The following is a 288,358-nucleotide window of genomic DNA, read 5'->3' as shown; positions in this document are numbered from 1 at the left end:
GCTCCCCAGAGCCTGCTAAGGGAGGCGTCTCTGCTGACCGTGAATTTAGCTGTTTCGGAGTTCTGACCCTCCAGAACTCCATGACAGTGCATTTGTTTGTGCTTAAACCACTACAGTTATGGAAACTTGCACGAAGTTTGTCGATTTCAAATGGGGTTGCTATTGTGGAACCCTGATCAAAGAAGTTGGGGAGACTGCGAGAGGAAGGCTCTTGGGCTCAAGACACCACATAATAAAACTTGTCATGAAGAGACTCTGCCAGAACCACAGCCTGGCACAGAGGGCACTGTAATTGGTTGGCCTGTGAAAAATGCTTCAGCAACGACATCTTGCAACTAACTCCTATCCAGGTTTGGGCCAGTAATTGATCCTTGTAGCCAGGGATAACTGATTCGAAGCAACTTAGGTAATCCTGCTCACTGTTGTCTCCCAATGCCTCTCCTTCTGGCAGGTGTGTGGTGCAGCTTAGATGACATTGCATCCCTTACTGGAGTGCATGGATTCAAGCAGGCCCCATCAAGTCCCAGCTCTGTGCTAATGTGCACTGAGAGGCAGCAGTGATGGCTCAGGTACTTAGCTGCTGCCACCCACGTGAGAGACCCAGATGGATAGAATTTCAGGTTCCTAGCTACAGTGTAGCCCAGCCACAGCTCTTATAACTATTTGGGGAATGAACCAAATGGTTCTTTGTCTTCCTCTCTCTGTCTTCCTCTCTCTCTCTCTCTCACTCTCTCTCTCTCCCTTTGCCTTCCAAAATGAAATAAAGAGAGAAAACTGTAAAAACTTCCACTCATCTGAACCTGCTTCAGTAAACTTGTATTTATGTGCTGGGATATTGTACTGTATGCCATAAAAGGCACAAAGACTATAAAACCCAAAAGCAGAGTTTGTTCAGCTGACAAACCATGCCAATCCCTGACATCGTGGTGGGAGGTGACAACAGGTGTTTATTTTGCAGCAAACAGAGCAAGGAGTACAGGCAACTGTCATTCGCTGTCTGGATTCCTCAAGGATTAAGGGTTGAGTGGTGTGAGATCTGGTTGTTACATGGTGCTCAGGACCTTCATTTGATGGGTCACTGCCAGGTTCCTGGCATGTTCTTCTGAAGAAGTTGTGATGACAAAGTGGGCTCCAGTCCTCTGCAAGTTGCAGGGAGGTGGATATTATTTTGCTTGCTCAAAGCCTGGGCTCTTGTGAAGCATTTCCAAATCTACCCTGGTTTTAGGAGGAAGGATCCTGTATATAAGAAGGATCACCCAAGGAGGGAGACTGAAACAGCTCTGATATAATACTGTTTCACAACACTGGAGTTGTGGCATGGTGGGTAAAGCTGCTATCTGCAACATCAGCCTCCCATAATGGTGATGGTTTGAGTCCCAGCTCTCCATTTCTCATTCAGTTTACTGCCAATGACCTAGGAAAAGCAGGTGAGGATGGGACAAGTATTTGGGCCCCTGCCATCCATATTAGAGACCTGGATGAAGCTACTGACTCCCGGCTTCAGCTTGGTCCCGTGCTGGTTGATGTGACTACTTGTAGAGTGAACCAGTGGAGGGAATATCTCTCTTTCTGTAACTCTGATTTCAAGTAAAAAAAAAAAAAAATAGACTTTCACAGGTATTGCAAGTGAGAAGTTAAACAATAGGAATAATTGGAAAGTTATCAAACACTTCCCTTCTCCCGTTTCTCTTCTTTGACTTCCATTGAACTAACTTTCTTCACTCAGTCCTGATGCTTGGTCCCTTGGAATGTAGACCTTATGGATCCTTGACTTGCTTTCAAATCCAGGATCTATGATCTACATCAAAAGAGTTCCGAACTAATTACTATCTGACCAAAATTTATTTTTTATGTCAAATTTCTAAGCAAGAGCCTCATTAGGCAATCTCTCCTGCCTTCGTGATCTGAAGAATACTCTGATTAGTGGAGAGAGGCGGTTGGTAGTGGGGGTGGGATTCTGCTCTCTGCTCAGATTGAAATAAAACTCTACCACTCGGTAGCCATGTAATCTGAGTTAGTTCCTTAGCTTCTATGCGTTCCTTATTTATGCTTCTATAAAATGAGGATAATCCTGAGCCTTAATGCCTGTGGTTATTGGGAAGATGAAATAAAAGAATCTTTACCAAGGATTATCAGAAGGGTAGATAAAAAAGCCTAAACAGTGATTAACTGTTGGGGATTTGTTCTGTTTTTCATTTTTTTGTATTATAGCAAAAATATATACTATGCCATTTATTATATTAACAATGTTTAAATGGACAGTTTAGAGACATTAAATATATATACATCCTTGTTCACCATCTAGCTCTAGAGCTTTTCCAACATCCCAACTTTTATGATCAGTGTGTAGGCCCTTTGGAAGGGTGTGATGGGAACATTTCCCAAAGTGAGAAAAATGGTGAGTGGGCAGGCACAAGCAGCCATGGAAAATATGACACTTCAGTTTTTCAAACATGACAAACCTCTTTCATACACCAATGCCATCCTCCCAAAGAAACACTTCTTCATGTTGGCAGAGGTTGTGGTCTTTATAGGAGTTCAGGAAATCTAGTTGTCTTAATATCTCCCATCTTAGTTTAGAATCAGGCCTCCAGAACTTGCTTTTTCAGCAAGTTTTTGCTGTTGTTGTTTTGCTTTGTTATATTTTTATTTTGAATTTTTGAATTTTGTGGTGCAATTTCAAATGGATTGGGATTCCCCCCAAACACTCACCTCCCCCAACAGATTTCCCCCATGTTGCTACTATAGTCCTTCATAAGGAGTCATAATTCCATCAGTCTCTTATTTAAGTGTGCCCCGACCTTGCTGGTACAAACAGTCCGGCATCCCATTGTCTACACATCTGTAACAGTTTCATTGGGAGTTCATTTTTTGTTTGGAAGCAGGGATGCATGTTGCATTGTATCCCCACATCTGGATATGGTAGACCCCAGTACTCCATCACCTATACATTTCCATAAATGAGAAGCCGTGAAATAAGGTCAACCACTAGTATGAATTAGAACAACAGCCACAACAACAACAATAACACATTATAGCACCATGGAAAAAACGCGCCACTGAGTAACCAACACATGGGTGCAAAAAGGAAACACAAAAGTCTTGGGAAAAATGATGCCACCATGTAATTCATGAGCCAGCGATGAATTCAACAAGAGAAAAGAAAGTATTTGGAATAAATGAAACTGAAATCAAAAACATCAAAACACATGAGATGCAGCCAAAAAAAGACAGTATGGATTGGGTTATTGAAGTTACACTTTCCATGATGGTTTCCTTATATAAGAGAGAACATATGGTATTTGTTAGTTTATGATTGACTCATTTCACTGAGCACAATGGTCTCAGGTTGGGACCATTTAGATGTAAATGGTACAATTTCATTCTTCTTAATAGCTGAATAATATTCCATGGAGTAGATGTACACAGTTTCTTTAACTACTCTTCTTTTGATGCACATCTAGATTGTTTCCATGTCTTTGCTATTGTAGATTGTGCTGTTGCAAATATAGAATTACAGATCCCCTTCTCATATGCAGATCTCATTTCTTTTTTTTTTAATTTATTCATTTTATTACAGCCAGATATACACAGAGAGGAGAGACAGAGAGGAAGATCTTCCGTCCGATGACTCACTCCCCAAGTGAGCTGCAACAGACCGATGCGCGCCGATCCGAAGCCAGGAACCAGGAACCTCTTCCGGGTCTCCCACGCTGGTGCAGTGTCCCAATGCATTGGGCCGTCCTCAACTGCTTTCCCAGGCCACAAGCAGGGAGCTGGATGGGAAGTGGAGCTGCCGGGATTAGAACCGGTGCCCATATGGGATCCCTGGACTTTCAAGGCAAGGACTTTAGCCGCTAGGCCATGCCGCCGGGCCCCAGATCTCATTTCTATTGGGTATATATATTGGGTATAGGAGCAGGATAGCTGGGTCCTCAGCCCAAGTTTTTACCTTTTCTATGACATTTCAAAGATGGCATTACTCACCCAAAATCAACTTTATTTTAGTACAAAAGTTGCTTGGAAACATTTAATAAGATATTTCTGGACCCAGCACAGTAGCATAGTGGCTGAAGTCCTCATCTTGCATGCAGCGGGATCCTGTTTGGGCTCCTCTTCATGTCACAGCGGAATTCTGTATGGGCACCTCTTCATGTCACAGCGGGATCCTGTATGGGCACCTCTTCATGCCCTGTTTCCCTTCCAGCTCCCTGCTTGTGACCTGGGAAAGCAGTAGAGGATGGCCAAAAGCCATGAGGCTCTGCACCCACGTGGAAGACCAGGAAGAAGCTCCTGACTCCTAACTTCAGATCAGCTCAGCTCCAGCCATTGTGGCCACTTGGGGGAGTGAATCAGCAGATGGAAAATCTTTCTCTTTGTCTCTTTCTCTCTGTACATCTACCTTTCCAATTAAAAGAAAAAGATATTTCTACTTCCAAAAAGATTCACTTTTATTTACTTGAAAGGAAAAGTAATAGAGAGTTGGTGATAGAGGGAAAGAGAGAGGTTGGCTGCAGTGACCGGAGCTTGGTCCAAGCCAAAGCTAGGAGCATGGAATTCTGTCCATGTAGATGCAGAATGCCAAGTGCTTGGGCATCTTTTGCTGCTTCCACGGGCATGTTAGCAAGGAGGTGCGTCAGAAGTGTAATATCCAGGACTGGGAACTGAGTGCTCATAAGGGATGCTGACACTGTAAGCAGTAGCTTTTGTAAGAAAAATGAATAGAACTTCTGCTTGAGAAACTAATGTATATTGCTTTTAATCATATAAAATAGAACATAACTGAAAGTTAAATGGGAGATGCACTCAGCTTTGAGGAATGGAAAGCACCTGCAGTCTTCCTGACATGTACAAGGTGCTTCATGCATGGAAAGGCCAAGCAAGAACCATTGTTGCAAAAGGCAGCAGAGGACTAGCTCCCATAACATTGCTTTTGATAATACCACTAAAGCTGTCATTCTAATCAAGAACATGGTCACTGTCTTTTAAAACAAAGGTGTTTACAAGTAGACTGATGCAAATTCAACCTACAGAATAGCAGGTGGAGGGTAGAGCATCAGAAAATATTTCCAACCATGACAGTTTGCATTTGTCGCTGAACACAGACATTAAGTCTTGGGAAAAAAAAGTCCAAATGCATATTGGGTCTTTGGTTTAACACTTCTGGGGACACCCCCATGGAAACATAAACTTCTGGGGGGAAATTGGAAATCAAGCAGATGGTAGTGGTTTTGAGGATTCTCTTTCTCAATCTCTCTCTTTTTAAATTATTTTATTTGAAAGTCAGAATCACAGAGAGAGGGAGATATTTTCCATCCACTGGGGACTGCCCAAATGGCTGCAACAGCCAGGGCTGGGCCAAGCCAAAGCCAGGAGCCAGGAACTACATGCAGTCTCCCGTGGAGGTGGCAGGAACACAAGCATTTGTGCCATCATCTGCTGCCTCGCAGAGGTACTAGCAAGAAGCTGGAATAGAAGCACAGAGTAGCTGAGAGTCCAGTGTGGGACACAGGTATTGAACTGATGAGCCATGATGCCCCCTGCCTTACGCATACTCTTAGAGATCAGCAATCCCAGGAATCAGTAAAATGGGTTGCCAGAGGTTCCCTCACAACCAGTACAAACCTGACAGCTTCTGTATATGTTGCCTTCAAATGTTGGCTGATGCCTTCTGAATAACATGAAGGACAGGCTCTTGGTGAATTCTAATGTGGAACTATAAAGGGAATGGATTCTGGGAAATCTAGTTCTCAACATCACGAAAATCAAAATAGCCTGGGCCAAAGATCCAAGTCTGGATTCTATTATCACCAGATTTTCTTCCTAATAAAACTCATTTATCCAAATAAGAGGCAGAAACAATGATAAATGATATATTTGACCTATTCACGAATTGCTAACTACTCATTGGCAAGAAAGAATAAGTAAACTTTGACTGCCTCCCTCCACATAAGGTTTACCTGTAAGAAAGATAAGCCAAGCATTCTATCCATTTGTTTATTTATTTACCTGAAAGGCAGTTACAAAAATGAGAGATCTTTAATCTTCTGGTTGACTTCTCACATGGGCTCAATAGCAGACTGGGCCAAGCTGAAGCCAGGAGCCAAGAACCCCATCTGGTCTCTCACATGTATGACAGGGGCCCAGGTACTTGGGCTGTCTTATGCTGCCTTTTGTGTCACATTAGCAGGGAGCTGGATTAGAAGCAGAGCAGCCAGGACTCTGATGTGAAATGCCTTGTTAGAGGAAACAGCTTACTCCACTGTGTCACAGTGCCCACCCTTCATCCACTTGTTTATGTGTTCTATTTCAGATTAAGAGTAGGAGGCTTCTCAAATTGGAATGTGTGGGTAGGTTGCGTCTTAGAATTATAGTCCTGCAAGAAGTCTGCTGTCTGATTCAGTTAATTTATTCTTATCCCCAAGTTTAGGAAATGTCACAGTAATTAAGCTTTATTGTACAATGTGAAGATTCTGTAAATGTCAGAAAAGAGGGCTAGATCAATGACCTCCTAACTTTTGCCTTAAAAAAGTTTTAAAATATTTTCTGGGAATGAGTGGCATGACTAAGGGCATTCTTTTTAAAGATGAGAAGGAAGGAAAGGTAACACTAGAAACGAAAGGAGTAAATTTCTGCTGGTATTTCATGATTTGCACAGTGAAACATTTTGTCTGGTTGGCATGGTTACTTACTTATTTACTTACTTGGAAAAACACTTTCACCAAGTGTCAGAAGTCTTCATTTTCCAAACACACACACACACACACACACACACACACACACACACACACACGAAGAAAGCTATCCCACAATACCTTTCTTTTTAGCTGTCATCCCATTACGTTAATGGCTGTATTTTGGATTCCACACCCACCTTCCATTTGGCAATCAGAGTCATTTGCTTGTCACTTATCCTAAAAGAAAGTCCCTTTGGCTGTCTGGAGACCTCCATGTGGTGAGCTTTTATTCCCCATGACTTGGTCATTCTTTTTGTATAAAATATATGCAGTTTCTTTGTGCCCTTTCTTATCTCTTGGACATTCAGCCTGATCCACCCCATACATGGGCTCCAGATCTTACCCTGTGTCTGCCATTCTGTTTCTGTGGTTCTACAAGGCTGGATACCTTCTCTTCTTTGTGATGCTCTAATATGTTCTATTCAGTCAGTCCCCGTGTCTGCACCCATGTTGTACAGGCCTTTCCTTTGGCTCATGTGGAATGCATTTTCCTTCCATTCATTACATCCATTCACATTTCACAGCCAACAAAATCCAGTGTATCCTGTAATATTTTCCTGACAATTTCTTCATTAACTGAATTTGTCTAGCTTGTAAGTTACTATCATTTATTAGTCACATTTTTAGTGCCAGACTCATTATCTCTACTCCCATGTACAAGTTCACCAGGCAGTTATTAGCATCTTTATTTTATAAAACAGGAATGAAATTCAAAGAGGTTAGATCACTTGGCCAAGGTCATATATTCCAAATTGCTAAACTGAGGGCTCAATGGCATGAGATACTTTTTTTTATTAGAAAGATTTATTTATTTTTATTGCAAAATCAGATATACAGAGAGGAGGAGAGACAGAAAGGAAGATCTTCCATCTGATGATTCACTCCCCAAGTGGCCACAATGGCTGGAGCTGAGCCAATCCAGAGCCAGGAGCCAGGAGCCTCTTCCGGGTCTCCAACGCGGGTGCAGGGTCCCAAAGCTTTGCGCCATCCTCAACTGCTTGCCCAGACCACAGGCAGGGAGCTGGATGGGAAGTGGGGCAGCCAGGATTAGAACCAGCGTCCATATGGGATCCCGGGGCTTGCAAGGCGAGGACTTTAACCACTACGTTATCGTGCCGGGCCCTGCATGAGATACTGATTCTAAAACTCTTACTCTGTCTACCTATATTGCCTCTTGAATATAGAGTGCCTGAAAGTATTCTTTCTAATCATTTAAAGTGATTTAGTTTTTGCTCCTCATTTTTAAAAATTTGTTGTTTATTATTTCAAATACTTGGAATGCAGAATAGAGACAGAGAGAGACAGAAATCTTCCATCCACTGATTAATTCCCCAAATGTCCACAACAGACAGGGCTGGCCCAGTCGAACCTAGGAGCCTGGAAGTCCATTGGAGTCTCCTGTGTGGGTGACACGCCCAAGCACTTAACCCATCATCTGCTACTTCCCAGGATGCATTAACAGGAAGCTGGATCAGAAGTAGAGTACCAGGACTTGATTTAGGATACAGGCATCCTAAGTGGTAGCTTAACCAGCTATACCACAATGCCGACCCTCATCAATTACTTCTTGAAATAAACAGTTACATTCGGGCCCGGCGGTGTGGCCTAGTGGCTGAAGTCCTCGCCTTGAACGCCCCGGGATCCCATATGGGCTGCCGGTTCTAATCCCGGCAGCTCCACTTCCCATCCAGCCCCCTGCTTGTGGCCTGGGAAAGCAGTCAAGGACGGCCCAATGCTTTGGGACCCTGCACCCGCGTGGGAGACCCGGAAGAGGTTCCAGGTTCCCAGCTTCGGATCGGCGCACACCGGCCGTTGTGGCTCATTTGGGGAGTGAACCAGTGGATGGAAGATCTTCCTCTCTGTCTCTCCTCCTCTCTGTATATCTGACTTTGTACATCCTCTATGGAAATCAGTATGGAGAACATTCAAACAACTCAAAATCAACATACCGTATGATCCAGCAATAGCACTCCTAGGAATATATCCAGAACACTTGTTTTATGAAAAACCAACATGCACTCCTATGTTCATAGCAGCACAATCAGTAATTGCAAAAACATGGAAGCAACCAAAATGCCCATCAGCAGAGGATTGGATAAGAAAGCTATGGTTCATCTACTCCATGGAATACTACTCAGCTATTAAAAAAAATAAAATGCAGTTTTTGTGGCCAAATGGGCCAAACTGGAAACCATAATGCTAAGGGAAATGAGCCAATCCCAAAAGGTTAAATACCACATGTTTGCCTTAATTTAAGATGATATAATGTTATGTTTAACATGTTATGTATGTTATATGTTGTGTATAAACTAGAATTGAAATGTCAATGAGATGGTCACAGAAGGTGGTTAAGAACTCGCATTTACTTTTAACATATTGGTTACTCATTACTATGTCAATTAATTCCATAATGATGTAAATTTTTGCTGATGGTATGTTGGAGCTTTTAATTGATCGGGATGATACTCTGCTGGCTCTGTCTTCAGACCAGAGAGGGTATACCTAAGAAGCCGTTGAACTTGACTGGACAATAAGATGCTGGACTCTATGTTTGGTATATGCTTGCAATGGGGGAATCTCAACTGAACTTGAACTGTGGTTATGCAACAAGGTGGAGGAATCCACCATGGTGGGAGGGTTTGGGGAGGGTTGGGGAGAATCCAAGTACCTATGAAACTGTGTCACATAATACAATGTAATTAATGAATTAAAAATAATAAATAAATTTTAAAAAGAAAAAAATTAATAAATAAACAGTTACATTCGCTGTTAGTTTCAGAAATTAAAGTAATGATGACTTAAAATTCTTTCTCTCAATCAGAAGGGTTCCAGAGAAGGGCTGGACAGGATTGATAATGCAGTTTTGAAGACAGCATTCAGTCCTATCCTTTTTCAACAGTTCCCCCTGCCTTTGCCAGGGTGTGGGCCAAACCCTCATCTTTACCAGATGGTTGCTGGAAATCCACTCATGGTATTTGTGTTCCCAGGAGGAAATGAAAAGTTAGATCACTCAGCTTACGTTCTAAACATCTCTTCTAGAAATTTCCCTCTAAAACCCATTTCTAGCTCATTGGCCATCCCTTTTGCAAGTAAGGCTGGGAAATGTTTAATGAGTATGCTGCATCATCCAGCAATGAATGTTGAACAATGGTGTCTGTCACAGAGACCCCCACTCTCATGTTTTGATAGTACCTAATTGGTGCTCCTTAACACTGTCAGGCAGTATAATATAAAGAAACGGAGACTAGAAAAGGGTAATTTAGAAAGCTGATAAATAAATGGAAGAGATGGCAGTCACATGATAACTTACAAGTATTCCACAAGAAAATAAATATCCACTGATTTGCTGCCACTCAGGAAAATTATAAAATTAACATCAGAATTGAGAAAGTTTAGGCCCACGTTATGTATAGTAGGTAGTGCCAGTATCCCATATGGGCACTAGTTTTTGTCCTGGCTACCCCACTTCCAATCCAGCTCCCTGCTAGTGGCCTGGGAAAGAACAGCAGAAGGTGATACAAGTCGGTGGGTCCTTGTCACCCGTGGTGCAGATGAGGTTGCTGGCTTCAGATCAGCCCAGCCCCAGCAGTTGCAGCCATCTTAGGAGTCAATCAGCAGGTGGAAGAGCTCTCTCTCTCTTCTTCTCTCTCTCTTTTTCTCTCTGTAACTCTGACTGCCAAAATAAATTTTTAAAAATTGGAAGGAAAAAAAAAAGACTGAGGACACAGGGTCAGATTATTTGAGTTTATTTTGTGCAGATTCACTGTGTTTCCTTTAGTCCTTATTCTTTGCACACGTTTCATTTCCACTTATAAAACTGACATCACAAAACGTTCCGTTCTGCAAAAGGATTCATTGTAAACAACTGCTTTGAACAGAATGACCAGTACTCAGGCAATGTCCGACGAGCACTTAGAGAAAAGGAGTAGATTGCATTTTCAATAGAAATTAGTGATACACATCCCTGGAACTCTCCTGAGGTTTTAATTTTGACTTGCAAAAATAATTGAATTGCCTGAAAGAAGAATATATGGTAATTACCTGAATTGTTTACCCAGCCCCCAGACTAACATCAAAAAAGGACTTTGTTTGAGATGAAAAGCTCATTTCTATCGTCTTAAATGTTGGTGCAGTTTCAAATTCTGTGTGTTCTTTACCCAGAATCGCTGGTTCTTTACAGTTTAGCCTGCTGACTTTATCTCTTTCTTTAGGTGTGTGTGCATAATATTTTTTTTTCTGAAATTTTTAAGCATATCTTTCAGGCAGCCCCATGGAAGGAAAGTGCTGGATACTTCTGAGCACCTGCTAAGAAAAGGACAGTCTCTTACGTAACTGTAACAAAAGATCAAAACAAGAAATCTACTTTTGAGTCCAATACATGATCTATGTGCAAAGTGTCTGATTGTCCCTAAAATATTCCTTGGAGTTGTTTTCCCAGTCCAGCATGCAGTCTCAGGCATTACAGTTAGTCGTTATATCTCATTCATCTTCTTTAGTCTTGGAACAGCTCCCAGGCTTTGACTCTAGCTAATAGCATTTGTTTTGTTGTTTTGTTATTAAAGGATACGCGTCAGTTCTTTTGTGCAGTGTCCTTGAATTTTTTTTTTTTTTTTGGCTGCCTTAGTCTGGTTTCTGCTGCCATCACAGAATTCCACAGAGTGGTAAATTATAAACAATAGAAGTTTATTTGGCTCATGAATCCGGAGACTGGGCAGTCCAAGATTGACAGCCACATCTGGCAAGGGCCTTCTTGTTAGCATAATGTGATAGAGGGCATCCAGTGGTGAGAGAGACAGAGGAAAAGGAGACAAAACACCTGCCTCTTGTTACCAACCCAACCTGCAGTAATGGCCTTCATCGACTCTCAGGAGTGGTATACTGCAGTCAGAGGCTCTACATGCTTAGTCATCCTCCCTTCTCTTCTCTTTTCCTAAGTGTCAGATTCACAAAGACTTTCTCTGGCCTCTCCAGCTCCCTCTTCATTTTGCCTCTCACGCTCGTGGCCCTCCAATAAACTAACTGCTCATACTGCTCACCCAGCCTGGTGCATACCTCTGCTTCCCAAAGGACCTGGCCTATCAGCTGGGCAAAAATCCAGGTGAGGAAATTGGCTTTGCCTGTATTGCCTGAGTAGATCAGATACAGTCGTGGAGATGGATAGAGGACCATCCACGCTGGTATCAAGGGATCATCAAAGTTGGTGGAGGATCTCTCTTAGCTTTCCCTAAGACATCTCAAACAGCATTCAATAGAAGGGATATCTATTCATTAAAAACACAATTTCAGAGATGATTCTTCTAGGTACTCATTTCTGGCAGATTGCTGTCGCTCAACATTTCCATATATATAAATTCTGGAGCTCCTAATGGAGCAGTTCCAAACCCTAAATCAAAATCTGAAGATTGAAGGGTCCGTTGCTTGGTAACCAGACTAGGATCTGGAGGGATGACATGTGTTGGGAGAAGGGGAGACTTGGCACTCATTTCCACTCCTGCAAGTCAAACCATGGGAATCTATGGACTGCAGTGATATTTTCGGGACCCCTAACTGAGCCGAGCATGTGTTTTCCTCTATAGGCTATGTTCCAAGGCCCCTGCCTATGTCTGTCTGGTTCACCAAGCTCCAATGACAACCCAGTCAGAAACTGTTCAGAGAGTTAAGAGAACTGTGTTTTCATTACAGAATTGAACTTACAATTTGGGACTCAATAAGGCTGTTGCTCCAAAGATTTTCTGGGGAATTCTCCAAAATCCCATCTGGAAAGGAAACACTGGCCAGGAAGGAAATAGCTTTCAGGGTGAATGGGGGGTGGAATCACACGCAAGGCAGGTGTAAACATTATGGCCCAGGATTTTAGAATGAGTGTCTTCCATGTGCCAGGCCTGTTCTTGTGCTTACATTTCTAGTGCCAGTGTACAATGCTGTAATTGTGCTTTAAGTAATTCTGGTTTTAGGGGCTTTAAAATGTGGTTTTAGAGGTTAAGTGATTTTTCCAAGGTCATGGTACTAGCTAGTAGCCAAGAAAATATTCAGACCGAATCTAATTTTTTTTTTCACAGTTTTGACTAACTGTTCCCTTGCCTTTATCAATATGTTTGTATCAGTGATAATGTTTTGCCAAGTGGCTCTACTTCCTTACCTAAATGCTTCCTTACCTCATGCCAACTTTAGAGACTCTATGGTTGGGAAGCACTATAGTGGATATTTGGTAGTTTCTGCCTTCCCAGCATGCATTTCTCTTTGTTTCTCTCTTTCTCGCTCTCTCTCTCTTTGTTAAATATTTTTATTACAAAGTCAAATATACAGAGAGGAAGAGAGACAGAGAGGAAGATCTTCCGTCCAATGATTCACTCCCCAAGTGAGCGCAACGGCCGATGCTGTGCCGATCCGAAGCCAGGAACCAGGAACCTCTTCCAGGTCTCCCACGCAGGTGCAGGGTCCCAAAGCATTGGGCCATCATCGACCTCTTTCCCAGGCCACAAGCAGGGATGGGAAGTGGGGCTGCCGGGATTAGAACCGGCGACCACCCATATGGGTTCCTGGTGCATTCAAGGCGAGGACTTTAGCTGCTAGACCATGCCGCCGGGCCCTCTCTTTCTCTTTCTCTTTCTCTCTCTTTAAATAAGTACATTTTAATTTCCTTCTGGAAAATTCTTTCCTTCCTCATTTATGCTCCATATCTTTCAAAAGCTCTAACCCTGGTTTCAGGAATGAGGCCTACAAAACCCCCTAAATCAATTTACTCATTCCTCTGGCCACTGCGATTGGAATTGCTATATATTGAATCAGGAGCCAGTACGTCTTTTCCAAACAATGCTGAGAGAAAAGCACATGCCCTTTTCCTGGGCCTTTGGCCAAGAGGTTAAGATGGTGGTTAATGCTCCCACATTCTATATTGAAGTGGCTGGGTTAGTTTTCTAGCTCCAAATCCTGATTCTTGCTTCCTCTCAGTGTGAACACTAGGAAGCAGCAGATGATGGCTGAAGTAATTTGCTTCCTGCCATGCACATGGAAGCTCTGGATTGAGTTATTACCTCCTGTTTCTGGCGTGGCCCAGTATCAGGCATGGCTGGCATGGAAAGAACCATTACATGGGAGCTGTCTCTACCTCTTTGGCTCTTAAATAAAAAAAATACAAATTTAAAAAATAAAATCAAATTAAGTCCCAACAACGAAAAGACCAGTTATGAATTAAACATGAACACAGGGCCTGATGCGGTGGCCTAGCAGTTGAAGTCCTCGCCTTGAATGCGCCAGGATCCCTTATGGGCACCGGTTCTAAGCCCCGGCAGCTCCACTTCCCATCCAGCTCCCTACTTGTGGCCTGGGAAAGCAGTCAAGGTTGGCCCAAAGCCTTGGGACCCTGCATCTGCATGGGAGACCTGGAGGAAGTTCCTGGCTTCAGATTGGAGCAGCACCGGCCCGTTGCGGCCACTTGGGGAGTGAATCATTGGATGGAAGATCTTCCTTTCTGTCTTTCCTCCTCTCTGTATATCTGACTTTGTGATAAATATTTTTTTAAAAAAAGAAAGAACACATATTCAAGTAGACATTTCTTCCAAAAATGTGTACAAATGGGGTCCAGCACAATAATCTCGTGGCTAAGTCCTCACCTTGCACATGCTGAGATCCCATATGGGCACCAGTTCATGTCATGGCTGCTCCACTTCCATCCAGCTCCCTGCTTGTGGCCCAGGAGGATGCTAGAGGATGACCTGCAGCCTTGGGACCCTGCACTCACATGGGAGACCTGGAAGAAACCCTTAGATCCTGACTCCAGATTGGCTCAATTCCGGCCATCGAGGCCACTTGGGGAGTGAGCCATTATATGGAGAGTCTTTGTCTCTCTTTCTCTCTATATATCTGCCTTTCCAATAAAAATATATACATCTTTTTTTTTTTAAAGATTTATTCATTTTTTTTTTATTACAGCCAGATATACACAGAGGAGGAGAGACAGAGAGGAAGATCTTCCGTCCGATGACTCACTCCCCAAGTGAGCCGCAACGGCCAGTGCGCGCCGATCCGAAGCCAGGAACCTGGAACCTCTTCCGGGTCTCCCACACGGGTGCAGTGTCCCAATGCATTGGGCAGTCCTCGACTGCTTTCCCAGGCCACAAGCAGGGAGCTGGATGGGAAGTGGAGCTGCCGGGATTAGAACCGGCGCCCGTATGGGATCCCGGGGCTTTCAAGGCGAGGACTTTAGCCGCTAGGCCACGCCACCGGGTCCTATACATCTTTTTTTAAAGAGTGTGTACAAATGACCAATAAGCTCTTGAAAAAATTCTCAATATTTTTTGAAAAATGATTTGTTATTTATTTGAAAGGCAAAGGGAGAGACATACACACAAACACACACAGAGAGATGTTCCATCTGCTGGTTCACTCCCCAAATGACCCTGACGACCAGGACTAGGCTAGACTGAAGCCAAGAACAAGGAATTTCATCCAGGTCTCCCTCGTGAATGGCAGGGGCTCAAGTTCTTGGGTCATCATCTGATGTTCTTCCAGGTGCATTAGCAGGGAACTTGATTAAAAGTAAGTATCAGTGCTCACTTCGGCAGCACATATACTAAAAAAAGAAAGTATCTGGGGCTCAGTGTGGTAGCCTAGTGGCTAAAATCCTCGCCTTGAAGGCTTAAGGATCCTATATGAGCGCCAGTTCTAATCCCGGCAGCCTGACTACCCACTCAGCTTCCTGCTTGTGGCCTGGGAAGGCAGTCAAGGACAGCTCAAAGTCTTGGAACCCTGCACTCATATGGCAGACTTGGAAGAGGCTCCTGGCTCCTGGCTTCAGATTGGCTCAGCTCTGACTGTTGTGGCCACTTGGGAGTGAATCATTGGATGGAAGATCTTCCTCTCAAAAGATGGTTACATTATTAATCATGAAGGAGATGCAAATCAAAACCACAGTGAGGTATAACTTCCCATCCTGTGGGATGGTTGTAATCAAAAGTATGAACAGTAACAGATATTGGCAAGAATCTTGATAAATTAGAACCTTTGTACCTTGCTGGTTGAGCTGCAAAATTGCACAGTTCTTTTGTAAAATGGTCTGGCAATTTCTCAAACAATTATGTATATACTTACCCAGTGGGCAGTGATTCTATTATTAGATATATACTCAAAAAGAAATTCAAATATGTGTGCATCTATTGTATAAGAATACTCACCGTGGTCCTATTACTAATAGCTAAAAGTGAAAAACAACTCAAATGATTATTTATAAAACAGTTCAATACATTGTGATATATTCACCCAGCCATAAAGGAATGAGCTACTGATAAGTAAAAAAATGCGGATAAATCAAGAACTACATACAGTGAAAGAAATACACTAAATAATATATACATATGCTAAACATATAAATAAGATATAAATGCACTAAATAATATTTATATGTACCTAACAATATATAAACAATTCCAAAAATTCATGAAAAATACATATGAAAAAATAATGCATGAATTTCCATTTTTGAGTCAAAATAAAGATCATTTATTTCATTTCCGTAAGCTTTATATATAGTATGACTCCATTTGTATGAACTCCAGAAATAGACAAGCACAAATGTGGTGATAAGACTTAGGAAAATGGCTGTCTCAGTGAGAAGAAAGGACAAGAGAAGCAAAGAAATTTCTAGAACTTCAAATGAAAGTTACTTGGGTGAATCTAATTGTCAAAACTTATTGGACTGAATCTTCAGATTAGCATGTTTAAAAAATAACAATTGGGGCCTGGCACAGTGGCCTAGCGGTTAAAGTCCTTGCCTTGAACACGCTGGCATCCCATATGGGCACTGGTTCTAATCCTGGCAGCCCCACTTCCCATCCAGCTCCCTGCCTGTGGCCTGGGAAAGCAGTTGAGGAGAGCCCAAAGTCTTGGGACCCTGCATCTGCGTGGGAGACCCAGAAGAGCTCCTGGCTCCTGGCTTTGGATTGGCGCAGCACCAGCCATTGTGGTCACTTGGAGAGTGAATCATTGGACAGAAGATCTTTCAATCTGTCTCTCCTTCTGTCTGTATATCTGACTTTGTGATAAATATAAATGAATCTTTAAAAAAATAATGATTGGTGTTTTGTGTGTTGATTGCTTTCTCATTTCTGACGAGGGTAAAAAAGCACTTACTGAATATGTGATCTAATAGAGTTGAAAAGCACTCCTAGGCAAAACTCTCCTTCTCCACCAACCTAAGAAGGACCGAATTTCTCCCTGATTAGTTTTTCCTTTGAAATATAATTTTCAAAGCCCTAAATAAAATGTTATATTTAATTTCCCCATTGACTATTTCAGGACAGCACTAATACATGAGGGTGATTTTCCTACTTAGGAAAGTGAACAAGAGAGTAAGGCTCCATACACATAAAAATAAAATAGGTTTATAGACCACTGGTTCTCAATCTCCACTCCTGTCTTACATTCCACTGAATTTAAGAAAGTGAGAAACTGGCACTGTGGCAAAGGCAAATTAAGTCTCCACCAGTGACACCAGCATACTGTATGTACCGCTGCTCCACTTCCAAGTCTGCTCCCTGCTAATGGCCTGGAAAAAGCAGTGAAAAATGGCCACCTGTTTGGGGCTCTGCCACCCACACAGGAGACACAGATAAAGTTACTGACCTTGGTCTGGCCCAGTACTGGCCATTGAGTTTATCTGGGTAGTGAACCAGAGGGTAGAAAATCTCTCTCTCTTTCTCCCCCTGTGTCTCAGTAACCCTGACTTTCAAAATAAATCAATTAATCTTTTTAAAAAATTGAAGAGAGCAAGTGACTTCTATTTCAAGACCTAGTAATAAAATAGATAATGAAGACAAATCATGATTGACACATTCAAAGTGGCTTCGAAGGCTGAGGAGTTAGCAAGTAAATTTCCTCTTTGGCTAACTCTTCCTCATGTCTTCGTTCTTCACCTTACCCAACTTCCAGCATGATGTTTTATCATCACTTACAGATTGTTTTAATGAGCCTCATAAAAACTATGAAAATTCTAAAATGCAGATCTACCTACAGACTTCCCTAGCATGATTCCTGACATTCCTGTGGGCACACTGGGATATCCATTTTGATGATGCTTTATGGATTAGAAAGAGCCCTTAATTATCTCACTATATGAACTTCTCTGTGATCAAAAATGAAAGCAATAGGAGCTCCTTTGGGAAAAGGGAAAGGAAACATTTGAAAAGAAAAATTATACTATTTTCTAATGCCAAAGAAATTCATTAGTGAACACATTAAAATGCACTTGAGTAGTCATCATGCTAAATTGTTTTGGAAAAGGCCTTGCTCTGGAAAATCACAAGAAAAAACATCTAGCCCTAGAGCTTGGCGCAGTGAGACAGCGAGATGACAAATGTCTTAGTATTCCCTACAGTGCCTTAATATTTGGAGGGCATCTGCTACTAAGTGTTTCTCCCTCCCCAGAGTCACCTTTATCACAGCCTAACATTGTGTTATTGCAATTCTGGGTATCCACCTGTTACGGTGATAAGACACAGATCTATTATTCCTATATGTGGGTTACAAATTAATACAAAATATCAGGAGGCTGAGATTCCAGTCCAACTTCTTGTATTAAATATACAGTCTTAGGCAAATATCTCACATTTGTTTGGCTTCAATAGCATCTTCTAAAGAATTGCAAGTATAAAAAGCATGGCTCTAGTGAAAAGGAAGCTAAGCTCCCTGTAGCTAGTAGGGGTTACTCAGGTTGCAGAGCCAATATGTAGATAAGGAGTGACAGATAGCCTTATTAGCAGTAACCTAATTACTGCTACATGATATCTCGGGGTTTAGACCTGCCAGCAGGCCCCGAGGTCACCGAAGGTGAGACAGACAAGCTGGTGAGGAACATCCGCTTTATTACTCACAAGTTACAGGTTTTAAAGCGTAAGGAAGGGGAGGACAGGAGGGAGCCTTGCAGCAGACCCCACGCCCACCAAAGATGCTGTAATTGGCTGTAAGACATGTCTATCTCCCTAGATCTTCTGGTCATTTCAGAGGTCATGTTCCAGGGGTACTTCCCTTGACCTTCTAGCCACGTTGGAGGTCACACTCCACGTATAGGCCTGAAGGCTGTGCCTCAAGCCATGGAGAAGGTTAGGCTTAAGCCACGCCCGCGAGGCAGTAGGGCAGGCCTGCGTGATGGCCCACAATGATAGAGAGGGGACAAGTGGGGCTGGGTTTAGAACTCAGAGATTCAGTAACCAACCTTTTGGTCTGGTGATTCCGTCCATGAAAAAACACAAACGCCTTGACCTGTTGACCAGCTAACAGAAGCAGGGTTTGTACCACCTATATTTCCTGTTGCTTAGTCATCGCTCCCGCTCCCCATTTTTAGTTTAAAACACATTTTAGATTTGGGTGGGTATATATTGAAGTCCCTGTCCTTCCAGATGTACTGGCCATGCTGCTTGGCTCCCTGGGAGACTGACCGAAGCACACTGCAGCAGTAGGTCCTCTGGCCTTCAGGCTTCCCGTCCATCTCTGGTCTGTCTGTGCTCCCTCTGCTGAACCCAGCTGAATGCCAGAAGGCCAGAGGACCCACTGCTGCAGTGACTGTACGCCGGGCTGGCTTCTTCCTCCCAGTGGAGAACATTACCTTGGTCAGGCAGGACCCTCCACTTGGCTCTGTCTTCTATTCCTTCCTCACCTCTTGAAGCCTCTGCGTGGAAATAGTCCTCCTCCCACCCTCCATTATGATTCTTAAGACATTTTATTACTGCTTTTCATTTCTTTACTCCTGCCTACCCACACTTTTTCATGTAATCCCTCAATCAAGCTCTTTTTTTCTTCTTTTTCTGGTGAAACCCTGACTAATACAGATCGGTTTCTCACAGGAACCACAGGGGTTAACTGAAAGATCAAAAGATTGTTTTTAAATGCATATGTAGTTTCTTTGAAGAACAGGACTTTGTTGAAGTTCAAAGGAAGCATATGCAGTACAAATAAAAGAGTACATAAATATGTGTCTGTGGTTTAATAAGTCTGAAATGAACGGTGCATGATAGGCACTGTACCCAGATAGACAGCAGTACAGGTTTTTCTGACGTGCAAACTCCCCACTTCTCTTCCTCACGCGTCCTTCCCCCAGTCACCTTTATTCCAACTTTTATGGCAATCATTTTGCTGCTTATCTGCTTTTTAGAAACTAACATGTACTTTATCTATTGTGCAAGTGTCTTTCATGTCACCCATTGTAGAGCTGGCATGAATGGAATCATATGCACGGATAATATTTTGTGCCTGGATTCTTTTGCTCAATATTACATTAGATTCATCCCTATTGTCTCAGTGTCTTTTGTTCACCTTTGTAAAGATTTATTTTATTGCTATTTGAAAGGTGGAGAGTTGCAGACAGGAGGCAGAGAGTTCTTCCATCCGCTGGTACAATCCCCTAATGACTGCAATGGCTGGAGCTCAGCTAATCCGAAGCCAAGAGACAAAGCTTCTTCTGGGTATCCCATGTGGGCACAGGGGCCCAAGGACTTGAGTCATCCTCCACAGTTTTCCTAGGCCATAAGCAGGGAACTGAATCAAAAGTGGAACTACCTGAAGAAGAACCTGTGCCCATATGGGAGGCTGGAACCATAGACGGAGGCTTACACTGATGTGCCACTATGCCAACCCTTATCTTGTTCATTTTCACTTCCATGTACTGTATTCAGCCCTTTACACAGCCCATGTACACAGTATTCAGCCCTTCATTTGTTTGTGCTACTGTGGGAGATATTTGAACTGTTTCCATTTTTAGTGTGTTCAGAGTAATACTGTTAAGAAAATCATTGAAATTGCCTCTACAGTAATGTTGCTCAAACTCTTTGGTCTCAAGACCCTTTTATATTGTCACAAATTATTTAGGAAGGAGCCGACATTGTGGCTTAGTGGGTTATCACTGTCTGCAATGCCATTATCCAGTTGGGATACCAGTTCACGTGCCTGCTGCTCCACTTCCCATCTAGCTCCCTGCTAATAACCTGGGGAAAGTGATGAAGGATGGCCCAAGAGCTTAGGCCCTGCCACCAATGTGGGAGACACAGAAGAAGCACCTGATTCTTGGCTTCTGCCTGGCTTAGTCATGGCCATTGTGTCCATTTGGGGAGTGAACCAGCGGATAAAATATTTCTCTCTATCTATCTTTTAAATACAAAATTTTAAAAAGTCAAGATGCCTCTTGGAACACCCACATCTCATATCATTTTCCGTGTTTTTTTTTTGAAAGATTTATTCGTTTTTATTGGAAAATTAGATATACAGAGAGGAGGAAAGACAGAGAGGAAGATCTTCCGTCCGATGATTCACTCCCCAAGTGAGTGCAACGGCCGGTGCTGTGCCCGATCTGAAGCCAGGAGCCAGGAACCTCCTCCAGGTCTCCCACATGGGTGTAGGGTCCCAAGGCTTTGGGCCATCCTCGACTGCTTTCCCAGGCCACAAACAGGGAGCTGGATGGGAAGTGGAGCTGTGGGGCTTAGAACCGGCGCCCATATGGGATCCCAGACGCATTCAAGGTGAGGACTTTAGCTGCTAGGCCAAGCCGCCGGGCCCCATTTTCCGTGTTTGTATGTAGCTGGTTTTCATTCATTATCTGGATAACAGTAAGAAACCGAAAGAGAGAGAGAAAGAGAGCACGCACACTGAGGAGTTTCTTATTTTCTTGTGTTTGTTGAGGAGTCAAACCAGCAGTCCTTGTTGCTTGTGCAGGCAACCTGCCACCAGCCAGAAGACTCAGGTGTGGGCTGCGGGACAGCCAGCCTCACCCTCCTGCAGCTCATCACCCTCCTACAGCTCTCTCAGCTCCCGTAGTCTTAAATGCAGCTGTCAGGTGGCCAGTCCAAGATTATTGAGCCCAGCCTTTTTATAAGTTAGGGCCCAAGCATGCTGCCAAGGCTCGTTACTGATGACTGAGGCTCAGGGCTCAGACTGTCTTCACAGGAGCAGAGGTCCAGCCTCTCCTCAGCCAGCAGCCCACATTCCAGTGCCTGGGTTAGAGGGCAGTTCTGCTCCTGATTCGAGCTTCCTGGGGAGGATGGCAGGTAATGAAAGGCCCAAGGAGTTGAGTCCTTGCTACCCATTGATAAAGAACTGGGTCAGATTTCCAACTCCTGGCTTTTGCCTGGCCCAGCCTCGCCTGACGTTGGTATTTGGGAAGTGACCATCTGACAGAAGCTGTCTTGTTTTCTCTTTTGTCCTTGTCTCTCTCTGTCTTTTTACCTTTCAAATAAAAGAATAGGTAAACTTTTTTAAAGTTATTGCAAAATCTATAGAACATTTGCTTATATGAATGGTATCTGTCAATATTACTACATTAGAAATTAAAACTGTAAAACTTTTAGATATGAGGGAAATGTACAGGCTAAAACATACTATCTGTGATGCTTCAATCCCTTATGAGCACCAATTTGTAACTTGTTATTTTTAAATAATTTTTTTAAGATTTATTTTTTTGTTGGAAAGGTAGATATACAGAGAGAAAAAGATACAAAGAGAAAAATCTTCTGTCTTTTGGTTCACTTCCCAGGTAGCCACAATGGCCAGAGCTAAGCTGATCTGAAGCCAGGAGCTTCTTCGGGGTGTCCTAAATGGATGCAGGGTCCCAAGGTTTTTGGGCCGTCCTCGACTGCTTTCCCAGGCCATAAGCAGGGAGCTGGATGGGAAGTGGGACTGCCAGGATTAGAACCGGCGCCCATATGGGATCCTGGCGCGTTCAAGGCGAGGACTTTAGCCGCTAGACCACGCTGTCGGGCCCCTGTATTGGGTAATTCTTAAGTAATATGAAAAGCAGAACCATACTACTTTGAAGAACTTCTGTTTATGAACTGATATCTAAAAGAGTAAAGGTTCAAACCACAGAGCATTAGGTAGTTGCAATGTAACCAGAAAAGACCTTGAATCTAAAACATATGAAAATACATATAAAACAATATGAAAAGTTCAGATAACCCAACAGAAAAAAACGGACAGAATATGTGAATAAGCGCTTCACAAAGCAGGGACTCTGGAAAGTCAGTACATGCATGAAGACCTGCCCCCCTCAGGGAGAGTGCAAGAGAACCACAGCGAGGCACCCATGGTGTAATGTGGGCTGATCGGAACTCTTAGGCTTTGATGGGAACACGAATTAGTGTAGCTCCTTTGAAAGAGAGTGTGGGCCTATCTGATGGAGACAAATGACACATCTCTATGACACAGCAGCTTCTCTCTTAGGCTTGTATATTAGAGCATGGGTCCTGAATGGTCCCCAGGGAAAACTGAACATCCCTGATCTTTCTGGGAGTCAGTGAGAGCAAAATCTTTTTGTAATAATGTGCTGTTTGTCTTTTTTTTCTCTTATTGCACTAATGGAGCAAAAAAAAAAAAAAGTCAAATGCTAGGAGCTTAGCATAAATCAGGACAGTGGAATAAACCTGGATTGGTGGTCACTGTCCTCTTTAACAATGCTATTCACCATCAAAATTCCTGCCCTTTTAATGAAGCAATGAAAATTATTTTTGTTTAATCTTGACCTTCAGTACAATTTTTTCCTCCAAAAGAGTTGAGAAGTAATACTAATAAATGGAAGTTTTGATTTTGTTGAATATTTATTTATCTGGAGACGATGCACTGGCTTTTCAATCCTCCACCTGCGGTGCCAGCATCCCGTGTGGGCACTTGTTAGTGTCCCAGCTGCTCCACTTCTGAGCCAGCTCTCTGCTTGTGGCCTGGGAAAGCAACAGAAAATGGCTCAAGTCCATGGGCCCCTGCACCATGTGAGAGATCCAGAAGAAGCTTTTGGATCCTGGCTTCAGATCAGCTCAACTCTGGCCACCGCAGCCATTTGGGGAATAAACCAGCGGAGGAAAGAGCAAGTGCAGCAGCCTGGACCAGGGAGACCCATGGCTGCAGCTCTGCCCACACGAAAAGCCTTCAGTGGCCCGCCTCCCAGCCCCAAGACCCAGCAAGTAGGGAATCAGTCTGCTCACCCTCCCCCCTCGCAGTTTTAACATTGTGAAATAAGGAAGTGTGTTAGCATGTTGTTTGGTATAGTTAATACAGAAGTAACATGTACCAGGCCCAGAATGTCTGCCAGCTGTTGGCTGCTTTTCTCCCAGCAGTTTAACACTTGTCTAGGTACAAAACAACCTAGGTAGTTGCCTAAACTGGAGTATGATATAAATTTTACATTTTAATAATTTCTGAATAAACTGAGCTTGTTAAAAAAAAAAAAAAAGTGATTATCTGGGGCAAGTGTTGTGGAGTAGCACATTAAGCTGCTGCCAGCAAAGCCTGTATTCTGTATGAGCACTGATTCAAGTTCAAGCTACTCCATTTCCAATCCGGCTCCCTAATAATGTTTCTGGGAAAACCTTGGAAGATGGCTCAAAGTGTTTGGGTCTCTGGACCCACTTGGGGGACCTGGCTGCAGTTCCTGTCTCATAACTGCAACCTGGCCCAATCCCAACCATTGTAGTCATTCGGGGAGTGAACCAGTGGTTGCAAGATCCGTTTCTCTCGTTGTCTCTCTCTGTAACTCTGCCTTCCAAAAAAATCAAATAAATAAATAAACAAATCTCTTTTTTTAAAAGAAGTGATTATCTTAGTAATTGTTTATTATGGTAAATATTTTGCTTCCCACTTGTTTATTTGAGAGACAGAAAGTCAGAGACATTTCACTGGTTCACCCCCAGATGCTAACAATGGCTTGGAGCTGAGGTCAGGAGCCAAGAACTTGACTCAGATCTTCCGTGAGGATGGCAGGAAGCCAACTCCTTGAGTCATGACCTACTGTCTCCCAGGACCCGCATGAGTAAGAAGCAGGAGCCAGGAGCCAGCGCAGCGGTCCAGCTAAGTGCTCTGATGACTGAACCCCCAACCCAGATGCCCACCCTTCAAGGATTTTTATGTTTTCACTTCAATCGCATTAGAGTCCTGATGTTATGCTTCTATCACCACTATCTGACTTTTTCATCCCCAAACTTTTTTTCTTAATGATTTATTTATTTTTATTTGGAAGACAGATTTTACAGAGAGAAGGAGAGCTCAGAGAGGGAGGTATTCCGTCTGCTGGGTCACTCCCCAGTGGCTGCAGCCAGGGCTGAGCTGATATTAAGCCAGGAGCGTCTTCCGGGTCTCTCAGGTGGGTGCAGGATCCCAAGGCTGTAGGCTGTCCTCCACTGCTTTCCCAATCACAAGCAGGAAGCTGGATCAGAAGTAGAGGAGCCTGAACACAAATCAGCACCCATATGGGATCCCTGGCTTTGCCAATTCTAGGTATTTCATGCAAGAAGAACCATACAATATTTGTCTTTTTCTGTCTGACTAAATATATGGCTCATATTCCATTATACATATATACCACATTTTATTTATTTATTTATTTATTTTAAAGATTTATTTATTTTTATTGCGAAGTCACATATACAGAGAGAGGAGGAGAGACAGAGAGGAAGATCTTCCATCTGATGATTCACTCCGCAAGTGAGCCGCAACGGTCGGTGCTGTGCAGATTTGAAGCCAGGAACCAGGTCTCCCACGCGGGTGCAGGGTCCCAAGGCTTTGGACCATTCTCGACTGCTTTCCCAGGCTACAAGCAGGGAGCAGGATGGGAAGTGGAGCTGCCGGGATTAGAACTGGTGCCCATATGGGATCCCGGGGCATTCAAGGCGAGGACTTTAGCCACTAGGCCATGCCTCCGGGCCCCATTTTATTTTTTTTTAAGATCTATTTATTTTTATTGGAAAGGCAGATTCACAGAGAGTAAGATCTGTTCCCTGGTTCACTCCTCAAGTGACTGCAATGGCCAGAGCTGAGCCAATCCAAAGTCAGGAGCCAGGAGATTCTTCCAGGTCTCCTACATGGGTGCAGGGTCCCAAGGCTTTGGGCCATCTTATACAGCTTTTCCAGCCCATAAGCAGAGAGCTGGATAGGAAGTGGAGCATCCAGAAAGTGCCCATATGGGATCCCGGCATATTCAAGGGAAGGATATAACCACTTGACCATTGCACCGAGCCCATATATCACCTTTTGTTTCCCACTCATCTTTTTTTTTTTTTTTAAGATTTATTTTATTTTTATTACAAAGTCAGATATACTGAGAGGAGGAGAGATAGAGAGGAAGTGGAGCCGCCGGGATTAGAACCAGCAGCCATATGGGATCAAGGCGAGGACCTTAGCCACTAGGCCACGCTGCCGAGCCCCCCCACTCATCTTTCTTTGCATTCTGTTCTTTCTTGTACCTCCAAGCTTCCATCTGGGATCATGTTCTTTGTTCCAAAATGACAACCTTCTGAATTACCTTTAATGGGAGTTTGGAAAGTATTAAATTATTTGTGTGTCTGTTTCCAAAATATCGGATTGGGGGCAGGTATTTGGCACCTCAGTTAAGGTGCTGCTTGGGATATCTTCATTCTATGATGGAATGATTGGGTTGGAGTTATGGTTTTATTCCTGATTCTCAGTTCTACTAACTTGTTTTCCCGGCACATTATTCTGGATGTAGATCAGAAGTGAAACAGCTTATACCTGAACTGGTGCCCATGTGGGTTGTCAGTGTTACGTGTGACAGCTTAATCCGTTGTGCTACAGTGTTAGCCTCATCCTTAATCTTGAAAGATACTTTCACTTGAAAGAGAATAATGTGTTAAATTCTCTCTTTTTTTTTTTTTTTCAGTTCTTTTGTGTTTATTCTCCTGGTTTACTGGGGGCTGGATGAGGTGACAGCTCCTTGCTGTCAAGTTACATCAGCACCTGGGCATGATGTTGCCCTAGGAACCCTGATATGGGAAGGAGTGTTCTTGGGGGTTAGTTGAGTGATTCCCAATACTACTGCTAAGTCAGTGATTAGCCAAGCTGTTATTCCTTTGATGGAGATGGCCACCTGTGCCCTACCCTTCATATCTTTTCCTTTGATGTTTTTTAGTTCAAGGTGAATCTGGTATGAATGTATTTCTTCTTTCCCTCTCTTCTTCCTTTATCTCTCTCCCTCCACTTCCTTACCTCTTTTTCCCTCTTCCAGCCTTCCACCTGCTTGGGATTTGCTTGCCTTCTAGAGTACGTGAATCACTACCATTCATAGGCTCTGGAATATGACCTCTTTCCTCTCTTTCTAGAACTAACTAAATGTATGCTAGATTTTCCCACTCTATCTCCCATGATTTTTTTAAAAATTTATTTATCTTTATCACAAAGTCAGATATACAGAGAGGAGAGACAGAGTGGAAGATCTCCCGTCCAATGGTTCACTCCCCAAGTGACCACAACGACCGGTATATGCCAATCCGAAGCCAGGAGCCAGGAACCTCCTCCAGGTCTCCCACGCAGGTGCAGGGTTCCAAGGCTTTGGGCCATCCTTGACTGCTTTCCCAGGCCACAAGCAGGGAGCTGGATGGGAAGTGGAGCTGCCGGGATTAGAACTGACACCCATATAGGATCCTGGCGCTTTCAAGGCAAGGACTTTAGCCGCTAGGCCACCACACCAGGCCCTATCTCCCATGATTTTTTATCTCTCCTTTATATATACATTTATTGGATTTCTGTGATGCATTTATTAATTCCTGTGACTTTGTCTTCCTGTTGGCTAATTCTCTGTGTGTGTGTGTGTCTAATATGCTGTTCAGCTACTAGTTCTTGTTTTGTTTTCAGTTTAAGTCATTGTAACTTCCAGTTTTAGAAGCTTTATTGGAGAGTTCTTAAAATTTTCTTGGTCACTTTTGAACATTTCTAATGTCCTGAAAATGTTTTCAAATTTACCTTTTATTTCTTTAAAAATGGTGGTCATGCTTATTTCATAAACTGCATCTGGTAACCCCAGTGTCTGTCCCTTTGACTATTTCTGCCATCATTTCTTTTAACTGCTGTGCATAGTGTTTATTCCTTTACACATGCTTATTTCTTATTTGTGCTGCTCATTGAACTTGAAAATTATTTGTATATGGGCCCGGCGGCATGGCCTAGTGGCTAAAGTCCTCACCTTGAATGTGCCAGTATCCCATATGGACCCTGGTTCTAATCCTGGCAGCCCCACTTCCCATCCAGCTCCCTGCTTGTGGCTGGGAAGGCAGTCAAGGATGGCCCAAAGCCTTGGGATTCTGCACCCGCGTGGGAGATCTGGAGGAGGTTCCTGGCTCCTGGCTTGGGACTGGCTCAGCACCGGCTGTTGTGCTCACATGGGGAGTGAATCATCGGACGGAAGATCTTCCTGTCTGTCTCTCCTCCTCTCTATATATCTGACTTTCCAATAAAAACAAAAAAAAAAAATAAGGGCGCGGCGGCATGGCCTAACAGCTAAAGTATTTGCCTTGAACGCACCAGGATCCCATATGAATGCCGGTTCTAATCCCTGCAGCTCCACTTCCCATCCAGCTCCCTGCTTGTGGCCTGGGAAAGCAGTCGAGGACGGCCCAAAGATTTGGGACCCTGTACTCACATGGGAGACCCGGGGGAGGTCCAGGTTCCTGGCTTCGGAACGGCACAGCACCGGCCATTGCGCTCACTTGGGGAATGAATCATCGGACGAAAGATCTTCCTTTCTGTCTCTCCTCCCTGTATATCTGACTTTGTAACAAAAATAAATAAATCTTTAAAAAATGCTAATAAAATAAAATAAAATAAATCTTTAAAAAAAAGAAAATTATTTGTATAATCACATCAAGGCCCAGTTTAAAGGTGAGTTCTCAAAATGAAATTAAATTTGCTCCCTCATCGTTGCACTAGTTTTAATTAAGTTCAGCACTATCTCTGGTGGAGAATGTAAAGCTCTGGGACTGAGAGGAAATGCGAGACTGGAAACTGAAGAAGGAAGCTCCATGGAAGAGTTGGAGGCGGCATTTGGCATGGTATTTAGGTCACCACTTGAGATACCGGTTTGAGTTTTGGGTACTCACCTTCCAATTTTGTTTTTTCACTAGTGTCCATCCTGGGAAGGCAGTAGATGATGGCTCAGTGACCTGAGTTTCTACCATTCATGTGGGAGACAAAGACAAAGTTCCTGGCTCCTGACTTTGGCCTAGCCCAGCCCTGTCTTTTGCAGCTATTTGAGGAACGTACCAGCAGAGGGAAGATTTCTCTATCTCTCCGTCTCTCTCTAATTCTGCTTTTCCAATAAATAAATAAGCCTTTTTTAAAAAAAAAAAATCAGAATAAGCAAGCTCTTGAGGGAGTTGGGAGTTGGAACCTGTGTTACAACATTCCTTTTGTGTTCTGTAAGATTTGGTTTCTGAAACATTCTCCTGGGCCTTCCCTTCTATCAGAAAGGTTTTGACAGCCCTTAAACCTTGTCACTGGAAACGGGAACCAGTTATGCTGAAAGGTGGTCAGTGTCCTAAGAGAGGCAAAATGGAGTGGATGAGACTGAAGCTGATGGAACCATGGTTTGCTGTCACAGTGGCTTCAATAGCTTTGCACCACCAAGTGGGTGCAACTGCAGTGAAGCCAGAAAATGGTTACAGATTTTCAAAAATGAAATTGCTTCCTCATTGGACTTTCCCGAAATCCCCTATGCTTAGAAATGAGCGGAAATGCAGACTCTGAATTCCCAGCTACATTAAATTTTCTTCTATAAGTATTTTTTTTTTAATTTAACGACAGAGTAACAAAGACAGGGAGAGACAGAGAAAGATCTCTGTCCACTGACTTACTCCTCCAAATAGCTGCAACAGCCACAGTTGGGTCATGTCAAAACTAGAAGCCAAGGACCTTTCACATGAATGGCTGGAATCCAAGTACTTGAGCCATCATCATCTGTTATTTCCCAGATATTATTAGTAGGGAACAGGATTGAAAGCAGAGAAGCCAGGATTCATACCTACACTCCAACATGGAATGAGGGAGTCCCAAGCAGTAACTTATTCCGCTGCACCACAATGCTAGCTCTTGGATTTTCTTTTATACATCATTCTCTAGGCTAGATTGGCTAGAGAAAGGCTAGACTGTCAGGTGCCCTCAAGTCTAAAGTAGCTTCACGATTCAATATAGCTTGATTTTTGTTTCCTGCTAATCCCTCAGTGTAGTTTGATACTTTCAATGCAATTCATGTTTAACAATTTTGGTACTCTTTATCTTCAGTGAAGCATTCTGCATGTCAATTTCTGTAGTTAAGCGGTGGGATGAGCCCCTCCCTGGACTTATTCTTGGACTAGGGTCCATCAAGGCCTACAGGCGCTCCCTCTGATTTTCTGCCAGCATCAGGTGCTCAGGTCTGCAGCTGGGGTCTTCTGGATAGCCGTTTTCCTTTTCCTAACTAGGACCTTGTGATATGACTCAGATCTACTGCGGCTTTCATTGGCGCTATAGATTTCTCTGAATCTTTGGCACATCCTCATCCAGTGCTCCAGTCTCCAGTTTTGCTCTGGATCATTTTAACCACCCCAGAACATATATGTTCTCGCTCCCATAGGAAATGCAGGGACATCTGAGTCCCTTTCATACCAGGATGGAGAGAATAGATGTCCAAAATGGCTTCTTCCCTCCCACTCTACCTTTTTTTTTTTTTTGTAAGATTTATTTGTTTTTATTGCAAAGGCAGATATACAGAGAGGAGGAGTGACAGAGAGGAAGATCTTCTGTCCGATGATTCACTCCCCAAGTGACCACAATGACCAGTGCTGTGCCAATCCAGAGCCAGGAGCCAGGAACTTCTTTCCGGGTCTCCCACACAAGTGCAGGGTCCCAAGGTTTTGGGCCATCCTTGAGTCCTTGACTGTTTCCCAGGCCACAAGCAGGGTGCTGGATGGGGCTGCCAGGGTTAGAACCAGCGTTCTTATTGGATCCTGGCTCGTTCGAGGGGAGGACTTTAGCTGTTAGGCCACGGTGATGGGTCCCACCCTACCTTTTTAATTTTTTTTTTTTTTAACCTGATTGTTATGTTTTGCTCCCAGGCGCTTTCAGACCCACCCTGTTGTGCTGCTGACTCACCTTAAGCAGTGATTTCCCTTGGGAAGCTTCAATGGAAAGTAAAAGAAAAGTCCCTTTGGTCTTAGCCTTGCTCTTAACCATTGTTTTTGTTTTTATCTTAAGGACATTCATATTTATTTATTATTTATTGAATGCCTACCTGGTAGGAAAGCATACCCTTCATCTCATATTAAAATTTAGTTATTGTGTGTCTGGGCTTAGACGCAAGCTGCTGCTAGGACCTGGACTATTACAAGAAATATGGAAGCACAAAGTAAGAATAACCTTAAGAAATGAATATATCGGGGGTCAGTGCCATGGCAGGTTAAGCCTCCCCCCGACAGTGTTGTATCAGTACTGGCTTGAGTCCTGGCTACTCCCTTCTTATCCAGCTCCCTGATAATGCTTGGGGAAACAGGAAAGATGGCTCAAGACCTTGGATCCCTGCACCCACATGGGCGACCCGGAAGAAGTTCCTGGCTCCCAGCTCCAGCCATTGAAACAGCAAAATGATAGAAGATCCATCCCTTTCCTCTGTCTCTCCTCTTTTCATATAAAAATAAATCTTTCAATAAAAATAAGCCAGGACAGTTTCAAATAAAAATAAATAAATTTTAAAAAAAGAAGTTTCTTGAGCCAATTTCTTTCAGGTATTACGTTTTCATGATGCCCAACCAGATGTCTCCCTTCCTTTCTTTCAGAACAGGGGAGCAATACAAGTAGAAAAATGAAACCATATACAACTTAATCTCTAAGCACACACAAGGACCCCAGGTCTCAGCAGTGCTTTGAGATATTGCTAAATATTTGGGATATCAATCAAAATAGACATCATCTTACAAACAGGCTGATTCTCAGTGGCCACTCTATACTGAGGTTTCCCCAACATTGCACAGCGGGACTTACCTCTTCCTCTAACAGACAAGTTTGAGGTTCCCTGAACCATCCCAACACACCTTTTCTCTCTGAAACTGATTCCTGGGATCAAGAAAAGTGGCTTCTACCTGACTCTCCTAACCCCAATGCTAGTACACTCCCCTAATGTCTCCTGGGACAGGAAAATGTTCAAACACCCCACTTGCCCGCATGCTCGCTGCTTCCATCCAGGGACAGCAAGCTCCATGGTATAGTCATCACAGCTGTCTCTCTACCCTGTAGAAGCTGGTGTACCATGTTGAGTTGGATCAGTCAGTGATAGCAAAAGAAATGTGAAAAATCTTTTTTCTCACGTTTTTCTGACTTTTTAAATAACTGTTTTGACCCCCCCCCCAAAAAAAAATCCTGTTTTGGTTATCAGAAACAAATTTTAACTCTCTTTTACTTTTGAAGTTTTATTTACTTATTTCTTTATTTATTTATTTGAAAGGCAGAGTGAAAAAAGAGGAAAGAGAAGGATATGCGCAGACACACACACAAAGAGAGTTTTTATAACTGATTCACTCCTCAGGTACCTGCAACAGTAGGGGCAGGCCAGGCCAAAGCCAGGAGTGAGCCGCTTCATCCAGGCCTCCCATGTGGATGGCAGAGACCGAAGCACTTAGCCCTCATCTGCTGCCTCCCAGGATGTATATCAGCAGGTGGGTTCACACACTGAGACACAAGACCCCCCAACACCTGCCACCTTATTTTTAATTTGTATTTGTTTGAGAGGCAGGGAGAGAGAGAACTCCCGTGTACTGCTCTACTCTTTTACTGAATGCCTGCAACAGTTATGTTTGGAACTGGGCTGGACCAGGATGAAAGCCAGGACACCAGAACTTAACCCAAGTTTCTTATGAGAGTGACACAAATCCATTTCCCAGGGCCCCTTGCCTCCCAGGGTCTGCATTGTCAGGCAGCTGAAATCAGCAGCTTGGAACCGAGCCAAGATGCTCTAAATAGCTAATCTAAACACCTGCTCCCTACTCTTAAAACTTTTTATTTATTTTTATTGGAAAGGCAGATATACAGAGAGAAGCAGTACAGAGAGAAAAATTTTCTGTCTGCTGGTTCACTCCCCAAGTGACCGCAATGGCCAGAGCTGAGCCAATCCAAAGCCAGGAGCCAGGAGCTTCTTCTGGGTCTCCCATGTGCGTGTGGGGTCCCAAGGCTTTGGGCCATCTTCAGCTGCCTTCCCAGGCCACAAGAAGGGAATTGGATGGGAAGTGGAGCAGCTGGAACACAAACCAGCGCCCATATGGGATCCTGTCGTGTGCAAGGTACTTAGCCACTATGCTATTGTCAGCCCCCTCCCAACTCTTTAAAATTCCTACTGTCACTCTTCTAATCCTGTCCTCACACACTGCCCTTAAGCAAGTGTATGCCTTGGTCAACTAAGGGAAAGATCATCAGAATGAAAATGCAAAAGAGGAAAGCATGGGGCTGTTATTGTGGCATTGTAGCAAATAAAGCTTCGTGCATTGGTGGCATCCCATATGGGGTGCCGATTCATGCTGATCCAATTCTCCACTTATGGCCTGGGAAAAGCAGCAGAGGATGGTCCAAGTGCTTGAGCCCCGGCTGCCCAACTGAGAGACTTGACTGTAACTCCTGGCTGCTAGCATCGGCCTGACCAAGACCACGTGATTATCTGGGGAGTGAACCAGCAGATGGAAGATCTCTCTTCACCTATCTGTCTGTATCTCTGTATCTCTCTCAATTCTGACTTTTAAATCTTTTAAATTTGAAAAGGCACAGTAAGGGCCCCGGGCAATAGTGTAATTATTAAGGTCTTCACCTTGAACGCGTTGGGATCCCATATGGGCGCCGGTTCTAATCCCGGCAGCTCCACTTCTCATCCAGCACCCTGCTTATGGCCTGGGAAAGCAGTGGAGGACGGCCCAAAGTCTTGGTACCCTGCACTTGTGTGGGAGACCCGGAAAGAAGTTCCTGGCTCCTGGCTCTGGATTGGCACAGCATCGGTCGTTGTGGTCACTTGGGGAGTGAATCATCGCACAGAATATCTTCCTCTCTGTCTCTCCTCCTCTCTGTGTATCTGACTTTCCAATAAAATAAATAAATATTAAAAAAAAAAGAAAAGGCACATTAAGATATTCTATAAAATCCAAGTTGTAGATAGATATGTTTATACATATGTTATTTATTAATTGGAATTATTAATATGAATTATCTATTGTTATGAAACAAATTACCACCCCCAAATTTAGTATCTTAAGACAATGGCATGTCCTCATTTCAGCTTCTAGAATCATGAATTTAGAAGCAGCTCAGCTGCATGATTCTGGCTCAGGGAGGGCAGGGTATCCTCCAGAGGGCACCTGAACCGCAGCCTCTGGAAGACTCACTGAGGCTCATTCAGCTGGCTCCAACACGAGGCCGTAGTTCTTTGTTGGCAGGTGACTAGAGGCCTCAGTTTCTCAACACAGGCCTCTCCTGGTGACATCGTAGCCATTTCCCCAGGAGTATGTAATCAGAAGCCAGAGGAGTGGGGAAGAGAGAGAGAGAGAACAAGGAGCCGTATTACCTTCCATGTGCTAGTCCCAGTGCCAATACTGCCACCTGTGCTATGTTGCGTTCTTTTTTTTTTTAAGATTTATTTATTTTGTTACAGTCAGATATACAGAGAGGAGGACAGACAGAGAGGAAGATCTTCCGTCCAATGATTCACTCCCCAAGTGAGCCGCAACGGGCCGATGCGCGCCAATCCGAAGCCGGGAACCTGGAACCTCTTCTGGGTCTCCCACGCGGGTGCAGGGTCCCAATGCTTTGGGCCGTCCTCGACTGCTTTCCCAGGCCACAAGCAGGGAGCTGGATGGGAAGCAGGGCCACCGGGATTAGAACCAGTGCCCATATGGGCTCCTGGCAAGCTCAAGGAGAACCTTTAACCCCTACACTATTGTGCCAGGCCCAGGAACATGTTTTTGTGTACATGTGATTTAGCAAATGTAATTAACAGCTAGGATTCAACTTGGTTTGTCTATGTCTCAGTGAGATGGGGAAAAGAGTATTCACTCACAGGATTCTTTGAAGATTAAGCAAGTCAGCACACGAAAAGGGCTTTAGAAGTACCTGAAGCATACACAGATGCTAGTGACCAAACTGCAAGCTACTTTGGAAAAGATGGGTATTATTATTATTTTAATTTCTGAGATTATTCTAATTATTTTTGCTGTCTTCCTGAAAATGGGATTGCCTTTCTTTGTAATTTGACTTTTAATGATATATTTGTGCTTTTCTTCTCTTTTTACACCAATAACATGGCAGGAAATGTGACTGTTCTCCATCTCTGCTCTCACCCACACATCCCACTTCCTTCCACAGAGGAAACGACTTGAACAGTTTCATGAATGTTCTTTCAGAAATGTTTCAGACTTTTAGAAAGCTACATATGTTAAAAAAATGAATACTAATGGGATCATCATCTACATATCATTTAGCTACATCTTTTTTTCTGTTAGTTAATGGGATTTTTCATGCCAATGATTATAGCTTTTGTTGTAAGGGTTACTTATTACTTGAAGAGTTACTTATTATTTACTAGTGTTTGAAAGGCAGAGTGAGAGAGAGAAAGGCAGACACACACACATACATGCAGAAAAAAAGAGAGAGACAGAATCTTCTATTCATTGGTTCACTGTGCAAATGGCCACAACAGCTGGGGCCTGGAACTCTATCTGGGTCTTCCACGTGGTTAGGAATAGATTAGGCGCTTGGACGGTTTTCTCTTGCTTTCCCAGGCACATTGGCAGGGAGCTGGATGGGAAGCAGGGTACCCGGGATTTTGATATGGAAACTGGCCTAGACTGCTCCATCACAATGCCAACCCCCTAGTTATAGCTTTAATTTCATTCTTTTCATGACTGTATTAAATTCTGTAGGATGGATATATGGGTGCTTTAACCTTTCTTTTATCAATGAAAATTCAGGTTGTTTACACCTTTTTATTACATATCGTTGTATAATACACTTATTTAAACAGCCTTCCTTACCCTCACAGATTCTTGAATGTAACATTTTTGGTTAAGACTTGTTACTGTCATTGAATTTGCACAGCTTTATAAAAAAAAGTTTATAGAACACCTAAACCTTTTCACTTGTATCCCAGAATTTTCCCAAAGTCACTTCAACTATTTCTGTGATTTAGCCTCAGAGAACTTTTGCATCAACTCTGCATTTAGCTAAATACTCAGTGAACACAACAGTGCAGCAGAACATTTCCGCCTAGGGCGTGGTCAAGACTTTTTCTCCCCTGGAGAATGGCTTCCCTACTCCTCCCTTTGCAGTGGGCAGCTAATCGGTGGTTTTTGACTGATCTTGACACAATTTTTAGGAGCAGGAGTTGTCACCAAACCTAAGATGTGCCCATCAGTCTCTCCCATGGAATCTTAGAAATAGGATTAGAATCTCAAAGATGGACTTCCAATGAAACTGTTAACTATACCTTGACAATAGGATGCTGGACTCTCTGCTGTTGTCCATGCCTGCAATGATGGACATATGACTGTTTATGAAGAACTATACTAGAGTAACAATACTGGGGAACTCAGTGGAAGGGGAGGGAACTTGGGGTAGGAGTAGTGGAAATCCCAAGGCCCATGGAACTGTATCATAAAATGATAATGATAATGATAATGATAATAATAATAATAAAGAATATTGGAGAGAAAAAAATATAGGATCTCAGGATCAAAGGACAGTCTTTCTCCAGGTAGCCAGGCCTGGTTCCCCATGGGAGTGATGAGAGTGGTAACATGCTTCATGAGGTTTGAAAGTACAGTCAAAGCTGACTGCTGGAGACTCAGAAATAAGACAGACATGGGCCTGGCGGAGTGGCCTACCGGCTAAAGTCCTCGCCTTGAAAGCCCCGGGATCCCTTATGGGCGCCGGTTCTAATCCCGGCAGCTCCACTTCCATCCAGCTCCCTGCTTGTGGCCTGGGAAAGCAGTTGAGGACAGCCCAATGCATTGGGACCCTGCACCTACGTGTGAGACCTGGAAGAGGTTCCTGGTTCCCGGCTTCGGATCGGCGCGCACCGGCCGTTGCGGCTCACTTGGGCAGTGACTCATCTGACAGAAGATCTTCCTCTCTGTCTCTCCTCCTCTCTGTATATCTGACTTTGTAATAAACTGAATAAATCTTCAAAAAAAAAAAAAAAAAAAGAAAGAAATAAGACAGATCCTGGGGAGGAGACATGTTCCCCTAGTATATTGCCTGATCTTCCTTCCTGGCACCCAATTACAATGCTGTCTTGGAGTGTGTCAGATTCTGGGCTTGCTTTTGAGGGCTCCTCCTGTTTATTTTCATGAAACTGGTCCCTCCGCTTATGGTCTGGAAAAGTAGCAGAGGATGACCCAAGTCATACAGGTTCAGCTAACATAATGAGTAAGTGGTATTGAAACAGAAAAATATAAGCTCCCAATTTGGGAAAAGAAAATGGGAAGTGGGATAGTGCATCTACCTACACTAGTCAAAAAGCCTGAAATGATTTATCCATTAGATAACCAAATATGATTTGATTATGCCAAATTAATCTCCATCTAAATAAACATTCTTATCTATAGTTTACTTGTACTTGTGTCAAAAAATAAAATCTCTCTTACCAGAGAGCCTATATTCGGCATTTAGCTGCTGATTACAGCACTGACATCCCATATCTAGGTGTTGGTTCTGGTCCCTGCTCCTTCACTTCCAATCTAGATCCTTCATAATGTCGGGAAAAATTAGTGAAAGATGGCCCAAGTACTTGGACCCCTGGTACCTGCATGGGGCACCGAGAGTGAGTTCCTGAATCCTGGATCCAATAGATAGAAGATTTTTCACTTTCTCTCTCTCTCTCTCTCTCTCTCTCTCTCTCTCTCTCCCTCTCTTTTTTTCTCTCGTCTGCTTCCCCCTATCCCCGGCCATCATTGAGTCTTTGAAATAAATAAATAAATAAATCTTTAAACACAAAATTTTTAAAAGATTTATTTATTTTTGTTATAAAGGTAGATTTACAGAGAGAGGGAGAGACAGAGAGAAAGATCTTTCATCCATTCGTTCCTTCCTCAAGTGGCTAAAACTGCCAGAACCGAGCCAATCCGAAGCCAGGAGCTTCTTCTGGGTCTCCCACATGCGGGTGTAGGGTCCCAAGATTTTGGGCCATCCTCTACTGCTTTCCCAGGCCACAGGCAGGGAGCTGGATGGGAAGTGGGGCAGCCAGACTGGTAAGTGGAGGCCAGATTTGATCCTATACTCCAGCACGGGTTGTGGGTGTCACATGTCATGGCTTAACCCACTGCACCACAAAGCCCATCTCTAGATTGTTGTTCTGAAAATATGACTTGACCAAATGCTTTTTTTTCTCAAGCAGCAAAACAAGACAAGCAGGGGCCAACAACTCATATTCTTAAAGTTCAGTTTCACAAGCTCAGTGTAACTGTAAGCCAGAAATCTCAACATGGCAACATCCAACAGTAAACGGTATGGGCTAGTTGGGTAAGGATACTGTTCTTGCCAAGATAAGAGGTGGGCAAAGTCAACCTGGGTCAAGGACCCACCGGTGTGTGGGAGATCTGCCGCCAGGAGGTGACCTGATAGAGGAGCTTGGGAAACTCCTTTGTCAAGATGCAGTCCCTGCAGGTAAGTGCAAAACCAAGGCAAGGAGCAGCCCAAACTAGGCCAGGTTATAGTACCCACCAGCATCCTGTGGGTCAGGTCTGTGGGTGGGACAGGCCCGGCCAGTTCATAACAGCCACTGGCATATCCAAGAACCAGGTGCAGGAGGAGCCAGGTTGGGCCACAACACCAGCCAGTTCACTCTGAGGCCGGGATGGAAGGCTGGCTGGGCAAGGCTGCAGCACCTACCAGTAAGAGCTGGAACCTGGAGTTGGACCAAGCCAGGTTGAAGCACTCACTGGTGCATGCTGAGGTGAGATTAGCCATGCCAGTCTGGGGGTGATGGGTTCCAGATCTGTGAGCCCTGGGAGCAGAGGGGTCCAGTAGGGCCCAGGTCATCTGACCCAGAACCTTCACCCACCTGCAAGGTGGGTGCTGGTTCCATGAGCCCCAAGGGTGGGGGATCCAGCAGTGTCCAGGTGATCTGGCCTGGGCCTGTGAGTTCACCTATGAGAAGTAGTCCTCCTCAGTATAAAGGACAGAGTGGTAGATGGCAGGCCATGGTGCACACAGAGGATATGTAGCCCTTTGGGGCTTGCAGAGGACATCTGCAAGCAGAGAATGGAGAACAGAACATGTGGACAACTACCCCAGCCAAAGGATGACAGCAAATATCTCGGTGAATGGAGACTATAAGGTTGACTGTGTCAGCCAATGGATATTGGAAGGAATTCCTCATCCATTCATCAGAGACATAGACAGGATTTTTAGAACTATCACTTTTACGTGGGCAGAACCCTCCAAGTGTGTACCACATTGAGACCCTGGGTTGATACTGGGTGGCCATTCCTCAGTCCTGTGTACTTGGCTGGGTGGGAAGCTGGGTATGGCTTCTCCCCTTATCTCTCCTCCTCCTCTCAGAAATGGGGAGAAAGAATAGAAAGTTTGGAAACAATGATCACACTCACTTTTCCCTAACCCTGGATCCTTCCCACTTACAACTACGTAAACATCGTATAAAACAAAACAAAACAAGAAAGAAAGAAATCTCAGCATGGGACAGATAGAGGAGATGGTGCTTGATCCTGAGAACAGTGTGGAATATTAGGATGCCAAAACTAACAAGTTCTATTTAGTCACCTTGAAAAACATTCTAAAAAGTTGGATCCAGTAGGGAAAAGGGAGGAAAGACAGCAGAAGCTCCGTTTCAGAACATATCTGATGTATACTGCAGTTTGGTTGGCTGATCTGCTCATCACTGGAAGCCTCAGCAGCTCTTAGCATGGGTGTTTGTGCTTGGACTGGATTATTGTAACTGCATTATAATCATCATTGTGGAGTCCAGGGATGACAACCCACAAAAGGATCACATGTTACTGCTGATTACCACTTGCAGTTTTGATTCCTTTGGTCTTGACATCGACGTTGTTTGTCGATCTGGTTCTTAAATTAAACTTTTGGTGTAGCTGATCAGCCTCAACATTTCTTTTTTTTTTTTTTTAAAGATTTATTCATTTTATTACAGCAGATATACACAGAGGAGGAGAGACAGAGAGGAAGATCTTCCGTCTGATGATTCACTCCCCAAGTGAGCCGCAACGGGACGATGCGCGCCGATCTGAAGCTGGGAACCTGGAACCTCTTCCGGGTCTCCCACATAGGTGCAGGGTCCCAATGCATTGGGCCGTCCTCAACTGCTTTCCCAGGCCACAAGCAGGGAGCTGGATGGGAAGTGGAGCTGCCGGGATTAGAACCGGTGCCCATATGGGATCCCGGGGCTTTCAAGGCAAGGACTTTAGCCGGTAGGCCACGCCGCCGGGCCCACAGCCTCAACATTTCAAAGGCAGCAAGCTGTCCAGCCATCTGCAGGACTGCCACTGGGACCCTTGGCCTTCTCACGGGGACAGCTTGTCACTATCCCCAGCCTGAGTGAAAGAGCTGGCAAGTCCAAGTGCACCTGACTTAAAAGAACAAAGGTGTTGTGGTGCAGTGGGTTAAGCTGCAGCTTGCAACTCCGGCATCTCATGTGAAAGTGCCAGTTGAGTTCCCTGCTTAGACGCCTGGAAGGTAGTAGAAGACAACCCAAGTGCTTCAGCCCTTACCACCCATGTGGGAAAACCAGATGCAGTTCTGGGCTCCTGCCTTCCGCCTGGCCCAACTCTAGCTGTTGTGGCTATTTGGGGAGTGGACCAGCAGATGGAAGGGCTCTCCCTGTCTCTATCGCTTGCCTTTCAAATAAATAATCTTAGGAGTGGGGGTGGGGTGGGAGAAGAAGTACTAAAATATTAATTTAGAGCAGTAAAAGCAAACATCCCTTGCAAATATCTTGTTCTGGCATTGTCAAATTCGGTCTGTTTCAGGGGCCTGGGGTTTTGTTCGAGGTGCACAAGGAGAGAGAGTAGGGTTTTGCATGGATTACTGCAGAAGGCTTTTTATGTTCATAAAGAAAAGAAAGCCACCTCATAATTATGAATATTTGTAGCTGAAACAAGAGGCAGATCCTGTCACTGCCTTCTGCGTTAAGCAGTTAGTTAGTTTTGGGCAACTCCATTAACTTCCTGTTTTCCTCATCCGCAAAACGAAAGCACTAATTTATAGACAGCCTTTGAGATCCCGCCTGCAAATATTCCTTCTTCGATATTTATTCAGCACCTTCTAGCCTAACTAGTGCTGATCGCAGACTGTGTCTGGAAAGTTGTTCAGCACCACTGCCCTTCCTCCTGGAAAAGCAGCGGAGCCAGGCACTGCCGCAGCCTGAAAGTGCACAGGGTAGACGGGAAAGGTGTCTGCCGCCCGGGGGCTGCGGGATCTGGGGCTCGCCTTTCCCGGCAAGAAGCGGTCTAGGTTTTAAGAGACGCCCGAGTCACCCGAAGGAAGACGCGGAAAGGGCGCGTGGGGTCAGGGCAGGGCGCCCGACGCTCTTGTGCAGGCTGGGGAAACCTGGGAGACTTCTGCTGGGCTCCAGCCGAGTCACGCGGCCCTTACACGGTAGGGATTGTGCAATGGCCAGGCGGGCAGGAGAAGCGGGGGCCGCGGCCACGGCGCCAAATTCTGGGGCGTTTGGTGTTGTTTTCCTCCCCACCCCCTCGTCCTTAGGTTACCTTACGCTGTGCAAGGCGTGAGACCGTGACCCGACCACGAGGTTCCCACTGATCCCAAAGCCATTGCCAAAACCCAACGCCGGGCCGACTCCCGGGACCGAGAAGCGCAAGTGTGGGTCTGTGCCCTGGCTGGAGCGGAACCTCCTGCTCCCGCGGTGCTCCCTCGCGGCTAGCGAGGGGGAAGCTGTGCGCCTCTGCAGGATGATCCCGGGGGCTGCCCTTGGCTCCGTATGGTTTTCGGCCCGCGGCGCTTTCGGGGCGGGGCGGGGCTGCGGGCTTTACAGGTGTCTGCATTGGAGACGCCGCTCTTTTGCGCTGGGCAGTTTTTCACGGAAGGCCGGCCAGGGCCGGGGAAGGAGCGGGAGCAGGAAGCTTGAGGTGTCTGGGCACACCCGGCTGCTGATGCGGAGGTGACCGGGTGGCCCCCATGGTGTTTCATGCCCAAGAGGCGGAAAAGCTGCTGTCCGCTTAGCTCGGAAGTCAGGCAACGAGGGAGCTGCCTACCCCGGCCCCTTGCCTCCAAGTGCAGTGGAGGGCAGCGCTGCCATTCGCACGCAGGTGCCTGGAAACCCGTGTTCACCGCGCTTCGCTGGGAGCAGCCGCTTCCCTGCTTCCCCTCTCCACCAGTGAGCAGAGACCTGGTGCTGCAGACGCGCTGCCATCCAGAGCCCCTCCGCCCGTTGGCCGCGGGGTCTTCTGCTTCTGGCCAGCACTCACTCAAATGATTACCAGAGTGTGCTATGATAAAATTAAACTATGTCTTTCCATAAGTATCGCGAGGAGGAAAAAAAGTGGTAGACTTCGTCTCGATTTTTTAACCCTATATCGGCGTCAGGGACCCCTATCATAAGGGGTCGTCATAGGACTATAAAGAAGCGAGTATTTACAAGGGTGCCAGCACCTTGGGAACACTCCCCACCATGCTGGCGCTCCCGGGGACCCCTGGACACTCGCCGCTCTTTGGCACCGGGTAAGAGACCTGCTTAGCCGCCGTTCCGGATCCACAACCTCTCCGGCAGATTGAGGAATCTCCTCCGCCCGTGGCCATCTCTTGGGAGACAGCCCCGTCTCTGGGTGCCAGTAAAGAGCTCTCCCCACATCACCCCCTTCGCCTTCCGGAAGCTTCAGATCAGCTCTGAGGCCTGAACGTGACTTCCTCAGAGCCCTGATGGCGGTGGCGTGGGCGGGGACCTCCGGGAAGGCGAGCCGAGGAAGTCGAGTCACTGCGCTGGCTGCCTGCGGGTGGGCGTGCGTGCGGGAAGAGGGGGACCCCGGGCCAGCTCTGCGGGGGGCTTCCCTGCTGCCTGGAGCCCAGCCCCTTTCGGTAACTCGGAGAACAGCAGCAGCCCAGTAAAAGATGAACTTCTATGAGCAGTTGGGGCTGTGGCATGTCCCAGAAAGTGTGGCTTGGGCTAAGAAGGCATAGCTAAGCATTGGGATCCCTTCCTGGGTGGTACGCTTCCCGTCTCTGCCAAATATCTGCCAGGGGACGGGGGCGGCAGGGTGGGAGTTTATCCCTAAAAGTGGAATAGGACAGTGAAAGTTCTCTTAAGTCGTGACATTTTGAGAATTAATTTTTTTCTTCCTTCCTTTTGTCCACTTCCCTTTTCTTGCTTTCTCTCTCCCTTCTTCCCTCCCTCCCTCATTTCTTCTCTTCTGAAGAGGGAGACCTTCCACAATACCCCAAGTGTCCACCACAACAGCCCTGGCTGGGTTAAACCAAACCCAGGAGCCTAGCATCTAAACCTGTGACAGGGAGCTAAGGGCCAGGGCCAGCACCTGCTACCTGGGGCTGCATTAACAAGAAGTTGTTGGAAACCACACTGAACTTGAATTCCGACGTAGATATGCAATGTGGCCCCCCAAGCTGTTGTCCCATCAGCTCCATCTGTTAACAATCACTGCTCATTTAGAACAACTCCTCCCCTCCATTTCGTGAACTGAGGCTAAGCTATCTGGTCAGCTCTTTCCTCTGGTCACCCTGGAGTTTTGAGAGTCTCTCCTAAGTGATCTCCTAGCAGATCTGGAGCTCCAAGGAGAAGTGGGAGAATGGAAGAACTGGCTTCTTTAGAAAAGAAACCTTTTAAAAATCACTAATAATTACTCTTTGTAGAAAAGTCAGAGTTCTTTACAATCAGAAGGGGAAAAATGGAATCCCACTAAATAGAAAGTCAAATCAGAGCATTCAAGGATTTCATAAAAAATGCATAATATGACAAAACTACGAATGATTTTTGAATTGCTTTACACTGAAATGAACTCAACTTTTACTGACATTTCCATGAGCTTTAAAAAATATTTATTTTTTATTTTCTTATTTTTTTAAATTACTTTTTATTGGCAAAACAAATCAGATTTACAGAGAGAAGGAAAGACCGAGAGAAAGCTTTTCTATTTGCCAGAGCTGAGCTGATCCAAAGCCAGGAACCCACCAGCCGTGTGAAAGATATGGATCAAATTCCAGCTGTTAGTGTCGGCCCAGCCTCGGCTGTTGTAGTCATTCAGACAGTGGAGTTCTCTCTCTCTCTCTCTCATCAAATACAATCAAAATAAATTAAACAGAAAACAAAGTACAATTTTTCCACCCGTTGTCAAGGTAGGGATGGGCAGGCTTCCTTGTTGACCATTCCTAAGTAGCAAGTTTCTTTCCTGCCCGTCATTATAATGGAATGGAATCTTGTTGAATTTCCAGCTTTTTTTTTTAAAGATTTATTCATTTTTGTTGGAAAGCCGGATATACAGAGAGGAGGAGAGACAGAGAGGAAGATCTTCCATCCAATGTTTCACTCCCCAAGTAAGCCGCAAAGGCCAGTGCTGCGCCGATCTGAAGCCAGGAACCAGGAACCAGGAACCTGCACGCAGGTGCAGGGTCCCAATGCATTGGGTCAACCTTGACTGCTTTCCCAGGCCACAAGCAGGGAGCTGGATGGGAAGTGGAGCTGCTGGGATTAGAACCGGCGCCCATATGGGCTCCTGGTGCATTCAAGGCGAGGACTTTAGCCGGTAGGCCATGCTGCCGGGCCCAAATTTCCAGCTTTATAACATTTTCCCATGTTGGGTGCATTTTAGCCTGAGCTGATTTCCAAAACCTTAGTGTTTTGAGATTTTTCATTTCTCAAGGCTAGCTTAATTTTCATGTGAAATTACTATTAAAAAAGATTTATTTATTTTATTTGAAATAGTTAAACAGGGGGAGGGGAAAATAGAAAAAGATCTTCCATTTGCTGGATGATTTGCCCAGATGGCCCCACAGTGGACAAGCCTGGGCCAGGAGGAAACCAGAAACATGGGTCTCCCATGTGGGAGGTAAGGGGTCAAAGACTTGTCCCTCTTCCACTGTCTCTCGCAGGAACGTAAGCAGGAAGCTAGATCAGAAGTGGGGCAACCTGAACATGAACCAGTGCCCATGTGGCAAGGCAGTGTCATAGGCTGTATCTTGTCCCTCTATGCTACAATGTCAGCCCCAAAATAACTGATTTTGAGATTTGGGGAAACAATTTGTAAATATTTTAGTGAACTGGAAGGAAAAACATTCACCAAGGTTCGTGTTTGATCTTCAAATACAGTTACAATTTTCTTTTTTAAAGGTTTATTTATCTGAAAAGCAGTGGCAGAGAAAAATGGAGAGATAAAGAGATCTTCCATATGCTTGGTCCACTTTCCAATGGCCACAATAGCTGCAGCTGGACCAGACCAAAGCCAGAAGCTAGGAGCTCCATCCAGGTCTCCTGCATGGGTGACAGTGGTCGTGGTACTTGACCATCATCTGCTGCCTCCCACGTTGCATGTTAGCAAGAAGTTGCATCAGAGAGAGGAGCTGGCAGCCATCCAACACTAGATGTGGATGTGGGCAATTGAATCATTGGCTCAACCCACTATGCCACAAAGCTTGTCCCAGTTTGCAATTTCTGCTCTTGACAAACTCAGCAATCAACTCACTGATCAATCTGTGCATGCTGTGTTAGCGTCAATCCACAAGTCATTCCGTGTATGTAGAATGCTAGAACGCATTTGTGAGATGCAACAACCACACACGTGCAGAGAAAAAGTCCAATTTTAAGTTTCTGTTACTGTTTCTCCACAAGAAGTGTCAGTTTATGTGTCTCAGTTTTATTTTTGCTGTTATTGTTGTTATTCAGAAAGTCAGCTCACTGTATCTACAATACAAAGAAATAGAGAGCTTAGTTCCTGATCACAAAAATTTGCATGCTATGCAAGATAAGATGGACTGACGATTCAAGAGATGTGAGAAGAGGAGCAGGAAGTCAGAACTTCCGTCTGTGTCTGCGTTAGTGGAACCTGCAGCAAGGTGGACATGATGGCATGAGAAGGCAAGACAAAGATATCACATAGTTACAAGATGATGTGGCAGACGTTGATAATTGAATGAGTATGGGGTAGAAATAAGGAACAACCTGGAAGCATGTGTTTAGCCTGGTGGTAAAGACACCTGCATAATGGGGTGGGCAGTGCAACATAGCTAGTTAAGCCGAAGCTTGGGATACCCACAAGCTTTATTGGAATGCCAAGTCCTGGTTACACCGTGCTTTCAGTCCAGCTTCCTGCTGATGTACCTGGGAGGCAGCAGATGATGCTCCAGACTTAGATTTCTGTCTCTCCACATGGGCATCCCCAAAAGAGTAAACCAGTGTATGGAAATATCTCTTTCTGTCTGTGTCGCTTTACCTTTCAAATCTAATTAATTAATTTTTTTAAAGGGACTCATGTATCCTTATTGAAAGTGCACAGATTTGATGCCCAACTCCACCTTCTGACCGTAGCCTCCTGCTAATACAGACCTTGGTGATAAGTGATTTTGTTCCTGTTACTTCTGTGGGAGACCTGGATTGCATTCCTGGCTTCAGGAATGATCTTGATCCTGCAGGAGATGTAGACACAGTCCTGCATTCATCTAAAAAGTCAGATTTCTTAGATTCACTTTATAAAACCCTATATACGGTAGTGAATAATTGGGACACTATCCCTGCCTCTTTTGAATATTGGTTTTTCAAGAACTATCGTGAGGTGTTGTTTTCTTTTCTTAAATATTTATTTATTTTCATTTTATTTGAAACGAAGTGAGGTGCCATCATGGACATCATAGTCCCTTGAAGAATGAACGAGCAGATGAGAGCTCTCTGTGTTTGTTCTTTGTCTCTGTCATTGCTCTCTCAAACAACTAAATCTTAACGAAGAAAGGACAAACTATATGTGTAGTTTGTGGATTGGGAAAATTCTAACCAGACATGTTTTGTGACTACCAGTGATTATTTTAAAATAAAGGAAAGGGCCCGGCGGCGTGGCCTAGCGGCTAAAGTCCTTGCCTTGAACTCCCCGGGATCCCATATGGGCGCCGGTTCTAATCCCAGCAGCTCCACTTCCCATCCAGCTCCCTGCTTGTGGCCTGGGAAAGCAGTTGAGGACGGCCCAATGCATTGGGACACTGCACCCGCGTGGGAGACCCGGAAGAGGTTCCTGGTTCCCAGCTTCGGATCGGCGCGCACCGGCCCGTTGCGGCTCACTTGGGGAGTGAATCATCGGACGGAAGATCTTGCTCTCTGTCTCTCCTCTGTATATATCTGGCTGTAATAAAATGAATAAATCTTTAAAAAAAAAATAAATAAATAAAGGAAAATAAAAACCGAGGATCATTTTTCTTCTGATTTGTTCAGTGTGAAAGCTTTTCCAGTCTATAAAAATATACAATCAATGTAATCAATTTTATATATAACAAAAATTTAAGAATTAGGGAAAATATTTTGGCTGATTTATTCATATATAATCTATTGCTCTCTTCTAGTGTCTTCTCACTGAAGGATTGTCTTCTTACTTAAATAAACAACAACCAAAAAAGTGCACAGGTGCTTTGATGTTGGAAAGCTTCATTGAAATTGATTGTCGATATTCTCCTGACCCACTGCTATTAGTTCCATTTAAGGCATTTCACTGGCGTCTGATCATTTGAAGAGGCTATAGGGAAACTGATGACATGAAGTAAGATAGATTATGGATCACATTTAAATCTCATTTCTCCGTGGGCTTAGTAAGCACAACTACCATTATTGCTAATGGGAGTGTGGGGCAAAAGTCTTTGGGTACTTAGGAGTTCTCCACTAAAAACCTATCAATCACTTCAGCTTTGCAGTAAGTTGCAAATAGGCTTTCACTTTTTTTGTACTTAGTTACAATGGGCTGATTGTAAAGAACTACCACACAACAGCTTTGGGTTTTATTTCATCCATTCTTCTTATAGCACCAGAATGATGGGGACACTTTATCAATAGTGTTGATTAAAAACAATCAGAGGAGAATCTGTCTGCTTGTGGACATTTAACACCAAGGTGGTAATACAGGTAGGGTTATGATTTTCTAGCATCTTAGGAATTGCCAATTTCATACATGTTGTGTCACATGTGGATCTCACTGACAACTCTTCCTGAAAGTAGATAGGGCAGATGTATTATCCCAAACCACATAATGATGATTAGAGTTGCATTCAAGTATTTTTATCCAGTGTCACAAAGTTCACATGTGTGTGCTGGGGTCCGTGCAATGGGTGTGGATGACACAAAGGTGTGAAGAGAACAGCTCCCCTGTGTAGCAAGGCCCAGGGGAGTTTACAGCTGTTTGACAGGGCCCAGCAGATTTCTCTCTGATCACCTTGACACCATTTCACCCCCTGGTTGCATGGACACTCAAGCACCCCGCTAAGAATTCTGTAATCTACTGAGGCATTGTTGTTTGCCCCTGTGAGATGGTTTTTGCAACGGATGTGAGCTTGAGAGTTAATGTCACTGATAATGACTTGGTGGGTGGACCTTTGACAATTTACACACAGGAGTACAATTAAGCCCATGCCATTTTTGGACACCTTATTGGGTACTTAACCATTGCCTCAGAATTTGGTCCAGACATGTAGCACTCCTTCTGGGAAGGGACTTGAAAATATCCTAAATATTAATGCAAGTGAAGAGAGTGAGAGCTGAAACTGCTATGGCAGTAAATATAGTTATTGTTATCTCAAAGGCTAGCCTGTCTTTGTAATTTTTTGGAGCATAAAAAATCTAACTGTTTTAGCTGCTTTTATAATTTTTAGCTAGAGGAATTAAGGGTGCTTTTATTAAAGAAAAATGTTTTTGATTATTGTCTCATTGTTTATGGGGTTGTAGAGTCTGTAGTTGTAGGGGGATTTTATATTTGAAATTTCTGTTTTGGATTTTAGGTTTTTTCCCTTGTAACCTATTTTCCCACTAAATGATGGGTAAATTGTAGAAGTAGAAATGTGGTAGGAATGTACTACTGATTAGCAGATAATCGCATGTGCCTTGGCCTTGGAGTCCTGGCTGTTGCTCCATGGCTACTGTTGAAGAATAAATAATGGCTTGCTTTGAAGAATATGAATACAGTATTTTGCAGAATTATCTTTTGGGGCACCTGCTTAGCCTTGAAGTGCAGACGGAGTGACCAAATGTCTGTATATGCCCCCTTAGTCTTGAAGTAAAAATAGAGTAATTAATTGCTTGTGCAGAAGCTTGTGAGGTGTCTGAGTAAATGAAAAGGACAGCTTTTTCTTGGGCTGTTGTGAGAACGCACCAAGTGTCAGTGTCTGTGTCTTTCTTTATCGCCGACTCCATGCACCCTTCCCGAGCTCCGAACTCGGCTGGAGCTGGACTCCGGCATGTGTGAAAAGCAGGATCAGAACCTAACTCTCAGGACCACAAGTTCAACGCTTTGTCCTATGCTCCACACTGCTTTCGCAGCCAGGAGTTTTTCCAGGGATCGTAATGTGAATGGCTTCAGTCAGCACTCCTCTAGAAGCACTCAGAGTTGACTGGATAAAGCTTGTGTGCAGAGAAAATGGCTACAGCTGGAAACATATACTATAAAATGTATGAAAGTGTGCATTACAGAATGGATAGATTAAAAAAAGCATTTTAGGAATCCAGAGAAAAGAGAACTGATCTTGGGTTACTAATTGGGGGTCCTTTGTCAAAAGGCCCGTGGGGTGTTCATGTGTGTTTTTCCTACCGATAAGTTCCTGGAGAACTCACTCTTGAGTGTCTGCTCCTGGTCAGGCGCCGTGCTAGTTGCCTGTCGTACTTTCATTGGTTTAAATCTCATCAGAGAGGTAGGTGTGCTTTGCAATAGTTAAGATGTCACTTGAGATACCCACATGCATATCAAAGTATCTAGATTTGAATCCTTGCTCTGTTTCTGATTCTGGTTTCTTGCTGGTACATATCCCGAAAAGTGGCAGGTACTGCCTCAAGTAATTGGGTCTCTGCCACTCACATGGGAGACCCAGACTTAGACCTGGGCCCAGCTCTGGCTGTTGTTGGCATTTAGAAGATTTAGTACCAAATGAAAGGCATCTTTCTCACTCTTTTAAAAAGATTCATTTATTTGTTGAAAAAGCAGGCTTACAAAGAGACAGGGAGAGACAAATAAAAGATCCACTGGTTTACTTTCCACATGGCTACAAAAGCCAGGACTGGGCCAGATCATACTTCATCTGGGTTTCCTGCATGGATGCTAGGGCCCAAGCAGTTGGACCATTTTGTATTGCTTTCGTAAGTATATCACCAGGGAGCTGGATCAGAAATGGAGCAGCCAGGACTGAAACTGGTGCTCATATGTAATACAGACATCACACAGCTTGCATCTTAATTTTCTCTGCCACAACGCTGGTCTCAATCTCTTTCAACATAGATTTTTTCTCATTTTATAGTAAAATTTCTACTCCAATACTCTATTTTATATGCCAACATTACTTTAAAAATTATTTACTTATAAAAGCTTTTAATTACCATGCAATAATTGTACATTTTATGAGGTACAGTGCAATATTTTCATATATATACAGTGTAAATGCCAACATTGTATGTAAGCAAGTCTTAACTTTCTATATCATAACATTAGCCACTAAATTTCCATTGTTTAAGCTCCATGATGCTTTGTTATATCAACTTCAGACAAACATCCTTTATTTTTTGGTCCATATTTCCCTTTATTTGTTGAACATATTTAAGGCAATTGCTTTAAATGTCTTTGCACAGGGGCAGGCCTTTGGTTAAGTAGTTAAACCACCAACTGGGATTCCTACATCCCAGGTTGAAAATCCTTTTTTTTAATTAATTTATTTTTTGAAATTTATTTATTTTATTTTTTTGTGATACAGTTCCATAGGCTCTGGGGTTTTCCTTCCCCACTCTCCAAACTCCCTATCCCCATTGAATTCCACTATATTATTACAATAGTATAGTCCTTCATAAAGAATCCTAAGTCAATCATTCTGCTATTTAAGTGTATCCTGACATTGTAGGTATGGACAATGTAGGTAATGTCAAGATATATTTAATACTTTCATTGGGAGTCCATCTTTGCTTTGGAAGTGGAGAAGCATACTGCATTGTATCTTCAACCCCGGGTTTGATATTACTGTCTCTATTGCACAATTAATATACATTCCCTTAAATGAAAAGCCATAAAGCAAAATCAGAAACAGAAAGAAAAAGAAAATTTACAACAACATGAAGTTAAATAACATGCTACTGAATGACCAATGTGTCACTGAAGAAATGAAAAAGAGAATCGAAAATCTTCTTGAAGAAAATGATGCTATTGTATGATCCATGAGTCAGTAAAAAAATTAATAAGAAAAGAAAAAAGAAGAATATCTGATTTTAAGAGCTAGTTCCACTCACCATTCCAGTTTTTTGCTAATGCAGTTTCCTGCTGGTATTCCCTAGGGGGCAGCAAATGTGGCTGTTAGTTGACCTCCAGCCACCATGCAGGAGACCTCAGTTCCTGGCCCCTGGCTTCAGTCTGGTCTTGCTCCAGCTCTTGAAAGCATTTGGAGAGTGTATTATGGGTGGGCCATCTCTCTATTACTCTTTCTAGTCTCTGGCACACGTTGGAGTGTCTGGATCTGATTAAAAGTAAATAAGAAAGAAATAGTCTTTGTGTAATAAATTCAATTCCAAGGCTCCTTCAGAGACAGCTTTTAAAAAGACTTTTAAATTTTTTTTGCTTAAGATAACTGTCTCTCCTCCAGTATTTTTTTAAAGACTTTTTTTTAGGGGAGGGGTGGGGAGAATCCCAGTACCTATGAAACTGTGTCACATAATACAATGTACTTAATGAATAAATTAAAAAAATTTTTTTAGTTGAAAGAGAGGAGTTGCACAGAGAAGATGAGTTTCAGAAAGAGAAAGAGAGACAGTGAGAGAGAGGTTGATCTTCCATCTGCTTGCTCACTCTCCAAATGGCTGCAAGGACCAGAGCTAAGTCAATTAAAAGGCAGAAGCCAGAATCTTCTTCTTGATCTCCTAGGTATGTGCAGGGGCTCAAGGACTTTCCCAGGCAGTAAGCAGGAAGTCAGATCAGAAGTGGAGCAGCTGGGACTCAAACCAGTGCTCATATGGGACTTCAGTGCCACGGCCTAGAGCTTAGCCTAATACACCACTGTTGTTTGTCTTATTGTTTTTTTGTTGAACACTAGATTTCTGAATTATGCTATGTGACCACTCTGGAAACTGAGTTCTGTTCCTTCTGTAAAGTCTGCTTGTTTTTTGGAGCCTAGAGGCGTTTCTACTTTTCAAATAAGATAAATAAATCTTTCAAAAAAATTATTTAAGGTCATCAGTAGTCTTGCACTAGTGATTTTTTCCAATTATTTTTACAGAAACTAGTAGCCCAGACTTGGCAAAAACCTGGAGCAGGAAATTCATTTTGGTGTCGCATGTGGATGGCAGGGATCCAAGTGCTCTGGTCATTACCCTTGCCTCCTGGGAATACCAGAAGGAAGCTTCATTAAAAGTGTGAAGGAGCTGGGACTTGAACTTGAACACTTCTCTATGGGATGTGAGCACACCAAGTAGCAGTGTTAAGTTGTTGTGTCACAATGCCTGCCCCCCCAGTGTGGTATTTTTTGGCTTTTTGTTTATTTGGTGAAATTGTACTTGAATTCCAGAAGTTAAAAAAAAATCAAAATGTGTGGTCCAATGGCTCAATATTCCCCTTGGCTAATATTCCCCTTGTAAGTGCCAGGATCCAATATGAGTGTTAATTTGTGCCCCAACTGCTCCACTTCTCATTCAGTTCCCTGTGTATGGCCTGGGAAATCAGTAGAACATGACTGAAAATCCTGGGACCCTGCACTGCATGGGAGAGCTGGGGGAAGCACAAGGCTCCTGGCTCCCGACATTGGATTGGCTCAGCTTTGGTCTTTTCACTCAACTGGGGGAGTGAGCCAGCAATTGAAAGATCTTTCTGTCTGTCTCTCCTTCTCTGAATAATTCTGCGTTTCCAATAAATATAAATAAATCTTTAAAAAATGCTAGGGGCAGCTATTTGGTCTAATGGTATTGTGCCTGTGTCTCACACCGAAGTATCTAGGTTTAATTCTTGGTTCCAGCTTTCAAATCCTGCTTCCAGCTAATGCAGACCCTAGGATGGGGTGGTGGGTGTTCAAGTGATTGGGTTTGTGCCACCCAATCGGAGACCTGTGTTGAGTTCACTGCTCCCATCTTCAGTCTTGACGATGGATCCACTGTATGCATTTGGGTAGCACACCAGAACATGGGAGTGCCTCCCCTCCTGAAACACATTTTTAGAAATTATAAACAAAGCAAACACTCTTCTCAGTCTTCGCAGGCTGGGTCTGTGCTGGGGATCTCCGTTGATATCAATTAGGTTTGTACTGCACTTGGGAATCAGCCCATGGTGCAAGCTTGAGATTTATTCAAGTCTACAGTGAGTTAGTGTCTTGCTTTGGCTTGTATATGGCTTTCTAGATTTACTAGAAATCTAAGTGTTTTGGGTTGCTTTTATGTCACAAAGAAGCTTCCTCTTTGGATCCTCTTGGTGGATTATTGAATGCCTTAAGGGTGATATTTTGCTTGTGCTTGTTCCTCCGTATTGTAATTCTTGATGCTTTTCTAGCCTAAGTTAGTTCAGAATAAAGCAAACAGAGATGAACACTTCATGCATGTCCTTCAGATGGCCCTGGGAAGATTATGACAGACTGACACAAGAATTTGCAAAAACAGTCTGCTTGCTCTGTCTGGAACCAGTAACCATAGTCCCACGCTGGCAGTGTGGGCTGCTGTTTTCAGAATTGTTGCCAGGCCTGCAGTGTGTAGAATAAGGGAAAGTAAACACCACCACAAAACATTCTAACCTGTTTTAAGTTGAGTTTTAAAAAAGTATTTGTTAATTTGTTTGAAAGACAGAGTTGACATTGAGAGAGAGAGAGAGACAAAGATAACGTTTCTTCTTCTGCTTGACCCTTCAGATGGCTGCAATGGCCAGGGCTGGACTAGGCTGAAGCCAGGAGCCTGGAACTCTAAGTTTCCCATTTGGCAGCAGTGCAAGAACTTGGGCCATCTTCTGCTTTTCCAGGTGCATTAGCAGGGAGCTGGATTGGAAGTGGAGCAGCCAGAACTTTGATGGGCATCTTCATGGGATGTGGAGTTGCAGGTGGCAGCCCCTTGATTGACTCTTTAAAACTTTGCTCTGGTGCCTCTGCCTTCTTTTTTCCAGAATTCTAACAAAGTTTATCTGACAACTTCTGCTTGTTCCTTTTATGGCTCTGTGGAGGACAGGAGTTTGAGGCTGCCACTCTGCATTTTGCTGACCTAATTAGGGGTTCTGAATCTTAATCTTAGGCTAGAAGATAGACTTTTTTCCCGATATGTAATTTTAAAAGATTAAACATGTTGCAAAGATTTAGTTCGTTCAGTACATGAGAACTTCAAGCCAGACGATTTGAACTGACCTGGTTATCTTTCCTTTGTTTCCAAAATGTTTGCAATAAGATATTCAGCTGTTGAACCTCCCTAGGTGTGAATTAGGGCAGTTCAGCACCACTTTATGTACCTCTGGTATGCCAGTAATGTTTAACACTAAGCTTTCAAAAGGGGTGGTGCCAAGGAACCGCGATTTTTAGCATTTGTCAATTTCCATCCTGAGAATACACCTGACTTGGCTGATTTTAAGATACTAACACAAAAACTTCTAATGTAGAATCAAGATGACATGTGCACAATGAGCTCTCGTGAGCCAGCAGCAAAGATCCCCAGCACACCTCTTCAAAAAGAGCAAGGTGTATACAAGTAGTAAATCAGCATTATCATCTTCAGTTGCCTTGAACAAGCAGAAGAAAACAAAATAAAAATGGGTTGATCCCTGAAAATTCAATACATATAATCTCCCTCTGTTGCTCTGTGTTCTGAGATGTTTTTTTTTATTCTGGGCATTTTGAAATGTTTCCCCAGGCTGTCTGTCTTCTGTGAAAATCTCATTTCCTGCTCCCTTTCTGTGAGCTTGTGTCATTGTGTAAGTGAACAGGGAGGATAATCCTTCCCCTCAAATTTGCCTACTGTGCTGGCAGCTGACCACACCTAGAAGGACTAGTTCCCAAGGTACTAACCTATTCACCTTGCAGACTGCAGGAAAACTTGGACACATCATGTTGCTGAGGGGGCTACTTAACATTGACTCTGCCAGCCGTTTGTCAGCTAGCCATGTTTTTCCCTTGAAGGCACACATAAATTGTCCAGCCACATTTAACAAGTGAACAATTCTACAAAAGGGTTGTCCTGTACATTTCTGCCCAGAACCAGGCTTAGTCAAATTTGCTCAATGGCCTGTATAACCAGATGATCCCGGCAGCAAGTTACTCTGTTACTTCATGTTCTTTATCCATCCATCCATCCATCTGCCCATCACTTACAAAGCGTCCCTGGGTTGCCACTACAAATGGCAGCCTAATCCCTGCTGTCCCTAAACTTACCTGGGATGGGGCAGAGTAGAGTAGAGATAACTATGCAAATAAAATAGACTACAGTATGATGAGGAAAGTACAAAAGTACATGTGAAATACTGTGGGAAACAGTGGGAATAATCTTGCCTGGCTGGGGCACTCAGGAAGTTTTCAAAGTGCCTGCAGCCAGCCACAGAGCAGGTCTGTGTGCCTGATACGGCATTGGCTCCTCCACAAAAAGGGAGATTGTCTTTCCTTCCTCTTGTAAAAATATGTTATTTATTTATTTAAGGAGGATACAGAGTGTGTGGCGGGGGAGGATTCCATTTATTCACTCTCTAAATTCCTGTAGCAGCCAAGGTTGGGCTGAGGCTGAAACTGGGAGTCTGAATATAATCTAGGTCTCCTACATGGGTGGCAGGGACTCAACTTTTGAGGCAATCACTGCTGCCTCACAAGGTTTGCACTAGTAGGATGCTGGAATTAGTGCTTGGGGCTAGGTACTCTGATGTGGGAGAGTGGATACAGACAGCTTAACCACTGGGCTAAATGCCTACCATTTTCCTTCCTCTTTTATTGTCTTGCCATGCAGAACTTCAAGGCCCTTATCCCTGCTAAGAATAAAATAATAAGCAACATTTTAGGGCTTGCAATATACCAGATATTTACTAAGTTCATTACATTCATTGTTTAATATTATTACCTTCCTTTTAGAGATTAAAAAAACTGATTTAAAGCTACAGTGTTCTCCAAGTTACACAGCTTTAGAATGGGCAGAGCTAAAACCCAGCTCCAATTCACTGCCAAATATGTGGTCTAAGAAACAAGTCATCAAGATGCTATAGTTAAGCATAATACACACAGAGTCCACATACTGTAAATACACTCCTTAACTGAACTGGTTGCAACAAAGTCACAGTGCCTAGTTGGAGGGGCAGTGGCAGTTACCACAGGGAATGCTTCAAAGGATGTTAACGGTGATGCCAATTTGCCTCCCAGGACTATGGCTGCTACTGGCTGCTATTAGGTCATAGTAATCTGCTTTTCTGTGAGTCAGCCAACGCCACTCCCAAGTAATGTAATGCATTAACCCAATTAGAAAATGCTTACCCAACTAAACTGAATGGCAGAGTTTTCAATTTCTGTTTTACACTCTGTAAAAGGAAAGAGGATTTCCACTTAACACTCAAAATCTTTAGTAAATGTAACCAGTCTTTTCAGCCAAATGGGGAGACTATATGTGTGTGTTATTTTATTTAGTGGTGACATAACTATGCAAACTTATGTATATACAAATAAATTACCTGAACCTTAGCAAGTAATTTGTTCAAGCTCATTGAGTTAGTTTGTTTTCTTTCTTCCTTTCTTTCTTTCCTTCTTTCTTTCTTTCTTTCTAAATATTTATTTCTTTTAATTTCAAAATCAGATATATACAGAGGAGGAGAGACAGAGAGGAAGGTCTTCCGTCCAATGATTCACTCCCCAAGTGACCACGATGGCCGGTGCTGAGCCAATCTGAAGCCAGGAGCCAGGAACTTCCTCCAGGTCTCCCACACGGGTACAGGGTCCCAAGGCTCTGGGCCATCCTCGACTGCTTTCCCAGGCCACAAGCAGGGAGCTGGATGGGAAGCAGGACCACCAGATTAGAACTGGTGCACGTATGGGATCCCAGCGCGTACAAGGCGAGGACTTTAGCCACTAGGCCACCGCACCAGGCCCAAGTTTTCTTTCTACTGCTCCTGAACTGAAGCGATCGGGTTGGTTTGTTTAGCATGTATCCTGATAATCCTGGGTAATTCTCCTGTTTATGAATAATGGTAGTTGGCATATCTTTAAAGGGACATTGTTACTCTGGAAGTGTGATGTAGTGAAAGGAACTGGAGCCTTGAAGCTCGGTGTTCCAGTGTGAAAATTCCCAGTTCCTACTCTATAGTGCATGATCTTTGGCAATCACCCAGAACTCACCTCAAAAAAAAAATTATGAGAATTAAAGCAGAAGGTTTGTTCCCAGTGTTTAAATACATGTTGCTTCTTTCTGGTTGCCCTTTGGAGGAGTATGACTAGACAGCTGTAATTCTCTGGAGCCGATTGAAGAGACAGAGAGAGAGAGAGAATACAACACTAACATCTATTGGCTCACTCCCCAAATGTCTGTGATGGGCAGGGCTGGCTCAGGCTGAGGCCAGAAGAATGGAACTCAATCCATGTATCCCATAGGGGAGAGAAGAACCCAAGCACTTGAGTTGTTCCACATTGCCTCCCAGGGTCTGCATTAGCTGGAAGCTAGAGTCATGGGCCATGCCTGAGCATCAAAACCAGGCACTCTGATGCGGAATATGATTGTTTTTTAACCTGATAATCTGAATGTCTGCTCCTTCATTTATCTTCTTTAAAACAAATTCCTGCCATGTGGAATTTCTAGGGAAAGTTAGGATTGATTAAAAATATAGGCACGGCACCCAACCAGCACACGTGAGATCCAGGAAGGGAGGGACAGAGCTGGCAGGGGGATTAAGGGGCTGGTCCCCTCGCCGGACAGCTACTCCCACTGGAGAGCGTGGGCTGGGATGGGGACAGACCAGACTAAGCAAGGCTGCAACACCTGTGCGCCGCATGTGGACTAGATCAGGGAAAAGCCAGGCTGGGCTGATTATTCCTGTGGGTGCAAGCATAAATTAGAGTGGGTGAGGCATGTTTGGGCTTGGCTGCAGCATCAGCTGGCAGAAGCTGGCACTGGGGACTAATTCTGTCAAGTCAAATCACAGAACCACCTAAAGAGTGTATAAACCGGGACTGAGAGAGACCTGGGAGGGAAAAAGTGGGTTCCCCCTTGCTGGGTCACTAGTCCCGCGGGAGGGCATGAAAACTAGGATGGGGGCTGGGGTGGCTAGACAGAGAGGCACTCAACAACATCCGTGAGGGCTGGATGGTTGAGTTGGTTAGATGGAACTAAGCTTTAATACCCAGTGACAAGTACAAGAGCCAAATGGGATGAGGGACAGACTGGTCTACTGCTACACATTCTGGCAAACCAGGGTAGGGGGTGGGCCTGATGGGGGTTATTGTGGGTCGCCCCAACTAGGCTGCAGCTCCCACTAGTTTATGTGAGGGCCGAGTATGTGCTGAGCAGAACCAGACTGGACTGCAACACCCATTGGTTCCAGTGGAAGTCGGGGCTGAAAACAGAACCAACACAGCAATTGAAACCACCAGTTGATCGAGGTGATGGACTGTGCCGTGTCCCCTGCTTGCTAGAACATACAAGAATCTGGTCTGGGAATACCTCAAGGTTTCTTTGGAGATCTCCCCAATCGAACTGCTGGACTCAGAACTCTAACCAAGAAAAGACAGAAGACAGAACAGGTCAATCATTCATCTCAGCTATATGTTGGCAGCGAAATATGGGGCAAATGGTGACTTTATGATGGACCATATCAATCAGTGGACAACCTCATCGAACGAAAATGGCAGCGATTCATAACTGGAGAACTATTAGCACCACTCGAGCACATATCTCAGAGCATGCCCCACATCCGGGACTTGGGGTGGGCGGGAAACCGGGTGGGGCTTCACCCTCAATATCCCCCTTTACCTCAGATACATGATGGAAACAATATGGACATAATAGTATTACCCACTTCCCTATACCCCCTGAACCTTTTTTTTTTTTTAACCGCAATTAACTATGTAAAGATTGTCAACAACAATACAATAAAATAAAAAAAAAAAATCCTTAGAAAAAAAATATAGGCAAATTTGGGCATGGCGCAATAGCGTAGTAGTTAAAGTCTTTGCCTTGAACGCCTGGAATCCCATATGGGTGCCGGTTCTAATCCCGGCAGCCCCACTTCCCATCCAGCTCCCTGCCTGTGGCCTGGGAAAGCAATTGAGGACGGGCTAAAGCTTTGGGACCCTGTACCCATGTGGGAGACCTGGGAGAAGCTCCTGGTTCCTGGCTTTGGATTGGCTCAGCTCTAGCCTTTGCAGCTGCTTGGGGAGTAAATCATCAGACATAAGATCTTGCTCTCTGTCTTTCTTCCTCTCTGTATATCTGACTTTGCAGTCAAAAAGTAAAATAAATCTTTAAAAAATATATATATAGGCAGATCTCAGAGCTTGCATGTGGGAACCCATCACACCAATCAGCGAGGCCCATTATGTGAGGCACTGGCTAAGGTTTCATGACAGTTGTGAGGAAGAATGAGGAAAGCTTGCTGTTGTTCAGTGCAGTGAAAAACCTGGTTGGGGAGACAACACTCCCAGGCAAAAGGAAGAAGAGACAGGAAAAGATGCGTTGCCTAGGAGCGATGCAGACCGGGTTTGGGAGGGAATGAGCGAGCCCGTAGGACAAGCTATGAGACCTTCCTGGGCCCGTTCCTGTACTCTCCTCTGTTCCTCCCACAGCTGTGTGGGCTTCTCTTGCAGTCACGGAGGTGCTTACGTCTAAGTAACAAGGTAGAGAAAATATCACTCTTTTTTTTTTTTTTAAGGTTTATCTATTTTTATTGGATAGGCAGATACACAGGGAGAAGGAGGGAGAGAGAAGGATCTCCTGTCCACTGGTCACTCCCCAAGTGGCTGCAATGGCCAGAACTGAGCTGATCCGAAGTCAGAAACCAGGAACCAGGAGCTTCTTCTGGTTTTCCCGTGTGGGTGCAGGGTCCCAAAGCGTTGGGCCATTCTCTACTGTTTTCCCAGGCCACAGGCAGGGAGCTAGATGGGAAGCGGAGCAATCAGGACATGAACCAGCACCCATATGAGATCCTGGCAGATGCAAAGCAAGGGTTAGCCACTGAGCCTTCATGCCAGGTGCTATTTTTAACTCTTAATAGCTGGCATCAGAATCACTCCTGGGGATAGAAGTAACTAGGTCTGTTGGGATTTTGAGGTATGATAATAGGTTGGCAAGCACTTGAAGTGGAAAGCTGAGACTGAGGAACTGACCTAGCTATTAGAGAGTGGACATCTTGCTGTGCGTACTCTAGAGCAAGTTTGGAATTCTTGGGGGCAAATTACAGCGCAAAGAAGGGAGGACAGGGCAGACAGGGAGCAAGATGGCACAGCTGTGCTTCCTTCCTGCAGTCAGCTGCTTGCATCTTCAGGGACTGTTCCTAAGCCTAGGCAGCCTTGGGCAAATGCATTGGTTGGGAAAAAAATCAGGAAAGGACTATGATCGTTTCAACACTGAGCAAAACAGCCTAACTGAGAAAGTGCAAGTGTCCTTACAGAGGTCACTTTGCTGTTGAAAGGGCTTTTATATTTACATAGGCCAGGTACCTGGTGTGGATTCCTATGCTGGGCTGGAGTTTTGAATCAAGTCTATGTAGCTCTTTGAGGGGCAAAGAGATCTCTGCTGATTCGAGTATTTCTCCAGTTCCTTTTAATTTCTCCTGTTTCCCCACCTTCCAAAACATACCTAGTACAGTACCTGATGTGGAGTAGGCATCCTGTGAACACCTGCATGCTGAATCAACCATAAAAAGAGTTCATATATTTGACTGTTTGCAATCCCAAAACAGGCTCAATCCAATGAGAAATGAAAATATTTTGAAAAATTTGACAATTTTTTCTCATCATTTCCCAAATAGGGTAAAGCAAATGTTTACATACCATTTGTATTGTATTAGGTATTATAAGTGATCTAGACATGGTTTAAAGTACGCAGAAGGATGTGGATAAGTTATTTGCAAATACTATACTGTTTTGTTGGTTTTTTTTAAAGATTTATTTGATTTTTATTAGAAAGTTAGATATATACAGAGGAGGAGAGACAGAGAGGAATATCTCCCGTCCGATGGTTCACTCCCCAAGTGACCGCAACGCCGGTGCTGTGCCGATCCGAAGCCAGGAGCCAGGAGCTTCCTCCAGGTCTCTTACACGGGTGCAAGCTCCCAAGGCTCTGGGCAGTCCTCGACTGCTTTCCCAGGCCACAAGCAGGGAGCTGGATGGGAAATGGAGCAGCCAGGATTAGAACCTGCACCCATATGGGATTCCAGGCGTTCAAGGTGAGGACTTTAGCTGCTAGACCACCGTGCCGGGCCCACTGTTTTGTTTTTTAATATCTATTTATTACTTTGTTAATGGAAAGAACAACAGAGTGAGATAGCACGAGCAAATGAGAGAAACAGAAAAAGTGAGAGGGAGGCAGAGAGAGAGCGAGAGGAGAAAGAGGAGAGAGATGTGCCATACGTTGTCTACACGCCAAATGGCTCAGTCAGCCAGGATGGGTGAGGTTGAAGTCAAGAGCCTGGAAGGCCGTCTGAGTCTCCATGTGGGTGGCAATGTCCCAGGTACTTGGACATCATCTGTTACCTCCCAGGCTGTCCACTGGCAGGAAGCTGGATCAGAAGCAGAGTAGCCAGGACCTGAGTCAGACATTTTGGTGTGGATACTGGCACCCTATGTGGCAGCTTATAACCCGTTGCATCGCAGCTGCTCCAACTACACCGTTTGGAGTATGGAACTTGAGGAATGGCAGATTTGGGCACTTGGTAGGAGATAGGGCTAGGGGCCTAGAATGAATTCCCTGAGATAACGGAGCGATGTGTTTTCTGCAGCTATGGTACTTAAAACTGAGTAAAAGTCAGCACATCTGCATTTCACACATAAAAATAAACTGAATCTTAAAAAACATTCTGGAAAGGCTCTAAAGCCAAATTACATGTTTTGCAGCACAGGGTACCTCCCACTCCACCCTCCCTCCTGCCTGCGTTCACCATCTACTCTCCTCCTTCTTTCCTTCCTTCTTTTTTTTTTTTTTTCTAAATTTTTACAATGACATACTTTCATTCCACTTTGCAATCACAGGCTTAAGATTCTACTAGGTAAAGATTTCAATTCATCGAAAGCAAAAAACAAAGAAAACAACACCCTATTTGTTATTCCTCAAGAGTACAGACAGAGGCTACAGGTAACAATGAAATCTCAAGATGTCAACATCACTCATAGGTTATATGTTTTGTACTCTGTGCATTATTTACCATAGATCAAGGGAAACATGAAATTTGTCTTCTTTGGATTGGTCTTTCACTAAGTTTGATGATTTCTAGCTGCATCCATTTTGCTGAAAAAGACAAGCTTTCCTTCTTTTCAATGGCTGAGTAGTATTCCTGTGTGTGTGTGTGTGTGTGTGTGTGTGTGTGTGTGTGTGTGTGTGTGTATTAATTTCCTTTATCTGGTCCTTCATTGATGGACACTTTCCTTTTTGATTTTCCAATATCCTTCAAGATTCAGCTCAGATCGTGCATTCCCCACAAGGTCTACCTGGCTTTTCAGTGATGCTTCCCATCTCTTAAATGTTACGACGTTTTAGGTTGAGGGCACGAAGAGTGGCCACTCATGTCAAATGCCTTAATAGATTATCTAAAAGATGTCATTGTTTGGTTCACTTTTACTGGTTGTATGTTTTGTATCATTCTCAGAAATGAATACAGTACTTGTCACATACTGATATTGAATAAAGCTTTGTTGACCTGAGTTGAATTGTTGAGTACCGTAGAGCTATGAGAACGCACACTTTTCCAGTTATCACTTAACTAGCACAGTAACAGAAAATCAGAACTTGAGAACAATTCACATAGAATTTGTATTTAACTTTATTTTCTTATTGCTTTGGGCATGGAATTGGGACTTTCCACTTCAATTACCATATACCACATACTTCAGTCAGGCATATGCTTGATTTCTTGGCTAATAACTTTTACATACATTCCAGGAAGTTATAAAAGATACATGAGCACAGAATGTTGATACTGACAACAATCAAAAATGAATGTGATCCTGTGCAGGGAGCAATCTGAGCTTAGAAGGATAACAGAACTGGCCTAAGTTTCTTGACTACTGAAGACTTCGCCCAGAATTCAGGTCTAGTTTCTGATCCAGTGGCCCCTCAGGGCACCAAGTTTAGTTATCAGAATAGCATTTCTCACAAAGTGTTTTAATTTTTAATGCAGTGTGCTAAGCCCCTGGGGTAAAATAAGCCTCATTATTACAGCTAGTAAGCAGTCCAAAGCAATTTGATATTCCTGTAAAACTGAATAGATTTTGAAGTAAAGCATTCTTGGGCTCATTGCCCTCAGAGGGGCCCATCATCTCATTTGCCTTTAAAAAAAAATTCAGTAAATGAGTCCTTCCGTGTAGACCGTCATTATATATCTTAGCTTTATTGATTCCGTTGTATTCCTGTTAATTACGGGAACCACAAAACCCTTCAAGTAGATTCAATCCATAATAAAGAAGATTAGTAACTCTCTGCTCTGTGCGTTGACTCTTTGTAATTACAAACTGATGTTTATTTTTCTGTGCCTTACTATTGCTGGCATCCTGTGAAATACTTACACCAAATATTTTGACTTATTAGTTCAAGCAAAAAGTTCTGAGAGTACTCGTCTTAGTAGTAAGGATTAATCTGCATGATCATCCCATGAAATAGACAGAGACTTAGAAAAGTTGGCTTTTATTTTTTGCTTGAGATTTTAGAAGAGGAAAGCCAGAATTGAATGAGATGATGTTTACATACTGAGCATGATCCCAGGCAAATTGTATGTTGAATAAACACAGGTGAAAGATTCAGTGTGAAGGCCAAATATGTTTGAGAAAATACAAGGAAAGTATTGTGCAGATGGGACATAAGGTACATACTATAGTTCCTGTGTGTCTAATAGAGTTGTGGCTAACATTGGATTCAGCGCTTCTTAATAATGCAATCAAAGGGGAAAATCCAGATGACCAGGTCTGTAAGCAGTAAGTAGTCTTGTTCAAAAAAGTATGGCTCACTCCAAGGGCTCAGGCCTAAGGGCACATTTCAAACTCCAAGATTTCATATCCTGGATGGATCCTGAAGGATCAGGCAAGCTTACTCTGGGTGGCTTTTGGAAACCTGGAAAATGTGATGGCCAATTCTGGGTGAAGTAGAAAGGCCTGAGTTGTCTGGGAACAAAGCAGAAGAAGCATTAGAAGGTTGAGGAAAGGACTATTCTAGAATGGAAATACCATGCAAGACCAGAAGACCCACCAGGGCCTCATGGTCCATGGGATGCCCCAAAACATACCACTGGCCAAAGCCATCAGGAGAGGCAGAGCTTCCTCTGTAGGCCGTGGCTCAGAGAACAAGAGTGAGCCCAGAGCTAGGCTCCAGGCGGCCAGGGGCTCCTTCCGAAGAGCAGAAGCTGAATGCAAGTGCATCCATTTGACTTAAATCTCCCCTGGAGAAATTAAATATCAAATACAATTTTAATATTTACTCCATTATCTGCATGAAATTATAATAGTTGAAGACTATGTAAACATGGCAATGCATGTGTGTTTATTTTTTTAAAAGATTTATTTATTTGAAAAGCAGAGTGATAAAGAGAGACAGAGACAGAGAGATATCTCCCATCCACTGGCTCACATTCCAAATGTCCATAACAGCTGGGACTGTGTCAGGCAGAAGCCAGGAGCCCAGAGCTTCTTCCAGGGTGTGGTAGCCCAAATAGTTGGGCCATCTTCCGCTGTTTTGATAGGTGCATAATCAGGAAGATGGGCTAGAAGCAAAGTACCTGGGACTAAAATCCAGGGTCATATGGGATGCCAGCATTACAAGCAGTGGCTTACTGTGCTATGCCACAATGGCTACCCTTAGATTGAGCTTAAGCAACCGTTTACAAAATTCATGCATACCATGATTATGTCTATACTAAGATATTCATAGAGAAAAATAATTTGTTAAAATACATAGTATGGTGGGCCCGGCGGCATGGCCTAGCGGCTAAAGTCCTCGCCTTGAACGCACTGGGATCCCATATGGGTGCTGGTTCTAATCCCAGCAGCTCCACTTCCATTCCAGCTCCCTGCTTGTGGCCTGGGAAAGCAGTCGAGGATGGCCCAAAGCTTTGGGACCCTGCACCCGCGTGGGAGACCTGGAGGAAGTTCCTGGTTCCTGGCTTTGGATCGGCGCAGCACCGGCCTTTGCGGCTCACTTGGGTAGTGAATCATCGGATGGAAGATCTTCCTCTCTGACTCTCCTCCCTATATATCTGACTTTGTAATAAAAATAAATAAATCTTTAAAAAAAATACATAGTATGGTACCTGTTTATATTGGGAGGGGCAGGAAGATTCAAAAGGTAATGGAAAGAGGAGTAGGGCGTTTAACAGCAGTTGAGATACCATGGCTCTATATCGGAGGACCTGGGTTATTCCACTGCTAGCTTTGCTTCTGAGATTATTTTTTTCTTTTTTTAAGATTGATTTATTTTTTATTGGATGGGAGAGAAAGATCTTCCATCCACTGTTTTACTCCCCAAGCGGTTGCAACTGCTTTGGCTAAGCTGATCAGAAGCAAGGAACCAGGAGCTTCTAGGTCTCCCACATAGGCGCAGGTCCAAGGCTTTGGGTCATCCTCTACTGCTTTTCCAAGCCACAAAGCAGAGAGCTGCATGGGAATTGTAGCATCTGGGACATGAACTAGTTCCCATATGGGATACCAGGGGTATGCAAGAGGAGGTTTTAGCCACTGAGCCATTGTGCCAGGCTCCTAGCTTTGTTTCTGGTTCCTGAGTTCAGCTTCCCACTAATACAGACCCTGAAAGGCAATGATGATGGCTAAAGTGATTGGGTTCATGACACCTGTGTAGGAGACATGGCTTCAGTTTCTGGCTCCTAGTTTTAGCCTGGCACAGGCCTGACCATTATGGGCATTTGGAGAGTGAACCAGTACATGCATGCATGCTGCCTTTCTCTGTTTCTCTCTCTGCTCCCTTTGTGGTCCTTACATAATTAGAAGGAAGCTGTGAAAACGAAGTTACACGTGTGTGTGTGTGTGTGTGTGTGTGTGTGTGTTGGGGGGCATTTGAGTCATTAGGTTGCTGCTTGGATACCGCACACCCCACCTCAGAGCACCTGGTTTTTGTTCTAGGCTTTCCCCCTTCTAATCTGGCTTCCCGCTGATGCTACCCCCAGGGAAAGCAGAGGATGATGGCTCCAGTACTTGGATCTCAGCCACTCCTGTGGGAGGCCCAGATTGGGTTCCCCCGTCCTGACTTAGGCCTGACCCAGCCCTGGCTGCTGTGGGTATTTGGAGAATGAGCCATCAGTGGGAAGATATCTCCTTCTCTTTCTCTTCTGTCTTCTAAATTTAGAAAATGAAAATAAACATGTGCATTACCAAAATCCTACGTATGAATTGTAAGATTTTTTTTCATCCTGAGTAAACTTTAGTCCTAGTTTACCATGATCTTTTAAAAAAATATTTATTTATTTATTTATTAGAAAGGCAGATTTAAAGACAGAAGGAGAGACAGAGAGAAACCTCTTCCGTCCACTGATTCACTCCGCCAGTGGCCGAAATGGCCAGAACTGAGCTGATCCGAAGCCAGAAACCAGGAACCAAGAGCTTCTTCTGGGTCTCCAACGTGAGAGCAGAGTCCCAAGGCTTTGGGCTTTGGATGCTGCTTTCCCAGGCCACAAGCAGGGAGCTGGATGGAAGTGGAACAGCAGGGACACAAACCAGCACCCATATGGGATCCTGGTACTTGTAAGGCAAGGATTTGGCCACTGAGCTATTGTGCTAGGTCCTCTCCCCATAATCTTTTTGAAGTACCTTTGCATTAGCGCTGCAAGTGAGTTTTGTCTCATCGCTATAGTTTCTAACTTTTGAAAATTTTTTAAAATATTTATTTATTTTTATTACAAAGTCAGATATACAGAGAGGAGGAGAGACAGAGAGGAAGATCTTCCGTCCAATGATTCACTACCCAAGCGAGTGCAATGGCCGGTGCGCGCCAATCCTAAGCCAGGAACCAGGAACCTCTTCCAGGTCTCCCACGCGGGTGCAGGGTCCCAAAGCTTTGGGCCGTCCTCAACTGCTTTCCCCAGGCCACAGGCAGGGAGCTGGATGGGAAGTGGAGCTGCTAGGATTAGAACCGCGCCCATATGGGATCCTGGTGCGTTCAAGGCGAGGACTTTAGCTGCTAGGCCACGCCGCCGGGACCTAACTTTTGGAAATTAAACTCATGATTTACACAATGGGATTTTAGTGTAGTGGGCAATACAAGCAAAACTTGTTTGAACACAGCAAGGTTTCCACAACATTCTCCGGTCCATAGTTTCTGGGTGGGGAGCCCAGAGTGGCCCAGTTAGCTGTTAAGTTGCTGCTTGGATTTCAGGTTTGAAATTCCCTCCTCTCTTCTTTGGATACTGCTTCTTGCTAATGTACACCCTGGGAGGTAGCAGACGATAGTCCTAGTGCCTGCGTCCCATCACCCAAGACGGAAACCCAGACTGGGTTCCAGAGCGCCTAGATTCGTCCTGGCCTATTCCTGGAAGTCAGAAACATTTGGGGCCAGTGAAACAAGCAGAAGGTATTTCTCCCTTCCTCTGTCTCCCTTTCAAATAAAACAAAAGAAATAAATACAAATAAAAGATGTGGGGGGACTTAAGTCTTGGAAAGAGTCCATCTGATAGTTCTGCTTCAGGAGACCCGGCGTTTCCAGAAGGCACACTCTAAGGGGATGCGCTGGAGGAGGAGGAGGAGGAGGAGGAAGAGAGGAGGAAGAGGAGGAGGGGGTGCAGGAGAGGCTGAGGGCGCCAGGCCCTGGGCCGGGGCCACCGTCCCGCCCGCCTCCCTCTGCGGCCGCTCCTGACGTCAGGAGCAGGCGGTGCGGAGGCGGTGCCGGCCGCGGGGCGGGGCGGGAGGGCTGCGTCGCGGAGCGCAGGCCGCGGCGCCCGCGGAGTAGCCGGGAGCTGCGGAGCGCGCGGGCCTGCGCCTCAGCCCCTGCTCGTCCTCCAGGCGCCCCTTCCTCAGCGCGGGGCGCGCGCTCGCCGGGGCCCTGCGGGGCTGGCTGCTTAGCGAGCCGGCTCCCCCGGATCCCGACTCCGACCCGCACAGCTGCGCGGAGCCGCTCGGCCCGGGCACACACGGAAGTGGTGAGTGTCACCGAGAAGAGGTGGGGGAGCCTGCGCGGCCGGCCGCGAAGAGCTGGCGAGGGGCGCGGAGCCCCGCACGGGCTCGGCCGCCGTTCTCCGCTCTCCTCGCGCGCCGCGCCGCTGGGCCACCCCGCCGTCCACCCCGGGCGGCTCGGGGAGCCGTGTGGGTGCCGGGGGCGGGGGATTTCCAGCGGAGCCGGGCGGCCAGCAGGTCTCTGGTGAAGACCGGTCAGCCGGCGGAGAGGGCGCTCGAGCTGGCCGCCCCCTCCCCCAGAGCGCACGGCAAGTTTTCATAAACAAGGCTGGAGCGCGCCGTCTGACATCCTGTTTATACCACCCTGAGATCCAGGCGCAGGGTTAGGGCTGAGGTTGCTCGCTCGCTGCGTCCCGAACTTGACCGCCGGTCGCGGCCGTTGGCGAGGACGTCTGTATTTTGGCCACAGGACGGTGGCTGAGAGTGTAAAGCGCCCTTTCCCCTGGTCATCTCGGGGAGGGACGAGCTTGCGGGATTTGGAATCTGGTGTGTGCGTGGGTGGAGAGGGGGGCGTCAGTGAACTCAGGAAACGCCCCCCTCCTCTCAGATTCTGTTATGAACTCAGGCCTCGGGTAGCCAGCGGGAGAAAAGGAGGGGAAGGTTGGACCCTGGACAAGAGACCCCTTCTCCCTCCCAGGGAACCCAGACCTTACTGTATGTAAAAGGGACGGAGTAACCGGAACTCTGGCTGGTTTTTGATTTGTACTTTCTGGGAGCCTACGGGCCAGCGCCTCAGGGACCCAGATGCTTGGCCGGAGGCTCACAAACCCGAGGTCCCAAGGATGTGGGCTTCTTGCCTGAAGGTTTAGGAAAGAACTAGTCCAGAGAGCCTGGGGAGAAGGTGGTGCTTGGCAGGTGCTGGAGTGCACCTTTCTTCACGTTTTCAGTGGCTGCCCGGGCTAGGCTGGGAGCCTTGTTGTGGCGACCACTGCTTAACTCCATATAGTACATGCTGTTAGCGGTTATCCTCCCCTCCCCGCTTTACCCCAACCCCTGCCTAGGCAATAGGCTTTTTTCCTTCTAAAGTGGCAGACATGTACAATGGCATAAAAATCACCTTTTACATTCTAAAGGGAAGAAAGCACGGAAAACCTTGGTAGTTCAGTGATGTGTGGATTGCAGATACAATTAGATGAAATCATGGAGTCTTTGGTTGTTGAGGCCCCCCCACCCCCGAGAAAAGATTTGAGATATGGTTGGGCATATATATGCACTGGAAAAAGATGTTTTCAATCAGCATTTTGTGTTGATTGCTTGCTTGTTCGTCTCATTTTGTGTTTTCGCTGCAATTGCTTTTGGTGATGCTGAGGTTCTCCAACCGTGGGGATTATTTTTATTGAGGGATCAGTGTGTTCTTTTGTACTTTGTGTTGAAGGTTAATGGAGAAACTCTCAGGGCGGCTGGAGCCTTCTGATACAAAATGCTTTGTAATGTGGAGAAAATGTCTCCCATGTATAGATCCGGATCACGTTTCAGTGTGAGCAAATTATGCTATAGTTGGTTGCAGATGGAGTAGGAATAATGGTGACCTCTTAATTCCTCACTTTTGCTGTGTATTATCTCAGTTTCTCTAAAACAGCTCAAACTGTGTTTCATTAGGGTTAGCGTGTGACACTGCGCAGTGTAGCCACTTGAGTTCCCTGTGTTCTACAGTGTACTAGTGTTTACTACAGCCAGGAAATGATGGGTGACATTGCCTGAGTTAGACATTGGTAAGTTCAGGTCTTTCTTGAAATATAGCTACATTTCAGTTGTAATTGAGATGGTCTTAATTTCAGCTTGGCTAATGCTATATACAGACTTTTAATGACCTCTCTGATCATGTAATTTCTTCATTGTACAGAGTGAAGGTATTAAGAAGAGTTAGGTTGCAAAATCGTTTCAAAATTCAGGCACTAAATGCTTAAAAACAAAAAACTCAGTGAAAATAAGGAATCTGGAGGGTGGTGTTGCTTTTATGGGAGTGGAGACTTGGATTAAGTGGCATACAGAACTTAAGCATCTAAGTAATGTTACAAATTCTGCCAGTTTAGATTCTGGGCTTACAAATTCTATTGGTTTCAGCTGCAGGACACCAGCTGCAAATTCTAATCACGCTGTCAAGTTTTCACCTGGTTTCTTCTGAATGCCTTGAAGTAACTCCTAGATGTGGCCAGAAAGCCAAATGAAGTGAGTCTGGAGCACGTGTCTGGGTTTCTACCTGTTTGTAGAATGAGAACACTGAGATCCTACACATAACTGCATTTATACAGCTTATTACCAAAGACCAAGATCTGAACTGTGTGTTTATTATCTCTCAGCTTCCCCTGCTAAGCATTTCCCCTCTCAGTACATGTTCTGTGTGTCTTTATTATGATCTGATAATGCTATGCACATAGAAAATTTATAGTCTGAGATGTACAAAGACATTCTTGTTCGTTTATATATTAGAAAAATTGTTCCGGCAGTATGGGGGATTAGTTAATTGGTGGAGTCTTTCTGAGGAAACGGCATGTGACGGCGCTGTCACCTGGAGATGCTGGATGGACCCTTGCAGATCCTCCCCGGCTGGGTATGAATGACACTGCTGGGCTCTGCAGACGTGCTAGCAGTGTCAGGACATTTTGTTGCAGTTGCAAGGGTGTGGTGCTGTTGGCATCCAGTGGGTAAGGCCAGGGCTGCTGCTCATCAGGCTGCAGTACACAGAGCAGCTCTCGCTGCAAAGCCTCATGGACACAAAGTATCAGTAGTGCTTAGGTGGAGAGTGCTGGCTTCGCAGTTCTGGGTGAGGAACAACCATGGACAGACTCTGTCTGTTCCAATATGAAAGTTTCCACCTTTGCCATCCCACTGAGTTGCTGAGGGGAAATCAGGTAAATATTGCCTGTATAATGGCTGGGAACAGATGTGCCATTATGAAAATGCTTTGAAAGTTAATGCCTCTTATTGAGAGGAAAAGGGTTTGAGGCTTCTGTTCATCATTTTTAGGGGTAAAAGACTTGTTAGTGTACTTTAACTCTGCAGTTTCCTTGAGCATAAAGATTATTTTCTCATAAGAAGAGAGAAAACTCACTGTAGAAAAGTAAGACAATACAGGAAAGCAGTCATTAGAGGGAAAAAATCATCGGTGCCGCACTCCTTCCCATTTCAGGGCAGTACCTTCTCAGCTAACACTGGGAAAAGGGCTCATGATGACAACAGCAAGAGCAGCTGGTGAGCAAGGTGCTGCTCCTGTCAATGCCTCTCCCCCCTCCTTTTTTCTCCTGACAATTAAAGTTCCATTCCATTATAGGAGGCATTAGGGAAATTGGCACCCTGTTTTTCCACATCCTGAGCTAACGTCTGTGCCACATTCTCATTAGGCTTGTTGTTTATTCTCTGCTTCTCATCTCCCCTGTACTCAGCTAGGTGTGCCACTGTTGCTTCCTGTCTCAAAACCCTCCAGTGACATGGGCTTTCAAACAGCTACCGTGCCGAAATGACTTGGGCAGGAAGCGAATTGCTGTGTTTCTTCTTCCTGCCGAAGTGTACCAGCGTTTTTGGCAGATTGAGGCAGCAGGAAAGCATAAAACATGAAGCTCGTTTCCATACCACCTTCACGTCTGAGGCTTTAGGATCTGTGATTCTTTGCAGCTGGCAGTGGGCACACATTCTTTCTTGGTGCTCTGTGGGTAAAATACCCAGTCTCAAGGCGAAAAGTGCTTTAAATGCAAAAGGAAACTTCTAAGTTTGCTGTGATCAGAAGATAGAGCTGGATATTGGGGTATTCATTTGTGTTAAATATTACTTAAGAGTAATATTCACTCATTTTATTTATTCCTTCTGTAAAGACTTGTAGAGTTCTTGCTGTTTCGGAGACTGAATAAGTAGAAAAAAAGCCAAAATAGGCAGACCTCCTGCTCTTATAGAATCTGCAGCAGGTGAGAGGCCCCAGAGAGCTTTGGCAGTTTTGCAGTTATACACAAGCAAATGGGTTTGTCTGTCTTTGTGACTGTGGAATGTTTGTTAGTAACCCTCAGGGTATTCATGTGAAGTCTGAGGAGTAAGAAGTAGGCTGCTCCCCCTTTCCTTTTTAATTAATTATTCATTGATATACAAACATTTCTTCAGTACCTACTGTGTGTCAGCAGTATGCGTGTATATGTGGGCGTTCTATGGGAATAAGCCTGCTGTACACAGATATTGCCCAATGTGGGTGATACTGTGCTGGAGTGCCCCTGGGCAGGCATGTGATACCATTAGGGTACCTGCATCCAGTTTTGGAGTGCTTGGGTTCAAATTCCAGCTCTGCTTTAGATTCTAGTTTCCTGCTGGTGCACACCCTAGGAGGCAGCAAGCAATGCTCTGATGCTTGGGTTTGTGTCATCCATGTGGGAAATCTGGCTTGGGTTCTGATCTCCTGGTTTTGGTCTCGTCCAGCAGTGGCTACTGCAGGCATTTAGGAGAGTGAACTAGTAAATGGAAGGTCCCTCCATCTTTGCCTTTCAAATAAAAAAATTGGGGGGCAGACATTGTGGTACAGCACGTTAAGCTGCTGCTAAGGAAGCCAACACCACGATTGGAGCGCTGCTTTGAGTGCTAGTTGCTCTGCTTTCAGTCCATCTTCCTTCTTATGCATCCTGGGAGTGACAGATGATGGCTCAAGTTTTTGGGTCTCTGCCACCCGCATGGAAGACCCAGATGGAGTTCCAGGTTCTAGGCTTAGGCCTGGGCCAGCCCCAGATGTTGCAGGCAGTTGGAGAATGAGCCAGATAACTTTGCTTGCTCTCTGTCACTCTCCCTTTTGATTAGATATAAGTAAGTTTTTGTTTTTGTTTGTTTTTTGGTTTTTTTCTTTCCCCAAGCACTGCAACCCCAGAAGAGAGCAAAACCCTGCCTGGAAATATTGTTAAATACTTGTGTTTTTTTTTTAAGAAGTCTTGTTTGAATAGGACTTTAAGGAATCAGTGGAAGCAGAGCTAGAGCGTGAAGAGTGTGTGGGTGACAAAACAGGAAGGGGCCACTGTGGCTAGAGCAGAGACCAGATGGGAGGGAGCAGGAGGAGGTGAGGTTGGATTTGCGTGTTGGGACCAGATTGTGAATACGATGGCTTTCACTGCTTGTCTCTGAGCAGTGTGAGGTCAGGGATATGGCCTGTGCTGAAGGGAGGAGTGGAGAGGATGAGAACCCACTAGAATCTCTGAGCCCCAGAAAAACATCATTAGCAAATGAAGAATTGGGAAGCACTGAGAGGTCTGTACAGGTCAGCTGCTTCTGCCTGTTGTGCTGTTCTTCCCATCCAGAAAATGCTCTTTACTTAGCCACCGCGAGGGAACCAGCAGATGCTTGGCTGTAGGAGATGTCAGCAGGGCCACAAATGCTTGCCTTATAGTGGAGCAAAACCAACTTGGATTTGCTTTTAATTTATAAAGCATTCTGTGGCAGTTTGTCTGATTTTTAAATTACTGGAACAAATACAGCAAACCTGCAGGACAGGAGCTGTGAAAGAGAATGAATTCAGGAAGGCAAGCAGTACGAATTTTTTTTTATCTTTGTCCAAAAAAAAAATCTCTTTCTTTTTTTAAAATTAATTGTATTTGTTTTGGTGGTAGTTGGTTAGGGTGATGACGGTCAAGGGCTGCAGGAAGGTGGGTGAGATCAGCACTTCTAGAAGCAAGAAAAGAAACCACTGCCTCCCAAATGCGTCTGCACCCTGGGAAGGAGGACAGCCACCGGACACCACCCAGGTACCCAGTGTGGGGCATGCTATGAGGGTCCTGCTCATGAGGTTTTGGTAGTTCAACAGTTCTTTTCATTAATTTTTTTTGTTGTTTCTATTTTTTTTTTTTTTTTTAGTTCAACAGTTCTGAATTACTGCCAGTCTTGTCACTCTAAGCACGATGAAATCGCTCCAGAATCCATTGGTTGACATAGGCTACCCTAGAATATCCCTTTGCCGGATATTCACTGCCAGTGCTTGGCTGGGATAGTTGATCAGTTTTTTCTGTCTTCTGTCATGGTACCAGGTGTCCTCTGCAGGTGTCATATCCTTTATGTACACATGTGGTCCACTGCTCTATCTCAGCCACTGAGGAGGCCCAGCTCTGACTTATGCACTCCACAGTCAGACTTTGTAACCTACAGCTCTCTCCATGGTTGGGGTTCTGAGTCCAACGATTCAGTTGGGGGAAAATTATTTTTTACTTGATAGAATTACAGAGAGAGAGAAACACCTTCCACCTGCCACTTCACTCCCCAAATGACCGCTACTGCTCAGAGCTGCCACTGGTCCAAAGCTGGAAGTCAGGAGCTTCTTCCAGGTCTCTCGTACGGTACAGGGGCTCAAGGTCTTGGGTCGTCTGCTGATTTCCCAGGCCATGGAGCAGGATCGTTAACTGGAGCAGCCAGGACTTGATCCAGGCGCTCATATGGGGTGCTGCTGCCGCAGGCTGAGAATGCCACCGTGCTGGCCCTGACAGTGTTAAAATTTTTTTTTTTTCGTAGTAATGAATGTGGAATAAAAGGTTTGTGAAAAACAGACCAGTAAGTCAAAAGTGAAACAATCTAGGGCACTTAATGGAGGGACAGATGATTTGGAGCACTCTAAAAAGCTGAAGCTGTCACTGTTAGCAGTAGTATGGTAATGGATCCTGCGTTAGCTGACCAGGCCATTGAGCTGAGGTCAGGTCAGAGAGCCCAGTTGGAATGCAGCGAGAGTTCTCCAGCAGAAGTGAGCCACTTCAGACTGTCCCTGGGACTGGAGAGGTGTAAAGTTAGGGGTTAGGGACCAGAGAAGCAGCAAAGTCATCAGAGAGGTTTTCTGTGGCGTGGAAGGCCAGTGAGGACTGTGCTGAAGTCCTCGGCAGAAGAGTACTTTCAGCATGAGCTGCAGGAGGCGGCTTCTCCCTGTGTGAGAACGACAGGAGAGGAGCGATGGGTATCTGCAGAGAAGACATACACGTGAACCTGCCACGGGATGCTAAGTCAGGTCCATGTTTTGTTATACCTCTTAGAAGAAAAGGAAAGGTGAATGTGTTGCAATTTAGCCACTTCACTTGGATGTGATAGTCTGTGTTTTTGCAGGCTCTGGATTCAAGCTATTTGGTTTGATCCTTGGACTCTGGGCAGTTGTGCCTGTTGGCTGACCCACTCAGTGAATATACAGACAGTACCTGCCACTGAGATTGTTTTGAGAGTTGCATCACTGCATCTGAAGGTTTTAGAAGGTTGCCAGTCACATAATGTGAGCTAAAAATGTGCAGCTGTTTTTTGTTGTTTAATGGTTGGTGAATATACTTTATGTTGAAAGAAGAAAAGCTCATCTTATGGTCAGAATGTTGAAGGTTGTATGAAGTACCCAGTAGAAGCAAAACAAAGGATAGCTGATATGTGCTGTATTAGAAAAGCTTCAAGTTGGGCCTGGCGCTGTGGCCTAGCGGCTAAAGTCCTCGCCTTGAATGCGCTGGGATCCCATATGGGCACCAGTTCTAATCCCGGCAGCTCCACTTCCCATCCAGCTCCCTGCTTGTGACCTGGGAAAGCAGTTGAGGATGGTCCAAAGCCTTGGGACCCTGCGTCCGCGAGGGAGACCTGGAGGAAGTTCCTGGCTGCTGGCTTTGGATTGGAGCAGCACTGGCCATTGCGGTCACTTGGGGAGTAAATAATTGGACAAAAGATCTGTCTCTCCTCCTCTCTGTATATCTGACTTTTTAATAAAAATAAATAAATCTTTAAAAAAAGAAAGGCTTCAAGTAGCAATGAGTAAATTAAATAATTTGGTGTTACAAGAAAGGTGATTTTTCAAATCTAGAAGGGTTTATTATGTAGCCAGCTCCAAAGGTGCTGGATAAATTATGTTTTACTTAAATAAATTAGGCTTTAAGGCAAACAGAGAAACAAAGATGCATTTATTTAACCTTAAATGTCATGTAAGATACACAATTTGGTAGGAATGTATTCGCCTTTCAGGGAAAGTCAGTATAAAGACACTGTGTTGCCTTCGCTGATTCAGTTTGTTTACCAAGTGGAGGGGTACCAGGCTTGGCTCTCTGTAAAATAGTGTCTTTTAAATCAGAGAGTACTCCAGTGAGCACTGCTACTTAAGGATTTGTAGGACTTCAAAGAGCACATACACATGCACATGTTTTCCACTGACTGCTTGTACAGTTTCTATTTCCATATAAATATGGTGCTTTATTGAAGTATAGCATAGTATCCAAAATTACCAAAATTAAAAATTACAATTGGCCCTTCTGCCTAATTATATATATTTATGTGTGTGTGTATGTGTATGTATGTATGTGTGTATATACGTATATATATACTTCCCATTTTTAAGTGTATTTTCTTTTTGATGATACTCATGTTGAATAGGTTCCTTGGGTGTTATTCAAACTTTTTTTAAAGATTTATTTATTTTTATTGGAAAGGCAGATATACAGAGAGGAAGAGAGACAGAGAAGAAGATCTTTTGTCCGATGGTTCACTCCCCAAGTGACCACAATGGCTGGAACTGAGCCAATCAGGAGCCAGGAGCCAGGAGCTCTTCCAGGTCTCCCACGCGGGTGCAGGGTCCCAATGCATTGGGCCGTCCTCGACTGCTTTCCCAGGCCACAAGCAGGGAGCTGGATGGGAAGTGGAGCTGCGGGGCTTAGAACTGGTGCCCATATGGGATCCCGGCGCATTCAAGGCGAGGACTTTAACCACTAGGCCATCACACCAGGCCCTCAGACTCTTAAGCACAGTAGTTGTTGTGTGGTTGGAAATGTGCTCATGATGTCATTTACATCCTATGTGGTCTGATCTCAAAAATTTAGTTGTTTGTTCTTGTTTTCTCATTTAGGAATGAGAAGACAGTGAAACTCTGATTTGGTTTGTGGAAGTCAGTGGGTAGGGAAGTTCACCTCAGCTGGTGAAAGGCTGACTTATGCTAATGCAGAAATCAGATGTAGGTCTTATTTTTGGGAACATGGGCTAACTCAGATTGGCATGAAGATAAAAAGTCGAGATAAGTATAATTTGTAATTAGTAAAGCTCTTAGTTGTTTTTAATTGTGTTTTTAAGGGCTTCAGGATGTTAGCACTGATGATTGTTCATTTACTTAAGTACAATTATATCTGTAGGCTTACTTGCAGAGTTAATTTGTTCAAATGATAGCAAGGCTATAATTTATGGCAATTTTTCAATTAGTAGGATTTGAGAATGGTTTTTATAGTTAGAGAAAACATAGAAAGACTCAAGGAAAAAATAATCTGCTAAATATTTGTTTTTATCAAGGCAAACTTTTAAGACATTTGAAAATTTTTTTATAATAAGAGCCAGGAGCTGGGAACTCAGTGTAGGGTTACCATGTGGGTGGCAAGTACCCAGTTACTTGAGCCTTGCAGGGTACACATTTCTAAGCCGAGAATGGGCAGCAGAGCGAGTGAAGGTTTGACCCTCTGCTGTGGAATGTGGTGCTCTGAAGGTGCGCCTGCACTGCTAAGCCCAACACTGACCCTTCATGGGAAAGTCTTACCATTAAGCTAGTTTGGTGGATCACACAGGTAGGCAGACAGATATGGTTTATGTTAGCAAGAGATGCAATGAAGCTTGCTAAGGATACCTCTAAGCCCATTTTAGGCTTAGTTCATGGATTAAAGATTGGAAAAGGTAGTACATATGAGACCCAATTTAGCTATTTGAATTAATTGTGTTCAGAAAGCTTCGCTGCTGAAGGGCGAGGTCACAAACACTGAGTTGTGTGATCCATGTGGTCTGTGTCACCAGAGGGATCTGCCATCCTAGTGCTGATGTTGACAAGATGTGTAGGCCAGGGAGCCTAGCTGTCTCGTGGGCTGATTTTATGCATGGGCAGTGAACTTTGTATTTCTGCTTGTCACAAGTTGCTACTCTTTCCACCTCAGCCGTTTAAAAAATGTGCCTTGCCTTGCATGCACTGGAAACCCATATATGGGCACCAATTCGTGTCCGGATGTTCCACGTCCAATCCAGCTCCTCTCTGCCTGTGGCCTGGGAAAGCAGTCGAGGACGGCCCAAAGACTTAGAACCCTGCACCAGCGTGGGAGACTTGGAAGAAGCTCCTGGCTCCTGGCTCTGGATTGGTTCAGCACTGGCCATTGCAGCCACTTGGAGAGTAAACCAGCAAACAGAGGATCCTTGTCTCTGTATATCTTGCCTTTCCAATAAAAAGTGATTAAATAAATCTTTTTTTAAAATGTGAAAATGAGTCACCTGTGCAAAAGCGATGACAAACTGGGTCAGGTTTGCTTGCAGGCCAGATGGCTGACCCAAGTGGCCATACTCTGTCCCCAGCTCTCTTTGCTTTCTCTTCATATAACACCCAGTAGTTTGCCAGGCTCTCCCGCTGCTGCCTCCTGTGGTTTCCTGTCTTGGCCTTCTTTCGTCCCACGAATGCAGCCCTGCTTGGTCTGTCTTCACCTGGGTGGCTGGCTGTAGCATCCCTGCCCCCAGCCTTTCTCTGCAGAATAACCTTCCTGCAGCTTGACTCAGTTGTAGAATTTCCCGGATCACAAGCCTTGACAAGTCGCTTTTCTTGTAGAAAGGAATCTAGAGTTAACATTCCTCTGATAGTGAAGGCTGCTTGGGATAACAGCTCAAGCTCTCAGCTGGTTCTCCCTATGTCTCTCTACATTGTGCTAAAAAGGATTATTCATTATTATGTACTCAGATCATGAAACATTTTAGAATGATTCTTTTCATTCTTACTTTTAAAAATATTTATTTTAGCAGTCTATCTGAAAGGCATAAACAGGAGAACACACACACACACACACACACACACACACACACTCATGCGCATGAGTTTCCCCAACCTGCTGGTTCACTCCCCCAGTGTCTATCTACAATGACTGAAGGCCTGCCAGGCTGAAGCCGGGAGCTGGAAACTAGGTCTGGGACTTTGTGGGTGGCAGGAATCCAGCCAAGGTATACATCAGCAGGAAGCTGGAACCGGTAGTGGAAGTGGGAGCTGAAGCTGGCACTTCAGTATGGGCTGTGAGTATTCCAAATGATGTCTTAACTGCTATGCCAAACATGATCTTTTCTTTTTGAAGGCACCATTTTTTATGCTTTATGCTCTCTATTTGTCAAAATTCTGTAGTTTTCAGAGTCTTCAGTTGTGTGTGAGCTGCCCCACCTCCCTGGAGGCGCCCACACACGTAGTCCTTTGGCCGTTGTAATGTTTTCTCTGGTACATCGTACCCTGCTGCGTTTCCCACCTCCTCTGTGAAGTCTCAAGGTGCCTGTGGACAGGACTGTTTCAGTCATTTTAGTGTTCCTTTACTCAGTAGGTACACAGGTGACAATTGAATAAATGCCACATTCTAGGTAGAATTGATTGTTCAAAATGTACAAGAGAGGACTAGTGTTGTGGAACAGTAGGTTAAGCTGCACTTTCCATGCTGGTGTCTCATAGTGGAGTGCTGGTTTCAGTCCTACTGTTCTGCTTCCAGTCAAGCTAATATGTTCCAGAAGGCAGTAGGTGGTGGCCCAGTGATCTGCCAGGATGGACTTCCTGGTTTCTGGCTGTGCCTGGCTCAGGCTGGCCATTGTGGCCGTTTAGGAAATGAACCAGCGGATGGAATACTGCCTGTCTGTGTCACCTCTGTCTGTAACTCTGCCTTTCTAACAAACAAACAAAAAAAAATAATTCTTCAACTTTTTTTTTTTTTTAAAGAAGGGAGGAAGGAGAAATACCCTGGATGAAGCAGACAAAAAGGCCTTGGGGAAGTGTGGCAGTTTAGATTTGGGTTTGGTGGAAAATGAGCAAAAGCATGTGGTCAGTGTCTTGTAGTCCGTAGATGCGTGAGTGCTTGGGATGGTGCTGTCCGTGCGGTGTATAGCGCATTTTCCCCAGGGAAGGAGAGAGCAAAGGCCGGGACAAATGATTTGCTTTTACTGTTCTACTGTTGGGCTGTCGCTTTGCATTTGATATTTAATGTAATCTTTATGCTAACCAGAGTTGGATCTTCGTGGCCTCATTTTCTAGATGAACAAGCATGGCTTATATATAGCAGAGCCGGAATTAAAGTCTGATGCTATTTGCTGTTAAAAACTTTTCTTATTCTTATTTTCTAATGATCTCTAAAAAAAGATTTGTATTTTATCTGAAAGTCAGAGATCATCTTTCATTCTCTAGTTCACTCCCCAGGTGGCTGCAAGTGTCAGAACTGTTGAAACCAGGAACTTCATCTGTATCTCCTACATGGGTGGCAGGGTCCCAAACACTTGCGCTATCTTCAGCTGTTTGCCCCAGGCCATTTGCAGGGACCTGGATTGGAAATGGAGCAGCCAGGACAGGAACTCCACTTATGTGGGATGTCAACCTTGCAGGTAGCAGCTTTATGTACTATGCCACAACACTGGGCACTAGAGACTTTTCTTCTGTTCAGAACTTCTTTCTGCTGTCTTACCACTGTCTCCCTCAAGTTCTTTTTTCTTTTTGTGGTGGCAGGGGGCTGACATTAATTAAAATATGGACCAAGGAAACTTGTTACTATTTTGTTTTCCACACTAAAGTTTCTGAAGCAGTTCTTAGTTAATGGAGAGATGCCTTGATGCACCTATATAGTACTGTTGTTAGACATTTGGTAATAGGCAATGAAGAAGTTCCAGGAGGATTCCAAACATTTTGGAGAGATGAAGGACAAGTCAATCGTACTGATTTAGCTGTCTTAAAGAGAATTTAGTATTTTCTTGGGAAATATTTAGCTTAAAAGTTTCATTGATGTTTTGCCATTTTAAATCAAGTAGGTTGACTACTGCTATGTATGACTTAGTGATTCTAAGAACGTTCCTGTGCTTTCCCGCTCGTGGCTGAATGTGCCAGGTGGGGAGTTATGTAAAACATGCTGGACTTGGACCAGGAGGAGCTGGGTGTGAAGGTAATCTCTGCCACTTATCACCTTGGTGACCCTGGGAAGCAGTTGAGCCTCAGTTTTTCTCACCTGTAAAATGGACTGACTTGTACCTGTCATAAAGAAACTTTTGTGAGGGCTAATTGAGGTAGAGCACATGAAGTAATTTCAAATGGTACCTGGGATCCGGGAGCATCTAATACTGAACATTGCCAGAAACTCTGTTTATATAGTGATTATACCTTTTAAAACAAAGACTCTGATATGAAAAATATTAAAGGAAGAAGGGCACCACAGGATGATCAAAGGATGATATTACCTTAGTAGTTTCTTTGAATATTTCCCTTTTCATCTCTAATTTTACTTGTTTTTTTTTTTTCTTGCTTTTCTTTGCTAGTCTGGCTCAAGTTTGCTTTTTGCTCATCTTCTTAAAAAATTGCTTGCTGTTGTTGCAATTGGTAGTTTTTTTTTTTTTTTTGGTTTCAATTCCATTTGTTTTTGCTGTGATTTTTATAATTTTTTTCCTTCCTGTTCATTTGTTTCTTTTTTAAAAAGTCCTTGAGGTGCATTATCAGATCATTTATTTGAAAATTTTCTTCTTTTTTTGTAAGTACCTGATTTTATAAATGTCCCTTTCAATACTGCTGTTACTACATTTTGTGGGTTTTGATATTTTTGTTTTCATTTTCATTTCTTCAAAGACGTTTTTTTTTCCTTATTCAGTGATACATAAGTCATGCAGTGACATCTTGAAGCAAGTTTTTGGTTTTCTTTTTCATTTCTTCAGCAACACATTGGTCATTCAGTAGCATGTTATTTGACTTCATGTTGTAAATTTTCTGTTTTTCTTCCTTTTTCTGATTTTGTTTTATACCTTTTCATTTAAGGAATTGCATAGTAATTGTGTAATAGAGACTGTCATATCTGGATGTGAAGATACAATGCAGTATACATCTTCTTGTCCAAAGCAAAGATGGACTCCCAATGAAACTGTTATACGTATCTTGACAATAGGATGCTGGACTCTTCCACTGTCCATACCTACAATGTCAGGATACATTTAAACAGCAAAAGGATGGAGTTAGGACTGTTTATGAAGGACTGTACTATTGTAATAATATAGGAGAATTTAGTGGGAGATAGGGGATTTGGGAAGGGATTCCAGATCCTATGGAACTGTATCATGAAATGATAAAATAAATTAATTTTAAAAAGTAAAAGTAAATTTTATTCCATAATGATGTAAATTTTTGCTGATGGTATGTTGGAGCTTTCAATTGACTGGGATGATACTCTGCTGGCTCTGTCTTCAGACCAGAGAGGGTATACCTAAGAAGCCGTTGAACTTGACTGGACAATAAGATGCTGGACTCTGTGTTTGGTATACGCTTGCAATGGGGTAATCTCAACTGAACTTGAGCTGTGGTTATGCAACAAGGTGGAGGAATCCACCATGGTGGGAGGGTTTGGGGAGGGGTGGGAGAACCCAAGTATCTATGTAACTGTGTCACATAATACAGTGTAATTAATGAAGTTAAATAATAAATAATTTAAAAAAAAAGTAAATTTTAAAACGGCAACAAAAATTTGATAGGCAGAGTTGGAGAGAGGGAGAGTTTTTTCCATTTGCTGGTTCACTCCCCAAATGGTCACAACAACGCATGGCTGGGCCAGGCTGAATCTAGGAACCAGAAGCTTGTTCGTAGTCTACAACATGGGTGCCAGAAGCCCAAGCACTCACACTGTCTTCTACTTCTTTCCCAGGCCATTAACAGGGACCTGGATCACAAGTGGAGTAGCCAGGAGTCAAATCCATACTCACATGGGTGCTGGTATTGCAGGCAGTGGCTTAATTTGTTATATTGGCTTGTTGGCCCCATAATTACAGTTTGTAAAGTGGGAACTTTATTAATAGGTATTCTTAAGTTGGTGAACTTCTCTTGTAGGACACCTCCTTGTGCAAATGGTTGTGTGTCCGCTGCAAAAGCATCAGTCTTAAGATTCAGCCTCCCAAATCAGAGCCTGTGGGTATGAATTCTGTAGTTTTTACTTGCTGGGTGACTGTGGGCAGATACAATCTCTGAAATGAACATACTAGCATAGTAGCACATACCTTGTAGAATTGAAAGGAGGAAAGTGTGTGCGCAGGCTGCGGCCTGCTGTAAAGGTTTGCCTCTGTTACTTGCCCTTCCCTCCTCTCCCCCATTTAAGACAGCCCGTAGGTCCTCTGAAAAGTCCCTGGAATTCTCCCTAACTTCTCTGATCAGGAGACGCCTTTGCATTTCATGTTCTTTTGCTCTGGCTTCAGTCCCTCTATAACTACTTCATTTTAATTCAAGCCAGCCTCTTCCCATGTACAGCATATACTCATCAGTTTCTTTCCTTCCTTCCTTTGTTGTTGTTTTATGTGGAAACTGAATATTTTCTAGTAATGACTGACCAACTCAACAATAGTATCCTCTTACATCAAGAATGGTTGAAACTCTGTAGTACCAAAAAAAAAAAAATGCTGAAGGTTTACTCTGGCTGGGGTAGACAGATTAGTAAAGTGAGGCTTACAAAGGTTGAATAACATGTTTAAAGCCCTCCAGCTTTTTAGTGGGGGAACCTGGATTTGATCAAGGCAGGCTACCCGGTCTCCTTGAAACTTCATCAGCTGGAGCTCACTGGACCCTGACTGGACCCTGACGGTATACCCTGCTTTTTCTCCTGCCCGGACTGCTGAGACAGAACACAGAAACACTCGGCGGTTGTTAGGCAGTCATGCTTTCTGCTCTTTTGGCAGGGCATAGTGTTTTAGGTACTTAGTGTGTTAAATTGGTCTTTTGTGCGTTGCCTTAGAAAACTAACCTAACCTGGCCCGGCGGCGTGGCCTAGCAGCTAAAATCCTCGCCTTGAACGCCCCGGGATCCCATATGGGTGCCGGTTCTAATCCCGGTAGCTCCACTTCCCATCCAGCTCCCTGCTTGTGGCCTGGGAAAGCAGTCAAGGTTGACCCAATGCATTGGGACCCTGCATCTGTGTGGGAGACCCGGAAGAGGTTCCTGGTTCCTGGCATCGGATCGGCGCGCACTGGCCGTTGCGGCTCACTTGGGGAGTGAATCATCGGACGGAAGATCTTCCTCTCTGTCTCTCCTTCTCTCTGTATATCTGACTTTGTAATAAAAATAAATCTTTAAAAAAAAAAATAAAACTAACCTAACCTGTTTACGACAGTGTGTGTTGGCTGAAAAAAAAATGCTCCAAGCCTCTTAAGCAACTGGTAATGAATTTTTAAAAAGGCAGAATTGTGGGCCCAGTGTGGTAGCCTAGTGGTTAGAGTCTTCGCCTTGCATACGCCAGGATCCCATATGGGTGCTGGTTCGTGTCCCAGGACCCCGCTTCGCATCCAACTCCCTGCTTGTGGCCTGGGAAAGCAGAAGAGGATGGCCCAAAGCCTTGGGACCCTGTATGCATGTGGGAGACCTGGGAGATGCTCTGAGCTCCTGGCTTCGGATCGAGCTCTGGCAGGCCGTTGCAGCCATTTGGGGAGTGAATCAGCAGATGGAAGATCTTTCTGTTCGTCTGTCCTCTTTGTATATCTGTGTTTTCAAAAAGAAAAAAGGCAGAACCACTCGCTCAAGCTCAAGACCACTCGAGTAGTGTGTGTGTGTGTGTGTGTGTGTGCGCGCACACATGTGCATGCCACCTGCACTGGTGTACTTTAAAAGCTTCTGTGTCACACCTGAAACAGAAAAGCACGCATATTATTCCACTCACTTCCTTGTTTGTCCTCAGTTGTGGTTGACCTTTGTCTCCACATCGTTGACATGTTTAGTACATAGTAGGAATCCTGAGAAGAGAGCTAGTCTTTAAAGAATTAATGGTTTGCATTGAATTTATCTGGACAATAAGATGCTGGACTCTATGCTTGGTATATGCTTGCAAAGAAAGAATCTTGACTGAATTTGAACTGTAATAATACTGCAACAAGGTGGAGGAATCCACCATGGGGGGAGGGTACGGGGAGGGGTTGAGGGAATCCCAGAGCCTATGAAACTGTGTCACATAATGCAATGTAATTAATAATAATAATAAAAGAATTAATGGTTTGGAGCTGGTGTGAGGCTGAACTGGTTAATATTCTACCTTCAAGCACTGGCATCCCGTTATGACCTCTGCCTTGTGTCCTGTCTGCTCCCATCCAGCTCTCCTTGTGGGTTTGGAAAGCATTGGAGGATAGCCCAAAGCCTTGGAACTCTGCACCGGTGTGGGAGACGCAGAAGAGGATCCTGGTTTCTGGCTTCTGATTGGCTCAGTTTTGCTCATTGTGGCCATCTGGGGAGTGAACAGTCAATGGAAAATTGTTTTGTGTGTCTCTCCTGTCTGGAAATCTACCTTTCTAATAAAGATAAATATATCTTAAAATAGAATTAGAGTTTTGTTAATACTTTTCTGTTTGCTTGATATATTTCAGTTAAAAACACCAGTTGCATGAGTATCAAGAAAGGTGGAAAGTGTAATAATTGTTGTAGTGTTACCATCAGGTGAGGAGACTGCCAGTGCTAGTTTGAACAGGAGTTGCGTAAAAGACACCTAATATTGGCCTGGTTGTTGGGAGACAAGAAAAGCAGTCCAGCAAGTTCCATCTTGGGGTGGAGTCTTGTTTACTTTTCTCACGTTGGAACTGATTGCTCTAATGGTTTTTAAGATGTCAGGGAGACAGATCTGCCATGAACTCTGGTATATTTTGTTCTCAGTTTATAAACTTTATCAACATGCTAATCATTAAGGTTCTTTTTTTTCCCCATGTTCAGTATATATATAATCCTTTTTATTTGAAAGGCACAGAGACAGAAAGAGATTAGATCTTCTAACCATTGGTTCAATCCCCAAATGCCTTCAAGATCCAGGTCTGGGCCAGGGTGTGGCAACGAGCATGGGGCTCTCTGTGTGAGTCTCCCATAGGAATAGTAGGGACCCAAGTATTCTAGTAGGGAGGCAAAGCAGAATCATTAAGGTTCTTACAGTTGAAATATAACAATGATTTTTCATGGTATTGGTGATGGTTGGAGTCTTTGTGAGAATCATGACATATATTGTGTTTTTACTATGTATGCATTTTCCTTCAAAGCCTCTGCCTATTTATGATGCTTCAGTATTTTTAGTGCTGGTGTTGGTTATGGGATTGTAGTGGATTTTGATGAACACTTTGTAGATTTAGTAGTATTTTAACTTATTTAGGGGGAGATATTGGTGATGTTTGAATGTGCTATAGCAGTATGTTTTGAATCTGAGAACTGAGGTCGTAGTGTTGTTATCTGGGAATATTATATGGACCTTTGAAACATAACATTTTTGTGTTGCTGGTTACTTTGCTAAGTTACATATGTAGATTTACTCTATCAAAGGATATAAACAATTTTGTGACTTAGTTCTGGAGAATTAAGCAGGAAAGTAGTTCATAAATGACTTTAGACACTGGTAGGAAATGATTACTTTCTTGACTTATCCTAGCAACCTGCTGGCTAGTAATGCCACGTAGTTACTATTGTAACTGCTTACCATTGGCAGTGCCATTTTCTTCAAATGACATGAAAGGAATTGGTTTGCTTTTGTTTTGATGCATTTCCCTCATTGGAAAATGATATTCTGTAAGTGCAAAGGAAGCCATAAATGTAAAATTGTACGGAATGGTTAGTATTTGTTGTATAACTTAGTTGCTATAAAAGAAAACAGCCTCAGGTGGTTTCTAGGCTGATGAAATACCCAGATCAGTGCAGTGTTGTTTTTGCATGAGTAATAGGAGTGGGGTTTTTACTTTTCTTTCAGTCAGGTGTAAAATCACATAAACTGGTGGTTTTCCCTGAAACACTCATGTGTTGCCCTTTGCGTGGCTTTTGTTAAAGGAGAAATGGATGCCACTTTCTTTTTTTGTGCATGGTGGGGAGACTGTGTGCTGTTAGAATCATCATTGGGTAATGCAGATCTGAACTCCTTACTGCTTCCTTGTTGCTCCTTGCTGTCAGAGTCGCTTTCCCAGGCCTCATGCAGGAAGCTGGAAGGGAAGTGGAATAACTGGGAAGGAAATTGGCGCCCGTAGGGAATCCTGGCTATGCAAGGCAAGGATTTAGCCCCTAGGCTGTCACGCCAGGCCCTGATCCTTTTTCTTAAATGTTTTCTTTTGCTAGAATACTTTTCCTTCCTCCGACTCTTAATCATCTCTGAGGTTGAGATTTTTGGTTTATTTGTTTGTTTATTTTCTGAGGGATGTGTCCCCTTTGACCCTGGACAGTATCTGGTCTTCCTTATCATGGCACTGACAGTAATTACCTAATACCTTTGACTGCACTGGAAACTCTAGAGGTTAGGACCAAGTCCTTAGTCCAAATTTAGCCCAGTGTCTACTTTCAAGTCAGTGGTGTATAAAATAGTACCAAAAGCTAATTATAAGAAAATATGGATTTGCCTTATGCAAGATGTGTTTAATTGAGTATTTTGGCAGAAAAAGTCACTCTTAACCACAGTTAGGCTAATTAGACTTTAATGGAGGAAATGAAACATTAAAACCAGCTACTCAGAAGAAGGGTTGAGAGCTTGTAGTTTTAAGAGTAAATTTGGGGCCTGGCGGTATGGCCTCGCTGCTAAAGTCCTCACCTTGAACACACTGAAATCCCATATGGGCGCCAGTTCTAATCCCAGCAGCTCCCCTTCCCATCCAGCTCCCTGCTTGTGACCTGGGAAAGCAGTCAAGGACAGCCCCAAAGACTTGGGATTCTGCACCCACATGGGAGACCTGGAGGAGATTTCTGGCTCCTGGCTTCAGATTGGAGCAGCACTGGCCATTGCGGTCATTTGGGGAGTGAATCATCTGATAGAAGATCTTCCTCTCTGTCTCTCCTCCTCTCTGTATATCTGACTTTGTAATAAAAATAAATAAATCTTTAAAAAAAAGAGTGAATTTGGAGTGGAGGGTAGAGGAAATCCCAGAGCCTATGGAACTGTGTCCTTTAAAAAAAAAAAAAAGATGCTCCCTTATAAGGTTTTCATTGGAGACTGCAAGCAGTAGATTTAGAGAGGTGGAATAGTTTTGAACTTCCAGTCCCAGGTCCTGTGTTTTCCCACTGTGCCATGTGGCCACTGCTGTTGGTGGAGTTTGAGGACTGCACAGCCTGTACGTATTGCGATCCTGTACTGCTTGCACAGCTGAACATCTGTTGGCCTGCTGCCTCTGAGCAAGTGTTGGCTGCAACCACAGGCTTGAGTCAGAGTTTGCAGGCCTTTCCCTTGTTCTAACAGAAAATCTGGTCTGTGAATTCTCACCGTGGGAATGCAGACTGAGCAAGCTGTGCAGTTGGGGTCTTTGATGACTGAGACTGTGTCTCGATGCAGGTGGTCTGTCACTCCTGACTTTGAGGAATAAGAGGTTTTTAGTTCCTCATTTTCCTTTTGACCTTTTTATTTCCTTAAGTCTTTAAAAAGCCACAGGATATGAATCAAAAATAATTGTAACCTTTCAGTTTTGTACAAGAAAGGCACATATTGTATTAGAGCTTCCTTGATGTGTATCAGGCATGGTCTTTACAGTGATGTTAGTTTTGAATTAATTTTAGATTATTCAGTCTATACTAGACAAGTCATGATAGTTTCATAAAGATTACTAGCTTAGGCCTTCTTGCATTTCTTCTTAGAGAAGTTGGAGTGTAAGCAGATTATTGGCCCTTCCTAGGTGATCACTTGAAATGTGCTGTAGTTGCTGAGCTGGAAATTAAATGTTTGTAGTTTGGGAATAATTAAATAAAATTCAAAGACCTACCACCCACAGATAAATGTTTCTGTCAGAGTTTCTCTGTTTATTGTTCAGGCATTGTTTCATGCAGATATGAATCTATAAAGTGAAGGAAATTGTAGAATACCATGCTGTTTTGTCACCTGTTTTGCTAAGTGACTGCTCAGAATCCTCCTTCCTCCCCCTTTTCCCTGGGTGTTAATCACTTTTGATTATGGTGTCACAGTCTTTTATGATGCAGTGCTCAATTGTGTGGTTGAATGAAACTTTATTTACCTAACCCTTTGCTGTGGGACATCTGTATGTAATCTGTTTGTCCTACTATAAATAATCATGTTATAAACATCTTTGTGCCGTCATGTTTTAACATTTTTTTCTGATTGTTTCCTTAGGATACTGTAAGTGGTATTGTTGTCTCAGTGTTTGCCACTTATAAGATTTTTGGAGAATTATCTCTGCTGTGATTTGAAAAGCACATAGCGTACTTGATGAAACACCATCAGTTGGTTTTTCAGAACAGCAGTTTCTGTTGGTTTTCTGGTGACTCTACAGTCCTGGAGACTAAAGGTGGTTAAATAGTCTGCATTTTCTATCTGTTTCAAAGATTGACTTATTTACTTGAAAGGGAGAGAGAGTGAGTTTCTGTCCATTGGTTCAATCCTTCAATGGCTGGGACTGGTCCAAATCCAGGAGCCAGGAGCTACTTCCAGATCTTCCATGTTGGCTCAGGGGCCCAAGCACTTGGTCCATCTTTCACTGCTTTCCTGGGTACATCAGTAGGGAGTTGGATCGCAGTGGGGCAGCTGGGACTCCAACCATTGTTCATATGGAATGCCTGCCCCAAAGGCGGAGGCTTTACCTGCTGTACTGCAGTGCTGGCCCTAGCCCAAGTAGAGATTCTTCAGGTGCTGTAAGTGTCCCAGGATGCTGAGTTCCAAAATCTGCTCTGGAGGTGAGGTGGGAGCCCTGTTGGATGCTGTAGGATAATGCTGTGCAGACAGGCTTTGTCATTTCAGCATTTATAACCTCTTTTGCAGTGAACTTTGGAAACCCTTTCTTCTCATGATTAGAATACTAACTGCTCATCTTTCAGGATGCAGAAGGCCAGAGCTGTTTAAGAAGATATATCTTGCATTGCTGAGTGGTCCTGATGATTTACGTGGATAGTATTCCAAGTGTTTTTTTTTTTTTTTAAGATTTTATTTATATTTATTGGAAAGGCAAATTTTACAGAGAAGGAAAGACAGAAAGATTTTTTCACCCACTGTTTATTCCCGCAGTGGCTGCAGTGTTCAGAGCTGAGCTGATCCTAAGCCAGGAGCCAGGAGCTTCTTCCGGGTCTCCCACATGGCCACAGGGTCCCAAGGCTTTGAGCCATCCTCGATTGCTTCCCCAGGTCATGAGCAGAGGAGATGGATGGGAAGCAGAGCAGCTGGGACACGAACCGGCGCCCACATGCAATGTCAGTGCTTGAAGTAGGAGGACTAAACAGTTGAGCCATTGCACTGGTTCCCAAAGTGTTTTAAAGTTAGTTTAGTGGTCAAATCTGCTTAGCGAAATCAACTTCACTAGTTGATTTTTGCACAGATTTATAATATCAAGCTTATCATTGTACTCCCCAGGGAGCGCAGTTTACTGTTAAGATTTTGCTTTAGGCATTTCAGAAGCTGTAAGCCTTTTGAATTCCAGATAGGAAACTGGTTTGACATTCATGCTAGTGTGACAGCTTTTTTTTTTTTTTTTTTTTAGTTTTTCTTTTAGAGATTTATTTGTTTTTATTTTTTTATTGGAAAGTCAGATTTACAGAGATGGTGAGAAAGATCTTCCATCCACTGGCTCACTTCCCAAGTGGCCACAATAGCCAGAGCTGAGCTGATCCAAAACCAGGAGCCGGGAGCTTCTTCTGGGTCTCCCGCATGGGTGTAGGGTCCCAAGGCTTTGAGCAGTCCTTGACTGCTTTCCCAGGCCACAAGCAGGGAGCTGGATGGGAAGTGGAGCTGCCCACATAGGATCCTGGCGCACACAAGGCAAGGACTTCAGGCACTGTGCTATTGTGCCAGGCCCTGTTTAAGGTTTTGTTTTGTTTTGTTATTTTAAGTTTATTTGTGTATCTGAAAGAGTTAGAGTGGGGAGAGACAATTTCTTTCCTCTGGTCTACTCTCCAGATGGTTTTAACAGTCAGAGCTGAGTGAGGCTGAAGCCAGGAGCTTTCTCCTGTTCTCCCACATCGATTCAGAGGCCAAAGCACTTGAACTATCTTCTGCTGCTTTCCTAGGCATATTACCAGAGAGCTGGATTGGCAGTGGCACAGGTGGGACTTAACTGGCACCCATATAGCATGCCAGCATGGCAGATCGTGGCTCAACTCATTGTGCCACAGTGCTTGCCCTGTGACAGCTTTTCTTTTAAAGAAGGAATTATTTATTTATTTGAATGAGTTACGGAGAGAGGGTGGGGGAGACAGAGATTTTATTTGCTGGTTCACTCCCCACATGACTGCAATGGCTGGAGCTGGACCAGTAATGGACCAGGAGTCGAGAACTTCTAGATCTGCCACATGGGTGCAGGAATCAAAGCACTTAATCAATGTTGTGTTGATTTCCCAGGTGTGATAGGGAGCTGTATCTGAAAAGGAACAGCCAGGGCCTGAACCGGCATCCACATGCTGCAAGTGCGGGCCCCTGCTTTGATTTTTTAACTATTGTAAATAATGCTTGTGTACAAGTACCCCTTTGAGATGCTGCTTTTTCAGTTGTTTTGTAAAGTTGTGCCTTTTAAGAAAACTTTTAATTCAAATAGTTTCAGAACTATTTGTACATTTCCCTAACTGCTGCTCCGGGACTGTCATTTGGCATAGTCATTAAGACACGGCTTGAAATGTCTGATCTCTATAATGGAATGCCTGAGTTCACATCCAGGCTCCATTCCTGCTCACAGCTTCCTGTTAACGCACACCCTGGGAGTAGCAGAAGTGATGGCTTTGGTACTTGGAGCCCTCTCTTCATCTAGGTGACACAGATGGAGTTGCAGGCTTCTGGTTTCTGCCTGGGTTAGTGCATCTATTGCAACATTTAGGGAGTAAGCCAGTAGGTGTAAGACCTGCCAGTGTTTCTGCTTTTCAGATAAGCTAAGGAAATTTTAAAAAATTAGAAAAAGAAATACCTTTTCTGCATCTTAAACTCTGAATCACATACCCTTTGCTAGTCACCTACGTGAAGTACTGGCCCTTGTTTTGACTCTTGTCTCGTGGACTGTTAGTCATTGGGTTCAGTTGATTTTGACTTCTAAACATTGTTTTAGTCTACTGCTTCCCTGAGTATGTTTGTTCTCCAGGTATTTTGTGAATATAGAATTTCACAGCGATACGAATTTGAGAATTGTTGTGGTGTTACTGTTTACAGTTTTTTTCTTGGTGAAGCAAAATGTGTGTTATCATGCTAAATCATGGAAGTTTTGCAGTAAAGGACCTTGTTAAACTTACTTAGCTGTTTTCCAAATATATTCGATCTCAGAGCCGGCTATTTCCTTGCATTTACATATAGCAAGGCTTGAGAAAACAGCTCCATTCTCCTTGCCTTCCCATCCTCACTCCCACTGCTTAGCTTTGGGTTGCAGCCGTTATTTGGACTATAGCACATACCTCTAAAGGCAGAGGGCTTTTAATCCTTTGTTTTCTTTTGTTTTCCTTAGCTGTACGTTTGGTAGCCAGTTGAAGCTTCCTCCTCTGAGAATAACATTTTGAACACAGAGAACTAAATAGGTAGCGTCACAGACCATTCTGGTTCTGACCTTCTGGTTCACCCAGAGGCTCTGCAAAATGGAAACGCCATTTGTGACAACTGGATTCTAAGTGGGGAATAGTGTGGGTGGTAGGGTCAGGACAGTCTAGACAGATTGCCTAACTCCCAGTCTCCTGTCTGTAAACAGGGATCCTGACAGTACCTGTCCCATAGAGTTGGCACTAGGGTTAAGGGAGCCCTTTTATCAGAAGCACTCGCACAGTGAGAGGCGTGTGTGAGCTATTACTTCTTCCCCTTTCCTTCCATGGCAGGATGATTGTCTCTATGAAGTTTGTAGGTTTTGCATGTCTCACTAGTGCTAATGGCGGAAAATGCATCTGATACCATTTCCTGTGATTAACTTTTTGGTGTCCAGTAAGTGGGAAATGTAGATCAGCAACAGAATATTTGCTTCATTTAACAAACATGTATTCTCAAAACCTGGAAAAATCGAATGTTAGAGGAAACACGGTGGAAGGGAGTGTGGCTGCAGATGATTGACTCATAGCATTTTTTTTAAAGATTGACTTATTTATTTGAATGTCAGCGTTACAGGGAGAGACAGAAAGAGATCTTCCATCTGCTTGCAGATACCTTCCCCAAATGGCCGCAATGGCCAGAGCTGGGCCTGGCCAATGCATTGCAGACTGTGGCTTTACCCCACTATGCCACAGGGTTGTCCCTGAAGATTTTTTTGTTCATGTGGTGAGACTTAAATATTTACTTTTCAAGATTTCAGTAGATAAGAGTACGTTCTAATCATAGCCCCTGACTAGGGGCAAGTTACCTATTACTTTGCCAGCAAATACTTACTTGTTTGCAGAAATGAGGCTATCTCTGTGTGCTCAGAATAGCAAGTGAGGTACAGTATGCACTGCACACAGCCTGGAGTGGGTGGTCAGTGGCCTGGGGCCTCACTTCTGTCTTTCTAAGGGTGAGACTTCCCCTGTGATCTGGGCCTCAGCCCAGATGTGCCTTCCTCTGTGAATGGCAATTGTCCCTCTTAGCGTTCTTAGCAAGAATTTTTTTAAAAATTTATTTTAATATTTATTTACTTACTTGAAAGGCACAGAGAAGGAGATACGGTCCATCTGGTGGTTCTCTCTCCAGATGCTCACAGCAGGGCCAGGTGGAAGCTGGTACTGTGAGCTCGGTCTGACCTACCCTGTGAGTGACTGTGATGTAAGACAATGAACGTCCCCTGCTGCCTCCCAGTGCGGCAAACGTTTTCAAACTGCATTTTGTTACTATTATGATAATTTTTATTGATACATTGTTTGGCTTGTGAATTATATTCATGCAGCTTGGGAAGCAAACCAGTATAGCAAAACACATTGAGAAGGCTGCTCCTATCTTTTTCTGTTCTTCTTTTTTTAAAAACAATTATCTATCTGGAAGAAAGAAATCTTCCATTGACTAGTTCACTTCCCAGATGACTGCAATGGCCAGGGTTGGGCCAGACCAAAGTCAGAGGGAGCCAGAACTTTATCTGAGTCTCCCCCGTGGGCAACCATATACTTCATCATCCTCTGTTGCTGTTCCCAGGCCATTGTCAGAATAAAAAATGGAGTAACCAGGACAAGAACCTGTGCCCACATGGGATGATGGCATCACAGGTGCCAGCTTTATTAGCTATGCCACAACACCAGCCCCCATCCGTTTTCTTGTCAACTTCCTTCCCTTCTGCCTCAAGTTTATCCTTTATTATTTTATTGTGTCCAAACACAAGAAATACAAGCTTATGGTCTTGTTTTTTGTACACAAGATGACAGTGTCTGTATACTATTCTGTAAAAAGATTTATTATTTATATTGGAAGGCAGAGTGTGGCTAGGCTAGACTGAAGCCAAAAGCCAGGAGGAACTTGGACCTCTAGTGTGGTTTCCCACATGGCTGACAGTCGTTGAGCCGTCATCTGATGCCTTCCGGCACATTTGTAGGAAGCTGGATCGGAAGTGCATGTGGAGCTTGAACTGACACACTGATGCAGAATGTGAATGTCCAGCAGTGGCTTGTCATGCTGTGCCACAACACCCACCACTGTACTTTGCTTTTTTCGTTTTACATCCTCTTTGCTTTCCTTATCAGAATGTTCCATTCTTCATAGGTATGTGTGTATTTGTGACAGCTTCAGCTGTGTTCCATTGTGTGAATAGACCATGGGTCATGTAAGCAGTCTCCATGCTCAAGCACATTTGGTTTGTGTCCATATTTTTGCTGATACAGTGTTTATTTGTATAACTTTGTACAAGGGAGATTGGATAAATTCCCAGAAGTTGGATTGCTAGCTTAAAAGATAAGTGCATTTGTACTTTTATTAGCATTGTAAATTGCCCTCCATGGGATTTGCGTGCATTGGCAAGTATTTATCATACTGCACTGCAGACACCTTTTACTCTATATCTCCTTTAAGCTGCCGTCTTGTTAAGCTTGGAGTAAAGTGGCAGCTTAATATGTGTACCATAGCATTTGATCCTTTGCTATTTTGTTCGTTTATGTGTAAAGATTCATTTATTTCAAAGAGTTAGAAGAGGAGAGTCAGAGATCTGTCATCTGTCTGCTGGTCCACTCTGCAAGTAACTGTAGTGGCCGGGCTGGGGCAGGTTGATTCTGGGAGCCAGGTCTCTCCCATGTGTGGGACATCTCACTGCTTTGCCAGGCATGTTAGTGGAGTGAGAGCTAGATCAGCTGCAGAGCAGGGGACTTAAACTGCTGCTCCTACACAGGTATCACAGACAGCTGCCTAACCTGTTGCATCCTAATTTCAGCCCCCGATTCCTTTTTCCATTTTTATTCATTTATTTTTAAAAATTTATTCTGTGTTTATTTGAAAGGAAGATTTACACAGAGAGGAGAGACAGAACAGGGCCTCTTCCATATGCTGCTGGTTCACTCCCCAAATGCCTGCAACCATCAGAGCTGAGCCCATCTGAAGCCAGGAGACAGGAATTTCTTCTGGATTCCAACCCCCAACCCCACATGGTTGCAGGAGCCCAAGGGCTTGAGCCATTCTGTTAGGATTTTGCAGGCCATAAGCAGGGAACTGGATCAGAAATGGAGCAGTCAGGACATGACCTAGAGCCCATATAGATTGCCAGTGCTCAGGCAGAAGCTTAGCCTACTATGCCGCAGTGCCATTGTACACCCCCCTTTTTTTTTTTCATTTTTATCACATTTTTGACAATCTTTACATAGCTAAGTAGGGTAAAAAGGTTCAAGGGATATAGGAAAGTGGGTAAGACTATTATTTCCATATTGTTTCCGTCATGTATCTGAGGTAAAGGGAGATATTGAGGGAGAAACCCCACCCAGTTTCTCACCCACCCCAGGTCCCTGATGTGGGGCATGCTCCGAGATTCTTGCTCAAGTGGTTGTGATAGTTCACCAGTTATGATTGCTGCCACTCTCGCCACTCCAAGCATGATGAGGTCGTTGAAGAAGCCACTGATTGACATAGTCCATCTTAGAGTCTCCACTTGCCCAATATTTTGCTGCCAACATATAGCTGAGGTGGTTGATTGACTTATTCTGTCTTCTGTCTTGAGATCTCAAAAGAAACTTTGTGTGAGGTGTTCCCAGTCCAGATTGTTTTATGTACTAGCAAGTACAGGGCCTGGTACAGTCGTCGCCCCGATCAGCTGGTAGCTGCAACCGCTGGGTTGGTTCTGTTTTCAGCCCCGACTTCCACTGGAACCAATGGGTGTTGCAGTCCAGCCTGGTTCTGCCCAGCACATATTCGGCCCTCACATAAACCAGTGGGAACTGCAGCCTAGTCTGAGCGACTCACAATAATCCCCACCTGGCCCGTCCCCTGCCCTGGTTTGCCAGAATGTGTAGCAGTGCAGTCTGTCCCACATCCCATTTGGCTCTTGTACATGTCAGTGGGTATTGACACTTAGTTCCATCTAACCAGCTCAACTATCCAGCCCTCACGGATGTTGTTGGGTGCCTCTCTGTCTAGCCACCCCAGTCCCTGTCCTAGTCCTAGTTTTGGTGCCCTCCTGTGGGAATGGTAACTCAAGAGGGAGGAGTCCACTATTTCCCTCCCAGGCCTCTCTCACTCCTGGATCACGCACTCTTTGGGTGGTTCTGTGGTTTGACTTGACAGAATTAGCCCCCAGTGCCAGCTTCTGCCAGCTGATGCTGTGACTAAGCCCAAACAACCCTCACCCACTCTAATTTTGTTTTGCACCAGTAGGAATAATCAGCCCAGCCTGGCTTTTCCCTGATCTAGTCCACATGAGGTGCACAAGTGTTGTAGCCCTGCTTAGTCTGTTCTGCCCCCATCCCAGGTCACACTCTCCAGTGGGAGTAGCTGTCCAGCAAGGGAACTCCCTTTATTCCCCCTGCCAGCTCCGTCCCCTCCCTTCCTGGTTCTCACGTGTGCTGGTTGGGCACTGCGGTCACATCTTGTACAGGCAACCTCACCTTGGCATCCTGTATTGTGGACTGGTTTTTGTTGCGACCAAACCTGGCTCGACCCACACTCTGTTCTGGTGCTCGGATTTGGCAGTGGATGATGTGAATTGACTCAGCCTGGTCTGCCCCTGACCCATGCCAAATGTATGCCAGTGGGACACTTTCCATGACCTCTTCTGGGCTGTTTCCCTCCATGCTTCTTGCACTTACCTGCAGGGCCTGTGTCCTGCCAGAGGAGTTGCCTAGGCTCCTCCATCAGAAACTCTCCCAATGCCAGATTTCATGCATACCAGGGGATCCATGGGCCAGCTGTACTCAGTTCACCTCCTGTCCTAGCAGGAACAGTGGCTTTTCTTGACTGACCTTCAACCCAATCTGGTTCTTGCTGTCGGATGTATCAGCCCAGCCATGGCTCGTCCATACCCAAGTATAGCTCACACATGACTCAGTAGGGGCTGAGACCTAGCCTAGTCAGTCCCACATCTACCCTGGTCCTCCAGAGCACCAGATGGTGTTGGTGTTTAGCCTGGCTTGGTGCATCCAGTCCCAGTCCAACGCTTGTGCCAAGGGAGACTACAACCGTATCCTAATCAGAATGCAGCCCCCATTCTATCCCACGTGCCCCTTGGTGGGAACCTCAACCCAGCTAGGGTGTCCCCTTAGCTCCCCAACCCAGCCTGTTCCCAGCCATAGATCAGGCGCATGCCAGTGGCTGCTCTGACACAGCTTGATTCAGCCCCTCACCTGTCCCGGCCTCTGCCTTCGACACTGTAGCTTAGCTCCCTGGCTCACGCAGACCAGTAGGTGCAAGAGCCTAGCTCGACTTAACCTGTGCTCCATCATGGTTCCCCCAACCCTTTGTTTTTTTTTTTTTAAAAAAAAAGCTATGGGTTTTACTTTTTGCAGAAATTATTTCTATTGTGAAGATTTTGAATGCAAAGAAAAAGTGAAAATCACTGGCAATCCTGTAGCCACTTATTTTTGTTTTGTGAAAATACTTTCCGTCTTGTGGTTGCAACATAAAAATAATCATAGACTGCGTAATGCTGTGTAACTTTTTGCCTTAGTGCAGAATATTATTACATTTTCAATCTCATCACACATAAATGAATGTGTCTTTTGTTAGGAATTTTATTAGATTTACCATGATTATATGTTCCTCAATGAGCAGTTAGGATTGTTATGTCATTAAAAAAGAAAACGAGTTCTGATGAAGATCCTATGGATAAATTCCCTCTGTTATTTTTTTAGAATAAATTCCTGGAAGTGGAACAGGTACTATTAAAATTAGGCCAATGCACAGCAGCATTTGATGCAAAGAAATGAGTCTATTCCAAAGGAAAAAGTACATATCTCTAGTCTCAAAATTGCTTTTCCCAGTTCGCAAATCAATCGGCTGAGTGTTGAAGTGAGCACAAAGGGGTGGTTCAGGAGGGGTCAGGAACAAGGACAGCAGGGATAGGGCCAGCTGCAGGTTGGCCGCTGTCCAGGAAAGAAGGGTCTGGTTGGTGTCACAGTGGTCTCGTCCATCCTGCCGCCATCAATCCAGTCCCCTGGTCATGCTGAATGGGGTGGGCCAGGTTACTTGGCAATTTCAGCAGTTTTGCCTGCTTTCCCAAGGTCAGTTTCTGGAATTCTCATGTAGACATTATTTATCTATTGAATTGAGCAGATACTCTGATCACACGATCAGCAGTTAGATTTTGTTAATGAAAAATATGAAAAGGAAAGGGAGAGGTCTTCATTACTGTCAGACTGTTGGGCTGAAGGATGTGCACACATTTCTTACCTAAAGAGAATAGTTAGATGTAGCGGGTAGTTGCCACCTGCAGTGCCCATATGGGCACCTTAAAGAAGCGTTTGGCTCAGCTCCAGCCATTGTGGCCATTTCAAGCAGCAAACAAAGCAGGATCTCTCTGCTTTCCCTATCTTTCTAACTCTGCCTTTCAGATAAATAAAATCTTAAAACAAATACACATACAAATGCCCAGAGAAGAGCGATCAGTAAGCTCCCAAATGGAATTTCTAATAGTGTTGTAGTCTGTATTTAAAAGTGTTTCTGTTTTTTTAGATGTGGGTTCAAATTACAGTCAATGCTTGCTCTTTGGGCATCCTGGCGTATATTATTTTGAAATTATCGTTTAATGCTAATTCGAGTCTGTTGTCTATGAGTTACCAGTTATGATCTTGATAGGTTATATTTCCCATCTTCCTCATACCTTCTAGGGTGATGTAAGATTTCTCTGCTCTCCCTCCCCATTTCCAGGTATCATGGGCCTTACAAGCACATTAGGTTTTACAATTCTTTGATGTAGATCATAAGCAGTCTGCCTCATATCATTGGTTACTTCACAATATCTTATTGCATGAGATACAGGCTGTTTGGGGTTGAAATAATATTACTGTTTTTCGGATTGACATCATTTCATAACAGCCACATCGAGCACAACAACAACAACAACAACAGCATCAACAACACATTGCGGCGCCCTGATAAAATAATGTGCCACTGAGTAAGCAACACATGCTTAACTAAAAGGAAACACAGGAGTCTCTTGGGAAAAATGATGCCATCATATACTTCATGAGCACTTGATGAATTCTATTAAAGAAAAGAGATTATTTGGAAGCAAGCAAACTGACATAAAAACATCAAAACATATGAGATACAGCCAAAAGAGCAAACAGACAATCAAAAATAAATAAATAAATAAAAGTTAAAGAAAAACCAGTATAGATTGGACTGTTGGAGTTACACGTTCCATGTTGGCTTCCTTATATGAGAGAGAATATATGGTATTTGTTGTTTTGTGATGGCTTGTTTCACTGAGCATAATGGCTTCTAGTTGGGACCACCTGGTTTTAAATAGAATAATATTCTTCCTAATAGCTGAATAATATGAGACAGCTGAATAATATGAGACAGCTGAATAGCAATCTAAGCCATTTTAAGGTGCATAGAACACGGTTGAATATAAACCAAAATTGAAATGTCTATGAAGAAGTCACAGGTTGTGGTTGAGAATCTGCATTTTCCTATTAACATATTGGTTAATCAATACCATGTCAATTAATGCCATAATGTTGTAAATGGTTGGAAATATTATGTTGGGACTTTTAATTGATTGGAATGATACTCTGCCAGCTCTACCTTCAGACCAGAGATGGTCTCACCAAGAAACCATTGAACTTACCAGGACAATAAGATGCTGGACTTTATGCTTGGTAAATACCTCCAATGAAAGAATGTCAACTGAATTTGAACTATGGAAATGCAACAAGGTGGAGCAATCTACCATGGGGGGAGGGCTTTGGGAGGGGCAGGGGGGAATCCCAGTGCATAAAAAATGTATCACATAATGCAATGTAATTAGTTTTTAAAAAAAAGGAAATGCAATAAAAATATATGTTTAAAAATAAATAAATAAATCTTAAAAAAAAAAAAGAAATTATCAAATTTGGTAGCCTGGTATCATATGGGTGCTGGTTTGTATTCCAGCTGCTGCATTTCCCTTCCAGTTCCCTGGCTGTCGGCCAGAAAGGCAGTGGAGGATGGCCCAAAGCCTTGGGACACTGTGCCCATGTGGGAGGCCTGGAAGCAGCTCCTGGCTTCTGGCTTTGGATCGGCTCAGTTCTGGCCATTGCAGCCACTTGGGGAGTGAACTAGCAGATGGAAGATCTTTCTGTTTTTCCTTCTCTCTGTAAGTCTGACTTTCCAGTAGAAATAAAAAAAAATCTTTTTTTAAAAGATTGATTTTATTTTTATTACAAAGTCAGATATACAGAGAGGAGGAGAGACAGAGAGGAAGATCTTCTGTCCGATGATTCACTCCTCAAGTGACCACAACGGCCCGTGCTGCGCCAATCCGAAGCTGGGAACCAGGAACCTCTTCCAGGTCTCCCACGAAGGTGCAGTGTCCCAAGTCCTTGGGCCATCCTCGACTGCTTTCCCAGGCCACAAGCAGGGAGCTGGATGGGAAGTGGAGCTTCCGGGACTAGAACCGGCGCCCATATGGGATCCCGGGGCACGTTCAAGGCGAAGACTTTAACTGCTAGGCCATGCCACCGGGCCCAAAAAAGTCTTTTTTTTTTTTTTTTAAAGATTTATGTATTTTTATTACAAAGTCAAATATATATAGAGAAGGAGAGATAGAAACATCTTCCATTCGATGATTCACTCCCCAAGTGACCACAATGGCCAGTACTGCACTGATCAGAAGCTGCGAGCCAGGAGCCTCCTCCAGGTCTCCCTTGCGGGTGCAGGGTCCCAAAACATTGGGCCGTCCTCGACTGCTTTCCCAGGCCACAAGCAGGGAGCTGGATGGGAAGTGGAGCTGCTGGGATTAGAACCGGTGCTCATATAGGATCCCGGCATGTGCAAGGCGAGGACTTTAGCCACTCGGTTACTGCATTGGATCCTGATAGTTGTTTTCCTTATTCGCTCAGTGTCTTCTGCTTTTATTGACTTGTGTTACATATGCGTTACTGGTGCCAGCTCTATTTCAGAGTGCAGGTTTAAAGTATATAATGTTTTTAATGTACAATACGGGAATTAGATCTCTGTGACTTTATAATTTACACATCTGTTGTTTGCCCAGGTACTTGTATATATCTCATTTATTCCTTGAACAATCCTTGTGCATTGGAGGCATTATTCCCATTTCAAAGCCAAGTTTGGAGAATAAGTATCTTTTAAACGTATTGACTCCAAACTTTTTAAAGGATTTATTTATTTTTATTGGAAAGGCAGATTTAGAAAGAGAAGGAGATACAGAAAGATCTTCTGTCCACTGATGCACTCCCCAAGTGGTCACATTGACTGTAGGTGAGGCGGCCTGAACACAGGAACCTAGAGTTCTTGTGGGTCTCCCATGTGGGTGCAGAGTCCTAAGGCTTTAGCTTATCCTCTACTGCTTTCCCAGCCACAAGCAGGGAGCTTGAGGGGAAGTGGAGCAGCCAGGACACAAACCAACAACCAGTATGTGATCCCAGGCATGCAAGGTGAGGATTTAAGCTGTTGGGCCAATGCATGGGGTCCATGACTCCAAACTTCTGCAAATTGTCAAGTTGTTATGAATTTAGGTGGATATGTTGGAGTTGGGTTTGAGGGTAGATGTTTGTACTTGTTTCCTTGTCCTGTGTTGGCATTTGCTATTGTTAGGCAGTTGATCAGTATTAGACATGTATGTTGGGCTTGTGTGTGGATGCATTCATGTATGGATCCACCACATGCAGATTGATCTGACATCCGCAGGCCTACTGAAGAGGAGGGTGATAGCAGCCAGAACAGCGAATCAGGGGGCCAAGGGTGCCTTAAGGCTGGATGTGTTACTGACGTTCAGATAGTAGTCTCTAAATGCAAATGAACCAATAGAATCCCTATGAAAAAAGTCATACATTGATTTTCTTTTTAATTAAGTACTTTAATGATTATATGAAATGCTAAATAAATCAGTAATGTTAAATAAGAATGCCAAGAGTGGACAGAGGCCCTTGATTCTGTTTGGTGTGTTCAAAGCTGCACCATTTCCCTCTGCATCACATGCATGTGTGGACATAAGAGTACAGAAAAGGGACCTCAAGAGGAAGCGTCGTCTCTCAGTTTCTTTGCTGTAACCTCTATTTTTAGCTGAGAAATATGAAAGTTATATGGCTTGCTGTCGGAACAAGACTTGACGCATAGTTTCGTTTACTGCTAATACTGCTCTGTGATTTAAAATGGGTCTAGTGTTAAGGGAAATGAATGGGATAAATAGTTCTCGTGTTAAGGGAAATGGGGCAATAAAATCAAGCTGAAACGTGACCGTTAGTGCTGAAAAAATCAGATTCTATGAGTTCCTTGGTCGTCTGTGTTTATTTCATGTATGAACATGTAGTCAAGGGTTCAGACAAGTACAAATGCTTCTGAGTAAACCTTTTTATGACTGGTCGGGTAGTGTCATTGGGCACAAGGGGTCAGTCCATCTGGCGGGCCAGCTCACCAGGCTCAGGTGGCAGTTGTTCAGTGGCAAGCTCTGTTTACATGTGGCAGGTGGGAAGGTAGATTTCCTGAGACTACCTCTCTGAGGCACGTGTTGTCAGGGTTGTTTCCGACAGGGCTAGGGAGCATCCGGGGTGCAGAAGAGGGAGACCAAAGGGCTTTTCCTGCTCATGCTGTGCCCATCCTCATGTATTGTAGCTTTATGATTTGGCCACAGGTGCTTTCTTGCAATTCTCCTGGGTAGACTGGTCTTCTCTGAACAATATTATTGCAAGATACATCTTCCTGGCATGCAGGCTCTGATAAGTAAGTTGTTTCAGTTTTCTCTGCTCCAGTGCCTGGCTCTTGTTTGAAACCTACTTACATGCTTTCAGTTAGTTGAAAAGAGGGGCCAGCGGTGTCTTGTAGAGATGCTATATGGGTATCAGTTTTTATCTCAGCTACTTCTGATCCAGCTTCCTGCTGATGGCATGGAAAAGCAGTGGGAGATGGCCTAACTGGGCCCCTCCCACCCATGTAGAAGACCCAGCTGGAGCTCCTGGCTTCGGCCTGACCCAGGCCCAGCCCTAGTTTTTGAGGCCATCAAGAGAGTGTTTTGTAAATTTCATGATTAAATCTATTTTGACTTTTAGTTACCAGTGTTCCATTAATTGCCCCTAAAATGAAAAAGAAAGCTCTTATTTTGAAATAACTATAGATTGACAGCAAGTTGCAAAGATAGCTTAAAAACATTTTCTTTTGTGACAGACATTTGGCCTAGTGGTTAAGATACTCTTGAGATGTCCAAATCTCGTATCAAGTACCTGGATTTGAGTCCAGCTCTCTCTTGAATCCAGCTTCTTGCTAAAATGTATCCTGTGAAGGAGCAGAGATGATAAATACTTGGGTTCCTGATACCTGCATGAAAGCTCTTTCTGTCTTTAAAATTAAATACATTCATACCTATATAACCTGAAATGTTTAGCTGAAATTTGACATAAGTGATACGTTTTTTTCTCTTTAACACTTAAGGAAAAATAAACAGGATTCAGTGGTGTTTAGTGTTGAGTTGCTGAAACTTATTTTGGAGCCACAGTGACACCAATGGAAAACTAGTGAGGGAAAGTTTCAGTGTATTGGCCAAGACTGACTGCAGCACGAGCTTCGGGCGGCTTTCCTGCGAGTAAGAGGTGTCGTCTGAAGGAGGAGAGTGCTGTGAAGTTCCCTAGTGGCTCTGTCTTGGTCTTTTTAAGCTTCCTGTAAGTATTGATTTTTTTAAATTTTTTTTAAAGATTTATTTTTATTACAAAGTCAGATATACAGAGAGGAGGAGAGACAGAGAGGAAGATCTTCTGTCCGATGATTCACTCCCCAAGTGAGCCGCAACAGGCTGATGCGCGCCAATCCGAAGCTGGGAACCTGGAACCTCTTCCAGGTCTCCCATGTGGGTGCAGTGTCCCAATGCATTGGGCCGTCCTCGACTGCTTTCCCAGGCCACAAGCAGGGAGCTGGATGGGAAGTGGAGCTTCCGGGACTAGAACCGGCACCCATATGGGATCCCGGGGCGTTCAAGGTGAGGACTTTAGCTGCAAGGCCACGCCGCCGGGCCCTAAGCATCGATTTTAACTGTTTATCCATGTAGTCCTGGAGCTACGGTTATTGGAGCTATAATCTGTGGTGGGTGCGAGCCAGCTTGGCAGCTGATCCGCTCTACAGAGAGCCAGGATTGCTCAGCCCTCATGAGATGAAGCTGGAGGTGGGGAGGAGCCCCACTCAGAAACTTAATCCTTTTTTATATAAACAGTTGTTTGAAATATTTTCAATAAAAGACATGCACTGCTTTGAATAATTAGGATGAAGTGCACTGCTGTGGCGGCAGGTGTTCAGCCTTTTAAGGCACCAGTTAAGATTCTCATGTACCACTCCAGAGTGCCTCGTTCGATACCAGCTCCCTTCCTGCTTCCTGCTAATGTAGGCACTGGGAGGCAGCAGTGATGCCTTGGTGCTGTGCTGCTGACACCCATATATAGAACATTTCTCAAAATTAAAAAAAAAAAATTGAGGGCCCAGTGTGGTAGCCTAGCAGCACCTAAAGTTCTTACCTTGAATGTGCCAGGATCCCATAAGGATGCCGGTTCTAATCCTGCTGCCCTGCTTCCTATCTAGCTCCCTGCTTGTGACCTGGGAAAGCAATCGAGGACGGCCCAAATCTTTGGGACCCTGCACCCGCGTGGGAGACCTGGAGGAGGCTCCCGGCTCCTGGGTTTGGATTGGCTCAGCTCCAGCCATTGCAGCTGCTTGGGGAGTGAATCATCAGATGGAAGATCTTCCTTTCTGTCTCTCCTCCTCTCTGTATATCTGTCTTTCCAATAAAAGTAAATAAATCTTTTTAAACAGTTGGTTTGCAGTCTTATTTGTGCCTATTTGCTTTAGCTTATAGGAGCCGTTTTTGCCTACAAAAATGGTCAGATGTAGGCAGTTTCTTATGATTCCATCTAATCTTTTCTGATATCATGTTTGAAGATTCTTATAGATGTGAGCTAGCATGTTTCAACGAAATCATGGCTTTACGTCTTCTTTTATGAGGTGCAGTGCTTACAGTTTTCTCAGTAGACCAGCTTTGTCCTATTAGGAATCCCAGGAGGGAGGTGGGTCCTTTTGTTCTCTCTTTTTAAGGTGACTGTGCTCTTTAAGATGGTGGAGTGAGCACAGCCTGAGGCAGACACAGGAAGATGTGCTGTTCTCCTTACTTGGGTTTAGGCCCATCTTTCCAGTCGTACTTGGGAAAGTCCTGGCTGTTTGGACAGGTGACGGGCAAGTAACCCACTTGGTGGGAAAAAGGACTGAATTTTCCCTGAAGAATTAATTCTTCCAACAGTTAAGTCGTTGTAGAGGTTGAGAAAGAATACTTCCTTAAATGTCTCTGCTGATTCCTGCTTTAATATAGTGCAAAGTACACTGAGAAACATTTTTATTCTTATCTTTTTTTTTTTAAAGATTTGTTTTTATTACAAAGTCAGATATACAGAGAGGAGGAAAGACAGAGAGGAAGATCTTCCGTCCGATGATTCACTCCCCAGGTGAGCCACAACGGGCCGGTGCGCGCCAATCTGATGCCAGGAACCAGGAACCTCTTCCCGGTCTCCCACGTGGGTGCAGGGTCCCAGAGGTTCGGGCCGTCCTCGACTGCTTTCCCAGGCCACAAGCAGGGAGCTGGATGGGAAGTGGAGCTGCCGGGATTAGAACCGGCGCCTATATGAGATTCCGGGGCATCCAAGGCGAGGACTTTAGCTGCTAGGCCACGCCGCCGGGCCCTCTTATCTTTTTTCTTAAGATTTATTTATTTTTATTGGAAAGTCAGATATACAGAGGGGAGAAGAGACAGAGAGGAAGATCTTCCGTCCGATGATTTACTCCCCAAGTGAGCCGCAACAGCCGGTACTGTGCCGATCTGAAGCCGGGAGCCTCTTCCAGGTCTCCCACACAGGTGCAGGGTCCCAAAGATTTGGGCCATCCTCGACTGCTTTCCCAGGTCACAAGCAGGGAGCTAGATGGGAAGTGGAGCTGTTGGGATTAGAACCAGCGCTCATATGGGATTCTGGTGTGTTCAAGGTGAGGACTTTCGCCGCTACGATATAGCGCCGGTCCCTATTCTTAAGTATGAAATACTCACGGAGTCTTTGGTCATGTGGAGTTGAGGGTAAGATGTTGAGACTTGCTGGGGCTAATAATGGAAATAAAGATGGTTTTTGCAGTATAGAAGTGTGATGTTTTGATTTCTGGAGTGCATGCCAACTTTGAAGTCCTGTGGCTCTAATGTAAACTCCTATCTTTCCTTGTGTTGCCTAACTGTTTGATCTTGGTCATAGAAAGCAGATCAGCCCACAAGAAATTATATTTAAAGATTTCTTATTACTTGTTTGCCTACTGAGTATTGGTAGAATATGGCTAGGGGCTAGGAGACAAGACCCCAGGAAAAAGGCCACCCCTTTCTGGTGCACCTGCATTAGGTATTGAGGCACATGGTGGTCTTTTTTATTTTGATATTTTTTTGAGATTTATTTATTCTTATTAGAAAGGCAGATTTACAGAGAGAAGGAGTTAGAGATGAAGATTCTCCATCTGCTAATTTGTTTCCTGAGTGGCTGCAGTGGCTGGAGCTGAGCTGATATGAAGCCAGGAAGCAGGGCCTTCTTCCAGGTCTTCCTCATGGGTACACAGTCCCAAGGCTTTAGACTATCCCTCTCTGCTTTCCCAGGCCATAAGCCGGAAGCTGGATGGGAAATGGAGCAGCTGGGACACGAACTGATGCATCTGTGTTCTCATTCCCATTGCTAAGGGAGGAGTCCCCTTATTCCTGTCTTACGGGGAGTAGGGGTGCCCACCCCAGGGTTAGAGTTGGATTGGTCCTCAATCAACTGCCTGTGGCCTTGGCATCTCTGTGTGGTGCTGCTAGTGGACATCCACTCATCTGTTGAGCCTTGCTGTGTTCTGGACATGGATTGTGAGAAATAGCGATGGAGAACAGCTACAGCCACCCGTGTAGTCTGGTGGGTGATATGTACAACACAAAGAAAGCTTGACTGTAATTCACATGCATAACAAAGTGCTGTGGAGGCACTGGGGGGAGACTGGAGTCAGTAGGACTTCAGTGGGAAGGTGAGGTCTTTGACCTGGACTTTCCAAGGTGGACCAGAAATTTTCAGTTCCTGAAGATGGGAAAGTTTTCAGGAAAACCCCAAGAGGACAGAGGCTTGGGGATGGTCTGGACTGAGGGGCACTCCCCCATGGGTCTGCCCCAGAAATCGCTGGTGCTTTGTTAACCTGGAGCGCTGAGCTCTGCTTCTCTAGTCTGTACACTCGAGATGAGTCACTGTCACTTTTGTTTGCAGTGGTGCCAGGTGTTCCCGATGCAAAAAGGGTCCAGCTCATGGCAGCTGGGTCCTGCCCTTTTCTCTCCGCTTCTCAGAGCACAGGCAGGAGGGTCATTGGTACCTGCAAAAGCAGCTTGCTGTGTTGTGCTCTGTGTCATTTATCACATCACTGTGAGCAAACTTCCCAGGACCAGAACTGCAGGCCATCTGAGAGATTCCTCCTGGGAATCCCATGGCAGTCTTTGCTGATCCCATTTGGTGACCAGGGACAGGGGCTTCTTGGGGTTCTCTCTCCATGAGTTTTCCAGCTTCTGGTGGTAGCCCCATCCTTCCGTGGGTTTTGGTCAGCACCCACCCTTCCTCTTATTGAATGCTCCCACTGGTATCTGGGTTACTTCCTGCCAGCTCATCGGTTCCCAGGATCGTACAAGGTAGGCCCACGGCTGAGAATCTTGTGAGTCCATTTGAGTTGCTCAAGGGTGCCCATATTTATGTAGTAATTGTACATTCTGTAGTACTTGACAAACTTGAAGACCACAGTATGGTTGAATGATTCAAAATTAGTCACTTCAGCACAAAACAAAGTGATGAATCTACAGGCAAACCAAGTTTCTTTGAAAGTACAAACTGTCCCCAGAGCAGCGTGTTTGATGAAGCAAGTAGAGAATATTGGCTTGGGGTAGAAGTTCCCTTCCGTGCCCTGCCCGCACTGTGCCTGCAGAGCTGTGCAGGTCCCTTTAGATGAGGAAGACACAGCGAGTGTGTGTGGGAGCATCAAGAGGAGGGGGAGTGTCACTTTGGGTTTCCATTGGGCGCCGAGTGCATTGTACGGATTGCGGGCCATCAGGGTCCTGGACTTTCAGAAAACACACCCGAGCCTTCTTTTGGAGGCCTGTTGTTAGGCAGTGTTGTGTAATTCTCTCACATTCCTCACTTCCCAGGAGAGGTGTACAAGAGAGGCATGCGTCACTCTTAGGTGGAGATTATTCAGCAGCTGAAAAATGCTGCACTCTTGGATAGTTTTGCTGAGCTTGGTGACATCTCAGTCTGGATGGTGGCCCCTGTAATAAAAAATAGCCTCCCCTCCCCAGTCCAGGAAATGTAGAAATCTGTATGTTTAAGGAAGACAGGTGGGAGCCCTGGGTTCTTTTCCTTCCCGGGAAAGTGAAGTGTTTCACTAGCTGTGGAAAGCTGAGTAAAACTAACTTGTGGGTTTTTTCTGTAAAATAGGCCTAACAGTAGTATTCACCTGTGGAGTGGCTCAGGATTCAGTGAGTGGAATGCTTGGCGTCATAATGCCGGGTACATACGGTAAACACTGGTGTCATGCTGACAGTGTTCTTTGTTTTCAGATTTGCTTGAGTTTCTGTGCTCATTGAAAGGACGTAGCATTCTGTTAGGCTCCATCCACAATGGATTAAGAATTTTTAGTAGGAGACAGAACCTTTGGTTAATGCTAATGCTGTTTTTTTTTTTTTTTTTTTTTAATATTTATTGAGGCCATATTGTGACTCAACAGGCTAATCTTCTATTGGTAAGTGCCAGCATCCTACATGGGCAGCAGTTTGTGTTCTGGCTGCTCTGCTTCCCATCCAGCTCTGTGATTATGGTTTGGGAAAGCAGAGAAGGATGGTCCAAGTCCTTGCTATGCTACACTCTCATGGGAGCCACAGAAGAAGCTCCTGCCTTCACATACGCTCAGTTGTGGCCGTTGGCGCTGTTTGGGGAGTGAACCAGCAGATAGAAGGTCTGTCTTTATGTCTCTCCTTCTCTCTGTGAGTCTGTCTTTGAGATAAAAGTAATGAATCTTAAAAATATATATTTATTTTATTTATCTGAAAGGGTTACACAGATACGCAGAAAAATATCTTCCATTTTTTGGTTTACTCCCCAGATGGTCACAACAGCCAGAGCTCTTAGGGTCACATGACCTTATTTTAGGATTTTTTGTTGTTGTTGTTCTGTTGCCAAATTTTCTCTTATTAGTTTGTTTCAGTTTACTGTTGCCTGATGTTTGGAGAGCAGTGTTGGCCAAGCTCCCCTAGTGGGCTGCCTAGGACCCTGATGATTACTGCAGAGTGAAACTGGTCAGCCTGGTGCCATAAGACTGTGTTTCCTTATTATTGTTACTACTACTAATATAAAGAGAACAGATTTTATACAATCTGTATATACAGGCCAAAAAGACAATCATACTTCCCCTGCTCCCCTGGCCCCCCAATATCCCTCCCTTTTTTCTCCCGTCAACCATATTTGCACAGACGTAATTTTGATCCACTCTGTATCCACAGGCTTTATTTGCCACTAATCATAATATTCAAGAAGTGAAAAGCAAGAACACAGACCACGTATCCCCTGGAGTATAACACAGGCTAGACATAATAAACATATCCCAAAGTACCCATTTCATTCCTTTGCTTTCCTGTGTATTCTCTGTTAGCTGCCACATATCAGACAAAACATGATGTTTGTCTTTTGGAGACTAGCTTGTTTCACTAACCTTAATGGTTTCCAAGTTGTATAATGGCTGCATTTCCTGCTGTGGTGGTTGGCAGACTAGAAGTTTTCACCTCTAAGCTTGAGTAGGAAGGCTTGTGCGATTGACAACAGGGCTGGAAAAATTACTTGCCTGAGGTACACAAAACCTTGCTAGTGACAGAGTGAAAGAAAGGAAGTATTTTTACTTAGGCTTGTGGAGTAAGTGTGTTTACTCCCTCCATGTAGGAGTTGAAGCTGGTGTGAATATTACAACTGGAGGAGGATTTCGAGGAAATTGATATGGGGATTTTTGACATGTTGCAGGCCAAGCAACTCTATTTCAGATCACACCCCACATGGAACCTCCTGTGCTAAAGGGATTAATGTTATGAGTCCGATTTATAAAGTCAAAAGAACAGGGCCTGGCGGCGTGGCCTGGTGGCTAAAGTCCTCACCTTGAATGCGCCAGGATCCCATATGGGTGCTGGTTCTAATCCTGGTAGCTCCACTTCCTATCCACCTCCCTGCTTGTGGCCTGGGAAAGCAGTCGAGGACGGTGCAAAGCCTTGGGACCCTGCACCCATGTGGGAGACCTGGAAGAGGTTCCAGGTTCCTGGCATCGGATTGGCATAGCACCGGCCATTGTGGTCACTTGGGGAGTGAATCATCGGACGGAAGATCTTCCTCTCTGTCTCTCCCCCTATCTGTATATCTGACTTTGCAATAAAAATAAAATAAATCTTAAAAGAAAGAACAATGAAATAATGAGCACTGTGTTTAAAGTTAGGGTCTGAGCTGCAGTGTTGGCTGTCTGCCAGTTTCATTACTCAGTGTACTTGTGAATTTAACTTTGGTTGCAGTGTGGAAAAGTCTGATTCACATGAATAAGTAATTGCATGTAAGAATGGTTTACTAATAACACCTTGCAATTTCCAGATGCTTTTCAGGTGAATAGATCTGGAAGTCTGAAGATGAATAGGAGGACTCGGATCTCAAAGGAGAATTGCACTGTTCAACAAGTGCTGTCATTCTCCATCACAAAGTGCAAGGCAGATTTTAACATGGGCTCACTGTATTACAGTACAACCTGCTATCAATTCGTTTGTTGTTGTATAGCTGGCTTTTTCCCTATGGTAAGAACATGAAGCAGCAGATGTGCTTGAGATCTGCCTGACATTTCATTGAATATGCTGCGAGTGTGCTCTGATAGTATATGTGCTTGAGAACTTTCAAAGGAGCAGACAAGTGCAGGCCTGAATTGAGAGAGAGAGAAAGAGAGAGAGATTGTTTCAGTCAATGGCAGGCATTATTTCCAAGATACTAAAATAATATAAATTTAGGCTTGACGAGCAGTTTTATTTTGAAAGGTGATGTATATGCATTGGTAATTTCAGTTGGTAAAATTTGAATTTGGGGATTTATTATAAATTGTTAAAATATTAGACTGAACTATGAATAAAAGAAAATGGTGGGGAGGGGGCATAATTTTATAATGCTCAGGACCTTTTGGTTCTTCAGAACATAGCATGGAAACCCCGATCAGTAACAAATGCCAGCCTTGTGTCTGTTGAGCTGCAGCCTAGGGTAGGGAGTGATTCTCCTATGGTCACCAAGAAAGTTCCAGACAACGCTGAGTGGAATAGAAGTACTTGGGTCTATTGAGTCTGTAAACTATTTTTTTCTTCTCTGCTAGTGAGCACTTAGGACTTAATGAAGACCCAGGAAGCTGAGAACTTGAGAACTTGTGTGTGTGTGTGTGTGTGTGTGTGTGTGTGTGTGTGTGTGTGTGTGAGAGAGAGAGAGAGAGAGAGAGAGAGAGAGAGAGAGAGAGAGAGAGTGAGAATGCATTCTGTGCCCACTTGTTCCATGGTGAAAGCTGGCTTTGGGAACAGGGCAGATGCGTGACATGTAGGACCCCTAACCTGAGCATAATCTTATGCATAGAATTCTGTTTTGGGAACCTTTTTTCTACCTTTTATGGCTTGGGAACTTCATCTGTTCAGGTCCCCGATTCCAGGCTTCCCTGTTCTGACTCGGTTTCTCATCTGAGTTAAAAGGTACCAGTGAAGTGACTAGCTGCCTCTCCCTGGTTTTGGTATTTCCATCTCTTGCTTTTAGATCTCACAGCGGTTTCAAGAACACTGGAAGATTGGGCAAGGCTTTGTGTTCTGACTAGTCAGTGCCTTCTGTGCTGTTCAGATCACTTGGTGTGTCTGAGGGCCAGTTGCCTAGTGGTCAGCTACCTGCATCGTGTGTTGGAGCACCTGGTTGGATTCCCGGCTCTGGTGCCTGGTTCCAGCTTTCTGGTAATGCAGACCCTGGTAGGCAGTGGCAGCAAGGAGTGACTCAGATGAGTGGGATCCTTTTATCCAAGTGGGAGACTTGTATGAAATTCTTGGTTCCCAGCTTCCGCCTGGTTTAGCTCCTGCCATTGTAACCATTTGGATAGTGAAGCAATGGATGGGAATTCTTGCCTTTCTGTGTCAGATAATTTTGTTTTGATTTGTGAGCAGTCTTGTTAATGCATCAGCTCATTATTCTGGAAAGGTTTGTTGTAGGCTGTTCTTTGAGGTACCTGTGAAGTGGTTGAATTTCAGTACCTGAATTTGGAGTTCTTTTTTTTTTTTTCTTTTAAAGATTTATTTTTTTTATTGCAAAGTCAGTTATACAGAGAGGAGGAGAGACGGAGAGGAAGATCTTCTGTCCACTCCCCAAGTGACCACAATGGCGGGTGCTGCACCGATCCAAAGCCAGGATCCTGGAACCTCTTCCAGGTCTCCTACACAGGTGCAGGGTCCCAAGGCGTTGGGCCATCCTCGACTGCTTTCCCAGGCCACAAGCAGGAAGCTGGAAGTGAAGTGGGGCTGCTGGGATTAGAACCAGCGCCCATATGGGATCCCGGCCCTTTCAAGGCAAGGACTTTAGCTGCTAGGCCATTGAACCAGGCCCTGGAATTCTTTTTTTTTTTTTTTTTCCTCTGTCCAATAAATGCCAACATATCTTCTGTAACAGGAACAATGTGATTTTTTTTTTTTTTTATAATCCATTTTATTGTATTGTTGTTGACAATCTTTACATAGTTAACTATAGTTGAAGGAAAAACAAGAAAGAGAAAAAAAAAAAAGGTTCAGGGGGATAGGGAGGTGGGCAATGCTATTATGTCCATATTGTTTCCATCATGTATCTGAGGTAAAAGGGGATATTGAGGGAGAAGCCCCACCCGGTTTCCCGCCCACCCCAAGTCCCGGATGTGGGGCATGCTCTGAGATATGTGCTCAAGTGGAGTTAATAGTTCTCCAGTTATGAGTCACTGCCAGTTTCGCTCGATGAGGTGGTCCACTGATTGATATGGTCCATCATGAAGTCTCCATTTGTCCCATATTTCGCTGCCAACATGTAGCTGAGATGAATGATTGATCTGCTCTGTCTTCTGTCTTTTCTTGGTTAGAATTCTGAGTCCAGCAGTTCAAGTGGGGAGATCTCCAAAGATACTTTGAGGTATTCCCAGATTAGTTGCTTGTATGTTCTAGCAAGCACAGGGCCCGGCACAGTCCATCACCCTAATCAGCTGGTGGTTGCAATTGCTGGGTTGGTTCTGTTTTCAGTCCCGAGTTGCACTGGAACCAATGGGTGTTGCAGTCCAGTCTGGTTCGGCCCTTACATCAACCAGTGGGAGCTGCAGCCTAGTTGGGGCGACCCACAATAACCCCCACCAGACCGCCCCCTACCCTGGTTTGCCAGTATGTGTAGCAGAAGACCAATCTGTCCCCCATCCCATTTGGCTCTGGTACTTGTCGATGGGTATTGAAGCTTAGTTTTATCTAACCAACTCAACCATCCAGCCCTCACAGATATTGTTGAGTACCTCTCTATCTAGCCATCCCAGCCCCCGTCCTAGTTTTCATGCCCTCCCACGGGAATAGTGACCCAAGAAGGGGGAACCCACTTTTTCCCTCCCAGGTCTCTCTGTCCCGGTTTATGCACTCTTTAGGTGGTCCTGTGATTTGACTCGACAGAATTAGTCCCCAGTGCCAGCTTCTGCCAGCTGATGCTGTGGCCCTGATCTAGTCCACATGCAGCGCACAGGTGTTGTAGCCTTGCTTAGTCGTGTCTGTCTCTATCCCAGCCAACACTCTCCAGTGGGAGTGGTTGTCCAGCGAGGGGACCAGCCCCTTAACCCCCCCGCCAGCTCTGCCCCTCCCTTCCTGGATCTCACGTGTGCTGGATGGGTGCTGCATTCATATCCAGTACAGGCAACCACGCCCTGGCGTTCCAGAATGTGTACTGGTTTTGTCGCAACCAAACCCGGCCCATTCCACACTCTGTTCTGGTGATCGGATTTGCCAGAGGATGACATGAACTGATTCAGCCTGGTCTGCTCCTGACCCATGCCGAATGCATGCCAGTGGGAAACTTTCCATGGCCTATTCTGGGCTGTTTCCAATCATGCTTCTCGCGCTTACCTGCAGGGACTGTGTCCTGCCAGAGGAGTTGCCCAGGCTCCTCCATCAGAACCCCTCCCAATGCCAGATTTTGCGCTTGCCAGGGGGTTCTTGAGCCAACCCTACTCAGTTCACCTCCTGTCCTAGCAGGAACAGTGGCTTTTCCTGGCTGGCTTTCACCCCATTCTGACTCTTGTTGTTGGATGTTTCAGCCCAGCCATGGCTCGTCCATACCCACATACAGCTCACACATGGCTCAGAAGGGGATTGAGACCCAGCCTAGTCAGTCCCACATCTACCCTGTTTCTCCATAACACCAGATGGTGCTGGGATCTGAACCGGCCTGGTGCATCCAATCCCAGCCCACACTAGTGCCTCGGGTGACCGCAACTGTTTCCTAGATAGAACGCAGCCCCCATTCCAGCACATACACCCCTTGGTGGGAACCTCATCCCAGCTGTGGCATCCCAGATTGGGACCGTTCCTAGCCGTAAATCACGTACCTGCATGTGGTTGCTCCGAGGACCATTAGGTGCCAGCCTGCTACACAAGCCGGAGCTTATCTTTTACTTGATAGGTGTTCAAAGCTCAGCATTATTAAGGGATTGGAAGTTCTTCAAAGGAAGAGTTACTGGCATTGGGAATCTTTAGGATTGGCTCAGATCCCAGAAACAGTGGGGTCACTCTAGAGCTATCTCAGCAGCGATTCAGATGTCCAATACCCCAGAGCTCCCCGGCCAGGCGGCCAGCAGGCTCAGCCTGGCGCCAAATGGCGCACTGGCTGCCCGGGCCCAGCCCGCCATGAGCCATGGGCACATGGCGGACTGGGTTCGGGATCCGAGCTAGACGTCCTCTCCCGCAGCCCTCGGCTCGCCTCTGGCAGCCGGAGGTTAAATCCCGCAGGCCCAAGGTTGCGCCCCTCCCCAATCCCGTTCACCCACCACCCAATGAGGGTGGTGGGTGGGTCCCGGACATGCCCAGTCACGGAGGCCTCCCCCCTCGGCGTACTCACCCCAGAAGGAAGCAGGCCTCGCACCCAGGCATGTCCGGGCCCAGCCCGCCATGAGCCATGGGCACATGGCGGACTGGGTTCGGGATCCGAGCTAGACGTCCTCTCCCGCAGCCCTCCATTGTGATGTTGATTACACAGGAGACATCCACATGATGGGGCTGTGTTACAGAGGTGGGAAATGCGCAGGTTTGGGCGTATAAGAAAAGGGCATCTGGCCCTAAACCCCTTCTTAGACCCCAGAAAGGGTAAATCCGCCCTGACTCAGCCTCACAACAGTCTCTTAACAGAACTTCACCAGACTTGCTCTCACTGTTCTCCCCTGAGACAGGTGCCGCCTGCCACCTCCATTTTCCAGAGGCCTGGCCTGAACAGCCACTTGAAGGCGGAGGGGCAAGAGGAAGGTGATAGTGTTTCATCCGTTCCTTGAATGAGCAAAACTGACTGCTCTTACCAGCTCTCCTCTTGAGTTCCCAGGTCAAAGGTCATGGGTACCCTGCCCTTTGCCCACTACCCAGGCGTGAACCATGTGCATCAACAGCCAAGCAGTCCAGGGTAGAGAGTGAAAGGACAGACACAGCAACCCCTGATTTCTAGGGGTGGGAGATGACCAGTCCCAGGGTGGCCCCACCAGCTGTCCAGGGCCCTTTGTCATATGGGGCAGATCACCCATACCTCAGACTCCAGGCTTCCTGCCAGGGAGACCCTTAAGCAAACATCCACAGCTCCTGACCTCAGATGACTAGCTCCTGGCTAGTCATCTCTGACAGTAGGTCTAGGAACTGACTGGACACTCATGGGTTACAGCCCAGGATGGCAAAAGGATGGAGCTCCTCTGAGACTTGATATCACAAATTGCCACTCAGGCCTGCCATAACTGACCAACCCTTGGGCCTAACCTCAAACCTCTTCACAGCAGTCCATCTGCTACACACTGAAGCATGGGACACCCTCCTTGGCTGGGCCCCCAACCACCAGCTTGGAGCACCAGGATAAGGTGGGCTGGGCCGTGGCAGGAACACAGCAGGTGCACACAGCAGGGTAAAGTGCCACAGCCCTTTCCTTCCCTGTGGCACAGAAAGGAATGACAGTCTGAGGACTTGGAAGAACCATGGGCAGGTCCCTGGGGAATGACCCTGAACAGCCTGAGTCAGTGACACCCAGGAGTCCCCAGAGGGGTTGGTAGATCCCAATCCACTCAGCAAACACGAAACAGGTTCAAGGCTGTCAGGTGCAGCAAGCATACTCTGCTATCAATGGCTGCTCTCTCAACTGCCCTGTGGGTCACAGCCCAGCTGTTATGGTAGCCAGAACAAATGCAGGGGCATCTCTTGGGCTCAGAAGCATTGGTCCCATGAGAATAGGAGCTCTATGCCATGGGGGACATGAGAAACCTTTCCCCATAACCCACGGAGGCCAGCAGGGACCATACAGCGACCCTTCCCAGCCTCACAGCCAAGTGCAGCTGCCAGAGTCCCAGCAAGCACACGAGGGTTGGCGGTCCTTGCGAGCGCTGCTCACCCACCTCTGGTACAGCAAGGGTGAGGAGGTCCAAGGGCTATAGCCCCAGGCCCTGGAATTCTTAATTAATTAATGTAACAGTAGGTGAGGTTTGGCCACTGAGTTGGGGCAAAAGCAGCTCCCTGCAGTGTGGCGGTTGTGGGGTTGCCCCAGCCAGGCTGAATCCAATGCTGGGGACTCAGGCCAAAGCCACTGCCACCAGGTGGTGACCAAGTCCTAGGGTTTCTCCAGGCCCAAGAGATCTGCTCCCTCAGGGTAAGTGCACCATGAGGGAAACTTGGAAACTGGATGAAGGCCTTGGCTCCACCTGCTGCTTTCATTTTGCAGAAGGAAGAGTTTGGGCAGTGTTCAGCTGTGGGGTTGGGGCAAAAGCAGCTCCCTGCAGTGTGGCAGCTGTGGGGGTTGCCCCAGCCAGGCCAACCCAGTGCTGGGGACTCAGGCCAAAGTCACTGCTGACAGGTGGTGACTGAGTCCTAGGCTTTGAGTGGCTAGTGTGCCAATTGGGTGCGAGACTCTGTCTGCTGGCCACCAGGTGGCAAGCTATGGGGTTTTTAAGGATATGTAATTGCTGCCTAGGGGCATCCATGAATAAGGCCAGTGTGAGTGTAGGTGAGGGATGAATTCTGGGTAGTTTCCAGCAATGGGGTCATGGAACTTTCTGGTAAGCATGGGGACTGAGACCTGGTGGTTTGGAGGGCAGAGTCCATAAGATCTATTTGGGCCAGACTGATTAACCAGCCCAAATGAGAATCCTGAGATCCGATGTTAGTGTAGAGCATCACTGACTGCCACACACCTGTCCACATGAAAGCTATGGCTGGGGGCCTGTTGACAGAGCTAGGTATCAGTACCTGACTGAGTGGTGGAATAGTGGATGGCTTACACTTGGCAGGGTCAAGATACTAACCAGCACGTGAGAGAACCAGGTCCAGGGGCAGATTCTGTGGGGGAAGTATGGGCCCAACCCTGTAGAAATACAAGTCCCTCAGATTAGCTCGCGAGCTGGGATGGTGATGGGCTAAGCTAGGAGTGACCATGGCACCTGCCATCATTTATGGGTAAAGGAACCAATGGCAATCTGGGCAGGTCAAGGCAGCAGCACCCGAAGGTGCATCCTAAAATAGGATGTGGAGTGGGCTGAGCTTCAACTGGAAGGGGTCGGACTGGGCAGGGCCGAGCAAACCTCCACTCACAAGGAAGAACAGAAATCAGGATGGAGCACATGTCATGCCGAACTAGGCTCTTATACCTACTGCTCTGCATGCCAGGGATACTAGGCCACAGCATCGAAGGCAAAGGCTGAGACAGGTGAGGGGTTAAGCAAGTTGGGTCAGAGCAACCACTGGCATGCATGTAATGTAGGGCTGGGAATAGACTCGGTTGGGGAGCTGTGAGAGTGCACACTTGCTGGGTTAGGGTTCCCATGGGAGAGTGCGGGAGGCCGGAGTGGGGCTGCGTTCTGGTCTGAATATGGCTATAATCTCCCTTGGCACAAGTGTGAACTGGGGCTGGGTACACCTAGCCGGGCTAGATGCCAGCACCATCTGGAGCTCTGGAGAACCTGGGTAGATGTAGGACAGACTAGGTTACGTCTCTGCCCCTAACTGCCATGTGTGAGCAGTGTCTGGGTATGGATAAGCCTTGGCTGGGGCTGTAACATCCAACAGTAAGAATTGGAATGGATTGAAGGCCAGCAAGGAAAGGTCATTGTTCCTACCAGAACAGGAGGTGGACTAAGTAAAGCTGGCCCATGGACCCACCAGTATGTGCAAGATCTGGCACAGGGAGAGCTTCCGATGGAGGAGCTTGGGAAACTCTACTGTTGGGACGCAGTCGCTGCAGGTGAACACAAGAACCATAATAGGAAGCAACCCAGACCAGGCCAGAGAAAGATAGCCACTGGCATACATTTGGCATAGGTGGGGGGCAGACCAGGCTGAACCAGTTCACATCACCCGCTGGTGAATCCGAGCACCAGCATAGAGTGAGGGTATGACCAGGTTCGGTCGCAACACATACCAGTGCACATTAAGGAATGCCAAGGTGAAGTGAGCCGTAACAGATGTGGTTGCAGTGCCCAAACAGCACCTGTGAGAATGGAGGTGGCAAAGCCAACAAGGGGGACGTGGGCTCCCCTGCTGGACACCCACTCCCACTGGAGAGCATGAGTTGTGATGGGAGCTGACCAGACCAGGCAGGGCTACAACACCTGTGGGCCTCATGCGAGCTAGATCAGGGAAAAGCCAGGTTGGACTGACTGTTCTGACTGGTACAAGCAAAAATTAGAGTGGGTGAGGGTTGGTTGGGCTTTGCCGCAGCATCAGATGGCAGAGGCTGGCACTGGGGTCTAAATCTGTCAAGTTAAATGCCAGAACCACCTGGAGAGTGCACAATCCAGAAGTTGGAGTGGCCTGGTAGGAAACAGTGGGCACCTCCCTCATGGTAACCACCCTCACTGGACAGCACGAAAACCAGGACAGGGATGGGGGTGGCTAGACAGAAAGGCACCTGCCAGTATGTGTGTGGGCTGGATAATAGGTTGGTTGGGTTGAACTAGGCTTCAATGCCCATTGACAAGTACCAGAACTAAATGGGATGTGGGACAGACTGAACAAGTCTGCAGTACATACTGGCAAGCATGGGAGTCAGGGTATGGAGCAGGTCTGGTGGGGGTTATGGGGAGTCGCCCCAACTAGGCTGCAGCTCCCACTGGTTTATGTGAGGGCCGAGTATGTGCTGGGCAGAACCAAACTGGACTGCAACACCCATTGGTTCATGTGGAAGACAGCGCTGGAAACAACTGACCCAGCAATTGCAACAACCAGCATGTGCACAAGTTGATTGGAGCGATGGACTATGTTGGACCCTGTACTGGCAAACACACAACAAGAATCAGGTCTGGGATCATCTCAGATGAAGTTTCTTTGGAGATCCCTCCAACTGAACTGCTGATCTCAGAACCCCAAGCATAAAGAGACTATGTCAGCCAGTGGATTCTGAATAGATTTCATTGTGCTTGGAATGGCAAGATTGGCATTGTTGAAATATCAAAACTGCTTGAGCAGGACCCTTGGAGCATGACCGACATCGGGGACCTGGGATGGGTGGGAGGCTGGGTGAGGCTTCTCCCTTTGTTTCTCCTCTGACCCTAGATACAGGGGGAAAAATGATCATGTTTATGTGGAAACAATGGTATTACCCACTTTCCTGTAGCCCTTGACCCTTTGTACCCTAATCAACTATGTAAGATTATAAAACAACAGCAACAACAACAAACCATTACGTGAAAATGGATAAATCCCAAGAGTAGTGAGTGGATCTACCAGGAAATAAAATTAAAAAAAATTTTTTTTAAGATTTATTTGTTTTAAAATGGAATCTCTCTCTCACACACAGGAAGAAAGAGAAAGAGAGAGAAATCTTGTGTCTACTGGTTCATTCCCTAAGTGCCTGCAGGAGCCAGATAGTACATCCAGGTCTTCCACAGAAGTGGCAGAGATTCGAGTACTTGAGTCGTCGTGAGCTGCCTCCCAGGTGCATTGGCCAGAAGCTGAATCAGGCACTCTGATGTGGGATGAGGATGTTGCAGTGTGAACTTAACTCTCTGTGCCACCATGTATGGCCCTCTCAAATAATTTTAAAAAGAAGAGGGGACAAAAGAAGGAAGATAAGACTCTCCTTGGGTCAGTGTTGTGGCACAGTGTGTTAAGCTGTTACTTGTGATGTTGACATCCAGTGTAGTGCTGGTTTGAGTTCTAGCTGTGCTATTTCCATTCCAGCTTCCTACTAATGCATCTAGGAAAGCAGCAGAAGATGGCCCAAGAACCTAGGCCCTTGTATCCATATGGAAGATGTGGATGAAAGTCTTGGCCCATGCCTCCTGCCTGGCCCAGCTGTGGCTGTTATGGTCGTTTGGGCAGTGAACAGTTGGAAGATCTCTCTCTACCTTTTTCTAATTCTGCCTTACAAAGAAACCTCACATACACACACACTGATTTGCCTTATCTGCTGCTGACGAAGTTGCCTTTAAAAAAATTAGAAAACGGTGTCTGGCCTGGCTTCAGCCCTGACCGTGGAGTGTGGCCTGGCCAGTGGGAGGCAGGTAGGATTTCAGCCATCACACTCACCTCAGTTGTGTATTCTTGGCAACCAGACCACACACAAGTCATGGTGCTGCCTGTCTTTGTTTGTTTATTTTTTCAGCCAGAAACAATGATCTTTGCTCCCCTGCTGTTATATGGAAAACGTAACAGATTTGCTCATTGTGGGTGCTTAATGAATGCTTGATTGAGAATTCTTGATTGAGATGCTTGATTGAGTTTCCCCCATAGACAAAAGTGGCGCTCTGTAGGGGACCACCTGTAAAGTTTTGTGTATTAACTTAAGAATTCCAGTGTCATTTCAAAATTTACTGTTTTAGCATCTATTATACTAAAGCAGTGGGAAACAATGTTGGCAACAGCCATGAAAATCACATCAGCAGACACTGGTTTAACTGTCCCAAATGCCAGGCCCTATGCTGAGGGCCTTCACATACATGTACTCTTTCAGTATTGATAAAAATCCTTTCAAGCTAAGCACTATTATCGTTGTTTCACAGATGAGAAAACTGAAGCAAAGAAGGGCTAGCACACTTACCCCAGATTTCCCAACTGAGAGATGGTAGAGCCGAGATGCAAACACAGGAAGTCTGACTCCAGACTGCGCGAATCTGCCCTGCTCCAGTGCCATTAGGGGCTGAGTCGTGCCAGGCCTCAGTTCCTTCATCAGTAAAATGGAACCAATATGTGTATTAAACAAAACAATGTGCATAGAGGAGCTGACGTATCATTTAGTAGATGCTTATGTAGTGGACTTTATGTAGTGGCGATGCTCGTGGGCGTCTTTTGTATGGGGAAACAGAGTGAATAAGGAATTAGTGCTCCAGGGAGGAACCATGCGTGTGAATTCTGATAATGTGATGCTGTTAGTTATTTAAAAAGATTGTAGAGTTCTAGTCCATACGATATTACGATATTACGCGCAGTTAATTCCCACAACCTGGTTCTTTACCATGAGCTGAAACACACCAGACGCAACAAGGTATCTTAGGAGGTTTATTACAACCGGGCATGAACAGGGTGGAGGGGAAGGGGAAGGGAGGGGGGAAGGGAGGCCGGAGGAAGACGGGAGAGCAAAGAAAAGCAAGAGAGAGAACAGAGAGCGAGCTGCATCTGGGGGGGGCTTTTTGTCAGCCAGGTGTAGGGGGTGGGGATTGGGAGGGATTGAGGCCAGGCCCCCAGGGGATTGGCGCCTGCAGGTGAATGCCTAGGGATGATTGGCGAGTGGGCGGAGTTGGGGAGGGGACTGGAAGATTGGGGTGGGATTCTCAGGTGGAATGCCAAGTTACATTTGATTGGTGGACGGCTGGACCGGTGCGAACTTCATGAGCTGTGAGGAAGAAGGAATGGCGCCGTCCAGGGAAGGATATTGGAATAACTCCTTGCAGATGCAAGAAGCAATGGGGTACGGGCTCCAAGAGAAGTGGATACAGAGACTCTGAAATAGGGCAGGGAGGGAGGAACAGCTTGGGGTTGGGAGTGTATTCACAAACAGAGCAGATAGGAGAGGGATTTCTTCCAAGCCATCCTGTGAACCAAGGTCCAGTGCATGTTTGCAGGCAGGAGGGTGGAGCCTGGGGACCTTGGCCGTTCCAAGGAGACAGGCAGAAACCAGAAACAAGGTGGGGCTTGAGCTGCTGTTGAAGTTTACCAGTGATAATGATCTGTCAGTGTAGACTCAACAGGAAACCTGTGGCTCTGGTGTTCACAGCTTGGTTTAAAGACCTCGTTTGGCAGTCTCCCACGTCACTGCATCGCTGTGTGAGCAGAAGATTTTTTGTTATGTTTCGTTTTAGCTTTTGTTTGACATGCTGTCAGAGTTACACGTATGCAACTTTAGCTTATTGTCAGTTGACCCTCTTGGCAAGGGAGCTTACCCTAGAAGCAAAAGTTTTTGCTTGAGTAAAGAGCTCTCCAAAAATGTCCCTGCATACCTACCTGCAAAGAACAAAGGAACCAAGTCACCCCTGGGGGCCTGCCTGTCTCCTGGGCCTCCCCAGAGAAGTGGTCCCATTCCAGGGGGAAGCTTTATTAACCCCATTCCTCTACACAGGTATGATTTACAGGTGCTTGTGGACCAATAACCAGCACAGGTTTGGAGCTGCTCAGATTGAGTCTGTAATCTAGGCGGTTAACAGCTTCAGACCTTGAGCCTTGTGTATGGTCCTCATTTATTTTCCTCTTAAGTAGAGATTAGTACCATATTTTTTTTTAAAGATTTATTCAGTTTATTACAAAGTCAGATATACAGAGAGGAGGAGAGACAGAGAGGAAGATCTTCCGTCCGATGATTCACTCCCTAAGTGAGCCGCAACAGGCCGATGCACGCTGATCCGATGCCGGGAACCAGGAACCTCTTCTGGGTCTCCCACACGGGTACAGGGTCCCAATGCTTTGGGCCGTCCTCAACTGCTTTCCCAGGCCACAAGCAGGGAGCTGGATGGAAGTGGAGCTGCCAGGATTAGAACCGGCGCCCATATGGGACCCCAGGGCGTTCAGGGCGAGGACTTTAGCCGCTAGGCCACGCCGCCGGGCCCGAGATTAGTACCATATTATACCATTGTGTGAAGGTCACATGAGCACCTAGCATTGTGTGCCTGAAGGGAATAGAATGTTCTCAAGTGACTATAGTGGAGTTACTTGGTTGCATGGGATAGTACACTCTGCATACTCACAGGAAGTGTATTTGAACCTACTAATTTCTTCTCCCATGTTTCTGATGTTTGGTATTCTTAGCAGTTGCATAGGATACATCAGAGACATACTGGGATGGATTTTTAAAAATATTTATTTATTTTTATTGCAAAGTCATATATATATAGAGAGAGAGGAAAAGAGATGGAGAGGAAGATCTTCCATCTGCTGATTCACTCCCCAAGTGACGACAACAGCCGGTGCTGCGCCTATCCAAAGCCAGGAGCTCTTCAGGTCTCTCACGTGGATATAGGGTCCCAAGCCTTTGGGCTATCCTTGAATGCTTTCCCAGGCCATAAGCAGGGAGCTGGATGGGAAGTGGGACGGCCGGGATTAGAACCGGTGCTCATATGTGATCCTGATGTGTTCAAGGTGAGGACTTTAGCTGCTAGACTACCACGCCAGACCAGCTGGAATGGATTTTAAAGTCATTTCCAGCATTATTGGGACATGATGCCATGATCTGTATTTTTGGGTTGTTTTGCTTTATTAGTGAAGAATTTATTTTTAAGAGCAGTTTTAGATTCACAGAAAAGTTAAAATGAAAGTGTGGACACCCCCCAAGCCACCTTATTCTTACACTGACAAAAGCTGCTTGTTGACAGCCTCTGCCATCCTCTGGTACACTTCTCACTGGTCTACACTGACGTGTGATTATCCTTCAGTGTCGTTAGTGTTCACCTTTCATGCTGTGCCATCTGTGGACTTGAGCAAACGCGTAGTAACATGCATTCAGCATCCTAAAGGGAGGCGGTATTTTCACGGTCCTAAGACTCCTTGTTGCTCGTCAGCTCCCATCTTCTAGTTTGATTTGTTGTCCTAGTCTTGGGCAATAAATATGGGGCAGGAATAACAGCATCTTATAAAGTGTTTCTGATTATGAGTGAAATGTCAGCAGTTCCATTTCTAGTCCCATAGAGATCATCTTTCTATTGACTGAAAATATTGACTGCTTTTATGCTATGCAGAATGGAGGAGGGATTCTATTTAAAAAGAAAAAAGAATTTTTATTTGAAAGAGGAAAAGAGCCACTTGCTGGTTTACTACCCAAATGCCCGCAGTATCTGCAGTTGGTTGGGACCAGTCAGGCTGGGACTTAATCTACACGTGCCGTGTGGGTAGCAAGGAATCCAGTTCTTGAGCCTGAACACCTTCTCTCGGAATGTGCATTAGCAGAGACCGGAGTCAGGGGCTAGCTGTTTCAATATATTGAGCTGCAGGTGTCTGACCTGCTTAGGACAAATGTCTGCTCCTGGAGGAGTCCTGTTAGAGTAAGTACCACCCACTTCCCCAGACTTATTGAACACTTGCTTAGGAGCCAAGCACAGTTCAAAGGTCAGTGCATGGAATTTAAAGGTAATAGACCTGACGGGGATGTGTGGCTGATGCAGTGGTTTTCTGTGAAGTTTTGATGGTTGTGTCATTGATGATGGTGTGGGTATCTGTGGCTGTTAGAGGACCTGAGCAGGAGCCTTAGGAATTTTATAATCTCTGGGTACACTCCTATGCAGAGAATTTTTCAAAATGCTAAATGACTTTAAAATTTATCTTCAACTATTCTTGTAGGAAAAAGACCTGTTTGTAATTTTCTGAGTCTAGAACCAAGCTATGTTTTTTTTTTTTAAGTTTTATTTTATTTTATTTTATTTTAAAGGCAGAGTTTTAGAGGAGAGAGAAGGGAGTGTATGAAGAGTGAATGAATGAATGAATGAGAATATCTTCCATTTACTTGCTAACTCCCCAGATGGCTGGAATAGCCGGAGCTGGGCCTGGACAAACTAGAAGTTTCTTTTTGGTCTCCCGTGTGGGTGCAGGAGCCGAAACACTTGGGCTGTCTTCCACTGATTTCTTACGTGCATCCGACAGCTGGACCCAAAGTAGTACAGCCAGGACTTGAACCTGTATCCACAGGGGATGCCTGGGTTGCAGGCGGTGGCTTTACATGCAGCAGTCCCAATTTCCATTTTATATAGAGTATTTTTTGCATCATGATATATACAGGATGTTATTAGGAATACAACTACTACATAAATTGATGTACTATACCATATAAAATACTAAACCATTTTCTGTAATTTTGTTTGTGATGTTACTAAAAACTGTTTACCCATGTTGCAGTCCTTGTGTTTATGTTACCAAAAACATGTCAATTCTGTGTGCACTTATAGCTGTTACATTCATGGTTAGCTACTAATGGTGCAATTTTGGGCTGCTTCATTGTATCTTTTGGTATACTCATGACAGAGTTGTGAAATATGTTGAGATACATAATCTTATAAATTTGTGTGCATTCTCCTTTGATTATAGTGAAAATGTTATATAGATGTCCCTAAAAGTGTGCACACAATTAATTTGTATTTTTTAATTTCCATTTCAGGCTGTTAAAGGGCAGGGTATTACCATAAGATGTTTTAAGTGAGGGGGAGGTGTTGAGAACCGTTGCTGTAATGTTTTGGAATCATATCAGTTAGGCATGGCCAAGTTCAGAGAAGTCTGTGTAGAGGGTGTAAGCTTGTTTATTTTCAGTCACAATATGTGTGACCCTGATTCCAAACTCATTTGAATAAAAGTTGTTTTTAGCTGATGATTTTGCAGTTCTAGAAAATGGGCGTTTCTGAATGGTTGTGAAACGATCACCGTGGTTTAGGCACAGCATTCTGAGTGTCTTAACCCAAGGGGGTCTGATTGGTGACATCTTCACCTTAGCGAATCAGTGAGAGTCTGCCCATGCAACCTGAACCAAAGCAGTTAGGGAGAGTATTGGAATGTTTGTTCAACAGATTAAAGCTATCTGTTACTGCTCAAGGATTATTTTTGTAGTTTTTAGTTCTGCAATTCTTTTTTTTTTTTTTAATTTTTTAAAAGATTTTTTTATTGTTATTGGAAAGCCGGATATAAAGAGAGGAGGAGAGACAGAGAGGAAGATCTTCCATCCGATGTTTCACTCCCCAAGTGAGCTGCAACGGGCCTGTATGCGCCGATCCGATGCCGGGACCAGGAACCTCTTCTGGGTCTTCCACGCGGGTGCAGGGTCCCAAAGCATTGGGCCGTCCTCGACTGCTTTCCCAGGCCACAAGCAGGGAACTGGATGGAAAGTAGAGCGACTGGAACATGAACAGGCATCCATATGGGATCCCGGCACTTTGCAAGGGGAAAATGAGCCAATTGAGCCATTCTGCTGGGCCCCAAATTTACATTTGTAATGTCATTAACATATATTATTTATTATATATATAAATTCAAAGTAGATTTTTTTGCACCAAAATAAGCATACCTTAAATTTTTTAAAAAACATTTATTTGAAAGGCAAAGTAACAGGGATAGAGAAATGTTATTCTCTGGCCCACAATAGCTGGGGCTAGAGCAGACCAAAGCTGAGAATCTGGGAACCTGCAGATACACCTGGGTCTCCCACTTGGATGGAAGAGAGCTCCGTACTTGAGCCAGTACCTGCTGTTGTGTGTGTGTTGATGGGTGTGCTTAAAGCAAGAATCCGGTTCAGAAGCAGTTTGGAGGGCTTGAGCCAGTTACTGTTACACGGAATGAAGGCATGCCAAGTGGTGTCTTAACCCACTGAGTTGCAAGTTTTCAGATTCCATAAATATTTCAGTGAAATTAACCAAGTGCATTAAAATAGGTTGTAAATCATGCTCTAGAATTTTTATACACTTATTATCATCTGGAATGAAAGTGCATTGTCCTGTAAGTAAGATGCCAGGACAATGTAGTGTGTGTGTGAGCTCACACACTTGTATACATGCATGCATTCCATTGTCTACATTGAATATTGCACAAAAAATATTCTTTCCAACACTAACAGTATACAAAAAAGTGACTTTCATGATCTGTTGAACAATTATTTTTGTGGAAAAGAACAAAACGCCTAAAACAACAGGTTGCATTACAGTTTTTGACAGTGTGTTCTTGGCTTTGCCTGACATGGCTTGTTTTGACATCATCATTACTCTTGTCATTTATGAATACAGGGCCTAGCACAGAAACTAAGTCTGTAGACTTGCCATAAATTGCTGGACTTTTCTGATTGTATGTCTTTCATTTACAAGAACAATAGACACAGTAATTTTTTGGGTCATATTGTGAGGAAATTTTATGATAAATTTAGGGACCAAAAAAGGAGATTCTTAATAAATGTTTCCTCTTAACTAAAAAAGCAGAATTCAGAGCCACTATTGTCATGTAACAAGAGAAGCTTCCCTCTGTGACCATGGCACTCCGTATAGGTGCTGGCTTTAGACCTGGCAGCTCCACTCTCTGCTCGACTTCCTGCTTATACGCCTGGGAAAGCATTGGAAGATGGCCTTAGTACTTGGGCTCTTTGGCCTGGCCTTAGCTGTTGGTGGCCACTTTAAGTATGAACCAGCAGATGAAAAATTTCTTTCTCTTCTCACCCCCGAATGTGTGTTCTGCCTCTCTGTAGTTGCCACTTAAATAAATAAAAAATGAATCTCGAAGAGAATACCCTGGCATCTTTTGTCAACTTGCTAAAGTTCGTCAGGTGACAGAACAGTGCTCTCCAGGTAGCTACACAGTATACATTCAGTGTTTATAGGACAGCTATCTCCTCAAAAATGGTTTCCTAGCTCTAGAAAATACTACTTTAAGACTTTTTTTTTTTTTACTGGAAAGTCAGATATACACAGAGAGGAGAGATGGAGAAGAAGATTTTCCATCTGCTGATTCACTCCCCAAGTGGCCGCAATGGCCAGAGCTGAGCCAATTCGAAGCCAGGAGCCTCTTGATCTCCCACGTGGGTTCAGGGTCCCAAGGCTTTGGGCCATCCTCGACTTCTTTCCCAAGCCACAAGCAGGGAGCTGGATGGGAAGCAGGGCTGCCAGAACATAAACTGGCGCCCATATGGGATCCTGGTGTATGCAAGGTGAGTACTTTAGCCACTGGGCTCCCACACCAGGTCCCAGAAAATACTTCCATGTTTTATATTACATATCAGTTATGTTGTGTTTTTCTTCAGTTGAGTATTTAGTAAAAGTAACTTGTACAGTAATAAATTTAACTATTTTCAAACACACCATTTACTTTTTAAGTCAATAGCTAGAAGTTTATAATTTTTAAACATGTTAAAAGCAGAGAACCAACGTTATTTAGATTGTCATGAAACACACAGGGAAGTTCTATATAAATTGAAAAGCATATAAACAAATAAAGCAAATAAGCATTCACATTTGTCTAGTTGGAAAAGTAGAGTAAGAAGAAAAGAGATTAGAAAATGATTGCCAAATAAGATTATTTCAAAATTTCAGAATTAATTAATATTATATTTTCTTTTTTTAAAAAAGATTATTTGAAAGTAAGAGTGATAAATATAGAGAAACAGACATCTTCCATTTGCTGGTTCACTCCTCAAATGGCCAGTCAGAGCAGGGCCAGTCCGGAGCCAGGGGCCACCTTCTGGTTCTTGCACACAAGTACAGGGTCCCAAGCACTCGGGGCGTCTGCCACTGTTTTCACAGGCGCATTAGCGGGGAGCTGGATTGGAAGTGAAGTAGCCAGGACTTGCTGCAACGTGCGTATGGGATGCCAGCACTGCAGGTGACTGCTTTACTTGCTGTGCCTCAGCACTAACCTCCTCATGTTTTCTACCCCAGAGTATTGAGACGGAACCCTCCGGATTCAAGGCTTGCAGATTTATCAAGCTTTTGACATGTCATGTATGATTTTATCTGAGATATGGTTAGAAATTTAGTAACCTAGAACATTTGTCAAGCGTGGCTAACCAAAAACTTAATTTGTGCTGAATGTTTTAAGTTGTGAAGGGGGAAGCGGAGAGTTCTAGTATTCTTACTGTCAGCTTTGAAAAATATGTTTGTAAGCTGAGAAGTCTAGGTGAGTGGCATTTAGACTCCTGAAGCTTAACTGGAAATTCCCTGATGGTGACTTCTTGTAAACTTAGCTGAATAAACCAACAGGGAATTCCAGCCCTTGTGTAATGAAAGGTAAGGATATGGACTGGATTTCCATACCTCCAACTATCAAAGTGAGTTGCAGCTGCTAAGGAACTTGTCATGTCTGAAAAAAATGTTGTTTTTATTCAGAGATCTTCTGGATAGGCATTCTTCAAGTAATGAGGTTCTGTGTTTATTTTTTTTTTCTTGAAAACAATGAAATGAGGAACCTGCCACCACTTAGACTGCTGTGGGAATTTTTGTCATTGAGAGAATTGCCGTTAGCCCGTTTCTCGGGAAGGATTAAGAAGGTCAGGATTGTCCTGCAAGGGGCAAGATTGATTTCAGGCCTAGGCTGCTCCAGATTGCCAGGACACTGGGTGGCCTGACCCCAGTCACTTAATCCTCTTTTCTGCTGTGGTACTCCAGTCTTGCTGCAGCTCAGAGCTGATCTTCTGAGGGTAGATTTCATGACTGCCCTTCTTAGTTGGGAATGGAAGCAGTGGCACATTAGGGGTCAAGTCCGAGCAGATAGGCTGTCTGTCATGGCTCCTAGGCCAGCTGCCCTTCTCACCATTAGAATTTTTATGCAAGTTTCCCTCCCCCCCCCTCGTCCGGCTGGGCCTCTTGGTGAGGGACAAGAAGGAAAGGATGATGCTAGACTGGATTTAGGTGTAGGTCTGTTTCTGGGCCTGATTTAAATTTTGACTCACTCGCTTTATCCTATTTAGAAATAACACAGGATTCATGTACTGGTGATATTGGGTATAGGAACAAGTGAGAGGTGGTAGCATTTTCATGCTTTCTGTAGTTGACATTTCCTTGTAAGGAGGGATAATAACTCCAGCAACCCAGACAACAGAGCTGCTAGGAAAGAAATAAAGGTGGTACAGCATTTGTAAAATGGAACTACTGTAAGAATTATAAGAATATTGAGTAAGTTTCACTTTAATCTCTTTTTTCTTATTCCTAGATCACAAGTCAGTTTTGATTTTTGACAGTTTTAACCTGAGTGAAAATCCAGCTCCACTGCTTGCTAGTTGTATAACTGAGTAAGTCACTTCATTCTCTGAACCTTTGTTTCTTTGTCTTTAAAATGCTATAGAAAGATTTCCCCTCAGCATCCTACCAGGCTAGTAGGAATGAATTAATAAGCTCACAGTTGTGGAAGTGCTTTATAACCACCAAAGGGCTTGATAGGCCTGAAGGGCACCTCGTCTGTTTGGGTATAAAAACTCTAGACTGCTGTGCATGGAGAGGTGCGGGAGTCCTAATTTTTGACAATGGTTTGGGATCCTGTATTGCAAAGCCCAGAAATCTTCACTGAAGTGATTTTCCTGCTGTATAGGACTTCTGCTAATTTTTGGATTGTGACCAGAAACAATATGCTGCACTTATTAAAGGGCTTTGGCACTCTGTAACGTGGGATTACTGGCACCAGAAAATGAATGATCCAGGAATGTCTCATTATATTCAAATGTGTGAGTCATGCACGTTTATGGGTTCCTTTTAAACAAATGAAGTCATACAGAAATGGGCATGGCTTCAACTTACAGTATTTTCCTTGGCTTTAGCAGTTTTCAGGTTAAAAGTCATTGGATATATTTAACTGCCTTAAGGCATAACATTTCTAAAAGAGCTTTTGGAAATTAAACTCTGTGTAAGAGCTCCTGAATTTGAAACTCCTTGTCTCTTAATTTCTCTCCCCCTTGGTTATTTGGGGTGGTTTTATGTGTCCCTGTGCACTGCTCTGACACTCAAGACAGTGATTCAGAAAGCAAGAAATGTGGATTGTTAAAACGCCATGGGTCTTAAGGGAACCTCATGGTTACTTATTGTGCCTGCCTTAAATTTTTTTAAAAAAATTTATTTTAATATCAATTGCAGAGGTGAAAGGGTACAGACCTGTGTGGGTCTCTAAATAGGATGGGGAGACTCGGTGTAGGGCGTGAAGGGAGGTGAGATAAATGATTCAGTTTTCCCTGTCCATAGGACGGGAGTTGGGGCAAGTTATTTTTCTTAGGTTTCTGGAGCTTCCAATTCCTGTGGCCTTTAGATTTGTGTATAAGCTCCCTGTTGTCACATCACATCAGTGCCCTGGTATATGGAGATAGTCATTTAATGTTGCCTTTTAGGTCCCAATGTGAGAAAGAATGTTTTGAGGGTGTTGAGTGGTGTTGACTGTTCTGAGAAATTTTTAGCCTCCTTGCACTAGAGGTGAGAAGTTCTTTATAAGGACTGCTGCTTATTCTTGTTTACCTCAGTGTGCCCACAGACCTAGGTACTTGTTGTGGAGCCTGGCCTGGAGTGTTTGTTCAGTTTGTCCTTCCATTTTTAATGAGGTACTTAAAGACTTGTTGGCTTAGATGAACTGGTTGTCTTGTCTTCTGTACTTATCTGGGTATGCTCTACCTTCTTGCATAAGGATCAGCAACTGAGGTGGCCCAGTCCTGCAACATATGCTCCGAGGACAGACCATGTTTATATGACTTTCTCTGAGGTCAGGGGTAGAGTACATTGGTCTAGTTGGAGAACCTCCTAAGAAACCTTACTTGAGAGAGCCCTAGACCTGGCTCTTATGTGTGAAAGGTTTAGCCTGCCCCCCTGCACCAGCCAATGCATGTACTAATGGGTGTAACTGTGTAGTCAGTCCTGACCCAGGTCTGGCTCTCATGTGAACCAGCAGGTGCTGCAGCCTAAGCTAGCCCAGCATGCTCACAGGCCTAGCTCTTGTACCCAGCAGGTGCTGTGGCCTAGTCAGGGTGACCCTGAAGAACACCTGCCTGGTCCAGTTTTTGTGCATGCCAACTGGTGCACAATGCAACCCAATGCAACCCAATTCAACCGAACCCAGCCTAACCTGCTCACAGTCGCTTGCATACACCAGTGGGTGCCATAGCCAAGTCAGAACAACTGCTACAAATGCCTACCATGCCTCCATTCTCACAGGTGCTGGCAGTTGCTGTGGCCTGGCCCACCCTGGCCTGCCCCCATCCCTGCCCCCATCCCTTGCTTTCATGTGTGCTGATTGTGCGCACCTTTTTACTGTGGGGAAAACTGAACATTTTCTTCTCTCCTCAACATAGCAAGGGGGAAAACATACATTAGCAATAAATAATGCTACAATGGCAAATGTCATTACCTATTGTGTGTTGCTGTAGAAGGTTGCTGACATTAGCGATGGAAAGATAAGATAATTTTGATGATGAACTCTTGACTATTAAGTACCTCCTATTGTTTTAGGAGTTTTAAATATATTGACTTGTTTAATCTTTATAGGAGCAGACTTAAAATTGGAGTATATGTTTAAAACATGTGTGTACTTAGAGAAAGAAAGCCATGTGCCTGCCTCTCAGGTTAAGAAAACAGTTCTACTGGCATCCACCAGGAAACCACCAGGTGCTTCTCTGTATTGTGCTACCCCCACCCATCCCCAGAAGTGACAACGAGCCCTACATTTGTGTTAGCCATTCTAATATACACATCCTGAAAGCAATCCCAAAACTATATGGGGAGGTTGCAGGGACCAGGTTGAGGAAATAGGTTGTGGGCAGTGGTTCCTCACAGTTGGAGGTCTCTGCATGGCTACATCAAGTTGTGCTGCAGGAGCCTCGAAGAGGTTTAGTCAGGCGGAGTGGGCTGCTTCACACTTCTGCTTCTCCACTCACCGCAGCTCACATCTAGCTCTCAGGACAATGCAGGTGCTTCTGTGGGGGACATGGTCTGCTGACCAGGAACCTCACTACTGCATGATTAAAAGAAGGTCTGGTTCAGTTAGGATAAGAGTCTGATCCAGACTCTGCCAGCCTATAGGATCTTGTCAATGACAGTCCTAAACATCCATCATGTGTGTGCTCACTCACTCTCAAGATTTACTTATTTATTTGAAAGGCAGAGAGTGAGAGTAGGCTCTTCCTTTTGCTGGTTCACTCCCTAAATGGCCACTGCAGTCAGAGCTGAGTCAGATGAAAAGTGAAGAGCAAGGAATGCCTAACTGGGCTCTGGGGTTGCCATTTCATACCTCTCCTGGGAGCTGGAATGGAAGCAAAACAGCCAGCATTTGTACCAGAGCTCTGCTGTGGGATGCTGGTGTTCTGGGGAGTAGCTTCACCAACTGCACTGCACCTTCAGCTCTGAGAGTATCAGTCTCTTAAATGGCAGTCTCCAAGGGTAGGTCAATCTCAAGCCAGGCCACAGCTTTGCATGCCCCTGGAGATCTACTTTTCCTCTTTACTGAGTCTTCCTTTTCTCTATTGGAGCTTGCTGGAGTCCAGCTCCAGCCGAGTTCGGAGCTCAGGAAGGGTGCGTGGAGTCGGCGATAAAGAAAGACACAGACACTGTCACTTGGTGCGCTCTCACTACAGCTCAAGAAGAAGCTGTCCTTTTTATTTACTCAGACACCTCACAAGATTCTACACAAACAACTAATTGTCCTATTTTTACTTCAAGACTAAGGAGGCATATACAGACATTTGGTCACTCCGTCTGCACTTCAGGGCTAAGCAGGTGCCCCTAAAGATAATTCTGCATAATACTGTATTCATATTCTTCAAAGCAAGCCATTATTCATTCTTCAACAGTAGCCATGAAGAGGCAGTCTGGACTCCAAGGCCAAGGCACATGCAATTACCTGCTAATCAGTAGTACATTCCTACCACATTTCTATTTCTACAATTTACCCATTATTTAATGGGAAAATAGGTTACAAGGGAAAAAACGTAAAATCCAAAACAGAAGTTTCAAATGTTAAATCCCTCTACAACTATAGGCTGTACAACCCCACAAACAACAAAACAATAATTAAAAGCATACTTCCTTAATAAAAACATCCTTAATTCCTCTAGCTAAAAATTATAAAAGCAGCTAAAACAATTACATTTTCTATGTTCCAAAAAAATTGCAAAGACAGACTAGCCTTTGAGATAACAATAGCTATTTATTGCCATAGCAGTTCAGCTCTCACTCTCATTACTTGCCTTAATATTTAGGATATTTATTAAGCCCTTTCCCAGAAGGTGTGCTACATGTCTGGGCCAGATTCTGAGGCAGTGGTTAGCACACAATAAGGTGTCCAGAAATGGTATGGGCTTAACTGTGCTCCTGTGTGTAAATTATCAGAGGTCCACTCACCAAGAGATTATCAGTGACATTAACTCTTAAGCTCACATTGGTTGCGAAAGCCATCTCACAGGGGCAAAAAACAATGCCTAAGTAGATTACAGAATTTTTTTTAAGATTTATTTTTTTATTTTTATTGGAAAGTCAGATATACAGAGAGGAGGAGAGACAGTGAGAAAGATCTTCCGTCCGATGATTCACTCCCCAAGTGAGTGCAACAGCCGATTCACTCCCCAAGTGAGTGCAACAGCTGATCTGAAGCCAGGATCCAGGAACCTCTTCCAGGTCTCCCACATGGATGCAGAGTCCCAAGGCTTTGGGCTGTCCTCGACTGCTTTCCCAGGCCACAAGCAGGGAGCTGGATGGGAAGCGGGGCTGCCGGGATTAGAACTGGTGCCCATATGGGATCCCGGCACGTTCAAGGCGAGGACTTTAGCCGCTAGGCCACTGTGCAGGGTGCAGATTACAGAATTCTTAGTGGGGTGCTTGAGTGTCCATGCAAACAGGGGTGAAACAGCATCAAGGTGCTCAGAGAGAAATCCCCTGGGCCCTGCCAAACAGCTGGAAGCTCCCCTGGGCCCTACCAAACAGCTGGAAGCTCCCCTGGGCCCTGCCAAACAGCTGGAAGCTCCCCTGGACCCTGCCAAACAGCTGGAAGCTCCCCTGGGCCTGCCAAACAGCTGGAAGCTCCCCTGGGCCCTGCCAAACAGCTGGAAGCTCCCCTGGGCCCTGCCAAACAGCTGGAAGCTCCCCTGGGCCCTGCCAAACAGGGGAGCTGTTCTCTTCACACTCTGGTGTCATCCACACCTATTGCACGGACCCCAGCAGAGCCTGTCTTTTATCATTTTAAGAGTGCATAGCAGTCTGATTTTCTGAAATTCGCAGTGTCCAAATGTGTTTTGATACCTCCATAACTTAACAATAATTTGGCTGTTGTAGACTTGCGGACTGGAAATTGTTTCCCTTCACAATTCTGAAGGCCTTGACTGACTGTCTCCCTGCTTCTAAGCCTGAAGAATCCTTAACTCGTGCTCTTTCCATGTGTTCTATTTCTCTTTTGGGAGCCTGTGAGCCCTTCTCTTGATTTTTGGGCTGCTTCCTCCACTGTACCAATGACCATTTCAGCTGGCCACTTGTGACTTCAGTTGTGGGAAATCTTTTTGAAAATATTCGGTTCATTATTTTCATCTCATTTTTTTCCTTTAGGAATCCCTTTTATCAGTTGTTTAAGGAACTCAGATACATAACTGCCTGAATTAATCCTCTTTATTATCTCATTCTTTTCCTAAGCTATTTCTGAAGCCTTAAATTCAGACCTTTTTGTAAAGCATTAAAAATTTAAAGCATAATTTACATACAGTAAAATACAGTAAGGTGTGCCAGTCCATCAATCTTGATGATTGTTTTCATGTGTATACCAGCATCCAAAGCAATATATCATCCTGGAATGTCCCATAGGGCCCTTTTCTAGTTGTCATTCATCTCTATTATGTAATCTTTTTAATATTTGAGAAATTCTGTTCTCCAAAATGCCATTTTAGAAATCATTTTTTCTTGATGGTTAATGTTTTTTCTATTATGTTCTTGAGAACATCAATTTTACAGTTTTTCTCTCTGCTTAACCTTGGCCTACTCTGATTTGTTTTTCTCAGTGTCTCCACCAGAGTTTTTCCCATGCCCATCTGTTTATCTTGGTTGGTTGTTCATTTCCAAACATAGGAGAAAGTTGAGCATGCAGAGTGCTTAGGGACTTTGAAGTGAGCGAAGAAAAGAAGTGACTTGAGTGAGACTTAAGATACTGCATACTGGCAATTCCCAGTGTCAGTATCTTGAATGTGTTTTGGCAGGGTGATCCTATTTTTCAATAAATGGTATTTTAGTCCCTTGCCTGGACTGGCTGCCCGCATTTCTGAAGCAGGTGCAATGTCTTGGCCCTCGGCATTCGGCATCGTCCTTGCATGACTTCCTTGTGTTTTGACTGGCATCTCTAGTCCCGAGACTTTCTGGCTTATTTGTACCAGGAAATAAACCTCAGGAACTGTGTTGCCCTAAGATAAAGTATCCAGTAGCCTCCTGGTATCTGTTTAAGCTTAAAATAGCTAACAAGAAATGAAATTCAGAAGTCAGAGCCTTGGTTATATTGCCCATGTTTTGAGAGTTTCATAGCCATTTGTGAGTGGTGGCTACTGAATTAGATAGCACAGATACAGAGCATTCCCGTGACTGCAGTGTGTTGAGCAGTCATGTCTGGACTTCCTGGTGTGGAGGAATGACCAAGGGAATAATTGTTCTTAGGTTTCTTGTGCTTTCAATTCTTGTGGCCTTTGGATTTGTGTATAAGTTCATTTGGTTTTCAGCCTTTGTCATTGTCTACTTGGGATTCAGTTTTCATTGGTTAAGTCGTTTTTCCATGTTTTGTTTGATTCATTCCCCAAATGCTGGTGATAGCTGGGGGTGGATCAAGATGAAGCCGGAGGCCTAGAACTTAATCCAGGTGTCCCTTATGATTGACAGTGACTCAAGTACTTTAAGCATCATCTACTGCTTCCCAGAATGCACACTGTCTGGAAGCTGCACGTGGAAGCAGAGCCAGAACTAGAATTCCAGCACTACAGTCAGGGATGCAGACACTTCGTATGGCATTGTTACTGTGCCAAATGCCCACCACTAGGCGATTTTTCTACACATGCATTAGTTATAAGCTTCTAAAATTTAATTGTAGTTTTATATTTTTCTAGTGTATTGTGGGTTTGGTCTTAAAAAAGCTTTATTTTTATTAGAATGTATATATATATACTGTTACACATTATATACTAATATATATATTTGTGTGTGAAATGCCATTTTCAGTGGAGTTTCGGGAGGGAATTGAGATACTTGTTACATTTATTAGTATCATAAATACTTTGTAGTCTTATAATGTATAGTTGTAATTATTTTCATTTTACGGTGAAGAGAAGCAGGTCAATAGCTCAAAGGTGCACAGCCAGTAAGTGGGATTTGAACTTGTGTAGGACTTTAAAATCTGTAATCTGATTTTTCTGTGCTCAGAAAAGACCTTACCTCTCACCCACCACTTGTTCCCCGTTGCAATATAGCTGTGTTTTATGTATAATTATAGTTTTGCTTTAAATATATTAACCCAAATGTTTGTCAGCTATCCTTAAAACTATTTGGTAAGTCAGCCTTGAATAGTTTTGTCTACGCAACCTACTTTCTCCTTAGCTGTTTATTTCTTTGTTGCCCTAAGACTTCATGACCTCTGAGCTTTAAATATTCTCTTAAGCAGACCTTAGGCATTTAAAGTCTAACACATTCCAATGTTTAATGTAAGCCTTATTCATACTGTTTATGGTCATTCACCCACACCTGTCCTGTCAGGTTTCACTTTCCTCAAGGCGAGTGAGGAGATAGTTCCTGTTTGTGAGTTCCCAGTACCTGTTCTTTGGTGGAAATTAAGAGATTCACTGAAGTTTGGTTCAACATCATTTCTTTTTTGGACTATTGTGTTTGCTTTCCTAACTGCTGGTCTCTATCTTCAGTTTTGTACTGTTCCAGAATGACCTATGAAAGCTGATCTTTTCCCAAATGTAATATATTTTACTTCCTCTGACTTTCTTTATAATGCCCTGGCTCCTCAGCATGGTCTAGAGGGTTGGCTCTGATTTGTCTCTTCCTCCCTGCTTTAACTCCGTTTCTGGCTGCCCACCCCCATGTGTACTCTACTGCACCACCCTGCACTTCATAGAAGACTCTTTCCACTTGAAATGCTATTGTTTCTGCCTGAAGTGTGCTGTCTGCAGTCCCACTGGGTCGCTCCTGTTTAGTACCTTCTTTTCTGCCAGTATCAGCACCACTACAGGGTATTATTCTCTGTGGAACCTTGCTGGGTGTGGCCTTATGGAATCTTAGAGGATTCTTTCTGCTCAGCCTGTCAAGGCAATTCAGCCCTATTCTTTCATTCCTTCACTTTGGATCTCGTCATTCATATTCTGCAGTTTGCTTTTCTTTAAATATTGTTATCATGCTGTGACTGTCAAATGACTGGCCAGTGCCCCTTATTAGCTTCTGGATGGTAGGAATTTCATCTTCGAATGAGCATTTCCTTGCTTAGAAGATGGCATCTGGTAGGTGCACAGACATTATTTGTTGAATGAAAGTGATCCTAGTGTTGAGTGACTCTGTGGCAGTTGGTTCTCCTTCTGTCATCTTGAGCTTAAGGTTCTATTTGATGCCCATTTTCCTAGCATGAGTATGAATAGGTCTCCACCTTCACACTAAAAAGTCTCCTAGCTTGGACAGTGAATTCTATGTCCACCCTGTTCATCAAGCACACCTAGGTGGGAGCCCATTTTATATGACCAATGGAATTGGCTAGAGCAGAAAATACTTGGTATATGACATTACATTTTAAACATTGAACCCACTTTCTCTCAAGTCAGCCAGTGAAGAAAACTCCCAATTACAGCAGAAGGCACCAGTGGTGCATCTAAAAATTCTGAATGTTCCACTTTCAGAAGGATCACAGCCTGCTTTCAGAAGGGCTTTTAGAAGGAGCACTTTCCATTTTGCACATGAGACCTTTGCTTCCTTGTCTGGATGTTAATGTTAACCTTTCTGTTTCTGTTTAGTAGAAAACACAAGGGTTTTTATTGTTGTTTGTTTGTTTGTTTTTTTACATTGAAGCAGGAATGGAATCCTGGGTCAGAATAGGTTCAGGTTAGTTGGAGAATATATTGAGAACTTGGGAAACAGGCTCATGCCCTTGCCCTATGACTTCCTAACTATGTAACCTGTTTTAAACTTTCTAGAATATAAAATACAAGGTTAATGTGACATCCTATGTGCAGAGTGGTTAGCACAGTTCATGGTATAGTGAGAGCTTAGCAAACATTGGCTTTTATTGCGTTGTGATCATCACCACTGTTGACTTTTGGCATAGGTAAGTTAATTCAAAATATGTTGATGAGGGTGTTGGCATCAAAGATCTGTTCCAAAGCTTTCTGATGGTAAGAGACATGTTCTTAGCCACCTGTCAGTGCTATGATACTGTTGCATTGCAGAGGATAGAAAATAAGAAGAGGCTTATGGGTGGTTAGTGAGATGAGTGTCCCTTGTATCTATGTCAGGAATCTGGGGTTGGAATTAGAAGGGCTGGGCTTCAAAATTAACTGGATTCTACTTCGGAGGTGCTGATTCAGTTAAGTCTAGTGTAAATATTGGAATTCATATATTTTTTAAAAGCTCCCAGGTAATTTTGATGTATAGCTGGGTTTGAGAATTAGTAGATTAGGTGACTATGGTCTGATAGTTCTAGGAAAGAATTCTGTTTATGTGCCACTTAATGGAAGATAGATGATAGCATTGTAATCCATGAGAGTCATAAAAGGGAGATAAATTACTACTAATATATTAAAATGGAGCACTGAATTACATTTAATCAGAGTTTTGGCATTTTGTATTTGATAGCTGGGGTCGTTGCTTTTAATTAGACTATTTGAAATAACAAAGAAATAAAACCAGGAACAATTAAAAAACAATTATAAAACAATTAAAATCAGGAACAATTAAAAAACAGTTATAAATGTGAAATACCCCAAATATAAATACAGAGGATTTTGCACTGAAAACTTAAAACAAGATACATTTTCTCCTGATTTTGAAAACTACTTACTTTTCTTAACTCTTACTGGAAAAGAACACAAACCTACATAAGGCCATCCTTGATATTTGAACATTCCTTAGGTTGTTTACTAGAAACCACTGGGGTAACAGCCAGTGCACTGGATGGAGTCTCAAATATTCCTTTCTGTAAGCTTGAAGTAGTTACTAACTGATCTATAGTATGTGCTTTCTTAACTGTGAAAGTATCATTGACCTTTGTCCATATGTTTGTGTTTGCCTGAGACAAGCACAGCTTACACCTGTTGTTAGGTGTTATTAATAGCACCCTCTTTAACCCTCAGATGTCCTAGTTTGTTTGATAAATTATATGGTCAGCCTGTATGTCTAAAACCTATTCAGAAGATTGCCTGGCTGCATGCCTCTAGTCCTGAGTCTCTCACCAGAACTGTAGCATTTCTTAAACACACTTCAGTAATTTCTTCAATTTTATGTAAATGTCATGTCTCTAACTCCATTGATCTGTGGATAAAAATTGTTTCTTTGTTTCTCTCCTCTGAATAATTAACTTGATTCAGTGCTTTTAGCATTGGATCCTGTAATGCTCATTTCAGTGCAGGAAGAAGACAGAGGAATTGTGGGGAAATGGCTTTGTAAAAGAAAGGAAAGTTTCTTCTCTTTATCTCAGGATATTACTACTTGATTTTTGGAATCCAGACTCCTTTTGATGTTGTTAAGTGTAATGTGAATCTCCAGATAATGAGAAAGATTGCTCCAGGGAGAACAAAATTCAGATGTGTTGCTCTCATAACTATTTTAGAACGAAGGTCAGAATAACTTTCCATCCCTCAAAGCACCTTTTACCCTCTTTTGTTTTAAAAGAAAGATTTCTTTTTATTATTATTTTTATTTGAAAGGCAGAGCTACAGAGAGAAGAGGGGGTAGAGGAGAGAGAGAGAGAAAGAGATAGATATTACTCTGCAGAGGCCTGCCACAGTTGGGTTTATGCCAGACTAAAGCCAGGAGCAGACCTGCTACATGGGTGGCAGGGACACAGGCACTTGGGCCATCCTCTGGTTCTTTTCCCAGGCAACCTGCAGGGAGCTGGATTAGAAGTAGAGTAGCCAGGACTCAAATTGGTGCCTATAAGTGATGTCAGCATTACAGGAAGGGACTTTACCTGCTATACATAATGCTGGCCACGAGAGAGCTCTTTTTCTCCAATTGTTCCCTTTCTGAGTATCTGTAAGAGAGTTTGGTCTGAATCTTCCATGTGGATGGTAAGGATGCAAGTACTGGAGCTTCAGCTGCTGCCTCTGAGGGAGTGCATTAGCAAAAAGGTGGAAACTGGATTGGAGTCAGGACCGCGGTATTGTACAAATGCCATAGGTATTCCAAGTGTTGTCTTAACCAAATGCCTGCCCCTGCCTTAGAACCTTGTGGAACAAGTTAAAGATTAAATACATATGTAATATAAAAATAGTGTTATAATTCCAACAGGATGTATATGGTGAATTTTTCAAGTTTAGGAGGCAAGGTCTTCTTTTTTTAAATTTAATTTTTGACAATCTTTACACAGTTAATTAGGGTAAAAAGGTTCAAGGGCTACAGGAAAGTGGGTAAGACTATTATTTCCATATTGTTTCCGTCATGTATCTGACGTAAAGTGGGATTTTAAGGGAGAAGCCCCACCCAGTTTCCCACCCACTCCAGGTCCCTGATGTGGGGCATGCTCTGAGATACTTGCTTAAGTGGTTTTGATAGTTCACCAGTTATGATTGCTGCCAATCTCGCCACTCCAAGCACGATGAAGTCGCTGAGGAATCCACTGATTGACATAGTCCATCATAGAGTCTCCATTTGCCCAGTATTTTGCTGCCAACATATAGCTGAGGTGGTTGATTGATTTGTTCTTTCTTCTGTCTTGTCTTGGTTAGGGTTCTGAGTCCAACAGTTCGATTGGGGAGATCCCCAAAGAAACTTTGTCTGAGGTGTTCCCAGACCAGGTTCTTGTATGTACTAGCAAGCACAGGTCCTGCCACAGTCTATCGCCCCAATCAGCTGGTGGTTGCAATTGTTGGGTTGGTTCTGTTTTCAGCCCCGACTTCCACTGGAACCAATGGGTGTTGCAGTCCAGCCTGGTTCTGCCCAGCACATACTTGGCCCTCACATAAACCAGTGGGAGCTGCAGCCTAGTCAGAGCGACCCACAATAACCCCCACCAGGCCCGCCCCCTGCCCTGGTTTGCCAGAAAGTGTAGCAGTGCAGACTAGTCCAGTCTGTCCCACATCCCATTCAGCTCTCATACATGTCAGTGGGTATTGACGCTTAATTCCATCTAACCAGCTCAACTATCCAGCCCTCACGGATGTTGTTGAGTGCCTCTCTATCTAGCCACCCCAGCCCCTATCCTGGTTTTCATGCCCTCCAAGGGGGGTGGTAACCCAAGAGGGAGGAGCCCACTATTTCCCTCCCAGGCCACTCCCACTCCCAGATCATGCACTCTCCAGGTGGTTCTGTGGTTAGACTTGGCAGAATTAGCCCCCAGTGCCAACTTCTGCTAGCTGATGCTGTGACTAAGCCCAAACAACCCTCACCCATTCTAATTTTGTTTGCACTAGTAGGAATAATCAGCCCAGCCTGGCTTTTCCCTGATCTAGTCCACCTGAGGCGCACTGGTTTTGTAGCCCTGCTTAGTCTGTTCTGCCCCCATCCCAGCTGACACTCTCCAGTGGAAGTAGCTGTCCAGCAGGGGAGCACCCCCATATTCCCCTTGCTGGATGTGCCCCCTCCCTTCTTGATTCTCATGTGTGCTGATTGGACACTGTGGTCACATCTGGTACAGGTAACCTCACCTTGGCATTCTGTATTGTGGACTGGTTCTTTTTTTTTTTTTTAAGATTTATTATTATTGGAAAGCTGGATATACAGAGAGGAGGAGAGATAGAGAGGAAGATCTTCCATCCAATGTTTCACTCCCCAAGTGAGCCGCAACGGGCCGGTGCATGGCAATCCGATGCCGGGAACCAGGAACCTCTTCTGGGTCTCCCACACGGGTGCAGGGTCCCAAAGCTTTGGGCCGTCCTCAACTGCTTTCCCAGGCCACAAGCAGGGAGCTGGATGGGAAGTGGAGCTGCTGGGATTAGAACCGGCGCCCATATGGGATCCCGGGGCTTTCAAGGCGAGGACTTTAGCTGCTAGGCCACGCCACTGGGCCCCTGTGGACTGGTTCTTGTGACCAAACCTGGCTCGACCCACACTCTGTTCTGGTGCTCGGATTTGGCAGTGGATGATGTGAATTGATGCAGCCTGGTCTGTCCCCGACCCATGCCAAATGTATGCAAGTGGGACACTTTCCATGGCCTGTTCTGGGTTGTTTCCTTTCATGCTGCTTGCGCTTACCTGCAGGGTCTGTGTCCAGCCAGAGGAGTTGCCCAGGCTCCTCCATCAGAACCTCTCCCAATGCCAGATTTTGTGCATACCAGGGGTCCATGGGCCAGCCCTACTCAGTTCATCTCCTGTCCTAGCAGGGACAGTGGCTTTTCCTGACTGGCCTTCAAACCAAACTGGTTCTTGCTGTTGAATGTTTCAGCCCAGCCATGGCTCGTCCATACCCAAGTATAGCTCACACATGTCTCAGTAGGTTTTGAGAAGTTTAGGAGGCAAGATCTTCTGAGGTAAAAAGAACTGTGTGGTCTTAGGGTTAATGTTACCCTGTTGTACCATCCCCCTGAGCGGGTCACCTCCCACAGGAGCAAGGTGAAGTAAGACAAATTAGCTTGCTGTGTTGTCTAGTAAGGCTCTCTGGCAGAAGCTTGGTAACAATGTAATCGCATACTAACTTGAAGATGAGGACTGAAACTTCAAAAACTAGATACAGATAGAGCCTCCATTTTCTCATGGTACTGTTGATCCCTCCCTTTAGCTCTTTGAGATTCCCCTCTTTTTCCTAATTATGCTTTCTTCCCAAGCTCGTTCTCTTCTTCCTTCCATCCTAAAACCTTTGCATTCGGTCATCAACCTGTTCCCCTTCCCCACCTACTCTCCACCCTGCTAAACATTGCTTTACCCCCACTGGTTGTCAGTTGTTTCTGCTTGGAGGTCCTGTCTTCCTCAAGTGTCACAGATGTGCCAGCTTACTTGTCAGAAGCTCCCATGAGAAGCAACTTAGTAAGCTGCCTCCTGGCTCCAGGAAAAGATGTTCACCACAAAGTATCACATTGTAATGTGGAGAAAGACAGAAGAAAACATCACAGTTGATTGCAATACCTGTGTTGCATTCAGGTAGTTTAATGATTGGAAGCAGAAATGAAAACCTGACAGAGCCAGTGTCATGCTAAGCAGCAGCATGGTTGATCAGAACTGTTTTTGTCCTTTGTTTAGTTCATGCATTTATTTAGTCATTCAGTAGCCGCCAGTCTGTCTGTCAGTTTTCAGTAGTGTTTTAGTGGTCTGGGCTTTTACTGATAGAACTGTCTGAGGTTTATGAACCTCCTGTAGGAAAAGGTCACTAATTATGTAACTCCTTTGCATTTCCAAGTACAGTGTACATTGAATGTTTAAAGAAGGCATGTGTGTGTTTTTGCCATGGTATATACATAATGTATTATTTCATAAAGACTAAACATAGTCTTCCCTTTGAGCAAGCTGGGAATGAGATGTAGCAATTTAAATGTCTGATTAGAATTTTTCAAATGGCATCTTGTTAGTAGAAAAGTAGGAACTCAAAGACTCAGCAAGACAGGGGCCATAACCACCTGCTTGTGTTCTGGGGTCTTTAAGATCCTTCCCAAATACAGTAATTGAAGTTAAAACATCATCAGTGCATTTTTCAGCTTTTATAGGCAAACTTACCTAATTGGTACAAATGAGAATGAAGATTTAGCTAAATATGTTAGAAGCTTCAGCAGTAGAATACACAAAAGAAACAGTGTCCTGGGCAAGTGCAGCTCAGCACAGAGACCCCCATCTTCACAGAGACCCCCATCTTCACAGAGACCCCTGTCTTCAGAGACTCTTGTCTTTTTGAGGTGGATTAGATCGGTCCAGACAAGAGCAGCATTGTGAGATCATTGTGATAAGGACCGAACAGTAAGCCTTATCTGTGGACCTCCTAGAAGTTTTGTGTATGTTTTGATGATGTTTACGTAGTTGAAAAGGATGTGTTCCCATGCGGACCACCGATTAGGGTGAAAAGGGTCAAGGAATAGGGGAAAGTGGGTGAGACCATTGTTTCTAATTTTCTGGTTCCTCTATCTTGGGGAAGAGGGGAGAGAAGTGGAAAAGCTGCACGCAGTACCCTAACTGCATCAGTACCTGGGAATGGGGAATAGCCACCTGAGTCATCTCATGATCCCCAATGTGGAGCTTGCTCTGAGTTTTGCTCAAGTAGTTTTGATAGTTCTGAAACGCTGTTGATTTCATTGCTCCAAGGATGAGAAAATCCTTCCAAGGTCCATTGGCTGACATACTCCAACTTTTTAAGAGTCTCCATTCACCCAGATATTTGCTGTCAATGTTTGGCTGAGGTAGTTGTCCAGTTTGTTCTGCCCTCCATCCTCTGCTATGGTGCTAGATGTCGTCTGCAGACCTCAGTGGACTGCTGTATCTTACATGTGCATTTGGGCATGCCATTCACTGCTCAGTCTTAGTTACAGAGAAGACCCAATTCTGATACATGCACTCCGTGGTCAGTCCACATATCCTGTGGTTTTTTCCCCCATGGGTGGAGTTCTGAATCCAGTGATTCTGTTTGGATGGGGGGGATTGTCCCCAAAGACACCTTCTCTGAGATGATTCCAGAATTGACTCTTTTTTTTTTTTTAAAGATTTATTCATTTTATTACAGCCAGATATACACAGAGGAGGAGAGACAGAGAGGAAGATCTTCCGTCTGATGATTCACTCCCCAAGTGAGCCGCAACGGGATGATGCGCGCCGATCTGAAGCTCGGAACCTGGAACCTCTTCCGGGTCTCCCACGCGGGTGCAGTGTCCCAATGCATTGGGCCGTCCTCAACTGCTTTCCCAGGCCACAAGCAGGGAGCTGGATGGGAAGTGGAGCTGCCGGAATTAGAACCGGCGCCCATATGGGATCCCGGGGCTTTCAAGGCGAGGACTTTAGCTGCTAGGCCATGCCGCCGGGCCCCAGAATTGACTCTTCTGTGTGCTTGCCATTATAGGACCTGGCTCTGTCTGTCACCCACATCGGCCTACGCACACAGGGGTGGTTGCAGTTACTGGGTCAGTTCTGTCTGCATCCCCATCTCTTCTGCACGCCAATGAATGCTGCAGCCCAGCTCAACCTTTTTCATCACAGACATGGCTCTCACGTACACTAATGAGAGCTGCAGCCTAGTTGGAGCTCTTCCTAATTACTCCCACCAAGCCTGGTTCCTGTGCATGCCTGTATGTGCAACAGACTGGTTCAGTAAGTCTCACATCCCATTCAGCTCTCATACATATCCATGGGCATTGGAGCCTAGCTCAAGCCAACCAACCCCATTATGCAGCCTACACTCAGGCCAGTGGATGCCACCCCCAGGCCTACCTTCAGCTCTGGTTCTCATACTCACCAGTGGGAGTTGCAACCCATCAGGGAGGTGCCCATAGTTGTCCTACTGAGCTTCCTAGAGGTTTTGTAGTGAAGAATTTGATTAAGACTTGCGATGTGTGTGTTGTTGCTTTACCCTGAGCAGCACTGACTTGTTCTCCCTTTCTGCTTCCCAGTGGTGTTTGGACATAAATGAACTCTTCAGAAGTATGTGGAATGTTTGAATTATGGCAACAATAGCCTATTTTATTCGTCATTGTTCTCTTCATTTACCAGTTCATTTTTCAACCGGTGGTTTACTGCTAAACACTTTACAGCATGTTTCAAGTTCCAGACTGGAAAATTCTGACTTATAAGGATTTAGGCTTAATGGGATTAGTAATGAAAGGCTGTGATTACGTTTTCATCAACAGCATTAGTTTTTGATACAAGCTGAGTCTTCCTAGCTTTTTTGCAGTCCTTATTTCCTGGTAGTAAAGGAGTGTGTGTGCCTCCTAGCGGTGTGAGTCTTTGCTTCTGGAGGTAATGTGGGTACTCTCTCGAGTTCATTTCTCTCAGATTGGAAGATCGCAGTGTGTCTGAGTGCGATCATAATAGTCTCTTTTTTATTCCTAATAACCAGAGCCCCCCCCCTCCCCCGGATCCCTATATTCTTTTAAAGTTGAAGAGGCAGTGTGGACCAGTGAAAACAGCCCTTGCCAAGGTGTCTGAAGATCTCAGATCAGGAGCTGGTGTGGCGCTTTCTTACTCTGTGATTCATATCCCGTGTCTGAGTCAGGCTTTGCATATTCATTTGCCATTTATTGACTGTTGTGTGTCATATTCTGCAGATACAATGGAGAATAAATCTACTGTCATAGTCCCTGCTTTCTTAGTGCTTATGTGACATCAATGATGATGACTGAGAAGGGTGTCATGCTACTGGAGGTGGAGGAAAATTTTGGGATATGGGCATGCTTTGATGCTCAGAGTTAATAGGATTGGTGATGGTTTGGATCTGAAATATATCAAGACTGCCTTCTGGGTTTTACTCAAACAACATGATGAATGCTGAAGGTAAGATGTGTGTGGAGATATTGCTTTTCCATGTAAGTGACGCTTTAGATGCTGCTAAGCTTCCAAGTAGAGATGATTAAGAAGTAGTTGGATAATTTTTAAAAGGAGCTTATTTTTATTGGCAATACAGATTTACAGAGAGGAGAGTTAGAAAAACGTCTCATCTTTTGGTTCACTTCCCAAATGGTGCAGTGGCCAGAGCTGAACCAATCCTAAGCCAGGAACCCCCTCAGTGTCTCTCAGGTAGGTGCAAGATTCCAAGGCTCTGGACAATCCTCTGCTGCTTTATTAGGCCACAAACAGGGAGCTGGACAGGGAGCTGAACAACTGGGACACGAACCGGCAGCCGTATAGGATGCTGGCACTTGCAGGCAGAGGTTTAGCCAATTAAACCATTAGACTGGTCCAGTAGTTGGGCATTTGAGACTGGAGTTAGAAATTCTCAACATGGTTTTTAAACCATGCGATTGGTGTGATTGCTTTGGCGTCTGAGTCCTTGAGCCAGCAATATTTGGTTATGAGGAATAAGAAGGAGACTCAGCCTGTGAGAATGGGATGTTGGAACTTGACCTGTGCATTTCATGTTGTTCAAAGGCTTGTGTAAGAACACACATGAGCACACATTGGATATTATTTAGTGCTTAATTGTATGAATGAGTGGAAGCATACGGAGGATTATTTTTTTTTTCAGAAAGGAAGTCATTTATTGTTGTCTATGTTAGATAACTAAAGGGAGTAATTTTGTTTTTATTTTTTTAACCAGGAACTTCTTTTTTTATCGTATTTTTGACAATCTTTACATAGTTAATTTTGGTAAAAAGGTTCAAGGGCTATAGGCAAGTGGATAAGACTATTATTTCCATATTGTTTCCTTCATGTATCTGACGTAAAGGGGGATATTGAGGGAGAAGCCCCACCCAGTTTCCCACCCACCCCCAAGTCCCGGATGTGGAGCATGCTCTGAGATACTTGCTTAAGTGGTTTTGATAGTTCACCAGTTATGAATTGCTGCCAATCTCGCCGCTCCAAGCACGATGAGGTTGTTGAAGAATCCACTGATTGACATAGTCCATCATAGAATCTCACAGAGGATTATTTAGAGTGGTAATCTTTCCGCTTGATATTTCTTCTGTGAAATTGCTTTATGGGACTGGTTGAGATGTGTGCCAATCTGTATGTAGTTGAGGTTTCCAGTGTGTAAGCTGTGCTTTTCTGGGGGGAATATTTGGGAAATTTTGTATGTGGCCTACCACATATGTTGTGCTTCCAGTGTGATTAATTGTGTGTTTTAGTCCAAATAAATATGAAGTAGAAGGATCCATGCACGTTATTCCTGTTAATGGAGTTATACCCAAAGGGGTTAACCCTGATATTTGAAATCTATAGGGATAGATATTCATACTTTCTTAAAAGCACATATGTGTTCGATTTTAATTGGATACAGTTGACATGGCTTGTTTTTGTGAACAGATGTCTGCTTGAGTTACCATATCTTGCTGCGCTATTTAAACATGCTTTCTTGCTCTCTGCCCGTTCCATTCTCTATCATCACCCTGCGCTGGGATTGGGGGTGAGGGGCGGTTTCCTGAAAAGTAGGCTCTGTTCTGGTAAGACTCTGTGGCTAGCTGCCAGTGTGTCATATAACAAAACCAGTCACATGGTAGAAAGAAAACTTGCAGTGAGATTGAGGGTGAAAGCAGAAAAATTAAGTGGGTCAAAGGGGGAAAATTTAAAAAGGCCACAGCCAGTAAAGGCAGAGGATCATTTGGAAGGAAGTTGGGGAGAGGGCCTCCTTAGATGATATTACACATTCTCTCTCTCTCTTCGTCTCTCTCTCGTACTCTCTCTGTTATTTAATTTATGCCCACCTGCTGATATCAAAATGGCAAGGATTTCTCTTATGCATTTGGATTATTGAGTATTTAGTAAATATAACTTTTCCTCAGTTTACTTTCCAGAGCACCTGTTTCGAGCTAACATGGCAAAAATACCCATTGCTGTTCCTCCATGGGAACATTTGAGTTTGATCTATTATACTTTATGAAATCCTAGATTTTATTCCAAGCTTGTGTTTATACAGTATGTGTGTGTGTGAGAGAGAGAGAGAAAGAGAGAGAAAATGAATATGAATATAAGTGAATGAATATGATTTTGGGAGAGTGTGATATATTAAGTCATGATCTAGGAAAGAAAGCCTTCTGAGATTGATACTATTAGATAAATCTCCAAAATTTGAGAAATCATAGACAGCATAGAGATCATCTTATTTAGACTTTAGCTGTAGTATCTCATTTAAAAAGTCCCTTGGGACAGGTGTTTGGCCTGGCAATTAAGACAATGTCTGAAAACAACAAGTTCCATATTGAAGTACTGGGTTTAATACCACCTCTGGTTTGTGGCTCCAGCTTGCCACAAATGCAAATCCTGGGACAGAGTAGTAATGGCTAATTGGGTTCCTCTGCCAGCATGGGAGATGAGCATTGAGTTCTCAGTTCTCAGTTTGACCGTGACCCAGCCTTATACTTTGTGGGCATTTGGGGAATGAATCAGTAGATATGAGTACTTGTTCTGCTCAGATCTCCCCGCCTCTCTAATCAGTAAAAAAGAAATCCCTTGAGCAATTCTGCAGAAATTGGGAACTCACTACACTTATTAATATGTTAATATTAAAATGTATTTATTTTTCTCTAATTTCTATCCCTGTGAACACCCATTTTTCTTTTTCTGCCTTTTTAAAGGGATATGCATATGCGCATTAGTGCACATAAGCACAGGGTTCCAAAAAACCTGGTTTGGGGATGTTAATTTAGTCCAATTCCGAAGTACAAATTGAACTTGACACTTCTTTTGGTAATGTCCTCCTTTGTTTTATTTATTTATTTATTTATTTATTTATTTATTTATTATTTTTAATTCATTAATTACATTGTATTATGTGACACAGTTTCATAGGTACTGGGATTCTCCCCACCCCTCCCCAAACCCTCCCACCATGGTGGATTCCTCCACCTTGTTGCATAACCACAGTTCAACTTCAGTTGAGATTCCCCCATTGCAAGCATATACCAAACATATGAATGGATTGAATAAGCCATTCTAGGCTGTGACATTTTTTATTCTGATTTATTAATTTAAAAAGCATGTGTCTGTTGTAAAAAACCTTGTCTTGTTTTTTTTCGACTGTGGCACCTGGGCAATTGCGTGGCCCACCATAGTGTTTCAGCGCATCTTATTGAACAAATAATGCCTCATAGATTGGGAACACTGGGCTCGGTGCTGTGGCTCAGTGGCTAAATGCTCACCTTCAAGTGCTTGGATCTCATATGGGCACTGGTTTGTGTCCCAGCTGCTTTGCTTTCCATCCAAGTCCTTTCTTATGTCCTGGGAAGGCGGTCGAGGATGGCCCAAAGTTTTGGAACCCTGCCACCTGTGTGTGAGACCAGGAGATGCTCCTAGCTCCTGACTCTAGGCTCCTGGCTCTGGATCCACTGAGCTCTGGCTGTTGCAGCCACTTGGAGTGTGACTCAGCTTGTAGAGGATCTTTCTCTCTGTCTCCTTCTCTCTGTAAATCTGATCTGCCTTTTTTTTAAAAAATTTATTTTTATTACAAAGTCAGATATATAGAGAGAAGAGACACAAAGGAATATCTTCCGTCCAATGATTCACTCCCCAAGTGACCAAAACGGCCGGTGCTGCACCGATCCGAAGCTGGGAACCAGGAACCTCTTCCAGGTCTCCCACACGGGTGCAGGGTCCCAAAGCTTTGGGCCGTCCTCAACTGCTTTCCCAGGCCACAAGCAGGGGGCTGGATGGGAAGTGGAGCTGCAGGGATTAGAACCGGCGCCCATATGGGATCCCGGGGCGTTCAAGGCGAGAACTTTAGCCGCTAGACCACGCCGCTGGGCCCTGATCTGCCTTTCTAATAAAAACAAAATAAATCTTTTTTAAAAATTGGCAGCACTGTGACATCTATGCCTAAGTCTGTACAGAAGAAGTCTTGGTTTTGCCTTCAAGGAACTTGTGTTCAAGTCAGTGACTTTACCTGTTGCATCAGATGTGCTATAGAGAAATCCCAGATTAGATTTTGATTGATAATCAGTAGGATGTATTGGATGTGATATCTGACCCCAAGTTAAATTTGTAGATTTGAACACAAGGCATAGCAGGAGATACACTTTAGATTTACAATCACAACAACCACAAAAAAGTCTTTTTATCTCTGGCCAAGATTTTATGTTATCAACACAAGGTAAAACTGTTCCCATTTTACAGATAAAGGAACAGAGGCTCAGAGATTTAGAGACCTGTCTGAGTTGACAAGCCCCTTGAGCAAAAAAGCCAGAATTAGGACCTAGAATATGAATCTAAATCTTGAAGGCAGGTAAAGATGCTTTCAATAACAGCAACTCACATGGGCACCAGTTTGCATCCTGGCGGCTGCACTTCCGATTCAGCTCCCTGAGAATGCACCTGGCAAATGAAATAGAGGAGAGCTGAGTTTGGTCCCTGCCACCCAGTGGGAGACCCAAATGAGCAATTTCCTAGACCATAAATATGTGGAGAAATTGGACTCCTGTTCCTTGCTGGTGTTGCTGGTGGATATGGGCACACCTTTATGGAATTACATAATTGAAGATAAGAGAGTTTTTTTTTTTTTTTTTTTTACTAATAAATAGTTGGCACTCGGAGAAGTTTTCAGTGTCACAAGCAGTAGCTTAACCAACTGCACCACAGTCCTGTCCAGAGAATACTTTTAAAACTGTCAGTAAGATTTGATTCACAACTTATCATCGATTCTTCTGTAACAAAACCCAACATCTGAGCCATCCCTATCATGAACTTTGAATTGACCTGACGTGCCATGTTAAACTTCATCATTCCAGGGCTAGGTAACTGTAGGCACTTTGGAAGATCTCAGGGCATGATGTTCCGTTAGGAAGAAGAGAAAGTTCAGACCCGGAGGCGCAGTGGCCTAGCAGCTAAAGCCTTCGCCTTGAACGCACTGGTATCCTATATGGGCACTGGTTCTAATCCCGGCAGCTCCATGTCTCCTCTAGCTCCCTGCTTGTGGCCTGAGAAATTAGTCGAGGACGGCCCAAATCCTTGGAACCCTGCACCCACGTAGGAGACCTGGAGGAGGTTTCTGGCTCCTGGCTTCTGATCGGCGCAGCACCGGCTGTTGCGGTCAATTGGGGAGTGAATCATTGGACAGAAGATCTTCGTTTTTGTCTCTCCTCCTTTATATATATCTGACTTTCCAAAAAAAAAATAAATAGATCTTAAAAAAAAAAAAAAGAGAGAAAGTTCATGGAGGGGCTAGCATTGTGGCATAGCCCATAAATTTGCTACCTGCAACTATGTAGGTGCTAGTTTTTATTCCAGCAGTTTCACTTTCAATCCAGTTCCCTAATAATGGCCTAGGAAACTAGCAGAAGATGATCCAAGAGTTTGGGGGCCCTGTCACTCTTGTGGGAGACAGAGAATGAAGCTCTTGGTTCCTGTCTTCAGCCTGGCCCAGCCCTGGCTAATGTGGCCATTTAGGGAGAAAACCAGTGCAGGGCAGATATATCTCTCTCTCCCTTCCTCCCCCCTCCCTCCCCTGGCCTTCCTCCCTCCCTCCCTTCCTCCTCACTTCTCTGTAATTGACATTCGAGATAAACAAATGTGTGTGTTTTTTTTTTAAAGCTGAACATGTGAACATGGGCTTCTTTATAAGTAGTGTGATGGTGGAGGATATAAAAACAGGCAGTACTGGAAACAATGATTCAAAGGTTCATCTGGGAACACAAAAAACCTCGAATAGCTAGAACCATTCTCAAGAACAGGATGTTAGCAGGGGAAATCACAGTTCCTGACCTCTGGACATACTATAGGGCAGTGGTTATCAAAACAGCCTGGTACTGGCAAAAAGATAGAGAAGACGATCAATGGAGCAGAATAGAAACACCAGATGGGAACCCACACAAATACAGCCAAATAATCTTTGACAAAAAGACAAACGACAATCCAGGCAAATGGGAAGGTCTGTTCAATAAATGCTGTTGGGGGGCTTGGCGGCGTGGCCTAGTGGCTAAGGTTCTCGCCTTGATCCCATATGGCCGCTGGTTCTAGTCCCGGCAGCTCCACTTCCTCTCTGTCTCTCCTCCTCTCAGTATATCTGACTTTGTAATGGAAATAAAATAAATCTTTAAAAAAAAAAATGCTGTTGGGACAACTGGTTAATAGCCTGCAGAAACAAGAAGATAGACCCAATCTCTCACCATACACTAAGATCAGATCTAAATGGATAAAGATCTAAACCTACATCCAGAAACCTTCAAACTTCTGGAAGAAAATGTTGGAAATACTCTTCAAGATCTAGGAGTAGGTCCCGACTTCCTAAAAAGGACACCAAAAGCAATAGCAATCAAGACCAGAATAAACAAATGGGACCTCATCAAACTAAGAAGCTTCTGCAGAGCAAGGGAAACAATCAACAAAGTAAAAAAGCAACCCCACAGAATGGGAGATCTTCGTGCACTACATAGGTGACAGAGGGCTAATCTCCAGAATATACGAAGAACTACAAAACAACCAAAATGCCCAAACAAGCCACTCAAGAAATGGGCACGGGAAATGGGCAGACATTTCACAAAAGAACAATCCCAAATGGCAAATAAACATATGAAAAAATGCTCAAGTTCCCTGGCAATAAGGGAAATCCAAATCAAAACATCAGTGAGGTACCACCTGACGCCAGTAAGAGTGGCCCACATGAAAAAAAGCACCAACAACACTTGTTGGCGAGGTTGCGGAGAAAAGGGAACCCTACTCCACTGTTGGTGGGGCTGCAGGTTGGTACAGCCTCTATGGAAATCAGTATGGAGAACATTCAAACAACTCAAATTCAACATACTGTATGATCCAGCAATAGCACACCTAGGAATATATCCAAAACACCTGTTTTATGAGAAACCAACATGCACTCCTATGTTCATAGCAACACAATCAGTAATTGCAAAAACATGGACGCAACCAAAATGCCCACCAGCAGAGGAATGGATAAGAAAGCTGTGGTTCATCTACTCCATGGAATACTACTCAGCTATTAAAAAAAACAAAATGCAGTTTTTGTGGCCAAATGGGTCAAACTGGAAACCATAATGCTAAGGGAAATGAGCCAATCCCAAAAGGTTAGATACCACATGTTTGCCTTAATTTAAGATGATAATATGTTATGTAAAACATGTTATTTTATGTATGTTATGTTATACGTTGTGTATAAACTAAAATTGAAATGTCAATGAGGTGACCACAGAATGTGGTTAAGAAATCGCATTTGTTTTCAACATATTGGTTACTCAATACTATTTTTTTTTTTAAAGATTTATTCATTTTATTACAGCCAGATATACACAGAGGAGGAGAGATAGAGAGGAAGATCTTCCGTCCGATGATTCACTCCCCAAGCGAGCCGCAACGGGCCGATGTGCGCCGATCCGAAGCTCGGAACCTGGAACCTCTTCCGGGTCTCCCACGCGGGTGCAGTGTCCCAATGCATTGGGCCGTCCTCGACTGCTTTCCCAGGCCACAAGCAGGGAGCTGGATGGGAAGTGGAGCTGCCGGGATTAGAACCGGCGCCCATATGGGATCCCGGCGCTTTCAAGGCGAGGACTTTAGCCACTAGGCCACGTCGCCAGGGGTTACTCAGTACTATATCAATTAATTCCACAAAGAAGTTAATTATTGCGGAGGGTATGTTGGAGCTTTTAAATGATCAGGATGATACTCGGCTGGTTCTGCCCTCGGACCAGACAGGGTCTCCGCAGGAAGCTGAGGAACTTGACTGGACCATAAGATGTTGGACTCTATGTTTAGTTTATGCTTTCAAAGAGGGAATCTCAACTGAACTTGATCTGCGGTTATGCAACAAGGTGGAGTAATCCACCATGGTGGGAGGGTGCGGGGAGGGGTGGGGAGAATCCCAGTACCTATGAAACTATATCACATAATACAATGTAATCAATGAATAAAAAAATAAAAATAAAAAAACAAGCAGTAGTTGCTCACAATTCAATGAGGCATGTTAACTACACACTGAATATTAGAGAGCAGTTTCTTCAGTTGAAACTGGTATATGCCACCTGCAGGGATTAGGCAAGTACTTCTGGAGAAAAGTAGATAGTTTAAGGGATGGCATGTAGAAAAGGAGGGGTTTATGAATTGTCTTTGTGCCTTTCACAGGTGTTTATCTCATACTTGCTGTGCCCCCATGCACTGGTGTTTGGTACCTGTGTCCGTAGATAATTGCCAAAGCCCCTGCCCTCAGTGGTCTCAGGCTGCAGAGGGGAAAAACAGTTCTGCAGGTGCTGCTGTAAGGGAAAGCATAGGATGCCTTGGATACCTTTCTCGGTCGGTGGAGCGGAACGAGTCGGGAAGGTTTGATGGAAGAGATGCTCCTGAGCTGAAGCTGAAGGAGCCATGGGGGACAGCCAAAGGCTTGGAGGACAAAGTTGCATACATTTGGAATCCAGAGTACAAAAGGTGATGAGCTATGAGAGATTGACTACAAGTAGTCTTAGGAGCCAACTTCCCTAAGAAAGTAGGAAATATAGGAGCTTAACAGTTGGTATACCATTTTTTAGATACACATTTACAAAAAATATGACTGGCCTTGTTGAGCAGGCTGTGTGAAAGTAAATAAGAGGGCAGGAATTTCCTGGACATTGTTACATTTAATTGGAAGCAAGTGGATGGAGATGAAGGCGTTGTAATGATTTGGAGCTTGCTTCCCAGTTGGATGTACCAGCATCTGTATGACGCGAAGACCTCTGTACATTGCATCATCATCTCTTCACTCCATTCTCACCTCAGTCAGCCTCTGAAATGTTGTCCTGCTGCTTTTCATGAAATAGATGTTTTGTTTATGGGTCTCTAAAAGTACTTTATGATTTTCTGCCTTCTGCCTTTAACCACACTTTGATGTTCACCTGCATTGTGTCTCACTTCTCTGCCTGTCAGGATTTCTGTGACTTTGGCATCCATTGAAGTCAGTCTGTGCAAGAACAATCATGTTCTTCTCTGAAGCCACAGCATTTTAATATTTCTATTCATGTAGTTAATTGGAAAAAATACTTCTTTTGTCACATCTCTTAAGTGCTTTGTGTTGCTATAACAAATGTTTCAGCAGATAGAGTGGTCTTTCTGTATGCTGACTTCAACAGTGGATGTGGACCCAACTATCCTGAACTCCCTGCTACCTCTAATTCCCTGTGTGATTAGAGGAAAAGAGTAGTGGATCTGTTTGTTGTAGAACATTTGGAAAATATGAAAATGTGTGCAAAGTGAAGTAGCCATTGGTATCACAAACACTTCTCTTTAGAATTACCTGTATGTGTCTACGCACCATAGGTAGGGTTGTCACGTAGATGCTATTTTGTGAACTGTTTTTTTTAATTTTTATTTCAGCACTATGTTGGATGGTTCACTGAGTCAAAGCATATGAAAATTGACATGGAGAGCCAAATTGTTCTCAAGGAAAATTATATCAGAAACTTTGAAGGAACCAAGAGAACCTTTTTACATTTTAAATATCTTTTTATAGTGTTGAACATACATACTATATACTTTGTGAATTATTGATATAACTTTTTTGATAGTTTGAAGGTGGCACTGATTTACACGCCAGCTTAATCCAGACCTGTTAATCACATTTAGAAACAACTGCAACACTGACTTTACTGACTAAACAGGAAAATAAATGGCAGTCGATCTGCTTTTGTGGCCAGTTAGTGAGTGAACCAAATCTCTGTCCCTCACCATCTCCATCTCCCTCTGTGACTCTGCCTTTCTGATACATTTTTAAAGAGAAAATGCAATTTTATTATTTTAATTTAGTGGGATTCTACCCTTTCATCGTAACCATTTGTTCTCTTTATTCATTCTTATTTTTATTTCTTTTTTTTTCCTTTTCCATTTTTTTAAATTTTATTTTTGACAATCTTTACACAGTTAATTAGGGTAAAAAGGTTCAAGGGCTACAGGAAAGTGGGTAAGACTATTATTTTCACATTGTTTCCTTCATGTATCTGAGGTAAAGGGGGATTTTTAAGGGAGAAGCCCCACCTAGTCTCCCACCCACTCGAGGTCCCAGATGTGGGGCATGCTCTGAGATTCTTGTTCAAGTGGTTTTGATAGTTCACCAGTTATGAATTGCTGGCAGTCTCGCCATTCCAAGCACGATGAGGTCGTTGGAGAATCCACTGATTAACATAGTCCATCATAAAATCTCCATTTGCCCCGTTTTTCACTACCAACATATAGCTGAGGTGGTTGATTGACTTGTTCTGTCCTCTGTCTTTTCATGGTTAGAGTTCTGAGTCTGACATTTCAATTGGGGAGATCCCCAAAGAGACTTTGTGTGAGGTGTTCCCAGACCAGATTGTTTTATGTACTAGCAAGTACAGGTCCCGCCACAGTCCATCGCCCTAATCAGCTGGTGGTTGCAATTGTTGGGTTGGTTCTATTTCCAGCGCTGTTTTCCACACAAACCAATGGGTGTTGCAGTCCAGCCTGGTTTTGCCCAGCACACACTTGGCCCTCACATAAACCAGTGGGAGCTGCAGCCTAGTCAGAGCGACCCACAATAACCCCCACCAGGCCCGTCCCCTGCCCTGGTTTGCCAGAAAGTGTAGCAGACTAGTCTAGTCTGTCCCACATTCCATTTGGCTCTTGTACAAGTCAGTGGGTATTGAAGCTTAGTTCCATCTAACCAGCTCAACTATCCAGCTCTCACGGATGTTATTGAGTGCCTCTCTGTCTAGCCACCCCAGCCCCTGTCCTAGTTTTCATGCCCTCCAGTGGGGGTGGTAACCCAAGAGGGAGGAGCCCACTATTTCCTTCCCAGGCCACTCCCACTCCCAGATCATGCACTCTCCAGGTGGTTCTGTGGTTAGACTTGACAGAATTAGCCCCCAGTGCCAACTTCTGCTAGCTGATGCTGTGGCTAAGCCCAAACAACCCTCACCCATTCTAATTTTGTTTGCACCAGTAGGAATAATCAGCCCAGCCTGGCTTTTCCCTGATCTAGTCCACCTGAGGCGCACTGGTTTTGTAGCCCTGCTTAGTCTGTTCTGCCCCCATCCCAGCTGACACTCTCCAGTGGGAGTAGCTGTCCACTAGGGGATCACCCCCATATTCCAATTGCTGGCTCTGTCCCCTCACTTCTTGATTCTCATGTGTGCTGGTTGGGCACTGTGGTCACATCTGGTACAGGTAACCTCACCTTGGCATTCTGTATTGTGGACTGGTTTTTTTGCGACCAAACCTGGCTCGACCCACACTCTGTTCTGGTGCTCGGATTTGGCAGTGGATGATGTGAACTGATGCAGCCTGGTCTGCCCCCGACCCATGCCAGATGTATGCCAGTGGGATACTTCCCATGGCCTGTTCTGGGTTGTTTCCTTTCATGCTGCTTGCGCTTACCTGCAGGTTCTGTGTCCTGCCAGAGGAGCTGCCTAAGCTCCTCCATCAGAAACTCTCCCAATGCCAGATTTTGTGCATACCAGGGGTCCATGGGCCAGCCCTACTCAGTTCACCTGCTGTCCTAGCAGGAACAGTGGCTTCCTGACTGACCTTCAACCCAATCTGGTTCTTACTGTTGTATGTTTCAGCTCAGTCAAGGCTCATCCATACCCACATACAGCTCACAAATGGCTCAGTAGGAGCTGAGACCTAGCCTAGTCAGTCCCACATCTACCCTGGTCCTCCAGAGCACCAGATGGTGTTGGTGTCTAGCCTGGCTTGGTGCATCCAGTCCCAGTCCACACTTGTACTAAGTGAGACTACAACCGTATCCTGATCAGAATGCAGCCTCTATTCCACCCCCGTGCTCCTTGGTGGGAACCTCAACCCAGCTAGGGTATCCTGTTAGCTCCCCAACCGGGCCTGTTCCCAACCGTAGATCACGCGCATGCCAGTGGCTGCTCTGACTCAGCTTGATTCAGCCCCTCACCTGTCCCAGCCCTTGCCTTACATTCTGTGGCTTAGCGTCCCTGGTTCACGCAGACCATCAGGTGCAAGAGCCCAGGTCGCCATGACCTGTGCTCCATCCTGATTTCTAATTTTGTTTGTAGGCTAAGGTTTGCTCAGTCCTTCCTGGTCCACCCCGTCCCATTACCAATCCACACATTAGCCAGCTGTTGGAGCTACTTTGCCCAGCTTGTCTGACCCCCAGGTCTGGACCATGTGTTCACCAGCAGGAGCTATGACCCGCCAGGGGAGTTTCCTAAGTTCCTCCACTTGATCCCCTCCCAGACTCAGTTCTCATACATGCCCTTGTGTTTTAGGCCAGTGCCTGTCTGGCTTTGCATTTGGCCTTGTATGAGCTGGTGAACCTTGCAGCCCAGCCCACCCCACACCCTATTCAGGATGCACATTTGGGTGCTGTCGCCTTGACCAATGCAGACTGTTTTGGGTTCTTTTACCTGTGAGTGATGGCAGGCTCCTTGATCACACCTAGTTTAGTCCATCACCCCTTCAACTCTTGAGCTAACCAGTGGGGCTAGTATTTCCACAGGGTTTGACCCACACATCCCCCACAGAATCTACCCCCCTAGATATGGTTTTCTTTTTTTTTTTTTTTTTAAGATTTATTCATTTTATTACAGTCAGATATACACAGAGGAGGAGAGTCAGAGAGGAAGATCTTCCGTCCGATGAGTCACTCCCCAAGTGAGCCGCAACGGGACGATGTGCGCCGATCCGAAGCCAGGAACCTGGAACCTCTTCCGGGTCTCCCATGCGGGTGCAGTATCCCAATGCATTGGGCCATCCTCAACTGCTTTGCCAGGCCACAAGCAGGGAGCTGGATGGGAAGTGGAGCTGCCGGAATTAGAACCGGCGCCCATATCGGATCCCGGGGCATTCAAGGTGAGGACTTTAGCCGCTAGGCCATGCCACCGGGCCCCTAGATATGGTTTTCTCGTGTGCTACTTAATGTCATGGCCTGCCTAATATGACCCGTTTCCTGATCCATGAAAATGTCAGGTAATAGGATATGATCCTGCTAGACAAGCCCCGGACCTTAGCTTTTGCATGGACTGGTGTTCAGTGATTACAAGTACTACACAGTATTTAAAGGAGTTTGGTATATCAGCCTTATCCATAAAGATCATCTGGTCCCTCTCCTCCAACCTACTAGGTCTCATTACCCTTGCTAACCTTCAAAGGAAAAGTTACTCTGTCATTGGGATTCTTTAGTATTGATTAACATCCCAGAAGTGGGCTTGACATGGAGATACCTTAGCAGCAATTCAAAGCCCAAAACCCCAGAGCAGGTCGCCAGGCAGCCAGCAGGTGGAGCCTGGCGCTGAATGGCATACTGGCCGCTCAGGGACAGGTCACTGAGTGGATGCAGTGGCTGGAATCGGGTCTCCAAGCATGGAGACGATCCCGACCTGCACCCGCCAGCTGCTGGCAGTTTAAATCCCCAGGTTCCAAGCTCACCCCCCTCCCCAATCCCATCCACCGTGCCATGATGGCGGCGGATGGGGCCTGGGCCCGCCTTATTTTTATTTCTTACTACTAAGGATTTTTTTCTATTTATTTATTTTTATTACAAAGTCAAATATACAGAGAGGAGGAGAGATAGAGAGGAAGATCTTCTGTCCAATGATTCACTCCCCAAGTGAGTGCAACTACCGGTGCTGTGCCAATCCAGAGCCAGGAGCCAGGAACATGGGTGCAGGATCCCAAAGCATTGGACTGTCCTTGACTACTTTCCCAGACCACAAGCAGGGAGCTGGATGGGAAGTGGAGCGGCCGGGATTAGAACCAGCACCTTTATGGGCTCCTGTTGCATTCAAGGCAAGGACTTTAGCCGCTAGGCCACACCGCAGGGCCTTATTTCTTACTACTAAGTTTGATCCAAATCCTTGTTAATAAACACAAATTATCTTTTGCAACCACATGGTCTTCATTTGTGTAACCAGAGACATGGTCATTTAAGTAAATGTGAAAATTGAGATGTACTAAAAGTGCTTTATGAAATGGAAAAGCTCTGTGACTTGATTTATTGGTTTGTTAGTCAGTTGGTCATGAACAGTTACACTGATTTTTGGTCTTCTTTTCTTACTTTCTCTCCCTCCTTTCCTCCCTCTCTTCCTTCTTTCCTTCCTTTTTGGCATTCACTTGGAAAAGGCTAAAGAGACACAGGTGTTTTTGTGAGTACTTATTTTGGTGCATTGTGGGAACCATGAGATTTGGCATCTGAGGGTCTGGATTTGTGCAACATTTCTGCTACTAATTACTGTCTGGTCATGTACACAGCCTGAATATAACTATTAGCTGTGTATGCTCCTAGAATGCTCTGGACAGGCACAGCTTTGGCCAGGACCAGAAGTGTTTGGGGAACATCTGGCTGGATGCTCTTAGCCCTGTGGGCAAATGATGCTTTCACGCTAACTGTGAAGCTGAGTGGAGGTAGAAGAGAGTGATTTCTGCGATGTTCCTCTCTGAATTCCTCTCACAGTCCAGTAATATTCCTCGTGGTCCTTTGAAAGAATGGGTGATTCCATGGGAAGGTTTGATATGGCTTTCTGCAATTTCAAAGGTAGATGAATTGCAATCAACAAAATTATTGTGCCGCGTTGAGATCCCTGGAAATTGTAGGAGCCTCGGTTTGCGTGTTTCAGAACTCTGAGTTCTGGATGGTGGGAAACAGGACTGTGCAAATGAGTTTGCTGAGGAGCAGATGGCCCCTGGCCCTGCGCCCTTGCTCTTCATTGCCTTCAATCCAGGGACAGGACATTCCACAGATACTCAGAGGGCTCCTCACAGCAGGGTGCTGACCCCTCTGGTCCCCCTAGTAGATGTCCCGGCCAGGCTCTGAAGCTGGCTGGGAATGTGCTTTCCAGCTCACTGACCTCGTGATTTGAAGAAAATAACCACCCAGAGCCTCATTTGCTTTTAAAAGTAAGGAGTGTAAGGAGTGTGTGTTTGTGTAAGAGAGAGAGATTGGGTGGTATGATAGGTTAAAGATACAGTCTCCCCTCAGAACAGTGGACAGCATATCCAGATGCACATGGAGGATATAGCAGTACACTGAACCTGCAGAGGATACCTTGTACCGTGGCAGAGGATAGAAGACAGAACAAATTGATCAGCTACTCCAGCCAAGCGTTGGCAGTGAATATCTGGGCACATGGAGATGCTAAGGTGGACTGTAGCAGCCAGTTGATTCTGGCGAGGTTGCGTAGTGATTGGAGTGGCAGGATCACCAGCAATTCAGGACTGTTGGACTGTTAAAACCTCTTGAGCAAGACCCTCAGAGCATGCCACACATTGGGGATCCTTGAGTAGTTGGGAAGCTGGGTGTGGCTTCTGCTTTTAGCTCCCCTCTTTCCCCAGATGCAGGAAAGAAGAAAGAGAATGTGGAAACAATGGTCTCACCCACTTTCCTCTAGCCCTTGACCTTTTGCACTCTAATCAACTATTTAAAGATCATCAAAAGTCATGTCCAGATGAGCCCTGAGCAGTAAGCAGCTTTTTGAGGTTGTTCTTGGCTTCACTTACTTTTTAAATATTTATTTATTATTATTGGAAAGGCAGATTTATAGACAGAAGGAGAGAGAGAGAGAGAGCTCTCCCATCTGGTAGTTCACTTCCAAAATGGCTGCATTGGTCAGAGCTGAGCTGATCCATTAAAAATTAATAAATCTTTAAAATATATTTATTCATTTGAAGGTCAGAGTTACTGAAAGAGAAGGAAACAGAAAAGAGCGAGAAAGAGAGCTCTTCTGTCCTCTGGTTCACTCCCCAGATGACTGTAGCAGCCGTGGCTGGACCACGCCAAAACTAGGAGTTTCATATAGGTCTCCTATGTGGGTAACAGGGATCCAGGCACTTGGGAGTGTCTTCCATTGCTTTTCCCGGGCCATTAACATGGAGCTGGATTGGAAGTGGAACAAGTCAGGGCATGAATGGTGCCTACATGGGAAGCTGGTATTGCTGTGATAGCTTCACCGGCTACACCATAATGCTGGCCCCTGTTGGCAGAATGTAAGACACGAATCTTCCATGCATCATGGTTTCTACATTTGATGGATCTCTGTGGTGCCATTCCATGGACCCAGAAGGTAAGCCGTGAAAGAAGAAACTTCCTAGGAGAAGTTCCTTTTGTTGGTCAGAGGATTTTCCAGTGAAATACATCTCAATGTTTTGTATTCCAATAGCGAAGGTGGGCACATTGAAAATGGTGACTGCAAGGCTAATTTTGTTGTCCTTTAACACTGGTGGTGGTTAAAGCTGGTCTAGTACTCAGTAATGGCTGTGAAATTGGTCTTGTGGTTCTTGTTTAGCTTTTTAAAAGCCTATAAATATTAGAAAAATACAGAATAAAATATGCATGGTAAGAATCACTATCATGAAATTTTTATGCCATACACATATATACTAAAAAGTATGTTTTCTTACAGCAGATCATGGTTTAAAAAATAAAGACTGAAAAGTGGTTTTAAAGCGTGGCTGTCCACCTAGATTCCTAAGATGTCAAATTGTAATGCTCGACTCTTCCTTGAGGCTTAACTTAGACAAAACTTGACCAGGTGTTGGGGAGGAGAGTGAGAGTGGTGTGGCCACCCTTGGAGGGACAGCACTGACCTGCTGACCCTGGCCTTCCCTAGTGGAGAGTGGAGACTAAGTGCTTTACTCACACAGATACGACTTTCTGGGAGCTCTACTAATAGTTGAAAGCAGAGCCTTTACTGGTGGGGCTACTTGAAAGCTAAACTGTAGCAATGAATTCTAATGTCTAAACTGTGGAGAAGCCTAGGGGGGCATGTAGGGAAGCAATATTCTCAAGATGTCTTATTTCTATTTTTCTGTCTCAAATTATATCTTGAAATGGTAGCTAAGTTCCTTTGGCCTGTAGACTGGAATGGACATTTGCTATGTGTGAAGTTTTCCAGCATCAAAACTTCTATTTCTAAAGTGAACTGCTATTATTGCTGCAGAAGTTGAAGGAAGTGCAGACCTGTGACTGGGGGTAAGCTGGACTAAGTGTCTTGGATCTTTCCTTGCCAAGATTCTGTAAAGGAAGGGTGGACATAAATAGAGGTAGTTTGAGTTCATACCTGTAAAGGCTGATTGTGATCAGTCAGTAGTGCCAGTAAGGGTACTTTATCAGACTATGCCTGTCCCCTAAGGCAAGCAAGCAGAGATGGCTTCTGTTTGTACCCAGGAACTTTGAGTAGGGGCAGTGCTGGCAGCCCATATCAGAGTGTCACTTCAAGATCCAGAGTGTCACTTCAAGATTCTCTTAATGTTCCTGGGAAGGCACTGGAAGATGGCCCAAATACTTGTGCCCCTTCCACCTATGTGGGAGACCTGGATGGAGTTCCAGGCTTTTCCCACCTTTGGTCTGGCCCAGTTTTGGCTGTTGTGGCCATTTGAGAAATAAACCTCTGCCCCATCTCTCCGCCTTTCAAATAAATCCATCTTTTGAAAAAAGATGTTTCTTCCTTCTTTCCTTCCTTTCTCCCTCCCTCCCTTTCTCTCCCCCCTCCCATTTCCCCTACTCAGCCTCTTACTTTACATTTGAAAGGCAGATTTGCAAAGAGAGGTCAGCTGGTCTGCTCCCCAAATAGCCACAGAACCAGGGCTGACCTGGTCTGTTCCCCAAGTGGCTGCAAGGGCCAGAGCTGAGCCGGGTCTGAAGCCAGAAGCTTCTTCCAAGGATCAGAGCTATCTTGGGCTGCTTTCCCAAGCCACAAGTAGGGAGCTGGGTTGGAAGTGGAGCAACTGGGACATGAACCAGCACCCATGTGGAATGCTGGCGCTCTAGGCACACTGGTCCTGTTAAATCATTAAAAAAAAAAATCCTCCAGTGGTAAAGACTTACACAACACTGCTGGATAGATTCTGCCCAGAGTTACTGCAGAACAATAAGAAAGGAAGAAGGTAACCCCCCCAAGTGAGTTAGTAAACCTTTGCAAAAGGTGAGGCGATTCAGGGTTGTTTCCTGTATATTCCTTTAAATTCTGATTACATTCAGGCTTTGTCAGATAGCACATAATGATGTTTTGGAAATATGAACTGGTGAAAAATTAGCTGTAGGGTGCAGGGTACAATTTTCAACATTGTGGATTAAGGTTTATTTCTGCTTTTTTTTTTTTCGTTTATTTATTTTATTACAAAGTCAGATATACAGAGAGGAGGAGAGACAGAGAGGAAGATCTTCCGTCCCATGATTCACTCCCCAAGTGAGCCATAACGGGCCGATGTGTGCCAGTCCGAAGCCGGGAACCTGGAACCTCCTCCGGGTCTCCCACATGGGTGCAGGGTCCCAAAGCATTGGGCCGTCCTCGTCTGCTTTGCCAGGCCACAAGCAGGGAGCTGGATGGGAAGTGGAGCTGTTGGGATTAGAACCGGCGCCCATATGGGCTCCTGTTGCATTCAAGGCAAGGACTTAAGCCGCTAGGCCATGCCGCCGGGCCCCTATTTCTGCTTTTTAAAAAGAGTCAAGTTTTGTTTATTTTAAATGAAACCTTAAGTATATGAAAAAAGTTGATTTCCTAATGGGCATGAGCTTTTTCATTTAGCATAAGAGAGAAATCTGAAAGCATCTCAAAAACTCTGCCAAGTTGATACTTTGATTCTCATTTTAGAGGAAAAACAAACTTGTGGTAGAGTCACCCAGACAAACTTACCTGTGAGAGCTGGTGTCCAAACCAGGTTAGGGCGCTCCAAGCTCAGGTCTCTGGCTGCTTCTGCTCTGTAAGGAATCTTAGGCATCTAACAGTTTCGTAGAATTTGAGGCCAGAACTTAAGAGACTTGCTGGAACCTGGTGCCTTTCTTGTTGATCTTTACCTTACTGCCTGCAGTAAGCAGCTGGTATAGCCGTCATTCAGACGGTTCATCAGCTGCTCACGCTGTCTGCATTTTTCTTGTGCCGTCTGTCCTGGGCTACATGCTCCTTCCTGCACGCTGTCCTTTTTCCTTACCTCCAGGTCGTTTCTTAGAAAAGCTGCATCCATCTCATCTGTCCTGTTGAGAGCAGGTCCACTCTCCTACTGACTTGCCAGCCTAGCACATTGTCCTCTTGCCTGTCTGCTGGACTCCATCCTGCCATGCCATCATACTGGAGGCTCCCCAGGTCAGTGTTCACCTAGCCAGCTGTAAAGAGACTGTAAGATTTTGGTGGGCTCACATTTGCTCGCATCAGCTTTGAATTGTCCTTAAGCCTGGGGTAAAGATAGTGAGGCCTGGAGGCCAGGAAATGGTTTTGAGCCCCAGTCCTGTCTCCCTCTGGGCAGTTATCCTGGGAATGTTCCAGTCGGAGTCTGTTCATCTGTGAGAGGGGCTGGGTGACAAATACAGTCACGAAAGCCTTTGGAAGCTGTGAAGTGCTGTGTAAATGCAAGGTTGTATGCAGTGACACCTGCGCTTCCTGGAAGGAATGATGCAAGCACACACCTGTGTGGACCAGCCATCCTCCCTGTGTAGGTATCCACTCCTGCCGGCGACCTTTGACCCTGGAGAAGGACATGAATAGTTTCAATCATGTATTCTCTCTAACAAAGGTCTGAATGGATTAGTAGTGATTTGTATAAAAGAAAAAAAAATTTAAAGTAGCAAAGGATCTTTGTGCAGCATGTCTTTTGGGAAGATATTTATTGACTTTAATTAAGCAAAGTGCCTTATTTATTTTCATCAGAAACCTGCTCTTGGTGAAAGCAGGCTCACTGGGGGCAGTGCAGAGCCCCGGACCATTGAATTGGCATTGATTGTTTGATCATCCCTAGAAGTTTATGGTAAATGAAGCAGCATTTACGGTTCTGGGGTATTCCTGGAATTGCTGCTATAGTTGGAAGTGAGTTATTCAGTGTGGCAGGAGTGGCATATAGGAAAGCCATAATTCTGATTTGCTGACAGGAAAAAAACAGCAGATTTTACATTTCTATGATGTCATCCTCATGGCTGAAATCCATGTGCGTATCAGTATCTTAGGAGACTTTGCTCCACACTGTTATCCCTCCGCTCCGCAGGACAGGAGGCCCGGCTGCTTCTGCTCAGTGGGTATGAAGCCATTGACCATGTGGCTGAAAGGACAGTAGACGGTTTGCCGGGGTGAGTCACGACTCGAGTAGGTTCTGGGTCCTTGTCAGGTGGGCCTGTGGCAGATGTCACCAGCGCTTTCTTCCCCACATTGCAGCTGTGAGCCAAAGCAGCACATTAGTCATGGACGGGAATGCTAAGAAGGCTAGGAACATGGGAGATTTAAGATTTATTTATTTGAAGAGCAGAGTTTCAGAGGGAGGGGGACAGGGATTGTCCATCCCCTGGTTACTCCGCAAATAGCTAGTCTGAAGCCAGAACTCCATCTGGGTCTCCTTATGAGTAGCAGAGGCTCAGACCACTTGGGCCATGCTATGTCACTGTCCAGGCATGTTAGCAGAGAGCTGGTTCAGAAGTGGATCAGTTTGCACTTGAACTGTTGCTGTTCTTGTAGGATGCCTATACTACAGATGGCAGCTCAGCCTACTGCACCACAACTCCAGCCCTTTGAAGTGTGTGTGTTTTAAATGATAACTCGTTTATTCTCGGGAGATCAAGTCTCCTAGGTGGATGTTAGGTTACCTAAGGTATTTAAAACTTAGAATTATATCTATGAATTAAATTGGATGTTAAAAACTAATTTACATTAAAATAAAAAAGCAGCATATGCCCATTTACCAAACTCTAAATAAATTTCTCTAAAGTAAATAAATGCTTTTATTTAAAAGCATTTAAAAGCCAGTGAAGGGGCCTGGTGCTGTAGCCTGGTAGCTAAAATCCTTGTCTTGCACGTGCCAGGATCACATATGGATGCTAGCTTTAATCCTGGCAGCCCTGCTTCCCATCCAGCTCCCTGCTTGTGGCCTGGGAAAGCAGTGGAGGACAGCCCAAAGCCTTGGGACCCTGCACCCATGTGGGAGACCCGGAAGAGGCTCCTGGCCTCAGATCAGCTCAGTTCTGGCCATTGTGGCCACTGGAGGAGTGAAATCAGTGGATGGAAGAACTTCTCTCTTTCCCCCTCTCAGTGTGTCTTACTTTCCAATTAAAAAATAAATAAATAAATCTTACTAAAAAATAAAAGCCAGTGAAGACAGTGCTACTGGTGATGGGGTGTGTCTGGAGGTCGTGCGTGTTGGAGCAGTTTTTGCCTGCACTGTGGAGAGCCAGGTTCTTGGAATCAGAAGTCACATGTTTGAACCCTAACAGTTTCAGATTAGCCTAAAACCCCTTGTGCAAGTGCCTGGCTCCATGTATGAAACGTTGACTATGCTCAGTCTGTGTGGGAAAGCCTTCTTGACTGGAATTAGATTCCATTAGACTATAATCTGTTTAACAGAGTTTATGGCCAAAATATGAGTGCTTGTTTACTGCATACTAAACTCAGTCTTAGCGGTGGCTCCTGAGATGAGTGCTATTTTTATGCCTCAACATACATTGAGAATCTTGACATTTGGGATGATGGTTACGTAAGATTGCAGTATCTGGGCAGAGGGCGAGCCAGGATTTAGCCCAGGTGGCAGTGATTCCATGTGGTGCTCACTGCTGGACTGTCAGCCGAGCATAGAGGGGCTGTGAGGTGTGCTCAGGCTTTGGCTCAGGTTCCCTGTTTTTTTTTTTTTTTTTTTTTTAAGATTTATTTATTTTATTACAAAGTCAGATATACAGAGAGGAGGAGAGACAAAGAGGAAGATCTTCCGTCCAATGATTCACTCCCCAAGCAACCGCCAGTGGGCGCCGATCCAGTGCCGGGACCAGGAACCTCCTCCGGGTCTCCCACACGGGTGCAGGGTCCCAAAGCATTGAGCTGTCTGCATCTGCTTTCCCAGGCCACAAGCAGGGAGCTGGATGGGAAGTGGAGCTGCGGGTATTAGAACCGGCGCCCATATGGGATCCCGGGGCTCCACCTCCCATTCAGCTCCCTGCTTGTGGCCTGGAAAAGCAGTGGAAGATGATCCAGAGCCTTGGGACCCTGCAGCCAGGACTCAAACCAGTGTCCATATGGGATCCCACCACATGCAAGGTAGTGATTTATCCACTAGGGTATTGTGCTGGACCCTATCATTTCCATTTTCTGAGTCTTTGAATTCATATCAGTTATGATCTAGACCTAATAAATCATATTCTTAAAAAAGGACATATTGTGATGTCCACTGAACAGTTTTTCTAGCATTGAAGATTTTCCTTTTGTGACTTGTAGTAAGAGACTTAAATTGATGGTCTGGTGCAATTGCTCAATTGACTAATCCCCCACCTGCAAGCACAAGGACCCTGTGTCCCAGCTGCTCCATTTCCCGTCCATTTCCCTGCTTATGGCCTGGGAAGCAGAGGAGAAAGACCCAAAGCCTTAGTACCCTGTGCTCAAGAGGGAGACCTAGAGAAAGCTCCTGGCACCTGGCTTCCCATTGGCTGGGCTCTGACCGTTGTGGCCTTTTGGGGAATGAACTAGCAGATGAAAAATCTTTCTCTCTTTCTTTCTCTGTAAAATTTGCCTTTCAGAAAAAAATTTTTAAAAACTTGATTTTTTAAAATTCAAAGCATTTACAAGCTAATGTTGTTCCTTTTTGCATCTGCTCCAAAAATAATCAGCTAGGACATGTTGCCTGGTTTATTTTGAAAGCACTGTGGCTTGGATGGAGCCATTGTAGAAATGCTATAATACTTAGGAGCCCTTATCCTCTGGAATGAGGACAGTTGTCATTTTGTATGAAGTCCACCAGCAGACCCGGGTCTAACATGCTTAGAATAGTGCCTGGCATCGTTTTAAAGTGCTTTGTGAGTGGTTTTATTTTAAAATATTTATCATTAGAATGTCAGTTTCCTGAGATTAGGGCCTTTTTTTTGTTTTGTTTAGTTTTTTAAAGATTTATTATTATTGGAAAGCCGGATATACACAGAGGAGGAGAGACAGAGAGGAAGATCTTCCATCCGATGTTTCACTCCCCAAGTGAGCCGCAATGGGCCGGTGCTGCGCCAATCCGAAGCCGGGAACCAGGAACCTCTTCCAGGTCTCCCACATGGGTGCAGGGTCCCAAAGCTTTGGGCTGTCCTCCACTGCTTTCCCAGGCCACAAGCAGGGAGCTGGATGGGAAGTGGAGCTGCCAGGATTAGAACCGGCGCCCATATGGGATCCCGGGGCTTTCAAGGCGAGGACTTTAGCCACTAGGCCACGCCGCTGGGCCGAGATTAGGGCCTTTGTTGCTACTGGATCAGCATACGGAAACACGAAGCATCGTAGTCTGTGCATCATTCAGAAATTCTGTTGCTAATCTTGTTTTGCCAGAGAGTATAAGGCTGAGTATCATGAGCCCGTCCCATTTTGTTATCCTGTCCAGCCATGCTAGAGGTTCATTTGGAAACTGGATGCAATGTGGTTTCAGTGTACTGTTTTATGTGGTAGCAAAAAAATGGCAGGAAAACTACTCTCCTGAATGATAAGTTTTCATTGTGTACTAGTTCTAGAAAAAACTTGGTAATTTTAGTCTGACCCTAGAATCTTACACAAGGCCCAGAGAAACCCCATGACTTACAAACTCAAACAACACATGATTTGTGATGGTACATGTTAAAAAGCTTTTTAATTCCATGAAGGCTTATGTTGTGTCCCTTCTGAAAAGGGCCTGGACCTGGTGGGACTCATGGATCCCTTCTTCCCCTCAAAAGCTTTGAGTGTGTATCCCTTCCTTGGCATGGGATACATACATGCTTAGTGCTGCAAAGCAGAGGGTGCTCCAGTCGGTTTTTATTCATCCTTAGCAGCAATGGATGATGCTGGGCTGTTGAGAAACCTTGGGTTGAAAGTCCCACATGCATCTTTAGCAAGTACTGCCTTTGAATTGGCTCATGTTCTTCTGTGCAGGTGTGCAGCAGGAATATTGCAGAAGGCTTCCCTGTTCATGCAATGGGTAGACAAGACTAACTCTTTTCCTCCGTGGGGCCTTAGTATAAGCTGATCCTTTCGCCCAGATTGCTTTCTTATTATTGGCCTCATGCCGAGCCTCCGCAGACATGGTTCTTGAGTCCCAGACTGGAACACATTTCCCCTGTGCTCTCTTGTTTTCCTTCACACCAGTTTGAGTTGGTTTTCTGGGGGGGAGAGGTGGGTAATAACCTCTGTGCATCATGGTTTGACTCTTGTTCTGTAGACTGTAAACTCAATGCTCTTGTTCTTGGTTGTGGCTCCTGAGCCACGGACGGTTGCTCAATAATACTTGGTGGGTGGATGAATCTTCTAAATGCAGTATTTGAAGTTTTGCTTTTTTAAAGAAAAAAGTTTATTAATTTTCATTAACTTGGGAGGCAGAAAGAGAGATACACAGACATAGACTGGGTGACAGACCTTCTGTCTTCCCAGAAATTCCCCACATTTCACAATAGTTAGGGATGGGCCAGGCTTTGAAGCCTGTGGTCTGTGGGTTTTTCACATAGGTGGCACAGAGCCAAGCACTTGAGCAGTTATCTGCTGCCTCCCGACGTTAGTAGGAAGCTGAAAGTGGAGCAGCTGGGACTGGAACCAGCATTCAAGTGGCAGCCTAAGTTATTGTGGCATTATTTTCCACACCTGAAGCTTTGTTTCTGAGTTGGTGCAAGATGTTCATAATTAGCAGACTTCTAATTGCTGTTTTAAGGAAGGCCAGGGTATCAGTTCACATGCTTAACATTGATTATGTTAAAGTCTGAAAAACGGAGATAGGGCTAGTTCTTATATGCTGGTTAAAATTGTTCATATTGAAATAGGCAAACCAAGGTCTTAATATCAAAATTAGTACTTTCTCCATCACCTGGCCTCCCATTGTTGCTTTCTTTAGATTTTAGCCACTGCAGAAAGTCTTCCCGAATGAGCTTTTGTCAGCACCGTCACTGGAGTTAACACAGGTGCCAGGGATGACACTGTGTTTCAGGCAGCTTTTATGTTCTCATCTGTGCTGTGTCTCATCTTGTTGGAAGGTTGGTTCCAGCCTCAGCAGTAACTGGTTTCTGGGTTGTCTCCCCACGCTCCTACGGCTGTGTGATGCCTGGGGCTCTGCTCTTCCTAGAACTGCATTCTGATCAAATGTGTTGAAGGACTGGACAGAAAATTGAAACATAATCAGTGGTAACTTGCAAACCAATTTCAAATGACTAAGATTTGAAGATTTCTCTGCACACCACTCCTAAAACTGTTCTGCACCTTAATTGTCGACAAATGTCTTGTTAGAGTTATAAGCCAGTTTAGACTATCCTAAAATCCACCAAGTTCAGCAAAATTATGCTTCAACACTATAAACGGCTAAATACTAAAATGAAAATAGACACGAGACAGCTGAGTGGTACCCGATAGCCATTTTAAGGGGTATAGCAGCCGGTTCTGTATATAAACTAAAATTGAAATATCAATGAGCTAATCACAGGATGTGGTTAAGAACTTGCATTTTTTTTTAACATATTGGTTACTCAAAACCATGTCAATTCCATAATGTTGTAAATTGTTGTTGATGTTATGTTGGAACTCTTAATTGATTGGGATGATATTCTGCCAGCTCTACCTTCAGACCAGAGATGGTCTCCCCAAGAAACTGTTCAATTTATCTGGACAATAAGATGCTGGATTCTATGCTTGGTATATGTTTGCAAAGAAAGAATCTTGATTGAATTTGAACTGTAATACTGCAATAAGGTGGAAGAATCCACCATGGGGGAAGGGCATGGGTAGGGGTTGGGGGAATCCCAGAGCCTATGAAACTGTCACATAATGCAATGTAATTTAAAAAAAAGAGGGGGGGTGACTGTGAGAGATATTAGGAAAATTGCTTTTTTTGTAAAAAAAAAAAAAAGTAGACCTGTGTCTCGGCCTGGGTTGAGGAGGGGGTAATTCTAAAGGAAAAGTGCATTGCCAGTGGAAGAGCCACCCGTGGGTGTCCTGAGCTCAAGCTCACAGCAGCAAGGGAGAGGTTAGAGGTGCACGGCAGTCTCCACTTCCTCAGGCCCAGCAGAGTGGAGATCAGACCTTCTCAGATGTCTGCTGCCTGGGAGGGCTGTGTTCCCTTGTGGGTTCTCAGCAGACTTTGCTTGCTTTCTTCCTCCCAAATGCTTGCTTTTTTCTGCCACTTTCAGTTTGGCTGCTTCCCTAATGAAAGTGTCCTTATTTTTGGATACAATTAGCCCTGCAGCTGATTTGTTTGTTTGTTTCTTTATTTTTGTCTTTAGCTCAGCTCTAAATGTGGTTTGCAAAATAGAGAAGAACATTCAGTCTGCTGTTTGGGAGACATTGGCCAGCCGGATAAATGCAGGTATGTAGCTTTCCCCATATTTAAAAAAAAAAAAAGGAAAAATAGTTTAAAAGAATGATGAAATTATGATCTTAAACCTATAGGGTTTTCTGTATTGATGCTTTTACTTAAAAAAAAAAAAAAGGCAGTACCCATGGAGCATGCTTCATATTGCGGACTCTGGGATGATATTGGGTGGCCATGCCCCCCACACTCCCGTTACTAATGTGGTTGGGATGCTGGGTGCGGCTGTCCCCATCTCTCTCCCCTTCTGTCCCCCTTCCCCCAGATACAGGAAGAAGAAGAAATTAGAAACAATGATCTGCTCCGCTTTTCTCTCTTCCTCAACCCCTCCCACTTTAATCAGTGGTCCACACGGGCGTGCATCCTTTCCAACCGTGTATACATCATCAAAAAAAATTTAAAATAAAAAAATTTTTTAATCAGCTTCTTATTCATTCCCAGTGATGAATATTAATGATGAATATCAATGGAAAATATGCTGATTAAGAAGAAATCTCAACAGTATAAAAGTATAAGAAGCCTAAAATAAAAGCTAAATTTTTGTTGTCATGTCTCCTGGACGTAAAGTACTACTAATGATTTATTGTATATTGTTCAAGTGCCTTACCAGAAGGACCATAATACACATATTTTTGCTGTTTTTCTCTTTGTTGTAGTACAAGATACTAATCTTTCAGTGTTAACTCACATAGTTTATGTCATCCTTTAAAAACATTAGAAAGATTAGAAACAGAGGTGGTATAAGATGAGACTACTGGCCAGGTCGTGTAGGACTCTGTCACAGAGTTGGAGAAACCTTGTGAAGATTAGCAGGCAGCCATTGGAGGAGTTGATGCCTGTTACCGAGACTTCTTTTGCAATTAAGCAAAGGTTGGCCTACCAAGCAGTAGTCTGGAGCTAGAGAGGGCCATTGATGTTGAAGCAAGGGGAAGAGAGAACCTTCCCTTGTTCCTTGCCCCTTTCTGGCTTTGCCAAAGGCTCCATTACTGAACTGGGCTCTTTGTCCTAGTCACCCTCCCTTTAGAGGGGTACTCACAGGGGCAGCTTAACTTGCAGGCTTGTTGTCTGGGTTCTGAACTGCCCTGAGCAAAACTTTCTATGCTTGTTCTGCTGCCTGCCTGTATAAGGGTGATGGGGAGTTGGATCCATCCCTTCACTTTCACTGCCCTTCCATGTGACTTCCGACCATAGGCAGTAGTCATTTTGTGTGCACTGTCCCGGAGGGAACATGAGGCTAGATAGGACATTTAACATATAGCACTAAGCTTGCTGTTCGGCAAAGTGTAGGCATGTGAGACTGTGGTTTGTACCACTGGTTTATTTAAAAAGTATGATTCCAGTAGAGGTAATATTAGTAACTAACAGTAAACCTGTTAATATCATTGTTTCCATACTGGGCTGTGTTTTTCACCTACAGCATGTGTGGGAAAAGAAATTCAGATTGTGTCTAAAACTATGATTTTTAGGCATGTGTTCTGGCTATCGTTAATTAGCTAGTGCTCATTAATTTCTCACCTTGTTTTCACCTCTTGAAAGCTCTGACATGTCTGGTTTTTCAGGCACAAGAGGACTGGGGACAGGTACTTCCCCAGGAACAGGTGTTTCTGTGTGCTTGCTTGCACAGTGTTATCTTGTTGTTTGAAACTGCAGCACATACAATGACTACATGGTCTCCTCTTCCTTCTGTTACAGTATCTAAATATAAAAGAGGACTGCAATGCCATGGCTTTCTGTGCTAAGATGAGGAGCTCCAGGCGGACCGAGGTGGATCTGGAGGCCCCTGAACCCGGGGTAGAAGTTATCTTCTATCTGTCGGACAGGGAGTCCCTCCGACTGGGCAATGGGGAGTACACTGCGGAGGAGGTGTGCATCAGGGCCGCACAAGAATGCCGTGAGTACTGGCAGCTGCCGGGGAGGTGTTGGTGGCATTCAATCCCACAAGGAGATCCTATTTGGAGCTTTTCCGTATGTAGCTCTCTGCTGAACAGAAAGGGCTGGAGGCTCTGGAAGTTAGGGTTCTACCCTGCTTCTGCCCTTGCTATTTAATTGCATGTGACCTGTGGCCAGCAATTTAAATCCTTAGATTTTTCACTTTTCAATGTTTTAGTGTACAAAGTGGCATATTCCTGCTCGCTTTCTCTCTCTCTCTCTCTCTCTCATGAGCTGGTGGCTCCCAGGGAGTGACATTTGTCTTCTGTGGGGGCTCAGTTCTCTATATCTCCACATGTGTACTGTTGGCATTAGGTAAAATGGTGTGTAAAGACCGTGGCACAGGTTAGGAATTCAGCAACTAACATCTCTTGATATCTTAGTCAGAATTCCACACTCTGAAGTTCTGCCACAGTCACCTGCCCTCCCCAGTGCTATGCTGACTTGAAGTAAGACATTGAGTGTTGCTTTGTGGCTTGGTCAAGTTGCCAGGTTGTGAAAAAGATGACGAAATTAACAACACATTTTTTAAGTGAAGTTTTTTCTTAAAGTTACCGCATTATCCTAACAAGGTGGGAAAACCAAAACAACTAGCAAAAAACACTTAAAAATTTTTTTTTTCATGATACAGTTCCATAGGCTCAGGGATTTCCCCTTCCAGTATCTTCATACTCACAGGTTTATATCTGTCTCTTATAAGTATTTTAAATTGTTTATTTATTTGAAAAGCAGAGTGACAGCAAGAGACAGAAATACCTTTCATCCATTGGTTCACTCCCCGAATGGCGACAACAGATGGGCTGGACCAGGCCAAAGCTAGCAGCCTGGAGTTTCATCCAGGTCTCCCACATGGATGACAGGGTCCCAAACATTTTGACCATCTTCTACTTTCCTTGAGCCACTGGCAGGGAGCTGGATCAGAATGAAGCAACCAAGACAAGAACCAGGGTGCCAGGCTTGCAAGGAGTGGCTTTACTCACCACATCACAGTGCTGGTCCCCTAAAACCTTTTCTGTGTCAAAAGTTCAGTACAAGCAGAAGTTCATGCTGTAAGGAAGAGTGCATTCATTAACCACAGTAATGGTGAAGAGCATATTAACTAACCATAAGATAAAGGAACTCATCAGTAGTCCGTTACAGACTGTTTATAAACTGTAGCTCACTAATAACTGGTAGTGGGAACATAACAGTATTTAAAGTCATTTTGACTGCACAGAAGTTTAAACAAGTGAACAGCTTTAGAAGACAGCTTTAAATGTATTTGTATTTAGCAGAACATGTAAATACGTATCAGTGCCTCTAAAGTAGTATCTAAAGTATTACTAAAAGCTTTGGCTTTTTCTGTTTTTTTTTGTTTTCCCTCCGCCTATTGAGGTTTGAGGATGTCAGAGATTGGTGTGTTTTCTTGCCATCAACATGGCAGGTAGGAGCCACCCTCAGCTTGTTGGCGAGGGTCATCTTTGCAGTCGTTGGGCTGTGGTTAGTGAGGCCCTGAGGACCTGCCTGGGAAGGAGAGGAGCAGACAGAACCTGTGGTCAACAAGAGGCACAGCCACTGGATCCCTTGTAACTCTGACCTCATGCTTGTTTGCCTTGGGGGATCAATACCTATGCCTTTCTGTGGAAGTGAGTGATATCTCTTTTGTATCTGGGGAGTGTTGGGCAGTTCTGTTAAGTTTAAAAATATGTAACTATTGAATACCACAGGTTCTTAGAGCTTTCAGTGATATTTTGGTGATGGTATCGTTTTCTTCTGTTTTTACCCATTCGAAGTCAAGTTTTAGCTCTTGTTGCTTTTCCCTCTCAGTGTGGTTTGATTCTCAGCTCTGCATTTTACTAGCTGAGTAACCATGAATCAGCCTAAATCTCAGGAGGCCCCCCGTTTCTTCAAATGTAAAACAGCAGATGGTATTCACCTCATTTGGTTATCTGGAGGACCGAAAGACAGTGGGTGTTGAGTGTTTTAACTAGATGCCTGACAGCAGCCGTTAGTCAGTCTTGGTATCGTTAGTGTTATTTGATACTTCTTCTGTTTTTTTTTTGTTTTTCATATTTATTTTATTTTTATTTGAAAGATTTTCAGAGAAACAGAGTTCTTCCACCTGTTGGTTCACTCCCTAAATGGTTGTGGTAGCTGGAGCTGGGCCAATCTGAAGACAGGAGCCAGGAATCATGAGCTTCTTCAGGTCTCCCACTTGGGTAGACGGGCCCAATCACTTAAGCATCCTCTGCTGCTTTCCCAGACCCAGAGAGCTGGATCAGAAGTGGAGCAGCTGAGACTCAAACCAGCACCCACAGTAATTTAATCATGAACTCAGGCCTAGCTGGCCTCATAATTTCTTTTTCTTGTACTTGTTACTGGAGGATGCCGTTGCTGAGGAGGGAGAGAGAGAGGACTACTGGGTCTGGCTTTGTTACATATGTATCTTCTTGCTGGTTGGCTCCCAATAAAAGATACTTAGGAGTACCATACAGAGTACTTAAAACACTTGCTTGGTTTTTGGTGGGTGCTATTCCTCTTCTCTGTCAAGAGAACATCTTGAAGTAATATTTGTAGGGCAGATTTGCAAGAGGCATATTCTTGTAACTTTTCTTTACTGTGGAAGAATTTTATTCATTTTCAAAGACAAAGGAAAGCTTTACTGGGTACGTTAATTTGTGCTGACAATTTTTTGCTTTTAGAATTTTTTGCTTTTAGAATATGTCGCTCCATTCTCTCTGGCCTGTAGAGTTTCCAGTGAGAGGTCTCCTGTGAGAGGAATTGCCATTCCTCTACATGTCAATTGATTTTTTTCATGAGCACGTTTAAGAGTCTTTTCCTTCTGTTGGATTGAAGAGAGCTTGATTATCATGTGTCTTGGTGAAGATTGCTTTTGGTCAACCCTGTTAGGAGTTCTGTGTCCCTCCTGGATGTTGTTTCCCAATGTTTTCTCTAGATTAGAGACATTTTCCCTTATTATTTCATTAAACACATTTTTAAACCCAGCTTCTCTTTTTGCACCTTCTGGGACTCCCGTAACTCTTATATTTGGTCTTTTAATAGTGTCTTTCAATTCTTGAAAACTTTTTTTAGCTTGACCCAGCTCAGCTTCCAGCTTTTTGTTTGTTTTCCCCTGATGAAAGGAAATATCTTCCAATTCTGAGATTCTTTCTTCTGCCTCCTTCATTGTATTTTGGAGACTCTCCACTGTACTTTTAATTTTCTCCACTGTATTCTTCATTTCTGATATATCAGCTTTCATTGATTAATTTCCAGTGTGACATATTCCTTGAATTCCTTCAATGCCTGCTTTATGTGCTTCTCATTGTTGGTAAGTTTTATAACAACTGTTTTGAATTCTGTATCCCCCATTTTCGTGATGTCTTCCTCAGTGAATGCTGAGGTTGGCAAAGGGTTTTGCTCCTTTGCAGGGGAGTCTTCAGTAATACTCACTGTACCTCTGTCTCTTCTTTTGCTCTTGGTCATTGTACTTCTGGTTATCAGATTCTTCTGGGGCGGGTTTCTAAGCTGTGTCACCTACAGGTCTACGGTTCAATTTTACTTATTGTAGTTGGTACACGGCTCTTTGTTTAGTCACTTGTGCCACTCCCTCCAGTGAGTTCCAGGTCTGGGTTCTTACGGTAGGTTTCCACTATGGTCTTCTGTAGCCCCAACTCCTGGCTCACCACTCTCCACCTTCTGTGCTGCCTTGCTGAGGCTGCACTGCTGTCTGTAAAACCTTTCTCCCACTTCCAGTCCCAGCAGTTCCCAGGATTAGGGAGATGCCAGGAGTCCTATATATAGCTAGGTTGTAGGTGCTGCTGATCTTGCTGGAACCTGTTGGCCATTAGGTCTGAGGGCCATACGGATTTATTTTGACCCATTTGATGTCAACGTCGGTATTATTTTTCTGTGGGACCAGTGCAATGCACTGAGCTCAGTGAGTTAGCTCCCAGGTCAACACATGCACAGTTCACTGTTGTCCCTGCAGTATTAAAGCTTTTCCACACTGTAAAGTGGTGCCTGATGTGCCACTAGTAGTTTTTGATCTGCAGGCCATTAGGCCTGAGGGCTGCCTGGACTTATCTTGGGTGGAACCCATAGGATGCCACATTTTTGCAGTTCACTGAGCCAGGCAGTTTGGGAAAGTTAGAAATGGGGAAGAAGGGTAAAACAATTTTAAAACAGACACATGCTTATTTTTAATGGTGATAGATTTTAATTAGTGACAAGAATCACTTTGGCTATTACTTATTCTAAGTACATTTTGTGCGCTACTGCCAGTAACTTCTTTGCATGTTGAATCACAGTATGTTACAATTGCTTCAACATTTTCTGTAGGAAATAGATTGAAGATTTCCCAAACAGTAGGAGTATTTCCAGTTGTGATATCCAGGTGCTTACCAGGTAGGAGACGTGAATCGCTCAGATTTCTACTTTTTAGAAAGTAAAAAGTAAGACTGTATTATAGGTGCCTGTAATGAAAACTGTCATCAGACTTTGAATTTTAAAAGATTTTAATCCAATTTTCCAGAAACTGTAGGGTATATTCCTTGGGAGCCATGGTTCTTTGTTCTGTTGCGCTCTCTCTTTTCCTCCTTCCTTAAAATATGTGTATTTATTTGTTTGAAAGGCAGAGTTGTAAAGAGCTTCAATGCACTGCTTCACTCTCCAAGTTACACTCGCTGGGTCTAGGCCAGACTGAAGTCAGGAGCTCCATTCCTGCCTTTCCAGGCATATCAGTGGGGAGCTGGATCGGAAGTGGTGGGATTCAAAATGGCACTCATATGGGATGCTAATGACACAGGTTGAAGCCTAGTGTGTTATGCCATGACACTGATCCTGTGGTTCTTCCTCTTCCTCCTCCTTTTCTTCTTTGTTTTTTTATTTTACATCCAAGTAAATTGATTATATTTTTTTCCACACTAATATTTTTTCCCTGTATCTGGAGTCATAGGAGAAACAAAGGGAAAAGCCCCACCCAGCCTCCCACCCATCCCAGATCCTAGTTGCGAGGCATGTTCCAAGGGTTCTGCTCAAGCAGTTTTGATAGTTCAACAGGTCTGAATTGCTGCCAATCTCGCCGTTCCAATCACGATGAAACGTATTGAGAATCCACTGGCTGACATAGTCTCTTCATGCTTGGGGTTCTGAGATCAGCAGTTCAGTTGGAGGGATCTCCAAAGAAACTTCATCTGAGATGATCCCAAACCTGATTCTTGTGTGAATTTGCCAGTACAGGGTCCGGCACCATCCGTCACCCCAATCAACTTGTGCACATGCTGGTTGTTGCAATTGCTGGGTCAGTTCTGTTTCCAGCGCTGTCTTCCACTTGAACCAATGGGTGTTGCAGTCCAGCTTGATCCTACCCACTTCGTACTTGGTCCTCACGCAAACCGGTGGGAGCTGCAGCCTAGTTGGGGTGACTCCCCATAACCCCCACCAGACCTGCTCCCCACCTCAACTCCCATGCTTGCCAGTATGTACCACAGACTTGTTCAGTCTGTCCCACATCCCATTTAGGTCTCATACATGTCAATGGGCATTGAAGCCTAGTTCAACCCAACCAACCTACTAACTAGCCCACACACATACTGGCAGGTGCCTTTCTGTCTAGCCACCCCCATCCCTGTCCTGGTTTTTGTGCTGTCCAGTGAGGGTGGTTACCATGAGGGAGGTGCCCACTGTTTCCTACCAGGCCACGCCAACTTCTGGATTGTGCACTCTCCAGGTGGTTCTGGCATTTAACTTGACAGATTTAGACCCCAGTGCCAGCCTCTGCCATCTGGTGCTGCGGCAAAGCCCAACCAACCCTCACCCACTCTAATTTTTGCTTGTACCAGTCAGAACAGTCAGCCCAACCTGGCTTTTCCCTGATCTAGCTCGCATGAGGCCCACAGGTGTTGTAGTCCTGTCTGGTCTGGTCTGCCACCATCACAACTCATGCTCTCCAGTGGGAGTAGGTGTCCAGCAGGGGATCCCACATCCCCTTGCTGGCTTTGCCTCCTCCCCCCCGGTTCTCACAGGTGCTGTTTGGGCGCTGCAACCGCATCTGTTACGGCTCACTTCACCTTGGCATTCCTTAATGTGCACTGGTATGTGTTGCGACCGAACCTGGCCTGACCCACTCTCTGCTGGTGCTCGGATTCACCAGCAGATGATATGAACTGGTTCAGCCTGGTCTGCCCCCCACCTATGCCAAATGTATGCCAGTGGCTATCTTTCTCTGGCCTGATCTGGGTTGCTCCATATCATGGTTCTTGCACTCACCTATAGGGGCTGTGTTCTGACAGAGGAGTTTCCCAAGCTCCTCCATCGGAAGCTCTCCCTATGCCAGGTCTTGGGTGTACTGGTGGTTCCATGGGCCAGCCCTCATAGCTGGCCTTCAATCCATTCTGGTCCTTGGTGTTGGCTGTTTTATCCCAGCCAAGGCTTATCCATACCCAGACACTCTCACACATGCCTCAGTAGGGGCAGAGACTGAGCCAGTTCTGTCCTACATCTACCCAGGTTCTCCAGAGCTCCAGATGGTCAAGGTGTCTGGCCCAGCTTGGTGCGCCCAGCCCCAGTCCACAATTGTGCCTAGGGAGATTGCAGCCATATTCAGACCAGAATGCAGCCCCACTCCAGCCCCGGCACCCTTTCGTGGGAATCCCAACCCAGCAAGTATACATTCTCACAGCTCCCCAACCGAGTCTATTCTCAAACCTAGATTACTGGTATGCCAGTGGTTGCTCTGAGCCAGCTGGCGTAGCCCCTCACCTGTCTCAGCTTTTGCTCTGGTCATTCCTAGCTTAGCCCATCGCCACCCCAGCTCGCAAGCTAACCTGCAGGACTTGTATTTCCACAGGGTTGTGCCCACACTTCCCTAACAGACTTTACCCCTGGACCAAGTTCTCCTGCGTGCTGGTTAGTGTCTTGATCCTGCCAAATGTGACCAGTCCACTATTCCACCGCTCAGTCCAGTAATGTGTCTAGCCCTGCCAGACAGGTCCCCAGGCTTAGCTTTCATGTGGCAGTCAGTGATGCTCTATGCTAACAGCCCATCTCAGGATTCCTAAATTGGCTGGTGAATCAGTCTGGCCCAAATAGATCTTATGGACACTCCCCTCTCAACCATCAGGTCTCAGTCCCCACGCTTGCACAAAAGTTTCATGACCCTGCTACTAGGAATCACCCAGAATTCATCTCTCACCTACGCTAAACCTGGCCTTATTCAGGGATGTCCCTAAGCAGCAATTTTATATCCTAAAACCCCCAGAGCTTGCCGTTGGGCTGCCAGCAGGCAGAGCCTCATGCCCATTTGGTACATTGGCAGCCCAAAGCCAGGGACTCAGTCACTGCCTTTCGGCAGTGGCTTTGGCCTGAGTCCGCAGCCTTAGATCGGGCCCTGCAGGGACACTCCCCCAACAGCTGCCACACTGCAGGCAGCTGCAAACCGCCCCCAACCCCAAGGCCTGGACCCTTCCCAGACTCGTTCTGCTGCAAGGTTTTGGCGGCAGGGTGGAGCAAGGACTTTAATCCAGTTCCCAAGGCTCCCTCATGGTATACTCACCCTGAGGGAAGATTTCTCTTTTGTCTGGAGAAAACCAGGGACTCAGTCACTGCCTTTTGGCAGTGGCTTTGGCCTGAGTCCCCAGCCTTGGATCCGGCCCAGCAGGGGCACCCCCCACAGCTGCCGCACTGCGTGGAGCTGCAAGCCGCCCCCAACCCCAAGGCCTAGACTCCTTCTTTTTCTTTTTAAGATTTGTTTTATTTATTTGAAAGGCAGAGTTACAGAGAGTGATGGAGAGCTTGATAAGAGAGAGAGATCCTTTTTTAAAAGATTTATTTATTTTTATTACAAAGTCAGATATACAGAGAGGAGAGACAGAGAGGAAGATACTCCGTCCAATGATTCACTTCACAAGTGAGCACAACAGCCAGTGCTGCGTCGATCTGAAGCTGGAAACCTGGAACCTCTTCCGGGTCTTCCACATGGGTACAGGGTCCCAAAGCTTTGGGCCTTCCTCAACTGCTTTCCCAGGCCACAAGCAGGGAGCTGAATGTGAAGTGGAGCTGCCAGAATTAGAACCGGCACCTGTCCATATGGGATCCCGGGGCGTTCAAGGCGAGGACTTTAGCTGCTAGGCCACGCTGCCAAGCCCCAGAAAGAGAGAGATCTTGCATCTGCTGGTTCATTCTCCAAAGGGCCGCAGTAGCTACATGTGAACCAGTTCAAACCCAGTAGCGTCTAGTGGGTCTCCCACTGGCACGAACACTTGGGCCTTCCTCTACTGCTTTCCCAGGCATGTTATCAGGTAGCTAGATGGGAAGTATAATAGCCAGGACTCAAAACCAGGCCCAGTGGTTCTTGATTATTATGATTGGAACTGCCTGACTGAATATGGTGGGAAATTATAATGACCCTTAAAGAATACTAGTTTCCTAGATTCTGTCTACTTGAGAGAATTCCTTATCTTTTCATGTGTCAGGCTTTGAAAGTCTGTGACCAAGTGTGTGTCCCTTAGATTTCTTAATGTGTTCGTTCCCTCTCCCTAGGTATCTCTCCTCTATGTCACAACCTCTTTGCCTTGTTTGATGAGAGCGCCAAGCTGTGGTATGCTCCGAATCGTACCATCACTGTTGATGACAAGACATCCCTTCGGCTGCACTACCGGATGAGGTATGGGCACCCTTAAGTAGCAGACTGACAGAATTGTAACTCCTTATGAAGGAATGTACTATTGTGACAATATGGGAAAATCCATTGGTAGGTAGGAATTGGGAGGAGCGGAATCCCAGACTATACAGAATTGTACCATAAAATTCAAGATCTAAAATAAAAATAATAATAATAAAAAAGATTTCTGCCTGTCTGGCCTCCTTGTGCAGTGCAGGACAGCCATTAGCCTTGGGCCCTGAGTCACCTACTGGGAGGTATTGTAGTCATTTTTGTAATTTGTGACTGTTGTGTTTGCTTTGTATGAATGAGGACTTCTCCTGTATTTGGAAGGCAGCTCAAGATGAGTTTCATCACCCTCTTCTGCCACGTTTTGAAAAAAATCTTTAGGACCGCAGGATATTTTGAATACAGTCAGGCACCTGCAGTATGCGTTTTCAAACAGTGAATCCTTGGGCATGAGTTTAATTTAGTGACCAGATTTTTTGTTCTTTTTGAGAACCGAGAGAATCAGCATATGTGTGTATGTATATAGGTATATTGGTTTTAAAGCTTTTGAGATATGTAATACGTACACAGGTATTAGGTCATTTTGCAGTTAAAAAGCTTGAGAGACCCTGCGTATCGTGGCTTCTAGAAACTCTGGGTAGGTTTTTGCTCTCCAGGGTAGTTGTTTTGATCCACTCTGTGAAGGTGTTTGGTTTTGGGGTTGTAATCTCTCTTCAGGTGACTCTTGACACTTTGCTAAGGAGCTTAGTGTCTTCCCAGGTTACATAGACAGTTAATATTTGAACAGCAGCTGCAATCTCTTGAGTTTGTGTGTGTGTTTGGTAACTAGAATCGTTGTATTAACCACCAAAGCAGTATGTATTTGATACCAAAACCTACAATAAGATTAATCACTTTTGGAAAAGATTCCCTCCCTTCCCTGTGCTCCCTCCCCTCCCCTCTCCTCCAAAAAGATTCATTTATTGATTTGAAAGAGCTACAGAAAGAGGAGAGACACCGAGCTCTTTATCTGCTGCATTCCCCAGTTGGCTGTAACGGTTGGGGCTTGGCCAAGCCAAAGCCAGGATCCAGGAGCTTCTTCCAAGTCTCCCATGTGGGTGACAGGGGGCCAAGCACCTGAGCCATTTCTGCTGCCTTCCCCAGGCTATTAGTGGGGAGTTGGATGGGAAGTGGAGCAGCCAAGACAAGAACTGGTGCCCATATGGGATGCCAGTATCCCAGGTGGCAACTTCATTGACTATGTTGTGGACCCTTGAGATGTTTTTCTAGTTATTGAATCCAGGTCTGATTAGTATGGTCTTCCTGGAACCAACCTACCTCTTGTTTCTGTACTTACCTCACAGCTGAGCCCTCTGACTCTGTTTGGCTCTGTTTGATGTTGTCTTGTTTTCTGTGGCCTCAGGAATTGCTGTGTACTCAGCAAAATGTGCACTTAGAGTCCACGTCTGGGAGTGTGGCATGTCATTGGGTTCTGTTTGTTTTCTCCTTGGTTTTGGAAGAGGACTGAGCTTTCCTGATTCAACCCTCCCACTTTTTCACTGGGAAAGCGGGTGTGCCTTCACCCTGAAGGGAAAGGAGTTACTTCAATTTATGTATCTAATGTCTTGCCGGCACCATCACCCTCTAAGAGGTATTCTTTTTGGTCATATGGATGCCTCATGGTGAGAAGCTGACTTTGCCTGCTCCCTCTTTATGGTAGCTGTCAGGAAGTATATAGCTGCCTCACTTTTGTCACCTTGACTTTGTACCTGATATTGAACTTCAACAGGATATTGCTTGGTTACCACAGTTTCTTTGAAGTTGGAAAAAAGATACCACCATAAGTGAAAACATTTGCATTACAAAAAAGCTACAAAAATTTTGAAACCTCATAATTCACCATAAATGTGATTATTTCAGTGGAATCCCAGCCCTATTTTTGGACATATACTTTAATTATGGTTTTCTGTTTATAAATAGTGATTTCTGTTTACAGATAGTGATTGTTTCATACTATGTCTATTCTTTTTCTCTTTCAAGGAAAAATTTCTTGTTTGTTTTTTTAATCCAAGTAAAATTCACAGTCCATTACACATTCGATAGAAACTGAAGTAGAATTTGTTCTGTAGAATATCTGCAAATGCAAGATTGGGTCTACTAGTGTCGGATCCCCTCTCACACACATGGAGGGCAGGGAGCAGGCCACCAGCTTTGTGTGTGCGGCAGTGGGTTCTGTAGTTACGTGGACCTTTTGGGAGGGTGAATGTGTGTAAGTGAGTCACTGTCCTAAGTTACCAGGAAGGTGGGCTGTACAGAATGATGGAAAGTTACAGTGCTCATTTGTTTTTACTTTTAAAGCAACTTATTTATTCATCCTTTTTTCTCCCCATGTGGATTGTTCCTCCTTGAGTTTGCTCATTTGTTGTTTAACTGTCAAGCATGTATTAAGCACCTGTTACGTGCCAGAAATTCAGTGGTGAGAAAGACAGCTGTGATCTTTGCTTTATTGTTATTTCTTTTTTCCATATGCATCTGCTTGTGTCCTGGCTTCTCCTGTTTCAGCCCTCCAGGAGGCCTCCATGCAGGTGCTGGCATCTTGCGCTATAATAGCTTAACCCTTGTTTTCCCTCTGCCTGCTGCATGTGGTTCAGGCTCTGTAGCCTGGCATTTAGTTACTTGGGTATATGCTTCCCTTCTCTGACCCATTCTGTCCTCACTGCTACCTTTCTTTGTTTCCGCTTTGGCATTCCTTAGTACAGAGAACATGAGAAAGGGAGTGATGGATCTTCCATCCCCTGACTCAATCATCAAATGATCACTACAGTTTTGGCTGTCCTCTGCTGAAGCCAGAATCCAGGGGTTTCGTCCAGGTCTCCCATGTGGATCACGGGCCCAAGCACTCAGGCTGTCTTCCGCTGCTTTCCCAGGTTCATATAGCAAAGAGCTAGATGGGAAGTGGAGCAGCCAGGGTCAAATTGGAGCCTATATGGGATGCTGGCACTGCTGGCAGTGACCTTACCTGCTATACCACAACACTGGACCCTGGATACTTTGTTATATCTTATCCCTCAGATGGGATAATATACTTATCCTTGGGGTGGGAAGCGTTTAGTCCATGAGCCTTATAAGATCCATGAAACCCTTTGATTTGGCCCTGCCAAATCAACCACAGGTGGGATTCAAAACTCAGTAAATCTCAGGCAGGTTAATTTTTTGAAAGGTTTATTTTATTTGAAAGGTAGAGTTAACAAGAGAAAGAACTTCCATCTGCTGATTTACTTCCCAGATGGCTGCAGTGGCCATAGCTGGGCCAGTCTGGAGTCAGTAGCTTCTTCTGGCTCTCCCACGTGGATGCAGGGGCCCAGATACTTTGGCCATCATGTGCTGCTTTGCCAGGCCATCAGTAGGCAGCTGAATGGAAAGTGGAGCAGCCATGCTGAGAACCCAAGGAAGCTAAGCTTTTTTTAAGATTTATTTATTTTTATTGGGAAAGCAGATATAAAGAGAGGAAGAGAGACAGAGAGGAAGATCTTCCGTCCGATGATGCACTCCCAAGCGGCCACAATGGCTGGAGCTGAGCCAATTCAATGCCAGGAACCAGGAGTTTTTTCCGAGTCTCCCACATGGGTGCAGGGTTCCACAGCTTTGGGCCATCCTTGACTGCTTTCCCAGGACACAGGCAGGGAGCTGGATGTGCAGCAGGGCCACCAGGATTAGAATCAGCGCATTCAAGGCGACGACTTTAACCACTACGCTATCATGCCAGACCCAAGGAGGCTAATTTTGAAGACCTGTGAATGATTTTGCTTAAATGGCCCTTGGCAGACATAAAGATTATGTACCTCTGACTTACCCATTAGGTACAGGGCCTAGGGCCCAGGAAGTTATTAGGAGCCTATAGAATGTTTTAATTTTATTTAAAATCAGGAAAGATGATAGAAGTAATTAACTACATAATCCAGGATGGACTGTACTCACTTTTGTACACAAACAGTTGTGAAATATAACTTTTAATACTTTTGTTTTATGGAAGGAGGCAGTATATGGGTCCCAGGCAAGTCAGTTTGTAGTCCTGTTTGTGACAGGTGCCCAGTTGTCACGTTGTATATTATTGGGCATCGCTGATTACTGCTGCAGGCAGGCCACTCAAGAGGGAACCTTGCCTGATAACCTCAGCCTTCGGGACCCAACAAGCCCTATAGACTTTGCAAGTATGTCTCAGCAACAGGTGCCTTGGTCTAATGGCAGTTCTTCTTGGCTGGGGGAGGGGAGGGAGGCATTTTAATTTGTTGCTTCTGCATGATGTGGTTGTTATTACATTTGCTCATGAGCATGTCAAGGGGAGAGATCAGGTAACAGTTGAGTCTGTTGCCTAGGGTTGGCGTGGCCAGCTTTGTTCAGTCCCTTTCATACAATTCCAGAACTTGCTGCCACTGACAGAAGAGGAAAGTAGTAAACAGAACAGACTTGCAGTCTTAGGTCACCTTGAAATCTTGAAATCTTGATTTTCCTCTCTGTAAAATGGAAGCAATTGAAGCCTGCCTTGTAGAGGTGCAGTCATGATCAGATAGTTGTATATAAGTTGTATTCTGATTCAGGACACTTTGTCTGGTGCTGGTTAGGAAATAGGTGGTTCCATCTAGATAGCTTCCTTTTTAAAATCCCTTCAGTGTAGCAACAGTAGTCTGAGAAATGGGAAATCCTGACATGTGAGCTGTCTGTCTTGGCTGTGTGATGAATCAGCTGTCAGGGATGTTAAATGCAGCTGTAAGAGGTTGTAGCCAGGGCATAGAGGCTTCAGCAGGCAGCTGTTGGTGAAGGGCCAGTGTCTTGAAGTCAGCAGTTGTTCTCCTGTTGAGGAAGACACAGTGGCCAGTCAGAGGAGCTCATCTCTGTGGTCTTTAGGGTGTCACTTTATCTCTCTGAGTTGGAGAGGAGATGCTTGGAGGTCTGTCCTCACAAAAATGCCTTCAACAGTGTGGTGTTGCAGGGTTCAGGGTTCATCTATTTGCCCCTCAGAGCAATTCAGCCTACCCCACTGGCCACTCTGGGTCAAACCAACCTGCTAGGTTCACAGTTGGCAGTTGGCATCCATTTCTCTTCCTTCCAGATTCTATTTCACCAACTGGCATGGAACCAATGACAGTGAACAGTCTGTGTGGCGACATTCTCCGAAGAAGCAGAAAAATGGCTATGAGAAAAAGAAGGTTCCAGATGCAACCCCTCTCCTTGATGCCAGCTCTCTGGAATATCTGTTTGCTCAGGTAGGAAATGTGGGCCCAGTCGAACTCAGAGTTTGTGTGTATGTAGGGATGTGGTGGGGGAGGCCATTCAGTGCTCAGATTCCTTCAGGCACGGAACTTGGTCATGCAAGGATGCTGTGAGACTTGTTGCCATACCTGGATGTGCCCCTTGAAGAGGGAGGGGCTCACCCACTCACGGGTGTTCCAGGCCTCACTTCCTCACTGTTCCATTCTCCCCCTGACTTCTTAGCACTGTCCCTTTCCTTTGCAGTGTCTTGTGGCAGAGGGAAGCTGTGCTGGAGGGAAAGAGTAGTTCAGCAACATTGACGAAGGCACTACTTGACAGTTGCCAATGTTTGTGAGGACAGAAGGTGGCTCCCGAGTCACACTGGGACTGACCTAGGAAGTGTAGAGGCTAGAAAAGCTAGAAGGGAAGTTAGAACCTGGAGCAAGGAGCTTCTTCTGGGTCTCCATGCTGGTGCAGGGTCCCAGTGCTTTGAGCCATCCTCTACTGCTTTCCACAAGCAGGGAGCTGGATGGGAAGTAGAGCAGCCAGGACATAAGTTGGTGCCCTTATGGGATCCTGGCTCATACAAGGTGAGCATCTAGCCACTAGAATATTGCACTGTACCCTATGCTTCCAGATTTTAACATGCAAACTGTTGTCATATAATTGTCATTTTTGCAATTGTCTTACTGTTCATATTATTTTATATAAACCATCGTGACATTTAAGACATTTATTTATTTGAAAGAGCTGTAGCGAGAAGAGCACATTAAGTAAGAGATCTGATTGCTTCTCGGCCTTTTGGCTAAGTTCAAGTGTGAAATAAGAGGTCTGTTGATTCATTCCCTGGAAAGCCATGACATTTGGGGCTGGGCCAGGATGAAGCCATAAGTTCAGAATTCCGTGCAGATCTCCCACATGGGTGGCTGCACCCAAGTACTTGGGCCATCTTCCACTGCCTTCCCAGGTATATTTATTAGCAGGGAGCTGGATCAGAAGTTGAACAGCTAGGATTTGAACTATCCTCATGTGGGTTGCGTGTGTCATAGGCAACAGATTAACTCTGCATACCGAGCCCTATTTTAAATTATTTATTTCAGAAACAGATAGATCTCTATTTCACTGGTTCACTTCCCAAGTGTCCACAGTGGCAAAGGTTGGGCTGAGAGAAAGCTGGGAGCCTGGCACCCAACCCAGGTCTCCCATGTGAGTCACAGGAACCAGTTACTTGAGTCATCATCTGTGTCTCCCACTGTCCTGACCTGCAGGAAACTGGAAGCAGGTAGCAAATCTAACCTGTCTGATACTGGACGTGGGTATCTTAACTGCTAGGCCTGTCCTAAGCTTTTTTTTTATTTGTCACATTTCTGCTCATTTATTGTTCATCCTTCATATATCCTTGGCACCTAGAAGAACATCTGGCCTATGATTCTTTTTTTTTTTTTTTTTTAATTGCAAGTGAACAAACAAGTGAATGGGAGTATTTTAACTTTTTAGTGCCTTAGATTCCTCCTTTGCTAGAGGTGGTCTTTATAAAACCACACAGGACTATTATTAGGACAAAATTAAATAATAAATAAAAAGAATCAACCACAGTGACAAGCCCTGAGGTTAAAGTTCAGTGAATGGGAAGCAATGTTGACATTATCATCAATACTCTGTATGAAGCATATGATGGGCACTGCTTCTTTGTGAATTTTTTTTTAATTTTTAAAAAAATTGTTATTTTGAGGCAGAGAGAGAGAGAGAAAGACAGAGGGAGAGAGAGCTCCCCAAGCACCTGGGAACTGAGAACTCAATCCAGGTCTCCCATATGGGTCGTAGGGACCCAGCCACCTGAGCCATCGCCTGCTGCCTCCAGGGATGAATATTAGCAGGAAGCTAGAATTTGGGAGTGGAGCCAGGACACAAACTCTGGCACCCTGGTGTGGGATGGGCTCGTCCCTGTTGAGTCTTGCTTTATATTTGTCTTTTAAAGACACCATCACTGCTGGAATGCTCTGTACCCCCATTGGTGAAGGGAGACATCAGTGCAACTTTCCACTACTGGAAACTTGAGCAGCAGCTATGAAACGTCTCAGATGTGGTGGTGATATGCCATAGAATGTGAATTCCTCCTTTGACAAGGTGATGCCCTGTCAACTTGATAGCCAAAGACTCGGCCATTGCAGTACAGGAACTGATGAATAATAATTGCAGCCCACCCCAGCCCAGCCCAACATTACCTTCCTGTGCTCTGGCGTGGGGCAGGCCTAGTCATAGTTTTTCACTGTCATTTATCCAACATGCCCCATGCAGGGGCTTCGTGTATTTGTGTTGTTCACTGGCATGTATCATAAAACTCAGCATTTGTTGAACAAATGAATTATCCTATTGAGAACATTGCTGAGTCCCTTCAATGCTAGAGAAACTACAAATCTTTTGAATCTCATTGCTGTGCTGCTTCTCTGACTAATATTTCCTGTGTGGGTAACTAACTTCTCTAGATAAAAAGCATGGGTGGGCTTTTGAAACTTAATTGGTGGTTCAGTTTTTTCTCACCTTTGCTCTAAAGGGACAGTATGATTTGGTCAAATGCCTGGCTCCTATTCGAGACGCCAAGACAGAACAGGATGGACATGACATTGAAAATGAGTGCCTAGGGATGGCCGTCCTGGCTATCTCACACTATGCCATGATGAAGAAGCTTCAGTTGCCTGAGCTCCCCAGGGAAATCAGGTAAACACCCCTGCTGGCCAAGGAACTGATCATGGGGCTTTTATCACCCTTCATGTTTTCAGACATCTCCATTTAACTGCTGCTGGCATTGGCTTGATCCCTGCTCTCTGCAAAACAGGAATCTTGTTTAGACCTTTTGTAAAAGGTAGCATAATTATAATTGTGTTGTGATTTTGAATGTTGGCTTTTGCTAAAAATTTTGCAGTAGAGTGAAATCCCTGGAAGAGGATATCCAATTAGTAAGTCACGTGCCTTTTACTTCCCTTCTTACCCTTTTCTCTAGCGCTGTGGCTTTTGCTTTGATTCTGCACCTGTCTTCAAAATCCTTCCCAACATAGCTCTCCAGTTCCCAGCCTAGATTCCCAAGGATCATCCTGATGTGAAGGATGATCCATTTTTATCTTTCTCTGTAGTTTTCAAGATCTATTTATTTGAAAGGCAGAGAGAGAGAGAGAGAAATCCTCCATGCACTAGTTCACACCTCACATGACTGTAGCAGCCAGGTTTGGGCACTGCCAAAGCTAGAAGTCAGGAGCTTCATCTGAGTCTCTCATGGAGGAGGTCCAGCAGCCCCCAAGTATTATGGACCATCGTGTGCTGCTTTCCCAGGTGCATTAGCAGGGAGCTGGGTTGGAAGTGGACAGCCTGGACTCAAATTGGCACCCATATGGGATGCCATTGTCCCAGGCAGCGACTTTAGACTACACTGCAGTGCCAGCCTCTACATGTACTTTCAAACAGTTTGGATTTAATAGTTTTAAAGTGTTATTTGTTTATTGTTATTTATTTAAAAGGTAGAGTAACATTGACAGAAATGTCTCCCATCTGCTTGTTTATTACTCAGTGTGCAGCAGCCAGGGCTGGGCCAGGCTAAAACCAGGAGCCAGGAACTCAGTTCAGGTGTCCCACTTGAGTGGCAGAGGCTCATGTACTTGAGCCATCACCTGCCACCTCCCAGGGTATGCATTATCAGGATGCTGAGTTGAAAATGGAGTGGGGATTTCCAGTCTCAGCGTGGAGTGTAGGCATCTCCCATAGCATCTTAGCTGCTGCACCAAATGTCCACCAAATCAACTACTACCTTTCAAAAATTGTATTCACTAATATCATTGGAATAAGGCAAATGTGGGAAACAACTGCAATTTTCTCTATGACATTATAGTGACCTAAAAATTGTACTATTTGTTGAATACATTCCAGTGTCACAGGGATCACTGTGGGGCGCAGGTTCTGTCTCAAACCTCGGAGCCATAAGTGTATCAGTCATTTGTTTGGCCATACATTTAAAAAATTTTTAGTAGAATAATTATCTGCTCATACCTGATCTTTATTGATAGATACTGCTGGTTCACTCCCACACGCCCACCCACAGTGCCCAAATGGGTCAGGACTGGGGTCAGGACTGGAGCCAGAAATGAAGAACTCAATCCAGGGCTCACTTGTTGATGGCAGAAACCTAATTGCTTGAGCCATCATTGTTGCTTTCCAAGGTGCACATTGATGGGAAACAGGAGTCAGGCGCCAGAGCCAAGTTTTTAACACAAGCACTCCCTTGTGGGTATGGGCATTGTAACCAGTAAGCCAAACACCTGCTCTCATCATGACTTCTTAAAGCTGACTCCTGTTGTAGTATTGCTCACTTTGTTGATATTCTGTTTGTCTAAGATACCTTCCCCTACACCTAGATGTAACTAGTCTTTCAATTTTCCTGTTGATGCTATTAATAATGTATTTGGGAAATGCTCACATGGTGGACAGTGAGTCTTTTGTATTTAATTAGCTGTTGTGTATTTTTCCCAGTTATAAAAATGTATATGAAAAAATTAGTACATTTAAATAGAAGTCATAAGGCATAATTAATAATCACACCAGGAGAGAAATCACTCATGATAGCTTTGAAACCCTTTACTAACCAATGGTCTTAGTGGTGAGAGTACCTGAAGTCAGTGTTGGTGGTTCTCCTTGTAGTGCAGCCTGTGGACGCGTACTTTCCCAGTTGCTTCCCAGCCCACGTTCCCACCACGTGTCTCCGTGTCATCTCTTGTGCTTTATTCCGGGGTAGATCTGCCTTCCATATCTGGTAACATGCAGAAGGAAAATCCATAAACTTCGATTTGTCTCTAAAATGTATGTTCTGCTAACCTGTACATGAAAAATAGTGTATTTTCCTATTTTCTTTTAGCTATAAGCGATATATTCCAGAAACATTGAATAAATCAATCAGACAGAGGAACCTGCTCACCAGGATGCGGATTAATAATGTGTTCAAGGATTTCCTGAAGGAATTTAACAACAAGACCATTTGTGATGGCAGTGTGTCTACGCACGACCTGAAGGTGAAATATCTGGCAACTTTGGAGACTTTGACCAAACATTATGGTGCTGAAATATTTGAGACATCCAAGTTGCTGATCTCATCAGAAAATGAGATGAATTGGTTTCATTCAAATGACAGCGGAATTGTTGTCTACTATGAAGTGATGGTGACTGGAAATCTCGGGATCCAGTGGAGGCCGAAACCAAATGTAAGTGGCTAAAGCTGGCCGATGTCGAGTACAACATGGGCCACCCAGTGGGGCTGCTTCCTTGGGCTGTGTGTGTAGTCTGGAGACTTTGTGCTGTGCGTCTTTTATTTGTATCCATGGACACAAGGTCTAAATAAGTACTTACTGAACACCATAGGGAAATACAGTAATAGCATGGTTATATAATAATAGCAACATTTACTAAGTGCTTACATGTGCCAAGTACTTTTTGAGCATTTGACGCCTATTACTTTATTCAGTTCTAAAAGTAAGATCAAAACCTTTTGAGGAGAGGAGTACTAACACTATGCCCTGTCCAAGTGCGTATAAGCTCTGAGTCACAGAGAAACTGAGACATGCCCAAGGCGTAACTAAGAAGCAGAGGTGTCAGTAATTGAACTCAGGCCACTGGCTCCATGGAACAGCCTCAATAATACTGCAGGATGAGGCTTCTTTATTGAGGATCTTTGGATGAGGTATCAGCTGTTTAAGAGCACGGGGCTTTGAACCTGAGGAGGAGAGAGAGAAATTCTAGCTGTATGTGTTACAGTTACATGCCCTTGGGAGGGTTATTTCTTCTGTGTGAGGTAGGTGTTACTCATCTGCCGGAGGGAAGTACTTAAACCATGGCACTACATTGTCGAGAGAACTGAATGGCATTTATTGCAGAGCCTGGCACAGAAGAAGCGTTGGGTAAAAAAATTTTTACAACTACTATAATCATTATTACTCTAAGTAATAATAGTAAAGTGAATGAAAGATTCACTTTCTCCCTCTGTTTTGTTCTCATCCGAAAGTGGTGAGACCTGGCAGAACTGAGGGCTTCCTCCACGGTGGGTGCTGTGTTCATGAGCACGTACCTCCAACAGCCTTGTGTTCTGGGTACAGAAGTGAACATTCAGGTAACTGACCTAGCTAGTTAGGTGACTGCCTGAGATAGCAGCTTACCCTCCCTCTCAGCCTCCAGGCTCGCGCTCCACAGCATGTCTGAACTGGTGCACATGCACTTCTGTGCCTGTGTTGATGACATGTATTTCCTTGAGAATCCCAGCGGATGACAGGAGGAGAGAGCTTGTGTTCTGCCTGGTCTTACTGCATCTCGGCCTTGGTTGAGCACCTGTGTCAGCCTGCGAGCCAGGGAAAGTGGCTGCCGATGTGGGGTTGCTGGGCAGTCCCTGTTGTCTCCCAGTTTCCCTGCACATATGGGGCAAGTGGAAAGCTGGGTCGGTGTGCTCATGAAGGTGCTCTACAGATGGGAAACCCTAAGATGCGCTGACAGACTCAGTCCTCGATCTGAAGCCTCTAGGTGCCAACTCCTTCTGTTCCTCCCTGGGTCCAGGCTGGCTTACCCCCACTCCGTGGGCCTAGGCCCTACCTTGGTTTGCCAGAAACATGGACCCTTTGCCAGTGGAAACTGAGAAAGCCAAGCTAACTCCTTCACTTATGCATCTTGCCAGGTTGTGCCTGTTGAAAAAGAAAAAAGTAAACTGAAGCGGAAGAAACTGGAAAATAAGCTCAAGAAAGATGAGGAGAAAAACAAACTCCGGGAGGAGTGGAACAATTTTTCTTACTTTCCTGAAATCACTCACATTGTAATAAAGGAGTCTATGGTCAGCATTAATAAGCAGGACAACAAAAAAATGGTAAGCGTGTTCCCAAGGCTGGCAAGGGCAGAGATGGGTCCACAGAGGGCACCTTGCAGAGCGCGCTGCTCAGTGCTCCCACCCTAGGAGAAAACCCACCCTAGCCTCCCTTCAGCCAGAAGGTCCCTCATGCCACTGAGGCAGCCTTGCATCAGTTGTTATAATACAGTGACATCCCTGTGCCTTCTGTCTGGCAAATGTGAATCTGCCTGCCCAGAGGTACTTGAGCATCAGTATTTAATTCACGGAAGTGAGTGGATTTGCAAAGAAAGGGAATCAGCAAGCGCCGGTGTTACCATTGGGCCACCTGTAGCCCTCCACTGACTCATGTGTGTCCTCAGCCAGGAGATGTGGGAGCCACACTCAGCGCTTCAGCAGGCAGTCAGGCAGGTGACAGGCCCGCCCTGGGACTCTCAGGATGTTTAGTGTCACTTCCTGTTCTTTGGTAACACTTGAGGACATCATCTAGATGAGCAGGCCCATCTTGTGGGGAAGTGGGGCCCTTAGCCAAAGCAAACACCGTGTGTGACCTGAGACCGGGTACTGTCAGAGGCAGAGAGGCAGCTCTGGGGTATCATGGTGGAGCCCCTAAGTGCTGGTCCCAGTGGTGCCTGCTTGGCGTGGCATTTGGGAAAGCAATTGGCAATGTGTTTATGAGTCTTGAACGTGCGTGTTTTCTTCTGCTCAGGACTCTAGGGACTCTGTCCTCCAGGAGCCTGAGCGTAGACAGCAGTTTCTATGTAAGAACGTTCAGGGTACCATGACTTCTTGTCTGTTTCCTAAAGAGCTCAATGAGGAAGCTGGGCAGTTCCCAGCACAAGGAAATGATCAGTCCTTAAGGAGCAGGGGATGCTCATAACGGCCTGGCCGTGGCTTAATGTACGTGTGTGCTGGCCGTACCCCAATAATAAGTGTAACCATTAGATGCCATTTAAAAAAATCCACTGAGGCACAGTTCACAGTGCCAAAGCACTGAAAGTGACTGACCTACACAATAATAGGAGAGTAAGAAAACAAATCATACACACACAAAGAAATCACCATCCTCATGGGTAGTAGAGTATACAAATACAGTTCTTAATTTCAGTCATCTCAAAAATGCTTTTGTAATTGAAAAACAGAATATAAAACTTTACCTACAGAATGGTGCTGAATTTGTTTAAATTTTTGTGAAGATATACAGATATATACACGTACTCTTAGAAAAATAAGCAAACCTTAGCAGTGATTCATTTGTGATGGGAATGTGCTTTTCATTTTCTTATCCCCGCTCTCTGTTTTAAGTAAGCATACATTAGTATTGTCAGCAAAGTAGGAAAGTCCAGGTACATGTCTGTAGGCTGATGGGAGAGTGAAAGCAGGACAAAAATGATGAAGTGTGATATGTGGGCATGTTACAGAGTGCAGGCCCTGGGTTAGTGTTTTCCTGCTTAGTGTTCGCGAGGGCCTGGGAGGACTGTCCGCTCTGTTCACGTGGGAAACCTGTGGCCCACCAGGACGCGTAGCATTTACAAAGGGTCACGCCGTGAGAAGGTATCCGGTTATTGCACAGTTCTGTGTGGCTCCTGTGTGCTTTTGGTCTGTGTGGCTTTAGTTTCTGAGGCATGATCACCCCATGGGGACCTGAGACAGTCAGAGAGAGGTTTGTATGTCCCTGATCAGCCACATACTCATTGGAGAAGGGGTAGCAGAAGGGGGAGCAGACACAGTCCATGGTTTGTGAGCCTGTCCTCCTGGCCTGGCTGTTGGAGTCAAGTCTGAACACTTAGTTTTCATTACCAACACCAGCTCATCCTGCATGCAGGCCACTCTATGCTCTAAGCTCTTTACAGGAGTCTCCTTTGAATTCTCACACCACCCTGTGGCTAGGTGTATTGATAGCCTGGATTTACAGAGGAGAAAATCAAAGTGCAAGGAGGTTAAAGCATCAAAGTCACACAGTTGTTAAGCTGAATCAGTCACACTTGCCAGGATTTGCCCATTTTTGACCTATAAATAGCAGGGGAAGGTACTGAAAGACCCTGGCTCACTGGCGGCAGCCCTGTGGGTTGGCTGCTGCTTGATGTTGCCCCACTACCATCTCACTCCCTTGTCTTCCCAACTCTTTGCCAGTCTTCGAGGAAAGCAAGATGCTAGCCTGCAGTCCAGCCATTTCTTAATTTATTGCTTCTCTCCACACTTCGTTTTCCTCTGCCCTTTCTTTTTAGACTCTGTTTCAGAGAACTTGCATGTTTACATGACGTTGTTTATTGTGTAGTTGCCCGTGCCAGCCCTGCCCGTCATTCTGGAGCAGCTTGAGTCAGCCCTGGGGGGGTTATCTGCCCCTGGCTGCCTGGCTACACAGAGGAAGCTTCCTTTCTGAGACTTCCACCCAGAGAGGCTTCCTTTACTCCCAGCCCCAGGGTACTCTTCCTTGGCATCATGGCTGGCACCAGGCTCCTCCACTCCTGCCCAGGCTGGTTACTTAGAACTGCCTCCCCTCTGCTTGTGCTGGCCTTCCCATCTCTGTAATGAGCCTCTCATTCCCCCAGTGTTTTGCTCAGGTCTGTAAAGATCTTTGAGTTAGACCTCTCAGTCATGGCTTTTCACAACTTCCTTCACTGGGAAATGCTGTTGGACAGCCCCTTGACCACTGCCAGCTGAGCAGTGTCTGCTCAGGGGTATGGGATCAAAACCAGAAACTCCACCTGTCTTCTCTGCCAGGTATGGTCCTGAATACCTTATTCTTCACTTTGGCCTTGGCCTCTTCCCACTCCAAGGAGCTCTCTGTTTCTTCCATACCCTCAGCAGCCCTTGGAGTTAGTCTAGCAACCTGCTTGTGTCTGGGACCATTCCTGGGTTGATCCACAAGTTTCCCCTTCTGGACCACATCTGACATGAGCTGACCAGGGGAAACTTCTCTATAGATCTTCATGCCTGCCCTAATCTCAAACCTCCAGCCCTGTCACACACATAGAACACTCACTCATATGGTAGCTTTGAGATAATGGATGGATTCAAGTCCCTGCTGCTCTACCTTGAATCCAGCTTCATGCTATTATACCTGGGAAAACAGCATAGGATTCCCCCAAGTATTTGAGCCTCTGCACCCACGTGGGAAACTCAGATGGAGTTTCAGGCTTCTGGCCTCTGGATGTCCCAGCCAAGCTGTTAAAGCCATTTGGGGGTGGCCAAATCTTTTTCTTTATGTCTCTTCCTTTCTGTAGCTCTGTCTCTCAAATGAATAATTTTGAAAAATAAGATAATGATTGTGAAAGTGTTTTTAAAGTCCTGTGTAGATGTAAGGGGAACAGTTAGCAACAACAAAATGGTTTCTTTGTGGGGTTGTGCATCTGCCTCTGTGTTCTTGTAGACTCGGCTGCTGAGCATGGTGGACACGTGATGTAACCATAGGTGTTTCTTATCTCTCCCCAGGAACTGAAGCTCTCGTCTCATGAGGAGGCCTTGTCCTTCGTGTCCCTGGTGGACGGCTACTTCCGGCTCACGGCAGATGCCCATCATTACCTCTGTACAGATGTGGCTCCACCACTGATCGTCCACAACATACAGAATGGCTGTCACGGCCCAATCTGGTTGGTTCTAGAACCTTTATAGTTGCTTTAGGCTAAAAAGATGTCACATGTTAGTGACAGAGGGTATGGCTGCCTCTCTCCCAGACATTTCCAGTTTCAGGAGCAGTTGACTGTGTTGCCTGGTGCATAGTAGGTGCTGTGTTTTCCGTACCTACTATCCAGACTTTCATCTCCCACATAGGCCCTCAACTCTTCTCATCATTTAACCCTCCTGTCTCTTCATAGCTGGCCAAGGGGTGTTACCCCTTCTGACCCTTGATATTGCAAACATTGTGGGCAGTTCAGGGGCTGGCACCATGGAATAGTGGGTTAAGCTTCCTTCTGTGGCATTGGCCTCCTATATGGCACTGGTTCTAGTCCCATTTCTGATTCAACTCCCTGCTAATGTGTTCGGGAAAGCAGTAGAAGGTGACCCAAGTATTTGGTCCCCTGCACCCACGTGAGAGACTCAGACCAAACTCCTGACTTCAAGCTAGCCCAGCGCCAGCTTTGGGGCCATTTAGGGAATGAACCAGCAAATGGGAAATTTCTGTCTCTCTCTGTCACGCTTTATAGATATGCAGAGAGAAGGAGACAAAGAGCTTCCATCTGCTGGTTCCCTCCCCAAATGGCTGCAATGGCTGGAGCTGGGCTGATCCAGAGCCAGGAGCCTCTTCAGGTCTCCCACATGAGCACTACAACATAAGCACTTGACCCATCCCCTGCTACTTGCCCAGCATGCCAGCAGGGACCTGGATTGAAAGTTGAACATGCAAGACTCGAACCAGAACCCATATGGGATTCTGGCACTGCAGGTGGAGGCTTAACCTACGTAGTACTAGCCCCAATAAATAAATCTTTAAGTAAAAAAAAAAAAGGAAGAAAGGAAGGAAGGAAGAAATAGAGAGGAAGAAAGAAAATAGGATGGACAGATGGACGGATGGACACAAATCTCAGCATCGGGGAGTCTAGTGGATGAATCCCTGAGGCAGCTTGTCCTAGGGGCCAGATGAATGTTGGGGACCACCAGGGTGTCACAGCCATAGGATCCCGGGGGCCTTTCGGCCTGTCTTGTTCCAGCCTTCTCACAGACGCCGGTGGCACCCCGAACATGAGGCGCTACTGAGCAAGGGGCTGAGTGTCCTAAAGGCATCTTCTCCCAGGGCCCCAGACTTGGCCAGACTTGAGGGCCTAGGCGTTCACTTTGTCCTTGACCCATAAAGGCCTTTTTCCAGGGCCCTCATGGCCCTGTGCCCTTCAGGGGTCTGTCAGGGCCACCTCTGTACAGGAAAAGCACCTGTGCAGCCCACGCTCCCTGGTGCCTGTACGCTGCCAGCAGTGTTCTAGAGTGGCATGTGTTACTTCCTCACAGATCGTGGTTTCTCTGTGTCTGTCTGTGCCTGATCTGAGCTTTGCAGAGGCAGATCCCATATTCCCAATACTTTGTAAGAAACACTTGCTAGATACTGGTAACCCCATGGAGTTATTTAGCCCAGGTTCACTGCCCTCATGTGCCAGGCCTTAGCTCTGGAGATACAAGTGTGCATAAGACAGGCATTTCCACACTAACATTTTGGTAATCCCCATTGATTGATTCATTTAAAGTACTGCCTAATAAGCTTTGTGAGCCAGGCTTGTTCTAGTTACAGAGATATAGCACTCAACGAAACATCCCCCAGTTCCCACCTGCACAGCTCATGCTCTGGTCCAGTTGTCTGGGGTTGGTGGGAAGGTGTGAGGTCACCGCCATCATGTCATTGCCAGGTGCTCATCAGCAGCCTTGGGAGCACAGCATCTGTGGCACACTCAGGGATTAACAGATCAGTGCGTTAGCGAAGCGTACTGTCACTGCTGCTCACGCCTCTCATCTGGGAGCACTGTGGGAGCCTGGCAGTGGTGCAATGGGGCCAGGAGCCTGTGGGCAGGTCAGGGGAGTGGGTGCCCAGGATGTGTGTGACTGTCTCTTTCCCCTCCAGCACAGAGTACGCCATCAATAAGCTGCGGCAAGAAGGCAATGAGGAGGGCATGTACGTGCTGAGGTGGAGCTGTACCGACTTTGACAACATCCTCATGACCGTCACTTGCTTTGAGAAGTCTGAGGTCAGTCAAACGCCGACATGAGGCAAGCCTTCTGGGGGCGAGTTGGCCAGTACATGCAGTCTGGGAGTTGCTGCTTGGAGGACCTAGCTTGGTGGAGTTGCAGCAGGAAAGCCTGGTTGCTCAGAGAGGTCCAGCACCGCTCTGGGCAAGAGCACGTGACCAGAAAAGCAGGTCCCACCGAGCTCTTGGAGTTTAGTATAATCACCTAGAATGAAGAGGTCAGGCTTCACCAGGATGGTCCAGGAGCCAGAGCTGTGTCCATGGCATCCCAGGGACAGACAGGTGCCCAGTGCCTGCCTCGTTAGTGTGGCCTGGCTCAGCCTCCCCTGGATGGCAGCTTCCAGTGTGTTAACAGACCAATTGCTGCAGTGTTTTGACTCTGAGTGGACGTGTCTGTCGGTGAGCCAGGTGTCCTGGAAACTGAAAATGGAGTGAGAGGAACCCTGTAAGCCAAGATGAAGTCAGAATTGCTGGCTTCACCTCACCAGCTGCCTTTGTTACATAATTGCGGTAGAGTGATTCAGCTGACTGTGTGCTTTACACAGTCAGTTTACATAAATATACTCAGATTGGTTGGGCTCATTGTGAACTAGGAGAGCTGGGAAAGGAGCGCAGCCTCCATAAATAGAAGTCAACACCTTAACAGCCTGGAGACCTGAGATCCAGGAAGGAGCATGCAGGGAGAAGAGTCAGTCCCTGGGGACTGCACCCTGTGAAAAGGCAGGGAGAGCAAATGGCGGAGGAGCCTTCTACTGCCCTGGGGACCTAGGGGGAAGTCCCAGGACTGAAAGGGGTTCTGTGGCTCAGGACCCAGTGGGCTCGCTGGCCTCACAGAAGTCTATAATGGAGGAGATTAAGATGGGTGAGTGGAAGAGCCAGCCTTGCCTCCTCCCCGGGGGAACTGACCCAGGCTGAACCAAGAATGCTGTCTCTTACCTGGGCAAGAGAGTGGTCAGGAACAGGGTTACTCCCCCACCTATTAACTCAGACCAGGCACCATGCTAGGTGTTCTACCTGCGTGTTCCTGCTTAAGCCTGGCAGCGGCCATGAGATAAGTACCTTTTTACCTCCTGGTACTGAGCCCTGGGGATTTCACCTGTTGATCGTGTCCTAGTTTACCCTGTAAGTAGGTCCTTCTGGCCCTCAGTCTTAACCACTAAAATGGTTTCCTTTGTGCAAAAAGAGCTTGTGAAGGAGAACAGCGTACACTTCATGTGCTCTGTGGAGCCTGTGGCTGGACTGGCAGCCATAGGGCGACTCCCGTGTGTGTCTCCCTGCAGCTACAGGATCCGGAGAGGCTCAGTCGGAGGGAATTCCTGGGTACATTTGCTGTGGTTGTCATTTCATTAGTAACAGTAGCTGAGTGTGTGAGAGTGTACCATGTCAGATAGCTATGGCAGCAGCCCGAGGAGCTTGGCATTTCCATGAACTTCATTTCATCTTGCAGGTCAAAAGCCAGGAGACACTTCTGCAGAAATAGCTCTCCTCCCTGTCTTCTCCTGGAATCCTTCTAGATTATTGATTGGCTTGTTGGTTGGATTATTTATAGACACTAAAGTGTTAATGATGGATTTCAAATTTACAGCGACTCAGATGTACAGGGCAATGCACTGTCACCGTGTGCTCCTCCCTCTTCTCTCCTGTTGTCAGCTCCTTCCTTTGGCCTGACTTTGTTTTAACCCAAGTCATGTCTGGTCACTTTCCTTCCTGAATGGCAGGTGCCAGGCGGCCAGAGGCAGTTCAAGAACTTTCAGATCGAGGTGCAGAAAGGTTGCTACAGCCTGCACGGCTCGGACCGCAGCTTCCCCAGCCTGGGGGAACTCATGAGCCACCTCAAGAAGCAGATCCTCCGCACAGACAACATCAGCTTCGTGCTGAAACGCTGCTGCCAGCCCAAACCCCGAGGTGCGTATCCAGTGCTTGAGTGAGACAGTGGTCCCGCAGTGATGCTGCGAGGCCCAGTATGACTGTAGGATGCTGGTTGCATTACTGAACGTCGTCTCTGCCCACAAGTTACAAGTGTTGTTCAGGGAGTTTGGTTAGGATTCTATCCCCCAAGTCAAAACCCATCTCTTAAGTGTCAGCATTTTTCATAGAAGAGACCTGTTTTTCAGCATCTCACCCTGCCAACAGGGGCACTATCCAGAGCAGCACACCGAGGCTTGCTCTTCATCTCTTTAAGGCAGAGTGCCGTGAGAGCTCCCCTGGCTCATGTTCATGGGCCTACAACTTTGTCCAGGTGTGAGCAATCAAAGATGCCTGAGACCTACACCTGCCTCTCAGAGGTTTTCCAGTCCTGATACTTAAGTGTTACTGATGAGCACTTAAACCAGCACATCGGTCTGTCTTACGGCTGGTGAGAAAGGGATGGCCACAATCATGAGCCGAGGTCATGGAGGGCTGCATGAAGAAGGCACATCCTATTGAACAGCAAGCAAAACGTGGCCAGTTAGCAAGGGCATTTCCAGCAAAGCCAGCAGACACTGCACGAGGTATACAGAAAGAGCAGCTGGATTCCATGTACTGCCTGATGCTTCCCCTGCAAACACACTGGCCTCCAAAATCCCACTCCGGGCCCAGCCTCTCCTCTGCCACCCTGGGTGTTGGGCCTCAGAAAGGGGCATCTGCATTGCTCCTGAGGCCCTGGTGTGGGCAGATGCTCTGTGGGGGGCCTGTCTCTGACACGTTTGCCTTGGCTCTTAGCTGCCTGGCAACCTCTAGCTCACTGTCCACCTCTGCTCCAGGTCTGCCTCCTCCACGGAGCCTTCCAAGCCCTGTGACTCAGCTAGCAGTTGTGTCAGCAGGCCGGCAGGCGAGCTGTGTGAGGACAGGGGAGGCCTGGGTCCCTGCAGGTTAATTCATGCTTGAGTCTCTCTGCAAGCGACCCAGCACTGATCTTGGTGCAAGAGAAGGAGCTTGATCAGATAGGGTTTCCTGCCGGCCTCGGAGAAGAACCGCAGTCTTTGTTTTTGTGCTCAAAGATATTCACAGAGGTGAAAACACAGCTGCTTGGCCGAGGCCTGCTCTCTGTCATGTTCTCTCCTTTCTCTCCTTCCAGCTCTCCAGAGCAGGGGATACTTCCTGGGGGTCAGTGGTCTCAGGTGGGGTGGGGAACGGTGCTCAGAGGAGGTTAGATATTGCTAGGTGGCTCCTTTGCAGGGACTTAGGGGGCAAGGTCTGTGCCCCAGGTACTTCTCTTGCTAGCCCAGATCTGGGAGCCAGGAGCTGTGGCGGGAAAAGCAAGGGTATGGAATTGATCCCTTCTCATGGCTTCTAAACTCGTCCCTGAGTACATTCAGCGTCTGCCTTTCCCACCTGCTTGTGAGCCCGTAAGATAGCTCTGGCTTTACTGCCACCTTGCCCGGTGGGAACCCTGGTCCTGAGTCGGCAGCCAGCGGTCTCCGTCCTGTGAGCATCGCAGCAGCCACCCCTGCAGAGGCCCAGATGCTTCCCAGGCATACTCCATTTCTGTCGCCCACGCAGCAGCTGCAGGTAGCAATAGTGAGGCAGTCGTGGCTCGGTGAGGTCGGTGAGGTCCGTGTGCCGGAAGCCGCCCCGCTGGTGACATCAGTGGCAGTTACAGGAGCAGTGATGACGTCAGCCACTGCTGTGTGAACAACACACAGTCTGCCAGGCCCTGCTTCGGGGTGTCCATGTGCTAGGTCACTTCATCTCCAGGACAACCCAGAACCTGTTATTACGCTCAAGTGGGGATTTGAACTTCCACTGTCTGACTGTAAGGTCGTTGATCCCTCACTTCCCTGCCCTTCTCAGGCCTCCCACAACTGTTACACAGGAGGGCCTCGTGGCAGGCAGAGTCAGAGTACGGCCAACCTGCTCTGCTCCTGGCACCTGCGAACTAGAGAAGCAGCGGAATCACCAACCCAGGACCTGCCCTGTTGTTGGGGCTCCTCCCAGCCACAGGGTTCCAGTAGGCAGACAGCCTCCTCTTGCTGGGAAATGCAACCAAGAAACTCATCACAGAGTAAGAAGCAGGTGTCACAACAGAAGCCACTCAGCACGGGTGTCGTGGTTAAGTCAGCCCAGGCCATCCCCTCACCTGGATGACCAGGCCGAAGAGCACAGGAAGGCCCAGACAGCCCACTGGCCCGTCATGATGGCCCTGCCGTGCCTGCACAGTCAGCCTCATGCTTGCATTCTATACCTTTGACTGACACCACAGGGACAGGGACTCGGTGGTACCACCGCATAATGGCTGCTCACGATGACAGTAGCTGCCTATCAAGGTGCATTGTCTCATCTGTTGCACAGGTGACTTGGCAAGAGCACAATTATGTCCCCCATTTATTGTACTGAGAAAACAGACTGGAAGGGGTTCAGTGGCTTCCCTGCCCACACCATTGGCCCCAGTGCCTTGCTCCCTGAAGCACCAAGCAGAAAATTAGCCCAAACATAGCCCTTTCCCCTCCTGTTTCATTTCCTTAATGGCTCCACTGCCAGTGGAAGCATTTGCTGTGGCCACCTGTCAGGTGGCCCACGTGGAAGCTTGCTCCCTCTAGGCTTCCTGGAGTTCCTGTAGGAATCTGTTTACCCAGGGAGCCCCAGGAAAGTCACGAAAGCAGTGTGAAGAGTCACCTGTGGAAGTGTAGTGCCTGCAGTGTGGTAACAGGAGCCTCCTCAGCCTCGCCTCTGACCCTCGGGTCTGCTTCTCCCACTCAGACCAGCTGTGCTGGGGGACGCTGAGGGTTCACCAAGACCCCAAGTGTGGCTTACTAAGCAGCTGACCTTGGACACACTATTTCCTGCTCTGTAAAAGGAGGGTGAGAATGCTGTGTAGCTGTTAGTGTAGATGTGAGGACCAAGGAGTGAATGCACACATGTAGAGCTCTCAGGGCAGGGACTGGCGAAGAGGACACACTCAGGAAATGTGAACTTGCCCTGTATAAGGATTTACTTCTTTGAAAGGTAGAATTAGAGACAGAGCAAAATCTTCCATCCCCAGATTGCCTTTATGGTCAGGGCTGGACCACACTGAAGCCAAAAACCTGCGAGTAGCACCTGGGTGACAGGGGCCAAAATACTTGGGCCATCTGCTGCTGCTTTCCCAGGCACATCAGGAAGGAATTGGATTAGAAGTGGAGCAGCCGAAATCCGAACCAGTGCTGAAGGGTGATGCCCACATCCCAGACAATGTTTCAACCCACTGGGCTACGACGCTGGTCCCAGAAAATGTGAACTGAAAGGGGCAGTGAGGCCCCATGCAGTTCCCTGGGTGCATGTGGGGACCTGGTCCTCAGTGGCTGTCACCTCCTAGTGACCAGTGTGGATCACCTCCACAGACGGTGCCTACTGACTCACCCAAGTCTTCTTTCGGGAACCTGCTTCTATTAGAATTCGAGAATTATTCAATCCAAGGACTTGAGTAGCTTCCTTTCCCCCCTGAACTTAATAGCTTCTTGTAGTTCAGAATTTCACTGAGAAAACAGGGCTTTCTAGGACTCTGTGGAAATAAGAATAAGGTGATTTCTATGACCTACTACTTCCCAGGTGGCTACCTGCGAAGATTTCGTGGTAGGCTGGATTTGCTGTTGAGTCTGCAGGACATGGCAGTTGGCCACTTAGGGCCCACCCCTACACAGCCCTGGTGGCCACTTGTGGCCCGCAGAAATGGAGGGCTCATGGAGTGCATTTTTTTTTATTTTAAACATATTTTTATTGCATTTCATTTTTTTAAAATTAATTACATTGCATTATGTGATACAATTTTTATGTACTGGGATTCCCCCCCACCCCTCCCAAAGCCCTCCCCCCACGGCGGATTGCTCCACCTTGTTGCATTTCCATAGTTCAAATTCAGTTGACATTCTTTCATTGGAGGTATTTACCAAGCATAAAGTCCGGCATCTTATTGTCCTGGTAAGTTCAATGGCTTCTTGGTGAGACCATCTCTGGTCTGAAGGTAGAGCCGGCAGAGTATCATCCCAATCAATTACAAGTCCCAACATAATATTTCCAACCATTTACAACATTGTGGCATTAATTGACATGGTATTGATTAACCAATATGTTAATAGGAAAATGCAGGTTCTCAACCACAACCTGTGACTTCTTCATAGACATTTCAATTTTGGTTTATATTCAGCCATGTTCTATACACCTTAAAATGGCTTAGATTGTTATTCAGCTGTCTCATGCCTATTCTAATTTTAGTATTTAGCAGTTTATAGCATTGAAGCATGTTTTCGCTGAACCTGGCTGTTTTTCAGGTGGTCTAACTCTATAATTCTAACAGGATATATGTCAACAGTTTAGGTGAGCATGTTTAGGAGGGGTGTGCAGAGAAATCTTTCATACCCCAGTGAGGAGTAACTAATCTTTTTGTCCCACCCAGTGAGTTATAAGTGCATCCCCGCTGGCCGTTTCCTGTCTGTTTCTAAGATTTCCTTGTTGTTCTCTGTCTATCTGTTCTAGTTTTGTTTGTTTGTTTGTTTGTTTGTTTTGAGGGGTTTCTGGAGCGCTCCTGATGGTTATTACGAGAGGGGGTGGGGACCCAAAATTGGAGGCAGGCAAGGACCAGAGAAAGCTCCTCTCCCTAGTCCCGAAGGAAGTTTACTGTTCTTCTGTTTCTGCGGACCACTCAGGGATCCTGGCTGTTGTTCCAATGAGCTTGGATCCTGCAAGGCAGGATTTGGGCTTCTTCCATCCCGTGTGGTAGATCCAAATGGGGGTGGGTGACCTCAGAGTTCTTGGTCACGGAGTGCATTTTGATGTCAGGCATCCATAGGCTTACGCAACTGCGATCTAGGTTGTTCTTCCTGCTGTCTTTGCCCAAAGTCCATGTTTGTCACCCTCCTCCCAGTGTTCCCATCAGCTGAAGGTGCAGGCGTCTGTCCCTCCTCGGCACTCAACTTCAGCTCCTACATATTTAACACGCCCTCACCACGGGCCTGCTGCATGCCGAGAAATAGGATAGCCACAGGCCCTGGCTCCTCGGTGTTTTCCTTCTTAGATTCAACCATTACATTTCCTTAGGGAAACCTCCCCAACGCCTTGCCAGGACAGAGTTCCCTGGGAACACCGTGTGCTCATCCTTGTAGAGTATCTAGGTGTATCAGAGATGTCACTGGAGGGGGGATTCCTTGGTCAGCCGTGTGTCAGGTATCTGAACTGACAACTGCATGCATGGGTGAGCAGCGAGCCCCATACGAGCTCAAATGCAGGCTGGCCGACATCTCGAACCTTCTCTCTGCTCTGACTTCTGGTCTCTTCCACAGAGATCTCCAATCTGCTGGTGGCTACTAAGAAAGCCCAAGAGTGGCAGCCCGTCTACTCCATGAGCCAGCTGAGCTTTTACCGGATCCTCAAGAAAGATATCGTGCAAGTGAGTCATGGCCGTGGGTCTTGGGTCCAGCAATCGAGCCTACTGTCCCACAGGCAAGCAGTCTGAGGCATGTGGGGGAATGAGGCCTGGGTTTGGGGACATCCTGGTGGAAGAAGACCAAAGAGAGGTACACAGGAAGGCAGCCCAGCCCCTGCCTCTGGCCCACCTAGACACAGACGTTCCTCCGGAGGCTTTTCCATTGGAGAAGGCGGGTTCATGAGGACTGAGGAGCACTTGTGAGGGAGCACTGACAGGGCAGCCAGGGGAGCAGAGCACAGGGCAGGAGGACGTGTAGAACTTGAACCTGGAGAGCTGCCTTGAGAATTGAATTCCTCCCAAGCGATCAGACTGGTCCCAACCTTTGGTGACCTGCTGCCCAGGATTGGCAGCCTCAGGTGGACCCACTGTGTCTTTCATGGCTGCCCTTGGCACTTGGTAAGGTATGTGAGGCCCAGGGCAGATCAGTCCCGCTTTGTTTTCTGTACCTGTCCATAGGACTCTAGGCAGAACCACATGTGGCGATGAGTTTGATGGGGGCCCGGGCCAGAATTTTGGAGGGCCGGGTGAATCATGGACTCCCTCCTGCGACAGGACCTGGGTGAGGGCAGGCATGGGGTTGGTGTGTCAGTTTACCTGGACCCCTGAAACAATAGAGCAGTTTTCAGGGAATGGAGGCCCATGGCTACCACCACCTCACTTCTCTACCTTTCCTCTCTGCAGCATACCTATAGTTTTGCCTGTCACTTTAGCAGTTTCAGAACTGCATGTCCTGGGGTTAAAGAAAAAAGTCAGAGTTGCAGCTTGAAAGCCTTTATTCCAGGGCTGTCTGGAATTCGACCCTGTACACGAGGCCACCTCCTTTTGCTGTACTGGAGTCTTAGCACACACTCCCTCGCCATCCTCCCAGCCCTCTGTCCCCAGTCCAGCCGGAGAGATGAGTGCCTGCGCATACCAGAGACCACTGCTGCCATGACAGGCCCATCGCTTAGTGCAGGAGCAGACTGGACTAGCCTCAGGCAGCAGCTGTGTCATCAGGAGACATGGCCCAAAGTGACGAAGTACAATGATGTGCAGGCACATCCCAGTCAGCCCTATGTCCCTGTCCTAGGAGGATGAAATGGTACCATGCAGGAGCTGACATCAGATCCCAGCTCAGGGCACAGACCAAGGGAATGGCACTCTGGGAAACAGGAATGGACATGTAGGAAGTGCAGGGGGCTTTGTGGGCTGCTGTGGAAGCCCACCAGTTTGGAGCTGTGAGCTGGATGGCCTTTAGCGCAAGCCTAATGATTCTGAGAGCACGTGGCTTGTATGGGGTGTCCTGGCAATGTACCACTTCCCACACTACAAGGCCTTGCCTCATGGTGACTGCAGCTTCCATGAGTAATTCCAGAATTTGGCCAGCAGACAGGGTAGTGGATAGCCAGTGTGCCTGACCGATGACAAATGGGTATTTGTGCAAATTACTACACCTGGTTAATGACTGTGTGTGTTCCTGTGGAGGACAGAGCCCATGCCCTGGATGTCAGCTTCTCCAGTAGATGCATTTAAAGCAGGACCCTGGGGTAGAAGAGGAAACCTGGAGTTTATGAACTGTTGAGTTGTGCAGGGCCCCTGTCAGCAGCTTGACAGTGCCTAAGTTTCCTGAGTCACATTTTTAGTTGTAAATGAGGGACTTGGAAACTTGGGATTGTTAAGGAGAGAGTGGTTCTGTATGGAGGCTCCGCACAGGGATCCGTCCCAGCCCTCCTGCCTCTCCGCGAGGGAGGAAACGTGGGGCTCCCTGCTGCTGCCTGTAGCTGCACCCCTCCTCTGAGGATCCATGGGGACCGCGCTGCCAAGGCTCACACAGATGGCAGCTGGGCAGTCCCAGGGAACAGCTAATGAGCCGCTGCCCACCCCCAGTGCCCGTGTTCAGGCCAGGAGCCTTTCTGCCAAGTCCTCAGGTGCGTTTCACAGCAGCACCAGGACGTGAGCACCGTCATCGGTGTGCTTGCAGAAAGTGGGCAGAGATGGGCATGGTCCAGGAGTGTATCCGCAGTCAGTGGCTAGCAAGCAGTAGCGCAGCCCCACACTGCCTGCCCAGGGAACTGGAGCAGCCTGGCATGGGCCACGTGGTTGGCAGTTGACGGGCACCGTCAGTAGGTTTGGGTCAAGTGGAGGTTGTCAGCCACAGGCCACTGCTGGTGGTAGAAGGAAAGATGCTGCCTGGGGGCCATGTGGACTGTGTCTTATGGAGGCCAGACCCAGGCACGGGGAGCCATGGGGAGCCACTGGGGCTCTAGCTTCTGCCCCTCCCTGGAGATAAGTTTGCCTTCCCCAGCCTGGCCACCTGACCTCTGCTTGTCCCCTCAGGGTGATCACCTGGGCAGAGGCACCAGAACCCACATCTACGCGGGAACCCTGGTAGACCACAAGGAGGACGAAGGCACTTCTGAAGAGAAGAGAATCAAAGTGATCCTCAAAGTCTTGGACTCCAGCCACAGGGACATTTCTCTGGCAAGTGTCTTCCTCACATCACAGCCCCCTCCTGCTCCACTCTGTTCCCTGTTTCCGGAGCCTGCAGGGCATGACGGGTAGGGAGCAACCCCTGCCCGCCACTCAGCTGCTGGCTTTCATGCTGGCCTTGAGCAAAGCTTCCCTTCTTCAGATGCCATCTGCAGCCTACCCTGCTCCCTGCAAACGTGCGCAGCACAGGGAAAGAGGGAGGCCCAAGCAACCCCTTGCACCTGCCCACACCCGCACGTAGCTACCCAGTCACCTCCTCGTCCCATGCCTACCCAAAGCTGATGTGGCAGCACCTGGGGACTGCAGCTAAGTGGCCTTGGAGTTCCTAATGGCATCTGGGGCTCTCACTGTGCAGTATGGGAAAGGGAGACCCTGAGGCATGTCTGGCTTAGGAGCACCCCCACCCCAGCCTACCTCCTAGGAAGTGAGAGAGTCGAGCCTGGGGCAGAGCCTGAGTGTCATCAGATCCCCAAGTTCAAGGTGGAGTGGGGAGAGGCAGGCACATGTGCACAGTGGGAGATCTGTGGCCGGTTGGTTCTGGCGGCCATGACCATGCTTGGCAGTGACAGTGGTGACTGGCTGGGATCTGCGTCTGCAACAGCGAGGGTGACCCGTGACACCAACACCTCTTTGTCGCCTTCTCCCACAGGCCTTCTTTGAAGCGGCCAGCATGATGAGACAGGTCTCCCACAAGCACATCGTGTACCTCTACGGCGTCTGTGTCCGTGACCTGGAGAGTAAGTAGGGCCTGTGGAAGGGGTCCTGGCTGGGCAGCCCTGGTGCTGTGGAGGCCGCCTGTCCATTGCCCAGGCCTCCAGCCTTGCCTCCTGTGCTAGAAGACATTCGGTGCTGAGCAGGTGGCCAGCTTAACACCCGTGGAGACTGTGATGAAAATTCATTCATTTGCCCTGTTTCCATGCTTCCTTCTGGCCAAATTGTCCTCCACCCCCCATGTTAGACTCACGAGGCAGAGGTGGGTAAGGCAAGGTGATGGGCTGGGCATCCTAGGGAAAGGCACATTGGGCAGGATGCAGAGAGTAGGTGTGTGCAGTGGCGAGGCGCTGGCTGCTGGGGGACTGGCCCACCTGTTGCCTGGAAGCCCAGTTCTTGCTGTTGGCCAGCAGGCTGAGGCTTCTGCCCACTGAGCCTCATGCCCTCAGCCTCTGAGTCCCCAACATGTAAACCTGAAGAGGAAATTTTTGGTTTTGCTGCAGTTTTTTCCCTGTGTGACCCAGTACGTGCACCATGTAGGCCATGGGCATAGCAGTGGCCGCCTCTGCACTGCAGCATGACAGTTGGGTGAGGCAGAGGGCTGCTCAGGCCAGGTTCACTATGTCTGCTGCTTCTCTCAGCCTCTCCCTGCTTGTACCCCGTGGCCCTCCCCAGAACCCCCAGGCATATGGGAGCAGCTTCCTCCTTGGATGCAATAGAGGGGACAAGGCCTCCCAAGAAGTTGGTACTTGCCCAGTCTCCCAGGTTAGCAGCAGAAGTATGTGGGCTTAGAGCCCAGCTTGGATGACTCCTGAGTACCCTGCCATGTGCACCTGCTGGGGTCTCTGTGATCCTGTAGGCTGAGGGCTCTCTCTTTAGCGCACCCTTTTGAAGAGATGAGGCACAGGACTGTCCCAGACAGAAAGTTCCAGAAACCGTATGTTTGTGCCTGTAGATATCATGGTGGAAGAGTTTGTGGAGGGAGGGCCACTGGATCTCTTCATGCATCGCAAAAGCGACGCCCTCACCACACCTTGGAAGTTCAAAGTCGCCAAACAGTTGGCCAGCGCCCTGAGTTACTTGGTAAGATGTTGTGATATCTGGGGTGGACCCCACCTGAGCCCACAATATTCTCATAGGGGTGGCACCCGGGAGGGACGGGCCTTTGGAGTGGGACCCAGGGCTCAGTGGCAGAACATGGGAAGGGGTCACTGGAGACTCAGTGGTGGGTGCTCCCTGGGGGAAGCGGTCCCCTCGGACAGCATGCACTGTGTAGTATAGTCCTGGGTGAGGGAGTGAGCATGGCTGCCAGCATCCAGAGCCGCTGGCCTCTCGTGAGTGCTGCCCGTGGCCCCCTGGTCCAGGTGCTGCAGATTCTGGTCTCTGTTGTCACAGAAGCCCTCAGAGGTCTGTGCCACTGCTGGCCATTTCCTTGTCATGGGGCGCCATGCCACAGTCACATAGACCCTTGCTTGGGAGAGGCTGGACTGCTGGGCCTGGCTATGGGTGCCAGTGCAGATGGACGCTCTGAGGACCAGGGTAGAAGGCAGGGTGTGGAGGAGACATGGGCACGCCTGCGGGCAACTCTGAGCTGGTGCCTGGAATTCTGCAGGAGGACAAGGACCTGGTCCATGGGAATGTGTGCACCAAGAACCTCCTCCTGGCACGTGAAGGCATCGACAGTGAGTGCGGCCCATTCATCAAGCTCAGCGACCCTGGCATCCCCATCACTGTGCTGTCCAGGCAAGGTGCGGCATCCCTGCCCTGTGCCATCCCCTGCCCCCCGCCACTTGGTGGCCCGGAAACTGCTCCGAGAGCATCTGCCGTCTTTTTCCAGAGTGCATAGAGCGGATCCCATGGATCGCTCCCGAGTGTGTGGAAGACTCCAAGAACCTGAGTGTGGCCGCCGACAAGTGGAGCTTCGGAACCACGCTCTGGGAGATCTGCTACAACGGCGAAATCCCCCTCAAAGACAAGACGCTGATCGAGGTGAGCTGCCTTCCCCAGGCTGCAGGTGACCTGGGGTCCCCTGTGCCCCGACCCTCAGCCACGGGTGACGAGACGGAAATGAGGTGGGATCTTCCTCACAGGTTGGCTGGCCCTGTGACCCTGAAGATGTCACTCCCCTGAGCCTCAATTTAATCATCCATGAAATGGGATAAACTGCTTGATACGGTTGTTGTGAAGAATCCCGGGGTATAAGGCATGCTGCATAGATGGGGAATGGGTTATGTAGCTGAGACTAAGGTGGACGACTGAGCCACATCCTCACGCAGCTGTCTGCCCAGTTCTGAGTGAGGGCATCATCTGAGATGAACGCTGGGCTCATGGTCAGTCACACTCTGCCCTCACGCCGATTCCACCCGTGATGTCTGCCTGGGTCACCCAAGAGCCCTGCATGTTAGTGCAGCAGTGCCACCCCACATCTTCTGAACAAAATGACAGATCAGCCAGCCCCCGCTGTCACCTGGTGAAACCTGAACCTCTCACAGATTGACTTCTAAGAGTGGTGACAAAAGCAGTGAAACTCAGGGCTGGCCTTATGGTACAGGCTGCCACCTGCAGTGCTGGCCTCATACATGGGTACTGGTTTGAGTTCCAGCTATTCTATTTCACATCCAGTTCCCTGCTAATGGGCCTGGCAAAGCAGCAGAAGGTGGCACACTGCTTGAGCACCTGTACCATGCGGGAGACCCAGATGAGGCTCCTGGCTTTTGATGGCCCACCCCTGGCCATTGCAGCCATTATAGGGAATGACTCAGTAGATGGAAGATACCTCTCTCTCCCCCACCCCCCTCTTTCTAACTCTGCCTCTCACATAACTAGGTAAATAAATATTCTCAAAGGAAAAAACAATATATATATATTTTACTATATATATATATATATATATATATATATATATATATATATATATAATAAAAATACAGTGTAAGAACTCTGACCTCAGGCTTGGGATATGCATTGCGTTCACACTGATCCTTGTCCGGGTGGAAGGTGGCACCATGACCACAGTGAGCGGGAGAGTGATGATGGTGAGGTGGGATAGGCCGCTGCAGGCCCCTGGGAAGGGCTGTGCAGTCTCCACCTCGGGGCGGGGTTGGTGGAGGGCTGGCTGAGAGCCGAGGAAGCCGTTGTTGGAGGTGGGCAATGGGGCAGATGGCCAGGCTTGGCAGGCAGCAGGAGGGAGCCAGCGCCTGGGGCCTGGAGCCTGGGAGCAGAGGGGAGGCCCTGCAGGTGCAAGCCAACTGGCAGCCAGAGGAAGCCAGTGCAGACTTCAGGAAAGAGGCTCTGAGCTGAGCACACACTCCCCCTGCCCCGGAGAGGCCATCAGACTCCAGAATGTGCTTTTTGGAGTTTTCAGCCTGGCCTTTTGGAAAATGGCATTTATTTTTTAACTTCCTTGGAAAAATATAAGTGAGAGTACTCTTGTCGATCAGTCGTTGCTGAGCGCTGGGTTCCTGGCCCCCGAGAAGCAGCCACTGGCTCGCAGAGGTCAGGGAAGGCCTCAGCTTTGCAGCTCCAGGCCTGTCGGCCCCCCAGGTAGGGCTGCGCCCTGAGCCCAGCTCCAGGGGTGCAACCAGCACAGGGACTGCCTTGCTTAGAGGCCACGTGCAGCAGGTGATTGCCGCCTGAGACTGTAAAGCAATAAGCACTTGGAGGAAATTTGGAGACTACACCAAATGATTTGAAAAAGTCATCCATGTTCCCAGATTCTGTTGGGACTGGACAAGCTGTCCTAAAGGCTACTTGCATATATCTTTTTTGGACAAAATTAGAACCATAGCAGATGGAGTTGTACAAGGAAAAATGGAAAGGGTAGGTTTGTCTTGGTGCAAAAAAAAAAGTTTAACCTCCATGCATAGTTTTTCCCTGACTTGTGTCTTGTCAGGTTTCTGAATGTCAAAAAAAGACTTTCGCTAAAATTTACCTTCTAATTACATTTTGTGAACTTTATGAAATGTACTCATGTATCTTGAATTTTAAAATTTAATTTTTTATTTTCCTGTAAGTCTTCAATTACAGATTTGGCATGGGTGGTGATTTTAGAGGGGCCAGTTGGGGCTGCAGCGTTTGCAGGTGTGCGTGAGCACTGGTCAGCTGTGTGTACAAGCCTCGTTAGTGTCGGACTTATTCTGGGTCAATTGACAGTTGGAATCAGTGAGTCAGAGGTTTCTGAGAATCTGAAAATCATTGTGTGTTGCCAGACTACCCCTGAAAAGTCAGCTTTTCAGGGCTGGGATATCCAGCCGATCCTCCTCAAGTTGGCTGAGAGTTCCGCAACTGCTCTGCCCTGGCTCGCTCACACACCTCCCTCCCCTCCCAGAAAGAGAGATTCTATGAGAGCCGCTGCCGGCCGGTGACGCCATCCTGCAAGGAGCTGGCCGACCTCATGACGCGCTGCATGAACTATGACCCCAACCAGAGACCCTTCTTCCGTGCCATCATGAGAGACATCAACAAACTAGAAGAGCAGAGTAAGCCAGGGGTTGCAGGCGGCGCTGGGGGAGCCTCCGCCGCCACGCTGGGTGTGTATTTGCTTGTGTTCTCCTCTTTCAGATCCAGACATTGTCTCGGAAAGGAAGCCAGCCACCGAGGTAGACCCCACGCATTTTGAAAAACGCTTCCTCAAGAGGATCCGGGATTTGGGTGAGGTGAGTGCCCCAGCCGGGGTGCCCTGCTCACCGCCACAAACCCCACAGGGAGAGCTGCCCGCTTCCTGTCCACAACAGCACCTCGGGGCCACTGGGGCCCCTCTGGACACCTGGGCCAGTGTGTGTCTGGCGCCATCCATGCTGGGCTGCAGCGGGTCTCCACCTGCCCCATGGTGTGCCCCCACACGATGTGCCCGACCGAGATAAAGAGGGGGATGTGGACTCACTGGGCCTCAGCATCCTGTGAGGCTGCCTACAGGGCCGTGGCCGGTCTCACGCCCTACCGTGGTTCAGGCTTTTCTTGAGACCAGCTGGGCGGGCAGGGTCCCTTGCTGTGTTGGGGAAGCTCCTGGAATCTGGTCTTCACATGCACTCCCTGTGGTGCTGTTCATTAAGGCAAGTCCATGGCCCTCAGGCACCTGCAGCACCAGCTGTGCAGTCAGCAGCGCCCTCACCACCCCTCCTGGCTTGGCTGGGACCTGAGCGCACCTCCTGCAGCACACACTGTCCTGCGGCTCAGGACTGGGGCTCTGCTGCACCGTGGTCTTTGGGTTCAGGAGGGGCCTTGGTTTTCTTGTGTGTGGGTGTTTGTGGGATCTGGGACATGCGCTGTGTCATTCGTCACCTGCCACTTTCTCGGCGTTAGCTCGGCAGAAGGGACAGTGGGGATGTGGGGCGCCATGCACCCCAGCAGAGGAACAACCGTGAGGATCAACACTTCTCTTCTGGGTTTGCCTGGGGTGGGAGTGAGGGGGCAGCGCATAGCTCCTTTCACAACAGCACTTGTGTCTCTCCAGGGCCACTTTGGAAAGGTGGAGCTGTGCAGGTATGACCCCGAGGGGGACAACACTGGGGAGCAGGTGGCAGTCAAGTCCCTGAAGCCTGAGAGTGGCGGTAACCACATAGCTGACCTGAAGAAGGAAATCGAAATCCTGAGGAACCTCTATCATGAGAACATTGTGAAGTACAAAGGCATCTGCACCGAGGACGGTACGTCGGGCTGCCAGGCAACCGGGGTCACCCGAGCCAGCCCGGAGCAGCGGCCAGCAGCCTCAACACACTCGCTGCTGGCGGCTCTGGGCTGTCGGCACTCCCAGGAAACTGCCCTGCCCCCTCCAGCACCCCACGTGGCTCAGACCTCCCCACTCTGGGTTGATCATACAGTCAGACCAAGGCTGGGCTTCCCCCATCCCGAGGGTCACACTCAGGTCCTGGGAACCCAACACCCACTGCCACCCCTTGTGCTCTTCTGGTCCATGCTAGCCAGGGCGTTTCACTTTCTAGAAGCTGAACACTGGCAGGTGAGATTTGCTAGGATCTACCTGCATCTTATTTGTAAGCCAGCACACCTTTCACATAAGCGCCTTTTAAGATCAGCGGTGAGATGATACTAATTTTGACTTTGTGAGACAGACCTTATTTGCTGCCTTACTCCCCAAGTGCCTGTGACAGCAGGTGCGTATCAGGCTGCAGCCAGGAGCATGGCCTGGCCTCGCGTTCCCATCCCTGCCTCCCACGGTACGTGTTAGCAGGGAGCTACAGTGGAAAGCAGGCCCTCCCCCACGTGGGACTGGAGCAGCTTCATCTGTGGCTTATCCGCTATGGCTGGCTCCAGCCTGCCACCACTTCCCGGCATCCTCATCTGCCTCACGCTTTCCATCAGTTCCTGACAGGTCTCTCCATGAGTGCTGACCCAGTAGGGGCTGAGTGTTCCTGTCCCATTGCACCAGGCAGCGCCTGGGACAGTGGGGCAGCTGGGTCTGCCCAGTTCTGGTGTCCAGCCCCCACACATGGCTTGCTGCTGTTTCTCCACAGGAGGAAACGGTATTAAGCTCATCATGGAATTTCTGCCTTCGGGAAGCCTTAAGGAGTATCTTCCTAAGAACAAGAACAAAATTAATCTCAAACAACAGCTAAAATATGCTGTGCAGATTTGTAAGGTAAGGGAAAAAAAGCCACATTTACCAAAAACTCACCACCTTGCCCTGGGTGGCTGGTGTGCAGCTGGTCTGCAGGTGGGGCTGGGGATGATTATACTTCCTCTGTCTTGTCTGCATTATGCAGATGAGAAATTAGTCTCTACTGAGAAAGCAAATGGATTTGTTCTGTTTTACTGCTTTTTAAATCAGTTTGGGCTATTGCATAGACGTACACACCAGCAGTATACATGTGAATGAACCGACACGTCTGCTTCTTACCGTGGAGAACTACGAAGCGTGCTCATCTTCACTTCTCCCCCTTAGGGGATGGACTACCTGGGGTCTCGGCAGTATGTCCACAGGGACTTAGCCGCAAGGAATGTCCTCGTGGAGAGCGAACACCAAGTGAAAATTGGAGACTTTGGTTTAACCAAAGCCATCGAAACGGACAAGGAGTACTACACTGTCAAGGACGATCGGGACAGCCCTGTATTCTGGTAACAGAATCAATCAGCCATGTGCACCCATGCTTGTAGGGGTTTGTTTGCACTGTCCTGACCAGCTTGCTCTAGCCATTAAATGTTTTTCAGTTCCCTGGGCCAAGTCAAGGTTAGATAGGAATAGAACATTTGGAACTGACACTTGCTTTTCAGAAACTGCTTTTAGGCTGTTCCCTGGAAACAGCCTACACAGATCCTACCATCTTTTGAGGAATGGGAGGAATCACACCGCAGCTCGGCATCATCACCTTGCTATGACAGGGCATTCATCTGACACAGTTCAGTTCTAGCACCTGGGTGCAGGTGTGCACTGAGTTCCTTCTCAGACACATCCATGCAGAAACTGGTCTGGAAGGCAGGTAGGATGAGGGGGCAGGGGATGGATGACCAGTGGGTGTTGAACTATCAAGAAAATTCTGCAACTAGCCCAGCAACACCTGTTAGGAAACTTGCTGCCTCTTTTGACTCCCATGGTCTGGTTTAGAAGTCCACCTGCTACCCAGGGGTTTGCTGGTTTCCACTCTGCCCTCATAGACCAGATCAGCAGCCTGTAGGCAGCCACAGGTCTCTCCCACCTATAGAACCTGACATTTTACTCATTTAAACCTTTGTATCCAAACCTTCCTTTGTGTCAGCAGCTGGAGATGTCATCAGTCAGGTAGTTTATAAAGAATTGAGGCAGGCAGCTTCATGATCAGTAAGCACAGGATTCACACTCGGTTTTCTGGAAATCAAATATTCAAATGAAACTTGGAGGATTCTTGGGGTTGGCCTTATAATGGGTGGGAGATCCAAAGGGAACAGCTGGGTCAGAGTAGGGAAGGTCAGATGTGAAGCTTGAATCCAGTGAGACGTCCCGGGAGAGGGTGGGCCAACTGTCTGAGATTTTGTTTTCTTTTTGAAGAGACCACCATGGAATGACAAGGAGCCAGACTGGAGCCAATGAGTCCAATATGGCTACAACAGCAGTCCCAGCAAGCGTTAGAGGTAGAAGGGTTAGATGATTAGGTGACAGTGAAGTGGAGTAGCTTTGAAGAATTCTTCACACAGCTGGAATGAAATGTCTAGATGTCTGGCTTGAGCCACTGGATGTTTCTCACTGTGAACCTATAGGAAATCAGACCCCAGGCTTGTCCTCAAGTGACCGTCCCCTCCCCCACGTGCATGTGCTCAGGGAAACGAGCACATTTCTCTTGAGGCACCGTTAACGTCTGTTGGAACGTCTTTCTTGGAAGTGAGGCTGCATGTTTGGCTTTCTTTCAGGTATGCGCCGGAATGTTTAATTCAATGTAAATTCTATATTGCCTCTGATGTCTGGTCATTTGGAGTGACTCTGCATGAACTGCTTACCTACTGTGATTCAGAATACAGTCCCATGGCCGTAAGTCTTGTCTCTCCATTTGAATCCAATACCCAATTACATGTGTATTTTTCATGTATTGAAGGCAAAATTATGGAGTATGGAGAGCATTTGTACTTCCGTGTGTTGATTCACACGGAGAATGGCCCCACTGACGAGAGCTAGGTCAGGCCAAAGCCACCAGCTGGGTCTCAAATGGCATTCTCACGGGATGCCAGCATTGCAGGTGGCAGCTAAACGTGGTGCAACAGTGTCCCCCAGGTTTTGTTTATACATGGAATCCAATCAGTGTATTAAGCAGAAGGGTAAAACACCATTTTTATATTTAACTTGGTTACTTGACAGCTATCTGTGAGTCTCTCAAGACCTGTCCATAGGATCTTACCTACGTAAAGAAACAAGTTTCAAGGGAGTGGATTAAGTTGGTGGCATTCAGTAGGTTCTTTTGTGTGCCTTGCTGATTCTAAAATGAGATCATTTTCACTGCAAAAGGCCCTCTGACAATTGGAAGCCCCAAATGGGTTTGGGGCTTTCATTTTTAAGTAGTACTGATGGGGAGGAAAGTCTTTTTATTACTTTTAGGTTAACTCTAGATATTTCACATAATAAATTTGGTTTTATATAAACATTTGTACAATGTGAAATATTGTTTGCTTTTACATAGTTGTTCCTGAAAATGATAGGCCCAACTCATGGCCAAATGACAGTAACAAGACTTGTGAATACGCTGAAGGAAGGAAAACGTTTGCCATGCCCACCCAACTGTCCTGATCAGGTAGGTGACGGTCTGCTCCACAGCAGTCATTCAGCTTTCAGTGTCTTCAGTTTCAGCTACTCCAGCAGGGGGTAGCAGGACAATGCATTAGAAAAGTCCACGAAGACTGTTTTCTGAAGCTGAATTTCAGGAAATGTGAGAAATCACCGTGGGGGCAAGTGACAGGGACCAGTTACATTCAATTTACCTTCAAAGCAAGCATTCCCACCAGGAGACTCCCCTCAGTGCTCTTCACCTCTAAAGGAAAGAATTTGGGGATAGCGTATTTGTGACAAATACATGTATTTTTCTGGCCCCTGACTGGCATGTTCAGTCTCCATGCTCTAAATAGAGTTTTTAAGATGTGTTAACAAGGGTGGATGTAGGAGCAAGACCTCTCTCTTGCTGAAGGTTACTAAGGAGCTTCTCAGTGTTAAAGCATTACTCATGCACCACAATTGTTGCTCATTTTCTGCACAAATTATTCAAATAGTCTTGCTTTCTAGCCTTAGTTATCAAGATCTAAAATTTTTACTGCTTATGTGTTATTTTTTAAAGCCTCCAAATCTAACATTTTATTGGTTTCTCCCCCTTTTTTACAGGTTTATCAGCTTATGAGAAAATGCTGGGAATTCCAACCATCCAGTCGGACAACGTTTCAGAATCTTATTGAAGGATTTGAAGCAATTTTAAAAAAGCATGAATAACATTTAAATTCTGCTTTTTGTTAAGTCCTCTTCCCGTAACAAATACCCAAGTCATAAATTTTTTTTAATGGAAAAAGTTTGTATTACATCTAAAAGGCCACTCACCATTAACTTGAGAAATGTAATGTATGTAAGGACTTCCTCCTTATATCTGGCTCCAGTAACTTAATGACAAACAGTGACAGCCAAAATATTAGAAAGAACTCTTTCTTCTGGAAGATCACCACCATGACTCTGGCTAGCTTACCCTCATAGCTGGATACCAAAGTGGGAACTTGGGAAACAGGAAGATTGCCTTTCCCCACTACTGTAGCCAGAGATGTTTTTTTCTGGTACAATCAGTGAAAGATCAAGCAGTCTTAAAATATTAGGTACCAGATAGTTTACTGTTATGCCTGTCACTAGTAGGGTTAGACTTTGTTTCTCCAGTTCCCTTGGGTGATCGCTGGTACCCGTGTCTTGATAGAACTGGTTATACACAGGGGACAGCTACGGGATACTTTGCTGCATGTTACCTTCTTGAGAACCCAGCCTGTGCCAGTGCTCCTAGGCAATCTGTCTTAATCAGAATGGACTCTCAGAACCTGGATGCTATTATACCTGCTTTCAAGAAATGTCAGTGTGTACGCTTTCTAATTCTACCACTTCGGACAAGCTGTCCCAGCACTGATTTTTGATGCTGTATGCAACCAGTCAGAATAAACACCACATCCATACACTGTTCTTGAGTGTTTCAAAATACCACCCAATAACAAGGATCAATCAGTATTTTGACACTGCGGTGTACATCCTGAGGACCCAGCTAGGAAGCACTATGGAGTTCACAATCCACTAAACTGGGTAATCAAAAATATTTAAGTCTGACTCAGTGTAAACCACAAAATTCTTTATGAACTAAGACTGTGTGAAACTTTTTCTTAATATTGGGTAGTATGTGTCACCTTACATTTCACTTTTTGAGTCAAAAAAAAAAAAAGGTCAGGCATGACTCAATGGCAATAATAAACTTGCCATTTAAATTTGCTGAACAGTCCTCTAGCACTGAGGGTTCTTTCCATATCAAACCTGTGGCCACTCTCTGCACTTTCTTTACTGTTTATATAAAATAAATATACTAAAGACTTTACATGCATATGCCTTTTAATATTAAGATTGTCAAAGCATTTCAAACAATTCACTTACATAGAAAAATAACAGTATAGATTTGGGGTGGTGGTGGTGATGGTCCTTATTACTAATACCACTTGATTTGCACTTCTCTGTTAATGTCCAATGAAAATGGGACAGGCCAAGTGTGGATGGCGAATTCACATGTGCTATAACCCAAAACATCTTTGAGCTCTTTCACCGACTCCCTGCTTTGTCTTTGCAGCTCTGATGTAGGTCACCATCCTCCCTTTCCTCAGATTGCTTTATAGCAGTGGTGTGACCAAGCAGTGAAGAGACTCAATGGGAAGTAGAGGGCCATGGAGAAGCCACTAGCCATCTGCTGCACAACTGAGTGATGCCTTAATCATGATCAGCTATTTATAAGTAGTACTACTTAGAAATCAGCTATAAACCAGTGTAGGCAAAAAAGCAACCAATTTTTTTTTTTTTTTACAAAGCATACAACATGTACCAATTTTTTACTTCATAATTAAAACAAGATATCTATATCATACTCAAAAACAGAGTTCCCAAAATGGTATTTAATAATCTGATTTCAAAAAGAGAATCACTGAGACTCCAAATTTCATCAATTACAATCTCATAACAATAAACAAACTTAGGAAGAAATTTCTAGATGGAAAAAGGTTTCTCATGCATTTAACACCAAGGTCTTCAGGAAATAGTGATGCCAGTAGCTATGTGTAATAAAGACAAAAACTCAGAAGTAAATTGGATTAAATAGCTGGTACTTCTTTTCCAGCCTAATATACTACCAAAGAATCAGACAAAGCAAAGACTGAGGTATAGTTATTAGCTTAAAATAGTTATAAATACTATTTAGGATTCCTTTGGAAAGGGCAGTACTGACTGCTTCACTATTCTGTGGACAAAGGGCAGCTGATGATCAAAGAGGCTCTGTCTTAGTAATCAGGTATACTGCAAATGAGCCACAGAAATCTGTGTTCCTTGCCACTTATAAGTCTGTCCCAAATGTCTGTTTTTAGGTGAAATAAAAGAAATTCTCTAATGAGAGCCACTAGGTTAGGGGTCAGCAAAAATCTCTAAAGGGCCGGATAACTATATGAAGCTTTGCAAGCCATATGGTCCCCATTGAAGCTACTTAGCCCTGCCATTACAGCACAAAAGCAGCCGCAGACACTATGGAAATGAATGAGCATGGCTGGGTTTCAATAAAACTTTTATTTGTGGACACTGAAATTTTAGTTTCATAGAAATTTCATGTTTAAGTTTTCTAAAAATGTAAACATTCTTTGCAGGCAGCAGAAAAATATGTGGTGGACCAAATTTGGCCCCAGGTATAGTCTGCCAACCCCCGTATTATACTGGATCACCAAAGCTCCTTTTATTTTTCATAAAAGATACAAATGGCAAATAAATTTTAAAAGTGAAGCCATATAGCAGTGTATATGTCGGCCATTACAATCACTCGGTTAGGCTGGATGAAGGGACTCTTAGTGTAACTGAGTACATCCGGAGCATCTTTACAACATTACCATCACCAAATCTGGTACTTGCACCCATGTAATTCTAGGAAAATCTTTTAAAAATCTTTAAATGACTTACAGGGCAAGTAAATTGAAATGCACATTGGCTAGTAAGAAACTCAGTTTAAAGGTTCAAGAAATAAGACTTTTCCCATTTATTGCTTCAGACTTTAATATATGATATTAAAATTATTCTCAGTTCTAAAACATGAAATATCGGAACACTTTCTCCAATGGGTTGCAGGTTACTTTCACACTAAGATGTGCCTAATTTTAGTGGAAAACGGCCTCAATTGATATTTTATTGCTACTTAAACTTTTTTTTTTTTTCAATTTGGCAATTCTGCCTGCTGCACAACACAGTTACTTCTGGGAAATCATAAACCCGTATTTAAAGGATATGGCTAGTCTGAATGAGGTTAAGGCAGCGATGAACAACAAAGATACTGCAAGAACCTTAAGAGGTTGTAAGGAGAGAGCTTAACTCAGTACACTCGCTTTTTTTTAAAATAGGTTTCCATGTAATATGCTCTTGAGCCCCGACGATGATGGTGACCGAATTCCCCTGGACTACCTTCTGGGGCAGAGATGAGATAAGATGAGCCTCGTTTTTCTTTTCTTAAAGGGGGTGCCTATGAGAAAAGAAAACCATAGTTCATGTTAACTCTAAAGTAAAACTGGCTTATTCACTCATACTTAGCATTCTATTTCAGGTTCATCAAATACAGAATAGCAGAGTTAATATCAAAGCCATCAAAAAAGTTTACACAAATTCCTTCTTCAAACTGGGTTTTTAGATTTCTGTATCACATCACTTCTGGGAACTCTTGCAATAACCTGATACCCACACATTTTGGGAAAAGAAAAGCACTATGGACGCTTTGGCTGTTCACATCCATGCCAAGTGCCACCCAATAATCCAAGGTTGAAGGTAAAGAAAGAGGAGGTTTCCAAACTCATTCTATGAGGCTTGATTCCAAAGCCATAGAAGAAATCTACAGACCAATATTCCTAATAAAAACAGATACAAAAATTCTCAAAACTAATGAGAATCATACATCATGATCAAGTGGATTCATCAATGGACACAAAGATGATTCAATATTTGCAAATAATGAAGTACAGCCCACCACAACAAAATTTCCAACAAAGATATCATATGATCATCTCAGAAGATACAAAGTGTTTGATAAAATTTAACATTTGAACGCTGATATTTGTGGAGCCAGAATCCTATATGGGCCATGGCTCCTGTCCCAGCTACTCCACTTCCGATCCAGCATCCTGCTAACGCACCTGGGAAAGCAATCTCTTTCAAGTAAATAAATCTTAACACAAAATCACTGCTTCAGCACAAACAAATTAGGTAGAACAGGAACACACTTTGATGTAACAGAGGCAGTATATGACAAGCTCAGAGTCAACACCACATGGGACAAGACAAAGCATTCCTCAGATCTGGAATTACACAGCAGTTAGGCATGAGAAGAGCATGTAAATAAAAAAGGAGAAAATAAAATTAACCCTGTTTGCAGAAAATGTAATTCTATATATATAACAAACCTTATCAACTCAGAGGTACAGGATATAAAACGACACAAAAATCAGCACTTCATCAGTATGGAATGTACAACATGAAATCCTAAAACAACCCCATTTATAATAGTTACCAAAGTATCTGCCATGCTCTTTGAAGTAAAAATTAAAAATTGCAATGGGGTATCATCTCATTCCAGTTAGAATCACTATGATCAAAAGACAAATATAACTAATGCTACTGAAGCTACAGAGAAAAAAGAACTTTCATTATAGGTAGTATAACCTTTATGGAGAACAGCATGGTGATTTCCCTGAAAAATCTAAAAGTCTGCATGACCTCAGCTATCCCACTTCAAGGTATATTTCTGAAAAAAAAAAATGAAATCAGCACACGAAAAAGATACATACACTCCCCAGTTCACTGCACAGCACTAGTTATAGAATCTGAGTCAAATCCCTAGCATAGCTCTCCGTCTCAAGCTTTACTTGAGATGTATAGTGGGAAATATGAAGAACACATACACACCTCTTCCATCTGACAGTTCATTTCACAAATACTTTGGCAACAGCCAAGGTGGAGTCAGGCTGAAACCAGGAATTCCACTGCTCTCCCACAAGGGTGGTTGGAGCTCAACTACTTGCCGTCATCTACTGCATCCCAGGTACACTAGTAGGAAGGCTGGCACCAAAGTACAGTGGCCAGAACTTGAATCACACACTTTGATTATAGGATATGGGCTTCCCAAGCCGTGGTATGATCAGCTGGACCACAGTCACTTCCCTGTTAGTGCCCATTTATTTTTGTTTTTACTTTTTTTTAAGCTGTTTAAGTTTTTATTGGAAAGGCAGATTTATAAATAGGAGGAGACAGAAGAACAGCTTTCTTCTATCTACTGGTTCACTCCCCAAATGACTGCAACGGCCAAAGCTGAGCCCATCTAAAGTCTAGGTCTCCCACATGGGTACAGGGTCCCAAGGCCTCCATTTTCCACATCTGGGACACGAACTGCTGTCTGGGGGGGATGCTGGAACTTCATGGTAAAGGATTATCTAGTTGAGGCATCATGCCAGCCCCTACTATCCATTTTCTGATAGTGCCAAATAGTTTTTATATTTCACACTTAAAGCTTGCTTTAAATGACAATTTTCTTTCCTCATTAAATATTTTAAAATATGCTTCAATTTTTGACAATGATGGTATATGTAGCAACAAAATCTCTCACTCATGTATATACACATAGAGGTTCCCAATTTTCACATTAATCTTTTGCCAGCCATCACCTACTTGTCTTTCTTCATAAATAATTACTCTGACTTTGAATTTAATGATTCATTCCCCAAAAGATGTTCTACTATGATTAAAAAGACAAACCCAGGGCCCGGCGTGGTGGCCTAGCGGCTAGGGTCCTTGCTTTGATCACGCTGGGATCCCATTTGGGCACCAGTTCATATCTCAGCGGCCCCACTTCCCATACAGCTCCCTGCTTGTGGCCTGGGAAAGCAGTAGAGGACAGCCCAAAGCCTTGGGACCCTGCACCCTGGCTCCTGGCTTCGGACTGGCTTAGCTCCAACAGTTGGTTGCCATTTGGGGAGTGAACCATCAGACGGAAGATCTTCCTCTCTGTCTTTCCTCTTCTCTGTATATCTGCCTTTCCAATAAAAGTAACTAAATCTAAATAATAAAAAAAGATTATCCCATTCACCTCAGAAGTTTTAGGGTACACACCAAGCTGAACAAAATAATAATAATAAAAAATCCCCCTGGAAAATTAGCCTAACATCTCAGAGTAGCAATTCAAAACTTTCTCCAGATTTACTTGTATATTATTATTTCATTGCTATTTTGAGTAATCTAAAAGACCAACTTGGCTTATAATCAGATTTTAAATAACTTTTAATGCATTTGAAACCCTTACTTTCCTTAATTTTTATTAGCCGAATTAATCTCTTTTTTTTTCTTTATTTGAAAGGCAAGGTTACAGAGAGAGGATAAACAGCAAATCGTCTATCCACTGGTTCACTTGCCAAATTGCCACAACGGCCGGGTTTCTCACAAAGCGTATAACGGCCCAAGCACTTGTGTGTTCTGCTGCTGCTTTCCTAAGCATATTAGCAGGGAACTGCATTGGAAGTTTAACTGCCAGGACTCAAACCTGTACCCACATGGGATGGTGGTGTTGCATGCAGAAGCTTAATGTGCTATGCCACAATGCCAGTCCCAAAATTAGTTTTTTGGAAATACTTTCAGTTATTATTTAATATTAATATAAAAATAACCTGTGCTTCAATAAGTATTGCTTAAGTTGGTTTATGTTTAAAAAAATTTTTTTAATACGTTAAATATTTCTCACAAGATTGTGATCTATCATGGTCCCAATCACAATCTGTACAGTACTCATTTGTACATACTGTGCTATGGGACAAGTCTGTATTAATCAGCCACAAGGTGGCAGCATAAGGCCCTACAGTGTGAAGAGACCAAGATCGTCAGGTCTTTTTGTTCTCTATTTTTCTTTTTGTGCACCACCTCATCATATATTCAGTGGTTAATTCACTGGTACAGGAAGTCTCCTGGCAAGAAAGATCCCTGTAACCAAGGTAACCTAAAAGTACAACATGAAAGAGATTACTGCTATACCACATACCAGTTGATGGCCAAGTGTCAAAGTAACAAAATCGTAAGTCAAAATCACTATTTAAACAGTCACATGAAACAGCTAAAAATCTAACTATTCCTTACATTAATGAATTTAATATGTCAAATTGGGGCCCGGTGGCATGGCCTGGCAGCTAACGTCCTCACCTTGGGCGCCCCGGGATCCCATATGGGCTGCCGGTTCTAATCCTGGCAGCTCTACTTCCCATCCAGCTCCCTGCTTGTGGCCTGGGAAAGCAGTCGAGGACGGCCCAATGCATTGGGACCCTGCACCCGCGTGGGAGACCCGGAAGAGGTTCCTGGTCCCGGCATGGGATTGGCGCGTACCGGCCGGTTGCGGCTCACTTGGGGAGTGAATCATCGGACGGAAGATCTTCCTCTCTGTCTCTCCTCCTGTCTGTATATCTGACTTTGTAATAAAATAAATAAATTTTTTTTTAAAAAAAAGAGTTATTGGTTAATCTAAAAGTTAGAATCACATGGCTATATGTTTCCTGCAACTTTACAACTATAGGCAATGATAAAATCAAAGGAAAATCTTTGGGTTTCTTCACCTTAAATAGAGTAAACCAGGTCAGCTGACTTCCTGTAAAGAGCCAGGAGTAAATAATCTTGAAAGTATAGTCTGTTGTGATCATTTAATTCTGTTTCATTGTAGTATGAAAACACCACAGAAAACATCTAAGTAAACGGACATGATTATATTTTAATATAATGTTACTTATAAATACATTTGGGAAGCTCCATTTGATCTTTGGGCTACAATTCGCCAGACACTGGTATAAAAGATGAGAGGCTGTCATCTAATGTTATTAAACATGCCAAATTTTTAAAAAATTTGAATGGTGAGCCAAGAAATCCTCCAGGGATCACTGCCACTTTCTGTGTATTTACAGGAAACGTGATTTCAAATTCAGTAAACTCTATATAGTTTAATCAATGTTTTATATACTATAAGTACCAGAAAATCACTTACATGTCCATAATCACCATAAGGTGGAGAATAAGAAACACACTTTTCCAATGGATGTTGTGATTCACCTCTGTGAGAGAATGCATCCAGAAAGTTGCCTCCAATTCCAGGCTTATGTAAACTGGTTTTATTTGCAAGAGCTAAAGACAAAATTAACATTTTATTCAGATTACGTTTTTTTTTAATTCAGATTACGTTTTACAAATTATAAACAGAGTGTGAAACTCATTAACACACAATACAAATCTTAGTTTGCATTTTATCTATGTTTATTTTCTCCAAAGGAAATAAGATGTAGTATATGATACTGCTTCATTTGCTTGAAACAAGCAAAACTAGAAACTGTTTTCTAGGTAGGTAAATTTCACAAAAATATCTGTAGAATATATCTAATCTTTAAAACAAGAGGTACAAAAAAGTGAAATAAGCGTTTTGTTAATAGAACAGCTGTTACTTTCAATGTTTAGACCTGACCAATACACAGTAGTTTATTGTCAATATGTATATTTTTGTGAAAATGGTGGTCATATTAGAAACACACTTTAATGTTTCAGGAAGTTATTTCATAAAAAAAAGATATAAAAGGAAGTCAATTTTTCTAAGAGGTCACAATTTATAGACTTATTTTCCCAGATTTGCTCTTCATGCATCTGCAGTCAAAGGTGCATGCAGGTCAAACTGCCTTAGAGATAACTTCATAGAAGTTATTTGTATGCAGTATCCTTCAATTAAACTTAGTTGTGTCATATTTCTTTTTATGAGTTATTTACTTAACCACCTCCACTAATAAATACTGATATATTTGCAGTTGATATCTTTATGCCTAGAACACACATTTGTGATTCCTCCCACAAAACTGAATGCCAGCTGATTTATACTACCTGAAGGAGGAGGCGGAAGTAAATGAGAATTGTATTTTGATTTGTTGCTCAGCCCTTTTTAAAGTAGCTCATACACTACTGATACGCTAGATTGGTTTTTAAACCTATGATTCACAAAAAAATCAATCAACATAGCTTTGTAAAACATCAACTACAAATAATTCCTTTGTTCCCATTATTTTCAACCATGTTTCAATAAACATTATATTCTTTATAGAAATAGCATAAAAAATCTTTATAACCCACCGTCTTAAACTTTACTTCTTTTTTTTCCCAGTTTAATCAAAAGGGTTATGATATAGGGCTTAACATGTCAACAGGTAGTATTTGCTTTCATTAAGTCAAAAATTAAAGTCAGTTATAGCAAGTTTATAATAAAACTCTGAGATGTTAATATTGAACCCTTACTTACAAGATAAGCATACACTGGGCAACACACTTGCCAAATTCAAATATGGATTTTTACTGAGCCGGATTTCTTTTGGTGGTTCTCCCAGGAGTGAAGTCTGATTTTTAGATGTAGCCTATTTATCAAAGCAAAAGTAGTGGTGCTTACTAACAGGTAAGACAAAAATAAAAATCCACATACATATTTGCTATAGTAACAATCTGGAATTTTTGATAATACATTAACTTGGACAATACTGAGTTAAATGATCTAAACATTTTATTTTTCGTTGGCTTTTTTTTAAAGCAAAAAAGGATTATTCACTTAAAAGACAGAGATAGAGATATTCCATCCTCTGAATAACTCCCCAAATGCCTGTAATAGCAAGGCTGTTACAACAAAGCCATGAGCCAGAGAAAAAAAAACCTATTGTAGTATCACAGAACTTTAGAACTGAAAGAGAAATAAACATCATGTAAAACCTCACTTGAACCATAATTCCTCTTCACTAAAAAAAACAAACTCCACATGTGTTCTATTTCCAAAAATGCTATTAAACGAGCACTGTAAATACTAGTTTGTGTCATGACAGTTCCGCTTTCAATCCAGCTTCCTTTTACAGCAGTGAAGACAGCAGAGGATGCGACCTTGCACCCACGTGGGAAACTAGAAACTCCCACCCCTGGCTGCAGATCAGTTTAGCTCCATCTGTTGTAGCCATCTGGGGAGTGAACCAGTATATGGAAACCTCTGTGTCTTTTCGTCTCTGTAAAACCTGCCTTTCAAATAAAAACAAATTACTTAAAAAAAAAAAAATAAGTAAAGCAGAGTTTCTACCCTTCAGAAACTGAGTCTACTGTATATGACAGTTCAAGCAAGTTCTTCTTTTTTTTAAAGACTTATTTATTTGTTTGGAAAGTTGGATTTACAGAGAGAAGCAGACAGAAAGATCTTCCATGTGCTGGTTCACTCCCCAAGTGGCTGCAACAAACAGAGGCTGAACACATCTGAAGCCAGGGTGCAGGGTCCCAAGGCTTTGGGCTGTCTTCTACTGCTTCCCCAGGCCACAAGCAGGGATATGTACTGGAGCCCATATAGGATCCTGGTACACACCAGGCAAGGACTTCATCCACTAGGCTAGCACGGAGGACCCTCAATCAAGTTCTAAGCAAAAACCCTACATATGTAAGTGGTGCCCAGCTGTAGGCAACTGCCTAGGTTGCCTTTGTATCTTGGCAAGTGTTATCACTGCTTGGAGAAAAGCAGCCAACAGTGGACAGGCTATTAATGCCAACTCTGGTAACTATACCACTGTGTCAATATAGCGCCTATTTTTTTTTTCTTAAGATACTGGGAGAAGGTGGCAGAGAGTCTGCTGTGCCACCATGTGTGCTCACCAACCAGGTACACCCTACACCACTGCCACCTCCACGAGCACATGGAGAGGGGTGTACTGGTAAGGAACAGGGGACTGGGGATGGGCCAGAACAGGGACTACTGAGGGCTTGTTTCACATATAAAATGATTTCTGGGGTCAGGTCACTGCATCTACAGCTAATCAAAGGTGCTGAGATGCGGTGGATCAGAAAGGAGATCCTCCCTGGGTCAGGCAGGGTCAAATATCAGGTTATGTGCACAAGAGCCAGCGTTCGGGGAGGACCAAGTCAGGCTAGGTCACAGAATCCACCAGTGCTCACAAGAGTCGTATTTGGGGTGGGTCTAGTAGGGGTTCTTTAGAGTCACCCCAACTAGGCGGTAGCACCATCACTGAGTGTTGGGACTGGGGTAGGCCACATGGGGCTTTGTCACAATACCTGTTAGCATCCACAAGAACAGGTCTGGGAGCATGCTGGGCTGGGCTAGGCGGTAGCATCCAGTTACATGCAAAAGCCTGGGCATGGGGCAGGCTGAACTGGTCTGGGGTAGGTTGTAGAACCCACTAGTCAATATAAGAGCTAGGTCTGGGCAGAGCAAGTTGCAGCTTAGGACAGGCCTGGTCAAGGTACTCAGGAGTTTTCCAGCAGGTGCAGTAAGAACCAGGTCTGGTGGGTAGGCCAGACCAGGCCGCAACACCCACTGGTGCACATGACAACTGGGTCAGGGATAGGATGGGCCAGGCCATAGCACTCAGTGGCATGTGGACACTCAAGAGCTGAGTTTAAGAAGCCAAGCCACCCCTTGCTTCATGCAGGAACCAGCAATAGGGGTTGGACAGACTGGGCTAGGCTACAGCAGCTGCTGCTGACATGAGCATGAGAGTTGATTCTGGGGGTCAGCCTAGAAGGTATCCTCAGGAATCTGCCAACTAGGTGGCAACTCCAACTTGTACAAGTTAGGGATGCATCTGTGAATGGGCTGGGAAAGGCTGTAGCAGCCACTCAACAAGAATGGGAGCCAGGTATGGGCACAGGCTGGGCTGGGTTGCAGTGCCCCCTGGAGCCAGATCTGGGGACCAACTCAGGAGAGTCTCTTCGAAGTCAGCCTGATGGGTCCATGCCATGGAATTCCCAATCTCAAGGAACCCTACATGGTCATCTGGTCTGGCTTTGAAGCAAATGTTGCTTGGCTGCTGACTATGTATAAGGCAAAACAACATACTGGAATATACATGAAAGACAGGGCCGCTAGTCTACCTGATTCAACAGAAGCCCTTGAGTGGCTCACCAAAGGATGGAAAGAACAACAGGTTGAGCAACACTAGAGGCCAAAGTCTCCATCTAGTATCTAAGGCTATGGACACACCAAAACAGCCAGCCAGCTAGCAAATAGAGAAAGTCGTATCTCACAACTGGTGCAAGGAAGCCAACACCAGCTCAGAACAACTGAGACTACTCAAGCAACATCCTCAGGACTCTTCCCCCATCAGGGTCCCTGGGGCGAAATCAGCAGACATCAGGGTCCTCAGGTGCTGATGTGATCTGGCAGCTAGGAGTGGTGCAGTATCTTACATATCCTCCCATCCTCACTGCTGCAGAGTCACCAGAGGGAGGGTGGGGTCTTATCCCTTACCTCCTTTCTTCACCCCCAATCTTTCCCATGCCATCTACTTGAATATAGCAAAACATCCATGAAACAAACATTTAAAAATACATTTAAATTCAAAACATGTATGTTGGAGCTAAGACCCTTACAAACGCATATATTTGGTGCTATAGTTGTCATTTGGGATATCTGCATCTCATCTCAAAGTGCCTGGGTTCTAGTCTTATCTCCCCTTCCACTTTCTGCTTCATGAAAATGAACATCCTAACAGGCAGTAATGAAATAAATGCACACTGGACACGGTGCAGTAGCCAAGTAGCTAAATCCTCACACTCAATGCCCCGGGGTTCCCATTTAGGCACTGGTTTGTATCCCGGCTGCTCCACTTCCCATCCAGCTCCCTGCTTGTGGCCTGGGAAGACAGTTGAAGACAGCCCAATACCTTGGGATCCTGCACCCATGTGGGAGACCTGGAAAAAGCTCCTGGCTCGTGGCTTTGGATCAGCTCAGCTCCAACCATTGGAGCCACATGGAAGGTGAATCAACAGATGGAAGATCGTACTCTTGTTATCCCCTTCTCTCTGTATCTGCTTTCTAATAAAATATATATTTTTTTAAAAAAGAAATGCATATCAAAAAGTACCCAGCAAAGTCTGATAGTTTTCTGTAAATACTCAGATTAGCAAGATATATTCATAATGGGGGTTAATTCTGGCTATACATGGCATTAACTTACAAAACTTTTCTTTTAAATTACAAAATTTCCAATCAAGATGGTGGAATAGGGAAAGTACACGTTTACACAGATGGAGAAACATTAGCCAGGGTGAAGCATAGAGGGCACATTCCAGGAAATAGGAGAGCATAGAATAGCAGCAGAGGGGTACCTGGAGACTGACAGACATGGGAAAGCATTGAAAACAATGGTGTGGTGTTGCAGTGACTGATACCCCAGTCGCATTCAGCTAACGGCGATCTGAACTACACCAGCAACAAGGTGGGAAGGGACTTTCACTGGGAGCTTGGGAGGTGAACCCAGACAAAGAACCTTCCGACCTGCTGGTCCGTTTGATTTGACCAGAAGCACAGACAGAGCAGCAGATCTCAGACAGACAGTGCAAGAACAGGGTGGATTTCACAGCCCAGTCAGCTCCCTAGAGCTGAACTGGGCACCATTTTGCATAAGGAGGCAAAGGCAAGGGAAAGGACTGAGCATACACTGAGCTGGGAGTGAACTCATTTCTGACTCAGTGAACTGCATCAATGAGGCATTCAACAGGCTCCACCCAAGACAGGCTTGGGTAGCCCTCAGATCTGACGGCCAGGAGATCAAGAACTCTGGCAGTGGTACAATAGGCACCATTTTGGGCACTGCGGCAAAAGCTTTAGGACTGCAGGGGACAACAGTGAACTGCGCATGTGCTGAGCTCATGAGAACTCACTGAATTCCGTGGAGTGCACTGGTCCCACAGGAAAATAATAGCGACTGTGGCATCATATGGGTCAAAATAGGTCCATGTGGCACCCAGACCTAACGGCCAACAGGTTCCAGCAAGGTCAGCACCAACAACAACCAAGCTATATAGAACACCTGGTGTCTCTCTAATCCTGGGACCTGCCCCACTCAAAAGTGGGAGAAAGGTTGCAGAGACAACAGTGCAACCTCAGCAAGGTAGCACAGAAGGTGGAGAGTGATGAGCCAGGAGCTGGGGTTACGGAGTTCTTGGTGGAAGTCTAACATAAGAACCCAGACCTGGAACTCGCTGGAGGAAGTGGCACAAGTGACTGCAAGCAAAGAGCCGTGTACCAACCATAAAAGTAAAATTGAACTGTAGACGTGTGGGTGACACAGCTTAGAAACCTACCCCAAGGAGAAGAATCTGCTAACCAGAAGTACAATGACCAAGAGCAAAAGAAGAGACAAAGGCACAGTATTATTGAAGATTCCTCTGCAAAAGAGCAAAACCCTTTGCCAAGCTCAGAGTTAACTGAGGAAGACATTGAGAAAATGGGGCACACAGAATCCATTAGACTCATTTTAAAGCTTCTGATCAACAATGAGAAGCACATACAAGAGTTCAAAGAATTTAAGGAAGCAATAAAGCAAATCAAGGCTGATATCAGAAATTAAGAACACAGTAGAGCAAATTAAAAGTACAGTGGAGAGTCTCCAAAGTAGAATGAAGCAAGCAGAAGAAAGAATCTCAGAATTGGAAGATATTTCCTGTCATCAGGGGGAGGCAACCAAAAAGCTGGAAGCAGAGCTGGATCAGGCCAAAAAAAGTATTCAACAATTGAAAGACACTGTTAAGAGGCCAAATCTAAGAGTTATGGCAGTCCCAGAAGATGCAGAAAGAGAAGTTGAGTTTGCAAATGTATTTAATGAAATAATAAAGGAAAATTTCCCTAATCTGGAGAAAGAATTGGGAAACAACATCCAGGAGGGGCACAGAACTCCCATCAGGCTTGATCAAAAGAGATCTTCACCAAGACACATGATCATTAAGCTCTCTTCAATTGAACATAAGGAAAAGATCCTTAAATGTGCATGTGAAAAAAATCAATTGACATATAAAGGAATGCCATTCAAACTCACAGGAGATCTCTCACAAGAAACTCTATAGGCAAGAAGAGAATGGAGTGACATATTCCAGATTCTAAAAGAAAAAAATTGTCGGCCTAGGAAAGCTTTGTCTTTGAAAATGAAATAAAATTCTTCCACAGTAAAGAAAAGTTAAAAAGAATTTGCCTCATCCAGACCTGCCCTACAAAGGATACTTCAAGATGTTCTCTTCAGAGAAGAGGAATAGCACCCAACAAAACCAAAGGCAAATGGGAAGAACATCCCAATAAAATGACAACAGAAGACTAAATCAATGAACAACCCATTCCTAAAATCACAGGACCAAAGTACTACCCATACCTATTAACTCTGAATGTAAATGGCTTGAGCTCAATCAAACGTCATAGATTAGTAGACTGGATGAAAAAACAAAACTCATCTACTTGTTGTCTAGAAGAGACATATTTCACCAACAAAAATCAATGGAAACTATATCGCATGGGATTTGATGTTTTTGGTTAGTTTCATCTCTTCAAAACACTTTCTTCTGATTAAATTCTTCAGTGACTCATACATCATAGAGTACCATCACTTTCTTCAAGAAGATTCTTGATTTTCATTTCTTCAGCTACACGTTAGTCATTTAATAACATGCTATTTAACTTCTTGGTGTTGTTAATTTCTTTTTTCTCCCTGATGTTGATTTTGTTTTGTGGCTCTTCATTTAAGGGGATATATAGTAGCTGTGTAATGGAGACTGTCATATCTAGTAACATGTTATTTAACTTCATGGCATTATAAATTTCTATTTTTCTTTCTATTGTTGATTTTGTATTATGACTTTTCATTTGAGGGGATGTACAGTAGCTGTGAAACAGAGACTAACATTCAGATGTGAGGATATAGTGTGGTATGCATTTCTGCTTCCAGACAAAGATGGACTTACAATGAAACTGTTTACTATTTTGACAATAGGATTCTGGACTCTCTGCCACTGTCCATGCCCGCAATGATGGACATATAACTGTGTATGAAGAACTATACTTTAGTAATGATATAGAGGAACTAGGCGGGGGGGGGGGAGGAATTGGGGCAGGGATAAGGGAAATACCAGGAGCCTATGGAACTGTATCATAAAATAATAATGATAATAAAATGTAAAAAAATTTTTTTATATATCAATTAACCCATTGCTAAAATGACAGGATCAAATTACCAACTATTTGTATTAACACTGAATGCAAAGGGCTCAAACTCATTAATCAAACATCATAGATTAGGAGACTGGATTAAAAAACAAAACCCATCTATTTGTTGCCTACAGAAGACACATCTCACCAACAAAGATCAGCGTAAACTGTATCTCATGGATTTTGATATTTTTTGATAGTTCCAGCTCTTCAAAAACACTTTCTTCTGATTAAATTCTTCAGTGACTCATACATCATACAGAAGCATCATTTTCTTCAAGAAGGCTCTCGATTTTCTTTTTCATTTCTTCAGTGACACATTAGTCTTTCACAGTAGCATGTTATTTAACTTCATGGTGTTATTAATTTCTTTTTTTCTTCCCGTTACTGATTTTGTATTGTGGCTTTTCATTAAAGGGATGTATAGTAACTGTGTAATGGAGACTATCCTATCCAGAATGTGAGGATACAATGCAGTATGCATCTCTAGTTCCAGACAAAGATGGACTCCCAATGAAACTGTTTCTTATGACAATAGGATGCTGGACTTTCTGCCACTCTCCATACCCACAATGATAGACAGAGGACTGTGTATGAACTACTATGCTATAGTAATGATATAGGGGAACTCTGTGAGCAGGGAAAGAATTGGGGAGGGGATAAGGGAAATCCCAGGGCCTATGGAATTATGTCACAAGATAATAATAAAAAGTAAAATTTAAAAATAAATAGAATTTCCCTATAAAATAAAAACCAATTCAACTAATTCAACCCTCTTTAGGTTCTCATTAAGAGGAAGCAACCTCATTCTGGGAGGGCAGCATTGGCCCAGCATCCCAGTATGATAGCAACAAGAAAATTACAGATCACTATACCTTATGAACAGCAAAGTAAAAATTCTCAACAGAACATTAGCAAAACAAAGTCAGCTGTTTAAGAGGATTATACACCCCAGCTATAGGTAAATGCCTAGGCTGCCCTGTACCTAGGCAAGTGTTAAAATGCTGATACAAAAGACTGGTGGGCATTCTGGGCCTGTTTAATGCCAAAACTGTCCTAACTAGATCAGTGTGCCAGCACAGTTGCCTCGCCTATTTTTTATAGGTAAGGTCTAGGGAACCAAGCGAATATGCATGCAATCCAGGCAGGTAGGCATGGCTCAAGGCCAGCAAGCCACATTGCTGAAAGAACTGTGCACTTCTGGGTGAGGGGGCTGTGGATTGCTCCGGGAAGAGGGTATTGGGATGTGTGGGAGGGAGGACTACTGAGTGAGAATGGTACAGGTCAGAAATCACTTCTAGCGAACTTCTACCAACCAAGCTACTGCACTTGGCATGTAAACAATGGGGCTGAGTCATTGTGTCCCCCCACGTGGGAGACCTGAGCTGAGCTAACTGCAGTAGCCCACTGCCCACCAGTGTACATGAAAGCAATGGCTGAGGGACTTGGCAGGCCTAGACCACAGTACCCACCAGCAAGTGTCGGAATAGGTCACATTAGCCTGAGCCATGATATTAAGCAGCATCCCAGAGAACCAGGTCTGGGACAGACACTGTGGGTTATGTGGGCTCTCCCCATAACACCTGCTGGTTTACTCACGAGCTGAGAGTAGTGATGGGTTCAGTCAGGCATCACCATGGAACCCCAAGACACCTGGGCACCATGGTTGGGAACAGACTGTGCTGGTCCAAACTGCAGCACCCACAGATGAACCCAAGAACTGGGTGTGGGACAGACCAGGTTGCAGCACACACCAGCACACACAAAGCCCGAGACTGGTGAACAGAGTCTGCTGGCTAAGTGCCTAGCACTGGCTAGCAAGCATGAGATCTGGATCTGGGTGTGGGCCTGGTGGGGGATCTTGAACTCCCCTGTTGAGTTGTACACCTCCCTCTGGTGACCACATGACTTAGAGCAGGCTGCTCCACTTGTTGTGGTGGGAGGAGTTTCTGACTGAATCAAACCTTAGCATACTGGCAAGCACAGGAGCCAGGTTGGGATGCAGGCATGCTGGGTATGGCTAGGCTACAGTAGCATCAAATGACAAAGGCCAATATGGGGGATTGGCTATGCCTGGCTGGGTCAGAGAAACCACCAGCACACACAAGATCTGTAGCTGAGTGCAGGCCTGGTAGGAGATCTAAGTGGATGCCCCTACTAGGTTGCAGTTCTCACTGGTGTGAGTCAAACTAGGGGTGACAAATTGGGCTGAGAATGGCTGCAGCATCCCTCACCATGGGTGTGGGCTGGGTTTTGGGTATGCCAGACTGGATTAGGCTTCAGCACCACTGCTGTATGCAATAATCAGGTATGGAGAACAGGCTGCACTAGGTCTTGGCACCTGGTGAACTTTGGGAGAGCTGGGTCTGGGAGTGAGCCAGGCAGGACTGAGTTGTAGCACTCAATGTTAAGAGACAAAATAGTGGGCCAGAACTGACTGGGAGACTGCAATCTCCAGTGCATGTGTAGGCTGACATGGGTGACGGATTGAGCTGGACCACACACTGGCTGGCACACACTGGAGTCAGGTTTGTGGTCACCTCTAATAAAGTTTCTCTGGAGAGACTTACAACTGGACCACTGGTCTCAAAACTCCAACCACAGGGAAAATCGCATTTGACCATGTAGTGCATGTGTCAGAATGGACCTCCTTGGTTGCTGAAACCTGTGTAGTAGACAGCATGCCGAGACAACACAGCTCACTGAGGTCTGCAGAGGACACTTAGTACCATGGTAGAGAATGGAGGGAAGATCAAACTGGACAACTCTTCAGGCTAAACTTTGACAGCAAATATCTGGGTAAACGGAGACTCTAAGATGGACTGTGTCAGCCAACGAACCTTGGAGCAACAAAATCAGCAGCATCTCAGAGCTGTTGGAACCACTTGGGCAGTGCCCTAGGGACATGATCCACACTGGGGACCCAAGCATGACATTGAATGGCCATTGTTCATCCCTTCTCCCATATACAGAAGGGGGGGGGGAACAATTGTCTCATTAATTTTCCCTCATTTATTGACCCTTCCTGCTCTGATCACTGGTCCATGCGGGCATTCATCCTCCAACTAAGTAAACATCATCAAAGATAAAATAAATTTCCTTACAAAAAAAAGATTATACAATATGATCAAACAATCTATTTCTACAATATAAGGATGGTTCAACAAGTAAAACTCTGGGTACGGGACAGTGCGTCACTTGCATCACTGGTATCCCACACTGTATCCAATATTGGAGTCCTGGCACTCTGCTTCTAATTCAGCTTCTTGTTATTGTGCCTGGGAAGGCAGCAGATGACGTCCAAGTGCTTGGGTCTCTGCTATTCAATGGAAGTCCAGTTCCTGGTTTTGGCCAGGCCCAGTCCTTAATGTTGTGGCCACCTGAGAAGTGAACCAGCATATGGTTCACTCCACCTTTCAAAAAAAAATTAATCCTTTTAAAAAATTTAATCAATGTGGAGAAGATGTTATAGTGCAATAGTTAAGACCCCTGTCACAATGCTTAGTTTAAATCCCTACGACTCTGCTTCCAATACAGTTTCCTGTTAATGCACATCCTCGGAGGCAGCAAATTATGACTAAATACTTAGACTCCTGGCACCCACATGAGAGACCAGGATGGAGTTCCCAGTTCCTATACTGAGTTTGGCCCAGAGTTGGCTGTTGCTGGCATTTCATGAGTCAACAGATGGAAGGTCTACCCCTGTCTCTCTTTGTCTTTCTCTCTGCCTTAGAAACAAACCAAAAAGTTAATTAATGTAACATACCACATTAACAGAATGAATTCAAAAAAAATCATCTCAACTGATACAAAAACAGCACTTAACAAAATTAAGCACCCCTTAGGAAAACACTAAATAAATTAGGAACAGAATAAAATCATCTTAATACAATAGAGGTCATGTATGATAAGCTGGTAGCTAAATTACATTCAATAAGAAAAGACTCTTATTCCTCTAAAATCAGGAACAAGAAAAGAACACCCATTTTTATTGCTGCTGTTCAGGACAGTGTTAGAAGTTCTAGCTAGCTCAATTAGGGAAGCCATTTAAAACATTCAAATTAAAAAGCAAAATTACAGACCCAGCACAGTAACCTGGTGACTAAAGTAATTTGCAACTGCCAGGATCCCATACAGGCAGCAAGCCGTGTCCTGGCTGCCCCGCTTCCCATCCAGCTCCCTGCTGGTAGCCTGGGAAAGCAGGAGAGGACAGCTCAAAGCCTTGGGACCCTGCATCGGCAGGGGAGATCTGGCTCCTGGCTTCAGATTGGTGCAGCTCTGACCATTGCAGCCGCTTGGGAAGGGAATCAATGGATGGAAGATCTATCTCTCTTTCCTCTTCTCTGTATATCTGACTTTCCAATAAAAAAATTAAAAATAAATTTAAAACAAGTAAAATTACCTTTAACTATAGATGACATAATCTTATATGCTAAAAATCTAAACATTATACACATGAGGCTTGTGCCATGGCGTAGTAGATTAACCTGTCACCCGTGGTGCTGGCACCCCATAGCGGCACTAGCTCAAGTCCCAGCTGCTTCACTTCAGACTCAGCTCCCTGTTTATGTGTCCACGAAAGCAAAGGAAAAAGGCACAAATACTCAGGTCCCTGGCACCCACACAGGAAATTCACATGACACTCCTAGCTCCTGGTTTCACCCTGGCCCAGCTCCAGCTGTTGGGGTCATGTGGGGTATGATCCAGAAAATGAAAGATCATTCTCTCTGCCTCTCCCTCTTCATTTAAAACAATCTTAAAATACATATATACTCATACATAGGGTTCCTGTAAGAATAAACTAATTTAGCCAGGTTGCAGAATACAAAAACCAAGCTAGTAAGTTAAAAAGAACGTCATTTACAATAGCATCAAAATACTTGGTAATTAACTGGGGTAAAAGTCTTATATCCTACAGAACCGATTCAGCAATTGCAACCAACAGCTGATCGGGGGCGATGGACTGTGCCAGGCCCTGTGCTTGCTAGAACATACAAGAATCTGGTCTGGAAACACCTCAGTCTCTTTGGGGATCTCCCCAATCCAACTGCCATACTCAGAACCCTAACCATGAAAAGACAGAGGACAAAAGTTGGCAGTGAAAAACTGGGCAAGTGGAGACTCTAAGATGGACTATGTCAGTCAGTGGATTCTTCAATGACCTCATAGTGCTTAGAATGGCGAGATTGCCAGCAATTCATAACTGGTGAACTATCAAACCATTTGAGCAAGAATCTCGGAACATGCCCCACATCTGGGACCTGGGGTGGGTGGGAGAGTGGGTGGGGCTTCTCCCTTAATATCCCCCAATACTTCAGATACATGAAGGAAACAATATGGAAATAATAGTTTTACCCACTTTCCTGTAGCCCTTGAACCTTTTTACCCTAATTATGTAAATATTGTCAAAAATATAATTTGAAAAAATGGAAAAGTCTTATACCCTCTTTCATGCTAAAAAAAAACTTACCAATAAATATAAATGGAAAAATAATCTGTTCATAGATTCAAAGACTTAATATTTCTATTAGTGGTCAACATTATCCAAATCAATACAGTCAATATATTCTTTACCCAGATTATAGTGATAGCCAATATTATCATTACCCAGACTTATTACAATCCTTTTCAGGATCACAATTGTGCTTTTTGGCAGAAACAAAAAAATCTATTTTAAAATTCAGATAGAATCTCTTGGGGTCCAAATAGATAAAAACCATCTTGAAAAAGACAAGAAAGAACAAAGCCAGAGACTGTACTTCCTAGCTTTAAAACTTACCACAAAGCTATAATAATCAAATCGTTTAGTACCAGTATACAGACAGACACATAGACCAACGAAATAAACAGCCCAGAATTAAGTTCTAAGATACATAATGAAGCCTTTTCAACACGGGTGCCAAGATCATTTAAAGGGGAAAAGCACACTGTTCTGGGAAAACTGGATGTCCACAAACAAAATGAACCTGAATCCTTACAAAATACCAGATGCAAACATTAATTCAAAATGGATCAAAGACCTAAATTTAACATTTAACAATGTAAAATTATTTGAAGAAGAAAAAAAATATATGGCAACTATTTCTTGGCTATAATACCAACAGCACAAGCCACAAAGCAAAAACTGACAACCTGAACTTCATGAAAGATCTCTACTTCTATGTGGTTCCTAGAATAAATAAATTCAAGTAGGAACAGTGACTAGTGGAAATCAGTGGGACAGAGAAATGAGTTCTCAGAAGCCACACACTCAACTGGTTAATCTTCAATCTCCAAGCACCAGGATTCCAAACCGGTACTGGATTCCATCCTGGCTGTTCCACTTCCCATCCAACCCCCTGCTTGTGGCCTCAGAAAATGGTAGAGGATAGCCTTGGGTCCCTGCACCCATACAGAAGACCTGGAAGAAGCTCCTGCCTCGCTCCTGGTTTTGGATTGGTCCAGCTCCAGCCACTGTGGTTATGTCAGGAATAAAGCAGAAGATGGAAGATCTTTCTGTCTCTCCCTCTCTCTGTAAATCTGCCTTTCCAATAAATAAATAAAATCAATAAAATCCTAAAAAAAAGTTATTGTTTAATGGGAACAGAGTTTCTGTATGAGATGATGCTCTGGAGGCTGACAAAAGTAACAGTTGAACAACTCCAAAGCACATAATGTACTCAGTGCATCCCATATTTAAAAATGGCTAAAATGGAGTAAGTATTTGGCACAGTGGTACAAGCTCTGCTTGGGAACCAGCAGTCCAACCAAGTGTCAATGTTTGGGCTCTGACTCCAATTCCAATTCCAGCTTCCTGCCAATAATGCACCCTGGGAGGCAGTAGGTTTTAGACCTAGTTAGGTCACTGACATTTTTTTCCCCTTCATGGAAGACCTAGACAGTTCCAGGTTTGTGGCTTCTGCCTGTCCCAACCCTTGTTACTGCAGGTATTGGGGAGTGAACCAAGAGATGAAAGACCTCTCTCTCACTCTTTAATAAATCTTTTTTAAAACTAATGACGAAAATGACTTTATATTATGTATACATTTTACCCAAGTAAACCAACCAAAAAAATACACATATCACCCCTGTCTCCCCAAAACAAATTTTCAGGAATGCAGAGTATCAAGAGTCCAACCCTTTCCATTTCTTTTCTTCTTTAAACTTGGGGTGATTCTAAACACAAAAACCCGGAAACTAGAATTACTATTAAAAGTAAATGCTACTTAGGACATCTAAGTCCCATGACTCTCCAAAGGATTAATTTCCCAGACTATGCCCCATTTTGGCTACCATGTGAATTGCCTCAAGTGCAATTTTTCTGAAGACTGTTACTTTCAATGAATTCCAGATTGCAAAAATGTATACAGTATTTATACATGAGCTGTTTAATTTTGATTGATCGAAGTATGAGTTTCTGGAGATAAACTTATTCTATACTCTCCTTCGCTTTCTAATGGACTACAGAACATTCTATCCATACACCCTGGTATGACTAGGTGATATTAAACCTAGTATTAATAGGCTTTTCAGTATTAATAATCTGAAAACTTGAATACACAAATTATTTTCCTAATAGTGAAAATCTTTGTATCATTTACAAAATAAAGGATATTTTAGCATACAATTAAAATTACATCAATCTTTTTCAATCTACTTCTATTACATTTACAAATAAACCAATGAAATAACTAAACTATAAACTTTAAGAATTAAAACAGAGACAGATTCTTTTGCACAGACTAGTTTCCTAACTGACTTGGACACATTTCAAATAGAATTGGTTCTATAATGTCAAGATATCTCACGTAGATATAGAACATAAATAGGAAAAAAGCATATTTTAAAGAACAGCATTGACAGTATCACTAAACTTAATACTAAGTTTTTTCAAACCACAAAACTTTGCACTTCATAGTTTATAATTTTAAAATATTAGTTATTTCTGAAAGTTATGCATTCTCCAAACTTTTCAAAAACACAAATATTTATAAAAGTATTTATACATATTTAACAGGTATGAAAATATTTCATTGAGTTAGTTAGAAATTGGCGAAAAATTCAGGATAACAAATAAGATAGGTGCTTACTTATTATGACAAAATTTTTAAACATTGCTATGCTTTCTTCAATTCTGAGATACGAATGTAAAATATTAAAGCATTCTTTCACTAACAGAATCATGAAGTTTATAAGCCACGTGCATATACTGGTAGGAATATTAAAACTTCCTTTCAATCTTGAATGCAGTTAAGACTGATTTATGAAACTTCTAAATTATACCAATGACAGAATAACTATAAATCAGAATATATTATTAAAATAGTTATACTGAACACATCATTTAAAAGGAATATATATCTAATTTTATACATCAAGAACATACATAATTCAATACACAGATATGTACACTGACATAAACAGCATTTTCTTACCTCTGAATTTATCTCTGTGCCTTGTGTCTGGCTTTGCTGATGTTTTTGGTGTCCTGTCAGCAGGCCTCCTGCAGCCGGATTTGGATAGCCCTGAGACCCAGGGAAATTTCCTTCTGCAACTGACTGTTTCTCTTGAGTATTACCGTGCCCAGGTCCTGGATGCCCACCAATGTGTTGATTTGGAAAGGATGGTAGCATGCCCATTCTACCTGTTAAAGAATTTCAATCAGTATAGATACTGTAGTGAACCATAAATGATAAAAGGTTTTTGGTTAGACAAGATTCAAATAGTTCTCTTTATGTTACAGGTAAAATATGGAGAAACCTATTTTGTACCTATTAGAGAATAGCTAAAATCAGAAAGTGAGTTCAGAAGTTAAGTTCTTCCATGTCAAAAAATCAGTTTTTAGTTTCAATAACTTGAATATACAAATATGCTTAATCATATTTATATTTTCTAAATCTTAGTTTAAGCTAAGCACAAGATCTGCTTTGTGACATTTAAGTTATATTTATCTTTGGAAAGAATAATTAAATGTGTTAAGGTTAGGTGCTCTCTAGGAACAGGCCTTATTAAAGCAAGGGAAGCCACTACTTGGGATCTCAGTACCTCATACTACAATGTCAGTGTTGAGCCCCAGCTACTCTGCTTCTGCTTCAGATTTTGTACAAGTCCCTAGGAAGCACTAGTGGATAGATCTGGGAAGATCCAGATAGAGTTACTGGTTCCCAGCTGCAACCTCCCCCAGATGGAAGGTAACAACATGTGCACTCCTTCTTTGGATGGCGGGTGGTGGAGGTAGTGATGTGTGTGTCTCTTTCAAATAAATAAATAAATAAATCTTAATAAAGTTTTATTAGAACCAACAATAAATTTGCTTAGCTGTCTGCAGCGGCTAATGAGACAATTATATGCTTATCTCTTTCCAATTACCAGGTTCAATGACTTAAAGGCTGACTTAAAATCAGCCTACATATCAAGACTTCATTTTCACTTAGAGAACTAGTTAAACATTAGCACGTTACTGTTATTTTTCTTGTTAATCAGTATTTGTGAATAAGCATTAAATGTGAAATCTAAAAAATTAACACTTTACTTATGGTAATAAGAACTTCTGAAAAAATTCAAGTTTACTCTGGAGCCATTCCACTTCATAAAAATCAGTAAGTCAAGGGGGTAGTGTTGTAGCACAGCCAGTTTAGTCGCTGCCTGTGACACTACCATCCCATACTGGAGCACTGATTTGAGTCTTGGCTGTTCCACCTCCACTCCAAGATCCCTGCTAATGTGCCTGGAAAAGCAGAGGAAGTCAAACCAAATACTTGGGACCCTGTCATCCAAGTAAGAGACTGAGATAGACTTCTGGGCTGCAGGATGTCACCTGAACCAGCCCCAGCCTCTGCTGCCATTTGGAGAATGAATCAGGAAGTAGAAGACCTCTGTCTCTCCCTTTCAAAATCTTTCAATAAAAGAAAATAGATGCCAATACTGTGGTACGATGGGTTAAACTGTTGCCAGCAGTACTGCTATCCCTTTTAAGGGCTGGTTGCAGTCTCAGCTACTCCACTTCCAGTTCAGCACCCTGGTAATGTAACTCCAAAGGCAGAAGGCGGCCCAAGTATGTGGATCCATGAAACCCATGTGGAAGAGCCAGAAGTTCCAGGCTCTTGGCTTCGGTCTGGTCCACCCTGGGCCATTCTGGGAGTGAACCAGCAAATCAAAGTTCTCTTACTTCTCTGCCACCCTCTCCCCCACCACAATTATACTCTTCGATAAATGTTTTGCTGAAACAAAAACATAAGTCTTTTTACTGCAATGTAAATCAAAAATGTATTCTCATAAACTAAAAAATATAATAAAAAAGTGGAGATAAGACACTATTTCTTCTTTTGCTGATATTTATTTACACACGAATTTTTCAGTTTTTAATGTAACACATGCTAAAGCAAAATGTTTTATGAATCCAACATCTTTAATACACATTTGCATAGTTTTAGCCTTAAAAAGTGAACTTTAGAAGATATCACAATACAACACGTGCCTTCATTGATCTAATTAACAAATGCTAGACATTTCTTTTATAAAAGCAAAAATTCTTATCCAAGCAAAAATTAAATGGATATACATATTACATGCTGTCAACCCAATGCATGTCAATCTCAAATGGATTTAAATATTTTATATATTTATATATTTACCTCACACTGCTGTGAATGTGCATAAAACATTAAAGCATATTCAACAAGGGAAGTCTTAGGTTGGCATAGTAGCAAGTCTATCAACAATTTATCCATTGAAACAGTAAAGAGAAGTCTAGGTATTTTAAATAACTGAATGAAACTCAAATTTGACCTTCTTGTAAAGGGTAGGACTTTTTCTACCAAGGGCCATAAGGAAATTTATAACATTATTCACAGGCTATACTAAATTATCAACTTAAAAATTAGCCTGCCATACATTTATTAAAGTTTGAGTCCTGCCAAGGGATACATGGACAGGAACAAACCAAATGACTTTACTTGCCTCATGCAGTTTACAGCTGCGACATTCCTACCACTGTTGTTAATCAAAGTAGAATACAGATAAACTCCAACTTCACTATTTCAGTAAATATACTTTTCAATACATATGCACTATTTACCTTTATGTGCTTCTCCAGGGTGTCCCAATTCTGTTTTCATCGGACGTGATGACCCCCTCCCTAATGCTGTTTGAAGCACCATAGGTGGGGCTTCTCCAAGTAAACCAGGTTTCTACAAGGAAGAGAAACCAAAACTTTGGCTCATGGCAAAAGGTACAACTTTAACTTGGCTCTAATTCTAGAACAGGAACAAACTGATTTGGGAAGAAATAAACAGTGCTGTAGTTAACTTATTAGTATAGATATTCTTCATTAATTGTTGCTATGTCATTGATAGATAACAAAGATTCCGAAGGAATAGATCAGAAGTTTCACTAATACTGAGCTCTGTGAAAATGACAAAGTACTAATCCATTAGGTCTAATCATCCAATAAACAGGACACCTGGAAAAATTTAAACTGAGGAATATACTACCTACGATGACTTTGAAAGACTGTATTTCTAGAGTTCTTATTTTTTTCAGCAGGTAAATGACTTCAGTACTTGAGAATACTTTCAAATTCATGAAAATCCCAGAAACTTCACTGAAAAAATTACTTATGCTAACTATTCAACTGAACAAAGCATTGCTTTAATTACCAAAAAAAAAAAAAAAAAAAAAAGCAAACTCCTATCTGTCAAAATTCTGGGTTCAGTGCCATATGTTGACTTAATCACCATACATATACTTATGTTAATTTTGATTCATCCTCAGGATTCTATATGCTTAAAAACAGCGAAAAAAGTAATTTTTTTCCTAAAATGTTACTATGTATATGTAAATATTTAGAAATACAAACATAACTACATGTATTATTATAACACTGAATGAATTATAAAAATTGAGTTATTCTTTTTAAATTATTTATTATTTAACTTCATTAATTACATTGTATTATGTGACACAGTTACATAGATACTTGGGTTCTCCCCACCCCTCCCCATACCCTCCCACCATGGTGGATTCCTCCACCTTGTTGCATAACCACAGCTCAAGTTCAGTTGAGATTCGCCCATTGCAAGCGTATACCAAACATAGAGTCCAGCATCTTATTGTCCAGTCAAGTTCAACGGCTTAAAAATATGGAACGCTTCACGAATTTGCATGTCATCCTTGCGCAGGGGCCATGCTAATCTTCTCTGTATCGTTCCAATTTTAGTATATGTGCTGCCGAAGCGAGCACGAGTTATTCTTTTATTTATTTTTCCCTATAATTTCTTCAAGATGAGATAAGAATCCTTGTGTTTGAACCACTATTTATTTACGGGAAAAACTTAGAAAATATAGCTGCTTCCTTCCTTTGCTTTGGTTCACTTAAATGAATCTGTTTTATGAAGTTATAGCAAAACTTAATAAGGGTTTTCTTTAAATGTAATATACTCATCTAACTTCTTAAAAATTTTAACAGTTAAGAACAAAATATTCAATTACATATTTGATGCTTCAGAATTAGTGCTATTTACAAACCTGATGTGCTTTATTTAATTGTAACAGTGCAGAGGAGACAGATGGATTTATCATGGGTGGCAAATTGTGACCTGCATAGGAAAAGTATAAATTTAACTTTAGGATATATAGCAAATTAAAAATAAACAACAAAATCTCCAATAAAGAGCAAATGAGTATTTCCTTATACTTCTAGGAAATTGATTCAAAGTCCAACCATAAATCGACCTTGTCATTGGTTAAAAGTGACAGATTCTTTACATTGTGACTCAACTAATACAATTTGTTTCAAGTTCCAATGTCTTTGGCATAACTGTAAAACAAAAACCTGAGTTGACAATACTCTAACACTTGGTGCAACAAAACTAATTCCATCTTTTACTAAGCCCAGCACTAATGGAACCTATTTGATTTGATCAAAATTTTTTTTAAAGTTTACGTAAAACCAACCTTAAAATATGCATTAAAATTACATAATGAAAACAAAAGTAACAAACTATATAAAGATTAAAAGGAATACATGGCAACCATACTCTTAATCCAGAATATGAGTCAAAAATACTAGGGTATATTTCACAATAGATATTACATAATTGGTTAAATCACTCAAAAATGGCATAGAATAATACTAAGAGGAGTTGGCATTTGGTAGAGTGGCTAAAATGCTGACTGAGATAACGTCAATCCATCTCAAAGCGGCCAGGCTCAATTTTGGACTCCCCATGCCAGATTTGCACTGATATGCACCTTGGGAAGTAGCAGGTGGCAGTCAAAGTTAGGTCCCTGACACCCAAATGGGAGACCCAGACTAAATTACTCACTCCATAGTTTGGTCTATTGCAGCATCACCTTGAAGCGCATTTGGAGAACGAACTACCAATAGAATTTCTTCCTTTCTTTCAAATAAAATAATCTTAGCGAAGAAATACACAGAGAACTTAATCTAATCAAAAGGTGTGAACTTTGTGTATTATGTACACAAAGCATTATGTACATAATACACGAAGTAGTGTCTAGAAAAGCTTCTGGCAATACTTCTATTCTTCAAATTTTTACTTTCATTTCATTTGAAAGGCAAAGAAAGAGATCTTCTATTCATTGGTTCACTCCCCAAGTACCCACAATTGCAAAGGGCTGTACCAAGCCAAACCAGGAACCCGAAATTCCACTTCAGTCCCATGTGGTGATAATGACCCTGAAACTTCACTTTGGTCTCCCATGTTTCAGTGACCCAGGTACTTGAGCCATCATCATCTGCCTTCTCTTAAGGTGTGCATTAGCAGGAAACAAGAGAAACAGCACAGCTTGTACTCAAATCAGGCATTATGATATAGGAAGCAGGCATCCCAAGCGAGGACCAACCACGGCACCAAACCACAATCCTGACAGTATTGTTTTGTAATGCAAACTTAACAAATTCAGGAAAAATGAACAATGAGAGGTAAGTGAAATAAATCTTTTTTGCATCCAAATTTTTTAATATTTCTATTAGTCTACACTGGGACCATCTTAGAAGGCAAGAACAATACAACCTTAGTTTCAAGTATAAAATTCAATCAGGCATTCAATTCACAGAAGTGCATGTGATTCAGTTTTCAATATTTTTTCTGGCAAAGGAGAAGTGTGTAGCAAGAGTGAATATTTAATTAAAACATTACTTAAGGGAGCTACAATAATCTGAGGATATATGGAAGAGAAGCCTTTTAAAACTCAGTGAGTTCCTTCACTGTAGCATGTCTGGGTGGACTGAGATACCAACAGAGGTTTCATGCAGAGAAAATACTACCTAACAAAAATAACATGGGTGGAAGAATTGCATTATCATTTTTTAACTCTGGAGTTGAAGTTCAAAGAACAAGATTTTTTAAAAAATAAAAATAAAGTAAAAACCTCCCCCTCCTATTAACAATCAATTGGAGGAAAACAATAAACTACAAAAGGGACGGTACTGTGCTAGGTTAAGCTACCACCTGCATTGCTGCTCCAGCTCCCTGTCAATGTGCCTGGGAGACCATAGGATCACACATATGCTTAGATTCCTGCACCCACAGGGAGGACAAGGACAAAGTTCCTGGATTCTGCCTGACTAGTCCAGCCTGTTGCAGTCATATGAGAGCAAACCAGTAGCTGGAAGACTCTCATACACTATGCCCTCCCTCTTTCAAACAAATTCATAAACCTTATAACAAATAAAACACATTTAAAACTACAAAGTACTAGGTATATCATCAATGTATGGTAAATAAAAACCTACTCTCTCAGAATTAGAGAAACCTAAGAAATATGCAAAAATATTTCTAAAACATTCAAGTAATGAATTCATAATTACTGATGGAGAAGCCAGTAATAACATAGGAATACTGAAAAGTACATCAAGTAAAAAATCTACAAAAGGAGGGAGGGACAGGTGTTATGGCACTGTGGGTAAAGATGTTGCCTACCATCACCAGCATTCCAGTTAGGTGTTGGTTCATATCCCATTTGCTCCACTTCCAATTCAGCTCCCTGTTGATGGCCTGGGAAGAGAGATCGAAGACAATCCAAGCCTTTGGGCCCCTTGGCCATCCATGTAAGAGAACTAGGTGAAGTTCCTGGTTCCTGGCTTCAGTTTGGTCCAAAGTTAACTCAGGGGACCTTTCTGACCAAAATCCTTGCTAATGTGCCTGGCAAAGCAGCTTAAGCTGACCCAAGTGTTTGGCCTCTGAACCCAAGTGGGAGGTCCAGAAATTGCTTTAGACCAGCCTAGCTTTGGGAGTAGTGGAAATCTGGGGAGTGCCACAATACCTGTCAGTGCATGTGAAATATGGAGCTGGGAGCAAAACTGACCAGGCATCCACCGATGTGTAAAGTGACTGACCCTGCACTGGTTGGCACTCACAAGCGTCAAATCTGAGGTCAGACCAGCTTTCTTGGGGAACTCCACAACAAAAACTGGACTCATACTCCAGGCAGAGGGAAAGTCAGAGGTTGAGCTGTTGTTCAACACTGGATTGCATATATCAGGACTGGGCCTCCTTAGTTGCTAGTTGTGTAGTGGACAGCATGTCCAGATGCACACAGGGAACACAACAGCTGGCTCATCTAAGCCAGCAAAAGACGTCAACTTTCTCAACAGAGGATGGAAAGCAGAACAGGTTAGACAATTCTCCTGGCCAAGCTTTGCAGCATGTTCCGGGTCTGTGTACACACTAACATGAACTTTGTCAATCAACAGACCTTGGACAGATTTTCCAAGACCGGGAGCAATGAAACCAACACCTTTTCACAACTATCACAAAAACTCAAGTAGTACCCATGGGGCACTGTTTGTCATTAGGTTCTCTATGTCATCATCAAATGACTGTCCCCCACCCCAGGTGCTGGTGTACTTTGACAGTAAGGAGAAGACACCTTCTCCTCCTCCCCTACAATCAGAAGAAAGAAACAAAACAAAACAAAAAACACATATTTGTCCCACCCAGCTTCCTCTGCACCTGAACCTTCCCACCCTAATCAGAGACCCTCTCACCAGGTAAATATTAAAAAGAACATAAAGATTTTTAAATCAAAAAATAAAAAATAATGAAGTAAGGAAATCTCAGTTCATTTGTGCTGATCAAAACCAATCTACACAGGTTCAGTTTGGGGCACAGCAAGTTAAACCACCACCTGCAACACCAACATTCCATTTGAGTGCCAATTTGAGTCTTGGCTGTTCCACTCTGGACCAGCTCTTCAATTATGCGTCTGGGAAAGTAACAGATGATGGCCTGGATGCTTGGGCACCTGCCACCCATGTGGGAGATCTGGATGGAGTTCCAAGGTGCTGACTTTGTCCTACCAATACCAAAGCCATTATGGATGCTGGGGTAGTAAACCAGTGAATAGAAGGTGTGTGTCTCTCTCTCTGTCCTTCCATCCAACTACCTTTCAAATAAACGAATCTTTTTAAAAAAAAAATCAACACAGAGAACAATTTAAAGGGTATGTTCGTGCCTGTGGACTGCATACGTGAGAATCTGCTTCTTACATCCACATAACATGAACTACATAAGGTGATTATTATTGCACAATAAGTAATTTGACTTACTTCCTAAAAGGGAAACTAAATTCCTGGAGTTTTTCAAGTTAGAAGTAAATCTTTGGGGGCTAGGCACAATAGTATAGTGGCTAAAGTCGTCACCTTGCATGAGCCAGGATCTCATATATGCGCCAGTTCTAATCCCGGCAGCCCGGCTTCCATCCAGCTCCCTGCTTTGGCCTGGGAAGGCAGTCAAGGACGGCCCAAAGCCTTGGGACCCTGCACCTGCGTGGCAGTCCCAGAAAAATCTCCTGATTCCTGGCTTCAGATTGGCTCAGCTCTGGCCATTGCGGCCATTTGAGGAGTGAACCACTGGATGGAAGATCTTTCCCTGTCTCTTCTCTCTGTAAATGCCTTTCCAAAAAAAAAAAAAAAATTTTAAAAGGTTTAAAATAATATTGAAGGTTTTGCCATTTTCTATAAAACAATTTTATAACAAAAATGAACAAAGGAATAGACATGTACCATTTGTCAACAAAATATTTCAGCTAAAAATATTACATAGGAAAGTATCATATCCCCATAGATACAGGATGTAACAAAGTAGTATACTAATACTTACCTGCTCTATAATATCAAAGCAACTAACAACTAACCTGAATCTTCAAAATTTAATATTTATTTACAGCAATAAAAACAGGAAATATAGTTTCTATCTACTGAAAACAGAACATTTTATCACTTCAGGTTAAAATTCAGTAATATGTTTGAAAAAAATAAATATGTTCACGCTATTCTAAAGACATTATAATATGCAAATGCATTTTCACATTTCACATTCAAAGCAGCACAATGACCTTTATACCAACATTCTATATTTATCATACACAGTGCTTACCAGGTTTAACACCTCGTCCACAAAGTTGGGGTTGTAGCAGAACTTGCAACATGGCAGGGTTATTCAAACTTTTCATAATTTGTTCTGGATTTGGCTCTGGAAGTAAGCCCTTTTGATTACTGTGCATCTTCCATAAATACAAAAATATATATTAGAACACACTTAAGTACAAAAGGCAAAATTTTAAGTTATTTCTATAAATATCATTCATCTTGTATCTATTTTATAACGATTTGCTTTACAGAATATATTCTAAACTCTACACACTTATTTTAAATGTTTTATCATACAAAGATATAAAACACAAAATCTCTCCTTTATGTACCAACTGGTTTCAAAAAGATTAATAACAACACAGTAATATATTATTCTCATAAAATACAGAAGGGCCAGTATTATGGGCATAGCAGATAAATTTACCACCTCTGATGCCAGCATGCCATATGGGCACCGGTTTGTGTCCTGGCTGCTCCTCTTCTGATCCAGCTCCTTGCTAATGCCTGGGAAAAGCAGCAGCAGACTGCCTAAGAGCTTGCCACCCATTTGGCAGATCTGGATGAAGCTCCTGGCTTCAAGCCTGGCCCTGCCATAGGCATTGTAGCCATCTGGGGAATGAACCAGCAGACAGAAAGATTTTCTTTCTTTCTGTAGCTCCAACTTTCCAATAAATAAATTTTCTATAATAAAGGTCTTTATGGGCCTGGCGCAGTGGCTAAAGTCCTTGCCTTGAATGCACCAGAATCCTATATGGGCACTGGTTCTAATCCCAACAGCTCCACTTCCCATCCAGCTCCCTGCTTGTGGCCTGGGAAAGCAATCAAGGATGCTCCAAAGCCTTGGAACCCTGCAACCCGCGTGGAAGACGTGGAAGAAGTTCCTGGCTCCTAGCTTCAGATCGGCACAGCACTGGCTGTTGCAGTCACTTGGGGAGTGAATCATTGGATGGAAGATCTTCCTCTCTGTTTCTCCTCCTCTCTGTATATCTCTGACTTTGCAATAAAAATAAATAAATCTTAAAAAAATAAAGGTCTTTATTAGTGTATCTTTCTGAGACTAGCATGACTGTGTTTATTAAGTTATACACAGGAAATTGGGTAGGTTCCTAAATATGAAATAGTTTTCAATTTTAAAAATCAACTAGGGAGACAGCATTGCAGTACAGTGGGTTTAACTGCCACCTGCAATGCTGGCATCCCACATTAATGCCAATTCCATCCCAGCTGCCCACTTCCAATTGAATCTCCTGCTAATGTGTCTGAGAAGGGAGCACAACATGGTCTGAACACCTGGGGGCCCTTCCACCCATATCGGAAACACAGATGGAGTTCTAGCGGCCCAGTCCCAGCAGTTATAGCCACTGGGGAATGAACCAGAGACTGAAAATCAAACTCTAATCCTGCTTTACAAATAAAGAAAAAAATCTTTAAAAAATAATAGTGAAGACTATGTGCTCGCTTTGGTAGCACATATACTAAAAAATAATAATGAAGACTACATTATCAGTTCACTGACAGCCTAGTGGCATTCTTGCAATCAGTACTTAAGAGCACAGTGCCACAGAGACACTACATGCTGTAAAACACTGGGTGTAGGCAGAAGAGATGGAAACAGAAAATCTCCTTCCAACCTCCCCATCTTCTCAGTTCCTCCATTCTGTACAAATTGTGCGGCTAGAAGAGCTAGAACTGAGGAGGGCAAAACCTTGAAAAGTATAGTGCTCAGAGTGGAGAAATAAAGATTCTCTCAGGTGCAGGGCTGCCTGGCAGGGGTGGAAAGAGAGCTGTGGTTAAGCCCAGAAGATCAAGACAGAGCTTCTCCGCCTTGAGATCCTTGTCTACTTTAATTTAAAGGCTTCAGCACGTTAGGGAAGCAGTCCTCCTCTCCCCCAATCTCTAAGACTGACACGCAAAGAAGCTGATACCCAAGAAACACACATTCATACAGAAAAATAACTAGAAATGTGGAGACTGTAAACAGTAAAAATGAAGCTAACAAACTGAACAACCTATAACAGAGAAAGCAGAATTCATGGGCAGGATATATAAAAATGCAAAATATATAGCTATCCCACAAAGATACTGGATTTTTATTAACAAAAAATAAGGACAAACAGAAAGAAGAACCAATGAGAAATGCTGGGGAAGAAATGCAGAAACCCTATCAACTCTTCATAACTCAAGCATTTTACCTTTAGAGCACTTAATCCTCAAAAACAAATCTATAACGTATTTAATACTACGCCTTCTCCCACCAATGAGGAAACTGAAGAAAACCATGAAAATTTATTTTTCATTTCTAGCCTACACTTTAAGAAATGTGTTAAGTAGGATACATGTGACTGGTAAAGTAGTGACCTGAAGAATCAGGTAAAATAAATGGAAAACACAGCGAACAAAAAAAAAAAAAAAAAAAAAAAAAAAGACAATGGAAAGGATAACGGCAGAAGTGCCAACACTTACATAATATGGATCCCTGAAGGAGGAAAAAAATAAGAGGGAAATCTTTGAAGCAACAATCACTGAGAAGTTCCCATTACTTTAAATTATAGAACACAGAATCAAAGTGTTCACAGTGTCCCAAAGGAAACACTTAAGGAAAAACAGACCTAGTCATACTTTCTGGAATGAAATTTAAGAACATAATAGACAAAAAACAAGCTTCCAAAGCAAAAGAATGTATCTCCAAAGAAAAAAGCAGATTAAAACCATCCTCTTTACTGAAGCATCTATAGTCGATGAATTAATGAATAATCAAGAATTATCAAAAAGTCAATGGATTAAATATTCTCAAAATGTTGCAGAATCTAGATTTCTATACTAAGCTAAGCTATTTTTTTTTTAAAGATTTATTCATTTTATTACAGCCAGATATACACAGAGGAGGAGAGACAGAGAGGAAGATCTTCCGTCCAATGTTTCGCTCCCCAAGTGAGCCGCAACGGGCCGGTGCACGCCGATCCGAAGCCAGGAACCTGGAACTTCTTTGGGGTCTCCCACGCGGGTGCAGTGTCCCAAAGCATTGGGCTGTCCTCGACTGCTTTTCCAGGCCACGAGCAGGGAGCTGGATAGGAAGTGGAGCTGCTAGGATTAGAACCGGCACCCATATGGGATCCCGGGGCCTTCAAGGCGAGGACTTTAGCCGCTAGGCCATGCCGCCGGGCCCAGGCTATTTTTTTAAGTTCAAAAATATTCTTAAATTTACAAGTCTCACAAATTATTGGCACATGAATGGGATAATTCACAATTTCCCTCTGGGAAAGACACAAGGACTACATTCATGTAGCTATATATACAACACCTATCAAATATCAACAATGTTTAGCTTATTAAAGTTTTTATTTAGGTTGATCCATAAGGGCAGAGGAGAAAAGATAACAGCATCATTTCATGAAGTCAGTGTTATATTAGTTCACTACAATACAGAAGAATATAGGGGCCTGTGCAATGGCTCAATTGGTTAATCCTTCTCCTGCAAGTGTCAGCATCCCTATGGGTGCACCAGCTGTGTCGCAGATACTCCACTTCCCATCCAGATTCCTGCTTGTGGCATGGGAAAGAAGTACAGTATGGCCTGAAGCCTTCAGGGCCCTGTACCCATGTAGAAGTTCCTAGCTCCTGGCTCCTGGCTTCAGGTCAGCTCAGCTCCAGTCAATACAGCCATTGAGAGTGAATCAGTAGATGGAGATCTCCCTCTGTCTCTCCTCCCTGTAAATCTTTTTCTGATTTTTTTTTCCAGAAAAGCAGATTCACAGAGAGAAGCAGAGACAGAAAGATCTTCCATTCACTAGTTTACTTCACAAGTGGCCACAACAACTAGAACTGAGCCAATCCGAAACCAGGAGCTTCTTCCGGGTCTCCCACTCGGGTGCAGGGTCCCAAAGCTTTGGGCCGTCCTCAACTGCTTTCCTAGGCCACAGCAGGGAGCTGGATGGGAAGTGGAGCAGCCAGGATACAAACCGGTGCCCATATGGGAACCTGGTGATGCAGACAAGGACTTTAGTCACTAGGCTACGATGCCGGGACTATAAATTAAAAAATCTTTTAAAAAATTTTTAAACATCTACTTAAGAGCACATTTGCACATGTTAAATATCATCCAACCAAATCAAACAATATGAAAGATACAGTTATAAGGGTGTACAAGAGTGGCTTAATAATGTTTTAAACCCAAGTTAACTAACTTAAGGAGAAATCACATGATTATCTCAGTAGCTGCAAAACCATTAAAAAAGTTCAGTATCTCTTATTTTTTTAAGATTTTTTATTATTATCATCAGTTTATGATACAGTTCCATAAGCCAGCATCTCTCTTTCTCCTAAAAGATTCATTTAATGTTTTTATTGGAAACTTCCGTTTGCTCGCTCATTCCCCTAGTGGTTCAATGGCCAATGTTGAGCCAATCAGAAGCCAGGAGCCTCTTCCAGGTCTCCACACAGGTGTAGGGTCCCAAGGTGTTGGGCCTTCCCAGGCCACAAGCAGGGAGCTGGGAGGGAAGTGAAGCTGCCAGGACACAAAGCAGTGCCCATATGGGATCCCAGTACTATGCAAGACGAGGACTTTAGCCACTAGGCTACTGCATCATGCCCTCTACTTTTGATTTTTAGAAGCCTCAAAAAACGTTATAAAAGATATGTACTCATTCCATAATCTTACATAAGGCTAAGAAAAGAATTCTTTCACTGCTATCTCATCATGAAGGACTCTGCTATCCAATACCGCTTTTGTTTTTGTTTTTAAATTTACTTGTTTGAAAAATACAAAGATAGACAGAAATACAGAAAGATAGACATCTGCTGGTTTAATCTACAGATGTCTGTCAACTGCCAGTGTTGAGCCAAGAGCTTGGAACTCTATTCAACTGAGTGCAAGAGGTCCCCAAGCATTTGAGCCATCTTCTGCTGCATTGGCAAGATGCTAAATTAAAAGTGGAAAAGCTGGGCACGAACCACTGCCCATACAAGATGCCAGCATCACAGAGAGTTTAACTTGCCACATGAGACAGGCTCCTGCTTTGTTCAGATCTTGAGTTAAAGGAGCTGCAGGTGGGAGACCAACTACAAAAGCTGAGTCTGCAATTTACACAGTTTCAGTGTGAATGAACCAATGATCTGTATAGATACAACAGGACACAGAAAAGCAAGTCCCAAAGAAAAATATTTTAGAAATGCTGACATTGAACTAGTTATTTAACATCTTCAATATAAGGTTTCTAATATTCTTTTGGAAATACAGAGTTAGTGCTTAAAGCAATCTAAGCCAAAAAACATACTTTTGGAAGCCACCTTAATAGGTAATAACTGAAGAAACTAGAGAACATTCTAAGTAAAAAAATCAGTTGGTGGATTTACTGGATACCAGTCTTTGAGGACAGAAAAGCTAAGGAGTACAGCAAAAAATGATATGGCAAAATTCATGCTAGTATAAAAACTGAGAAGCACTAACTAGGTCAACTATCCCTGTTAATCATCACGAGTGCAAATTCACTTAAATAGTGGAGGCAGAAGCTGCACTGTTTGAGGCTGAGAAGGAAATGAGAAAGAAATGGCAACAATGAGTGGGACCTAATTGTTCAAGAAACTCTAGTGGTGTGATTAACGATGCATATCTAGGGAGGGTTCTAACTGGTAGGGTAGTTAGAACAAGCAAAACTAGGTGAAAGGTGCAGAGTCCTGATGACAGAGGACAGAGGTATGAAATTAACTTCCTCTAAGAGAATGGGCCTCTTTATTGGCTCTGTTCACTAGTGAATTCTAGACATCACTAATAATATCCAGCATGTAGTGGGTTCCCACCAAGTACTTGAGGCAATAAATGCTACTGAAGACAGAAGGTGGCAAATGTGAAAAGCACTGAATGACTAAAGTCCAACATCATGGCCTTAATAGCTATGATAACTGAAAGAAATAAAGATAAAAGCAGGCACAGAGTTCAGGTTCTATCTACTTTTAAAAGATGCATTTATTTAGTTGAAAGGCAAAGTGATATAGATAAAGCGAGAGCGAAAGATACCGATTTTACATCTGCTAGTTCACAGTTCACACCTCAAATGCCTGTAATAGCTGAGGCTGGGTCAGGCTGAAACCATGAGTCAGAGCCTTCTATTAGGGTGGCCCAGTACTTGGACCAGTAGTACATCAACTACTATAAAAATAGCAAAATGATGACAAATAAGCTGAAGATTTGCTAGGGGGAGGGAAAAATGTCACCATATGCCAGTCACCTAGAGTGGCATCAAGACATCCAGTTGATTAATTCATCTACAATCACTGTCTGATGGCATAATCCTTATTCTGCCATCATGTTACAGAAGGAATAAGGACACTAGTTATTAGAGAGCATTTTTATAAAATAAATTTCCTGTGGTTTACAGGTGTTCAATAGTCTTCCCTGCTTTGGCATCAACCAGCCACATCACCATGGCTCCTCTAATGCTACAACACCACAGACCATTATTGAACTTGAGTGGCATGAACCAAATAATTACTCACTGTCATTTTATGGTCACCCAATTGAGCAGGTAAAACTAAAGAAATACTCAGTTAAATTTAGAATTCATATAAATAATAATTTTTTAGAATATCTCATGGAAATTTTATACACTTCTGACAGTTTTATCCCCAATCCCTCCAAAACATGTCACTATTCCTTCCATCTTTTAGTGTCACACTCAAATGCCACTTTCATCATGAAATCTTCCCCTAATTTTTTTTTTAAGTGTATTCCTTCACTCAAGCAATGAATATTTAGCATTCTAAGTACCCGGATCAAAACTATCAGAAAGGCATAGTCTATTTCCCAGGTTCTCCAGACTAGAAAAGTAGAGAATGTTATACAGTTACAATAATAAAGTACAATACAGCACATAAACAAACAGAAGGCCCATATTTTACAATGATTGCAAAAAGTATGTTACATATACCCAAAATTGAAAACTGGATAAGAATGCAGTAAAATTCCTTCAAACACAAAAAAAAGTCTTTTAAAATCAGACCTTATGTTGTTTTTTTGGTTATGTTTTTACTTGGTTTGACAAAGGTAACAACCAACTTTTTTTGTTTTAAAGGTGTTTTCAATGTGATGGAAAGATACGATGGTTCAAAGATCAACTGCTCTGAACCAATTATAACCGCATTAGAATTTTTTCTATCTTATAAAAGAAAATTCTTACCACATGTTGAGCTACTATCAGTGCTGCTAATGTACTTCGTCCTGGAGCTCCTGGGGCACAGAAGGAAACGTGGACTTTGCTTCCCTTGATGGTCATACCATGTGCTGCTTGCTGAACCTCCTCAGCATGCTCTGCTGTGCTATATTCAACCACTGCAAAGTCACCAACGTAACTACCTTCATCCTGTGCAAGCTGATGCAATACATTTTATTAAAAGGGCATTCTGACACTTACTTCAAAACATTTAATATCATTTTCAAATTCATAAAAGTTACCAGAGCATGAAACTCATGAAAATTACATATTCTCTATGAAAGTAAATGTTTAGTAGTTGCTTAAATGTCCTTCCTAGAGACAAGATAAAAAAAATGTTTAATTTTCAATTCTTTGATTTTTCTTATTTTAACACCCAAAGCCCAAATGATAATAGTTCCTACATGTTAAGACAAATAAGAAACTAGTAATAAAAATTTAGGGAGGCACAAGCAATGAAACACACTGTATAATTAATGGACTATATACCAAAAGTAAAATGGAAAAATAACATTATCAAGAAAGAGGAATCATAATCAACTTTCATTTTACTATTTTAGTTGATTCAGAAATGTGATCAAACATACTAAAACTTTTACTTAGGAAACTTTTCCACAGGTTTCTAAGAATATCACATGCAACACACAATCTTATTATATAAATAAAACTTCTGCCATACTCAACTTGTTTCCAGTCCCTCTGCTCTAAATATGTAAGGAAGGATACTGAAGATCTAGATGTATAATGACAGGTACAAAGACCAAAAGCAAAAAAAAAAAAAAAAAAAATCAAAAAAACAAGACACCAAAATGTTCTCAAGCTTTGAACATTTATGTATTACTTAAAGATAATCACAATATAAATAGTAAATGTGAAAATTTTAGCTTGATTTTTTTTTGTTTATTTGAAAGGTAGAATTACAGAGACAGGGAGGAAAACAGAGAGCTTTTTCACCCACCAACTCATTCCTCGAAGAATCACAATCAACACATTTACAATTCTTAGTAGGTTTGGAATCTCTGAAATTAATACAAAGAATTTCCAAAAAGCTCATGGAAATGTTTACTATGATAAAACACATGGATTCTCGGCCCGGCACGGTGACGTAGCAGCTAAACTGCACACGCCAGGATCCCATATGATGTGAGCGCCCATTCTAATCCCGGCGACCCTGCTTCACTTCCAGCTCCCTGCCTGTGAGCTGGGAAAGCAGTCTAGAACGGCCCAAAGCCTTGGGATCCTGCACCCATGTGGGAAACCCAGAGGAGGCTCCTGGCTTCTGCTTCAGATTGGCTCAGGTCTGGCCGCTGCAGCCGCTTGGAGAGAGAATCATCAGACAGAGGAACTTTCTCTCTCTCCTCCTCTCTATATATCTGACTTTCCAACAGGAAAAAAAAAAAAAATCTTCAAAAAAAAAAAAAAAAAACCCACAGAAAAAAAAAAACACATAGATTTCAAAACATGTTGAACCAAAGCAAGCATGTTTTTACTCTATTTTTTCCACAAACTTCTTAAAGCACCCTCATATTGTAAGTCAACTATTCCTCAGTGCTTTTTAAGCTGCTTTTCTAAATTCAAGGTTTACTTTTCATTTACTTTCTTATATATCTGGATCAAACTTCTATTTTTTCTTGTTCTTTCTTTTAAAACTGTCCATTAATATTCTTTTATCCATAAATTGTTTTCCATTCATGTAAGAGAAATAGAAAATACCTCTTCTAAATACCTAAAAAAATACTATTCCTCTGGCAATCCAAACCAGATCTTAAAATCAGATTTTCTTGAGACTGGCTTCACTTTTTTTATAACACAACGTCAACTTGTGCATGATTTATCAAAATTATGAACTTTTAAAAAAAGATTTATTTATTTTGTTGCAATGTCACATACACAGAGAGGACCTTTAGCTGCTGGGCTACAATACAGGGCCCCAAAACTTCTGAACTTTAAAACATTTGCACCATTACTGCTTCATTACGATGATACTCATTTCCAAAAAGTTATAAAATCATTTCTAAAAGGACAAAATTAATATTTAAGGTCACAGTACCAGCAGTGAAGGTTTTTTTCCCAGTTCAATACAAGAGTCTCTGCATGAAGTAATGTTATGATTTCTGATTTCACTAATTTTCTACTAAAGGGTTTTAGCAGAAGCTAAAATGTCAAACATACTGTAACAAACATTCTTCATCAAACATAAACCTATATTCTCTAAGATAACTTTCAACCATTCCAACCTTGGGAATCCTAGCTCAAAACCAATTGTGATAAAGTTCCTTTCAATTTTGAGAGTGATAATTCAAATATCAATCATACCAAATGGCTTTTTATCTCACATTTGCTTCAAAGGTATTCACAAAACTACAAGAAATATGAACGGCCACAGGATGATGACACCACTATATAATTCTCACTAAACAATCACTTATAAGTAAGCCAATCAGCTTCCAATACTGAAAAATCATTTACCAAAAAATATTCTAATTTCACTCAGTTTTTAAATGGTTTCCTTAACATGCTGTGATTGGAGGGGTGGATATGTAAGAAACAGTCAATCATTACTCTTAAAATCGTAAAAAGCTCATTTTAAAAGAAACTGAAGATAAAATGGTGGTTCTAAGGATGGGGAAGTTTGGGAAGATACAGTCAAAAATGGAATATTTGGGGGTAATGCTGTAGCACAGATAAGGCAATCTGCATATTACAGCACAAGCATCTCACAGTGCAGCACAGGTTTTGAGTCCAGGTACGTAGGCCCTGACACTCCTGTGAATCCAGTACTCCCAGACTCCCAGTCACAGTTACTGCAGCCATTTGGGGAGAGAGCAGGCAGATGGAAGCTCTCCTGCCATTTGCCACTCTGCCTTTTAATTAGTATGTCTTCAAAAAAATACACGTATGTAGGTATAAATTGTTAGGCAAGAGTATTCTGTACAACATGGTGACTAAACACACACTTCAATTCCAAAATTTCCTACCACAAGAGTAGGTACTTGGCAAACATGACTACAGGGAAAAAAAAGAGGAGATAGAGAATAGTAAGAAAGAACATGGAAGAGAAGAAGGGGTGGCTAAAAGGAGAAGAAAAGCATGAAGAATTACTCTCTTGCTATCAAATCTGTAAAGCAAAGGACTTTAGCATATTACAAAACGGCATATATTGTAACTATTAGAATACATCACTTTTATTATGATGAAGAGTTTGAAAATCCTCACCAGTGTTAACATAGTATCACTGCATTAAGATAAACTCGTGCATTCTTCTCAAACTTCATGAGCTTTGTATTCTCAATTATATCACTCCTCATACAGGATTTATGATTACTTACAAACTTGTCAGTGTCCTCTAAACATTAAGGAATTGAAATACACTATCTGCATTTAATACAGTGCCGGGTACAAAAAAATATCTGCACAGATGGGGCCTGGAGCAGTAGCTTAGTGGCTAAAGACCTCACCTTGCATGCTCCAGGATCCCAGAGGGGCACCAGTTCTAATCCTGCTGCTCCACTTCCCATCCAGTTCCCTGTTTGTGGCCTGGGAAAGCAACAGAGGATAGCCCAGAGCCTTGGGACTCTGCAACAGAGTAGGAGACCCAGAAGAGGCTTTTGGCTCCAGATTGGCTCAGCTCCAGCCATTGTGGCCACTTGGGGAGCAAACCAGTGGACGCAAGATCTTTCTACTTCCCCTTATCTCTATAAGTCTGACTGAAAAATAAAAATAAATAATTAAAAAAAAAAATCTAGACACATGCCTGAATCAACAAATGAAGGTCTAGACAAAAAGATAAAACCAAAAATCAAATGAGTAAGATAAGGTTTAATAAGAAATTTCCCATGAGAATAAATAAAGTCCTTTACAGACTAAAGCAGAATTAAATTACAATTGTGGGGCCTGGTTCAGTAGCCTAGCAGCTAAAGTTCTCGCCTTGCACACACTGGGATCCCATATGGGCACCAGTTAGTGACCTGGCAACCACGCTTTCCACCCAGCTCCCTGCCAGAGGCCTGGGAAAGCAGTTGAGGACAACCCAAAGCCTTGGGACCCTGCACCTGTGTGGGAGACCTGGAAAAGGCTCCAGGCTCCTGGCTTTGGATCAGCTTAGCTCTGGCCATTGTGGCCACTTGGGGAGTGAATCAGCAAATGGAAGATCTTCCTTCCTGTCTCTCCTCTCTGTATATCTGACTTTCAATAAAAAAAATAAATCTTTAAAAAAAAAATTACAATTGTGTTAGTCACAGACATAAAAATAATTTTCTAAGTGAATGTGAAATGAATATATATGTATATACTTTAAATATTTCTAACAATCCCTTTAAAATACTTACCTGGCAAAACACAGGTTTATGGACACTGGAAAAATATTGCAATAGCTCTTCTGAATCCGTGCAGTCAGTAGGGAGTTTATCTACACAAAGGCACTTAGAATGAATGAGCTCTGAGGCCAACAGATTAACATCCATCCATTGTGCAAAGAGTGCTGATTCTCCTAATTGTTTCCCCAACAGATCCAATCGAGCCTTTGCAGCAAAGTCTTTTTTCATGTATTCCACAAATCCATAGCCTTTGGAATGGCCAGTAACCTCACTGTAGATCAGAAAACATCTTTCAACATTTCCATAACCACGAACAAGTTCTTCAAACTCTTCTAATGTAAAAGAAATGGGCAAGTTGGTAATACAAAGCAAAGCATCCGTTGGCTGGAGCTGGACTATCAAGTCTTTCCCACGAAAAGAATACTGATGAAACATCTGAATTGCCTTCTGGGCTTGCTCCCCATTCAATAAGGTAACAAAAGCTGTAAGATAATAAAACAAAATGATTAGAGCGATGTTTTTAAAGATTATTTTTTTTACTATGAAGAGAAATGTATTGCTAGTAAATCAGTAAACACACAACCACACTTCTCTGAAACTGAATGATCATACGGTGATATCCTTACCATTTGCAATCCATGGATGTTTTCTATTCTATCACACTGTTTTTTTTTTTAAATGCTGACACCTCCCCCTAATACACTAATTCCATATCCATTACTCAAATATCATGTGTAAGAATAGTAGAGGGCCCAGCACAGTAGCCCAATGGCTAAAGTCTTCATCTTGCACACACCAGAATCCCAGACGGGCACTGGTTCTAATCCTGGCGGCCCTACTTCCCATCCAGCTTCCTGCCAGAGGCCTGGGAAAGCAGTCAAGAACGGACCAAAGCCTTGGGACCCTGCATCTGTGTGGGAGAACCAGAAGAGGCTCCTGGCTCCGCTGCTTCAGATTGGCTCAGTACTGGCCATTTGGGGAGTGAATCATTGAATGGACAGCCTTTTCCCCTGTTTCTTCTCCTCTCTATATCTGACTTTCCGGTAAAAATAAAATAAATCTTAAAAAAAAAAAAAACGGGCCTGGCGGCATGGCCTAGCGGCTAAGGTCCTCGCCTTGAACGCACCGGGATCCCACATGAGCACCAGTTCTAATCCCAGCAGCTCCACTTCCCATCCAGCTCCCTGCTTGTGGCCTGGGAAAGCAGTCGAGGATGGCCCAAAGCTTTGGGACCCTGCACCCATGTGGGAGACCCAGAAGAGGTTCCAGGTTCCTGGCTTCGGATTGGCGTAGCACTGGCCATTGCAGCTCACTTGGGGAGTGACTCATCAGAAGGAAGATCTTTCTCTCTGTCTCTCCTCCTCTCTGCATATCTGATTTTGTGATAAACATAAATAAAAAAATCTTAAAAAAAAAAAACAGGAACAGTAGAGATTTTCCTAAGGGACTTTTTTGATAGGCTAAGAAAAATTTGGTATTTCCACAATGTCCAACTGGATTTCATCTTAATCTATAATGGTTCTTTTTACTAATATTTTTTAATCTGGGAAAAAATATATCATTCAAATATTTTTAAAAGACAGATTTGAACATTTGCTAATTTAGAAGTGGGTGTACGTAACACTCGCATTATCCTCCAAACTTCATTATTATAAAAAAGTTCTTGCACATTCACATTACACACAAAGAAACAATATAGCTGAATCTTTTAATTTACAAATGTCAAACTAATATATAGAAAAATCAAAACCTAGGATACTAATATTACTTCCAGAAAACAAACTGTGTAATATTTACATGACCTCACCTCTAAGAATTTCATAGATTAGCTTAAGCATGTAAACAGAGGAACTCTTTTTGTTCCAGGATAGTCAGAATGAACAATCACAGTGAAGCTGGATGCTTATAACTGAAATCTTACCTGTTCGTTTATTTCTGTCCACATAACAGTATTTTAACTCAAAGTCTTTCAACAAATCATGAATTTCCTAAAAAGAAACAGAACCATGAATTTAACACTACTGTAATTACCATGAACACCAGGCTCCATATGAAAAAAAATCTTCCATGGATTCTTATTAAATTACTTAAAATTAAAGGCATTCAAGCCCCACCTGAAATATCGGTCTATTACCCCAAATTTATCCCCAAGTACAATACCTGTTTGTAACACATCTTCCTGTTCAGAATATACCTCATGGGGATAAGATGCACTATCCTAACTGTATTTCTGCTTACAATTATAGTCTGACCTAGAATACAGCAAACATGTCACTAAGGTTCCTAGCTATAACTGAAATCTTTAAAAAACCTCCTCAATGTTTTTCATGAAAATACAGGGTAATTTCCCACAGAATGAGTACCAGGCCCAATAACTGTGTGTGTCGATTTCTTGTTCATACACATACATGTTCTATGTATGTTTATATTCATACATGTTACTATGTATATACATGATGCATGTATGTAGATATGACTATCTTTGCAACTAGTTCTGTTTTTCTGCAGAACCCTAATTGATACAAGAATCTTTTCCTATTTATTTGCTATTTGTTCCATCTTCTGAAAAACATTAACTCTATTGCCTTATTTTTCTACTTTCTTTTTACTTTAGGAGAGCTAAAAACCAACAAAAACATCCTAAATATCTATCCTTTCTCATTGCCTGAATTGTAAATGTATTCCAAATATGTGCTCTGCCATTTTATCATTTTTAAAAAGCCAAATTTATCACTCTTTTCCTCCTAAAGTTTGTTTTTTATGCCATAATAAATCCTAACTAACCTAAGTCAAAAAGAATCTTTCCTTTGTTTGCAGAAAGGCTAAAATTTGTTCCTATTTCAATTTTTAATAAGTGTGGAGTTTCTGTTGGTGCAAAGTTTTTCTTTTTCCCATCCCTCAGAATGAAAACCACTCTCAATCTTTTTCCATGTGGATAACCAACTGTTGGAACACCATCAGTATACACCATCTTCTCTCAAATTGCAAAATAATCTCAGTATCAAGCATGCTCCCACATAAACACAGATGTTTCCATCTTTTCTGATCTCACCGGACATTTTCTCTATTCTGTGCCAATATCATACCATCATAGACAAGACAGCTTCACAACTCGCGATATCTGACAAATGTCCTCTTTACTGTTTTGTCATATTCCTTCTCAAGAATATAAACAAGTAGTTGGGCCAAACTTCTGTTAGTGTATATTTGGATTTTTTTTAAGTTAGAGACTTTTTTTTTTTTAGATTTACTCATTTTTATTCTGAAAAGATTTTAGCAGAGAAAGAAAAGACAGAAAGACAGATCTTCCATCCACTGGTCCACTCTCCAAACAGCCAAAGGTCAGAGCCGAGCTGATCCAAATCAGAGAGCCAGGATCTATCTCCCAGCTTCCCACACTGGTGCAGCAGAAGCCCAAGGCCTTGGACCATCCTCCACTCCCTGGAGGGGTGTGCCAATGCTTCCAGGGCAAGGATCAGCCTACTACACCACCACCACCCTGGGCCCACTAAAAAGCTTAGGGCCCAGTGCAGTAGCCTAGGGGCTAAAATCCTCACCTTGCAGCTGCCAGGATCCCATATAGGTGCCAGTTCTAATCCCAACAGTCCCACTTCCCATCCAATTCCCTGCTTGCAGCCTAGGAAAGCAGTCAAGGACAGTCTAAAGTCCTGGGACCCTGCACCCGTGTGAGAGACCAGGAAAAGGTTCTGGGTTACTGGCTTCAGATTGGCCCAGCTCTGGCCATTACAGCTACTTGAGGAGTGAAACAGCAGATGGAAGATCTTCCTCTCTCTCTCCTCCTCTCTGTATATTTGACTTTCCAATAAAAAATAAATAAATAAATTTTAAAAAAATAGAGTGAGAGAGAGAACAAAGCTTAATGGTATTGCTGAGTAGAATATACTTAGAATATCTGAACTAGCTCACCCAACAATTGATACGCAAGCAATATTAGGGACATTTTCATTTAGACATTAGCCATTTGTATACCCCTTTTAAAAAAAGTGTTTTAATATTCTGCCTACTTTTAACTTGGTTTACTTAATTTGCAGAACTCTCTATAAATTCTAGATACTAGTTCTTTGTCAAATACAGACATTTCAAATACCTTCTAGCCTGCACTTTGCCTTTTTCTGATGATATCAAAGTTTTAAGGAAACTTAATCAGTTTTAAGTGTTTCCAATAAGTTGAAATCTAACAATTTTTTCCTTAAGAAATATTCTGTGGAAAACATTAAGAAAATAATGCATGATACTCTTTCAAAAAAAAATTTTCGTATCACTACTCTTTTAACTAATGTTGAGAGGGGAATACAAATATTACACTGTAACTCCTTGAAAATCTCTTTAATAAACATTTTTTTTTTTGAGCATCCACTCTATATCAGGCACAGTACCTAAAATGTAGGCAGTCATGAGGCCAGGCACTTGACATAGCCATTAAGACACCACTTGGGACCATGGCATCCCAAACTGGCATGCCTTGGTTCAAGTTTCAGCTCTCCTCCCAATTCCAGCTTCCTACTCATATGAACCTGGGAGGCAGCCAGTGCCAACCTCATGGGGCAGTTGTTTTGAGTTCTGGACTCCTGGCTTTAGCTCAGAACATCTCTTTTTGTGCCTTTTGAAGACATTTAAAACAGTATTTCTTAATTCTTAAAAGTAAATAAAGTTTTTTAATCCAGTCTACTAATCTATGATGTTTGGTTGAGCTTAAGCCAATTACTTTCAGGGTTAATAGGTATGGGTGGTAATTTGGTCCTGTCATTTTAGCAATGGGTTGTTCACTGATTTAATCTTCTGTTGTCATTTTATTGGGATGTTCTTCCCATTTGCCTTTGATTTTGTTGGGTGCTATTCCTCTTCTCTGTCAAGAGAACAACTTGAAGAATCATTTGTAGGGCAGGTTTGGAAGAGGCAAGTTTACTGTATCTTGACAATAGGATGCTGGACTCTCTGCCATTGTCCATGTCCGCAATGATAGACATATGACTGTGTATGAAGAACTACACTGTAGCAATGATACAGAGGAACTAGGTGGGGGCAGGTAAATTGAGGAGGGGATAAGGGAAATGCCAGGTGCCTATGGAACTGTATCATAAGATGATGATGATAATAATAATAATAATTTTTTAAAAAAGAAATGAATGGCAAAAACAACAACAAAAAAAGAAATAAGATTGGAAAAAAATGCAAGGCACACTGTTCACAGAAGAGTGGATAACTGTATATACATCTAATGCTTAGCATTAAGCATAGATTATATCTGGTTATCTTGAGTATTAAAAAAAAAAGGAAAAAAAGTAAATAAAGTTAATCATGGATTGTACAACGACCAGAGAACAATAAGCTATGTGATGGTGTGGGGAGCCATGCAGCTGGGTAGGATGGCATGGGTATCTGATGAGCACTGCTCCTCGGTTAGCAAGGCTACGAGGAGTTTCTAGCAGCAAGGCAAGGCCCGGCGGAGTGTCTCTGGTCACCTCATTGCTGCCTCACCCCATTGTATGGACACTCAATCACCTCTCTGATGTCTCACAGAATTCTCCTGAGGGTGGTGGTGTTGTTTTTCTGCCAATGTGAAGTGATTCCTGTAACTGGTAAGACACCTCAAATTAATCAATCATGTTATGATAAAAACATCTTTAGCGACATAAGGCTATGACACACAGCTAAAGTATACAATAGTACAACTGAGCCCACAATGTCTCCAAACATTCTGTTATGTGCCTACTTTTGTCCTGGAATTTGCCCTAGTATAAGTAATGTTTTCCTTAAGAAATGGCTTGATATCTTGCAACTGATGGCAATCATGGAGGTACAAAGAGTTTGTTTACCATGCGCCTCAAACTGTTACAACACATGATATGAAGCATTCTAGTTTCTCACCACAGAAAGCAAAAGTATATGGGGCATCTTCTAAAGGGAAATAAATGTGAACCCCCTCAAAATGGCTTGAAATCTCAATCTTATACTGGCACTTATATTTAGGGAAAGAAAACAGTTTATAAAAACTTCTATCTTATATTGGCACTTATATTTAGGGAAAGAAAACAGTTTATATTAGATAAAAGGAAGTTTCTTGTAAAGGCCCTCTGTAGATTGGCTGTGCTGCCTTGATCCCTTTCACTGCCCTTTAACAAAAGGATGAAAAACAATTGAATCAGCATTAGGTGAAGGTGACGGTAATTAATACATGATTTGATTATAAGATTTAGCAAAGAATCTACGTTATATGTTTTTATAAAATCTTTTCATTTATGATCTTTTAATTCTGTACTCTTAATATTTTAATCAACATTAGTTTGTGTTCAGTAAAAATTGATTTTGAGTATAAACTGAGTATAAGTAAACTAATTCTCACTATGTAACTGCATGTGCTGCCAACCGTGGAATTCCTGGCTTCAGCCAGGTCACTGCAGATTTCAATGAGTAATGGTTTGCCAAAAATGTTTTCTTTAAAGTAAATAATATTTTAGGATTGTTTTTTGCATTTTCTTAACCATGAGGTAAAAATGAAACAATTGGATATTGTGCAAAAGTTTGTGATGATTTGTGTATAAATAAAGAAGGCAACTTTTCTGAGTTGTCCATTATGAACATCAAGCCATAGTGGTCCATGTCTTATCTTTTCCTCTTATAGTCTCGCCGATCCACACATCCTTTGCAAGCTCTCAGTCAGCTGGAGCTGGTCTCCGGCATGATGGAATCCTGAGGGATCCACAACCCCTTGAAATTATATGCAAAGTTTTGTGTAGCAATGAACATTAACACTTTTATAGTGAAAAGGTTTACAATTTTAACACACTCATACACTGGAAATAGTTGACTGAATAATTGTAGGCGAACAGAGTTCACTGGGAAAGAAGTTAACAGTCTTGTATTACAAAATTTATTCACCCAATAAGCAATCCTAAGAGCCTGCCATGTGTCAGATGTATTAATAGAAGCACAGCATTTTAGAACAAGGTAGGTGGGAGTCCCATTCTGACATTCTGATCTCCATTTCCATTGGAACAAAGTGTCACACTCCAGGTTAAATACTCCTGTTGCAAAGGCAAACATTACATAATCCTTGCCCTTTAAAACACTTACAGTACAATGTGTATTGAGAGGAATTACAATTATAATGTAGTGTAAGTAAGAATATGAGCTATGGAATCAAGCTCATATTCTTATATGACATTATAAGAACAAGACATTATTTCTTCGCCATTCTCCCTCAATTTAACTGAATAATCTTAAGCAAATTACTTGAAATTTTTTTCATATCCATTACCCTAACAGTAAGACTGGGAGAAGAAATTCTGACCTTTCAGCCTTGCAACAAGTATTAAATATAATAAGAATGAAGATTCAATCACAGTATCTGGCAAAATGAGGCAGCCTGGCAAGAGATTTGCTCTAGATGAGGATTATGGGGAGATCTTAGCTAGACTTCTATACTCAATTGTGAGCGTCACACTTTTAAGACATAATGACAATGGCAATGGTGTTGTGTTCAAATGAAAATAAGATGGTGCAGAAACTCGGAAACATGTGTTAAAAACTAGTGATTTGAAGCAATTTAAGCTGTAACTCAAAAAACATACTATAGGGCCTGGCGCCATAGCCTAACGGCTAAAGTCCTTGCCGTGAATGCACCAGGATCCCATATGGACACCGGTTCTAATCCTGGCAGCTCCATTTCCCATCCAGCTCCCTGCTTGTGGCCTGGGAAAGCAGTTGAGGACAGCCCAAAGCCTTGGGATCCTGCACCCGTATGGGAGACCTGGAAGAGGTTCCTGGTTCACGGCTTCGAATTGGCGCAGCACCAGGCGTTGCGTTCACTTGGGGAGTGAATCATCGGACGGAAGATCTTCCTCTCTGTCTCTCCTCCTCTCTGCATATCTGACTTTGTAATAAAAATAAATAAATCTTTAAAAACAAACAAACAAAAATAACATACTACATACCATAATACTAGAACTGCAGAAGGGTAGACACTGGATCAAGAAATCAAAATCTGGCCCAGCGCAGACGCCATGCTTGCACTGGTACAAGCTTGCAGGGCCTGGATATGTTTGCCCAGGCTGGCAGAGTGCCTGGGGACTCTCACATGTGCTTAGGTCCTGGACTGGTGGGTGGGTGGGAGAAGGGGAGGGTCCCAGGCTGACATGCTGGTGTGATGCACTGGTGCACAGGGCTTGGGACTCATGAACTGCTTGGGTCTCAGGAGGGTGGAGGGGTAGGGCCCCAGGCCCGCACGGGTGCCAGAGATCAGGATCTAGAGAACTGTGCATGTGCTTGAGTCACAGGTGGGAGGGCAGGGCTCCAGGCAAACATACCACCCAACTGGAAGACTAAGCTGAGGAACTCAGGCGCTTGCAGGCCCAGAGGCTGTGGATTGCTCAGGAAAGGCATTATGAGATAAGATGAAATACAGTGCAGGTAAGGAATGACTTCTGAGAGACTTTCACAGAGTGGTTTTGAGGAGGGAAACTGGAGGACCTTTTTGGGTCAGAACAACACACTCACTAACATGGGAGATGGAGATGGGCTAGTAAGGCCTATACCTGGCAGGGCTTAACCACAGTAACTGTCAGTAAGTGTTGTAACAGAAGATGGGTCATGTTAGGCTGGGCCATGACACTAACCAGGACCCAACAGAACCAGGTCTGGTCAGATTCTGTCAGGCATACATGGGCTCACCCCATGGGACTGCAATACCCACTGATTTGCTCAAGAGTTGGGGGTGGTGATAGACGAAAACAGATATATGACTACAGAATTCAGAGACACTCATGAGAACTGGGGTTGCAGGGCACAGCATCCACCAGTACTCACAAAAGCCAAGACTTGGGCCTGGAGTATGGATCTAGCACCCATGGCATGCATGAGATCTGGGTCTGGGACTAGGCCTGATGAGGGAATCTGGAGAACTCTCCTGGTGGACCACACCTCCTGCTGGTGAGCATGTGGGTCAGGGCTGTGTCGGTCAGGCGGGGCAAGGCTACTCCACCAACTGTTGGCAGAATATGGGCTGGCCCTGGGCACGGGGAGTGGCGTGAGGGAGAAGGCAGGGACAGGGGAAGACAACTGGGCAGGGCTGGAGGAAACCACAACACGCAAGCATGAACAGGAGCCAGATGGGGTACAGGGCATGCCAGACTAGGCTAGGCTATCACACCTACTAGTTTGCATGAAAGCTGGGGATGGGAACAGGATGGGTAGGGCTAAACTGCAGCACCCACCATAGATGGGGGCAGGCTGGGCCAGACCAGGAGGCAGAATTTGATTGCAAAGGCCAAGCGAGGGGTTGAGTTAAACCAGGCTAGATCAGAGCAACCACAGGCACACATAAGATCTAAGGCTAAATGAGCCTGGTTGGAGAGCTAAGGGGATACCCTTGCTGGGTTGCAATTCCCACTGGAGAGCATGAGAAACAGTATGGGGCGGTGAACTGGACTGGACACAGCAGCATCCCTCAGCATGGGTGTGGACTAAATCTGGGATGTGCCAGACTGGGCAAGGTTCAAGCATCAATTGTGCTCACTAAAGTTAGGATGGGAAGACAGGCCAGGATAGGTCTCGGCACCAGCTAAACCACGAGAGCTGGGTCATGCTGTGAACCAAATGGGCTTGGCCGTAACAATCAGTGCTAACAGCCAGAAAGGGTATGGGCAGGTCAGACAAGGCTGTTGTACCTAGTGGGGACAGGAGATGGGCCAAGTCACAGTGGACCAATAACCCACTGGTATGCACGAGATCTGTGACCTGAAGATGGCCTGATAGAAGAGGTTGGGGAACTGCCCTACTGGGGTGCAGTTCCTGATGGCAAGCTCAAGAACAGAGGCTGGGCACTGTCCAGACCAGGCCAGATTATAGTTCCCAGCAGCATACATGTGGCTCAGATCTAGGGATGAGCCGGATAAGCCCAGTTCATAGCACCCACTGGTAGGTATGGGAGCCAAGACAGGTTGCAGCACAGGCTAGGTAGGGCTTCAATACCAGCTGGTTCACATCAGGGCCAGAACAGGAGGCCGGATGGGCTGAGCAGGACTAGGCTGCAGCACCTACCAGCATGACCTGGAATGGAGGGCAGGCTGAGACAAGGCAGGCTGCAGCATCCAAGGGTGAATACTGAGGCGAGGCTGGCCATGCCAGACAGGGCCGCAGTACCAACCAGCACAAAATGCACTGGGAGAGGGGAGAAGGCGAGTTTGGTAAGCGGCTATGGGGGCTCACCTGGTGAGTATGAGATCTGGAACTGAGGACAGATAAAGTGGGACTGGGCTACAAAACCCACTGGCCTGCCTACAAGCTGGGTTAGGGAGACAGCTAGGTGGGTTAAGCAACCATATCCACTGGTATATGCATGAGCCAGAGCAAGTGCAAGCTGGTTGCGCTTTGCCACAGCATTAGCTGGCAAGAGCTGGGACTGGTGCTGGGACTGCAGTACTACCACCTGGAAAGTCAAGATCTGGGGCTGGGAGGGCTGCAGCTACCACCGTTGAGTATGAGAACCAGGCTTGGGGGTAGGCCTGACTGGACAGGCAGCAGCACCTGCTGGCTAAGAATGAGCTGGATAGTGGGGTCAGTTGGACTAGGCCAGGCTGCAGCACACATTGGTGTGTGGAAGAGCTGAACAGGATGTGGGGCAGACTGCACCAGTCTGCTACACAAACCTGCATGCACAAGAATAGGAGTTGGGAACGGGCATGGTAGGGGTTAATGAAGTTCACTCCAACTAGGCTGTAGTTCTTGCTGGAGTGTATGAAGGCCAAGTTTGTGGTGGGCAGGGTTAGGCTGGGCCATAGCATCTGCTGGTATGCGTATGAGATTCGGCTGTGGACAGAACTGACCAGGAGACTGCAACCACCAGTGTGTAGGCTGACACAGGTGATGGATTGAGCCAGAACTCAAACTGGCTGGCACACACAAGAGTCAGGTTTGCAGTCACCTTTGGTAGTTTCTTTTGGAAACCCGCCTCCCCGCCAAACTGGACCACTGGACTAAAACCTGCAACCATGGGGGAAATCACAGGATCTGCAGGCTGACCACAGAGGACATGTGTCAGAACTGGACCTCTTCTGCTGGTGAAGCCTGTGTAGTGGACAGCATGCCCAAATTCACATCGGGACCTCGACAGATCACTAAGGTCTGCAGTGGACATCTAGTATCACGGAGGACAGAACAAACTGGACAATTCCCTTGGGCCAAGCTTTAACAGCAAGTATCTGGGCAAGTGGAGACTCTAGGGTGGATTATGTCAGCCAAGAAATCTTGGAAGGATTTCCTGAACCTTAGAGCAACAAAATCAACAGGATCTCAGAACTACCAAAACCACTTAAACAGTGTCCTCGGAATATGCTGCAAATCACCGATCCTAGAATGACATCAAGAGGCTGTCCCCCATCCCCAGTTCTGATAGTTAGGCTCCTGGGAGAAGCCCTCTCCCCTTCTTTCACCTCTTCCTTCAGATAGAGGAAGGAAAAAAAAATTGGAAGTAATTGTCTCATCCACTTTCCCCCATACCTCGACCCTTCTCACCCTAAATAGTTGTCCACATAAAATTTTTAAAAATCAAAATTTGACGAAAATAAATTTTAAGATTTTACAGCAAAGAAAGCTGTCTGAAGGAATGAAACACTTTATAGTATAGTTATTTCTGTAAAACAAAAGCCATCAAAACTATGCTAGAATTTGGTCCATGCCTGCAATGAAGGAATCATGCCTGGTTATGATCTGTACTACTGTAACAATACGAAGGAATTCAATATGGGGGAGGGATTGGGGGAATCCCAGAGCCTATGAAACTGTGTCATAAAATGAAATTACTGGGATGGGGGCAGATCAGACTAAACAGGGCTACATCACCTGTGCACCTCATGTGGACTAGATCAGGGAAAAGCCAGGCTGGGCTGATTATTCCTACTGGTGCAAACATAAATTAGAGTGGATGAGGGTTGTTTGGGCTTAGCCGCAGCATCAGCTGGCAGATGCTGGGGGGGGGGGGTGCTAATTCTATCAAGTAAAACCACAGAACCACCTGAGAGTGCATAATCTGGGAGCGGGAGAGTCCTGGGAGGGAAATGGTGGGCTCCTCCCTCTTGGGTTACCACTCCCACTGGAGGACACCAAAACAAGGACAGGGGCTGGAGTGGCTAGACAGAGAGGCACCAAACAACAACCATGAGGGCTGGATAGTTGAGCTGGTTAGATGGAACTAAGCTTTAATACCCATTGACAAGCACAAGAGCCAAATGGGATGTGAGACAGACTGGACTACTGCTACACATACTGGCAAACCAGGGTAAGGGTGGGCCTGGTGCGGGTTATTGTGGGTCACTCTGACTAGGCTGCAGCTCCTACTGGTTTATGTGAGGGCCGAGCATGTGCTGGGCAGAACCAGGCTGGACTGCAACACCCATTGGTTCGTGTGGAAAACAGCGCTGGAAACAGAACCAACCCAGCAATTGCAACCAACAGCTGATCGGGGGCGATGGACTGTGCCGGGCCCTGTACTTGCTAGTACATACAAGAATCTGGTCTGGGAATACCTCAGACAAAGTCTCTTTGGGGATCTCCCCAATCCAACTGCCGGACTCAGAACCCTAACCATGAGAAGACAGAGGACAGAACAAGTCAATCAACCACCTCAGCTATATGTTGGCAGTGAAAAACGGGGCAAATGGAGACTCTAAGATGGACTATGTCAGTCAGTGGATTCTTCAATGACCTCAGAGCGCTTAGAATGGCGAGACTGGCAGCAATTCATAACTGGTGAACTATCAAACCATTTGAGCAAGAATCTCGGAGCATGCCCCACATCAGACCTGGGGTGGGTGGGAGAGTAAGTGGGGCTTCTCCCTCAACATCCCCCTTTACTTCAGATACATGAAGGAAACAATATGGAAATAATAGTCTTACCCACTTTCCTGTAGCCCTTGAACCTTTTTACTCTTATTAGCTATGTAAAGATTGTCAAAAATATAATTTAAAAATGGAAAAAAAAAAGAAATGCTAGAATCAATGTGTAGGAGTCTGACTCATGTGTTGATATTAGATGAAAATCCTTCTATCATCTCTTCCAATATTGAGACTTTGTTTTTATTAAAATTCTTTGTTAGGATAGCACTGTTTTTAGTAACCTAACACATAACTTGAAAATAAGTGAAAAACTAGGAGAATTTAGTGGTGTGCATAGTGATGAAATCCAGAGGTAAGTTTGGTTACAAATAGTTTGTCCAAGTTTCTAGTTAAACTATTCTATATTTTTTTCCCTCCAGGTTGATGCCTTTTTCAGTCTTTGCTCTGTGCTCTGTCAATTGAGACCAGGGCTATATGTCCCCATAATTCTAACCATTGAGAAGAAAGTCTGTGTCATCAACCTTCACAATCAAAGCCCTAAACTCTGGACAATCGTGGCTGAAACCATCACTATGGCCAGCGGATTTGTTGATTAGCTTAGGTTACTGCTCATCTTATAACCAAGTCTTCTAAAAATAAAAAACCATGTTATTTGGTTTACATCACCCTTTACAGATGGGAACAGAGGGAAAAAAAATGGTGGGTCCTCACGAGGAGATCTCGACACTACTAGGACAGCACAGGAGACTGGGGCAGACAGCACCAGCGTCCCTACAAAAACAAAAACAAAAACAGACAGACAGGAAACCCAAAGACAAAGTAATTTAATCATAAGGAACCCTTTTGCAGCAGAAATGGCTCTCAAAACATTTATTTCATTTAAAGCTGCCCCAATCTCTCTGAGTCTTACTTGTTTAAGCAGAAGTTTCTTAAATTCCCCCTTCTTCCCTCACTGGCTCTACTCCCTGGTTCCTACACAAAGTAAAAAGATACTACTTTACTACTGAGTGCACAGAAACATATTAAAATGCTAATCTTTAAAACTAAAATACTACCTACTACACTATTTCTATGGGAAAAAGGGTTGTAATTCCAAAGAAAAATTTCCAAGCATAACCCATCCATTAAATGGAAAATGGTCTACAGATTCCAAGAGAAATCCTTGTACTAGTTGTTAAAACATTGTAAGGCTGCCCAAAGTACTCTTCTTCTCAAATGTGTTTTCAGCGCAAAGAATCACATTTCTTGAACACGTTAAGAATTTCTGCCACGACTAGAAATTTAAGGAGGTAATGATGTCTCACAAAGTAACAGTTTTAGCATTTTAAACTAGGACTAGTATAGCAAAATATACAGAAAAAAGAAGAATTCACAATTCAATTCTGCCTAATTATCTTAGAAAACACCGTAAGCAACTTTAGTAGTACAAATTATGTTAAGAAAAGTAACTTGGAATTAAGCAAAGTTGCACTTAGCTAAAAAAGAATTTCAAAATGAGAAAATATAGCACCAGCACTTCCAGTCCTGCTCCCTATAACACGCCTGGGAAGCCCAAGTGCTTGAGCCACTACATCTACATGGGAGACTTGCAGGATGCTTCTGACATCTGCCTAAAATCACCCTGGGCGTGGCCATTTGGCAAGCGAACCAAAGGATGGAAGACTGATTAATCTCTATCTCCCCCTCTCTCTCTTTCAAATAAATAGATTAAAAAAAAAAAAAAAACCAAATTCTTCTTCTTTTTTTGGGTGGGGAAGGTGTTTATTTTTCCAGATAATGCATTTGCTACTGAAAGTAAAAATACTTTAGGTGGTGAACAATGTTTGGTCTAGCAGGGTCTACCTGGGTCTAACACTTGGCTCAGCTTCCCAATTCCCACTTGCTGCCACTGCAAGCCCTGGGAGGCAAAGATAGAAATACTGTTCAGTGAGACTTAATCATACAACTTTAAAGTTGTGGAAAGCTACATATCTGTTACACTAGAACACAAACAAATTGGAGTAGATATATTAAAACTATGTGTAATATGTTTTCAAAATTAAAAATTTACTTTCCTACTTATCCGTTTTCCTAGAGTACAGTCTGAGAACAATAATTACAAATATCTAATCCTTAAAATGATATTCTATAAAAAAGGAATGGAAGTAAAGATGTGGCTCAGTGCTTAAGACGCCAGCATCCTGTACCAGTGCTGACTTACACTTCAGCTTTTATTGACTCCTGCAGATGATCTCAAGTCTCCAAGTCTCTGTTATCCACAAGGGAGACCTGCACTGAGATCCAAGCTCTTGGTTTCAGCCTGTCCCAGCCCTGACTGGGTCATTTAGTGAGTGCAGATCTCTACTATTAAAGCAAAATGGAGACCAGGCGCCATTACCTAGCAGCTAAAGTCCTCGCCTTGAATGTGCCGATTCTAATCCCAGCAGCTCCACTTCCCATCCAGCTCCCTGCTTGTAGCCTGGGAAAGCAGTCAAGGACAGCCCAGAGCACTGGGACCCTGCACCCATGTGGGAGACCTGGAAAGACATTCCTGGTTCCTGGTTCCCAGCTTCTGATCGGCACAACACTGGCCGCTGTGGCTGCTTGGGGAGTGAATCAGCAGACAGAAGATCTTCCTCTCTGTCTCTCCTCCTCTCTGTATATCTGACTTTCCAACAAAAATAAATAAATCCTTAAAAAAAAATGGAAACAAATAACATTTTAAAATATGATACAAATAAATGAATATGTAAATACACTCTTTGGGGAAAGTAAGAATTTAAGCATGAGAACATCTGATTCCTCAGCAACTGAACAAAAACCACATCAGTTATTTCATAAGGATAAATACGCAATTTAGCCCAGATCTTATTCTAACAGACATAAAGTGGAAGCAAACCTTAATAGGTTGACAGTAAATACAATTAAAAAAAATTAGGGCCGGCAACATGGCATAACGTTAATGCATTAAGCCACTGCCTGTAGCCCAAACATCCCACTGAGCGTCAGTTCAGCTGCTCCATTTCTGATCCAGTTCCTGATAACACCTGGGAAAGCAGTGCAGACAGCCCAACTGCTTGGGCCCTGCACCCACCTAAAAGTCCTGGAGAAACTCCTGGCTTTGGATCAGCCCAGCCCAGCCACAGCCACTGCAGCCACTTGGGAAGTGAATCAGGGAATGGAAGAGCCATCCCCCTGCCTTCATCTCAAACTTGTTCAAATAAATAAAAGAAAATCTTAAAAAGCTAAAAATTGTTATCGGAAATTGGCAAAAGACAATGTAAACAAATCACATAGAACAGTCAAGAATATACTACAAACTGGGGAAAAGTACAACTAAATGTTAACTTCATTAGACTAATAAAAATATCAAGTCTCAGTGTAAATAATCAAAACATTGTCCTTTACCTGCATCTAGAAATTAGCACACTTTTGGTCTATTTACTTATGTAGCACAAACCACTAGTAGTTACAATATGACTATGATTGGAAAACTAGCAAAGGTAGTCCTAGTTCTGAAGAACACAGGAAAAAAGAACACTACCTGAGCAAATATCACAGGTAAACAAACACTGATGATTGCAGATTTTAAAATTCTACACCAAAATAGTAAAAATAACATTTTGAAAAACAGGGGAAGTAGGTAAATACTAAGATAAATCTGGGGAAAAGTCTCATTTTCAACTTGCTTTTAGCTGAAAAAAATTTTTAAGATTTATTTATTTTTATAGGAAAGTCAGATATACAACAGAAGAGAAGAGACAGAAAGGAAGATCTTCCATCCAATGACTCACTCCCCAAGTGAGCGCAATGGCCAGTGCTACACCAATCCAAAGCCAGGAGCCAGGAACCTCGAACCTCCTCCAGGTCTCCCACATGGGTGCAGGGTCTCAAGGCTTTGGGCCGTCCTCGACTGCTTTCCCAGGCCACAAGCAGGGAGCTGGATGGGAAGTGGAGCTGCCAGGATTAGAACCGGTGCCCATATGGGATCCCGGTGCATTCAAGGCAAGGACTTTAGCTGCTAGGCCATGGCGCCGGGCCCACACTTCATAAGTTTTGTAAAACTTTTGAGACACATGCATTTCCCATCTGCTGATTCACTGCCTACAGGCTGACAACAGCCAGGGCAGGGCCAAGCCAGAGCCAACAGCTTAATCCAAGTTTCCCATGTGGTGTCAGGGACTACTGAGTGATCAACTACAGTCTCTTAGGGAAGCATATTAGCAAAAATCTGGAACTTCCGTGGGGTTAAATCAGGTACTTGACTACGAGATACAGGAATCCCAAGCAGTTCCCTACCTCAGCTTTTGAAAATGCTCCCTGACGCATCTGGGTTTTAAAGTTATGTGGTCATGGGGCCCGGCGCAGTGGCCTAGCAGCTAAAGTCCTCACCTTGAAGGTGCCGGTATCCCATACAGGCGCTGGTTCTAGTCCCGGCAGCTCCACTTCCCATCCAGCTCCCTGCTTGTGGCCTGCGAAAGTAGTTGAGGATGGCCCAAAACTTAGGGACCCTGCACCAGCATGGGAGACCCAGAAGAGCTCCTGGCTCCAGATCGGCACAGCACCGGCCACTGCAGCCACTCGGGGAGTGAATCATCGGACGGAAGATCTTCCTCTCTGGCTCTCCTCCTCTCTGTGTATCTGACTTTGTAATAAAAATAAATAAATCTTTTTAAAAAATGGCGTAGTGGTTAAAGTCCTCTCCTTGAATGCACCGGGATCCTATATGGGCGCCGGTTCTAACGGCCCCACTTCCCATCCAGCTCCCTGCCTGTGGCCGGGGGAAAAGCAGTCAAGGACAGCCCAAAGCTTTTGGATCCTGCACCCTCGTGGAAGACCTGGAGGAGGTTCGAGGTTCCTGGCTCCTGGCTTCGGATTGGCTCAGCTTCAATCGTTGTGGCCGCTTGGGGAGTGAATCAACATCTTCCTCTCTGTCTCTCCTCCTATCTGCCTCTACAATAAAAATAAATAAATCTTAAAGTTACGTGGTTACATTGGTCATGAATGGCTATGTCAGGCCTGATTATACAGTAATAGGCATTGGTTTCATTATGTTATGGGTCTCATGGAAGAACTGACAGACAATTGTCGGTAGCCAGCCATCTCACAATTCCATGCGTGCAGTTACAGTAGGAACGACATGAGTTAGCTCAAAGCTAAAAACTGTCAGGAGAACCCATCACACTCAATACAAAAACTCCAATTAGACAGAAAACATGTTAATATCCTGACAATGAATAAATTCTGAGGAATCAAAGATAGGATCTGTTCCTGACTTAAAAAAAAAATACAGATGCATACCTACACTAGAGAAAAGAGGTCATGGGGCCCGGTGGTGTGGCCTAGTGGCTAAAGTCTTCGCCTTGAACGCCCCGGGATCCCATATGGGCGCCGGTTCTAATCCCGGCAGCTCCACTTCCCATCCAGCTGCCTGCTTGTGGCCTGGGAAGGCAGTCGAGGACGGCCCAAGGCTTTGGGACCCTGCACCCGCGTGGGAGACCTGGAAGAGGTTGCAGGTTCCCGGTATCGGATCGGCGCAGCACCGGCCCGTTGCGGCTCACTTGGGGAATGAACCATCGGATGGAAGATCTTCTTTTCTGTCTCTCCTCCTCTCTGTATATCCGGCTTTCCAATAATAATAAAATCTTAAAAAAAAAAAAAAAAAGAGGTCATGTCCCAGGGTAGCAAGGGTTGGTTATTTTGGTGTTAGAAATAGAGATGGTTTCCTTCTCTGAGCTGTCCGTATTTTCTAGCTTGCCTATAATCAGCATGTCTTTCTAATACCTTTTCTTTTTAAGTTAAATAGATGCGGAACATGTAATCTTAAAGCAATAATCAGTTTGGATAAAGACAGGAGTCCCCTGTCCGTAAGCACCACCCCAGTCACTGGGCAACAAATTCCTGAGTATTTGGTCCGGCAGAGGACGCAGCAAGCTCCCTGAAGTACAGAACCACCTCTCTACTCCCGGGCTTTCGCAACCCTAGGAGACAGAGTCGTCCCGCACAAACTAAATCTCTCCCGTGTCGCCGCGCGCCAGGGGGCCCACGCAGGACCACCCCCCTCCGCCGGCCACCTCCCCTTCCCCCCCAACACCTCCGCGGGCCCGAGGGGCAGGAAAAGAGCGGGCCTTGGCTTGGAGGTGGCCGACCGTAACCACCACCACCACCTCCCGCCGCCACCCAGGCCAGACCGCCTCGCCTCCCAAAACCTCCATTTCCCAGTCCGTCCCGCTCCCTCGCACGGCCTCTGGAGGCTCGGTAACCCAAAGGGCTAAGTCCAAGCCACGGGCCACCCTCCCCCCCTGCTCCACGGCGCTCGGCCGCGGAACACAACCCGCAGCCCCGCAACGCGCGTCCCCGCCTCCCCCGCGCCCCGCGAGCCCGCGCCGTCCCCCTCACCTGGCAGCTGCAGTCCTGGGGCAGATTTCTCACCAGGATTTTCCTGCGGTTGGTCAGCTCCCGCCGCATCCGCTGCAGCCGCGCGGCGATCTCCTCGGGGGGCAGGGCGGCGGGCGAGGGGTTCCGGCCGCCCTCGAGCGCCTCGGCCGGGCTGCCTGGCTCCTGGGGCCCCGGCTCCTGCCCAGACTTTGGCTCCGGCGCCGATTCCGCTCCCGGCTCCGGCCCTGACTCAGGCCCCTGATTAGGCCCCGGCTCCGCTACGGGCTCTGGTTCCGACTCCGACCCCGACTCCGGGCCTGCTTCGGGCCTGGGTTTCGGCCCCGACTCTGGGCCAGCGTCGAACTCGGGTTTCGACCCCGACTCTGGCCCCGCCTCGGGCCCTGATTCCGGCCCCGGTCCCAACTCTGGTCCGGGCTCCAGCCCCGGCTCTGGAGCGCTTAGGCCCGGGCCCCCTTCGCCGCCGTCGTCTCCTACCGCCGCCGCCATCTTCCCCGGCGTCCCGCGGCCGCGAACTCCTCGCCGAGTTCGAGGAGAAACGAAGAGAAAAGGCGAGCGGAGACGAGCAGAGGCCGCGGAGTGGGCCCAGACACCGCCAGGGAAGGAAGGTGGGAGGGAAACGGGGAGGAAGAGCGCCAAGGAGGCGGCACCACAGCCGGCAGCCGACGGGCGGAGAGAGGAAACCTGAGGAGGAGCCGAGAGCCACCTCACAGGAACCTCCCCTCAGGCGCCGACCCCGCGCAGGGCCGCGCCCCGCCCCCAAGGCCCGCCCACCGGAGCCCGGGCGTCGGGCCGACACCTGCGCGGGCGGGCGCGCGCTCCGCCTCGGGGACCGCCGGAGGTTGGGGTGTAGCCCTTCGGCGTCGGCTCCCGGGGCAAGCTGAAACGCCCAGCCCCGGGCCCGTCCTGCTCTGCGCACGTGACGCCGCGGCTCTCCCGCAACTGCCGCGCAGTGGCGTCTCGAGGGCAGCCGGACTTGCCGTACCGGTGCCTTGCCACAGCCGGAAGCGGTCTGGGCAGTAACCTTTCAGCTGCTAACTGCGTCTTCGGTATAGTTTGAGTTCACCATGAAAAGTAGGATTTGAGCTGTTTTAGCGAGAAAAAAAGGGACGTTGAGCAGACACTTGTTAATGCATTTAGGAACATCATCGTAATGTATTTTCCTCGCTGTGCGTGAGAAAGCCATTGCTGTTTACCTGTCGTTCAACCCGGCAG

The 288,358-nt window shown here is 44.5% G+C and overlaps 2 protein-coding genes and 1 non-coding gene across 3 annotated transcripts; 1 reads left to right on the top strand and 2 right to left on the bottom strand.

The window, feature by feature from the left end:
- The first annotated feature begins 67,664 nt into the window (after positions 1–67,664).
- JAK1 (Janus kinase 1) lies at positions 67,665–223,493 on the top strand. Its single transcript, XM_058657563.1, has 26 exons — positions 67,665–67,903; positions 147,690–147,779; positions 174,303–174,385; positions 176,081–176,279; positions 184,838–184,961; positions 190,057–190,210; positions 192,751–192,914; positions 195,097–195,439; positions 196,897–197,082; positions 200,497–200,654; positions 202,610–202,733; positions 204,452–204,638; positions 209,969–210,075; positions 212,431–212,574; positions 213,233–213,320; positions 214,250–214,377; positions 214,907–215,042; positions 215,132–215,283; positions 217,622–217,772; positions 217,855–217,949; positions 218,747–218,939; positions 219,765–219,889; positions 220,193–220,365; positions 221,632–221,749; positions 222,393–222,503; positions 223,085–223,493. The coding sequence occupies exons 3-26, from the start codon at positions 174,380–174,382 to the stop codon at positions 223,187–223,189; spliced, it is 3,471 nt and encodes a 1,156-aa protein (XP_058513546.1). The 5' UTR covers positions 67,665–67,903; positions 147,690–147,779; positions 174,303–174,379; the 3' UTR covers positions 223,190–223,493.
- Positions 223,494–225,522: 2,029 nt separating this feature from the next.
- Positions 225,523–287,874, bottom strand: RAVER2 (ribonucleoprotein, PTB binding 2). The gene is made up of 11 exons (XM_058657556.1): positions 287,147–287,874; positions 269,838–269,904; positions 267,929–268,398; positions 263,568–263,759; positions 256,400–256,526; positions 251,523–251,593; positions 250,075–250,186; positions 247,433–247,641; positions 232,308–232,419; positions 231,018–231,154; positions 225,523–226,478 (listed from the first exon to the last, which is right to left on the bottom strand). The coding sequence occupies exons 1-11, from the start codon at positions 287,630–287,632 to the stop codon at positions 226,332–226,334; spliced, it is 2,130 nt and encodes a 709-aa protein (XP_058513539.1). The 5' UTR covers positions 287,633–287,874; the 3' UTR covers positions 225,523–226,331.
- LOC118758648 (U6 spliceosomal RNA) lies at positions 251,132–251,238 on the bottom strand. Its single transcript, XR_004995749.1, has one exon. It is a non-coding gene; the product is annotated as a U6 spliceosomal RNA (small nuclear RNA).
- Positions 287,875–288,358: the final 484 nt, after the last annotated feature.

This window comes from Ochotona princeps, chromosome 2, assembly GCF_030435755.1.
Source record: "Ochotona princeps isolate mOchPri1 chromosome 2, mOchPri1.hap1, whole genome shotgun sequence".
Taxonomy (NCBI): domain Eukaryota; kingdom Metazoa; phylum Chordata; class Mammalia; order Lagomorpha; family Ochotonidae; genus Ochotona; species Ochotona princeps.
This window is presented reverse-complemented; position numbering and strand designations above follow the sequence as displayed.

Excerpts from the sequence above, each read along its gene's own strand:
- JAK1 (XM_058657563.1), top strand. Across the intron at positions 213,321-214,249 it reads CTGTGTCCGTGACCTGGAGA|ATATCATGGTGGAAGAGTTT; the intron begins GTAAGTAGGGCC and ends TTGTGCCTGTAG. Across the intron at positions 218,940-219,764 it reads AGGCATCTGCACCGAGGACG|GAGGAAACGGTATTAAGCTC; the intron begins GTACGTCGGGCT and ends GTTTCTCCACAG.
- RAVER2 (XM_058657556.1), bottom strand. The coding sequence starts at position 287,632 with ATGGCGGCGGCGGTAGGAGACGACGGCGGCGAAGGGGGCCCGGGCCTA. Across the intron at positions 247,642-250,074 it reads CCCTGGAGAAGCACATAAAG|GTAGAATGGGCATGCTACCA; the intron begins GTAAATAGTGCA and ends ATTCTTTAACAG. Across the intron at positions 231,155-232,307 it reads GCCCAGTGTATGCTTATCTT|CTCTTGCAAATAAAACCAGT; the intron begins GTAAGTAAGGGT and ends TTTTGTCTTTAG.